The sequence below is a fragment of the Hemitrygon akajei genome, chromosome 10 (assembly GCF_048418815.1).
Source record: "Hemitrygon akajei chromosome 10, sHemAka1.3, whole genome shotgun sequence".
NCBI classification, from domain to species: domain Eukaryota; kingdom Metazoa; phylum Chordata; class Chondrichthyes; order Myliobatiformes; family Dasyatidae; genus Hemitrygon; species Hemitrygon akajei.
Window position 1 is genome coordinate 177,973,035 of NC_133133.1, and position 229,154 is coordinate 178,202,188.

The following is a 229,154-nucleotide window of genomic DNA, read 5'->3' on the forward strand; positions in this document are numbered from 1 at the left end:
ATAACAAACAAACAAACAAATAAATAAATAATACGGAGAACATGAGTTGTAGAATCCTTGAAAGTGAGTCCATAGGTTGTAGGACAGTGTCTCTAATTCTTTTGCACAACTACATGGGCCAACCATTGTTCTGAGTAGGAAATTTTTACATGGCCTGAAAACTGCAAGGCACTTTAAATGATTTGGTTTATAAGTTGCATACTATGAATATTTAGAATGAAAATTTTAAAATCACATACTTTAGATTTCAAAATTATATTAGCATTATTATAGAAGAAAATTCCGGTGCATGGCAACGAAGGCTATGTGTGCGGGAGCATTTCAGTTACTGTGTGGCTGTGCACCTGTGGAGCTTAGTCTAGCTTAGTGTTGTGGAATCAGTTCAGTGTTGAGGTGAGTGAAGTTATCCACACAGGTTCAGGAGCTTGATAGTTGAGGGGTAATAACTGTTCCCGAAGCTGATGGTGTAGGACCTGAGGTTCCCGTACCTCCTTCCTGTTGGCAGCAGCAAAAAGGGAGCATGGCCTGGATGGTGCTTTCCTGTGACAATGTTTCATGTAGATGCCCTCAGTGGGAGTATCTATACCCCTCATGATTTTATAGATCTCTATAAGGTCACCCCCCCCCCCCCCCCCAGTCTCCTAGTCTAGTCAACTTCTCTCTATAACTAAGTTTCTCAAGTCCTGGCAACACCTTTGTAAATCTCCTCTGCACTCTTTTGTATAGCAGGGTGTCAAAATGGAACACGATTCTCCAAGTGCAGTCACACCAATGTCTTGTGTAGCAGCAGCATAACATCCCAACTTCTGTACTCGATGTCCTGACAGATGAAGGCCAGTGTACCAAATACGCCTTCACCACACTGTCTACCTGTGACTCCACTTTCAGTGAGCCATATACTTGTACTCCTAGGTGTCTTTGTTCTACAACACTCGCCAGTCTCTGCCATTCACTATGAAATTTCTACCTCACTTTGATTTTCCAAAATGGAATGCTTCACACTTATCAATTAAACTCTATTTGCTATTCCTTGGCCCACTCCCCTACTTAATCATGATCCGTCTGTAAATCCTGATAACCATTGTCACTGTCAATGAATCCAGCTACTTTACTAACATTCCTATCTAAATCATTAAGAAAGATGCCAAACAACAATCTGACCCCTCAAACACACCACTGGTCACTGGCCACAGGACTGTCCACATTCACTTAGTGACTAGATCCCCCACGGTACTCCCCATTTTACCCTATTACAACCCCCCTACCTCCATTTTACCTGCAGATTAACCATGTTCTTTTTTGTTTTTCCCAGTTTTGAGGAAGGGTCTCAGTCTAACCTGAATTACTGATTCTGCTTCTTTCACCTCAGACGCTGACCGACCTGCTAGGTGTTTCCAGCATTTGTTGATTTACTTTTCCATCATCAGTCCCTGAGTGGCCTTTTGGTTCTGTTGCGGGAAGTGCTTCGCTATCAAATTCTGTTGGTGTGACAGTGTAGGTGAAACTCTCTCGTTGCGGGGACTCTGTAGGGATAGGATCCCGTAATTGGGAACGTGTTTCAGTGGTTGGGAACAGATCCAGCTGCCGGGATCGGATCCAGAGGTTGGGACAGCGCTGGAATCTGGATCATGTGACGGGTGAACCGCCCATTTTCCTCCCATTTCCGCTGCGAGCGAAGCGAAAAACTAAGGCAAAAGATCCCGATCCGGAACTGATCCTGATTCCGATCCCGATCCCCAAAGGCGCCAGAGCCGATCGCCATCTGATCCGAGCGGAGCCGCGGCTCCAGGTGAGCGCCGGGAAAGAGCCACCGGTCTCGGGCGGCGGATCGGAAGGTCGGGCAGATCGGGAGTAAAACTTGTCGCCGGGGAGGGAAGAATGGAGGGGTAGAGAGGGAGAGAGGGGTAGTGGGGGAGGAAGGATGTGATAGAGGAGAGAGTGAGAAACGATTGTGAGAGTGAGAGAGCAAAAGGAAAGTGAGGAGGGTAGAGGTGGAAAAAAGGGAAGGAGAAAGAGTGGTGAGGAGGAGGGAGTAGTGAGTGAGAGGGAGAAATGAGGGAGGGGAGAGTGAAAGTGAGAGGAAGCGACAGGAGGAAAATGGAGGGAGGGAGAGAGAAAGCGAGGCCTGGACGAGGGAGAGGGAAAAGTGAAGGTGAGGAAGAGGGAGGGGAGATGACGAAGGGAGCAGTGAGTGGGGAGAGGGGCAGGGAGGGATAGCAGTGTGGGCCATGGCAAAAGATGTTGGGGTTAGGAATGTCTCTGTCCTGGGGTATTTCAGTTTGAAGGTTACAGGTGATCTAGGAGGTATCTCCGTTGCACTCTGAGGAGTTTCATAACATCGGGAAAGTGACTATATGATCTCCAGCCTCTCTTCACAGCCTTCCAGCCCTAGATTATGGGTCTCTGACTGCCAAGGAGAAGGTGGAGTTTAATGTCGGTAGTTTAGTGGAAGCAGTGTCCTCTCTGATTTAACCCATCACACCCCAGTCCATCACTCTCTGGGTTTAAAGAAAGTTGGAATTTATGTTTCTGTCCCACCAACAGCCATCAGGACAGCCCAAGCTGCTTTAGAGTCAGTGCAGGTTTTGTGACCAATAGCCATCTCTACATTGTAATGAAACCACCACTTATCACAGGAGACCTGCTGGCCTTCCCTACATCTGTCAGTGGTGCAGCCAACTCTGCAACAAGTCCACCTCTAGAGGGCTTTGCCTCAACTCTTGGACTTCAAATAAACCAGAAGATATAGGAGTAGAATTAGGCCATTCAGCCCATTGAGTCCATTCCAACATTTCATCATGGCTGATCTTGGATCCCATTCAACCCAATACGCCTGTCCTCTCACCATATCCCTTGATGCCCTGAACAATCAATCTATCAACTTCCGCTTTAAATATATCCACGGACCTGACCTCCACCGCAGTCTGTGTCAGAGCATTCCACAGATACGCCACTCTTTGGCTAAAAACAGTTCCTCCTTACTTCTGTTCGTTGTGCCCTCTAGTTCTGGATACCCTTCATCAGAGGAAACATCCTCTCCGCAGCCACCCTATCTAGTCCTTTCAATATTCGGTAGGTTTCAACGAGATCCCCACACATTCTTCTAAATTCCAGTGAGTACGGGCTCAAAGCTGCCAAACGCTCCTCATATGTTAACCCCTTCATTCCCGGAACCATCCTTGTAAACATCTGGACTCTCCAATGACTATTCATCCTTTCTGAGATATGGGGCCCAAGACTGTTGACAATACTCTAAGTGTGACCAGACTAGTGTCTGATAAAGGCTCGGCATTATCTCCTTGTTTTTATATTCTATTCCCCTTCAAATAAATGCCAACATTGCATTTGCCTTCTTTACCACAGACTCAACCTGTGAATTAACCTTCTGGGAGACTTACATGAGGACTCCCAAATCCCCTCGTACCTCTGATGTTTGTATTTTCTCCCTATTTCCATAATAGTCTGCATCATTGTTCCTTTTATTGAAATGGATTATCATACATTTCCCAACACTGTATTCCATCTGCCACTTTTTGCCGATTCTTTCAATTTGTTTCAGTCCTGCTGCAACGCATTGCTTCCTCAGCACTACCTACCCCTCCCCCTATCTTTGTATCATCCACAAACTTTGCCACAAAGCCATCAATTCCACTGTCTTAAGTCACTGACAAACAATGTGAAAAGTAGTGATCTGAACACTGACCCCTGAGGAACACCACTAGTCACTGGCAGCCAACCAGAATAGGTCCCTTTTATTCCCACTTGCTGCCTCCTACCTGTCAGCCATTCCTCTATCCATGCCAGTATTTTTCCTGTAGTGCCATAGAATTTTATCTTGTTAAGCAGCCTCATGAGAAGCACCTTGTCAAATGCTTTCTGAAAATCAAACAAAATTACATCCATTGTCTCTCTTTCATCCCCCTGCTTGTTATTTCCTCGAAGAATTCTATAACATTTGTCAGGCCAGATTTCCCTTGCAGAAACCATACTGACTTGGTCTTATTTTATCATTAGTCTCCAAGTACCCTAAAACTTCAACCTTAATAATGGACTCCAACACTTTCCCAACCACTGAGGTTAGGCTAACTAGGCTATAATTTCCTCTAGTTTGTCTTCCTCTTTTCTTAAAGAGTGGAGTGCCATTTGCAATTTTCCAATTCTCTGGGACCATGTCAGAATCAAGTGATTCTTGAAAGATCATGACCAATACATCCTTTATCTCTTCAGCAACCTCTTTTAGGACTCTGGAATGTAGTCCACATGATCCAGGTGACTTATCCACCTTAATACCCTTGAATTTGTTCCTGCTCCCTGACACTCATGGACATCTGGCATACAGCTAGTGATTTCCACAGTGAAGACTGAAGCAAAGTACCCATTAAGATCATCTCCCATTTCTTTGACCTCCATTACTATCTCAGCAGCATCATTTTCCAGTGGTCCAATATCAACGCTCACCTCCCTTTTATTCTTTATACGACTGAAAAAACTTTCAGTATCCTGCTTTATATATTTCGCAAATTTGCCCTCATATTTTATCTTATCCCTTCTAATAGCTTTTTTAGTTGCCTTTTGTTGGATTTTAAAAGCTTCTCAACCATCCAAATTCCCACTCAGTCTTGCTACCCTATGTGCCCTTTCCTTGGCTTTTATGCATTCCCTAACTTCCCTTATCAGCCACGGTTGACATTTGAGAACTTCTTCCTCTGTGGGACATAAATATCCTGCGCCTTGTGAACTATTTTCAGAAACTTCAGCCATATCTGTTCTGCCATCATCCCTGCCAGTATCCTCCTCCAATCCACCTGGGCAAGCTCCTCTCTCCCACCTCTGTGATTCCCTTTATTGCATTGCGATACTGATACATGTGAGTTTGCTTTTCCCTCTCAAACTGCAGTATGAATTCAATCATATTATGATCACTGCCTTCTAAGGATTCCTTTACGTTAAGGTCCCTAATAAGATCTGGCTTATTGCACAACACCCAAACTAAGATAGACTTTGCTCGAGTAGGCTCGAGCACAAGCTGCTCTAAAAAGCCATCCCATAGGCATTCAACAATTCCCTATCTTGCGATCTGACAGCAACCTGATTTTCCCAATCTCCTAGCATTTTGAAGTTCCCCATTACAATTGTGACATTACCCTTATTACATGCCCTTTCCAGCTCCCTTTGCAATCTCAACCCCACGTCTTGGCTACTATTCGCTCTTATGAATGATGGGAACCATGGTGATAGAGCTGAGGATGAGCCAGCAGGTTTACAAGTAGATGATGGATGTAACATGAATGTAAGAAAGGACAATCCAATGATTGGATACAAATGCAGACAGAGCAAAGAGTTAAATTTTACCACAGAGGCAAAATTCAAAAGAGCGAAGAATGCAGGACTGAAGGTGCTGTATTTAAATGTGTGTAGCATTTGGAATAAGGTGGACAAACTCATGGCAGAATTAGAGATTGGTTGGTATGACATTGTGGGCCTCACTAAATTGTGGCTGAAAGAAGGCCATTGTTAGGATCTTAACATCAAAGGATATGCTTTGTAACGAAAGGACAAGCAGAAAGTAATAGGTGGTGGTGTGGCTCTGTTGGTAAAAGATGGAATTACATCTTTAGAAAGAGGTGACATAGAGTCAGAGACTGTAGAATCTTTGTGTGTGGAGTTAAGGAATTGCAAGGGTAAAAAAAAACCATTATGGGGATCATATATAGGCCCCCAAACAGCAGCCAAGATGTGGGGTTGAGATTACAAAGGGAGCTGGGAAAGGCGTGTAATAAGGGTAATGATACAATTGTAATGGGGGAATTCAGTATGCAAGGGAATTGGGAAAATCGTTTTGGTGTCAGATCGCAGAGAAGGAATTTGTCGAATGCCTACTAAATGGCTTTCCAGAGCAGCTGGTGCTTGAGCCTACTCGGGGAAAGTCTATCTTAGATTGGGTGTTGTGTAATAACCCAGATCTTATTAGGGAACTTAATGTAAAGGAACACCTACGAGACAGATATCACAATGTAATTGAATTCATACTGCAGTTTGAGAGAGGAAGCATAACTCACATATATCAGTATCACAATGGAATAAAGGGAATTAGAGACACATGATAGAGCAGCTGGCCCAGGTGGACTAGGAGGAGAATACTGACGGGATGACGGCAGAGCAGATGACTCAAGTTTCTGGGACTTCACAAAGCGCAGGATAGATATAGACAATAGACAATAGGTGCAGAAGTAGACCATTTGGCCCTTCGAGCCTGCACTGCCATTTTGAGATCATGGCTGATCATCTACTATAAATACCCAGTTCCTGCCTTGTCCCCATATCCCTTGATTCCCCTATCCATAAGATACCTATCTAGCTCCTTCTTGAAAGCATCCAGAGAATTGGCCTCCACTGCCTTCCGAGGCAGTGCATTCCAGACCCCCACAACTCTCTGGGAGAAGAAGTTTTTCCTTAACTCTATCCTAAATGACCTACCCCTTATTCTCAAACCATACCCTCTGGTACTGGACTCTCCCAGCATCTGGAACATATTTCCTGCCTCTATCATGTCCAATCCCTTAATAATCTTATATGTTGCAATCAGATCCCCTCTCAATCTCCTTAATTCCAGCGTGTACAAGCCCAGTCTCTCTAACCTCTCTGCGTAAGACGGTCCAGACATCCCAGGAATTAACCTTGTCCCACAGAGGAAGAAGTTCTCAAATGGCAGGGGTAGATAACCGTGACTAACCAAGGAAGTTAAGGACTGCACAAAAGCCAAGGAAAGGACATATAAGGTGGCAAAAGTGAGTGAGAAGTTGTAAGATTGGGAAGCTTTTAAAATCCAAAAGGCAACTAAAAAAAGCTGTGAGAAGGGAAAAGATGAAATATTAGGACAGACTAGCTAATAATATGAAGCAGGATGCCAAATGTTTTTTCAGTTATTTAAAGAGTAAAAGGGAGGTGAGGTTGATATTGAACCCTGGAAAATGATCTTTGTGAGGTAGTAATGGGGGACAAAGAAATGGCTGAAGAACTTAATTGGTTCTTCTAATGGAACTTCACGGTAGAAGACACCAGCAGTGTGCCAGAGGTCCGTGAGTGTCAGGGAGCAGGAGTGAGTGCCATTGCTATTACAAAGGAAAAAGGGCTAGGCAAACTGAAAGATCTTAAGGTGGATAAGTCACCTGGGCCAGATGGACTATAGAATCCTGAGTACTGAGAGAGGTTGCTGAAGATAATGGATGCATTGGTCATGATCTTTCAAGAATCACTTGGTTCTGGCATGGTCCTGGAGGCCTGGAAAATTGCAAATATCACTTCACTTTTTAAGAAGGGAGGAAGGCAATAGAAAGGAAATTATAAGCCAATTAGTCTAATCTCAGTGGTTGGGAAAGTGTTGGAGTCTATTATTAAGGATGAGGTTTTGAGGTACTTGGAGACTAATGATAAAACAATTCAACGCCAGCATGGTTGCTGTGAAGGAAAATCTTGCTTGACAAATCTTGGAATTCTTCGAGGAAGTAATAAGCAGGATGGACAAAAGAGAGGCAGTGAATGCTATTTACTTGGATTTTCAGAAGGCATTTGATAAGGTGCCACATATGAGGCTGCTTAACAAAATACCTATGGTATTACAGGAAGGATACTGGCATGGATAGTGGAATGGCTGACAGACAGGAGGCAGTGAGTGGGAATAAAGGGATCCTTTTTTGGTTGGCTGCTGGTGACTAGTGGTGTTCGTCAGGGGTCAGTATTGGGACTGATACATTTCACATTGTTTGTCAATGACTTATATAATGGAATCAATGGTATTGTGACAGAGTTTGCAGATGATACGAAGATAGGTGGAAGGTCAGTAGTGCTGAGGAAGCAAAGCAATTGCAGCAGGAGTTAGACAAATTGGAAGAATTGGCTAAGAAATGGCAGATGGAATACAGTGTTGGGAAATGTATGATAATGCATTTTGGTAAAAGGAACAATAGTGTGGACTATTATCTAAATGGGGAGAAGGTTCAAACATCAGAGGTGCAGAGGGACTTGGGAGTGCTTGTGCAAGACTCCCAGAAGGTTAATTTACAGGTTGAGTCTGTGGTAAAGAAGGCAAGTGCCTTGTTGGCATTTATTTCAAAGGGAATAGAATATAAAAGTAAGGAGATAATGCTGAACCTTTATAAGACACTAGTCAAGCCACACTTAGAGTATTGTCAACAGGTTTGGACCCCATATCTCGCAAAGGATATGTTGTGCAGAGGAGGTTCACGAGGATGATTACAGGAATAAAGGGGTTAACATATAGAAAATAGAACATAGAATAGTACAGCACATTACAGGCCCTTCAGCCCACAATGTTGTGCCGACCCTCAAACCCTGCCTCCCATATAACCCCCCAACTTAAATTCCTCCATATACCTGTCTAGTAGTCTCTTAAACTTCACTAGTGTATCTGCCTCCACCACTGACTCAGGCAGTGCATTCCATGCACCAACCACTCTCTGAGTAAAAAACCTTCCTCTAATATCCCCCTTGAACTTCCCTCCCCTTACCTTAAAGCCATGTCCTCTTGTACTGAGTAGTGGTGCCCAGGGGAAGAGGCGCTGGCTGTCCACTCTGTCTATTCCTCTTAATATCTTGTACACCTCTATCTTGTCTCCTCTCATCCTCCTTCTCTCCAAAGAGTAAAGCCCTAGCTCCCTATATCTCTGATCATAATCCATACTCTCTAAACCAGGCAGCATCCTGGTAAATCACCTCTGTACCCTTTCCAATGCTTCCACATCCTTCCTATAGTGAGGCGACCAGAACTGGACACAGTACTCCAAGTGTGGCCTAACTAGAGTTTTATAGAGCTGCATCATTACATCGCATCTCGTAAACTCTATCTCTCGACTTATGAAAGCGAACATCCCATAAACTTTCTTAACTACCCTATCTACCTGTGAGGCAACTTTCAGGGATCTGTAGACATGTACCCCCAGATCCCTCTGCTCCTCCACACAACCAAGTATCCTGCCATTTACTTTGTACTCTGCCTTGAAGTTTGTCCTTCCAAAGTGTATCACCTCACACTTCTCCGGTTGAACTACATCTGCCACTTCTCAGCACACTTCTGCAATCTATCAATGTCTCTCTGCAATCTTCGACAATCCTCTACACTATCCACAACACCATCAACCTTTGTGTTGGCTGCAAACTTGCCAACCCACCCTTCTACCCCCAAATCCTGGTCATTAATAAAAATCACGAAAAGTAGAGGTCCCAGAACAGATCCTTGTGGGACACCACTAGTCACAACCCTCCAATCTGAATGTACTTCCTCCACCACGACTCTCTGCCTTCTGCAGGCAAGTCAATTCTGAATCCAGCTGGCCAAACTTCCCTGGATCCCATGCCTTCTGACTTTCTGAATAAGCCTACCGTGTGGAACCTTGTCAAATGCCTTACTAAAATCCATGTAGATCACATCCACTGCACTACCCTCATCTATATACCTGGTCACCTCCTCAAAGAACTCTATCAGGCTTGTTAGGCACGATCTGCCCTTCACAAAGCCATGCTGACTGTCCCTGATCAGACCATGATTCTCTAAATGCCCATAGATCCTATCTCTAAGAATCTTTTCCAACAGCTTTCCCACCACAGATGTAAGGCTCACTGGTCTATAATTACCTGGACTATCCCTATTACCTTTTTTGAACAAGGGGACAACATTCGCCTCCCTCCAATCCTCCGGTACCATTCCTGTGGACAACGAGGACATAAAGATCCTAGCCAGTGGCTCAGCAATCTCTTCCCTTGCCTCGTGGAGCAGCCTGGGGAATATTCCGTCAGGCCTCGGGGACTTATCCGTCCTAATGTATTTTAACAACTCCAACACCTCCTCTCCCTTAATATCAACATGCTCCAGAACATCAACCTCACTCATATTGTCCTCACCGTCATCAAGTTCCCTCTCATTGATGAATACCAAAGAGAAGTATTCACTGAGGACCTCGCTCACTTCCACAGCCTCCAGGCACATCTTCCCACTTTTATCTCTAATCGGTCCTACCTTCACTCCTGTCATCCTTATGTTCTTCACATAATCGAAGAATGCCTTGGGGTTTCCCTGTACCCTACTCACCAATGCCTTCTCATGCTCCCTTCTTGCTCTCCTCAGCCCCTTCTTAAGCTCCTTTCTTGTTACCCTATATTCCTCAATAGACCCATCTGATCCTTGCTTCCTAAACCTCATGTATGCTGCCTTCTTCCACCTGACTAGATTTTCCACTTGACTCGTCACCCATGGTTCCTTCACCCTACCATTCTTTATCTTCCTCACTGGGACAAATTTATCCCTAACATCCTGCAAGATATCCTTAAACATCGACCACATGTTCATAGTACATTTCCCTGCAAAAACATCATCCCAATTCACACACAGAAGTTCTAGCTTTATAGCCTCATAATTTGCCCTTCCCCAATTCAAAACTTTCCTGTCCTCTCTGATTCTATCCTTTTCCATGATAATGTTAAAGGTCAGGGAGCGGTGATCACTGTCCCCTAGATGCTCACCCACTGACAGATCTGTGACCTGACCTGGTTCGTTACCTAATACTAGATCTAGTATGGCATTCCCCCTAGTCGGCCTGTCAACATACTGTGACAGGAATCCATCCTGACACACTTAACAAACTCTGCCCCATCTAACCCCTTGGAACTAATCAAGTGCCAATCAATATTAGGGAAGTTAAAGTCACCCATGATAACAACCCTGTTATTTTTGCACCTTTCCAAAATCTGCCTCCCAATCTGCTCCTCAGTATCTCTGCTGCTACCAGGGGGCCTATAGAATACCCCCAGTAGAGTAACTGCTCCCTTCCTCTTCCTGACTTCCACCCATACTGACTCAAAAGAGGATCCTGCTACACTACCCACCCTTTCTGCAGCTGTAATAGTATCCCTGACCAGTAATGCCACCCCTCCTCCCCCTTTTTCCCCCTTCTCTATCCCTTTTAAAGCACTGAAATCCAGGAATATTCAGAATCCATTCCTGCCCTGGTGCCAGCCAAGTCTCTGTAATGGCTACTACATCATAATTCCATGTATGTATCCAAGCTCTCAGTTCATCACCTTTGTTCCTGATGCTTCTTGCATTGAAGTACACACACTTTAGCCCTTCTACCTTACTACCTTTTTACCCTTTATTCTGCTTCTCTTTCCTCAAAGCCTTTTTATATGTTAGATCTGGCTTTACTCCATGCACTTCTTTCACTGCTCTATCGCTCCGGGTCCCATCCCCCTTGCATGAGGAGCGTTTGGCAGCTTTGGGCCTGTACTCACTGTAATTTAGAAGTATGTGGGGGGTATCTCATTTAAGTCTACCAAATGTTGAATGACTAGAGAGGGTGGATGTGCAGAGGATATTTCCTATGGTGTGGGTATCCAGAACTAGAGGGCACAGCCTCAAAAAGGAGCGATCCTTTAGAACAGAAGTAAGGAGGAATTATATTAGCCAGAGCATAGAAAATCTGTGCAGTGCTCTGCCACAGACTGCAGTGTAGGCCAAGTTCATGCGTATATTTAAGGTGGAAGTTGACTGTTTCCTGATTGATGAAGGTATCAAGGGATATGGTGAGAAGGCAGGTATAAGGGGTTGAGTAAGATCCGGGATCAGCAATGATGGAATGGGAGGAGCAGATCAATGGGCTGAATGGCCTAATTCTGCTCCTATGTCTTACGGTTTTATGGAATTTTGTCTCTGTGGTATAATTTAAGTTTTTTGCTCTGTCTTCAGTTGTACCCAACCATTGGCTTGTCCTTCCTTACATTCATATTACATACTGTATCATCTACTTGTAAACCTGCTGGCTGATCCTCAGCTCCATCATACTGGTTCCCATCCCCCTGCCATATTAGTTTAAACTAATAGAGCTGAGGGAGACTGAACCATGGTTGGTCCAGTGCTGAGCTGGGACTCTGGTGCAATTAGGTCACACGCTGCAGGATTCTCCTGTCACAGGGACAAATTCTGCATATCTTGGTCCCCACCTTCATTGCTGTAGAGTCATGGAGTCAGAGATTCAGTGGGAGGGCAGGTGTCTTCACCTTTGTTACGTTCATTTCGCTTATATTAATAATGTATTTATTGAAATGATCACATTGACTTGGTGGGTCGAAAGGCCTGGTGCTATTCTGTATAGTTTCAAGTTACTGTGTGTCTAACTTAAACTGTGAACCAGAGACTCTCTGCCCATTTTGGAATTTCTCATCGACTGTTGGAGAGATTGTTTGTATCTCCTGAGATGTGTGTGTGTGTATCTCTGGAGAGGGGTGTATGTATCTCCCAGGAGGGGTGTGTGTATCTCCTGGGAGGTTGTTGTGTGTATCTCCTGGGAGGGGTGTGTGTGCATCTCCTGGGAGGGGTGTGTATGCATCTCCTGGGAGGGGTGTGTATGTATCTCCTGGGAGGTGTGTGTGTATCTCCTAGGAAGTATTTACTCTAATTTCAAGGAGGCTCTTACCAAAGCCTAGTTTTTTTTCTCTCTGTCCACCTACTGTTCTCATCCTGATATGAACTTTGGGATGGTGTGTGTTTGGGAGTCTGGACTATTCATCTGTGTATCAATGATGTCCAATGCTAATATTGGATTGTCTAGGCTGCAATGGATTTGGAGGGTTTTAGAGACACAGTGTTGGTGGCGTTGTCTGAGGATGGAGTCACTGATCTTCACAGCACCATGAATTATGTGCCACGGCTGACCTTCAAAGGTTCTTTCCCTCAGTTGCTTGTGTGGTGAAGGCAGCGATGAATTTGGTCATAGGTGGCAGGAGATGAGATTGTTGTTGGATTTCAGTGCGAAAGGTTATTGTCAAAGGTTGAGATGCTGAGGTGGGTACAGGTGGTCAAACACTTTTTGTCTGATGAATGTTGGAAATATGACCATTCTTTTGTTGGGCATCTGTACTGATGTTATACTGGATTTGCAGGGTGCAAATAGGTGATTGATGATCTTGGCCCTGGGGTGAAGGCAGCACTACAGGAAACTGCTCCCTGCTGTGATGGGACCCATAGCTCCTGGTCAAGTTTACCCAGCCAGAGCTTTGATCCACTTTCTTCTTCATGTGCCTTACGCGTTACACGCTTGGGAGATCATGGCTCTCCACATCGAACAATCCCTCGCGGCGTCAATGATATCCCGCACATTTAGATTTGTTAGTTCTTTCACAGTGTCCATATATTTTCTGCTTTGCAGTCCTCTTCTGCATTTCCCAGGCATATGGCCTTGTGATGTAAGGCATTCTATTTCTCCCTTTCTGATGACATGGCCCAGGAAATTAAGTTTCCGCTCATTTAATGTTCTCATTAAAGGTCTTTTTGCATGGGCACGTTGGAGTACTGTCTCATTTACCCTATCTCTATATGATATTTTCAGCATTCTTCTAAGAAACCACATTTCTGTTGCTTCTAAGTTTCTTTGGAGTTCTGGTGTTATAGTCTGTGTTTCGGAAGCATACAGCAAGATTGACCAGATGTAACATTTTAGTAGCCTAAGCCTTATTGTCATAGAAATCTGTCTGTTGGTAAAAATGGGGTTCATTTTATGGAAAAATAAAAACACAAAATGCTGGCAGAACTCAGCAGGCCAGACAGCATCTATGGGAGGAGGTAGTGACATTTCGGGCCGAAACCCTTCTGATGAAGATGAGGAAACCCTCTTGATGAAGGGTTTTGGCCTAAAATGTTGTCATTACATCCTCCCATAGATGATGTCTGGCCTGCTGAGTTCTGCCAGCATTTTGTGTTTTTATTTATTTCCAGCATCTGCAGATTCACTCGTGTTTCATTTTATGGAATCTGGTTTTGGCAATGGCAATTCTTCTTATTTCACTTAGATTTTTACCCCATCTAGGTCTTCTATTTCTCTGATCCACCTACACCCTTGCTAATATACTGTCAGTGAGCTAATTCAGCCTGGGGCCACACTGTCTGTCCTTTAGAAAGAAATGTGTTAGTCACAACATAAATTTGAGTATCATTATTGTGTCATAGCTACAGTTCCACAACATTAAGATAGAATTTCTCTTGTTCCATTATCTTATTCTTCTTCAGCAAGGTAGTGAGCAGCTCCTATTGTTTACTCCAGATTCTCTCCTTCAATGTGGAGACTGCTAAAATGTTCACCCATCCCCTGGGTGGGAGTGAGCTGCTGTGAATGCTAACAGTCCCCCTGAGGAGGTGTGGGTATGGGAAAGAGTTTGAGGGTTTGAACCCTGTGTCGACAAAGGGACAGTACGTTTTTCAGGTTAGGATATTGGACAGTTCAGAAGGGAACCTGTAGGTGGTGGTGTTTCCCTGCACGTGAAGCCAGCCCTTCTCATACTTGGTAGTGGGTTTGGGTGGAGAGACTGGATCTGCAGTACACTCCACAGATCCTGCAAGCTGATTGTGGAGACAAAGAACATATATCATGGTGCCTAATTACGACACATTTGGATAGCAGTAGAAGGATCAGTCTGAGTCTGCATGGATTTATGAAGGGAAAATCATGCTTGACTAATCTTCTGGAGTTTTTTGAGGATGTAACTATGAAAATGGACAAGGGAGAGCCAGTGGATGTAGAGTACCTGGACTTTCAGAAAGCTTTTGATAAAGTCCCACATAGGAGATTAGTGGGCAAAATTAGGGCACATGGTATTGGGGGCAGAGTACTGACATGGATTGAAAATTGGCTGGCTGACAGGAAACAAAGAGTAGTGATTAATGGGTCCCTTTCGGAATGGCAGGCTGTGACCAGTGGGGTACCGCAAGGTTCGGTGCTGGGACCGCAGCTGTTTACAATATACATTAATGATTTAGATGAAGGGATTAAAAGTAACATTAGCAAATTTGCTGATGACACAAAGCTGGGTGGCAGTGTGAAATGTCAGGAGGATGTTATGAGAATGCAGGGTGACTTGGACAGGTTGGGTGAGTGGGCAAATGTATGGCAGATGCAGTCTAATGTGGATAAATGTGAGGTTATCCACTTTGGTGGCAAGAACAGGAAGGCAAATTACTATCTAAATGGAGTCAAGTTAGGAAAAGGGGAAGTAAAACGAGATCTAGGTGTTCTTGTACATCAGTCAATGAAAGCAAGCATGCAGGTACAGCAGGCAGTGAAGAAAGCTAATGGCATGTTGGTTTTTATAACAAGAGGAATTGAGTATAGGACTAAAGAGGTCCTTCTGCAGCTGTACAGGGCCCTGGTGAGACCCCACCTGGAGTATTGTGTGCAGTTTTGGTCTCCAAATTTGAGGAAGGACATTCTTGCTATTGAGGGAGTGCAGCGTAGGTTCACAAGGTTAATTCCCAGAATGGCACGACTGTCATATGTTGAAAGATTGGAGCGACTGGGCTTGTATACACTGGAACTTAGAAGGATGAGAGGGGATCTGATTGAAACATATAAGATTATTAAGGGATTGGAAACACTGGAGGCAGGAAGCATGTTCCTGCTGATGGGTGAGTCCAGAACTAGAGGCCACAGTTTAAGAATAAGGGGTAGGCCATTTAGAACAGAGATGCGGAAAAACTTTTTCACCTAGAGAGTGGTGGATATGTGGAATGCTGTGCCCCAGAAGGCAGTGGAGGCCAAGTCTCTGGATGCATTCAAGAGAGAGTTAGATAGAGCTCTTATAGATAGCGGGGTCAAGGGATATGGGGAGAGGGCAGGAACGGGGTGCTGATTGTGTATGATCAGCCATGATCACAGTGAATGGCGGTGCTGGCTAGAAGGGCCAAATGGCCTACTCCTGCACCTACTGTCTATTGTCTATTGTCTAATCCTGAATCCTTCAAAGTGTGTGTGTGTGTGTGTGTGTGTGTGTGTGTGTGTGTGTGTGTGTGTGTGTGTTGTGTGCGCACACACATACATGTGATGCATCACAAGCTACTGTGACACGGTTCTATCTCACAACCTGACTGTTGCCCCTTGCTAAGTCACTTGACGTTGGCGAGCTGGTACCGTTAAGGTTAAGATACGTTGGGACTTCAGGGTTCATTGCCTTTCCTACACTAGTTAGAGAATGCGATGAATCCTGTAAGTAATCAGTCTGTTGCTGTGACTGTTTCTGGCTTTCCCTGTTCACAGGATATTTCCTAACATTGCTCTTCCATTACCCTCCATCCATAGTGGTGACGATGCAGAGCCCTGCTGGTTGAGTAGTCTCTCTCTGTACAAAGTGCTCCCCGTTTGACAGACTCGAGAGCTCTGGTCACTCTGGGCCTATAGACAGGACATGAAGGGGGAGGGAAGTTGGCAGTGTTCCAACACCAGGTTTCAGACCTGCCACAGTTACCAATATCACAGTGTTCTCTATATCCTGGTGCCATGGGGGCTGGTTCTCTAGAGAAGCCATTCATTTTTCCAAAGACTGAACATATTGTTTTATACTGTGTGGACATGGCTTAGGCAGCAACCCGGGATATGCTACGGACAGCCTGGCAAAACTGCCTGGTACCTGTGGATTCTATCTGTAACATGGAGAGATCCTGGATTTTCCAAAGAAGCTATGGAATGTAGCACAGTTTTGCAGAATCCAATCACCTTGTGTAACAGACAGCTGCAAATGCCTGCACTGTCTGAATGTGGTGAAGACAGCACACCGTAAGGGTGTCTGACAGACTGGGTGTTCCCACAGCTATTATCAGCATGAGAATAACAAAACCATCAAAACACTCAGCAGTGCAGGCAGTATCTGTGGGGAGAAGAACAGAGTTAATGACTCAAAAGTCTCAGCTACGGCTTTATTCCCTAGAGCATAGAAGATTGAGGGGAGATTTGATAGAGGTATACAAAATTATGAGGGTATAGATAGGGTAAATGCAAGCAAGCTTTTTCCACCGAGGTTGGGTAAGATTAGAACTAGAGATCATGAGTTAAGAGGGAAAGGTGAAATATTAAAGGAGGACATGAGAGGGAACTTCACTCAGGATGGTGGGAGTGTGGGAACATAGAAACATAGAAAACGTACAGCACAATACAGTCTCTTCGGCCCACAATGATGTGCCGAACATGTACTTACTTTAGAAATTTCCTAGGGTTACCCATAGCCCTCTGTTTTTCTAAGCTCCACGTACCTATCCAGGAGTCTCTTAAAAGACCCTATCGTATCTGCCTCCACCACCATTGCTAGTAGCCCATTCCATGCATAAAAACCACTCTCTGCTGTTACGAACCCCGTAACTGGGTCACTTACCAGCAAAGATAGAGAGGTCCGTTGAAGTCTGATGGTACTATTTTTAACAGTATTTATTCATAAAAATACACAAAAATAATATCAATGCAAACATACAGATAATATACGTCGTCAATACTAAATCTAAAAGCGCGGGTATAATAATAATCAATAAGAAATAACTCTATCATTGTCTAGGGGATAATGTATTGTCTGATGGAAATATAAAAGTCACTTTAGTTCATTCAGGCTGCAGCTTTTGGTTGGAGAGAGAGACGGAGTTTTTAGAACTTGCCCGTTTTCCCTTGTTATGATGTCGATCCTTCGAAATGTCGTCGGTGGTGATCTCTTCTTTAGCTAAGCCGTCTTCCGTGGTAAGGCCTCAATCCCGGGCAACGGGAAAGGACACACGTGGACCTTCCACCGGCTGTCGCTATTAAACGCTGTCACGGGATTTCCAGCGTTTCTCCTCTGGTGCGTCTGAAGGGGCTGTTCCCCCAGACCCTCTTTTATCCTGACTCACAGGGTCTCAGATGTCAATCAGGGTGGAGGGATGCCTCCCCTCAACCAGCCCACTTTTGGTCATTCCCTGAGGGCTTCAAATAAGTAGCACCGTACTCAATACACAATTCCGTCTCCAAGAGACAATGGCCGTTTCCCGTAGCTTTGTATCGCCGAGGGGCCAAGACATTCCAAACGTCTCTCTCTCATTTCCTGGGTCTCCTGACCTGAATTAATAGCGATCTTGCGATTCTCAAAAAGGAGGGGGCACAGGCGTAACACTGCATAAAAAACTTACCCCTGACATCTCCTCTGTACCTACTTCCAAGCACCTTAAAACTGTACCCTCTCGTGTTAACCATTTAAGCCCTGGGAAAAAGCCTCTGACTATCCACACAATCACTATCATCTTGTACATGTCTATCAGGACACCTCTCCAAGGAGAAATGGCCAAATTCACTCAACCTATTCTCATAAGGAGGATCAGAGAAACCTTGAGGTCCAAGTCCGTAGGACACTCAAAGCTGCTACGCAGGATGACCCTGTGGTTAAGAAGGCATACAGTGCATTGGCCTTCATCAACCGTGGGATTGAGTTTAAAAGCTGAGAGGTAATGTTACAGCTATATAGGACCTAGTCAGACCCCACTAGGAGTACTATGTTCATTTCTGGTCACCTCACTACAGGTAGGATGTGGAAGCCATAGAAAGGGTGCAGAAGGAGATTTACAAGGTTGTTGCCTGGATTGGGGAGCATGCCTTATGAGAATAGGTTGAGTGAACTTGGCCTTTACTCCTTGAAGTGATGGAGGATGAGAGGTGACCTGATAGAGGTGTACAAGATAATGAGAGGCATTCATCGTGTGGCTAGTCAGAGGCTTTTTCCCAGGATTGAAATGGTTAACACGAGAGGGCACAGTTTTAAGGTGCTTGGAAATAAGTACAGAGGGGATGTCAGGGATAAGTTTTTTTTGCAGAGAGAGGTGAGTGCGTGGAAATGGGCTGCCAGTGGCAGTGGTGGAGGTGGAAACGATAGGGTCTTTTAATAGGCTCTTGGATAGGTACATGGAGCTAAGAAAAATAGAGGGCTATGGGTAAGCCTAGGTAGTTCTAAGGTAAGGACATGTTCGGCACAGCTTTGTGGGCTGAAGGGCCTGTATTGTGCTGTAGGTTTTCTGCGTTTATATGTTTCTAAGGCCTGCTCCCCAATCCAGGCAACATCCTTGTAAATCTTCTCTACACCCTTTCTATAGTTTCCACATCCTTCCTATAGGGAGGCGACCAGAAATTAGCACAGTACCCCATGTGGGGTCTGACCAGGGTCCTATATATGTAACATTACCTCTCAGCTCTTAAACTCAGTCCCATGGTTGATGAAGGCCAATGCACCGTATGCTTTCTTAACCACAGGGTTAACCTGTGTAGCAGCTTTGAGTATCCTATGGACTCACACCCCAAGATACCTCTGATCCTCCACACTTTCAAGAGTCTTACCATTAATACTATATTCTGCCATCATATTTGACCTACCAAAATGAACCACCTCACACTTATTAGGGTTGAACTCCATCTGCCACTTCTCAGCCCAGTTTTGCATCCTATCAATGTCCTACTATAATCTCTGACAGCCCTCCACACTATCCACAACACCCCCAACCTTTGTGACATCCCTCCACTTCCTCATCCAGGTCATTTATAAAAATCACAAAGTGACAGGGTCCCAGAACAGATCCCGGAGGCACACCACTGGTCACCGACCTCCATGCAGAACATGACCCGTCTACAACCACTCTTTGTCTTCTGTGGGCAAGCCAATTCTGGATCCACAAAGCAATGTCCCCACGGATCTCATGCCTCCTTACTTTCTCAATAAGCCTTGCATGGGGTACCTTATCAAATGCCTTGCTGAAACCCATATACACATCTACGGATCTACCTTCATCAACATGTTTAGTCACATCCTCAAAAAATTCAATCAGGCTTGTAAAACATGACCTGCCTTTGACAAAGACATGCTGACTATTCATAATCATATTATACCTCTCCAGATGTTCATAAAACATGTCTCTCAGGATCTTCTCCATCAATTTACCAACCACTGAAGTAAGACTCACTGGTCTATAATTTCCTCAGCTATCTCCACACATTTTCTTGAATAAGGGAACAACATCTGTGACCCTCCAATCCTCCAGAACCTCTCTCATCCCCATTGATAATGTAAAGATCATCGCTGGAGGCTCAGCAATCTCCTCCCTCATTTCCCACAGTAGACTGGGGTACATCTCATCTGGTCCTGGAGACTTATCCAGCCTGATGCTTCCCAAAAGCTCCAGCATATCCTCTTTCTTGATGTTTATATGCTCAAACTTTTCAATCCACTGTAATTCATCCCTACAAACACCAAGATCCTTTTCCATAGGGAATACTGAAGTAAAGTATTCATTAAGTACTTCTGCTGTCTCTTCTGGTTCCATACACACTTTTCTATTGTCACACTTGATTGGTCCTATTCTTTCATGTGTATAGGAAACTGATACAGGACTTTGTGATATGGTGCAACTCAAACTACCTGCGTCTCAATGTCACCAAGACCAAGGAGATGGTGGTGGACTTTAGGAGATCTAGGCCTCATATGGAGCCAGTGATCATTAATGGAGAATGTGTGGAGCAGGTTAAGACCTACAAGGATCTGGGAGTACAGTTGGACGAGAAGCTAGACTGGACTGCCAACACAGATGCCTTGTGCAGGAAGGCACAGAGTCGACTGTACTTCCTTAGAAGGTTGGCGTCATTCAATGTCTGCAGTGAGATGCTGAAGATGTTCTATAGGTCAGTTGTGGAGAGCGCCCTCTTCTTTGTGGTGGCGTGTTGGGGAGGAAGCATTAAGAAGAGGGACGCCTCACGTCTTAATAAGCTGATAAGGAAGGCGGGCTCTGTCGTGGGCAAAGTACTGGAGAGTTTAACATCGGTAGCTGAGCGAAGGGCGCTGAGTAGGCTACGGTCAATTATGGAAAACCCTGAACATCCTCTACATAGCACCATCCAGAGACAGAGAAGCAGTTTCAGCGACAGGTTACTGTCGATGCAATGCTCCTCAGACAGGATGAAGAGGTCAATACTCCCCAATGCCATTAGGCTTTACAATTCAACTGCCAGGACTTAAGAACTTTTTTTTAAAGCTATTATTAATGCTTTTTGAGTTAGTGATTTAGATGCATATCATATTATTACTGAGTTAAGTATTGTATGTAATGAGTTTTTGCTACAACAAGTGTATGGGACATTGGAAAAAATGTTGAATTTCCCCATGGGGATGAATAAAGTATCTATCTATCTATCTATCTATCTATCTATCCTCTTGCTCTTCACATACTTGTAGAATGCCTTGGGGTTTTCTTTAATCCTGCCCGCAAGGCCTTCTCATGGCCACTTCTGGCTCTCCTAATTTCATTATTAAACTCCTTCCTGCTAGCCTTATAATCTTCTAGATCTCTATCATTACTTAGTTTTTTGAACTTTTCATAAGCTTTTCTTTTTTTCTCAACTAGATTTTCAAATTTCCAGTCCATTATCTGTTTCACCAATCAGCTTCCCAGCTCTTTATTTCACCGCTTCCCCCATCCCAGATTCACCTATCATCTACCACCTTGTACTTCCTCCTCCACTATCTCATCCCAACCTTCTCACTCTGACTTCTCCTCTTTCTTTCCAGTCCTGATGAAGGGTCTTAGCCCAAAACATCAACTGTTTACTCTTTTTCATAGACGCTGCTGGTTGGCCTGCTGAGTTCCTCTGGCATTTTGTGTGTGTTGCTGTGATTTCTAGCATCTGCAGCCTTTCTCGTTTCTGTATATACCAGGTTGGGATGTTGTGCAGCCTGCAGTGGGTGTGAGGGGGCTGCTGCATACACCAGACGAGAAGGTATTTTACATTATCCCAGGCCAGTACCGAAGGCATGACTATTGGATCAGTTGGATTCAGAAATGGCATCACCATCAGTGAGGAGTTTTGCAGGCAGGGAGGCAACAGCTGGTGGTATTGGGTGGCAATCAATGGACAGAGTAGTTCCCTCAACTCCAGAGACATTGGTTCAATCCATTCCTCTGGCATTGTCCACGTGGAGTCTGCATGTTCTTGCTGTGATGGCGGTGCATTCCCCTGGGTTGCTGGTTTCTTCCTACATCATTGTCTCTGGGATTTTGGAGGAAACATGAGGAAATAGTTCCGTTTAATATCAGAGAAATGTATGCAATATAACTGTACATCCTGAAATTCTTGTTCTTCAAAACTAAATCTATCTGGTGTTTGCCAAACAATGTTTGTTTCTGATCACAGTGACACTCAGCAAGGCAAGGAGTGCCTTCAGGCATGGCATCATGCTGTATCAGTACAGCACGGCCACTCGGGATGTTGCCTGATGTGGCAACCCAACAAATCAACTTGTCATTCAGATTGAGGTTGAGCCTGTGACAGACTCTTCTACATGGCTGTGGAATGAGACCCTACAGTTACTGACTGAAACAGAGACCAAGTCAACTGTGAAGAATCAAATTTATTGTCATGGATGTGACATGAAGTGTTTTAGCTTGCAGGAGTACAACGCAAGGCAGAAAACTAAAGAGGTCGTTCATGGGTTCATGATTGGTTCAGAAATCTGATTGTGGTGGAGAAAAAGCTGTTACTGAATCATTGAATGTGGGTCTTCAGGCTCCCCGATGGTAATAATGAGAAGAGGGCATGCCCTGAGCTTCCTGTGTCCAAGTTCCATCAACAAGTTCGAATATCGATCATTCTTCTCACATAGTACTAGATCAGAGACACACACGCAAAATGCTAGAGGAATTCAGCATCTGGACTCTTCATTCCCCTGCCTGACCTGTTGAGTTCCTTCATCGTGTTGTGTTGCTCTGGATTTCCAGTATCTGCAGAATCTTTTGTGTTTAGATCTAAAATACAGTCTATTGCCTCACACACTGCACTTTCTGTCTGTGCTGCCTGAGTTTATTCTCCACACTGTTACTGCTAACTCAGTTTGGACCAGACTAGTAAGTTCCCGATTGTTACCATATTTCCCGTGTCGCGTTTCCTGTTTTATGTAATATTCTGCATTGCCACTAGTTTTGCTATCATTAGACTACACCCACTGGTGCTTTCTATTCCCTGCTAATTCTGAACACCACCCTCATTCTCTTCCTGAACTTTCTGATGTAAGGTCTCTCCTAATTGTCTGATTCTTATTTTCAGAGCTCGCAGTCTCTCTGTCTCTGGCACTTTCTACATTGCTCTTTGCCTCTCTCTTGGCCTCCCTTTCTGCCTGTCCCTCTCTTTGCTTTTTGTATCCCCCTCGACCCTTCTCTCTGCCTCTCTCGCTGTGTCTTTCTTTGTCTCTATCTGTCTCTGTCTCTCTCTTTCTCTCGATTTCTCTGTCTCTTCATAAAGGGAATATGCTTGTGGAATAATTCCCAAGTGATCATAGTTCTACCATCCTCTAGAATAGGTTCTAGATTAGGCGTGGGGTTGTTATTTTCGATTTGTGTTGTTACAAATCATGTTGAGCTACAGAGCCTGTCTTTTGACTTGGTACCATTACTCTCTGCACTAACTCAGGCCAGGGTACAGACACTCCGGGTTGTAAGGAGTCTTTTCCTGAAGGTTGATTGTAACCATGGTCAAGGGTATAATAACACACTGGCTTAGACAGGGATCTGATCTTGAATGTTGTTAATAACATCAGTTCGGGTTATAATCACGCGCCCACTTAGACAGCCGTCTGTTCCTGAACATCATTTGTAACTCCAGTCGAGGTTACAGTCACACCCTGGGTGAGACAGGGGTCTGTTCCTGACATCGTTTGTAACTCCGGTCAGGGTTACAGTCACACCCCGGTTTCGACAGGTGTCTGTTCCTGAACATCATTTGTAACTCCAGTCAGGGTTACAGTCACACCCCGGGTGAGACAGGGGTCTGTTCCTGACATCGTTTGTAACTTCAGTCAGGGTTACAGTCACACCCTGGGTGAGACAGGGGTCTGTTCCTGACATCGTTTGTAACTTCAGTCAGGGTTACAGTCACACCCTGGGTGAGACAGGGGTCTGTTCCTGACATCGTTTGTAACTTCAGTCAGGGTTACAGTCACACCCTGGGTGAGACAGGGGTCTGTTCCTGACATCGTTTGTAACTTCAGTCAGGGTTACAGTCACACCCTGGGTGAGACAGGGGTCTGTTCCTGACATCGTTTGTAACTCCGGTCGGGGTTACAGTCACACCCCGGGTGAGACAGGGGTCAGTTCCTGACATCATTTGTAACTCCAGTCAGGGTTACAGTCACACCCTGGGTGAGACAGGTGTCTGTTCCTGAACATCGTTTGTAACTCCAGTCAGGGTTACAGTCACACCCCGGTTTCGACAGCCGTCTGTTCCTGAACATCGTTTGTAACTCCGGTCGAGGTTACCGTCACACCCCGGGTGAGACAGGGGTCTGTTCCTGACATCGTTTGTAACTCCGGTCAGGGTTACAGTCACACCCCGGGTGAGACAGGGGTCTGTTCCTGACATCGTTTGTAACTTCAGTCAGGGTTACAGTCACACCCCGGGTGAGACAGGGGTCTGTTCCTGACATCGTTTGTAACTTCAGTCAGGGTTACAGTCACACCCTGGGTGAGACAGGTGTCTGTTCCTGAACATCGTTTGTAACTCCAGTCAGGGTTACAGTCACACCCCGGTTTCGACAGCCGTCTGTTCCTGAACATCGTTTGTAACTCCGGTCGAGGTTACCGTCACACCCCGGGTGAGACAGGGGTCTGTTCCTGACATCGTTTGTAACTTCAGTCAGGGTTACAGTCACACCCTGGGTGAGACAGGGGTCTGTTCCTGACATCGTTTGTAACTCCGGTCGAGGTTACCGTCACACCCCGGGTGAGACAGGGGTCTGTTCCTGACATCGTTTGTAACTTCAGTCAGGGTTACAGTCACACCCTGGGTGAGACAGGGGTCTGTTCCTGAACATCGTTTGTAACTCCGGTCGAGGTTACAGTCACACCCTGGGTGAGACAGGGGTCTGTTCCTGACATCGTTTGTAACTCCGGTCAGGTTTACCGTCACACCCTGGTTTCGACAGGTGTCTGTTCCTGAACATCGTTTGTAACTCCGGTCGAGGTTACAGTCACACCCTGGGTGAGACAGGGGTCTGTTCCTGACATCGTTTGTAACTTCAGTCAGGGTTACCGTCACATCCTGGTTTCGACAGGTGTCTGTTCCTGAACATCGTTTGTAACTCCGGTCGAGGTTACAGTCACACCCTGGGTGAGACAGGGGTCTGTTCCTGACATCGTTTGTAACTCCGGTCATGGTTACAGTCACACCCTGGTTTCGACAGGTGTCTGTTCCTGAACATCGTTTGTAACTCCGGTCGGGGTTACAGTCACACCCCGGGTGAGACAGGGGTCTGTTCCTGACATCGTTTGTAACTCCGGTCGGGGTTACAGTCACACCCCGGGTGAGACAGGGGTCTGTTCCTGACATCGTTTGTAACTCCAGTCGGGGTTACAGTCACACCCCGGGTGAGACAGGGGTCTGTTCCTGACATCGTTTGTAACTCCGGTCGGGGTTACAGTCACACCCCGGGTGAGACAGGGGTCTGTTCCTGACATCGTTTGTAACTCCGGTCAGGGTTACAGTCACATCCCGGGTTAGACAGTCATCTGTTCCTGAACATTGTTTGTAACTCCGGTCAAGGTTACAGTCATATCCTGGGTTAGACTGAAGTTAGTAAAACTGATCGTGTGTACAGTCACAGGAGGTGGTAGATAGAGAGGACAGTGGTCATCTTGAGGGAGATGTACTGGGGCACTGTGAATTTTCATGGTCATGGGGTACAATGGTACTGTGGTACTGGGATACAATGTAACTGTGGTATCCCAGTAAAATGTAACTTTCTACTGGGATACAATTTGGCTGTAGTACAAGTATACTATGATAAACTGTGGGTCGTTACTCATGCCTAAGGTCACCGCAGGTCACAGCCTGACCAGCTGAGAGCAGTTCCCTTCAGTACACATTCTGATTTCTGTTTTATAAGAGAGATTCTGCATCCATAGTAGGATATCTCCCTGAACCCCAAGTGGTCTAACCATGGTGACCATCCTCCTGTGTGAAACCTTGCTGAAATTACTCTGAAAATGCACACAGGTGACCCCCTGGGGAAGCAGTTGCATTTCCTGACAGCGGCATTTGTCGTGATGTTGGGAAATGTGAAGCCATATCATCGGCGTACGTGTCATGAAACTGCAGCTCTAACTAGTGGAAGTTGGTGTAGAGATTTCTGTCGGAGGGAACTTTATTCTGTATCTCAGGTTTCTGGCAATGATTCAAATGGATTAAATTTGGGCAAATTTCTATAAAATGACCTTGACTCAGGTTGGCCTGTGCTCACTCACACTGGAGCTGGATTCCCGGATTGTTGTGTCTTTCATGAAGATAATTGCAAAGTAGTTGTTGAACTCCTCTGTTGTCTCTTCTTTCTCCTTATGAATTTACCCTCATCTACCAGTGGACCATTAGAAGCTCCTGTAGCCTGTTTTTTATTTCTTGTCGGTTTCTGTCATGTTCCTTTTTTCTGCTTTTATCAGTTCCTCAGTGCTCCTCAGTATTTGAAAGTGCTCCCAGTTCTCATACCAACTGCTATTCCTGGCAATTTCCTGTGGATTTTCCTTGGATTTAGTGCAATTCTGTAAACCATGGATCAATTACTGGAGACACACAAGATTGCAAATGCTGGGATCTGGAGCAAAGCACAACCCACACAACAGGTTGAGCAGCATCTGTGGAGGGAAAGGGATGGTTTAAGTTGTGATGTTTCAGGACTGGATCGTTGACCATCCCTTTGTCTCCACTGATAAATTATCTTTGCTGTTTGTTGTTCAGGGGAGTATTTTTTCTGGTCGTTGCATTTTCTTCACTGCTATTGGCTGTCACACCTGTCAGTGGTATTCCCAGACAGCCAGTGACCACACATCTTTATTGTTTACTCTGTAATACCCTCCTTTCTGATTGAACACAGTACAGCAGAGGAACAGGCTATTTGGCCCAAAATGTTGTACTGAACCAATTAGACTACAGGCAGTCCCTGGGCTGCGAATGAAATCTGCTCCTAAGTCTGTCTTTAAGTCAAATTTGTAGGTAAGTCGAAACAAGTACATACAGATTTAGGGAGCAATGCACAAGCAAAGGCTTGAGCTTGAAATCCCCGGATGCGTTACCCCCAAGCAATAATGTTAGCCTATCCTTCAGTGCTTTATGCTGTGGTGTACTTTTTCCCTCTTTTGAAATGTAAGTCCTTTCAGGCATTTTTTTCCAAAATAAGCCAGTCTTGACTACATTAAATATTTGGTCTGGCAAATTTCTCAATAATTTTTTTGAACATTTCAGGAAAATAACTCGCAGCACTTACATCAACACTCGCTGCTTCACCTTGCACTTTCATATTATGTAAATTTGCCCTCACTTTGAAATGATTGAACCAACCCCTACTCGCAACAAATTCTTCATCACAATCACCTTCACTTGCTGCACGTGAAGGCTTCGAGCCTTTTCTTGAATTAAAGTAAGACGAGTAGGCTTGTTACCCTGATTTTGACCGTCTAACCAAATTATCAATAGCCTTTCCATTTCAATAATTAAACCACTGCATTGCTTAGTAATAATTGTAGCTTTCATTGGGGCAGGGCCTTTCATATGCTCCATTATTCTCATTTTATCCTTTAAAATTGTTCTGATCGTTGACTGAATGTAGCCCAACGCTTTTCCGATGACCAATGGCATTTTACCTCTTTCCAATCACTTTATTATTTCCACTTTATTTTCAATCGTGATTGTTTTCCTTTTCTTTGATGCATCACCAGCACTTGCATCTGATTTACACTTTGGAGGCATGGTTACAAGGGTAAATAAGAGAAAAATTTAAGCCAAATACAAAGTTACACACACAACACAGTGTTAACAGCAACGTGATCTGACTTAAAATGGCGGACGATGTTCTCCTTCTTCGAGCCGACAAACCGCTGAAGCTGCGCAATGTTTTCAATATAATAGACTTTATGGCAGTCTGTTCGTAAGTGCGAGTTGTCCATAAGTTGGGTGTTCTTAACTCGGGGACTTACTGTGGTAATCAAATTGCCAACTAAACTAGTCTATTCTGCCTACACAATGTCCATATCCTTTCATTTTCCTCATTTTCATTTGTCTATCTAATTGGCTTTTAAGCGGCCCTAATGTATCTGCCTCTACCACCACTCTCACATCTTTGGAAATTACCCCATTCACCTTAAATGCATACTGTCTGATATTGAGCAATGACATTTTCAAACTCTGTCAAATTCTATCATATTATACTCACTCTTTCCTCATGACACCTTTATAAGATTATTAGTGCTGTTCTCCTCAAACTAATTTCACATATCCAATCTGGATTAAGATTTCACATGGTTACTGTATCACCCCTATTACACAAACCTGAAGTTTCCTGACTCCTGCCGTCCTCAGAATTACAACCACCGTATCAATAACTCCCATTGTGTTTTTGTTTCTCTGCCTTTTGAAAGCTCATCCTAAATCAATTCTGATTCTACATTGTGATCTGCCAAGCCACTGTGGCACCATCCTCTTCCCATTTCTTCAGCCTTCTGTAGACACGAAGGGCCCAGATTGGGCCCCTACCTGTAATGAGTTCACACCTGTTTACTCACACAACACACACAAGATGCTGGTGGAACACAGCAGGCCAGGCAGCATCTATAAGGAGAAGCACTGTCGACGTTTCGGACCGAGACCCTTCGTCAGGACTAACTGAAAGGAAAGATAGTAAGAGATTTGAAAGTAGTGGGGGGAGGGGGAAATGCGAAATGATAGGTGAAGACCGGAGGGGGTGGGATGAAGCTAAGAGCTGGAAAGGTGATTGGCAAAAGTGATACCGAGCTGGAGAAGGGAAAGGATCATGGGGCGGGAGGCCTCGGGAGAAAGAAGGGGGGAGGGAGAAGCACCAGAGGGAGATGGAGAATGGGCAGAGAGAGAGAAAAAAAAACAAACAACTAAATATGTCAGGGATGGGGTAAAAAGGGGAGGAGGAGCATTAACGGAAATTAGAGAAGTCAATGTTCATGCCATCAGGTTGGAGGCTACCCAGCCGGTACCTGTTTACTTCTGCCTCTGTAAATGAAGCATTGATTCTGCCAGTACAGTAACAGACATTCTCTCTTTATACTTTTATATTAGTGCTGCCATCTCACACACACGGAAGAAAGAAGCAGTCCTGATATAGGGTTGTTCCCTGATACACCAACTATCCCGGCTATCCTCTTAGCCCTCGGATACTACTTAGCCCTCTGAGTTCTTCCAGCATCTATTGTGTCTTGTGTCTCCAGTAATCTCTCCGTGGCTGAAATAAAAGCATTGTATTTAGCTCAAGCTCTGTAAAATTGCCAGGGACAGTGGAGGATTGGCAGCATTTCTGAGCTCTGCAAAGAAGAACCCAAAACCTGCTGGGGGTGTTTAAGGGGCTCTGAAATAGGCACATGTGATATTTACAGACTGCAATTACACCTGGCTCTACCACTTGCTTGGACAGATAACCCACTGCCATCTTGAGTGGGAAAATACCGTATACCTATCTATCTATCTATCTACCTCTCAGGTCCATTCAGATCAATTTAAACCAACTCCCTTTAGTTTTTTACTCCCCTCCCCTCAGAAAAAAAACTGTATTCAGTCACCCTATCTCTGTCACTCAACCCTTTATAAACCTCGAATATTACCCCTCCATCTCCTTCATTGCAGGGAACGATGTCCTAGCCTTTCCAGTCTGTAACTCAAGCCCTCCAGACCCCGCAAAATCCTGAGGAATCTTGTCTGCATACCCTCGAACTTAATCATTTCCTTCAGATAGTAGAGACAAGTTCCAAGTGAATCCTAATGCTTATTGAGGAGGTTACCAGGAATGTGGATGAAGGCAAGGGAGTAGATATTTGTGTACATGGACGTTAGCAAGACATTTGATAAGGTATTTTATGGGAGGTTTCTCAAAAAGATTCAGTTGCTCGACATTCGAGATGAAATAGTAAATTGGATTAGTCCTTGGCTTTGTGGGAGAAGCCAGAGAGTGGCAGTAGATGGTTGTCCCTCTGACTGGAGGCCTGTGACTAGTGGTGTGCCGCAGGGATAATAATGTGGTTAACTGAATCAACAAATTTGTGGATGACAGCAAAATTGGCGGTATAGTGGACAGTATAGGAAGGTTATCATAACTTGCAGAGTATGTCTGGATGTGTGAGTATATCTTTGTGTATGTGTTTGTGTCTGGATGTGTGTGTGTGTCACTCTGTGTCTGGATGTGTGAGTGTGTTAGTGTGTGAGGATCTGTGTCTCTGAGTGTGTCTGTGTGAGTGTGTGTTTGAGTGAAATTCTTTGCTTTTAAATCTGTGAATTATCAGAGGAATAAGGTGCTTTCGCAAATTGAAAAGGCATTTGCATCGTGGCAATTTTATATCCTGGAGTTGGTATTTTATAGTTCTTCTGTGGAGTGTAGCCCCCCTTTCAGAAGATAGGATTTAGCAGCCGTGATATGTTCATGGGAACAGTTGGCCCCAGGCTGCTGCTGTAATCCAGATGTTGGCTCTGTGACAGCTGGATTGTTTGACGTTTCCTTGCCAAACATCTCTAGGATTAGATGGTGGTGTAGAGCAAAAGGCCTTCTGGGAGCACCTGTTATTTAATTACTGAGGATTGCAAAGGATTATTTCAATGACACGGCAGGCTTCCTGTAATGCCAGGCACTCCAGCTATGGAGCCACAATCCTTGAACGCCTATCAAAGACACTTGTGCAGACTTCAGACCACAAGCAGTTCCCTCAGCACAGCAGATGGTGAGAGAGGAATTCACATCCATCACTACTCATTACCAAGATTTACACACAGATCAGCCTGTACCACTGCTTCCAAAACTCTGCAGATTAAATTTCAGAAAGTATAAATGAGTCTACCTCTGATATCCAATTTCAGCAATTGTTCATGTTGAGATTATTTTTTGGATCCTCTGGTATATTTTACCAATGTCTCAATTTGATAAGCATTAATGATTGCAGTTGAGGAAAGACCATATTGTTACAGAAACTCATCCACTGAGGTAGCATACAAGGGGGCAGGGAGATCGTTGACAGTTTTGAACTGAGAGCATGGGGGGGAAGAAAACCAGAGGCAGGCATTTTCAGAGGCTGGCAGGAGATTGGTGAGCCAGGTGAGGGTGTGATGATGGGCAGATGTAGTAGGTGAGGGAGAGACGATAAGGACAGTGACCAGGTGAGGGAGGGACCATGGAGAGAGGGAACAGGTGAGGGAGGGACGATGGAGAGGGGGAACAGGTGAGGGAGGGACGATAGAGAGAGGAAACAGGTGAGGGAGGGATGATAGAGAGAGGGAACAGGTGAAGGAGGGACGATAGAGAGGGAACAGGTGAAGGACGATAGAGAGGGAACAGGTGAGGGAGAGATGATGGAGAGGGAACAGGCGAGGGAGAGGGGGAACAGGTGAGGGAGGGATGATAGAGAGAGGGAACAGGTGAGGGAGGGATGATAGAGGGAACAGGTGAAGGACGATAGAGAGGGAACAGGTGAGGGAGAGATGATGGAGAGGGAACAGGCGAGGGAGAGGGGAAACAGGTGAGGGAGGGATGACAGAGAGAGGGAACAGGTGAGGGAGGGACGATAGAGAGAGGGAACAGGTGAGGGAGAGACGATAGAGAGAGGGAACAGGTGAAGGACGATAGAGAGGGAACAGGTGAGGGAGAGATGATGGAGAGGGAACAGGCGAGGGAGAGGGGAAACAGGTGAGGGAGGGATGATAGAGAGAGGGAACAGGTGAGGGAGGGACGATAGAGAGAGGGAACAGGTGAGGGAGGGACGATAGAGAGAGGGAACAGGTGAGGGAGGGACGATAGAGAGAGGGAACAGGAGACAAAACTGGGGATTAATAGATGTAAAGCTCAAGTGTGGACGTGACATCAGCAACACAATTCAGGAGGCCCAGCACAGGGGCTAAAGAAATAAACTGAGAGCAGCCTTGGTCTATTGCCCTGCTCCATCCCTGATTCTCTGCCATCCATTTCCTGTCCAGCTCTAAGATTCATTGAATCAGAAATCAATTGATTCACCAATGACCATAATCAAGCATCAGACACTCAGGGTTTTCTGTGTGGAGGAAGTTATCCGAGTTCCAGCCCAACATAAACATACTTTCCCTCATCCCAGTCCCTACTGTTGGAGAGAGGAACCCTCAATTACACATGAGCGAGTTATAGGAAGGCCATGGGTAATCAATACAGTTAATCAGCAATAATGCAGGATTGATTGATGATCAGTTATCAGTGATGGAGCCAGGTTGGTTGGTGATCAGTTATCAGCAATGGAGCTGGGATGATTGGTGATCAGTTATCTGTGATGTTTCTTGTTTGATTGGGGACCAGTTACCAGCAAAGGTGCCAGTTCAATTAGTGATCAGTTCAGATATCAGCAATGGTGTTGGATTGATTGATGATCAGTTATCAGTAATGGAGCTGGATTGATTGGTGTCCAGTTATCAGTAATGTTGTCAGATTGATTGATGACCAGTTCAGTTATCATCGATAATGTTGGATTGATTGGTGGTCAGTTATCAGTAATTGTGCCTTATTGATTGGTGACCAGTTATCAGCAATGGTGCCAGTTTGATTAGTGGTCAGTGATATCACGTGATCAATTGGTGGTCAGTTATCAATGATAGTGCGGGATTGACTGGCAATCAGTGCAGTTATCAGTGCTGGTGCCAGATTGGTGATTACCGTAGATTCCGGATTTTAAGCCGCTACTTTTTTCCCACATTTTGAACAGCTTTGAACTTTGCGGCCAATAATCCGAAGCGGCTAATGCATGATTTTTTTCATGCCGCCTCGTAAACATTTTGCCTCATAACAGTAGACCAATAAAATTGATGAGTAGTTCACAGAGGTCCAATGAAATTGTACGATAAATCAAGCGCACTTTCACAATTAAATTATTGTAAATCAGTCATTTGTACTCACCCTCATCAACATGGAAAACACTCGAAGCATTGTGCTGCCTTATGGCATACTTAGTTTATAATATTTTCGCTTAGTAATTCATTTTCTAGTTAAAGTTAGAAGAGTTTTAACTATATGTTTTCTGTACTACATCGCGGGATGCTATGACGTCACACCCGGTTTCGCGGTGTCTTGTGGGAAAATGCCGGTTTGCGATGAAACGGAAAGGAGGGGGGGAGCGCATTACGCGAGCGGCTTTGGATCTGAGCGAAAACGCTGCTTTTAAGTTAAAGGTGATCAATAACTTTTCCTGGTAGGCTGTAGTATATATATTTTTTACCAGTCGTTAGGAGATATTGGAATGTTGTTCAGTAAAGAAGTATACGCAACGTATTTAAAAGTAGCCACGTTACGGGCACGGTTCGAAAAAAAGCATTTGCAATATGTATTTGTTTTTGTTACCATATGGATTTAATTAAAAGTTAAAAAATCCTCACGTGTAATATCTTTCTGTGTAAATATCTCATATTACAACGTGGGACACCTGCGGCCGAAAATCCGGTGCGGCCTAAAATCCGGTGCGGCCTAAAATCCGGTGCGGCCTAACATCCGGTGCGGCCTTTACAATTAAAAAATTGATTTTATTTCTAAAATTAGAGCCAGCGGCTTTTAATCAGGTGCGCTCTGTAGTCCGGAATCTACGGTAGTTGTCAGTGATGGTACCAGATTGATTGGTAATTAGTTATCAGCAATGGTGCGAAACTGATTGATTATCAGTTGGGGAATTGATTGTGATCAGTTATTGGTGATGGTGCTGGATTGATTAGTGATCAGTTTTCAGTGATGATGCCAGATTGATTGGTTATCAGTTGGTCTGTGGTAAAGAAGGGAAATGCAATGCTAGCATTTAATTCAAGAGGAATAGAATATAAAAGCAAGGAGGTAATGCTGAGCCTTTATAAGACACTAGTCAGACCTCTCTTGGAGTATTATCAACAGTTTTAGGCCCCATATCTCAGAAAGGATGTGCTGCCATTGTAGAGAGTCCAGAGGAGGTTCACAAGTATAATTCTGGGAATGAAGGGGTTAACATATAAGAAGCATTTGGCAGCTTTGGTCACTGGAACTTAGAAGAATGGGGGGGGGGGGGATCTTATTGAAACCTACTGAATGTTGAAAGGACAAGATAAGGTGGATGTGGAGAGGATGTTTCCTATGATGGGGGTATCCAGAACTAGAGGGCACAGCCTCAAAATTGAGGTGTGACCTTTTAGAACAGAAGTAAGGAGGAATTTTGTTTTATCCAGAGAGCAGTAAATCTGTGGAATGCTCTGTTACAGACTATTGGGGAGGCCAAGTCCGTGCATATGTTTAAGGTAGAAGTTGATTCCTTCCTGATTGGTCAGGGCATCAAAGGTACGGTGAGAAGGCAGGTGTATGGGGTTTATGGAATACCAACGATGGTGCCGAGCTGATTGATGATCAGTGATCAGAGATGGTGATCATAGATTGGGTGTTGCGTATTAAGCCAGATCTTATTAGGGAGCTTAATGTAAAGGAACCCTTAGGAGACAGTGATTATAATATGATTAAGTTCATACTGCAGTTTAAGAGGGAGAAGCATAAGTCACATGTATCTGTTTCACAACGGAATATAGGGAATTACAGAGGCTTGAGAGAGGAGCTTGCCCAGGTGGATTGGAGGGGGATACTGGCAGGGATGACGGCAGAGCAGAGATGGCTGAAGTTTCTGGGAATAGTTCACAAGCCACAGGATAGATATGTCCCACAGAGGAAGAAGTTCTCAAATGGCAGGTGTAGACAACGTGGCTGACAAGGGAAGTTAAGGACTGTATAAAAGCCAAGGAAAAGGCAAATAAGGTAGCAAAAGTGAGTGGGAAGTTGGATGATTGGGAAGCTTTTAAAATCCAAAAGGCATCTAAAAAAGTTATAAGAAGGGAAAAGATTAAATATGAGGGCAAGCTAGCACATAATATAAAGCAGGATACTAAAGTGTTTTCAGTTATATAAAGAGTAAAAGGGAGGTGAGAGTTGATATTGAACCAATGGAAAATGATGCTGGTGAGATTGTAATGGGGGTCAAAGAAATGGCAGATGAACTTAAATGGGTACTTTGCATCAATCTTCACTGTGGAAGGCACGAGTAGTGTGCCAGAGGTCTGTGAGTGTCAGGGAGCAGGAGTGAGTGCCATTGCTATTACAAAGGGAAAATTGCCAGGCAAACTCAAAGATCTTAAGGATCTTAGGATGTTTCCTATGGGGGGAATATCCAGAACTAGAGGGCACAGTCTCAAAATTGACGGGCAACCATTTAGAACAGAGGATGGGAGGAATTTTTTAGCCACAGATCAATATTCCTGGATTTCAGTGCTTTAAAAAGGATAGAGAGGGGGGAAAGGGGGAGGAGGGGTGGCATTACTGGTCAGGGATACTGTTACAGCTGCAGAAAGGGTGGGTAATGTAACAGGATCCTCTTTTGAGTCAGTATGGGTGGAAGTCAGGAAGAGGAAGGGAGCAGTTACTCTACTGGGGGTATTCTATAGGCCCCCTGGTAGCAGCAGAGATACCGAGGAGCAGATTGGGAGACAGATTTTGGAAAGGTGCAAAAATAACAGGGTTGTTATCATGGGTGACTTTAACTTCCCTAATATTGATTGGCACTTGATTAGTTCCAAGGGTTTAGATGGGGCAGAATTTGTTAAGTGTGTCCAGGATGGATTCCTGTCACAGTATGTTGACAGACCGACTAGGGGGAATGCCATACTAGATCTAGTATTAGGTAATGAACCGGTTCAGGTCACAGATCCGTCAGTGGGTGAGCATCTAGGGGACAGTGATCACCACTCCCTGACCTTTAGCATTATCATGGAAAAGGATAGAATCAGAGAGGACAGGAAAATTTTTAATTGGGGAAGGGCAAATTATGAGGCTATAAAGCTAGAACTTCTGTGTGTGAATTGGGATGATGTTTTTGCAGGGAAATGTACTATGAACATGTGGTTGATGTTTAAGGATCTCTTGCAGGATGTTAGGGATAAATTTGTCCCAGTGAGGAAGATAAAGAATGGTAGGGTGAAGGAACCATGGGTGACGAGTCAAGTGGAAAATCTAGTCAGGTGGAAGAAGGCAGCATACATGAGGTTTAGGAAGCAAGGATCAGATGGATCTATTGAAGAATATAAGGTAGCAAGAAAGGAGCTTAATAAGGGGCTGAGGAGAGCAAGAAGGGGGCATGAGAAGGCCTTGGCGAGTAGGGTACAGGGAAACCCCCAAGGCATTCTTCGATTATGTGAAGAACATAAGGATGACAGGAGTGAAGGTAGGACCGATTAGAGATAAAGGTGGGAAGATGTGCCTGGAGGCTGTGGAAGCGAGTGAGGTCCTCAAAAATATTTCTCTTCGGTATTCACCACTGAGAGGGAGCTTGATAATGGTGAGGACAATATGAGTGAGGTTGATGTTCTGGAGCATGTTGATATTAAGGAAGAGGAGGTGTTTGAGTTGTTAAAATACATTAGGACAGATAAGTCCCTGGGGCCTGACGGAATATTCCCCAGGCTGCTCCACGAGGTAAGGGAAGAGATCGCTGAGCCACTGGTTAGGATCTTTATGTCCTCGTTGTCCACAGGAATGGTATCGGAGGATTGGAGGGAGGCGAATGTTGTCCCCTTGTTCAAAAAAGTTAATAGGGATAGTCTGGGTAATTATAGACCAATGAGCCTTACGTCTGTGGTGGGAAAGCTGTTGGAAAAGATTCTTAAAGATAGGATTTATGGGCATTTAGAGAATCATGGTCTGAGCAGGGACCGTCAGCATGGCTTTGTGAAGGGCAGATCGTGCCTAACAAGCCTGATAGAGTTCTTTGAGGAGGTGACCAGGCATATAGATGAGGGTAGTGCAGTGGATGTGATTTTAGTAAGGCATTTGACAAGGTTCCACACGGTAAGCTTATTCAGAAAGTCAGAAGGCATGGGATCCAGGGAAGTTTGGCCAGCTGGATTCAGAATTGACTTGTCTGCAGAAGGCAGAGGGTTGTGGTGGAGGGATTACATTCAGATTGGAGGGTTGTGACTAGTGGTGTCCCACAAGGATCTGTTCTGGAACCTCTACTTTTCGTGATTTTTATTAACGTCCTGGATGTGGGGGTAGAAGGGTGGGTTGGCAAGTTTGCAGACGACACAATGGTGGTGGTGTTGTAGATAGTGTAGAGGATTGTCAAAGATTGCATAGAGACATTGGTAGGATGCAGAAGTGGGCTGAACAGTGGCAGATGGAGTTCAACCCGGAGAAGTGTGAGGTGGTACACTTTGGAAAGACAAACTCCAAGGCAGAGTACAAAGTAAATGGCAGGATACTTGGTAGTGTGGAGGAGCAGAGGGATCTGGGGGTACATGTGCACAGATTCCTGAAAGTTGCCTCACAGGTAGATTGGGTAGTTAAGAAAGCTTATGGAGTGTTAGCTTTCATAAGTCGAGGGATAGAGTTTAAGAGACGTGTTGTAATGATGCAGCTCTATAAAACTCTGGTTAGGCCACACTTGGAGTACTGTGTCCAGTTCTGGTCGCCTCAGTATAGGAAGGATGTGGAAGCATTGGAAAGGGTACGGAGGAGATTTACCAGGATGCTGCCTGGTTTAGAGAGTATGGATTATGATCAGAGATTAAGGGAGCTAGGGCTTTACTCTTTGGAGAGAAGGAGGATGAGAGGAAACATGATAGAGGTGTACAAGATATTAAGAGGAATAGACAGAGTGGACAGCCAGTGCCTCTGCCCCAGGCACCACTGTTCAGTACAAGAGGACATGGCTTTAAGTTAAGGGGAGGGAAGTTCAAGGGGGTTATTAGAGGAAGGTTTTTCACTCAGAGAGTGGTTGGTGCGTGGAATGCACTGCCTGAGTCAGTGGTGGAGGCAGACACACTAGTGAAGTTTAAGAGACTACTATACAAGTATATGGAGGAATTTAAGGTGGGGGGGTTATATGGGAGGCAGGGTTTGAGGGTCGGCACAACATTGTGGGCCGAAGGGCCTGTAATGTGCTGTACTATTCTATGTTCTATGTTCTATTGTCTCTCTCCCCCTCTCTCTGTTTCTCCCCGTCTCTCTCTCTCCTTCCATCCCTCCCTCTTTGTCTCCATTTATCTGTTTCTCCTTCCCTCACTTTTTTCTATTTCTCTCTCTCTCTCTCTCTTTCTCTGTTTCTCCATCTCTTATCCCCTCCCACCTCACCCTCCTTCCCTCTCTTACCCTCTCTCCCTCTCTTTCTTTGTTTCTCTTTCTCTTCTCCCCCTCTCCTTTCTCTTCATTCTGTTTCCCAAACTTTGTCCTCCTCCCCTCCTTCCCTCCTCTTACCCTCTTGACCAGTGATTGGCCCTTGTTTGAACTTTATCAACCTTCTCACATAATCTTTCAGAGTGGAGAGTTCCAGAGAGTCGCTCTCTCTGTGAGGTTCCCATGCCCTTTGGTTTTAAATCACCGATCCATGATGTGGCAAATATGCTGCTTGTTCAAGACTTGCCTACCGTAAAGATCAAAGCCATGTTTGTGGAAGTTCAGGCCCAGAGATCAGCTGCTTGTGCATGATGGGTCTAAGTTATTTATTTATGTAGAGATACAGCAGGGAATAGGCCGTTCCAGCCCTTCGAGCTGCACTGCCCAGCAATGCCCCCAGTGGATTAGTGACGGCTGAGTGATGGGGAAAGGTTAGGCAGGAAAGGTCTTTATTCCTTGGAACTAGGGAGTCTGAAGCATGTCCTCAGAATCAGAATCTTCTTTATTATCACTGACATATGACATGAAGTTTGTTGTTTTGTGGCTGCAGTACAGTGCAATATATAAAATATTCTGTAAATTACAATAAGATATACTATATATCTATATATAACATAAGTAGTGCAGGAAATTGGGACTAGCTGGGTCAGCACAGACAGATTGGGCTGAAGGGCCTGTATCTGTGCTGTGTTGTTCTGTGTAATTATAACAGGTTGAGATGTCCAGGCTGGTGAAGAAGGTTTTCAGCAGGACATGTCTATATTTGAGCTTGAATGCTCAGAATGTATATCCTGTGCAGCATATGTGATGGCCTGGCAGGGGCATGGACATAGAGCAGCCTATTTATAGTGTTGCACTGTCATGGGCGTAGAGTCTTCAATCATCCCATCCTGTGGATGTCTATTTCAGAGCTAGCTTCACGCCCAACAATGTGAAGTATTTGTAGGACAGTGCAGCACATTCCCGAATCTCTCTGTACCTGCACTTTTTGGGCTGTAATATGGCAGAGATGAACAGCTCTAATCCATACACATGGGACTTCAAGGTTCAAACAATGTTTTGATTTAGATGATAATGTGGGATATTCTGAATAAATATGCTTTAATCTAATCCTCCTGGCACTTCCTGGGGTGAGCTGCATATGAACGACTGACGTCACTTGTATCTCTGGTGTACTGATTGGCCGCTGTCCTCCAGTGCTAAAACTTCATCTCAGTACTTTTGCCGAGATGCAGAGTTGAGGAGCACTCCAGAGCACAGAACACAGGCTGCTACCTAAATGCAGGATTGAGGGAAGGTTTCTGTAAACACAAGATTTGAGAGGGCACTAGTAAAGGTGACGAACAAGATGAAGGGTTTCAGCCCGAAACATCGATTATTTATTCCTTTGCATTTATGCTGACCTGACCTGCTGAGTTCCTCCAGCATTTTGGCTGACCCTGTGGTTAAGAAGGCATATGGTGCATTAGTCTTCATCAGCCGTGGGATTGAGTTTAGGAGCTGAGAGGTAATGTTGCAGCTATATAGGACCCTGGTCAGACTCCACTTGGAGTATTGTGCTCAGTTCTAGTCGCCTCACTGCAGGAAGGATGTGGAAACTATAGAAAGGGTGAAGAGGAGATTTACAAGGATGTTGCCTGGATTGGGGAGGGTGCCTTATGAGAATAGGGTGAGAGAACTCGGCCTTTTCCTTGGAGTGACGGAGGATGAGAGATGACCTGATTGAGGTGTACAAGATGATGAGAGGCATTGAACATGTGGATAGTCATGGCTGAAATGGCTAGCATGAGAGGGCATAGTTTAAAGGTGCTTGGAAGTAGGTACAGAGGAGATGTCAGGGGTAAGTTTTTTACGCAGAGAGTGGTGAGTGCGTGGAATGGGCTGCCAACGATGGTGGTGGAGGCGGATACGATAGGGTCTTTTAAGAGACTCCTGTATAGGTACATGGAGCTTGGAAAAATAGAGGGCTGTGGGTAACCTTAGGTAATTTCTAAAGTAAGTACATGTTCAGCATAGCATTGTGGGCCAAAGGGCCTGTATTGTGCTGTAGGTTTCCTATGTTTCTATGTTTTTGTGTGTGTTACTGGTAAAGATGATGTACAGAGGGAGGGTCACGCTGTCCACCCCCACTTTGCACACCACTGCCCCAGGTTACGATGTCCACCCCCACTTTGCACACCTCTGCCCCAGGTTACGATGTCCACCCCCACTTTGCACACCTCTGCCCAGGTTACGATGTCCACCCCCACTTTGCACACCTCTGCCCCAGGTTACGATGTCCACCCCCACTTTGCACACCACTGCCCCAGGTTATGATATCCACCCCCACTTCGCACACCACTGCCCCAGGTTATGATATCCACCCCCACTTCGCACACCACTGCCCCAGGTTATGATATCCACCCCCACTTCGCACACCACTGCCCCAGGTTATGATATCCACCCCCACTTCGCACACCACTGCCCCAGGTTAAGGTGTATGACCCATCGGTCATGGACCTGTACAGTCAGACAGGTGCTGTCTGTTTTCATGTTTATGTACCGTATGTATTTATTGTTTAGAGATACAGCACAGAACAGGCCCTGGGCCTACAGAGCCACACTGCCCAGCAACCCACCTATTTAAGCCTAGCCCAATCATGTTGCAATTTACAATGAGCTGAGGCCTCCCATTGGTCAGATTCGACCATGGACATTGCGTGCCAGCTGCCTACATGTGCACAAGCAGGCCAGGGTGGTACGATATGGAGAGCAAGCTTTTGCCCTTGCAACAGGCTCCCCATCTCTACACAGCTGATGAATCCAAAGCAATGGCAGAGAACAATTCAGTTTGGTACCAGCAGCATTGCTGGAGTTGCCAGTCAGCTTTGAACTCAATGTAGAATTGCCTTGAGGACTCCAGCTCTGGAATTTTCCTCAGAGTTTACACCCGAAGCCTTCCCAATGAGTGCATATAGCCGTGAGGCAGCGAAAGTTTGAGATCAAAGTTTTCCTTCTAGATGAGCTGCCAGCCACGGCTGATGAGTCCCATTTGCCTGAAGCGACTGGTTTTAAGGCCCCAGTAACCAGCCTTTGCCCCATCACCTGTCAGTAGAAATAATTCTGCTGGGTTTAGAAGCTGATCCACACGTGAAGGCCAGGAGCTGGACTTGGTTGTCAGAGGCTATTTGAGGTGCAGGTCATTGGGAACATTTAATAGGTAGTGAGAGCTTATCCTCACTGCCTCTGCACCGTCCCACCTCACCCAATGTACAAACTCTGTTACAGAGGATGTCGGAATTGAACTCTGAACTCTGACACCCTCAGCTGTAATAGCATCACAGTAACTGCTACACTACCCTGGCACCCCAAATGTTCTTAAGTACATTCAGATTTTTACTGTTTCAAATTTTTAAGACCTTAAACATCAAGCTGATTTCTGTTTTGCAGTGGGGTGTGCTGTCAGGGACGGGCTTCTTCGTGCTCACTGTTTATGTAAATGGTTAAAAATTTGCCAGTGCCAGTAGTCAGCCAATGTCAAACAAAATTTATTCTTTACCAGCAGTCCGTGTGAAACATAGAAACATAGAAAATAGGTGCAGGAGTAGGCCATTCGGCCCCTCGAGCCTGCACCACCATTCAGTATGATAATGGTTGATCATCCAACTCAGAACCCTGTACCTGCTTTCTCTCCATACCCCCTGATCCCTTTAGCCACAAGGGCCATATCTAACTTCCTCTTAAATATAGCCAATGAACCGCCCTCAACTGTTTCCTGTGGCAGAGAATTCCACAGATTCACCACTCTCTGTGTGAAGAAGTTTTTCCTCATCTCGGTCCTAAAAGGCTTCCCCTTTATCCTTAAACTGTGACCCCTCGTTCTGGACTTCCCCAACATCGGAAACAATCTTCCAGCATCTAGCCTGTCCAATCCCTTTAGAATTTTATACGTTTCAATAAGATCCCCCCTCAATCTTCTAAATTCCAGTGAGTATAAGCCTAGACGATCCAGTCTTTCTTCATATGAAAGTCCTGCCATCCCAGGAATCAATCTGGTGAACCTACTCTGTACTCCCTCTATGGCAAGAATGTCTTTCCTCAGATTAGGGGACCAAAACTGCACACAATATTCTAGGTGCGGTCTCACCAAGGCCTTGTACAACTGCAGTAGAACCTCCCTGCTCCTGTACTCAAATCCTTTTGCTATGAATGCCAACATACCATTTGCCTTTTTCACCGCCTGCTGTACCTGCATGCCCACCTTCAATGACTGGTGTACAATGACACCCAGGTCTCGTTGCATCTCCCCTTTATCTAATTGGCCACCATTCAGATAATAATCTGTTTTCCTGTTCTTGCAACCAAAGTGGATAACCTCACATTTATCCACATTAAATTGCATCTGCCATGAATTTGCCCACTCACCTAACCTATCCAAGTCACCCTGCATCCTCTTAGCATCCTCCTCACAGCTAACACCGCCGCCCAGCTTGGTGTTATCTGTAGACTTGGAGATGCTGCATTTAATACCCTTGTCTAAATCATTGATATATATTGTAAACAACTGGGGTCCCAGCACTGAGCCTTGCGGTACCCCACTAGTCACTGAAATTTGTTTAAATCTCTTTGACACAATTGCTGTGGGATTTCCATTTAAAAGAAAGTCCCATCTTCAGCTTGTTTAAAATCAAAGGAACTGCAAAATCACTGGAAACACTTAGCAGGACTGGCAGCATCTATTGAGGGAGAAATAGGGTCAATGTGAGCATTTGATAGTTCTGCACCTGTACTTGCTGGGGTTTAGAGGAATGAGGGGAGATCTCATTGAAACCTATTGAAAACTGAAAGGCCTACACAGAGTGCATGTGGTGAAGATGTTTCCTATAGTGGATGAGTCTAGGACTAAAGGGCATAGCCTCAGAATCGAGGGACATTCAATTGGAGTGGAGATGAGGAATTTCTTTAGCCAGAAGGAAGTGAATCTGTGGAATTCATTTCCACAGGTGGCTGCAGAGGCCAAATCTTTGGGTATATTTAAGGCTGAGGATGATAGATTCTTGATTAGTCAGGGCGTCAAAGGTTACGAGCGAAGGCAGGAGAATGGGTTGAAAGGGTTAGTAAATCAGCCATGATGAACAGATTAGATGGGCTGAGTATCCTAATTCAATTCCTACTGTATGCTTTATGGTCTTATGGTCATCTCATCCTGTTCTCTGGCCTTGCTGTGTTCACCTCACCCTCCTCTCATTCGGGGTAAGACTGACAGAGGTTTGAACCACAGGGGAATCGGAGTGTGAATGGAGAGTGGTCAAGTTGTACTAAAGACACAGTCTGGTCCAACATGATCACTTTGAATTCCCCTTGCCCCTTCCTTGGCTTGAGCAGAAGGGGTCAGTCTTGGGTCTCAGACACTGACCTTATACTAGGCAGTGCTAAGGGTCTTGGACACTTCCTTTCCCTCTGCTCCGCAGCTTCTGCAGTTGGTGTGGAGCATCTTGGGATTTGGGCTCTTTGTCAGCCAGAGGCAAATAGTTAATAGTGCTGGCCTCGAGGACTCACTTTTGATTGGACAGGCAGGAGGAGAGTAGGCGTGTCCTGACAAGGGACTGGGTCACTGACTGCTCTAAATGTATGGTGTAAAGTGCAGCCGATGTGCATTTGCCAGATTACTGGGCTGACAGCTGAACGAGTGATGGCAGTGGGGGGTGGGGGCTGCTGAACAGGCTGCTCTCTCTATGCACACACTGAGTTCAGCGGCTGGATTTAGGCTTTAGAGAGGGGCTGCCCACTGAACAGCTGGTGGTGAGGACTCTACCTTTCCAGTGTGGCTCTCTAATGGAGTTTGTTCCAGAGAGGTTCCCGACGTTGAGACTGGCCTGCTCTACCCCTTCCTAAACACCAAGATATGATTGGCGGTGAATGTGGGAGCTGTGCAACGGAGGGACATGGAGAGGTCGAGTAGTGATGAAACATCCATACCCCGGAGCCTGTCAGTGGAGAGCAGGGTCTCCGACACCGGACAGCCCTCCCACTCAGCCCAGCAGTTCGGCAGTGGCTTTACTGCGGCCGCTTTCTACGGCAACTCCAGCTCCCGTCCCAGGGGACTGATCGACCTGGGTGTAAAGAATGACAAGTACACAGCTCCCAAAGGTAGCAAGTATGTGGTGTTTTACCTGGACCTCTCGTTTGTTTTCCTCTTAGAGTTCCGGAGGTGCAGCATGGCCAGAGGCTGCTTGTGTTGTCTGAAGTATCTGATGTTTGTTTTCAACCTCATCTTCTGGGTGAGTAATACCTTCCAGTCCTGGTGACCGATACGACAGAGAGCTGTGTGTGGGGTGAGGGGGAGGGCAGAGAGCCGTGTAGCCATATATGTGTGTGTCAGGCAAAGATCTAGGAGTATGTATGTCAGACAGAAAATCACGTGTATGTGAGTTTGAGGCAGCAAGCTCTGTGTGTGTGAGAGATGGAGAGGAGTGTGTGTGTGTGTGTGAGAGAGAGGTGGAGAGGTGTGAGAGAGATGGAGAGGTGTGTGAGAGAGAGGTGGAGAGGTGTGGGTGAGAGAGAGGTGTGAGAGTGAGAGAGAGTTGGAGAGGTGTGGGTGAGAGAGAGGTGTGAGAGTGAGAGAGAGTTGGAGAGGTGTGGGTGAGAGAGAGGTGGAGAGGTGTGTGAGAGAGAGATGGAGAGGTGTGGGTGAGAGAGGTGGAGAGGTGTGTGAGAGAGAGGTGGAGAGGTGTGTGAGAGAGAGGTGGAGAGGTGTGGGTGAGAGAGAGGTGGAGAGGTGTGTGGGTGAGAGAGAGGTGTGAGAGTGAGAGAGGTGGAGAGGTGTGTGAGAGAGAGGTGGAGAGGTGTGGGTGAGAGAGAGGTGGAGAGGTGTGTGAGAGAGAGAGAGGTGGAGAGATGTGTGAGAGAGAGAGAGGTGGAGTGCTGGAAATGTGTATGAGAGATGAAGAGCTGGGAATGTGTGAGAGAGATGGAGAGGTGTGTGTGAGAGAGAGATGGAGAGGTGTGGGTGAGAGAGAGGTGGAGAGGTGTGGGTGAGAGAGAGGTGGAGAGGTGTGGGTGAGAGAGAGGTGGAGAGCTGTGAGAGTGAGAGAGGTGGAGAGGTGTGAGAGTGAGAGAGGTGGAGAGGTGTGAGAGTGAGAGAGGTGTGTGAGAGAGAGGTGGAGAGGTGTGTGAGAGAGGTGGAGAGGTGTGTGAGAGAGAGGTGGAGAGGTGTGTGTGTGAGAGAGGTGGAGAGGTGTGGGTGAGAGAGAGGTGGAGAGGTGTGGGTGAGAGAGAGGTGGAGAGGTGTGGGTGAGAGAGAGGTGGAGAGCTGTGAGAGTGAGAGAGGTGGAGAGGTGTGAGAGTGAGAGAGGTGGAGAGGTGTGAGAGTGAGAGAGGTGTGTGAGAGAGAGGTGGAGAGGTGTGTGAGAGAGGTGGAGAGGTGTGAGTGAGAGAGGTGTGTGGGTGAGAGAGAGGTGGAGAGGTGTGAGAGTGAGAGAGGTGTGTGAGAGAGAGGTGGAGAGGTGTGAGAGTGAGAGAGGTGTGTGAGAGAGAGGTGGAGAGGTGTGAGAGTGAGAGAGGTGGAGAGGTGTGAGAGTGAGAGAGGTGTGTGAGAGAGAGGTGGAGAGGTATGTGAGAGAGAGATGGAGAGGTGTGAGAGTGAGAGAGAGGTGTGTGAGAGAGAGAGGTGGAGAGGTGTGTTAGAGAGATGGAGAGGTGTGTGAGAGAGAGGTGGAGAGGTGTGGGTGAGAGAGGTGGAGAGGTGTGGGTGAGAGAGAGATGGAGAGGTGTGTGAGAGAGGTGGAGAGGTGTGGGTGAGAGAGAGGTGGAGAGGTGTGGGTGAGAGAGAGGTGGAGAGGTGTGTGAGAGAGAGAGGTGGAGTGCTGGAAATGTGTATGAGAGATGAAGAGCTGGGAATGTGTGAGAGAGATGGAGAGGTGTGTGTGAGAGAGAGGTGGAGAGGTGTGTGTGTGAGAGAGGTGGAGAGGTGTGTGTGTGAGAGAGGTGGAGAGGTGTGTGAGAGAGAGGTGGAGAGGTGTGAGAGTGAGAGAGAGGTGTGTGAGAGAGAGAGGTGGAGAGGTGTGTGAGAGAGAGATGGAGAGGTGTGAGAGTGAGAGAGGTGGGGAGGTGTGAGAGTGAGAGAGGTGGGGAGGTGTGAGAGTGAGAGAGGTGTGTGAGAGAGAGGGGTGGAGGTGTGTTGGTGAGAGAGAGGTGGAGAGGTGTGGGTGAGAGAGATGTGGAGAGGTGTGAGAGTGAGAGAGGTGGAGAGGTGTGAGAGTGAGAGAGGTGGGGAGGTGTGAGAGTGAGAGAGGTGGAGAGGTGTGGGTGAGAGAGAGGTGGAGAGGTGTGTGAGAGAGAGATGGAGAGGTGTGGGTGAGAGAGAGGTGGAGAGGTGTGAGAGTGAGAGAGGTGGAGAGGTGTGAGAGTGAGAGAGAGATGGAGAGGTGTGGGTGAGAGAGAGGTGGAGAGGTGTGTGTGTGAGAGAGAGGTGGAGAGGTGTGAGAGTGAGAGAGAGATGGAGAGGTGTGGGTGAGAGAGAGGTGGAGAGGTGTGAGAGTGAGAGAGGTGGAGAGGTGTGAGAGTGAGAGAGGTGGAGAGGTGTGTGTGAGAGAGGTGGAGAGCTGTGGGTGAGAGAGAGGTGGAGAGGTGTGTGAGAGAGAGAGGTGGAGAGGTGTGTGTGAGAGAGAGAGGTGGAGAGGTGTGGGTGAGAGAGGTGGAGAGGTGTGAGAGTGAGAGAGATGGAGAGGTGTGTGAGAGAGAGGTGGAGAGGTGTGTGGGTGAGAGAGAGGTGGAGAGGTGTGTGTGAGAGAGAGGGGGAGAGGTGTGAGAGTGAGAGAGGTGGAGAGGTGTGGGAGAGAGAGGTGGAGAGGTGAGAGAGAGGTGGAGAGGTGTGAGAGTGAGAGAGGTGGAGAGGTGTGAGAGAGAGAGGTGGAGAGGTGTGTGGGTGAGAGAGGTGGAGAGGTGTGAGAGTAAGAGAGGTGGAGAGGTGTGAGAGAGAGAGGTGGAGAGGTGTGTGTGTGAGAGAGAGGTGGAGAGGTGTGAGAGTAAGAGATGTGGAGAGGTGTGTGGGTGAGAGAGAGGTGGAGAGGTGTGAGAGTGAGAGAGGTGGAGAGGTGTGGGAGAGAGAGGTGTGGGTGAGAGAGAGGTGGAGAGGTGTGGGTGAGAGAGAGGTGGAGAGGTGTGGGTGAGAGAGAGCTGGAGAGGTGTGTGAGTAAGAGAGGTGGAGAGGTGTGAGAGAGAGAGGTGGAGAGGTGTGTGGGTGAGAGAGAGGTGGAGAGGTGTGAGAGTGAGAGAGGTGGAGAGGTGTGTGAGAGAGAGGTGGAGATGTGTGGGAGAGAGAGAGGTGTGTGAGAGAGAGGTGGAGAGGTGTGAGAGTAAGAGAGGTGGAGAGGTGTGTGGGTGAGAGAGAGGTGGAGAGGTGTGAGAGTGAGAGAGGTGGAGAGGTGTGTGAGAGAGAGAGGTGGAGATGTGTGGGAGAGAGAGAGGTGTGTGAGAGAGAGGTGGAGAGGTGTGAGAGTAAGAGAGGTGGAGAGGTGTGTGGGTGAGAGAGAGGTGGAGAGGTGTGAGAGTGAGAGAGGTGGAGAGGTGTGAGAGTGAGAGAGAGATGGAGAGGTGTGGGTGAGAGAGAGGTGGAGAGGTGTGAGAGTGAGAGAGGTGGAGAGGTGTGTGAGAGAGAGAGGTGGAGAGGTGTGAGAGAGAGAGGTGGAGAGGTGTGTGAGAGAGAGAGGTGTGTGAGAGAGAGGTGGAGAGGTGTGAGAGTGAGAGAGGTGGAGAGGTGTGAGAGAGAGAGGTGGAGAGGTGTGAGAGAGGTGGAGAGGTGTGTGAGAGAGAGAGGTGTGTGAGAGAGAGGTGGAGAGGTGTGAGAGTGAGAGAGGTGTGTGAGAGAGAGAGGTGGAGAGGTGTGAGAGTAAGAGAGGTGGAGAGGTGTGGGAGAGAGAGGTGGAGAGGTGTGAGAGAGAGGTGGAGAGGTGTGAGAGAGAGAGGTGGAGAGGTGTGTGTGTGAGAGAGGTGGAGAGGTGTGAGAGTGAGAGAGGTGGAGAGGTGTGTGAGAGAGAGAGGTGGAGAGGTGTGTGTGTGAGAGAGGTGGAGATGTGTGAGAGTGAGAGAGGTGGAGAGGTGTGAGAGAGAGAGGTGGAGAGGTGTGTGTGTGAGAGAGGTGGAGAGGTGTGAGTGAGAGAGGTGGAGAGGTGTGAGAGAGAGAGGTGGAGAGGTGTGTGTGTGAGAGAGGTGGAGAGGTGTGAGAGTGAGAGGTGGAGAGGTGTGTGAGAGAGAGAGGTGGAGAGGTGTGTGTGTGAGAGAGGTGGAGAGGTGTGTGAGAGAGAGAGGTGGAGAGGTGTGAGAGTGAGAGAGATGAAGAGCTGGGAATGTGTGAGAGAGATGGAGAGCTGGAAGTATATCAGGCAGAGAATATCTGTGAACAATGAAAGAGCTGCGGGTTTGGGTTTGGGTATTTGATCTTCTACAATATTCCGTGTGTGAATTTAAACTGGAGGTGGCAGTGTTTTTTTACGAGGCCGAGTTGCGATATCAACCCGGCTTGGACGGAGAGTGAGCTCGGGGGTGATCGAACTCGGGAACCTCCATTCTTGAGCCCGGTGCTGATCTCATTGTGCCACCAGCCGATGTTGGAGCCAGGCCCTGGGATTAAAGTTGGGAGACGGAATGGAGTGTACTTCGGGAAGTGAGTCCTCTTCATTTCGTGCTGAGTGACTGTCTGTGGGCTGCAGGGATGCTCACAGTGGGTAATGCTGTGCAGTGTGTACAGGTCCAGCCAACAGGCAGCCTACTTTGAAAAAGAACATACTGAGAGCACTGTTTTCCTGGGGTCCTGTAAATTTCTGCATTATTTCGGGATTTCTATATCAACATTTAACACCTGTTCCTCCAGCTGTTCAGGATAGTCAAAGCACAGCTGGACTTGCAGTGACACAGAGGGAGCAAAGTACAACCTCAGTCTTGCCTGCAGCGTGTAGAGCACAGTGACTAGGTGTGGCATGGAGTGGGGGAAGGCTACCAAGGTAACAGAGCAATACCTGAGATCAGAAAATGCCAGACTTCCGGCTGAGTCCCTTCACTGCCAAACACAGAATGAATGTAAAAAGTCAATTCAAACATGGAGACACTGACTGTACACCAGACTGTGTTACACTGAACACTGACAGTACACCAGACTGTGTTACACTGGACACTGACCGTACACCAGACTGTATTACGCTGGACACTGACCGTACACCAGACTGTGTTACGCTGGACACTGACCGTACACCAGACAGTGTTACGCTGGACACTGACCGTACACCAGACTGTGTTACACTGGACACTGACCGTACACCAGACTGTGTTACGCTGGACACTGACAGTACACCAGACTGTTTTATGCTGGACAATGACCTTACACCAGACTGTGTTACACTGGACACTGACCGTACACCAGACTGTGTTACACTGGACACTGACAGTACACCAGACAGTGTTACGCTGGACACTGACCGTACACCAGACTGTGTTACACTGAACACTGACAGTACACCAGACAGTGTTACGCTGGACACTGACAGTACACCAGACAGTGTTACGCTGGACACTGACCGTACACCAGACTGTGTTACGCTAGTCACTGACCGTACACCAGACTGTGTTACGCTGGACACTGACCGTACACCAGACTGTGTTACGCTGGACACTGACAGTACACCAGACAGTGTTACGCTGGACACTGACCGTACACCAGACTGTGTTACGCTAGACACTGACCGTACACCAGACTGTGTTACGCTGGACACTGACCGTACACCAGACTGTATTACGCTGGACACTGACAGTACACCAGACAGTGTTACGCTGGACACTGACAGTACACCAGACTGTGTTACGCTAGACACTGACCGTACACCAGACTGTGTTACGCTGGACACTGACCGTACACCAGACTGTGTTACGCTGGACACTGACCGTACACCAGACTGTGTTACGCTGGACACTGACCGTACACCAGACTGTGTTACGCTGGACACTGACAGTACACCAGACTGTTTTATGCTGGACAATGACCTTACACCAGACTGTGTTACACTGGACACTGACCGTACACCAGACTGTGTTACACTGGACACTGACAGTACACCAGACAGTGTTACGCTGGACACTGACCGTACACCAGACTGTGTTACGCTGGACACTGACAGTACACCAGACTGTTTTATGCTGGACAATGACCTTACACCAGACTGTGTTACACTGGACACTGACCGTACACCAGACTGTGTTACACTGGACACTGACAGTACACCAGACAGTGTTACGCTGGACACTGACCGTACACCAGACTGTGTTACACTGAACACTGACAGTACACCAGACAGTGTTACGCTGGACACTGACAGTACACCAGACAGTGTTACGCTGGACACTGACCGTACACCAGACTGTGTTACGCTAGTCACTGACCGTACACCAGACTGTGTTACGCTGGACACTGACCGTACACCAGACTGTGTTACGCTGGACACTGACAGTACACCAGACAGTGTTACGCTGGACACTGACCGTACACCAGACTGTGTTACGCTAGACACTGACCGTACACCAGACTGTGTTACGCTGGACACTGACCGTACACCAGACTGTGTTACGCTGGACACTGACAGTACACCAGACAGTGTTACGCTGGACACTGACAGTACACCAGACTGTGTTACGCTAGACACTGACCGTACACCAGACTGTGTTACGCTGGACACTGACCGTACACCAGACTGTGTTACGCTGGACACTGACCGTACACCAGACTGTGTTACGCTGGACACTGACCGTACACCAGACTGTGTTACGCTGGACACTGACAGTACACCAGACTGTGTTACGCTGGACACTGACCGTACACCAGACTGTGTTACGCTAGACACTGACCGTACACCAGACTGTGTTACGCTGGACACTGACCGTACACCAGACAGTTTAACGCTGGACACTGACAGTACACCAGACTGTGTTACGCTGGACACTGACCGTACACCAGACTGTGTTACGCTGGACATTGACAGTACACCAGACTGTGTTACGCTGAACACTGACAGTACACCAGACTGTGTTATGCTGGACACTGACCGTACACCAGACTGTGTTACACTGGACACTGACCGTACACCAGACAGTGTTACGCTGGACACTGACCGTACACCAGACTGTGTTACGCTGGACACTGACAGTACACCAGACTGTGTTACGCTGGACACTGACTTACACCAGACTGTGTTACGCTGGACACTGACCGTACACCAGACTGTTTTATGCTGGACACTGACCGTACACCAGACTGTGTTATGCTGGACACTGACCGTACACCAGACTGTTTTATGCTGGACACTGACCGTACACCAGACTGTGTTATGCTGGACACTGACCGTACACCAGACTGTGTTACACTGGACACTGACCGTACACCAGACTGTTTTATGCTGGACACTGACCGTACACCAGACTGTTTTATGCTGGACACTGACAGTACACCAGACTGTGTTATGCTGGACACTGACCGTACACCAGACTGTGTTACGCTGGACACTGACCGTACACCAGACTGTTTTATGCTGGACACTGACCGTACACCAGACTGTGTTATGCTGGTCACTGACCGTACACCAGACTGTGTTACGCTGGACACTGACCGTACACCAGACTGTGTTACGCTGGACACTGACTTACACCAGACTGTTACACTGGACACTGACCGTACACCAGACTGTGTTACGCTGGACACTGACCGTACACCAGACTGTTTTATGCTAGACACTGACCGTACACCAGACAGTGTTACGCTTTACACTGACAGTACACCAGACTGTTTTATGCTGGACACTGACCATACACCAGACTATGTTACGCTGGACACTGACCGTACACCAGACTGTGTTACGCTGGACACTGACAGTACACCAGACTGTTTTATGCTGGACACTGACCGTACACCAGACTATGTTACGCTGGACACTGACCGTACACCAGACTGTGTTACGCTGGACACTGACTTACACCAGACTGTTACACTGGATACTGACCGTACACCAGACTGTGTTACACTGGACACTGACCGTACACCAGACTGTGTTACGCTGGACACTGACCATACACCAGACTGTGTTACGCTGGACACTGACAGTACGCCAGACTGTTTTATGCTGGACACTGACCGTACACCAGACTGTTTTATGCTGGACACTGACCGTACACCAGACTATGTTACACTGGTCATTGACCGTACACCAGACTATGTTACGCTGGACACTGACCGTACACCAGACTGTGTTACATTGGACACTGACTTACACCAGACTGTGTTACACTGGACACTGACTTACACCAGACCGTGTTACGCTGGACACTGACCGTACACCAGACTGTGTTACATTGGACACTGACTTACACCAGACTGTGTTACACTGGACACTGACTTTCACCAGACCGTGTTACGCTGGACACTGACCGTACACCAGACTATGTTATGCTGGACACTGACCGTACACCAGACTGTGTTACATTGGACACTGACTTACACCAGACCGTGTTACGCTGGACACTGACCATACACCAGACTGTGTTACATTGGACACTGACTTACACCAGACTGTTTTATGCTGGACACTGACCGTACACCAGACTGTGTTACGCTGGACACTGACAGTACACTAGACTGTGTTACGCTAGACACTGACCGTACACCAGACTGTTTTATGCTGGACACTGACCGTACACCAGACTGTGTTACACTGGACACTGACAGTACACTAGACTGTGTTACGCTAGACACTGACCGTACACCAGACTGTGTTACATTGGACACTGACTTACACCAGACTGTTTTATGCTGGACACTGACCGTACACCAGACTGTGTTACGCTGGACACTGACAGTACACTAGACTGTGTTACGCTAGACACTGACCGTACACCAGACTGTTTTATGCTGGACACTGACCGTACACCAGACTGTGTTACACTGGACACTGACAGTACACCAGACTATGTTACGCTGGACACTGACCGTACACCAGACTGTGTAACGCTAGACACTGACCGTACACCAGACTGTATTACGCTGGACACTGACAGTACACCAGACTGTGTTACGCTAGACACTGACCGTACACCAGACTGTGTTACGCTGGACATTGACAGTACACCAGACTGTGTTACGCTGAACACTGACAGTACACCAGACTATGTTACGCTGGACACTGACCGTACACCAGACTGTGTTACGCTGGACATTGACAGTACACCAGACTGTGTTACGCTGAACACTGACAGTACACCAGACTGTGTTATGCTGGACACTGACCGTACACCAGACTGTGTTACACTGGACACTGACCGTACACCAGACAGTGTTACGCTGGACACTGACCGTACACCAGACTGTGTTACGCTGGACACTGACAGTACACCAGACTGTGTTACGCTGGACACTGACTTACACCAGACTGTGTTACGCTGGACACTGACCGTACACCAGACTGTTTTATGCTGGACACTGACCGTACACCAGACTGTGTTATGCTGGACACTGACCGTACACCAGACTGTTTTATGCTGGACACTGACCGTACACCAGACTGTGTTATGCTGGACACTGACCGTACACCAGACTGTGTTACACTGGACACTGACCGTACACCAGACTGTTTTATGCTGGACACTGACCGTACACCAGACTGTTTTATGCTGGACACTGACAGTACACCAGACTGTGTTATGCTGGACACTGACCGTACACCAGACTGTGTTACGCTGGACACTGACCGTACACCAGACTGTTTTATGCTGGACACTGACCGTACACCAGACTGTGTTATGCTGGTCACTGACCGTACACCAGACTGTGTTACGCTGGACACTGACCGTACACCAGACTGTGTTACGCTGGACACTGACTTACACCAGACTGTTACACTGGACACTGACCGTACACCAGACTGTGTTACGCTGGACACTGACCGTACACCAGACTGTTTTATGCTAGACACTGACCGTACACCAGACAGTGTTACGCTTTACACTGACAGTACACCAGACTGTTTTATGCTGGACACTGACCATACACCAGACTATGTTACGCTGGACACTGACCGTACACCAGACTGTGTTACGCTGGACACTGACAGTACACCAGACTGTTTTATGCTGGACACTGACCGTACACCAGACTATGTTACGCTGGACACTGACCGTACACCAGACTGTGTTACGCTGGACACTGACTTACACCAGACTGTTACACTGGATACTGACCGTACACCAGACTGTGTTACACTGGACACTGACCGTACACCAGACTGTGTTACGCTGGACACTGACCATACACCAGACTGTGTTACGCTGGACACTGACAGTACGCCAGACTGTTTTATGCTGGACACTGACCGTACACCAGACTGTTTTATGCTGGACACTGACCGTACACCAGACTATGTTACACTGGTCATTGACCGTACACCAGACTATGTTACGCTGGACACTGACCGTACACCAGACTGTGTTACATTGGACACTGACTTACACCAGACTGTGTTACACTGGACACTGACTTACACCAGACCGTGTTACGCTGGACACTGACCGTACACCAGACTGTGTTACATTGGACACTGACTTACACCAGACTGTGTTACACTGGACACTGACTTTCACCAGACCGTGTTACGCTGGACACTGACCGTACACCAGACTATGTTATGCTGGACACTGACCGTACACCAGACTGTGTTACATTGGACACTGACTTACACCAGACCGTGTTACGCTGGACACTGACCATACACCAGACTGTGTTACATTGGACACTGACTTACACCAGACTGTTTTATGCTGGACACTGACCGTACACCAGACTGTGTTACGCTGGACACGGACCGTACAGTAGAGTGTGTTACCTCTGCTTTCCAGAAGCAGTTGTGGCCTGAGGTGTGGCTGGCTGCGGGAGAGTGGGTGTTAGTTGTTATTGTTATTTTCAATAATGTTGAGCGTCTCTGGTAAACTGTTCCTACAGATCTGATCATTACACTGTACATTGAGCTAGAATAAGAATGTGACACTCTTATTGCTCAGGGCATCGTTGTTCAGAGTTCAAACCCGGCCTCCTCTGTATGGAGTCTGTAGTCCTACTTGTGGATTGCATGGGTTTCCTCCCAGTGCTCCAGTTTCCTTCAAGTTCAAAAACGTATCAATTGGTAGGGTAATTGGTCATTTTAAATTGCCCCGTGATTAGGCTAGGGTTAAATTAGGGGTTGCTGGGCAGCATGGCTCAGAGAACTGGAATGGTTTGCTGCATGTTGCATCCTGAAATAATAAATAAATAAACAAACAAATAAAATCAAGTAAAACAATAACAGAATACAGAACACACACAGAGTGCTGGAGGAACAGCAGGCCAGGCAGCATCTCTGCAAAAGAGTAAACAGCCAACGTTTCGGGTCGAGACCCTTCATTCGAACCAGAGAAAAAGATGAGAAGTCGGAGTAAGAAGGTGGGGGGGGGGGGGAGGAAGAAATACAAGGTAGTAGATGATAGGTGAAATCAGGAAAGGGGAGGGATGAAGTAACGAGCTGGGAAATCAATTAGTGAAAGATACAGGATGAGAGAAGGGAGGATCTGACAGGAGAGGACAGAAGACCATGGAAGAAAGGGAAGGAGAGGAGGGAGGTGGGCAGGTCAGGATATAAGGTGATAGAGGGGAAACAGGTATAGGAAATGATGAAGGAGTGGGGGGCAATTAGCAGAAGTTCAAGAAATCGATGTTCATGCCATCAGGTTGGAGGCTACTGAGATGGAACGTAGGGTGTTGCTTCTCCACCCTGACTGTGGCCTCATGGCAGCAGTCGAGGCGGCCATGGACCGACATATTGGAATGGGAAAGGGAAGAAGAATTAAAATGGGAGGCTACTGTGAGATCCTGTTTTCTTCTGCAGTTATGTGACTGTGGTAGCAGGTCTGGGTGAGCACAAAGCCTTTCCTGGTCTGACCAGCTGGTGAGACAGGCTTTTCCCTGAGTGGTGACGGGTTTGGCAGGTTGTCTGTAAGGGCTGATTCAGTGCAGTTGACAGTCTGGCTGTTGATTGTCTAGTCTGTTAGGAAACTGTTCTCTGTGGAACACCAGTCCTAAGGTATTCACTGGTATTCCATGTTATTGTCATGTTCAAAATACTCAAAGTGAGGCTTTACCAGCCTTAACATTACATCCCTGCTCTTCTTTTTAGACCTCTTGAAATGAATGCTAATGTTGGTGGACAAGCAGGGTGGACAAAAGAGTGTTAATGGATGACATTTACTTAGATTTTCAGAAAGCATTTGATAAGGTGCCTCACGTGAGGCTGCTTAACAAGATAAAATCCTATGATGTTACAGGAAATATATTGGCGCCAATAGAAGAATGGCTGACAGGTAGCAAGCAGCTAATTTTTCAACATTATATTTCATTTGCCACTTTCTTGCCCATTCTCCTAATCTGTCTTAGTTCTTCTGCATCCTACCTGTTTCCTCAACACCATATGTCCCTCCACCAGTCTTTGTATCATCTGCAAACTTCTCAACAAAGCCATCTATTCCATCATCTAAATCACTGATATACAGCATTAAAAGAAGTGGTCCCAACACAGACCCCTGCGGAACACCACTAGTCACTGGCAGCCAGAAAAGGATCCTTTTATTCCCACTCGCTGCCTCCTACCAATCAGCCAATGCTCTAGCCATGTCAGTAAATTTCCTGTAATAACATGCATCTTAAATTGGTAAGCAGCCTCATGTGTGGCACCTTGTCCAAAAGTACAACATCCACTGCATCCCCTTTATCCTACTTGTAATCTCTTCAAAGAATTCCAACAGGTTTGTCAGGGAAGATTTTCCTTAGGAAACCAGCCTGACTTTGTCCTATCTTGCCCTGTGTCACCAAGTACTCCATAACTTCATCCTTAACAATTGGCTCCAACATCTTCCCAACCACTAAGATCAGGCTAACTGGTCTATAATTTCCTTTCTGCTGCCTTCCTCCTTTCTTAAAGAGTGGAATGGCATTTACAATTTTCCAGTCCTCTGGCACCATACCAAAGTCCAATGATTATTGAACGATCATTACTAATGCCTCCATAATCTCCACCGCTAATTCTTTCAGAACCCTAGGGCGCAATTCATCTGGCCCCAGTGACATGTACCCTTAGGTCTTTCAGCTTTTTGAGCACCTTCTTTCTTTTAATAATAACTGCCCCCACTTCTCTTCCTTCACTCACTACAACATCAGGCACACAGCTAGTGTCTTCCACAGTGAAAACTGATGCAAAATATTCATTTAGTTCACTTACTATCTCCTGTCCCCGTTATTATTTCTCTGGTTGTATTTTCTAGTGGTCCTATGGCCACTCTCAACTCATTTTTATTTTTTACATAATTGAAAATATTTTTACTATCCATTTTGATATTGTTTGCCAGCTTGCTTTCATATTTCATCTTTTCCCTCCAAATGACTCTTCTCGTTGTTCTCTGTAGCTTTTTAGAAGCTTTCCAGTCCCCTACCTTCCCACTAATTTTTGTGTTTTTGTATGTCCTGTCTTTTGCATTTACATTAACTTTGACTTTACTTGTCAGCCATAGTTGTACTATTTTGCCATTTGTGTATTTTTTGGTTTTTAGAATACATCTATCCTGCACCTTCCTCATTTTTCCCAGAAACACACACCATTGCTGCTCTGCTGACATCCCTACCAGCAGCTCCTTCCAATTTACTTTGGCCAACTCCTCTCTCGTACCACTGTAATTTCATTTACTCTACTGAAATACTGTTACATCAGACGTTACGTTCCCCCTATCAAATTTCAAGTTGAACTCAATCATATTGTGATCACTGCCTCCCAAGGATTCTTTTACTTGAAACTCCCTAATCGCCTCCGGTTCATTACATAACATCCAATCCACTGTAGCCGAGCCCCCAGTGGGCTCAACGACAAACTGTTCTAAAAAGCCATCTTGTAAGCATTCAACAGACTCACTCTCTTGAGATCCATTACCAACCTGATTTTCCCAATTGACCCGCATATTGAAATGTCCCATGACTATCATAATATTGCCCTTTTGACATGCCTTTTCTATCTCCTGTTGTAATCTGTGGTCCACATCCCAGCTACTCTTGGGAGGCTTGTATGTAACTGCCATTAGGGTTCTTTTATCCTTGCAGTTTCTTAACTCAACCCAGAAGGATTCACCGTCTTCCAATCCTATGTCACATCTTTCTACTGATTTGATGCCATTCTTTACCAGCAGAGCCACGTCACTCACTCTGTCTACCTCCTTATCCCTCCGATAGAATGTGTGACCTTGGACATTCAGCTCCCAACCCCAACTATCCTTCACTCACGATTCAGTAATAGGCACAGAATCATACCTGACAATCTGTAATAGTGCAACAAGATCATCCACCTTATTTCTTGTTCTCCGTGCATTATATAACACTTTGAATACTGTATTTGCTATTCTTTTTGATTCTGCATCCCTAATACACTGGTTCTCACCCTGCTGGCTGCAGTTTTATCCTATAATCTGCCTACCCTTGCTGACAGTCTGACTGCACGCTTATCTTTGCATTTTTACCACCCTCCCTATCCTGAGTCCTTTCACTCTGATTCCCACCCCCTGCCAAATTAGTTTAAACCTTCCCCAACAGCTCTAACAAACCTGTCCACGAGAATATTGGTCCCCCTCGGGTTCAGGTGCAGCCCGCAACTTTTGTACGGGTTATACCTCTCCCAATTCGCTCAGCCTGTCAGCTAAGCAGTCGGCCTAGATATCTCCACTTGTGAGATGTTCAGCAATCTGAGAGTGTCAGTGACCTGCTCCTGGTACAGGTTACCCTGGTAGAAGCTGTACTGGTGCACATAGAGCTGATATCTGCTACCCTGGTACAAGCAACTGGTGCGGGCAGCACTAGTACTGGTGGCTCTGGTGTAGGCAATGCTGGGGATCGCAAAACAACTTCATGCTTTAATTCTGAAAGAAGTAACCAGCTTTATCTTTCCTGTAAAGTTAATTCCATTGAATAATGGGAAATTTGGCAACATTCTTTCAAGAATCGATAGATTCTGGCATTCTACAAGATGACTGGAAAATTGCAAATGTTACTCTATTTAAGAAGGGTGGGAGGCAGCAGAAAGGAAACTATAGACCCATTAGCCTGACATCAGTGGTTGGGAAGTTGTTGGAATTGATTGTTAGGGATGATATTACGGAGTACCTGGAGGCACATGACAAGATAGGTCAAAGCCAGCATGGTTTCCTGAAAGGAAAATCCTGCCTGACTAACCTACTACAATTTTTTGAGGAAATTACAAGCAGGGTAGACAAAGGAGATACAGTAGACGTGGTGTACTTGGATTTTCAGAAGGCCTTTGACAAGGTGCCACACATGAGGCTGCTTAGCAAGATAAGAGCCCATAGATTTACAGGGAAGTTACTAACATGGATGGAACATTGAGTGATCAGCAGAAAACAGAGTGGGAATAAAGGGATCCTATTTTGGCTGGCTGCCGGTTACCAGTGGAGTTCCACAGGGGTTGGTTGGGACTGCAGCTTTTTACGATGTATGTCAATGATTTGTACTATGGGATTAATAGATTTGTGGCTATATTTGCCAATGACACAAAGATAAGTGGAGGAGCGTGTAGTGTTGAGGAAACAGCCTTCAGAGAGACTTAGATAGTTTAGGGGAATGGGCAAAGAAGTGGCAAATGAAATAGAATGTTGGAAAGCGTACGGTCATGCACTTTGGTGGAAGAAATAAATGGGCAAACTATTATTTAGATGGGGAGAGAATTCAAAATACAGAGAATCAAAGGGACTTGGGAGTCCTTGTGCACGATACTCTAAAGTTTAACTTCCAGGTGGTGAAGAACGCGAATGCAATGTTGCCATTCATTTCTAGAGGTATAGAATATAACAGCAGGGATGTGATGTTGAGGCTTTATAAGGCACTCGTGAGACCACGCTTGGAGTATTGTGTGCTGTTTTGGGCTCCTTATTTTAGAAAGAGTATACTGACATTGGAGAGGGTTTACAGAAGATTCACGAGAATGATTCCAGGAATGAAAGGGTTACCATATGAGGAATGTCTGGCAGCTCTTGAGCTGTATTCCCTGGAGTTCAGGAGAATGGGGGGGGAGGGAATCTTATAGAAACATTCTGAATGTTATAATGTTATTTCCCATTGTAGGGGGAGTCTAGGACAAGGGGGTAAGACTTCAGGATTGAAGGGCGTCCATTTAAAACAGAGATGCGTTGAAATTACTTTAGCCAAAGAGTGGTAAATCTGTGGAATTTGTTGCCACAAGCAGCTGTGGTGGCCAAGTCATTGGGTGTATTTAAGGCAGAGATAGATAGGTTCTTGATTAGCCAGGGCAACAAAGGGTATGGGGAGAAGGCAGAGGAGTGAGGATGACTGGAAGAATTGGATCAGCCCATGACTGAATGGCAGAGCAGATTTGATGGGCCGAATGGCCTACTTCTGCTCCTATATCTTATGGTCTTATCAGTAGAGGAGCAAATTTATAAGGAGATCACAGACTGTTGCAACAAGCATAAAGTTGTTATAGGAGGTAATTTTAACTTTCCACATATTGACTGGGAATCCCATACTGTAAAAGGACCAGATGGGTAGAGGTAGTCAAATGTGTTCAGGGAAGTTTCCTTTATCAGTATGTAGAAGTCCCATCAAGTGAGCCTACAATGTTGGATCTGCTGTTAGGGAATGAGACAGGGCAGGCGACAGAAGTTTCTGTAGGGTAACATTTTGCACCTAGTAACCAGAATGCCATTGGTTCCAAAGTAAATATGCAAAAAAGTCAGTCTGGTCCGTGGGTTAAGATTCTAAATTGGAGTAAGGCCCACTTTGGTGTTACCAGAAATGATCTGGCAAGTGTGGATTGGGACAGGCTGTTTTCTGCCAAAATTGTACTTGGTAAGTGGGAGGTCTTCAAAAGTGAAAATTTGAGAAATTAGGAGGGCTAAAAGAAGGCATGAAGTTGCTCTAGCAGACAAGGTGAAGGAGAATCCTAAGGGATTCTACAGATATGTTAAGAGTAAAACAATTGCAAGGGATAAAATTGGTCCTCTGGAAAACCAGGATGGTAATCCTTGTGTGGAGCCAAAACAGATGGAGGAGACCTTAAATAATTTTTTTGCATCTGTGTTTACTCAGAAAATGGATACAAAGTCTAGAAGTGAGGCAAAGTGGTATCAACTTCATGGATCCTGTACAGATTGCATAGGAAGAGGTGTTTGCTAACTTGAGGCGAATGAGGGTGGATAAATCCCCAGGACCAAGTTGTTCCCTTGGACCCTACAAGGTTGCAGAAATTGCCAGGGCCATAGCAGAGATACTTAAAATACCCTTAGCAACAGGAGAATTACCAAAGGATGAGAGGATAGCCAATGTTGTTCCACTGTTCAAAAAAAGGCTCTAAACATAAACCAGGGAATTATAGGCCAGTATGCCTGACAGTTGTGAGAAAGTTATTGGAAGGTATTCTAACGAACTTGATATACATAACTATTTGGATGGACATGGAATGATTAAGAATAGTCAGCATGGCTTTGTGTGTGGTAGGTCATGTCTAACCAATCTTATAGAGATTTTTGAGGAAGTTACCAGGAAAGTGGGTGAAGGCAGGTCAGTGGATGCTGTCTACATGGACTTTAATGAGGCATTTGACAAGATCCTACGTGGGAGATTGGTCAAAAAGGTTCAGTCGCTGGGCATTCAAGATGAGTAAATTGGATTGGTCATTGGCTTTGTGGGAAAAGCAGGAGAGTGGTAATAGAAGATTGCCTCTCTGACCAGGGCCTGTGACTAGTGGTGTGCCACAGGGATCGGTGCTGAGTCCTTCGTTGTTTGTCATCTATATCAATTATCTTTATGGTAATGTGGTAAACTGGGTCAACAAATTTACAGATGACTTCAAGATCTGGGGTGTAGTCGACAGCAAGGAAGGCTGTCATGGCTTGCAGAGGGATCTGCATCAGCTGGAAAGATGGGCTAAAAATGGCAGATGGAATTTAATGCAGACAAGTACAATGTTTTGCACTTGGTAGGTCTTACACAGTTAACTGTAGGGTAGTGAGGAATGTGGTCGGACAAAGGGATCTTGAAATACAGGCCCATAGTTCAGTGAAACCGGCATCACAGGTAGATTGGGACATAGAGAAAGCTTTTGGAACATTGACCTTCATAAATCAAAGTATTGAGTACAGGTGGATGGGATATTATGTTGAAGCTGTATAAGACATTGGTGAGGCCTAATTTGGAGTACTGTGCACAGTTTTGGTCACCTCTGTACAGGAAAGATGTAAACAAGGTTGAAATAGTACAGAAAAAATTTACAAGGATATTGCCCGTTCTGGAGGACCTGATCAATAAGGAAAGATTGAATAGGTTCGGACAGTATTCCATAGAAAGTGGAAGATTGAGGGAAGATTTAATAGAGGTATACAAAGTTATGAGGAGTATATGTTAGATTAATGCAATCAAACTTTTTCCATTGAAGTTGGGTGGGACTATAACCAGAGGTCATGGGTTAAAGGTGAAAGGTAAGAAGTTTAAGGGGAACATGGCATGAAAGTTTTTCACTCAGGGTTGTGAGAGTGTGGAATGTGCTGCGAGCTCAAGTGATGCAGGCAAGCTCAATTTCAACATTTTAGAGAAGTTTGGAGAGGTACATGGATCGTAGATACATGGAGGGATATGGTCCTGGTGCAGATCAATGGGAGTAGACAGTTTAAATGGTTCCACATGGAGTAGATGGGCCAAAGGGCCTGTTTTTGTGCTGTACTTCTCTGAGACCCCATGACTCTCTAAATGCTTTGAGTCCACAGCAAAACAAATTCGAGTGGATTATGTTTATTGCCAGCTGCTTGTGGGTCTGTTTTAGTTTGCACTGTGAGCTCTTGGTCAGAGTAATGATATAAAATCCATGGAGCAGAATGTTGAATCCATCTGGGTAGAGGTTAGGAATAGTAAAGGGAAAAAACACTGGGGGGGAGTTGTCTACAGGCCGCCAAATAATAACATTACAGTGGCACAGGCAATAAACAGAGAAATATCTGAGGCATGTAAGATTGGAACAGCAGTTATCATGGGGGACTTTAACTTGCACACAGATCGGGTGAATCAAATTGGTCGAGGCAGTCTTGAGGAGGACTTCAGAGAATGCATCTGTGATGGCTTTCTTGAACAGCATGTTACTGAACCTACAAGGGAACGTGCCATCTTAGATCTGGTCCTGCGCAATGAGACAGGTAAAATTAGTGATCTTGTAGTTAGTGATCCTCTTGGAAAAAGTGATAACAGTATGATTGAGTTTCTTAAACAAATGGTGGGTGTAATAGTTCGATGTAAAACCAGTGTATTATGCCGAAACAATGGAGACTACAGTGGGATGAGGGAGGATTTGGCTAGTGTAGACTGGAAACACAGGCTATATAGTGGGACAGTTGAGGAACAGTGGAAGACTTTCAAAGAGATTTTTCACGGTGCTGAACTAAAGTTTATTCCAGTTAAAAGCAAGGACAGTGAGGGTGGGGAGAGCCAGCCTCGGATAACTAAGGAAATAAAGGAAGGCATCAAACTAAAAGCTTGTGTGTACAAAATGGCCAAGAGTAGTGAGAAACTGGAAGATTGGGAAAACTTTAAAAAGCAACAAAGAATCACTAAGTGGGAAATAAAGAAAGGGAAGCTAGATTATGAAAATAAACTAGCACAAAATATAAAAACAGATAGTAAAAGTTTTTATAATTATATAAAGTGGAAAAATGTGGCTAAAGTGAAAGTAGGAAACTTGGAGGGCGAGAAGGGGGAATTGATATTGGGTAATGAGGAAATGACTAAGACTTTGAATGACTATTTTGTGTCAGTCTTCACAGTGGAGGATACATCTAACATGCCAAAGGGAGAGGTTACAGATGCAGTGGGAGGTGAGGACCTCGATACAATAGCTATCACTAAAGATCTAGTTCTGAGCAAACTTGTGGGCCTAAAGATAGATAAGTCCTGATGGTATGCATCCCAGGGTATTGAAAGAAATGGTACAAGTTATAGTAGAGGCTTTGGTCAAGTCAAGTCAAGTTTATTGTCATATCAACCATAAACTGCTGGTACAGTACACAGTAAAAACGGAACAACGTTCCTCCAGGACACTGGTGCTACATGAAACAACACAAAACTACACTAGACTATGTGAGACAGCATAACGCTACACTAGACTATGTAAAACAACATAAAAACTGCACTAGATTACAGACCTGTACAGGACTACATAAAGTGCACAAAACAGTACAGGGCAGTACAATAATTAATAAACAAGACAATAGGCACAGTAGAGGACAAATTACAATATAATAATAAATGGTTGTTTACCAAAATTCTTTGGATTCTGGGCAGGTCCTGGCAGATTGGAAGATGGCAAATCTCATGCCACTTTTCAAAAAAGAATGTAGGCAAAAGGCAGCTAACTGTAGTCCAGTTAGTTTAACATCAGTAGTTGGGAAAATGCTTGAAGCTATCATTAAAGAAGAAATAGCGAAGCATCTGGAAAGAAATGGATCCATCAGACAGGTGCAGCATGGATTCAGCAAAGGCAGGTCCTGTTTATAAACTTACTGGAGTTCTTTGAGGATATAATGAGTGCAGTGGATAGAGGGGAACAGTTGGATGTTATTTACTTGGATTTCCAGAAGATGTTCAATAAGGTGCCACATAAAAGACTTATCCATAAGATAAGGATGCACAGAGTTGGAGATGATGTATTAGCATGAATAGAGGATTGGTTAACTAATAGAAAGCAGAGTTGGGATACACGGGTGTTACTCTGGTTGGCAATCAGTGGTAAGCGGTGTGCCACAGGAGTCGGTACTGGGCCTGCAACTGCTCATGATAAACATTAACAATCTGGAAGAGGGGACCGAGTGTAGTGTCGCTAAATTTGCTGATGATACTAAATTGAGTGGAAAAGCAAATTGTGCAGAAGATACAGAGAATCTGCAGAGAAATATAGATAGCTAAGGTGAGTGGGCAAGGGTCTGGCAAATGGAGTATAATGTTGGTAAATGCAAGGTCATCCACTTTGGAAGGAAAAACAGAAGAGCAGATTATTATTTAAATGGTTAAAATGCAGCATGCTGCTGTGCAGAGGGACTTGGGAATGCTTGTGCCTGAATCACAAAAGGTTGGATTGCAGGTGCAGCAGGCTATCAAGAAGACAAATGGAATGCTGGCAATTATGAGAGGGATTGAATTTAAGAGCAGGGAGGTTATGCTGCAACTATACAGGGTACTGGTGAGGCCGCACCTGGAGTACTGTGTGCAGTTCTGGTCTCCTACTTGTGGAAGGATATACTGGCTTTGGAGGCAGTGCAGAGGAGGTTCACCAGGTTGATTCCAGAGATGAGGGGATTAGACCACGAGGAGAGATTGAATCGCTTGGGAATGTACTCGCTGGAATTCAGAAGTTTGAGATGAGATCTTATAGAAGTATATAAAATTATGAAAGGGATAGATAAGATAGAGGCAGGAAACTAATTTCCACTGGTAGGTGAGACTAGAACTAGGGGACATAGCCTCAAGATTTGGGGGAATAGATTTGGGACGGAGATGAGGAGGAACTGTTTTTCCCTGAGAGTGGTGAATCTGTGGAATTCTCTGAAAAAAAGCAGTGGAGAATACCTCAGTAAATACATTTGAGACAAGGTTGGATAGATTTTTGCAAAGTAGGAGAATTAAAGGTTATGAAGAAATGGCTGGTAGGTGGAGATGAGTCCATGGTCAGATCAGCCATGATCCTATTGAACGGGCCAGATGGCCTACTCCTGCTCCTATTTCTTACGTTCGTATGATCTCTCGGTCAGTGTAACTGTGAACTCTCGGTCAGTGTATCTGAATCCTTAGTCAGTGTAACTGTAATCTATTGGTCAGTGTAACTGTGAGACCTCGGTCAGTGTAACTGTGAACTCTCGGTCAGTGTATCTGAACCCTCGGTTAGTGTAACTGTGATCTCTCGGTCAGTGTAACTGTGAACCCTCGGTCAGTGTAACTGTGATCTCTCGGTCAGTGTAACTGTGATCTCTCGGTCAGTGTATCTGCACCCTCGGTCAGTGTATCTGAACCCTCAGTCAGTGTAACTGTGATCTCTCGGTCAGTGTATCTGAACCCTCAGTCAGTGTAACTGTGATCTCTCGGTCAGTGTATCTGAACCCTCAGTCAGTGTAACTGTGAGACCTCGGTCAGTGTAACTGTGAACTCTCGGTCAGTGTATCTGAACCCTCGGTCAGTGTAACTGTGATCTGTCAATCAGTGTAACTGTGAACCCTCGGTCAGTGTAACTGTGATCTCTCGGTCAGTGTAACTGCACCCTCGGTCAGTGTAACTGTGATCTCTCGGTCAGTGTAACTGTGATCTCTCGGCCAGTGTACCTGAACTCTCGGTCAGTGTAACTGATCTCTCGGTCAGTGTATCTGAACCCTCGGTCAGTGTAACTGTGATCTCTCGGTTAGTGTATCTGCACCCTCGGTCAGTGTAACTGTGATCTCTCGGTCAGTGTATCTGAACCCTCAGTCAGTGTAACTGTGATCTCTCGGTCAGTGTAACTGTGATCTCTCGGCCAGTGTATCTGAACTCTCGGTCAGTGTAACTGATCTCTCGGTCAGTGTATCTGAACCCTCGGTCAGTGTATCTGCACCCTCGGTCAGTGTAACTGTGATCTCTCGGTCAGTGTATCTGAACCCTCGGTCAGTGTAACTGTGATCTCTCAGTCAGTGTAACTGTGATCTCTCGGTCAGTGTATCTGAACCCTCAGTCAGTGTAACTGTGATCTCTCGGTCAGTGTATCTGAACCCTCAGTCAGTGTAACTGTGATCTCTCGGTCAGTGTAACTGTGATCTCTCGGTCAGTGTATCTGAACCCTCAGTCAGTGTAACTGTGATCTCTCGGTCAGTGTAACTGATCTCTCGGTCAGTGTATCTGAACCCTCAGTCAGTGTAACTGTGATCTCTCGGTCAGTATATCTGCACCCTCGGTCAGTGTAACTGTGAGACCTCGGTCAGTGTAACTGTGAACTCTCGGTCAGTGTATCTGCACCCTCGGTCAGTGTAACTGTGATCTCTCGGTCAGTATATCTGCACCCTCGGTCAGTGTAACTGTGATCTCTCAGTCAGTGTAACTGTGATCTCTCGGTCAGTGTATCTGAACCCTCGGTTAGTGTAACTGTGATCTCTCGGTCAGTGTATCTGAACCCTCAGTCAGTGTAACTGTGATCTCTCGGTCAGTGTAACTGTGATCTCTCGGTCAGTGTATCTGAACCCTCAGTCAGTGTAACTGTGATCTCTCGGTCAGTGTAACTGATCTCTCGGTCAGTGTATCTGAACCCTCGGTCAGTGTATCTGCACCCTCGGTCAGTGTAACTGTGATCTCTCGGTCAGTGTATCTGAACCCTCAGTCAGTGTAACTGTGATCTCTCGGTCAGTGTAACTGTGAACCCTCGGTCAGTGTAACTGTGATCTCTCGGTCAGTATATCTGCACCCTCGGTCAGTGTAACTGTGATCTCTCAGTCAGTGTAACTGTGATCTCTCGGTCAGTGTATCTGAACCCTCAGTCAGTGTAACTGTGATCTCTCGGTCAGTATATCTGCACCCTCGGTCAGTGTAACTGTGATCTCTCGGTCAGTGTAACTGTGATCTCTCGGTCAGTGTATCTGAACCCTCAGTCAGTGTAACTGTGATCTCTCGGTCAGTATATCTGCACCCTCGGTCAGTGTAACTGTGATCTCTCAGTCAGTGTAACTGTGATCTCTCGGTCAGTGTATCTGAACCCTCGGTTAGTGTAACTGTGATCTCTCGGTCAGTTTATCTGCACCCTCGGTCAGTGTAACTGTGATCTCTCGGTCAGTGTAACTGTGATCTCTCGGTCAGTGTATCTGAACCCTCAGTCAGTGTAACTGTGATCTCTCGGTCAGTGTATCTGAACCCTCAGTCAGTGTAACTGTGATCTCTCGGTCAGTGTATCTGATCTCTCGGTCAGTGTAACTGATCTCTCGGTCAGTGTATCTGCACCCTCGATCAGTGTATCTGATCTCTCGGTCAGTGTATCTGCAGCCTCGGTCAGTGTATCTGAACCCTCGGTCAGTATGACTGTGATCTCTCGGTCAGTGTAACTGTGGACTCTTGGTCAGCGTAACTGAACCCTCAGTTAGTGTAACTGTGCTCTCTCTGGAAACGCACAGGAACACAGACAGTGACTCAGAGACAGAGCCTCTCTGTATTGTTCTGTGCACTGTGAGCCCTCGGTCAGTGTAACTGCACCCTCGGTCAGTGTAACTGTGATCTCTCGGTCAGTGTAACTGTGATCTCTCGGCCAGTGTACCTGAACTCTCGGTCAGTGTAACTGATCTCTCGGTCAGTGTATCTGAACCCTCGGTCAGTGTAACTGTGATCTCTCGGTTAGTGTATCTGCACCCTCGGTCAGTGTAACTGTGATCTCTCGGTCAGTGTAACTGTGATCTCTCGGTCAGTGTATCTGAACCCTCAGTCAGTGTAACTGTGATCTCTCGGTCAGTGTAACTGTGATCTCTCGGCCAGTGTATCTGAACTCTCGGTCAGTGTAACTGATCTCTCGGTCAGTGTATCTGAACCCTCGGTCAGTGTATCTGCACCCTCGGTCAGTGTAACTGTGATCTCTCGGTCAGTGTATCTGAACCCTCGGTCAGTGTAACTGTGATCTCTCAGTCAGTGTAACTGTGATCTCTCGGTCAGTGTATCTGAACCCTCAGTCAGTGTAACTGTGATCTCTCGGTCAGTGTATCTGAACCCTCAGTCAGTGTAACTGTGATCTCTCGGTCAGTGTAACTGTGATCTCTCGGTCAGTGTATCTGAACCCTCAGTCAGTGTAACTGTGATCTCTCGGTCAGTGTAACTGATCTCTCGGTCAGTGTATCTGAACCCTCAGTCAGTGTAACTGTGATCTCTCGGTCAGTATATCTGCACCCTCGGTCAGTGTAACTGTGAGACCTCGGTCAGTGTAACTGTGAACTCTCGGTCAGTGTATCTGCACCCTCGGTCAGTGTAACTGTGATCTCTCGGTCAGTATATCTGCACCCTCGGTCAGTGTAACTGTGATCTCTCAGTCAGTGTAACTGTGATCTCTCGGTCAGTGTATCTGAACCCTCGGTTAGTGTAACTGTGATCTCTCGGTCAGTGTATCTGAACCCTCAGTCAGTGTAACTGTGATCTCTCGGTCAGTGTAACTGTGATCTCTCGGTCAGTGTATCTGAACCCTCAGTCAGTGTAACTGTGATCTCTCGGTCAGTGTAACTGATCTCTCGGTCAGTGTATCTGAACCCTCGGTCAGTGTATCTGCACCCTCGGTCAGTGTAACTGTGATCTCTCGGTCAGTGTATCTGAACCCTCAGTCAGTGTAACTGTGATCTCTCGGTCAGTGTAACTGTGAACCCTCGGTCAGTGTAACTGTGATCTCTCGGTCAGTATATCTGCACCCTCGGTCAGTGTAACTGTGATCTCTCAGTCAGTGTAACTGTGATCTCTCGGTCAGTGTATCTGAACCCTCAGTCAGTGTAACTGTGATCTCTCGGTCAGTATATCTGCACCCTCGGTCAGTGTAACTGTGATCTCTCGGTCAGTGTAACTGTGATCTCTCGGTCAGTGTATCTGAACCCTCAGTCAGTGTAACTGTGATCTCTCGGTCAGTATATCTGCACCCTCGGTCAGTGTAACTGTGATCTCTCAGTCAGTGTAACTGTGATCTCTCGGTCAGTGTATCTGAACCCTCGGTTAGTGTAACTGTGATCTCTCGGTCAGTTTATCTGCACCCTCGGTCAGTGTAACTGTGATCTCTCGGTCAGTGTAACTGTGATCTCTCGGTCAGTGTATCTGAACCCTCAGTCAGTGTAACTGTGATCTCTCGGTCAGTGTATCTGAACCCTCAGTCAGTGTAACTGTGATCTCTCGGTCAGTGTATCTGCACCCTCGATCAGTGTATCTGATCTCTCGGTCAGTGTAACTGATCTCTCGGTCAGTGTATCTGCACCCTCGATCAGTGTATCTGATCTCTCGGTCAGTGTATCTGCACCCTCGATCAGTGTATCTGATCTCTCGGTCAGTGTAACTGATCTCTCGGTCAGTGTATCTGCACCCTCGATCAGTGTATCTGATCTCTCGGTCAGTGTATCTGCACCCTCGATCAGTGTATCTGATCTCTCGGTCAGTGTATCTGCAGCCTCGGTCAGTATGACTGTGATCTCTCGGTCAGTGTAACTGTGGACTCTTGGTCAGCGTAACTGAACCCTCAGTTAGTGTAACTGTGCTCTCTCTGGAAACGCACAGGAACACAGACAGTGACAGAGACAGAGCCTCTCTGTATTGTTCTGTGCACTGTGAGCCCTCGGTCAGTGTATCTGAACCCTCGGTCAGTGTAACTGTGATCTCTCGGTCAGTGTATCTGCACCCTCGGTCAGTGTATCTGAACCCTCAGTCAGTGTGACTGTGATCTCTCAGTCAGTGTAACTGTGAACTCTTGGTCAGTGTAACTGAACCCTCGGTCAGAGTAACTGTGGACTCTTGGTCAGCGTAACTGAACCCTCAGTTAGTGTAACTGTGCTCTCTCTGGAAACGCACAGGAACACAGACAGTGACTCAGAGACAGAGCCTCTCTGTATTGTTCTGTGCACTGTGAACCCTCGGTCAGTGTATCTGAACCCTCGGTCAGTGTAACTGAACCCTCGGTCAGTGTAACTGTGATCTCTCGGTCAGTGTATCTGCACCCTCGGTCAGTGTATCTGAACCCTCGGTCAGTGTAACTGTGATCTCTCAGTCAGTGTAACTGTGAACTCTTGGTCAGTGTAACTGAACCCTCGGTCAGCGTAACTGAACCCTCAGTTAGTGTAACTGTGCTCTCTCTGGAAACGCACAGGAACACAGACAGTGACTCAGAGACAGAGCCTCTCTGTATTGTTCTGTGCACTGTGAGCCCTCGGTCAGTGTAACTGAACCCTCGGTCAGAGTAACTGAACCCTCAGTTAGTGTAACTGTGCTCTCTCTGGAAACGCACAGGAACACAGACAGTGACTCAGAGACAGAGCCTCTCTGTATTGTTCTGTGCACTGTGAGCCCTCGGTCAGTGTATCTGAACCCTCGGTCAGTGTAACTGTGATCTCTCGGTCAGTGTATCTGCACCCTCGGTCAGTGTATCTGAACCCTCAGTCAGTGTGACTGTGATCTCTCAGTCAGTGTAACTGTGAGCCCTTGGTCAGTGTATCTGAACCCTCGGTCAGTGTAACTGAACCCTCGGTCAGTGTAACTGAACCCTCGGTCAGTGTCACCTCCCGCTCTTTCTGAAAGCATTGAGGGCACAGATTGTGAGGAACAGATGGAGCCTCTCCGAGTTCACAGCAGCAGAACTGTGTGAGGTTCAGAGGGCAATGTGGTCTGTAGTCTTCTGAGGCAGGAGACCTGGCAAGGTGTGTTTGTGCTGCGCTCCCCGTTTCAGTGCCTGTGTGCCCTGCCTGCTAGAATAGGACAGCCCAGCAAGCACGATTGATATAGTCAGAGTATGGAAACAGACTCTTCAGCACATCTATTCCTTGTTAACCAAGGTGCCTTTCCCAGCAGGTATCATCTTACAATTATTTAATGATTCAAGATTGTTTAATGTAATTTCCAGTGCACAAGCATAAAGGAGAATAAATTTATTTTTTCCATATCCTTCATGTATGTTCAATATCTCTTATGTATGTTCCATACCCCTCATTTATGTTCCATATCCCACATGTAGGTTCCATATCTCTCTTGTATGTTCCATTCCCTCATGTATGTTTCATACCTCACATGTATGTTCCATATCTCTCATGTATGTTCCATACCCCACATGTATGTTCTGTATCTCACACGTATGTTCCATATACATCATGTATGTTCCATATCCATCATGTATGTTCTGTATCTCATGTATGTTCCATACCCCCATGTATGTTCTGTATCTCACGTGTATGTTCCATATCCATCATGTATGTTCCGTATCTCTCATGTATGTTCTGTATCTCACGTGTATGTTCCATATCCATCATGTATGTTCCATACCCCACATGTATGTTCTGTATCTCATGCGTATGTTCCGTATCTCACATATATGTTCCATATCCCACATGTATGTTCTGTATCTCACGTGTATGTTCCATATCCCAGATACATGTTCCACATCTCACATGTATGTTCTGTATCTCACGTGTATGTTCCATATCCATCATGTATGTTCTGTATCTCTCATGTATGTTCCATACCCCACACGTATGTTCCATATCTCACGTGTATGTTCCATATCTCACATGTATGTTCCACATCCTCACAAAATGCTAGTGGAACGCAGCAGGCCAGGCAGCATTGATAAGAAGAAGTACAGTCAATGTTTTGGGCCGAGACCCTTCGTCAGGACTAACTGAAAGAAAAGGTAGTAAGAGATTTGAAAGTAGTGGGAGGAGGGGGAAATGCGAAATGATAGGAGAAGACCGGAGGGGGTGGGATGAAGCCAAGAGCTGGAAAGGTGATTGGCCAAAGGGATACAGGGCTGGAGAAGGGAAAGGATCATGGGACAGGAGGCCTAGGGAGAAAGAAAGGGGGAGGGGAGCACCAGAGGGAGATGGAGAACAGGCAAGGAGTGATTGTGAGAGGGGCAGAGAGAGAAAAATAAGGAAGGGGGGAAATAAATAAATAAGGGGAGGAGGGGCATTATTCTCTTATTTTATGCAGAGAGTGGTGAGTGTGTGGAATGGGCTGCCGGCGATGGCAGTGGAGGCGGGCACGATAGGGTCTTTTACGAGACTCCTGGACAGGTGCATGGAGCTCAGAAAAATAGATGGCTATGGGTATCCCTAGGTAATATCTAAGGTAAGGACCTGTTGGGCACAGCTTTGTGGGCCAAAGGGCCTGTATTGTGTTGTAGGTTTTTCTATGTTTCTAAGTTTCATTGAAATAGTTAAAAAGGTATAAAAAAGGAAAACTACCATTTAACTGAGTAAGAATTTATGTATTTAACTAAAATACATAACAAATTGTAACACCATGAGTATTGCTGCAGTGCTATAAAACTGTGTTAGTTCTTAATAGTTACTGATGGAGGAATTCATCCCATCCAGTGTAGGCTGCTGTGTTCTTTTGATTGACTGTAAATGAACAAAATGAGCACAGACACCTAGTGCAGATATTGGACTGACTTAATACAATGCTTTTGACAGTTGCATCCTCTTAATCTTCATTTTCATTGTAACATTCAGGATGATTGTCAATACTTTCAAAATCTTCATAGTGCTTAATTTGTTGAAGCAGTGAAATTGTTTCATTTTCACTTACAGACATTTCTGGCATCTCCAAGCATGAATGCTTGAATCAGTTAGTAAAACAGTTCTGAATTGTGTTACTGCTTTTTTCCCCACAAATTATCAGTACGACATTCACAGCTTTTTGAACACAAATACATGCAACTCTACCAGCGGTGCCTGTACCCGCCACTTGTATCAGGGTTCTTGTACCAGCGCTGCCTGTACCCAGCCATTTATACCAAGGTTGCTATACCAGCATTGCCTGTACCAAGGTCACTTGTACCGAGGCTCCTGTACCGGTGTTGCCTGTACCAAGGTTGCTTGTACTGGGGCTGCTGTATCAAGATCGCTTGTACCGGGGTCAACTGCTCAGCGTACAAATGGTGAAAATACACCTGTGATTATTTAATAAAATGAGAGTGTTCAGTTGAAGTAAGTGGATGGGAGGGGGTTACCACAGATCCAGCTGTGGTCTTATATCTCCTGGAACCCCTGTTACTTCTGTGTTTAGGATTATAGGAGATTTACCTGTCTCAGGACATATGACATTTCTCCATCACTGTCCAATGTGTATAGGGTGTTTTTTGCTGTTAGTGATCCTTCCCCTCCTCTAAAAACAGCACAGTAGCTTTCCTTCTATACTGTCTTGTCTTTCCTCAGCCAGACGAGGTCTGTGCTGTAGAAGGAGAAGGGGACTCTGACAGTTGCAGAAGTTACAGAACAGGAAAGTAGAGTCAGTGAGTATTGGTCTGGTCTTGGTGCATCGTGCCTCGGGCACCAGGGTGTGTTTTCTCCTTGGAGACGCTGCCTCTTTCTGCAGACATGCATCTCCTCTGCTCTGCTGGAGGAGTGTTCAATGACTTGATCTTCAATGACAGCTTGTCAGCCTGATACACATGCACTCAGGAGGAAAGCTCAGCTTAGCCTCGTGCTGTCCGATTGATGTGATTTGCTGACCTAGCTCACAGTGTTTTTGTTTGTTCACATCGGATTCTGTGTCTCATTTCTAAATTCACAGTTCAGCGATCTAACAAAACTTCACAACATTCTGGGTTTCACCCTGAATCAGTAAATGAGGCCATGGAGAATGAGGCAAAGATCCATTGTGCAGTGTACTTTATTTATTCATTTACTGAGATACAGTGCGGAACAGGCCCTTCTGGCCCTTCAAATTGCACCGCCCAGCAATCCTCCAATTTAACCCCAGCCTAATCACAGGACAATTTACAATGACCAATTAACCTACCAACCAATACATCTTTGGAGTGTGGGGGGAAACTGAAACACCCAGAGAAAACCCACACAGTCACGGGGAGAATGTACGAACTCCTTACAGACAGCAGTGGAAATTGAACCCAGGTTTCTGGTACTGTAAAGCTTGGGCTAACCACTACGTACGTGACTATTCCAATGATTATTCAGGACTGCAGAGTGATCACTTGCTGGTGCAAACACAGAGCAATAGTTTTATCCAGATAACGTTCAGATATCCTCTGAAGACGGATGAGTTCAAAGAGGTCCATTTAATGCAGAAAGGGGCTGGGTTTCCTGTCTAACAGGCCAATGCGAACTCGTGAGGAAATTTATACAGAAACACAAATGAATTAAGATCTGTGAATGAATTGACTTGATCTACCAGGACAGGATTCCAAATTAATTAAAGCCAAACACCAAACTCATCCTAGAAACATAGAAAACCTACAGCACCATACAAGCCCTTCAGCCCACAAAGTTGTGCTGAACATGTCCCTACCTGAGAACTACCTAGACTTTACACATAACCCTCTATTTTTCTAAGCTCCATGTATCTATCCAGGAGTCTCTTAAAAGACTGTATTGTTTCCGCCTCCACCACCGCCACCAGCAGCCCATTCCACGCACTCACCACTTTCTGCGTAAAAAAAAACTTACCCGACATCTCCTCTGTACCTACTTCCATGCACCTTAACATTATGCCTTCTCGTGCTAGCCATTTCAGCCCTGGGGAAAAGCCTCTGACTATCCACATGATCAATGCCTCTCATTATCTTGTACGCCTCTATCAGGTCACCTCTCATCCTCCGTCACTCTAAGGAGAAAAGGCCGAGTTGACTCAACATCCTGTTTAGGATGTGCTGAATCCTGGATTATACTGACAGGCTCTTGAGAGCACAAATTAGAGGAACAGATACTGTATAGGGGGAGTTTAACTTTCCCAAGATTGTGTTGGCACGGGGGTAAATTGGTTTGTTATCGTCACGTACTGAGGTGCAGTGGTGGTCCCAGTCTCTGCCCACTTCCCGGGATCAGTGGAATTTCTGTGATGCCTTGGGATTGGGAATATTCACGGAACAGGAGACAAATGCCTGGTGGATGAATAAAAGGCAAATTGATTAATTTACTCTAGATTAAATCCTGTTGTGTGTTTAGGCTGGTAAATCTTTCCAATGTGTCCAATAGGGAGCCTACTACCACCTTGCTGTAACCCTGGGTAGTGAAAGGGCATGAAAGTCTTTCTCAGTTATGAGACCATAGAAGCAGAATTACACCATTCAGCCCATCAAGTTTGCTCTGCCATTCCATCATGGCTAATCCTGGATCCCACTCAACTTTATTCACCTGCCTTCCCACCATATCTCTTGATGCCCTGACCAATCAGGAAACGATCAACTTCCACCTTAAGTATGCCCACGGACCTTGCCTCCACAGATTTGCTACTCTCTGGCTAAAGGAGTTCCTCCTTACCTCTCTTATAAAGAGTCACCCCTCAATTTTGAGGCTGTACCCTCTAGTTCTGGATATCCTCACCATAAGAAACATCCTCTCCACATCCACCCAATCTGGTCCTTTCAACATTTGATAGCTTTCAATGAGATACCCACACATTCTTCTAAATTCCAGAGAGTACAAGTCCAAAGCTGCCAAACACGCCTCAGATGTTAACCCCTTCATTCCCAGAATAATCTTTGTGAACCTCCTCTTGACTCTGTCCAATGACAACACATCCTGAGGAAGGGGCCCAAACCTGTTGACAATACTCCAAGTGCAGCCTAACAAGTGTTTTATTAAGGCTCAGCATTATCTCCTTGCTTTTATATTCTATTTCCCTTGAAATAAATGCCAACATTGCAATTTCCTTCTTTACCACAGACTCAACCTGTAAATTAAACTTCTGGGAGTCTTGCACAAGCACTCCCAAGTCCCTCTGCACCTCTGATGTTTGAACCTTCTCCCCAATTAGATAATAGTCCACACTATTGTTCCTTTTACCAAGATGCATTATCATACATTTCCCAACACTGTATTCCATCTGCCATTTCTTTGCCAATTCTTCCAATTTGTCCAAGTCCTGCTGCAATCGCATTGCCTCCTCAGCACTACCTACTCCTCCACCTATCTTTGTATCATCCGCAGACTTTGCCACAAAGCCATCAATCATTGACAATGTGAAAAGTATCGGTCTCAATACTGACCCCTGAGGAACACCACTAGTCACTGGCAGCCAACCAGAAAAGACCCCTTTTATTCCCACTCACTGCCTCCTGCCTGTCAGCCATTCCTCTATCCATGCCAGTACCTTTCCTGTAATGCCATAGGATTCTATCTTGTTAAGCAGCCTCATGTGTGGCACCTTATAAAATGGCTTCTGAAAATCCAAGTAAATGACATCATTACCTCTCCTTTGTCCATCCCGCTTGTTATTTCTTCAAAGAACTCTAACAGATTTGTCAGGCAAGATTTCCCTTTACAGAAACCAGTTTGACTTATTTTATCATTAGTCTCCAAGTACCCTGAAGCCTCATCGTTAATAATAGACTCCAACTCTCTCCCAACCACTGAGGTTATGCTAACTGGCCTATAATTTCCCTTATTTGCCTTCCTCTGGGACCATGCCAGAATCAAGTGATTCTTGAAAGATCATGACCAATGCATCCACAATCTCTTCAGCAACCTCTCTCAGGACTCTGTGTTGTAGTCCAACCGGACCAGGTGACTTAACCACCTTAAGACCTTTGAGTTTGCCTAGCACTTTTTCCTTTGTAATAGCAATGACACTCACTCCTGCTCCCTGAAACTCAATGACCTCAGTCTTCCACAGTGAAGACAGATGCAAAGTACCCATTAATTCATCCACCATTTCTTTACCTCCATTACTACCTCACCAGCATAATTTTCCGGTGGTCCAATATCAATTCTCACTTTCCTTTTACTGTATATAGCTGAGAAAACATTTGGTATCCTGCTTCATATTATTGGCTAGTTTGCCCTCATATTTCATCTTTTCCCTTTTTATAGCTTTTTTAGTTGCCTTTTGTTGAATTTTTAAAACTTCCTAATCATCCAACTTCCCACTCCCTTTTGCTATCTTACCCTTTCCTTGGATTTTGTGCAGTCCGTAACTTCCCTTGTCAGCCATGGTTTCCTAGCCTTGCGATTTGAGAACTATTTCTTTGTGGGACATACCTATCCTGTGCCTAGTGAACTATTCCCCGAAACTTCAGCCATATCTGCTGCGCTGCTCTCTCAAGCCTCTGTAATTCCCTTTATTGCATTGTGATACTGATGTATGTGTCCTGTGCTTCTCCCTCTCAAACTGCACTGTGAACTCAATCATATTATGATCACTCTCTCCTAAGGGTTCCTTTACATTAAGCTCCCTAATAAGATCTGGCTTAATACGCAACACCCAATCTAAGAAGCCTCTCCCGGAGTAGACTCAAGCACAAGCTGTTCTAAAAAGTCATCTCGTAGGCAATCAACGAATTCACTCTCTCGAGATCCAACACCAACCTGACTTTTTTATCCCCTTGCGTATTGAAGTCCCCCAGTACGATTATGTCATTGCCCTTATTACGTGCCTTTTCCGGAAGTCTGGAGAATCTGAAACAAGTGATTCATTTTCTGTAAGGTGTGTTTGTACACAGCCAGTCCAACACACAATCCAAACAACCACCTGTCATATAGATCAAAACTACCTGGACACTGAGGTCAGTGACGAGCCTGGCAAGACTGGTATCACCCAGTCCCAGTGGTAGTGAGTTATCAGTAATTTATTGAGTTATCCATGGATGTGTTACTGAGTTATCTGTATTGTTCCAACAATAGAAGACTGTGGCCACAGACAACATTGATAGATTGGGATGACAGCTTACATCATGAAATATATCGTGTTATACAATATTAACAGTGGAAGGTAACTGAAAATTACTTTGTAAGAGAAAGTGATGGATTAGGTCTCACAGCATGTTTAGTGAGGGTTGGACCTTTTCTCTCTGTGGATCAGGGGAGGTGTTTAGTTTGTGCCTCTGTTGGGTGAGTGTGCATCAGGTGTCTCAGCCCTTTCATCCTTCAGTAAAAAACAATTAATTTGGAGTAAAATTCTTTCAGTTGGTTGCCTTGAATCTAAATAGTTTCCCCTCCTCCAATACAGAAAATTTAATCTCTCTGGAGCCACAGAGTCTCCAGCCTTCATCTTTATAAATAACCTCTGCAGTCACTGTTTAAAAAAAGAACTGAAGAAATTTCTGCTTTTGACCTGAGAACTTGCTTCAGATTTGCAGCTGACCCTAACCTGACTGGTGGCCCCTGACCAGTGACCAGTTCACTAGCCACACCAGAACTAACTGCTCAGTTCAACTTTCACTCTAGAATCTGACCTTGTGGGCTAGAGGGATGAAGGTCAACCTTGAGTAATACTGATTAATACTCGACACCCTCTCCTTGAACTCTGCACAGTGCCTCTGCCTCCTGGCCTTTCCCACTCCTGATATTACAAGCATTATCTCAGGAAGCAGTTCCTCCTGGATTGTCCATTGTACTGAAATGCTTGACGTGCTCCTCACCCTCACTTGTTCCAACACTCTGCCATCTCTCAGATTCACTCTCAGAGTGATGGACATTTCTAGGATATGGAATTGTCGTGTTTCACACTGTATTCCAAATGTGGTCTCACTACAGTCTCACACTATATTGTTTTAGAACAGAATTAAGGAGGAATTTTTTTAACTAGTGAGTGTGGAATACTCTGCCACAGACTGCGGTGGAGGCCAAGTCCCTGGGTATCTTTAAGGTGGAAGTTGATAGTTTCCTGATTGGTCAGGACATCAAAGGATACGGTGAGAAGGCAGGTGTATGGGATTGAATGGGATCCAGGATCAGCCATGATGGAATGGCGGAGCAGACTTGATGGACTGAATGGCCTAATTCTGCTCCAATGTCTGGTCTTATGGACATGTTATGTTGGTGCTAAAAGCATGGTGGCATTTGTTGAAGACTCAGGATTGTTTAATGTCATTTCCAGTACACAAGTGTAAAGGAGAACAAAATAATTGTTACTCTCGATCTGATGCAGCACAAAGAAAACATGGTAAGATAAAGACACAATAATATAAAAAAATCAAATCAATATAAATACATAAGATAGCTTATATATATAGATTGATTGTATGTCCATAAAGTGACAATAGGCATAGGAGTGTCTGTACCGAAGGTGACTGACAGGAAATGATAAGGTAGTGCTGGATGGGGGTGTGGAGGGGTGGGTTAGTGTTGATTAGCCTTACTGCTTAGGGAAAGTAACTGTTTCTGAATCTGGTGTCCCTGGCATGAATATTGCCAGCACATCCTCAAGCTACTTTGATCATTGATGCAAACGACGCATTTGATGTTTTGCCGTGCCTGTACATGTGACAAATAAAGATAACCTCTAATCTCCGTCTGATCCAAAGAGAAACTCGCAGCCCTGCAATTTGTGGATCTGTATTCTTTGGACATGTGCTTGTTGAGGGAGTTTATATATTTGATAAACCTTTAATAGATTCACATTTTTTTCCAGATAGGAAATTAGCTGTGACAGCATCTGTTTCTTTAGTAGTTTCCCTTTCAACAACTCAGTCCCCCTTTTAGAGTTTCCGCCCAGGGTGAGGTACTGAAACCTCGTGTGTCCTGAGATCCCTCGGCCGGGTAGGTCAGGGAGTGCTGACATACTGTAACGTGTTATTGCTCACTGGCCCCTTTAGAGTTTCTGTCCTGAGTGAGGTGCCTGCTCCTCATATGTACTGAAGTTCCTCTGCCGAGCTTCTCACAGATCCCTGTGACGTGTTAGCCTTGCCTGCTGATGCCCTTTCCCTGGCCCCTGGCCCCTGGATCCAATTCCAGTTTGTGAGTGCTTGAGTCCTGCTGATTGATTGTGTGCGGCTGGAGGCAATTTCCATTCTCATCCTTCTTTTATCTGGAGCCGGATCAGAGAAACCTCCTTTGTCCCTTGCTTCCCCTCCAGAGACTGATCTGCTCCTTCTACGTGAGAGAACGTCTGTCGCAGTCACAGGCAACGGTGCAAACATCTCCCTGAAGTGGATGATTATATTATCTGCTCTGTGAGTAAGCATCCAGCTGTTTCTGGGACCTCAGTGTGTTCTCCAGTCTCCCTCCAGACTTCCAGCCCACTGGCAGCCAGTCCCTATGAGGGCCACTGACACAGCCACCAACTGACCCCAGTCGTCAAGTCACAGAGCAAAGAAACAGGCCTTTCAGCCCATCTAGTCTATGCTGATTTGTCTTCTACCAAGACCCATCAGCCCACACCCAGACCAGAGCCTCCATATCTCTCTCCCCATGTATATCTAAATTAAACTTCTCTTGTGTTCAGTTCTGGTCACCTCATTATAGGAAGGATGTGAAAGCTTTAGAGAGGGTGAAAGGAGATTTACCAGGATGCCGCCTGGACTATAGAACATGCCTTATGAGGATAGATTGAGCAAGCTCGAGCTTTACTCTTTGGAGTGAAGGGGGATGAGAGGTGACTTGATAGAGGTGTATAAAATGATAAGAGGCATAGATAGAGTGGATAGCCAGAGACTTTTTCCTAGGTTGAAAGTGGATAATATGGGAGCATAATCAGAATCAGAATCAGGTTTATTATCACAGGCATGTGTCATGAAATTTGTTAACTTAGCAGCAGCAGTTCAATGCAATACATAATATAAAAGAGAAAAAAATAAAAAATATAAAATAAAAATAATAATAAATAAGTAAATCAATTGCAGTATATGTATATTAAATAGATTTAAACATGCAAAAACAGAAATACTGTAGATTAAAAAAGTGAGGTAGTGTCCAAGGGTTCATTGTCCATTTAGGAATCAGATGGCAGAGGGGAAGAAGCTGTTCCTGAATGGCTGAGTATGTTTCTTCAGGCTTCTGTACCTCCTACCTGATGGTAACAGTGAGAAAAGGGCATGTCCTGGGTGCTGGAAGTCCTTAAAAATGGAAGCTGCCTTTCTGAGACACTGCTCCCTGAAGATGTCCTGGGTACTTTGTAGGCTAGTGCCCAAGATGGAGCTGACTTGATTTACAACCTTCTGCAGCTTCTTTCAGTCCTGTGCAGTATCGTTTCCCCACTCCCCCCCCCCCCCCCAGCAGACAGTAATGCAGCCAGTCAGAATGTATAAGTTTAAGGTGATTAGAGGGAAGTATAGTGGGTATGTCAGAGGAAGGTTTTTTTTACACAGAGAGTGGTGGGTGCATGGAATGCTGCCAGGAATGGTGGTGGAGGCAGATAGATTCGGGACATTTAAAAGACTCGTAAATAGGCACATGGATGATAGAGAGTTGAAGGGCTATGTAGGAGGGAAGAGTTAGATTGATTTTGGAGTAGGTTAAAAGGTCGGCACAACATTGTGGACCGAAGGGCCTGTACTGTGCTGTACTGTTCTATGTTCTATCATGCAAATGTTGCAATCAAACGTGCATCCACCACTTACATTGGCAGCTTGTTCCACACTCTCATCATCCTCTGAGTGAAGAAGTTTCCCCTCATGTTCCCCTTTAATATTTCACCTTTCATCCTTAACCCACGACCTTTAGTTGCAGTCTCACCCAACCTCAGTGGAAAAAGCCTGCTTGCATTTACTGTATCAATACCCCTCAGAATATTGTATACCTCTGTCAAATCTCTCAATCTTTTGAGTTCTAGGGAATAAAGTCCTAACCAATTCAATCTTTCCTTATAACTCAGCTCCTAAAGTCCCACAGCATCCTTTTAAATGTTCTCTTTCAATCTTATTTACATCTTTCCTGTAGGTAGGTGACCAAAACTGCACACTATACTCCAAATTAGGCCTCACTGTCTTATACAGCTTCAATATAACATCCCACCTCCTGTTCTTGATTACAACCCTATCGACCAGCAACGCCTCTATATTTTTTCTTTCTCTTTCTTATCCTCTGTTCAGCCAACTGTCCTGCAGTCACTCAGTAGCACCACCCCACCCTTCGTCTCCCACCCTGAGCACATCCTGAACTTACCATCATCATCTCAGCTGTTCAAGAGCCACCCTCCAATTCCCTCTCCCCAAAGCTCTGGGTTAGGAGTGGTGTGACCACACCTGGACAGGCTGACACGAAAATAGCTGAGGATGGTACAAGATAGAGAAACGGGATGAAATCACTTTGAAAAAGGGCTGCAGGTAGTAGGACAGGAGCACACAATCCCTTTAAGATTTACTTCTCTGTCCAATGTGACAGGATGCAGGTGGGTTAAAGGTGAAGGGGAGAGGGAATAGCCAAAGTGGCATGTTCCTATGATGTAGTGTCCACCTTCCTGAAGTAACATAATGGAGTAACGGGGACTGGAGAAAAACCTGTGGAGGACAGGAAGGAGTTCACCTCTCTGAGCATCTCCAGCTGGGATACAACCCATCAGGATCCTGTACGGGGAATGCCAGCAGTTTCCCACAAGACCCTGCACTGGTGGGAAGGATCAGAGGTCAGCGTAGAGCAACTCTGAGTGAGGTCTGCCCCAACTGATCAGCCCCATGGGATCTGAGAGTGTGCTCAGAACTCCTCCCCACCCACAGAAGAGAGCTCAATCCAGCACCACCAACCATACCCCCATTACTGGACAATCCCCGCAGACATCCCCAGCTGTGGGGCCAGATGTCAAGTGTCCTGGTTTGACTCGGACTCTACATTGTTGAATTATTGAGGGTTAACGATCATGGCCGGCCATTGCTGTCCTGACCCATACCTCTGACCTTTTAACTTGTGCTGTGAATCTGTTTTCTGGGTCTCCACTTCCCATGTCCCTTGCCCCACTACCCCCTCCCTTCCTCTCCAGCTTGGGAAGAGATCATGCAGGGATTGGCCACAGTTTGGTCTTTCGTCAGCAGCCCACAGCTGCACAGTTCATGTTTTCCTGAATATCCCGAGGATTTACCAGCTAATTTCCGACATGTGAATGTGGTTTGGGAGCAGTTGGCGTCTTTTATCTGACTCTTGATGTGGCACAGCTGTGATAACATTCCTGACGGCATTCTAAAGGGGGAGGGGAGCAGCCAGAAGCCTTGCTACGTATTGGCACTAATGACATGAGTAGGGAAAGGGAGGCAGTCCCGAAGAGGGAATTTAGGGAGCTAGGTAGAAAGCTGAAAAGCAAGACCTCCAGGGCAGTAATCTCGGGATTGCTGCCTGCGCCGTGTGCCAGTGAGAGTAAGAATAGGATGATTTGGCAGGTGAATGCATGACTGAGGAACTGGTGCAGGGGGCAAGGTTTCTGATTTCTGGATCATTGGGATCTCTTCTGGGGAATGTATGACCTGTACAAAAGGGTTGGGTTACATCTGAACCCAAAGGGGACCAACATTCTTGCAGGTTTGCTGGAGCTGTTGGAGATGGCAGGAAGGACAGGCAGATGATAAGGTAAAATTGCAGTCAGTGAGATGAGTTGCAGTGTAATGGGGCCAAAATTGCAAAGGGTGTTGGATACAGGTTTAAAGGTCTTATATTTGAATGCATGTGTTTTATGAAATAAAGTAGATGATCTTGTAGCGCAGTTAGAGATTGGCAGGTATAATGTTGTGGGCATCACTGAGTCATTGCTGAAAGAAGACTGTAGTTGGCAACTTAACATCCAAGTATACAGATTGTATTGAAAGGATCTGCAGGTAGGCAGAGGGGGTGGCATGGCTCTGTTGGTAAAAAATGAAATGACATACTTAGACAGCTAAAAAGGCCTAAAGGTACCTAAGTCACCCGGACTAGATGAACTGCACCCTAGGGTTCTGAAAGAGGTAGCGTTAGAGATTGTGGTGGGGTTAGAACTGATCTTTCAAAAATCATTGGACTCTGGCACAGTGTCAGAGGACTAGAAAATTGCTAATGTCACTCCACTCTTTAAGAAAGGAGGAAGGCAGCAGAAAAGAAATTATAGACCAGTTGGCCTGACCTCACTGGTTGGTAAGGTGTTAAAGAAACAGTTGTTAAGGATGAGGTGATGAAGTGCTTGATGACACAGGACAAAGTCAGCATGGTTTCCTTCAGGGAAAATCCATCCTGACAAACCTGTTAGAATTCTTTGAGGAGGATACAAGTAGGATAGATAAAGAGTTTGCAGTGGATGTTATATATTTGGACTTTCAGAATGCCTTCGACAAGGTGCCACACACGAGGCTGCTCACCAAGTTAAGAGCCCATGTTATTACAGGAAAGTTACTAACATGGTTAGAGCACTGGCTGATTGGTAGGAGGCAGCGAGTGGGACTAAAAGGATCCTTTTCTGGTTGGCTGCCAGTGAGTAGTGGTGTTCTGCAGGGGTCAGGGTTGGGACCACTTTGGTAATAGAAATAAATCTGTAGCCTATTTTCTAAATGGGAAGAAAATCCAGGAATTTAAGATGCAAAGGGACTTTGGAGTACTGGAACAGAACACCCTAAAGGTTAACTTGCAGGTCAAGTTGGTGGTGAGGAAGTCAAATGCCATGTTTACATTGGTCTAGAATACAAGAGCAAGGATTTGATGCTGAGGCTTTATAAGGCACTGGTGAGGCCTCACCTTGAGTATTGTGAACAGTTTTGGGCCCCTCATCTTAGAAGAGATGTGCTGGCATTGGAGAGGGTCCAGAGGATGTTCACAAGGAAGATTCCAAGAAGATACGAGGAATGTTTGATGGCTCTGGGTCTGTACTCTCTGGAATTCAGAAGAATAAGAGGGGATCTCATTGAAACATTTCAAATGTTGAAAGGCCTAGACAGAGTAGATGTGGAAAGGCTGTTTCCCATGGTGGGAGAGTCTAGGACAAGAGGGCACAGCCTCAGGATAGAGGGGCACCCTTTCAAAACAGAGATGCAGAGAAATTTCTTTAGCCAAAGGGTGATGAATTTATGGAATTTATTACCACAGGCAGCTGTGGAAGCCAGGTTGTTGGGTGTATTTAAGGCAGAGATTGATAGGTTCTTGATTGGACATGGCATCAAAGGTTATGGGGAGAAGGCTGGGAACTAGGGTTGAGGAGGAGAAAAAAAAAGGATCAGCGATGATTGAATGGCAGAGCAGACTCGATGGGCCAGATGGCCTAATTCTGCACCTATGTCTTACGGCCTTATGTTCTATAATATACTCAGAATCAGCATCAGAATCAGGTTTATATCACCGACGTGTGTTCTGAAATTTGATAGCTTAGCAGCAGCAGTTTGGTACAGTACATTATCTAGCAGAGAGAAAAAATAATAAATAAATAATAAATCAATTACAGTATACATATATTGAATAGATTAAAAATTGTGCAAAAACCAGAAATGATATATATTTAAAAAGTGAGGTAGTGTTTAAGGGTTCAATGTCCATTTAGGAATCAGATAGCAGAGGGGAAGAAGCTGTTCCTGAATCGCTGAGTGTGTGCCTTCAGGCTTCTGTACCTCCTACCTGATAGTAACAGTGAGAAAAGGGCATGCCCTGGGTGCTGGAGGTCCTTAATGGAAGCTGCCTTTCTGAGACACCGCTCCTTGAAGATGTCCTGGGTACTTTATAGGCTAGTACCCAAGATGGAGTTGACTAGATTTACAACCTTCTGCAGCTTCTTTCCATCCTGTGCAGTAGCCCCCCCCCCCCCCCCATACCAGACAGTGATGCAGCCTGTCAGAAAGCTCTCCATTGGAGTTTTTGAGTGTATTTGTTGACATACCAAATCTCTTCAAACTCCTAATGAAGTATAGTCACTGTTTTGCTTTCTTTATAACTGCATTGATATGTTGGGACCAGATTAGTTCCTCAAAGATCTTGACACCCAGGAACTTGAAACTGCTCACTCTCTCCACTTCTGATCCCTCTATGAGAATTGGTATGTGTTCCTTCGTCTTATCCTTCCAAGTCCACAATTAGCTCTTCATCTTACCGACATTGAGTGCCAGGTTGTTGCTGCGACACCACTCCACTAGTTGGTATATCTCACTTCTGTACGCCCTCTTGTCTCTATCTGAGATTCTACCAACAATGATTGTATCATCAGCAAATTTATAGATGGTATTTGAGCTATGCCTAGCCACACAGTCATGGGTATAAAGAGTAGAGCAGTGGGCTAAGTACATACCCCTGAGGTGCACAAGTGTTGACAGTCAGCGAGGATCCAATCCACACAGATTGTGGTCTTCCAGTTAGAAAATTGAGGATCCAATTGCACAAGGAGGTACAGAGGCCCAGGTTCTGTAACTTTTTAATCAGATAATCAGTCAATGTACTATAGAATTGGAAGATGTAGAATCCCTGTGAGTGGAGTTAAGAAACTACAACTGTAAAAATGCCTTTATATAACCCCTGATGGGAGTTAGATAAGGGCCTCTTAACAGTAGCCAGGATGTGGACTGCAAATTACAAAGGGAGATAGAAAGGGCATGGGGGATTTCAATATGCAGGTAGATTGGAAAATCTGGTTGGTGCTGGATCCCGAGAGAGAGTTTGTAGAATACCTACAGGATGGCTTTTTAGAGCAGCTCATGGTTGAGGCAACAAGAGGATCAGCTATTCTGGATTGAGTGTCATGTAATGAACCTGATTTGATTAGGGAGCTTAAGGTAAAGGAACCCTTAGGAGACAGTGATCATAATATGATAGAATTCACCCTGCAATTTGAAAGGGTTAAAGTCAGATGTATCAGTATTACAGTGGAGTAAAGTAAATTATAGAGGCATGAGAGAGGAGCTGGCCTAAGTTGATTGGAAGGGGGCACTAGCAGGGATATTGGCAGAACAGCAATGGCTGGAGTTTCTGAGAACAATTTGGAAGGCGCAGGATATATATAGAGAAAGAAGTATCCTAAAGGCAGGATGATGCAACCATGGGTAACAAGGAGAGCCAAAGCCAATGTAAAAACCAAAGAGAGGGCATATACTGGAGCAAAAATGAGTGGGGAGTTAGACAATTGGGAGTCTTTTAAAATTCAACAGAAGGCAACTAAAAAAGCCACAGGGAGCAAAAAAAGAAATATGAAGGTATGCTGGCCAATAATATTAAAGAGAATACCAAAGTTCTTTCAGATATATAAAGATTAAAAGAGAGGTGAGAATAAATATCAGACCCCTGGAAAATGATGCTCAAGTGGTAGTAATGAGAAACAAGGAAGTAGCGGACAAGCTGAATAAGCATTTTGCACCAGTCTAGACTCTAACAGTATGCTGGAAGGCCAGGAGTGTTGGGGGCAGAAGTGAATGCAGTTGTTATAACTATGGAGAAGGTGCTTGGGAAACTGAAAGGTCTGAAAGTAGATGTCCCCTAGAACTGATGGACTACGCTTCAGGGTTCTGAAAGAGGTGGTGAAGAGATTGTGGAGGTATTGGTAATGATCTTTCAAGAATCAGTAGATTCTGGCATGGTTCTGGAGGACTGGAAAATTGCAAATGTCATTCCACTCTTCAGGAAGGGCTGGAAGCAGAAGAAAGGAAATTATAGGCCAGTTAGTCTGACCTCAGTGGTTGGGAAGATGTTGTCAATTGTTAAGGATGAGATCTTAGGGTACTTGGAGGCACATGGTAAAAATAGGCCAAAGTCAGCATGGTTTTCGTAAGGGAATATCTAACCTGAAAAATCTGTTGGAGTTCTCTGAGGAAATAACAGGTGGGATAGACAAAGGAGAATCAGTGGGTGTTGTTTACTTGAATATTCAGAAGTCCTTTTATAATTTTACAAGGATGTTCCCTCTTGGACAGGCACACGGATGAAAGAAAAATGGAGAGTTATGGGGTAGTGTGGGTTCATACTTTTTTTAAAGGATTATATGGGGCGGTACAACATGGAGGGCTGAAGGGCCTGTACTGTGCTGTAGTGTTCTAAGGTTCTATGGTTGCCAGGACTGTGGAGCATGCTTTATGAAAACAGGTTGAGTGTACTCAGCCTTTTCTCCTTGGAGCGACGGAGGATGAGGGGTGACCTGATAGAGGTGTACAAGATGACGAGAGGCATTGATTGTGTGGATAGTCAGAGGCTTCTTCCCAGAGCTGAAATGGTTGCCACAAGAGGACATGGGTACAGAGGAGATGTCAGGGGTAAGTTTTTTACTCAGAGAGTGGTGAGTGCGTGGAATGGGCTGCCGGCAACGGTGGTGGAGGTGGATATGATAGGGTCTTTTAAGAGGCTTTTGGATAGGTACATGGAGCTTAGTAAAATAACGGGCTATAGGGAAGCCTAGTAATTTCCAAGGTAGGGACATGTTCGGCACAACTTTGTGGGCCAAAGGGCCTGTATTATGCTATAGTTTTACTATGTTTCTATAATGTGCTGCACATGGGGATGTTTAACAAAATAAGAGCCCATGATTTTACAGGAAATATACTAGTATGGATAGAGGACTGGCAGATTGGCAGGAGGCAAAGAGTGGGAATAAAGAGAAGCTTTTCTGATCAGTTGCCAGTGACTTGTGATGCTCCACAGGGCTCTCTTGGGACAGCTTCTTTTTTACGTTATATGTCAATGACTTGATGGCTTTGTGATAATTTGCCAATGATACAACAATGAGTAGAGAGTCAGGTGGTGTTGAGGAAACAGGGAAGCTGCAGATGGACTTAGATAGATTAGGAGAATGTGCAAAGAAATGACAGATGGAATACAGTGTCGGTAAAAGTATGGCCATGCACTTTGGTAGAAGAAATGAAAGGTTTTACTATTTTCTAAGTCGACAGAAAATTCAAAACTCTGAGGGATAAAGGGACTTGGGAGTCCTTGGACAAAATTCCCTAAAGGTTAATTTACAGGTTGAATTGTTGGTGAGGAAGGCAAATGCAATGTTAGCATTTATTTCAAGAGGACTAGAATATAAAAGCAAGGATATAATTCTGAGGCTTTATAAGGTACTGTTGATACCTTACTTGGAGTATTGTGAATAGTTTTGGGTCCTGTATCTAAGAAAGGATGCACTGACATTGAAGAGGGTTCACAGGAATGATTCCGGGAATGAAAAGCTTATCATATGAGGAATGATTGATGGTTCTGGGCCTTTACTCACTAGAATTCAGAAAAATGAGGAGGGGGTAATTTCATTGAAACCTATCAAATGTTGAAGACCAAGACAGAGTGGATATGGAGAGGATGTTCCTATTGTGGGGAAGACTAGAAGGAAGAGGGCACAGATTCAGAAAAGGGGGACACCCCTTCACAATGGAGATGAAGAGGTATTTCTTTACCCAGATGGTAGTGAATCTGTGGAATTTATTGCCACAGGCAGCTATGGAGACCAGAACATTGTGTGTATTTAAAGCTGAAGTTGATAGAGTCTTGATTAGTCAAGTTGTGAAAGGTTATGGGGAGAAGGCAGGAGAATGGGGTTGAGAGGAAATGGATCAGCCACAGAGAAATGGTGGGGAATATTCAGTGGACTGAATGGCCTAATTCTGCTTCTATATTGAATGGTCTAGTGATGGTGGCTGTAATCCCATTTTGGGCAGGCATGCCGTGAGGGTGGGGTTGGGGAGGTAGGAGCTGTGTCTCTCTCACCCTCATGTCCAATCTCCTGCCGGTTGCTGCATTTGTTCCAGAAGGTGGTGAGTTGGCAGAGGAGGCGGTCTCCTGCTCTTGGCCATGGTTCCGACTCCTCCTGTTTCCCTCAGACACATGTTTGTAGGGAGGGTCTTGTTTCCTGATGGTGTAAACCCCACCCATGTTTGATGGATAGCTATCCCACCAAAGATTTGCCATTCCTCTGGTCACTCAGTGTCCACTGGTGAATCCTGGAGATTATTGTGGACATCACAGAGTATTTTGAGCCTTCCAGTGAGGAGATGTCCTCTATCACCCTGCTGCCTTTCCCACTACTACGACAGCATCACCTGTATTGCCCACCAGCCCTGTTGCATCAACCCATTGGGAGAGGCCATTCGATCCTTGAGCCTGCTGGTTCTCTCCAGATACCACTCTTCCATCACACTTCGGCCTGGTTCCCCTCTGTCTCCTCCCCACCAGCCCTGTGTTCACAGACCAGTATACCCTCCATCTCAAAATTCTCACCTCAAGGTCCCTCTCATTACCTTGTAATTCTCCTCAGCACTCCTCCTCTGAAGATTCACATTAAGTTCACATTTCTTACTGTCCCCAAGAGTGAGAGTGTGAAGTAAGGCCATTCTGCCCTCTAGGTCAGGCTGTTCATGATGCATCAACAGAGGTGGGGGTGAGCCTGACTCTACTCCCCACTATCACCTCCCTCCCAACAAAACAGCCCACTGAGTGTGCTGTTGGTCACCTAGCTGAGGCCTCTCTCTCACCTTGTTAGAGGCAGAATGGCACACACGTTTTTCCCTGATTTACCATCCCTGGGAAGATGTTTGTGATATATCATTTGGAACCGCTGTACTCATTCTGATGAAAGTGTGGTCACTGTGCTGTTGGGGAGCGAGTTCCAGGGATTCCTCATGGTGCATGACTCAGAGGGGATCTCCGTGTGATGCTGCTTTGCATCTGGTGCCTTTACAGAGTGAAGATGGGGAAGAGTGGGCTCAGAAGGAACTGTATTTAATTGCAGAGATGTTCGCAAACTTGAAAGTGTGTGCCCTAGGTGGAGGGTTCAAGTGGCACCATTAGAGGGGGCTTTGTTTCCTTAGTTACGTTAGAGGTTTTATTTGCATTGGTCAGAGCCTCAGAGAGGGTTCCACCACACTCTGTGTAAACAGCAGAAAGTCAGAAGGTGGGGAACCACAGAAGCAGCACACTGTGGCAACAAGAGTTTCTCATCTGTGGCTTTGGATCCCGATGCCATGGCAGTCTAGGGAGTTTTCGGAAGAATGAGGAATAAAACTTATCGCAAGCAATTTTATTGAGTGTTATACAATGAGAAAAGACAAAGGAAAAAGTAGCTGTGGTCATCTTATACTCAGACAAGAGATGACCAGTGATAACAATTATAGACAGGCAGTCCCTGGGCTACGAATGAGTTCCGTTCCTGAGTCTGTCTTTAAGTCAGATTTGTACATAAGTCGGAACAGATACATCCGGTATTATTTAGCGTCAAACGTTTGTCTTAGTATATAGTATATATTTTACCTTTCTATGCATGTAAAACACTTAAGAAATGTATGTATTCCAATAATTAAACCACTGCATTGCTTAGTATTAATTGTAGCTTTCATTGGGGCAGGGCCTTTCACATGCTGCGTTATTCTCGCTTTATCTTTTATCCTTAAAAATTGTTCTGATCATTGACCGACTGTAGCCTAATGTTTTCCAATGACCGATGACGTTTCACCTCTTTTCAAACGCTTTATTATTTCCACTTTATTTTCAATGGTAATCACTTCCCGTCAACAGAACAGAAACACTGTGGATGGCGGGTCCCGACCTCTGCCAGCTCCCGAGCTCCGCCGGGTCCTAATGACCACCGCACTGAATTCCCCAGGCCCTAAAGTCCACCACACTGAGACAGGTTAAATGGACAAGTGGGGGCTGTGCTGGGTTTAGGTATTTGATCCTCCACAATATTCCGCGTGGGTATTTAAACTGGAGGTGGCAGGTTTGTTTTACGAGGTCGAGTTGCGAGCTCGACATCAACCTGGCACGGATGGAGAGCATGCTCAGGAGCAGTCTGTCACTAGATCAAACTCGGAAACCTTCGTTCTCAAGCCCAGCACTGATCTCACTGCGCCACCAGCCGACCAGAAAAGTGGGGTGGGGTCTGGGTGAATCTTGCTAAGAAAAATTTAAGCCAAATATAAAGTTACACACTCAACACAGTGTCAATGGCAATGACTTAAAATGGTAGACGGCATTGCGATCTGACTTAAAATGATTAGGAACTGTCAGCATGGATTTGTGCGTGGAAGGTCATGTTTGACAAATCTTATTGAATTTTTTGAAGAGGTTGCGAGGAAAGTTGACGAGGGTAAAGCAGTGGATGTTGTCTATATGGACTTCAGTAAGGCCTTTGGCAAGGTTCCGCACAGAAGGTTAGTTAGGAAGGTTCAATCGTTAGCTATTAATATTGAAGTAGTAAAATGGATTCAACAGTGGCTGGATGGGAGATGCCAGAGAGTAGTGGTGGATAACTGTTTGTCAGATTGGAGGCCGGTGACTAGTGGTGTGCCTCAGGGATCTGTACTGGGTCCAATGTTGTTTGTCATATGCATTAATGGTCTGGATGATGGGGTGGTAAATTGGATTAGTAAGTATGCAGATGATACTAAGGTAGGTGGCGTTGTGGATAATGAAGTGGGTTTTCAAAGCTTGCAGAGAGATTTAGGCCAGTTAGAAGAGTGGGCTGAATGATGGCAGATGGAGTTTAATGCTGATAAGTGTGAGATGCTACATTTTGGTAGGAATAATCCAAATAGGACATACATGGTAAATGGTAGGGCATTGAAGAATGCAGTTGAACAGAGTGATCTAGGAATATTGGTGCATAATTCCCTGAAGGTGGAATCTCATGTGGATAGGGTGGTGAAGAAAGCTTTTAGTATGTTGGCCTTTATAAATCAGAGCATTGAGTATAGGAGTTGGAATGTAATGTTAAAATTGTACAAGGTATTGGTAAGGCCAAATTTGGAGTATTGTGTACAGTTCTGGTCACCGATTTATAGGAAAGATGTCAACAAAATAGAGAGAGTACAGGGAAGATTTACTAGAATGTTACCTGGGTTTCAGCACCTAAGTTACAGGGAAAGGTTGAACAAGTTAGGTCTTTATTCTTTGGAGCGTAGAAGGTTGAGGGGGGACTTGATAGAGGTATTTAAAATTATGAGGGGGATAGATAGAGTTGACGTGGATAGGCTTTTTCCATTGAGAGTAGGGAGATTCAAACAAGAGGACATGAGTTGAGAGTTAGGGGGCAAAAGTTTAAGGGTAACACGAGGGGGAATTTCTTTACTCAGAGAGTGGTAGCTGTGTGGAATGAGCTTCCAGTAGAAGTGGTAGAGGCAGGTTCGGTATTATCATTTAAAGTAAAATTGGATAGGTATATGGACAGGAAAGGAATGGAGGGTTATGGGCTGAGTGCGGGCCAGTGGGACTAGGTGAGAGTAAGCATTCAGCACGGACTAGAAGGGCTGAGATGGCCTGTTTCCGTGCTGTAATTGTTATATGGTTATATGGTTGAGGAATGGCACTCCGCATTGGGCGATTGTCAGCTCACATCCCGATGGCTGAACATCAGCTGGGTGCAGGAATAGAGATGGCTGCACCAGAGCACTACCCTGAGGAACTCTTGCAGTGATGTTCCGGGTTGTTTACCTCCAGCACGTACATGCACCATTTCCCTCTGATGCCGTTTGACCTCAGTTTGATCCACCACTACCTCTGGAATCTCATCGGTGGTCCCTGTTAGGACTGAGCCTGTGATAAGGACATCATTTTGTTGTTAAGTAAATACCTGATTCTCTGTAAACAGCCAATTCCATTGCACTGCTGACAACTGACAGAAGACTGGAGAGGTTTGTCCTGCTTTTTTGTGAATGGAACATGTCTGGGCACTTTTCCATATTACTGAGTAGATGATGTGGTACCTTACAGGGACAGCTCGGCCAGAAGCACAGCCAATTCCAAGAACATAACACATACAGGCTGAATAAATCATCTGGCCCCTCGAACCTCTCCATCGATCGTCTCATCTTCCAGCTCAACACAGTTTTTCTGTTTCTTCTGATGATCTCTGCAGACAATGACAGGGTCTCCACAACCTCTCCCTTGATAATGTTAAAAATTTACTCCACTTGGTGTTGATCTTTTATCCAGAAGGACTTTGAAGCAGCAGATCACTGTAGGAACCTGATCTTTAGCCCTATCCCCCACTTTTCTGTCGATGCTCGGTCAAGAGAGCTCAAATTAAAAATCTGTATTATTTCAATGTTTCCTTAACCTTTAAGAATTAACTTTGCAACATGTCTGATGTTCTAGGGAAATGGGAACATTTCTTCAGTTTATTTCTGATGGATCAGAGCCATTGGCTGGTCTGAAACTTTGAATGTCTCAGGAGTATCAAATTTAACAGCGACCCAAATGCATCTCTCAGATCCTGCGGATAGTTCCAGCAGTTGGGGTAAGGGCTGTAGCACTCACTGTTGGAGCTGCGAAGGATCTTGTTGGATTGATGTGTATGGACCAAAATTGCTGCATCCATCACTTCTTTTTCCAAGCTGTTCTTTGCCAGTTTGTGTTTTTGTTAAAGGGAATTTGGGAATGTGATACACACTGCTCTCATCTGAGGCAGAAACTTTCCTTTAGTGGCATCAGCATCAGGTAAACGACTAGAGGTAGCTGGTGATAGGAACTGGCTGGTTTGGAGTAAAGGACAGTAAGCCAAATCACCTGCCCCTTCCTTCACAAGCAGAATCTTTCACCTGGCATCTGTTCTCTGCCTCCCCCACTCCCTCTCCATCTCCCTCTCCCTCTCCCTCTCTCTGCCTTTGCCACTCTCCCCTACCTATCATTCCCTCTCCCTCACCCATAAATCCCTCTCCCTCACCCTCGTTCCCTCTCCCTCTCCATTGCTCCCTCTCCCTCGCCCTCATTCCCGCTCTCTCTCCATTGCTCCCTTGCCCTCTCCATCATTCCCTCTTCCTCACCCTCGTTGCCTCTTCCTCACACATCATTCCTTTTCCCTATCCCTTCGTTCTCGCTCTCTCCCTCATCATTCCCACTCTCTGTCCCACCATTTCCTCTTTTCCCCCCTCGCTCTTTCTCTCTCCCCCTTGTTCCCTCCTTATCCTCCTCTCCCTTTCTGTCCTCATTATCCTCTCTATATCCCTTCCTCAGCATATCTCTCCCCCTTTCTGTTCCTCTTCCTCCTCCCTCCCCCTTCCCATCCTTCTCTTCCTCCTCTTCTCTGTCCCCCTCCCCCTCCTCCTCCTCCCTCTCCCTCCATCCAACTCCTCAATATTCAGTGTGAGGAGTCAGATTGAGGGTCTTTCAGACACACAGGGGCCAGCTTCACCACACCCTGTCTGGTATAAATGATATGTCGGCACAACTCAGCCATGCTGTGTGGGACTGGGGAGCCAATGGCTGGTGCACCGTTTACCCACAGGGGCTGTCATTAGAGGAGTGAGGGATTTGAGTCTGTGAGATTGTGCAAGGGTCCATCTGTCACTGTGCACCTTGTGCTCTCATGATCATACAGACACAGCCAGTGACGAGTAGGAATGTCAAACAGAACAGGGGTATGAACACGATGCGATTTTTAAATTAGATCACCACAGTTATTAAAGGCAAAGCATTAACAGTCAGGCTGTTGTTGCTAGTCTGTTACCATTTAACAGCGTGATTAAAACCACAGTTAGCTCACCATTAATACTGTTAAAGGATGATGATTTCTGAAATGACTATAGTTTAAGGGAGATTTATGAGAGCATAGCTTCAGCTCAAGTGGCGAAACCTCCATGAATGGTGTCAACGTGACCATCGACAGGACCATCCTGACATCAGGCTTCCAATTATAAATGCTGCTTGTTGTTGTGTATTGTGTCCAGCTGTCTGTGTCATTGTGTCAGCCAGCTCCGAGGGCACGGGCTTGCTCAGGCACATCATTGAGGCCAGGCTGCCCCCTCTGCTTGACCCCACTGGAATACTGGACTCCAGCATCTGCTCTCAACACAGCATGGTACAACAGTGTTGTGATTAATGCAATGCTTAAATGTGCTAGTAATTGTGGTTCGATTCCTGTCGCTGTCTATAAGGGTCTGTTCATTCTCCCCGTGACAGTGAGGATTTCCTGGTGCTCTGGATTCCAGAGACATTCAGGCTAAGGTCAGTAAGATGCAATTATGCTAGGTGGCGCCAGAATGTGTGGCAACCCTTGCGGGCTGCCCCCAGCACATCCTCATTCTGTGTCGGTTGTTGACAAACAACACGTTTCACTGCATGTTTTGAGGTGTTGATGTACATGTGACAAATCAAGCTCATTTTTAATTATTAGGCTGTGCTACTCAGTCCGAACGGCGTGGGAAATGGCACTGAGAATCAGAATCGCAGTGATCCCGACTCCCTTGTCTGTCTCTGCTAATACATGCTGGCTCTTCACCACTGAGGTCATCAGCTCTTTTTATTACTTTGGTTATGAGATAACCTCCAGCAACCATTGCTGTCTAAAATAACCTGCTGGCTCTGTGACGCATCGAGCTGAAGGCCCCCGCTCTCACCAAGGAATCTGCGGTGGAAATAACCATAAGCAGATAACAGAGGCACAGTTCTCCCTGGGGCACCTCACTCGACACTGCACCATCTCCAAACTCAGCCCTGATAAAGCCAGGGATTATCTGGCCTCAATCCTAACACATACTCCTCACACGTCAACAGATTGTCAGAAGAAGCCTGGTGCCAGCATCGCTGGGGGACACCAGCTTGTTTTGTGATCCTGCACTATGGTGCTGAGTTGTGCCGCCTGTTTCTGTGCGTTTTGAGCTACCGTTTGTGCGTCATGGTGACGTTGTGGATTGTGCTGACCCTGTGGGCAGGCAGAGCTGACTCCAGCTGAGTGTTGGACAGTTAAACCTGGTGACAGCTGAACGCGGCTGGTTCCCTGCCACCCCGAGCTCATCATACACTGCCCAGACTCCAGGAACAGACGCTGCTTTAGTCAGACCAGCCCAATGCCAGCACGGCCTGACAACAGCCCACAATTCTGCAGAAACCTCGAACGTCACTAACCTGCATGATTGTCAATGGGATGAGAGAAAATTTACTGACACTTGCCAGTGAATTCACAGGCTAGATGGGCTGAAGGGTTGTTTCTGTGCTTTAGTGTTCTATGATTAGATCTGAACCACCCAATCTCTGACCACAGATCATGGGGTAGGGTGACTGGGCACTAACTCCACTGGTGTGACGATATCTTCCTTTTTAACCGCACTGCATTTCTACCAGATCAACAACACTGTTTGGTGTGTCATTACTCTGTCTGCCCCTGGCAGTGTTCACCAGCTGTGTGAGTTTAAAGTATCTGACTTGGAGTATTGTGAGCAGTTTTGGGCCCCTTATCTTAGAAAGGATGTGCTGACTCTGGAGAGGGTTCAAAGGAGGTTCACGAAAATGATTTCGTGATTGAATGGCTTGTCTTATGAAGAGTGTTTGATGGCTCTAGACCAGTATTCACTAGAGTTCAGAAGAATGAGGGGTGACCTATCAAATGATGAAAGGCCTTGACAGAGTGGATGTGAAGAGAATGTTTCCTGTGTTCGGAGATTCTAGGACCAGAGGACACAGCCTCAGAATAGAGGAGAGTCATTTTAGAATGGAGATGAGAATGAATTTCTTCAGCCAGAGAGTGGTAAATTTGTGAATTCTTTGCCACAGGCAGCTGTGGAGGCTGTCTTTATATTTAAGGAAGAGTTTGATAGATTCTTGATTGATCAGGGCATGAAGGGATACCGGGAGAAGGCAGGAGATTGGGTCTGAGAGGATACATGGATCAGCCATGATGAAATATAGGAGAAGACTCGATGGGCCAAATGGCCTAATTCTCATATATCTTATGGTCTTATTTCCTCTCCCTGTTCAGGGGGCTGACTCCACCAGGCTGGCGGTGATTAGTGTGAGTGATCGGTTGTTACCGGGTGAACGGTGGTTGGTGTGAGTGATCGGTGGTTACCAGGTGAATGGTGGTTGGTGTGAGTGATCGGTGGTTACTGGGTGAACAATGGTTGGTGTGAGTGATTGGTGGTTACCAGGTGAACAGTGGTTGATCTGAGTGATCGGTGGTTACCCGGTGAATAGCGGTTACAGTTATTGTTATAGACCATAAGACAAAGGACCAGAATGAGGCCATTTGGCCCAGCAGGTCTGTCAAGCAAGATTTTTCCATTAAGGAAACCATGCTGACTTTGTCCTATCTTGTCCTGTGTCACTAAGTACTCCACAACCTCATCCTTAACAGTTGATTCCAACATCTTCCCAACCACTGAGGTCAGGCTAACTGGCCTATAGTGTATTTTCTGCTGCCTTCCGTTTCTGAAGCAGTGGAGTGACATTTGCAGTTTTCTAGTCCTCCAGAACTATACCAGAGTCCGATGATTTTTGAATGACCATTCCTAATGTCTCCATAATCTCTACCATACCTCTTTCAGAACCTCAGGGTACAGTTCATCTGGTCCGGGTGACATATATACCCTTAGGTCTTTCAGCTTTTTGAGCACCTTCTCCCTTGTAATAGCAACTGCACCCACTTCTCTTCCTTCACACACTACAACATCTGACACACTGCTAGTGTCTTCCATTATGAAGAATGATGCAAAATACTCATTTAGTTCATCTGCCATCTCTTTGTCCCCCATTATTATTTCTCTTGGCTCATTTTCTAGTAGCCCAATATCCACTCTCATCTCTCTTTTATTTTTTACATAACTTAAAAAAGCTTTTACTATCCATTATGATATTGTTTGCTAGCTTGCTTTCATATTTCATCTTTTCCCTCCTAATGCCTCGTTTAGTTGCTGTCTGTAGTGTTTTAAAAGCTTCCCAATCCTCTGTCTTTCCAATAAATTTTGCTTTGTTCTGTGCCCTCTCTTTTGTTTTTACATTAGCTTTGACTTCCCTGGTCATCCACAGTTGTACTATTTTGCCATTTGAGTATTTCTTTGTTTTTGGAATACATGTATCCTGCACCTTCCCCATTTTTCCCAAAACTCACGCCATTGTTGCTCTGCTGACATCCCTGCCAGCAGCTCCTTCCAATTTACTTTGGCCGACTCCTCTCTCATACCACTGTAATTTCATTTACTCAACTGAAATACTGTTACATCAGATGTTACTTTCTCCCTATCAAATTTCAAGTTGAACTCAGTCATATTGTGATCACTGCCTCCTAAGGATTCCTTTACCTGAAACTCCCTAATCGCCTCCAGTTCTTTACATAACATCCAATCCACTGTAGTTGATCCCCAGTAGGCTCAACGACAAACTGCTCTAAAAAGCTATCTTGTAAGCATTCAATAAACTCACTCTCTTGAGACGCATTACCAATTCGATTTTCCCAATTGACCTGAAAGTTGGAATCTCCCATGACTATCATAACATTGCCCTTTTGACACACCTTTTCCATTTTCTGTTGCAATCTGTTGTCCACTGTTGGGAGATCTGTATATAACTGCCATCAGGGTCATTTTACCCTTGCAGTTTCTTGACTCAACCCACAAGGATTCAACATCTTCCAATCCTATATCACATCTTTCAACTGATGTGATGCCATTCTTTACCAGTACAGCCACATCATCCCCTCTGCTTGCATTCCTATCCATCCAATACAACCTGTAGCCTTGGACATTCAGCTCCCAACTACAACCATCTTTCAGCCACAATTCATTGATAGCCACAACATCATACCTGACAATCTGTAATAGTACAACAAGATCATCCACCTTATTTCTTATACTCCGTGCATTGAGATATAACCCTTTGTGTACTGAAGTATTGGTGCAGGGGCAGGGATTCAGATTTCTGGATAATTGGGACATCTTCTGGGGCAGGTGGGATCTCTACAAAAGGGACAGGTTGCACTTGAATCTGAAGGGACCAATATTCTTGCAGGCAGATTTACTAGAGCTGTTGGGAGTGGTTTAAACTAATATAGCAGGAGGCTGGGAACCAGTATGTTAGAATCGAGGATGAGCCAGAAGGTTTGCAAGTAGATGATGGGTGTAACATGAATGTAAGGAAGGACAAGCCAATGATTGGGTACAAATGCAGACAGAGCAAAGGGTTAAATTGTATCACAGAGGCAAAATTCAAAAGAGTGAAGAATGCAAGACTGAAGGTGCTGTATTTAAATGCACGAGCATTCAGAATAAAGTGGATGAACTTGTGGCACAGTTAGAGATTGATTAGTATGACATTGTGGGCATCACTGTGTCGTGGCTAAAAGAAGGCTTTAGTTAGGAGCTTAACATCAAAGGATATATATATAGATATATATATATACACACACTTTGTATTGAAAGGACAGGCAGGGAGGCATAGGCAGTGGTGTTGCTCTGTTGGTAAGAAATAGAATTACAATTTTAGAAAGAGGTGACATAGGGTCAGAGAATGTTGAATTTTTGAGGGTGGAGTTAAAAAATTGCAAGGCTAAAAAAACCATTATGGGAATCCTATTTAGGCCTTTAAATAGCCAAGATGTGGGTTTGAGATTGCGAAGGGAGCTGGAAAAGGCATGTTATAAGGGTAATGACACAATTGTAATGGGGATTTCAATATGCAAGGAGATTGGAAAAACCAGGTTGGTTTTGGATAGCAAGAGAAGGAATTTGTTGAATGTCTACAAGATGGCTTTTTAGAGCAGCTTGTGCTTGAGCCTACTCGGGGAAAGGCTGTCTTAGATTGGGTGTTGTGTAATAGCCCAGATCTTATGAGGGAGCTTAATGTAAAGGAACCTTTAGGAGACAGTGATGTTACTATGTTTGAATTCATACTATAATTTGAGAGAGAGAAGCATAAGTCACAGAAGCATAAGTCAATATCACAATGGGATAAAGAGTTTTACAGAGGCCTGAGAGAGGAGCTTGCTCAGGTGGATTGGAGGAGAATACTGGTGGGGATGACGACAGAGCAGAGACGGCTGAAGTTTCTGGGGATAATTCATGCGGTGCAGGATATTTATGTCTCACAGAGGAAGATGTTCTCAAATGGTAGGGGTAGGCAACCTGGCTAATAAGGGAAATTATGGACTGCCTAAAAGCCAAGGAAAGGGCATATAAGGTAGTAAAAGTGAATGGGAAGTTGGATGATTAGGAAGTTCTTAAAATCCAAAAAAAGACAACCGAAAAAGCTATAAGAAGGGAAAAGATGAAATATCAGGGCAACCTAGCTAATAATATAAAGAAGGATACTGCAAGTTTTTTCAGTTGTATAAAGAGTAAAAGGGAGGTGAGAGCTGATATTGGACCACTGGAAAATGATGCTGGTGTGGTAGTAATGAGGGACAAAGAAATGGCAGATAAACTTAATGGGTACTTTACATCTGTCTTCATTGTGGAAATAACTAGCTGTATGCCAGATGTCCATGAGTGTCAGGGAGCAGGAGTAAGTGCCATTGCTATTACAAGGGAAGAAGTGCTAGGCAAACTCAAAGGTCTGAAGGTGGATAAGTCACCTGGGCTAGAGGGACGACATCTCAGAGCCCTGAGAGAGATTGCTGAAGAGATAACGGATGCATTGATCATTATCTTTCAAGAATTACTTGACACTGGCATGTTCCCGGAGGACTGGAAGATTGCAAATGTCACTTCACTCTTTAAGAGGGAAGAAGGCAAAAGAAAGGAAATTATAGGCCAGTTAGCCTAACTTCAGTGGTTGGGAAAGTGTCGGAGTCTAATATTAAGGATGAGGTTTTGAAGTACTTGGAGAATAATGATAAAATAAGTCAGTCAGCATGGTTTCTGTAAAGGGAAATCTTGCCTGACAAATCTGTTACAGTTCTTTGAGGAAGTAACAAGCAGGGTGGGGTGGACAAAGGAGAGGTAGTGGATGTCATTTACTTGGATTTTCAGAAGATGTTTGATAAACTGTCTCACATGAAGCTGCTTAACAAGATAAAATTCTATAGCATTACAAGAATTATACCGGCTTGAATAGCAGAATAGCTGACAGACAGGAGGCAGCGAAAGGGAATAAAAGGATCCTTTTCTGGTTGGCTGCCAGTGACTAGTAGTGTTCCTCAGGGGTCAGTATTGGGACCGCTGCTTTTCACATTGTTTGTCAAAGTATATTCAGATAATATTGTATATTCATATATTCAGATAATGGAACTGATAACTATGTGGCAAAGTTTGTAGATGATACAAAGATAGTTGGAAGGGTAGGTAGTGCTGAGGAAGCAATGCAATTGCAGTAGGGATTAGACAAATTGGAAGAATAGGCAAAAAGTGGCAGAGGGAATATAGTGTTGGGAAAAGTATGATAATGCATTTTGGTAAGAGGAACAATAGTGTGGACTATTATCTAAATGGGAGAAAGTTCATCCATCAGAGGTGATAAGGGACTTAGGACTCCTTGTGCAAGATTCCCAGAAGGATAATTTACAGGTTGAGTCTGTGGTAAAGAAGGCAAATGCAATGTTGACATTTATTTCAAGGGGAATAGAACATAAAAGCAAAAAGATAATGCAGAGCCTTTATAAGTCACTAGGCTGGCCACACTTGGAGGATTGTCAACAGGTTTGGGCTCCTTCCTCAGGATGTGTTGTCATTGGAGAGAGTTCAGAGGAGGTTCATGAGGATGATTCCAGGAATGAAAGGGTTAACATGTGAGGAACGTTTGGCAGCTCTGGGCCTGTATTCACTGGAATTTAGAAAATTGCGGGAGTATCTCATTGAAATCTACTAAATGTTGAAAGGACTAGAGATGTGAAGAGGATGTTTCCTATGGTGGGGTATCCAGAACAAGAGGGCACAACCTCAAAATTGAGGGACGACCCTTTAGAACAGAAGTAAGGAGGAATTTTAGCCAGAGAGTAGTAAATTTGTGGAATGCTCTGCCACAGACTGTGGTGGAGGCCAAGTCCGTGTGTTTATTTAAGGTGGAAGTTGATCGTTTCCTGATTGGTCAGGGCATCAATGATATAGTGAGAAGGCAGGTGTATGGGGTTGAGTGTGATTCAGGATCAGCCGTGATGGAATGGCAGAGCAGACTCGATGGGCTGAATGGCCTAATTCTGCTCCTATATCTTACGGTCTACTCTACTTGCTACCCTTTTTGATTCTGCATCCCTAATGCACTGATTCTCACCCTGCTGGCTGCAATTTTGTCCTATCATCTGCTTGCCCTTCCTGACAGTCAGACTGTATGCTATCTTTACTTTTTTACCATCCGTCCTATCCTGAGTCCCTTCACTCCGGTTCCCACCCCCCTGCCAAATTAGTTTAAACCTTCCCCAGCAGCTCCAACAAGCCTGCCCTTGAGAATATTGTTCCCCTCGGGTTCAGGTGCAACCCATCACTTTTGAACAGGTCATACCTCCCCCAGAAGAGATCCCAGTGATCCAAGAACCTGAAGCCCTCCTTCCTACAGCAGCTTCTCAGCCACGCATTTATCTGTCAAATCATCCTGTTTCTACCCTCACTGGCGTGTGGCACTGGTAGCAATCCAGAAATTACTGCAGAGGATGTCCTGCTTCTCAGCTTTCTACCTAGCTCTTTAAATTCTCTTTTCAGGATCTCTTAGCTTCCTTCCTATGCCATTAGTACCAATATGTACCAAGATATCTGGCTGCTCTCCCTCCCCCTCCAAAATGCTGTGGATGCGATCTGATTTGTTGCTGACCCTGGCACCTGGGAGGCAACACACCATCCGGGTGTCCTGTTCACGTTCACAGAATCTCCTGTCTGTTCCTCTGACTATTAAGTCCCCTATCACTACTGCTCCCCTCTTTCCCTTATTTTCCTTCTGCACCACAGACCTGTGCCCAGTGCCAGTAACCTGGTCTTCATGTCATTAGGGCATTTAGCCATCACCCACAACAGTATCCAAAATGGTATACTTATTATTAAGGGGAATGGGCACAAGGGTGTTCTGCACTAACTGCTTATTCACCGTCACATTCCATCTCCTAACAGACACCCAGGTACTCACCTCCTGCAACTTACAGGTGACCACTTCCCTGTAACTTTGATCGATTATCTCCTCACTTGATAGGGTCTCCCAGGACTCCAACATCGGGCGTGAAGGACACACAGTGGCCATTTCCTACACTAGGTACAGTAAAAGGGAGTCTGTAGTGAGATGCTGAAGATGTTCTATAGGTCAGTTGTGGAGAGCGCCCTCTTCTTTGTGGTGGCGTGTTGGGGAGGAAGCATTAAGAAGAGGGACGCCTCACGTCTTAATAAGCTGGTAAGGAAGGCGGGCTCTGTCGTGGGCAAAGTACTGGAGAGTTTAACATCGGTAGCTGAGCGAAGGGCGCTGAGTAGGCTACGGTCAATTATGGATAACTCTGAACATCCTCTACATAGCACCATCCAGAGACAGAGAAGCAGTTTCAGCGACAGGTTACTATCGATGCAATCCTCCTCAGACAGGATGAAGAGGTCAATACTCCCCAATGCCATTAGGCTTTACAATTCAACCGCCAGGACTTAAGAACTTTTTAAAAGCTATTATTAATGCTTTTTGAGATAGTGATTTAGATGCATATCATATTTTTTTTTACTGAGTTAAGTATTGTATGTAATCAGTTTTGCTACAACAAGTGTATGGGACATTGGAAAAAAGTTGAATTTCCCCATGGGGATGAATAAAGTATCTATCTATCTATCTATCTATCTTAACAGAAACCTACCCAGAGCCAAAGTCTCTTTCGAGCCAAAGCTTCCTTTGAGCCAGATCCTGACACTCCTACTCTCACCACTGGCCTACTCCCAGCAACACTGCCCTGCTTGTCCCTTCTGTACTTCTAAACGAGCATCGCTGACCTGCGAGAAACCTCGTCATTGTGGCCTGCTCCTGCCGCTGATTGGGCTGTTAGAATGAGTCTGAAAGCCCCGCGAAGCTCCTTTTCAACGAATGTTGTGGACCTGTGAGAAACCTTGTTGCTGTGGCATGCTCTTGCCACTGATTGAGCCACTGGAATGGTTCACCCTTGTGGTTATAGTTATTTACAGTTATGGTTGTGCTTACGGTTACAGTTATAGTTAGGGTTACAGCCATGGTTATCGTTACATTTATGGTAATAGTAATGGTTATGGTTACGGTTACAGTTGCAATTATATTTACAATACATGGACAATCACCAGCACACTGTTGTGCCCCTCTACCTCCAATCTAGTCTGTGCTAATGTTCCACTCATACACCAGCTGTCAGTGAGCCAGTGGCAGATCTCCGCTCTCCTTTCTCCCGTACTGACTGTTAAAGCCACACATCATTGTTTGTTCAGACTTTGCTGCCACGTTCTCTCTCCCTGTTGTTAACCAGATATGTCCTTCTCTCCAGCTATGTGGCTGCGGGCTCCTGGGGGTGGGAATCTGGCTGTCGGCCACACAGGGAACCTTTGCTGTCTTGGCCCCCAGCCTGCCCACGCTCTCCGCTGCCAACCTGGTCATCGCCATCGGCACCATCGTCATGGTGGTCGGCTTCCTGGGCTGTCTCGGATCCATCAAGGAAAACAAGTGCCTCCTCCTCAGTGTGAGTGACCGGGATGGGAGGGGAGGGGTGAGAGTGGGGTTGGGGGATGAGGAGTGGCGGTTTGAGAGGGTGAGTTTGGGGGTTGAAGGGGTGAGATGTGAGGATTTGAGGAGTGATGGGGTTTGAGGGATCGAGGTTTGGGGTTGAAGGGTTGAGATGCAGGGATTTGAGGGTTAGTAGGGTTTGAGGAGTTGCAGTTGGCAGTTGAAGGGGTGAGATGTGGGTTTTTAAGGGTTGTGGTTGGGGGTTGAAGGGGTGAGGTAATGGGGTTTGAGGGGTTGAGGTTGGGGGTTGGAAAGGTGAGGTAATAGGGTTTGAGGCTTGAGGTTGGGGGTTTGAAGGGGTAAAGTGTGTGAGTTTGAGGGGTGAGGGTATCTGTGATGGGAGGTGTGACTGTATGATATGTGTGACACTTCCTGAGTGAATTGATTCCAGCCTGTGTCCCTGGAGGCATTGGCTGTTCATAATTGGACTGTTCCATAGAAACATAGAAAATAGGTGCAGGAGTAGGCCATTTGGCCCTTCGAGCCTGCACCGCCATTCAGTATGATCATGGCTGATCATCCAACTCAAAACCCTGTACCTGCTTTCTCTCCATACCCCCTGATCCTTTTAGCACAAGGGCCATATCTAACCTCCTCTTAAATATAGCCAATGAACTGGCCTCAACTGTTTCCTGTGGCAGAGAATTCCACAGATTCACCACTCTCTGTGTGAAGAAGTTTTTCCTCATCTCGGTCCTAAAAGGCTTCCCCTTTATCCTTAAGCTGTGACTCCTCGTTCTGGACTTCCCCAACATCGGAAACAATCTTCCTGCATCTAGCCTGTCCAATCCCTTTAGAATTTTATATGTTTCAATAAGATCCCTCCCTCAATCTTCTAAATTCCAGTGAGTATAAGCCTAGTCGATCCAGTCTTTCTTCATATGAAAGTCCTGCCATCCCAGGAATCAATCTGGTGAACCTTCTTTGTACTCCCTCTATAGCAAGAATGTCTTTCCTCAGATTAGGGGACCAAAACTGCACACAATACTCTAGGTGCGGTCTCACCAAGGCCTTGTACAACTGCAGCAGAAACTCCCTGCTCCTATACTCGAATCCTTTTGCTATGAATGCCAACATACCATTTGCCTTTTTCACCGCCTGCTGTACCTGCATGCCCACTTTCAATGACTGGTGTACAATGACACCCAGGTCTCGTTGCACCTCCCCTTTTCCTAATCAGCCACCGTTCAGATAATAATCTGTTTTCCTGTTCTTGCAACCAAAGTGGATAACCTCACATTTATCCACATTAAATTGCATCTGCCATGAATTTGCCCACTCACCTAACCTATCCAAGTCACTCTGTATCCTCTTAGCATCCTCCTCACAGCTAACACCGCCGCCCAGCTTTGTGTCATCTGCAGACTTGGAGATGCTGCATTTAATACCCTTGTCTAAATCATTAATATATATTGTAAACAACTGGGGTCCCAGCACTGAACCTTGCAGTACCCCACTAGTCACTGCCTGCCATTCTGAAAAGCTCCCGTTTCCTCCCACTCTTTGCTTCCTGTCTGCCAACCAATTCTCTATCCACATCAAAATCATACCCCCAATACCATGTGCTTTAAGTTTGCACACTAATCTCCTGGTATACAGGGTGCTACCAACAATAGCCCCTCCACTATCTTTGTATTATCTGCAAACATGGCCAGTTGGAATGATGCTGGACAGTGATCAGTGAAACTTTAATGCCATTGCTGCTACTCAGACCCCCAAGCTAGTTGTCCTGTGTCTCTGTCCTGGACTATCTCCGGGCCTTGGGCTACCTCCCACAACTGAGGTCTTCACCACCATTTGTTTCAGTTCAACGTCTCCTCTGTGCCTCAGACATGACACTCCAAAACTTTGCATCAACCGTTCAAAGGGGGAACAAATGCAGGTTTTGAAGATTAGCTTTGGAATGTGAACAGGTCTCCTCTCCCCTACTCTCAGACTGAATGTCACACACAGTGTCCATTTTCAGAATCAGAATTGGAGTCAGGTTTATTATCACCGGCGTGTGTCATGAAATTTGTTAACTTAGCAGGAGCAGATCAATGCAAATCATAATATAGAACTAAAAAAATAATAAATAAATAAATTGCAATATACATACGTAAGTTGATTAAATTAAAAATCATGCAAAAAGCAGAAAAATAGAAAACCTACAGCACAATACAGGCCCTTTGGCACACAATGTTGTGCCGAACATGTCCTTACCTTAGAAATTACTAGGCTTACCTATAGCCCTCTATTTTTCTAAGCTCCATGTACCTATTGTATCTGCCTCCACCACCGTTGCCTGCAGCCCATTCCACGCACTCACCACTCTCTACGTAAAATCATGGCTGATCCAATTCTTCCAGTTATCCCCACTCCCCTGCCTTCTCCCCATACCCCTTGATGCTCTGGTTAATCAAGAATCTATCTATTTCTGCCTTAAGTTTACCCAATGACTTGGCCTCCCAACACCGACCCCTGTGTTACTGCACTGGTAACCGGCAGCCAGCCAGAATAAGATCCCTTTATTCCCACTCTCTGTTTTCTGCCAATCAGCCAATGCTCCACCCATGCCAGTAACTTCCCTGTAATCCCATGGGTTCTTATCTTGCTAAGCAGCCTCATGTGCGGCACCTTGTCAAAGGCCTTCTGAAAATCCAAGTACACCACATCTACTGCATCTCCTTTGTCTACCCTGCTTGTAATTTCCTCAAAAAATTGCAGTAAGTTAGTCAGGCAGGATTTTCCTTTCAGGAAAACATGCTGGCTTTGGCCTATCTTGTCATATGCCTCCAGTTACCCAATAATCCTACCCCTAACAATCGATTCCAACAACTTTCCAACCACTGATGTCCTGTAAACTGGTCTATAGTTTCCTTTCTGCTGCCTCCCACCCTTCTTAAATAGCGGAGTAACATTTGCAATTTTCCAGTCATCCAGTACAATCCAGAATCTATCGATTCTTAAAAGATCATTGTTAATATCTCCGCAATCTCTCCAGCTACTTCCTTCAGAACCCGAGGGTGCATTCCACCAGGTCCAGGAGATTTATCCACCCTCAGACCATTAAGCTTCCTAAGCACTTTCTCAGTCATAATTTTCACTGCACATACTTCATTTCCCCAACACTCTTGAATGTCCAGTGTACTGCATATGTCTTCCATGATGAAGACTGATGCAAAATACACATCCAGTTCTTCTGCCATCTCTGCGTCTCTCATTACAATATCTCCAGCGTCTTTTTCTATTGGTCCTATATCTACCTTCAACACTCTTTTACCCTTTATATACTTAAACAAAGCTTTTAGTATCTTCTTTGATATTATTTGCCAGCTTATTTTCGTAATTCATCGTTTCCCTCTTAGTTTTCCTCTGCAAGTTTTTAAAAGCTTCCCAATCCTCTATCTTCCCACTTAGCTTTGGCTTCCTTGTATGCCTCTCTTTTGCTTTTACTGTAGCTCTGACTTCACTTGTCAGCCACAGTAGTGTCCTTCTTCCATTCAAAGATTTCTTCTTATTTGGAATATATCTGTCTTGCACTTCCCTTATTTTTCTCAGGAACTCTAGCCATTGTTGCTCTGCTGTCCTTCCTGCAAATGTCCCTTTCCGGTCAACTTCGGCCAGATCCTCTCTCATGCCATTGTAATTTCCTTTATTCCAATGAAATACCGACACATTGGAATTTAGTTTCTCCTTCTCAAATTTCAAAGTGAACTTGATTATATTGTGATCACTGTTCCCTAAGTGCTCCTTAACCTTAAGCTCTCTTATCACCTCTGGTTTATTGCACAAGACCCAATCTAGCACAGCCAATCCCCTAGTGGGATCAACAACAAGCTGCTCTAAAAAGCCATCCCTTAGACATTCTACAAATTCTCTCTCTTGAGGTCCAGTATTGGCCTGGTTTTCCCAGTCCACTTTCATGTTAAAACCCCCAACGATTATCATGACATTGCCCTTCTGACATGCCTTTTCTATCTCCTGCTGTAATTAGTAATCCACATCCCGGCTGCTGTTTGGAAACCTGCATACAACTGCCAATAGGGTCCTTTTACCCTTGCCATTTCTTAACTCAAACCATAGAGACTCTACACCTTCCATCGTTTTCTAATGATTTAATATTATTTCTTATACACAGGGCCACACTAGCCCCCTCTGCCTGCTAACCTATTTTATCAATGCACTCCATGTCCTTGGACTTTGAACTCCCAATGGCAGCCATCCTTTAGACAAGTTTCAGAGATGGCCACAACGTCATACTGTAGCGGAATTTCTAGATCGTCCATTTTATTTCTCATGCTGCGTGCATTCAGATATAACACTTTCAGTCCAGTATTTGTTGCTTTCTGTTTTAACTGCACCACATCTCTATTGCCCTGTAACTCATCCCACCGGCTGTGATTATGCCTCATCTCCTGCCTGTCCTTTCTATCATCTCTGTTGCACGCTACCTGATGGTAACAGTGAGAAAAGGGCATGCCCTGGGTGCTGGAGGTCCTTAAAAATGGACGCTGCCTTTCTGAGACACCGCTCCCTGAAGGTGTCCTGGGTACTTTGTAGGCTAATTCCCAAGATGGAGCTGACTAGATTTACAACCCTCTGCAGCTTCTTTTGGTCCTGTGCAGTAGCCCCTCCATACCAGATAGTAATGCAGCCTGTCAGAATGCTCTCCACAGTACAACTATAGAAGTTTTTGTATGTATTGTTGACATACCAAATCTCTTCAAATGCCTAATGAAGTCTTGCCTTCTTTATAACTGCATTGATATGTTGGGACCAGATGAGATCCTTAGAGATCTTGACATGCAGGAACTTGAAACTGCTCACTCTCTCCGCTTCTGATTCTTCATCGCACTCCACTACGTCCCAGCCCGAGGAGGGTCTGCAGGAGGCTAGAGGGGGGTTGGGTCAGTGAGGGGGGAGCACCTCCAGAAGGAACTGGCTATCACCGCGGCTGATGATGGACAGACATAGCAACTGCTCAGGGGGTTGGAGTTGGGACACAGTCAGTGCTGGAGCGTGGGACCAGGGGCTGAGTGAACCTCAGTCCAAACTGCCCCCTCACCTCCAACCTGTAACCCCCTCACCCCAATGTCTGACCCCCTCTCCTCAACCTGTGACCCCTCGCCAAAACCTGCCACCTCACCCCAACGTTTTCCATCATCCACAGGTCCTCACCAATGCTAGTCTGTTTGCCCTCGGCCCATGCCAGCCTATGCAATGCCTGAAGAGAGTGGCTTTTGTTCATCCTGGGGCAGGCCCAGCCTCCGCCCAAGCTCTGCTTAAGGGCAAACAAGGGAAAATCTGCAGATGCTGGAAATCTAAGCAACATACACAAAATACTGGAGGAACTCAGATTTTTTCTGCAGTCCAACCAAAGGGTCTGGGCCCAAAATGTCAACTGTGCTTTTTTCCATAGATGCAGCCTGGCCTGCTGTGTTCATCCAGCATTTTGTGTGTCTGCCTGAAGTGAATGGGTTTTGTTCACCCTGAGGCCAGGTCCAGCTTCTGCCTGAAGTGAGTGGTGTTTGTGAGGATGTGGCTGTGGTTGGCTCTCTGGTAACGGCTCCCTCTCCTCCTTTTACAGTTTTTCATTATCCTGTTGACTATTTTCTTAATGGAGATGATCCTCGTCATCCTGTTCTTCGTCTACAAGACAGAGGTAGGTTCCTCACTCTCATCACAGGCCCGTTTGTAAGCAGGAAAACACACCAGGTTTCCTGAGAATGTTTCTCTCCATGATCAGACTCTTCTCTAGAACCAGGGAGGTAGTGAATGATGGGCTCCTGGTGGGAATATTAACCGGAATACTGCTATACTTCCAGTTGGAAACCACAAGGCACAAATAGAGAATGCAAGAAGCATTCCACAGGTTGGGAATCTCCAGTGGAATCAGTGGGAATGCTGGGATCTGGGACATACTTTAGAACACACTTCTGGAGGAATTCAAAGGATCAGGCGACATCTATGGAGGTAGCAGGATGGTTGATGTCTGAATCAGAGACCAGCTCTTGTACCTCACAAACACTGCCTGGCCTCAGTACTTACAGTAACATCAGTGCATCTCCCGTCTCCGACATCTCAGAATCAGATTCAGGTTTAATATCATGGACATATGTTGTGAAATTTGTTGTTTTGCAGCGGCAGTGCAGTGCAAAACATTATAACTAAAAGATATTTAAACTTACAATAAAGAAATATAAAAAATAAATAAGTAGAACAAAATAGTGAGATAGTGTACATGAGTTCATTGTTCATTCAGAAATCTGCTGGTAGTGTACATGGGTTCATTGCTCATTCAGAAATCTGCTGGTAGTGTACATGGGTTCATTGCTCATTCAGAAATCTGCTGGTAGTGTACGTGGGTTCATTGTCCATTCAGAAATCTGCTGGTTGTGTACGTGGGTTCATTGTCGTTCAGAAATCTGCTGGTAGTGTACATGGGTTCATTGTCGTTCAGAAATCTGCTGGTAGTGTACATGGGTTCATTGTTCATTCAGAAATCTGCTGGTAGTGTACATGGGTTCATTGTCGTTCAGAAATCTGCTGGTAGTGTACATGGGTTCATTGTCGTTCAGAAATCTGCTGGTTGTGTACATGAGTTCATTGTCGTTCAGAAATCTGCTGGTAGTGTACATGGGTTCATTGTTCATTCAGAAATCTGCTGGTCATGTACATGGGTTCATTGTTCATTCAGAAATCTGCTGGTTGTGTACATGGGTTCATTGTTCATTCAGAAATCTGCTGGTAGTGTATGTGGGTTCATTGTTCATTCAGAAATCTGCTGGTTGTGTACATGGGTTCATTGTTCATTCAGAAATCTGCTGGCAGTGTATGTGGGTTCATTGTTCATTCAGAAATCTGCTGGTCGTGTACATGGGTTCATTGTTCATTCAGAAATCTGCTGGTAGTGTATGCGGGTTCATTGTCATTCAGAAATCTGCTGGTAGTGTACATGGGTTTATTGTTCATTCAGAAATCTGTTGGTAGTGTACATGGGTTCATTGTCGTTCAGAAACCTGCTGGTTGTGTACATGGGTTCATAGTCCATTCAGAAATCTGCTGGTAGTGTACATGGGTTCATTGTCATTCAGAAATCTGCTGGTAGTGTACGTGGGTTCATTGTCCATTCAGAAATCTGCTGGTAGTGTACATGGGTTCATTGTCATTCAGAAATCTGCTGGTTGTGTACATGGGTTCATTGTTCATTCAGAAATCTGCTGGTAGTGTACATGGGTTCATTGTTATTCAGAAATCTGCTGGTAGTGTACATGGGTTCATTGTCGTTCAGAAATCTGCTGGTAGTGTACATGGGTTCATTGTCATTCAGAAATCTGCTGGTTGTGTACATGGGTTCATTGTTCATTCAGAAATCTGCTGGTAGTGTACATGGGTTGATTGTTATTCAGAAATCTGCTGGTAGTGTACGTGGGTTCATTGTTCATTCAGAAATCTGCTGGTTGTGTACGTGGGTTCATTGTCCAGTTAGGAATCTGCTGGTAGTGTACATGGGTTCATTGTCCATTCAGAAATCTGCTGGTTGTGTACATGGGTTCATTGTTCATTCAGAAATCTGCTGGTAGTGTACATGGGTTCATTGTTATTCAGAAATCTGCTGGTAGTGTACGTGGGTTCATTGTTCATTCAGAAATCTGCTGGTAGTGTATGTGGGTTCATTGTCCAGTTAGGAATCTGATGACGGTGGGGAAGAAGCTGTTCCTAAAACACTGAGTGTGTGGTTTCAGGCTCCTCTACCTCCTCCATGATGGTAGCAATGAGAAGATCAATTATTTTTGGCCCAAACGATATGAACGTTTTGTATAAGTGCTGATAATCAAAAGTTGGTTTAACTGACTGCAAGAGGTAGTCACATGCATAACAGCTCTCTCTGAGAGGCCAGTCTGGGCTGAGGGATGTGTGTCAAGTTGTGGCAGGGTGGACGCTGGTAACCGTGTGGATATGACAGTTAGATAGATACTTTATTCATCCCCATGGGGTTGTTGGCTACCAAGCTGGTGCCATGGTTGACCGCTGCTCCTGTGCTCTGGTTGGAAATGTTAACCAGTGCTCGGCAGTAAACTAAGCTCCCACTGGCTCTGTCCTTGGATGGATGGATTATTGGAAACAGGAGTCAGCAGTAACAGGTGGGGAGTGGGGAGTGGGAATCTGCTGCATAGCATCAATAAGCTGTTCATTTACTGATTTAATGCACAGAACATTCCAAAAGGAATTAGTGTGCGATCCAACAACCGGAGACCAGCAGCTCACCCTGGGGAGGGTAAACAAACTGGCAGTTTAAAGGTGGTCAGAACCAATGTATAATTTTAGTACAATCTAATTAATTCCCTGTTTTAGCTGTGTGAATGTCAGAATCAGAATCAAGTCAAGTCAAGACACTTTTTATTGTCATTTAGACCATAACTGCTGGTATAGTACACGGTAAAAACGAGACGTTTTAGAGGACCATGTTGCTACATCAAACAGTACAAAAACTACACTGAAGTACATAAAAACACAGGAAAAGAAACTACACTAGACTACAGACCTACCCAGGACTGCATAAAGTGCACAAAACAGTGCAGGCGTTACAATAAATAATAAACAGGACAATAAGGCCAGGTGTCAGGCCAGATGCTGGGTATTGAGGAGTCTGATGGCTTGGGGGAAGAAACTGTTACATAGTCTGGTCGTGAGAGCCTGAATGCTTCGGTGCCTTTTCCCAGACGGCAGGAGGGAGAAGAGTTTGTATGAGGGGTGCGTGGGGTACTTCATAATGCTGTTTGCTTTGCAGATGCAGCGTGTAGTGTAAATGTCTGTGTAACCCCCTGGGTGGCCTCAGGCTCGCTCAGCTCGTTCTCGTCTAGGGGGAGCAGCCTTCGGCCCCGCCAAACTGGGTAATCAGCTGGTGTGGATGCTGTGTGATGTCCCCGCCTCGCCCAAACAGACAGTACACCATATGCGATTAAATGAGTACAATTTATAAAGGTTACTATAACTAAGTGATTAATAACGATACAGTATATATGAAGGAAAAAAAATAAAGCCGCCAAACTTATCAAAGTCCAAACCACTTCGTGCACAACCGTTGGAGCTCAATTACTGAAGTCTTCTGGCCACCATTCGGTCCCCTCCGACCTCCTCGACTCGCAGCTTAGGACCATCCAAAGTGGTCAACCAAGCACATCTAGCTTCATCTCCTCTCCTCGGGGTACCTCCTGGCCTTGGACCCCTGCTTGGGGTCCGTTCCTCGCCCAGTTTACAGCATCGCGTCCTCTCTCTCTCACCCCCTCGCGCCGATCTCCCCAAAAGCCCGCCAACAATAGCTTACAGACTCAGAAGAAAGAACAACATTAATCCCAATTGGTTTACAAAGGGATACAATTCTCGTTATCAGTAAATTTTAACCCAAACAAGCTTCTAGCACTCACTTGCAACAAAGAAGCATTCCTACTTTTAACAAAACAAAGAAGCCATTTTGATTACATACACAGTAACAAAGAAAAAGAAGAAATCCCCTTTACATCTGTAATAGCAGGAAAAGAGACCCCAATGATCTTCTCAGCTGACCTCACTATCCACTGCAGGGTCTTGCGATCCGAGATGGTGCAATTTCAGGTGAGGTAAGGCCGGGTAAGCTTTAATTAATCTAATTAGCTTAGGAGTAGGTAATGGAGGCAGCAGGTAGTTGAGTGCTCCATTTGCAGTATGTGGGAAGGCAGGGCGAGCACAGTTGTCCCTGATGACTACACCTGCAAAAGGTGCATCCAGTTGCAGCTCCTTACAAACCGTGTTAGGGAGCTGGAGCTGGAGCTAGATGAACTTCGAATCATTCGGGAGGCAGAAATAGACAGGAGTTTCAGGGAGATAGTCACCCCTAGGAGTCAGGAAGTTGGGTGACTGTCAGGAGAGGGAAGGGGAATAGACAGGAAGAGCAGAGCACCCCTGTGGCTGTTCCCATCAACAATAAGTATATCGTTTTGGATACTGTTGGTGGGGACGACCTACCAGGGACAAGTTGCAGTGGTTGCGTCTCTGGGACCAAGACTACACCCTCAGCTCAGAAGGGAAGTAGGGAAAAGAGGAGAGCAGTAGTGATAGAGGATTCAATAGTTAGGGGGACAGATAGGAAGTTCTGTGGAAGAGATCGAGAATCCCAGAAGGTCTGTTGCCTCCCTGGTGCCAGAGTCCACGATATCTCGGATTGAGTTCTCAGTATTCTCAAGAGGGAGGGAGAGCAGCTGGATGTCGTGGTCCATGTAGGGACCAATGACGTGGGTAGGAAGAGTGAGGAGGTCCTGAAAGGTGAGTTTAGGGAGCTAGGTGCCAAGTTAAAGGACAGGACCTCCAGGATAGCAATCTCAGGATTGCTTCCAGTGCCACATGCAGGTGGGTTTAGAAATAGTAAGATAGTGTAGATCAACACGTGGCTGAAGACACGGTGCAGGAGGGAGGGCTTCAAATTTATAGATAATTGGGCAGTTTTCCAGGGAAGGTGGGACCTGTTCTGGCGGGATGGTTTACATCTGAACTGGAGGGGAACAAATATTCTTGCAGGTAGGTTTGCTAGAGAGGCTCCAGTGGATTTAAACTAAATACGAGGGGAGAGGAAAATCAGAGTGTAGGAACAGATGTATGGGAGAAGGAAGAAAAAGAAGACAGTAAAGTTCTTTGTACTGTTAGAGATAAACAGAGAGTAAGAGGTGGAGAATTTCTTAAATGCATTTATTTTAATGCTAGGAGCATTGTAAGAAAGGTGGATGAGCTTAGAGCATGGATTGATACCTGGAAATATGATGTTGTAGCTATTAGTGAAACATGGTTGCAGGAGGGGTGTGATTGGCAACTAAATATTCCTGGATTTCATTGCTTCAGGTGTGATAGAATCGGAGGGACAAGAGGGGGAGGTGTTGCATTGCTAGTCAGAGAAATATTACGGTGGTGCTCTGGCAGGATAGATTAGAGAGCTTGTCTAGGGAGACGGTTTGGGTGGAATTGAGGAATGAGAAAGGTGTAGTACACTTATAGGAATGTATTATAGATCACCTACTGGGGAGCGAGAATTGGAGGAGCAAATTTGCAAGGACATAGCAGATATTTGTAGTAAGCACAGGGTTCTGATTGTGGGAGATTTTAATTTTCCACATATAGACTGGGAAGCCCATACTGTAAAAGGGATGGATGGTTTGGAGTTTGTAAAATGTGTGTAGGATAGTTTTTTGCAGCAATACATAGAGAAATCGACTAGAGAAGAAGCAGTGTTGGATCTTCTGTTAGGGAATGAAATAGGTCAGGTGATGAAGGTATGTGTTGGGGAGCACTTCGGGTCCAGTGATCACAATGCCATTAGTTTCAATATAATTATGGAGAAGGATAGGACTGGACCCAGGGTTGAGATTTTTGATTGGAGAAAGGCTAACTTTGAGGAGATGTGAAAGGATTTAGAAGGAGTGGATTGGGACAATTTGTTTTATGGGAAGGATGTAATAGAGAAATGGCGGTCATTTAAAGGTGAAATTTTGAGGGTACAGAATCTTTATGTTCCTGTTAGGTTGAAAGGAAAGGTTAAAAGTTTGAGAGAGCCATGGTTTTCAAGAGATATTGGAAACTTGGTTACGAAAAAGAGAGGTATCTACAATAAATATAGGCAGCATGGAGTAAATGAGGTGCTCGAGGAATATACAGAATGTAAGAAGAATCTTAAGAAGGAAGTTAGAAAAGCTAAAAGAAGATACAAGGTTGCTTTGGCAAGTAAGGTGAAAATAAATCCAAAGGGTTTCTACAGTTATATTAATAGCAAAAGGATAGTGAGGGATAAAATTGGTCCCTTAGAGAATCAGAGTGGACAGCTATGTGCAGAGCCAAAAGAGATGGGGGAGATTTTGAACAATTTCTTTTCTTTGGTATTCACTAAGGAGAAGGATATTGAATTGTGTAAGGTAAGGGAAACGAGTAGGGAAGTTATGGAAACTATGACGATTAAAGAGGAGGGAGTACTGGCGCTTTTAAAGAATATAAAAGTGGATAAATCTCCTGGTCCTGACAGGATATTCCCTAGGACCTTGAGGGAAGTTAGTGTAGAAATAGCAGGGGCTCTGGTAGAAATATTTCAAATGTTGTTAGAAACGGGGATGGTTCCGGAGCATTGACGTATTGCTTGTGTTGTTTTATTGTTTAAAAAGGGTTCTAAGAGTAAACCTAGCAATTATAGGCCTCTCAGTTTGACATCAGTGGTGGGTAAATTAATGGAAGGTATTCTTAGAGATGGTATATATAATTATCTGGATAGACAGGGTCTGATTAGGAACCGTCAGCATGGATTTGTGCGTGGAAGGTCATGTTTGACAAATCTTATTGAATTTTTGAAGAGGTTACGAGGAAAGTTGATGAGGGTAAAGCAGTGGATGTTGTCTATATGGACTTCAGTAAGGCCTTTGACAAGGTTCCACACAGAAGGTTAGTTAGGAAGGTTCAATCGTTAGGTATTAATATTGAAGTAGTAAAATGGATTCAACAGTGGCTGGATGGGAGAAGCCAGAGAGTAGTGGTGAATAACTGTTTGTCAGATTGGAGGCCGGTGACTAGTGGTGTGCCTCAGGGAACTGTACTGGGTCCAATGTTGTTTGTCATTTACATTAATGATCTGAATGATGGGGTGGTAAATTGGATTAGTAAGTATGCAGATGATACTAAGGTAGGTGGCGTTGTGGATAATGAAGTAGGCTTTCAAAGCTTGCAGAGAGATTTAGGCCAGTTAGAAGAGTGGGCTGAACGATGGCAGATGGAGTTTAATGCTGATAAATGTGAGGTGCTACATTTTGGTAGGAATAATCCAAATAGGACATACATGGTAAATGGTAGGGCATTGAAGAATGCAGTAGGACAGAGTGATGTAGAAATAATGATGCATAGTTCCCTGAAGGTGGAATCTCATGTGGATAGAGTGGTGAAGAAAGCTTTTGGTATGTTGGCCTTTATAAATCAGAGCATTAATTATAGGAGTTGGGATGTAATGTTAAAATTGTACAAGGCATTGGTAAGGCTGAATTTGGAGTATTGTGTACAGTTCTGGTCACCAAATTATAGGAAAGATGCCAACAAAATAGAGAGTACAGAGAAGATTTACTAGAATGTTACCTGTGTTTCTGCACCTAAGTTACAGGGAAAGATTGAACAAGTTAGGTCTTTATTCTTTGGAGCGTAGAAGGTTGAGGGGGGACTTGATAGAGGTATTTAAAATTATGAGGGGGATAGATAGAATTGACGTGGATAGGCTTTTTCCATTGAGAGTAGGGGAGATTCAAACAAGAGGACATGAGTTGAGAGTTAGGGGGCAAAAGTTTAAGGGTAACATGAGGGGGAATTTCTTTACTCAGAGAGTGGTAGCTGTGTGGAACGAGTTTCCAGTAGAAGTGGTAGAGGCAGGTTTGTCATTTTCATTTAAAGTAAAATTGGATAGATATATGGACAGGAAAGGAATGGAGGGTAATGGGCTGAGTGCGGGTCAGTAGGACTAGGTGAGAGTAAGCGTACAGCATGGACTAGAAGGGCCGAGATGTCCTGTTTGCGTACTGTAATTGTTATATGGTTATTTGGCCCATCGAGTCTGCTACGCCATTCAATCATGGTTGACCCTTTTCTCACCTTCTCAGGGGATGTCATGTCCAATGAAGAAGCTATCAACTTCTGCCTTAAATACACTCAACAACTTGGCCTCCACAGCTGCCTGTGGTGTCAAATTCCACAAATTCACCAGAAATTTCTCTGCATCTGTTTTAAATGGATGCCCCTCTATCCTGAGGCTGTGCCCTCTTGTCCCAGACTCTCCCATCATGGGAAACATCCTTTCCACATCTACTCTGTCTAGGCCTTTCAACATTAGAAAGGTTTCAATGAGATCGCCCCTCATCCTTCTGAATTCCAGTAAGTACAGACCCACAGCCATCAAACATTCCTCGTATGATAACACTTTCATTCCTCAAATCATCCTTGTGAACCTCCCTTGGACCCTCTCCAATGTCACCATATCTTTTCTAAGATGAGGAGCCCAAAACTGTTCACAATAATCAAGGTGAGGCCTCCCGAGTGCCTTAGAAAGCAACACCATCACATCCCTGCTCTTGTATTCTTGACCTCTTGAAATGAATGCTAACATTGCATTTACTGTCCTCGCCACTGACTCAACCTGCATGTTAACCTTTAGTTTGTTCTGCACAAGGACTCCCCAGTCCCTTTGCATCTCAGATTTTTGAATTTTCTCCCCATTTAGAATATACTCTGCACTTTTATTTCTACTTCCAAAGTGCATGACCATGCATTTTCCAACATTGTATTTCATTTGCCACTTTCTTGTCCATTCTCCTAATCTGTCTAAGGCCTTCTGCATCCTACCTGTTCCCTCAACACTTCCTGCCCCTCCTCCAGTCTCCGTATCATCTGCAAACCTGGCAACAAAACCTTCTATTTCTTCATCTAAATCATTGATATACAGCATAAAAAGAAATTGTCCTAACACCGACCCCTGCGGAACACCACTACTCATTGGCAGCCAACCAGTAAAGGATCCTTTTATTCCCACTGGCTGCCTCCTACCAATCAGCCAATGCTTTAACCGTGCCAGTAACTTTCCTGTAATACCATGGGCTCTTAGCTTGTTAAGCATCCACATGTGTGGCACCTTGTCAAAGGCTTTCTGAAAGCCCAAATCTATCCTACTTGTAATCTCAAAGAGTTCCAACTGATTCATCAGGCAAGATTTTCCCTGAAGGAAACCATGCTGGTTTGTTCAATCTTGTCCTGTGTCACCAAGTACTCCATAACTTCATCCTTAACAATTGACTCCAACATCTTCCCAATCACTGAGGTCAGGTTAACTGGTCTATAATTTCCTTTCTGCTGCCTTCCTCCTTTCTTAAAGAATGGAGTGACATTTGCAGTTTTCTATTCCTCTGGCACCATGCCAGAGTCCAATGATTTTTGTAAGATAATTTTTAATGCCCTCACAATCTCTACCGCTACCACTTTCAGAATCCTAGAGTGCAGTTCATCTGGTCTGGGTGATTTATGTACCCTTAGGTCTCTCAGCTTTTTGAGCACCTTCTCCCTTATAATAGTAACTGCACCCATTTCTCTTCCCATGCACCCTTCAGCATCTGGCACACTGCTAGTGTCTTCTGTAGTGAAGACTGATGCAAAATACTCATTTAGTTCATCTGCCATCTCCTTATCCCTGTTTATTTCTCCGGCCTCATTTTCTAATAGCCCTATATCCACTCTCATCTCTCTTTTATTTTTTACATACTTGAAAAAGCTTTTTCTATCTACCTTGATATTGTTTGCTAACTTGTTTTCAGATTTCATCTTTTCTCTCCTAATAATTCTTTTAGTTGTTTGCTGTAAGTTTTTAAAAGCATCCCAATCCTGTGTCTTCCCAATAATTTTGTTTTGTTGTATGTTCTCTCTTTTGTTTTTACATTAGCTTTGACCTCCCTGGTCGTCCATGGTTGTACTATTTTGCCATTTGAGTATTTCTTTGTTTTTGGAATACATGTATCCTGCACCTTCCTCATTTTTCCCAAAACTCACACCATTGTTGCTCTGCTGACATCCCTGCCAGCAGCTCCTTCCAATTTATTTTGGCCAACTCCTCTCTCGTACCACTGTAATTTCATTTACTCTACTGAAATACTGTTACATCAGACGTTACGTTCTCCCTATCAAATTTCAAGTTGAACTCAATCATATTGTGATCACTGCCTCCTAAGGATTCTTTTACTTGAAACTCCCTAATCGCCTCTGGTTCATTACATAACATCCAATCCACTGTAGCCGAGCCCCCAGTGGGCTCAACGACAAACTGTTCTAAAAAGCCATCTTGTAAGTATTCAACAGACTCACTCTCTTGAGATCCATTACCAACCTGATTTTCCCAATTGACCCGCATATTGAAATGTCCCATGACTATCATAATATTGCCCTTTTGACATGCCTTTTCTATCTCCTGTTGTAATCTGTGGTCCACATCCCAGCTACTCTTGGGAGGCTTGCATGTAACTGCCATCAGGGTCCTTCTCCCCTTGCAGTTTCTTAACTCAATTCACAAGGATTCAACATCTTTCGATCCTATGTCACATCTTTCTACTGATTTGATGCCATTCTTTACCAACAGAGCCACGCCACCACCTCTGCCTATCTTCTTATCCCTCCAATATAATGTGCAACCTTGGACATTCGGTTCACAACTACAACCATCCTTCAGCCACGATTCTATGATGGTCTCAACATCATACCTGACAAACTGTAATAGTGCAACAAGATCATCCACCTTATTTCTTATACTCAATGCATTGAGATATAACATATAATGACTGTTTTGTAATGTTAACTGCTGAGGTAATGGTTTCCCTGTAGCTGCGAAGTTTGGGTTATGACTAGAGCTAACGCGACTTTGGTATTCAGAGTTATCCAATGGGGAGAAATATTCTTTCTTGTGTGTCTGGGAACCGGGGCTTTTTGTGGGCTTTCGTTGGAGAAGGAAGAGGAAGGATGTGTGTGGAGAGCGCTGGTAGACCACCAGACGGCAGAGATTGGAATCTGAGGGTCCGGGGGTCAGTGACATTTTGGCAGAGGTCTTTTATGGAGGAATACCTGAGGCGTGAGCGCCAATGATTTTGTGCATGAACTATTTAATAAAAGTGGCACCTTTTTCTTTTATATTTTGTTTCTGTATTAACCACATAGTCAAAGTAAGAGTTATAAAGTGTAATCATTTAATCGCATATTGTGTACTGTCTGATATTTCGCATTGTGGGTTTGTACTGGGGTACATTACACGGCATCCACCCAAACTTGAATACCCTGTTTGGTGGGGTCAAAAGCTGATTCCCCTATACGAATGTGAGCAGCAAGCCTGGTGGGCTACAACACTTTGAGTACTGTATTTGCTACCCTTTTTGTTTCTGCATCCATGATGCACTGATACTCACCCTGCTGGCTTCAGTTTTATCCTATCACCTTCCTGACAGTCTGACTGCACACTATCTTTGCTTTTTTACCATCCTTCCTATCCTGAATCCCTTCACTTCGGTTCCCATCCCCCTGCCAGATTAGTTTAAACCCTTCCCAACAGCTCTTACAAACCTGCCCACGAGAGTATCGGTCCCCCTTGTGTTCAGGTGGAACCCGTCACTTTCAAACAGGTCATACCTCCCCTAGCATCTCCTACAGATATGACCCACACCCTCTAGCAGGAAAAACCTACCAGTCAGATCTCCTTTCAATTCCTCCACTCCACTCATCATCTGTGCCCTTTCCTACTGAATCCTTTGTGCACTCTCTCTATCAGAGTATTGTGAACTGTTCTTGATGCCCAACCTGAGGAATGATGTGCTCATTGATAGAGAGTTTCACACCAAAACCCAAAATGGTGACTCTTTATTCCTCTCCATGGATACTGCCTGACCTGGTGAGTTCCTCTAGCATTTTGTTAGTGTAGAAGGTTATTGTAGGTTACTGTAGGATATTGACAGGAAGCACTGTGAAGCAGTACACTTTTGGAAGATTGAACAAAGGTAGAATATAAGGTTATTGACAGAATTCCTAGCAATGTGAAGCAACAGATGGATCTTGGGGACCGCATCTACAGATCTCAGAAGTTCCCACACAAGTTGACTGGATGGTTAAGAAGGTGTATGGTGTGTTGTCGAAGGATTGAGTTCAAGAATCAAGAGGTTGCAGCTCTATTAAACCCTGGTTAGACCATACTTGGAATATTGTGTTCAGTTGTGGTTGTCTCATTGTAGGAAGGACATCAAAGCTTTAGAGAGGGTGCAGAAGAGATATTAGGATGCATAGAAAATAAGGTCACTCCAGAGAAAACAGACCCAGCCTGTGTGGTCTTTCCTTCTAACTCAATCATCCAGTGCCAGTAATGCCTTTGACAGAAGGTATGAAACCATCCTGAAGTTTGAACCTCTTCCCTTTCTTGTCACCTTCCAGTTGGTGATAAGCCCTTTCATTGGAGTTCCTGAATTGGGAATTTTGAGTTTTCAACACTGGGATGCGGGAATCCGCCTATGATGTGGGAATTCAGGAAGATACCCTCCATGGTTTGGACTAGGATGTTGTATTGAACCCAACACACAATAGAAACATAGAAAATAGGTGCAGGAGTAGGCCATTCGGCCCTTCGAGCCTGCACCGCCATTCAGTATGATCATGGCTGATCATCCAACTCAGAACTCTGTACCTGCTTTCTCTCCATACCCCCGATCCCTTTAGCCACAAGGGCCATATCTAACTTCCTCTTAAATATAGCCAATGAACCGACCTTAACTGTTTCCTGTGGCAGAGAATTCCACAGAGTCACCACTCTCTGCGTGAAGAAGTTTTTCCTCATCTCGGTCCTAAAAGGCTTCCCCTTTTTCCTTAAACTGTGACCCCTCATTCTGGACTTCCCCAACAGTATATGGATAATATTGATTCAGACCCTGATAAGATGTTTCAAATGCAAAAGGCTGTCCTCATTATTCCTGTAAGTTTGATTGTCAGCTGAGGTTGTCCTTGTAATCAGGGGAACAGTGATTGGCTCCATCTGATAGAGCAGATGGTGGCAGATTATCAGCTGTAAGGAGGGATCAGTCTGTCCTGCGCTGAGCCCTTGACCTTCTCGTTGCTGCCAGGAGTAATCTCACAAGACGCTTCATCCACACACGGCTGGATTTCTACAAACAGATTACCAGCCTCAGTGCCTGTGTAAAACACCTCTTTGAAAGTGTGGATGGGCAGTATATGAACAGCACACACCAGCAGAGAGCGGTTCTAGCACATTGTGGTGACTGACCACAAGGAGGCAGTTTGGCCCATCTACTCATTACCAGCCTGGTCACAATACCCAGTCTGCGATGGCCCGTTCTCCAGGCTACTTCTCTGTCTGTTAGTCTATGTACTGCTCAAACCAGGCGAGCTCCAATACTATGGATGTTGGGAGGTTAGATCCAGGGTTGGGTTTGTGGATGTTTTCTACCTATGCTTTATGGAAATTCTAGGCAGTTTGTAGAGTAGGTTCTGTGTTTTCTGTACTTCTGTGTGTGTTATTCAGAGAACATCCACAAGCTCACCCCTGGATCTAACCCCCCAACACCCATAGTACTGGAGCTAGTCTGGTTTGACCAGTACATAGGTTAACAGCCCACTGCATCCGTTTGTGCCATTCTGCCAGAATCCTCTTTAATTCCAATTCTGTGTCTCTAAACAGTCTGGGGCCTCAGAGACCCCCACTTTCTAGACCCACCCCTTCTTGTTTCCATTTATATCCAATAATATCAAAAACACTTCCACAATGCATACTAGAGCTAGCTAATGGGCAAGGTGATCATCAGGGACTAGTCTGGGCCAAAAGGCCTGCGTCTGCACCACATGTCACCCACTCCCCCACCCCTCGTACAGTGCTGTGCCATTTGCTGGTCTTTGCTGTGTATTGGCACTGTTCATTAGGCCATTACTAGCAGGGTGGGTGTGTTGGCACGATGCCATGTGCTGTTACTGGGGACTGTGTGTGTCTATATGTGTACACGTGTGTGTCTGTTGGTGTAACTGTGTGTGCGCCTGTGTGTTTGTGTAAGTGTGTGTGTATGTCTGTGTGTGTGTGTTTGTTTTGGCACGCTGCAGTGTGCTCTGACCAGAGATTATATGTCTGTGTCTCTGGTTGTGCTGAGGTGTTGGTGCTTTCTACAGGTGGCAGAATACGCCCGGAAGGACCTAAAGATAGGGCTGTCACTCTACAACACGAAAGGTAACGTCGGCCTGACCAACGCTTGGAACATCATTCAGAACGAGGTAGGTACAGTGATATAATACACTTTCCTCAAATACCACCCATTTCCCCTACCACTCGTCCTGACTCTGTCACTCCCCTACCCATCACCCTGATACTCCCACTCCCCCACCCCTATTCCTAACTCTCACTCCTCCCATCCCTTGTCCTGATGCTCTTAATCCCCCACCCATTGTCCACTGTCTCCCTCCACCCCTCGTCCTGACTCTGTCACTCCCCCACCCCTCATCCTGACCCTCACACCCCCACCCCTCATCCTGACTCCCTCTCCCCCACACCTAATGTGACTCTCAAACTCCCCCACCCTTGGGACGTAGGCGATGTGTATGGGGTCAGTGTGGACACGGTGTATCTGGGATATACGGTGTATATGGGGTCAGTGTGGACACGGTGTATCTGGGATGTGGTGTGTACGGATTCAGTGTGGACACGGTGTATCTGGGATGTGGTGTGTATGGGATCAGTGTGGACACGGTGTATCTGGGATGTGGTGTGTATGGGGTCAGTGTGAACACGGTGTTTCTGGGATGTGGTGTGTAGGGTCAGTGTGGACACGGTGTATCTGGGATATACGGTGTGTATGGGGTCAGTGTGGACACGGTGTATCTGGGATGTGGTGTGTATGGGGTCAGTGTGGACACGGTGTATCTGGGATGTACGGTGTGTATGGGGTCAGTGTGGACACGGTGTATCTCGGATATACGTTGTGTATGGGGTCAGTGTGGACACGGTGTATCTGGGATATACGGTGTGTATGGGGTCAGTGTGGACACGGTGTTTCTGGGATGTGGTGTGTATGGGGTCAGTGTGGACACGGTGTATCTGGGATATACGGTGTGTATGGGGTCAGTGTGGACACGGTGTATCTGGGATGTACAGTGTGTATGGGGTCAGTGTGGACACGGTGTATCTGGGATGTGGTGTGTATGGGGTCAGTGTGGACACGGTGTATCTGGAATGTGGTGTGTATGGGGTCAGTGTGGACACGGTGTATCTCGGATGTACGGTATGTGTAGGGTCAGTGTGGACACGGTGTATCTCGGATGTACAGTGTGTGTAGGGTCAGTGTGGACACGGTGTATCTGGGATGTACGGTGTGTGTATAGGGTCAGTGTGGCCACGGTGATTCTGGGATGTATGGTGTGAATCAGGTCAGTGTGGACACGGTGTATCTGGGATATACGGTGTGTATGGGGTCAGTGTGGACACGGTGTATCTGGGATGTATGGTGTGAATCAGGTCAGTGTGGACACGGTGTATCTGGGATGTGGTGTGTATGGGGTCAGTGTGATCACGGTGTATCTGGGATATACGGTGTGTATGGGGTCAGTGTGGACACGGTGTATCTGGGATGTACCGTGTGTATGGGGTCAGTGTGGACACGGTGTATCTGGGATGTGTTGTGTATGGAGTCAGTGTGGACATGATGTATCTGGGATGTGGTGTGTATGGAGTCAGTGTGGACATGATGTATCTGGGATGTGTGTATGGAGTCAGTGTGATCACGGTGTATCTGGGATATACGGTGTGTATGGGGTCAGTGTGGACACGGTGTATCTGGGATGTGTTGTGTATGGAGTCAGTGTGGACATGATGTATCTGGGATGTGGTGTGTATGGAGTCAGTGTGGACATGATGTATCTGGGATGTGTGTATGGAGTCAGTGTGATCACGGTGTATCTGGGATGTACGGTGTGTATGGGGTCAGTGTGGACACGGTTTTTCTGGGATGTGGTGTGAATCAGGTCAGTGTGGACACGGTGTATCTGGGATGTGGTGTGTATGGGGTCAGTGTGGACACGGTGTATCTGGGATGTGGTGTGTATGAGGTCAGTGTGGACACGGTGTATCTGGGATGTATGGTGTGAATCAGGTCAGTGTGGACACAGTGTTTCCAGAATGTGTGATCTATGTCAGTACAGTGTCCTCCATCCTGCCTGTGCCCTCTCCCCTCTCCCTCCAACCCTTCTCCTCTTCCCTCTCCTTGTCCCCTATGCCCTTTCCATCTCTTCTTTCCCACACTCTCTCTCTCAGTCTCCCCTTGTCCGTACCCTCACTGCCTTATGTTTCTTAAGACCATATGACCTGTCTGCCTCTCTCACAGTACGAGTGTTGTGGAGTAGACAACGCCACTGACTGGTTTGCCAGCGAGGGGACTAGAGTTCCTGACTCCTGTTGTCAGGAGTACAGTCAGAATTGTGGGCAGGGCGATCCCAGCAAGTGGTTCACCAAGGTTAGTTCTGTAACGAACCCAAGAACACTTTCTGTTGTGCTAAATGACACACCAGTAACATTCCCCTCTTGTGTTTCAGGGCTGCTATGATAAGATCGAGGCCTTTGTTGAACAGCAGACGGTTGTTCTCAGCTCAGTTGGGGTATGCATCGTGTTGATCCAGGTAAGGACGTTTCGTTAAGGGGCACCCATCTTCGGAGCCCATTGAGACCCAGGCTGCAGTCTATTCCCCAGTGTCTGGCTGTCTAGACTCTAGTCTGTTCTCAGTGCCTGGCTGTCTTGACTTTTAAAAGCTTACAGAAGAAAACTAAGAAGGTCATTAAGAGGGAAAAGATGAACTATGAAAGGAAGCTAGCAACTAATATCAAAGAGGATACTAAAAGCTTTTTCAAGTATATAAAGAGTAAAAGACAGATGAGAGTAGATATAGGACCGATAAAAAATGATGCTGGAGAAATTGTAATGGGAGATAAGGAGATGGCGGAGGAACTGAACGAGTATTTTGCATCAGTCTTCACTGAGGAAGACATCAGCAATATACCGGACATTCAAAGGTGTCAGGGAAGAGAAATATGCGCAGTCACAATTACGACAGAGAAAGTACTCAGGAAGCTGAATAGTCTAAGGGTAGATAAATCTCTTGGACCAGATGGATTGCACCCTCGTGTTCTGAAGAAAGTAGCTGTGGAGATTTCGGAGGCATTAGCAATGATCTTTCAAAAGTCGATAGATCCTGGCCTGGTTCCGGAGGACTGGAAGATTGCAAATGTCACTCCGCTATTTAAAAAGGGAGCAAGGAAGCAAAAAGGAAATTATAGACCTGTTAACTTGACATCGGTTGGGAAGTTGTTGGAGTCAATTGTCAAGGATGAGGTTACGGAGTACCTGGAGGCATATGACAAGATAGGCAGAACTCAGCATGGTTTCCTTAAAGAAAAATCCTACCTGACAAACCTAGTGCAATTTTTTGAGGAAATTACAAGTAGGTTAGACAAGGGAGATGCAGTGGATGTTGTGTATTTGGATTTTCAGAAGGTCTTTGACAAGGTGCCACACATGAGGCTGGTAAACAAGATAAGAGCCCATGGAATTACGGGAAAGTTACATACGTGGATAGAGTGTTGGTTCATTGGCAGGAAACAGAGAGTGGGAATAAAGGGATCCCATTCTGGTTGGCTGCCGGTTACCAGTGGTGTTCTTCAGGGGTCTGTGTTGGGGCCGCTTCTTTTTACATTGTATATCAGTGATTTGGATTATGGAATAGATGGCTTTGTGGCTAAGTTTGCTGATGATACAAAGATAGGTGGAGGGGCCAGTAGTGCTGAGGAAACAGAGAGACTTGGATAGATTGGGGGAATGGGCAAAGAAGTGGCAAATGAATTACAATGTCGGGAAGTGTACGGTCATGCACTTTGGTAGAAGAAATAAACAGGCAGACTATTATTTAAATGGGGAGAGAATTCAAAGTTCTGAGATGCAACGGGACTTGGGAGTTCTCGTGCAGGATACCCTTAAGGTTAACCTCCAGGTTGAGTTGGTGGTGAAGAAGGTGAATGCAATGTTGGCATTCATTTCCAGAGGAATAGAGTATAGGAGCAGGGATGTGATGTTGAGGCTTTATAAGGCACTGGTAAGACCTCACTTGGAATACTGTGTGCAGTTTTGGGCTCCTTATTTAAGAAAGGATGTGCTGACGTTGGAGAGGGTTCAGAGAAGATACACTAGAATGATTCCAGGAATGAGAGGGTTAACATACGAGGAACGTTTGACCGCTCTTGGTCTGTACTCCTTGGAGTTTAGAAGAATGAGGGGGGTCCTCATAGAAACATTTTGAATATTGAAAGGCGTGGACAGAGTGGATGTGGCAAAGTTGTTTCCCATGGTGGGGGAGTCTAGTATGAGAGGACATGACTTGAGGATTGCAGGGCGCCCATTCAGAATAGAGATGCAAAAAAATTTTTTTAGCCAGAGGGTGGTGAATCTATGGAATTTGTTGCCATGGGTGGCAGTGGAAGCCAAGTCACTGGGTGTATTTAAGGCAGAGATTGATAGGTATCTGAGTAGTCAGGGCATCAAAGTTATGTTGAGAAGGCGGGCGAATGGGACTAAAGGGGAGATTGGATCAGCTCATAATGAAATGGCGGAGCAGACTTGATGGGCCGAATGGCTGACTTCTGCTCCTTTGTCTTATGGTCTTATGGTTTGGACTCTGGTCTGTTGTCAGTGTCTGGCTGTCTAGACTCCAGTCTGTTCTCAGTGCCTAGCTGTCTGGACTCAGGTCTTCTCTCAGTGTCTGGGTGTTTAGACTCTGGACTGTTCTCAGTGCCTAGCTGTCGTGACTCCAGTCTGTTCTCAATGTCTGGTTGTCTAGACGGCTCCAGTGCAACAAGATGTCTTGGCACAGTGGACCTGGAGGTTGAAATTGTTTTGTTAGCCCCTTATGTGCAGAGACCCCTAATACTCTGCAGATCCCTCCCCTCACAGACTTATCCCTGCCCCAGCTCCCAATCCTCAAACATCTCCCCTTACCACGCCATCATTTAGTGGGATCATGTCTGGCCACTTCCCAATACTGATCTTGCCGCTAACATTTCAGCGTGGTCTGTTCTGATAAACCATCCCTCCCCCCTCCCCCGAAATCCTACTCTGGGCATGACGGACCAGGGAAATAGCACAGGCTATTGGTCCAGACATCTTAACCTCTATCTGTTTCCTCTCCTTAAGCCCATCACCTCTACTGGGGCATAGACTACCAACAGCAGCTCACCAAAATCCTGTCCTCAGCCAGTCTTTCACGTTGCACTTGATTAATATTCTTGCGGGCAGGTTTACAAGAGCCGTTGGGAGTGGTTTAAACTAATATGGCAGGGGATGGGAACCAGAATGACAGAGCTAAGGTTGAGGCAACAGGTTTACAAGTAGGTGAAACGTGTAACATGAGTGTAAGGAAGGACAAGCCAATGACTGGGTACAAGTGCAGACAGAACAAAGAGTTAAATTGTACCACAGAGACAAAATTCAAAAGGGTGAAGAATGCAGGACTGAAGGTGCTGTATTTAAATGCGCGTAGCATTCGAAATAAGATGGATGGACTCGTGGCGCAACTAGAGATTGGTTGGTACGACATGGGCATCAATGAGTTGTGGCTGAAAGAAAGCCACAGTTGGAAGCTTAACATCAAAGGATATACTTTGTATCGAAAGGACAGGCAGGAAGGCATAGGCGGTGGTGTGGCTCTGTTGGTAAGAGATGGTATTACATCTTTAGAAAGAGGTGACATAGGGTCAGAGAACGTTGAATCTTTGTGGGTGGAGTTGAGAAACTGCAAGGGTAAAATAAATCAATATGGGAATCATATATAGGCATCCAAATAGTAGCCAAGGTGTGGGTGGAGATGATAATAGGAGCTGGAAAAGGCATGTAATAAGAGTAATGACACAATTGTAATGGGGGACTTCAATATGCAGGGGAATTGGGAAAATCAGGTTGTTGTCAAATCACAAGAGAGAGAATTTGTTAAATACCTTGGAGGTGGCTTTTTAGAACAGCTTCTGCTTAAGCCTACTTGTGGAAAGGTATCTTAGATTGCATGCTGTGTAATAACCCAGATCTTATTACGGAGCTTAGTGTAAAGGAACCCTTCCTTAGGAGGCAGTGATCATAATATGTTTGAGTTCATACTGCAGTTTGAGAGGGAGAAGCACAAGTCACATGTATCAGTATTGCAATGGAATAATTGAAATTGCAGAGGCATGACAGAGGAGCTTGCCCAGGTGGATTGGAGGAGGATACTGGTGGGGATGATGGCAGAGCAGAGATGGCTGAAGTTTCTGGGAATAGTTCACAAGGCACAGGGTAGATATGTCCCACAGAAGAAGTTGTTCTCAAATGGCAGCGGTCGGCCTCCATGCTGACAAGGCAAGTTATGGACTGCATAGAAGCTAAGGAAAGGGCATATAAGGTAGCAAAAGTGAATGGTAAGTTGGATGATTGGGAAGTTTTTAAAATCCAACAAAAGGCAACCAAAATAGCTATAAGAAGGGAAAAGATGGAATATGAGGACAAACTAACCAATATGATAAAGCAGGATACTAAAAGATTTTTTCAGAGATTTAAAGAGTAAAAGGGAGGTGAAAGTTGATATTGGAGCACTGGAAAGTAATACTGGTGAGGTAGTAATGGGGGACAAAGAAATGGCAGAGGAACTTAATGGGTACTTCAAAGGTTTCAAAGGTACATTTAATGTCAGAGAAATGTATACAATATACATCCTGAAATGCTTTTTCTTCACAAACATCCACGAAAACAGAGGACTGCCCTCATAGAATGAATGACAGTTAAATGTTAGAACCTCAAAGTCCCCCTCAGCTCCCCTCCCTCTCGCGCGTAAGCAGCAGCAAGCACCTCCTCCCACCGGTAAAAACAAAGCATCAGCACCTGCCACTGAACACTCAAGCATGAACAAAGCAACAGCAAAGCCACAGTCTTGCAGTTACCCCAAAGACTATGTGTTCACTCAGTCTTCAACATACACAGGCTCTCTCTCTCCCTAATAAGGGAGAAAGCGGTGTTTCCGTTTCACAGCGAGAGGGGAGACATAACAAACAACTTGCTGGCTTACGATGTTATAAGTCCATTGCATCACTTTTTCCGAGCTCTGTGCCCAAAGATCTTGGGTCTCTGGGCTCACGGTCTTAGATCTTCCACCTCCCACGACACACCTATCTGCCCAGACACTGACCGTCAATCCACCCGTCTCCAGAGCCACGAAATCTCGGCCCTCCGAAGGCAAGCCCTTGGCATGCCAAATAACGGCCAGTCGTGAAAACCTGAGAGCAGGTTCCATTCCCACAAAGAACCAGGGTTGCATGAAACTCCAGATCACGGTCCTCAAAAGAACCCGGAAAGAGATAATTAGAGATATTAAAGATGGAAATTGAGCTGTTTCCAAAGATGCACGCAAAGGAGTCGCCATAGGTGCCATTAATCCTCCTAAGCTCCTTTGTATAGTCTTCACTGTAGAAGACACTAGTTGTGTACCAGAGGTCCATGAGTGTCAGGGAGCAGGAGTGAGTGCCATCGCTTTTACAAAGGAAAAAGCACTAGGCAACCTCATAGGTCTTAAGATGGATAAGTTACTTGGACCAGATGGACTACATCCCAGAGTCCTGAAAGAGGTTGCTGAAGATATAACAGATGCATTGGTTGAGACCTTTCAAGTATCAATGATTCTGACATGGTCCCGGAAGACTGGAAGATTGCAAATGTCACTCCATTCTTTAAGAAGGGAGGAAGGCAAAAGAAAGGAAATTATAGGCCAGTTAACCTAACTTAGTGGTCGGGAAAGTGTTGTAGTCTATTATTAAGGATGGGTTTAGGGGTACTTGGAGACTAATGATAAAATAAGTCAAAGTCAGCATGGCTTCTGTAAGGGAAATCTTGTCTGACAAATCTGTTAGAGTTCTTCAAGGAAGTAACGAGCAGGGTGGACAAAGGAGAGGCAGTAGATGTCATTTACATGGATTTTGAGACGGCATTTGATAAGGTGCCACACATGAAGCTGCTTAACAAGATAACATCGTGTGGTGTTACAGGAAAGATACTGGCATGGATAGAAGAATGGATGACAGGCAGGAGGCAGTGAGTGGGAATAAAAGGGGCCTTTTCTGCTTGGCTGCCATTGAGTAGTGCTGTTCCTCAGGGGTCAGTGTTGAGACCACTACTCTTCACATTGTTTGTCAATGATTTAGATAATGGAATTGATGGCTTTGTGGCAAAGTTTGAGGATGATATGAAGATAAATGAGGGGTTAGGTAGTGCTGAGGAAGCAATTCAATTGTTTGCAGGACTTACACAATTTGGAAGACTGGGCAAAAAAGTGGCAGCTCGAATACAGTGTTGGGAAATGTATGATAATGCACTTTGGTAAAAGGAACAATAGGAGAATAGATTAGGAGAAGGTGCAAAGAAATGGCAGATGGAATACAGTGTCAGGAAGTGTATGATCATGCACTTTAATAGAAGAAATGAAAGCGTTGATTGCTTTCTAAATGGAGAGAAAATACAAAAAACTGAGGTTCAAAGGGATTTGGGAGTCCTTTTGCAGGATTCTGTAATGGTTAATTTGCAGGTTGAGTCTGTGGGTGAGGAAGGTAAATGCAAAGTTAGTATTCATTTCAAAAGGACTAGAATATAAAAGCAAGGATGTAATATTGAATTTTTATAAAGCACTGATGAGGCCTCACATGGAGTATTGTGAGTTGTTTTGGGCTCCTTATCTTAGAAAGAATGTGCGGAAATTGGAGAGGGTTCAAAGGAGGCTCATGAAAATGATTCCAGGATTGAATGGCTTGTCATAGGAAGTGCATTTAATGGTTCTGGGCTTGTATTCACTAGGATGCAGAAGAAAGAAGAGTGACATCATTGAAACCTATTGAATGATGAAAGGCCTTTATAGAATGGATGAGAGGATGTTTCCTGTGGTGAGACAATCTAAGACCAGAGGGGCACAGCCTCAGAATAGAGGGATATCTTTTTAGAAAGGAGATGAGGAGGAATTTCTTTAGCCAGATAATGGTGAATCTGTGAAATACATTGTCACTTGCAGCTGTGGAGGCCAAGTCTTTACGTATATTTAAGGCAGAGGTTGATAGATTCTTGATTGGTCAGAGCATGAAGGAATATGAAGAGAAGGCAGGAGATTTGGGCTGAGAGGGAAATGGATCAGCCATGATGAAATGGCAGAGCAGACTGGATGGGCCAAATGGCCTCATTCTGCCCCTACATTGTATGGTATGGTGACTATTATCTAAATGGGGAGAAGGTTGAAACCTCAGAAGTGCAAAGGGACTTAGGAGTCCTCGTGGAAGACTCCCAGAGGTTAATTTAAAGGTTGAGTCTGCGGTTGGCATTTATTTCAAAGGGAATAAAATATAACAGCAAGGAGATAATGTTGAGCCTTTATAAGACACTAGTCAGGCTACACTTGGAGTACTGTCAACAGTTTTGGACCTCATATCTCAAGGAGAATGTTTTGTCATTGAAGAGAGATCCAGTGGAGGTTCACGAGGATGATTTCAGGAATGAAGGGTTTAATATATGAGGAGTGTTTACCAGCTTTGGGCCTGTACTCATTGGAATTTAGAAGAATGCCGGGGGAATCTCATTGAAATCTACCAAATGTTGAAACGACTAGATAGGGTGGATGTGGAGAGGATGTTTCCTGCAGTGGGGGTATCAAGAACCAGAGGGCAGGCTCCAGGTTTAGCTCATCTTCTTGGTGTATCTTCCTCTCTTGGGGATGCAGCCTGTTGTCATTTCTGTAGCTCTGGGCTTTTAAGGGATGGGGTTTGTAGCCCCATGCCCAACCCTCCTCCTTTCACAGTCAGGGTTGGGACTGTCCATGGTGAAGTTACCCCTCTCTACCTGTAATTCCAACAGAACCCTGAACTGGGCAGTTGCCTCTCCCACTCAGATTATCTCCCCTGGGTCTGGGCATTATCAAAATCTTCCCTAATTCAGAAAATTGAACATCATGTGACTTGCAACCCACCATCGGTGACACCAGTGAAGAAGCTGCGGGGGTGTGTCTGGTTGGAGAGGAATGGGTCAGAAACATCATGGTAGGGTGTTGACTTTGGTCCTGTTTGGATCTTTTCCAGATTCTCGGAATGGCTTTCTCAATGATCCTGTTTCATCAGATTTCCAGAGGTGGTAAAAAGTACAAGGCCTAGTCTGGTGTGCACAGGGGTCATGGCTTCACCAGCTGTGAGTGTTGTCGTCAGACATCGCCCCTCACACCTCAGCCTCACCTCGCTGCTGCTTCAGCAGGGAGCGTTCCTTCTCTTTTGCCAAAGAAAATTTTGAGCTCTGTCTTCTTCTGTATGATGTAGTGACTGTGGTCAGTCACGTTCCAAACCCAGGTCGCTGAGTCCACCTCTTCTGTCTGCCACCAAACCCGGAAGGTTCTCTATACACACCATAAATCCACACCCACAAAGAAATGCCACTCTTGCCCTGCCTACTGGATGTGAGACTGTGGCCACCGCTCTTGGTTCTGCACTGGCCTGTTGGTGCCCACATTGCTCTCTGCCTGTTCAGAAGCCAGAGTGTCCCAGGCTCGGATGGCTTGTCCATTGCAGGCAGGAGGGAGATGACTCTGGCCAAACTTCTAGAACACAGCCCAGCAGAGACACTGAATGATTCTTCTATAACTACTTAAGGAAGGGAATCTGCTGGGGTGAGGGTTCATTCTACTCTCGTGGCCAAGGGTGGTCCAGTCTCCTGCTCCAAACCTGAAGAATGTGGTGGGGTGAGCGTTCATTCTACTCTGGTGGCCAAGTGGGCCCATTTTCTTGCTCTAAATCTGATCAAACAACTGGTTGCATCTCTCTCTGAGATCAGTCAGGTCAACACATCTAATCATCAGTGGGTCACTTTTTACAAATAAATGAGCAACTTTTTTAAAGGTAGATTAGGAAATACAGTTTATCTTTGGGAAGCATTTTGTACCCTGTTAAATGTTTTATATTTGGGCTTTTCTTGCTTCACTTCCCCACCACATCCACAATGTAATCTTTCAGAATAAAGTTCTGGGATCATGTTTCACAGAGTGCTGAGAGCAGAGTGTGGCTGTTGTTATACTGTTGTCGGAACTGACGAGCCAAGGGTGAGTGTGACAGTCAGTCTGAGGGGGTGTGTGACGGTCGATGCAAGGGTGAGTTTGACAGTCTAAGGGTGTGTGTGACTGAGGGTGTTTATGACTCAGTCTGAGGGTATGTGTGATGATCAGTCTGAGGGTATGTATGTCGATCAGTCTGAAGGGGTGTGTGACGGTCAGTGTGAGGGTGTGTGACATTCTACATGCATTTGTGTGGGTTAGTGAGTGTGTGCCTCTAATCGACAACTGGTCACTCAGTTTGTAGTGAAACCAGGAAAAGCTGTGACTCAGTGTGAGTCCGGAGGGCAGCGAGAGTCAATGTTACGGGCGAGTGGAGTTCTCCAGTCCTGACCTGACGCCGATTTTTCCCGTCAGAGGTCACTCGGCTGATTTGCCCACATCCCTGAAGTTACAACATCCTCTTCCCTTCCTTACCTCACCCCCACCCTCTCTCAGATCCACAACATTGAACTGAGAGCTGGCAGGATTCCCATCAACTTCCCCTCACCCACATACTGGGGGGGGTGGCAGTTTACAGCAGCCGATTAACCCACATGGTCACAGGGAGAACGTACGAACTTCACACAGATAGCACCAGATGTCGGGGCTGAACCCGGATTCCCGGACTCGGTGACCCCTACCCACTGCTAACGTTGGGTTGTCCAGTTCCCCTCAGGTTCCGTGCTCCTGAATGTGATGCCTTCAAGATACTACCAGAGATACATTCATCAAACCCTGTGTGTTAGTGAGTGATTTAACCAGGGACATTATGGTCCACACTGATTTCCTGGTGCCGAGTTCCAGCAAGGGAAACCACAGCAATTTGGCTGAAGTTCCTTCTGACCGTAATCATCCCCACACACCTTGCAGCCTCTCCCAGAAGATTCACCCGGAATCTCGGCTGACGATTCCTTCGACCGTAATCATCCCCACACACCTTGCAGCCTCTCCCAGTTGATGCACCTAGGATCTTCCTTAGTACCACGTAGACAATTATCTTCTGTATCCGGACAATAAAGCACCCTAGTTTTACAGTTTGGCCTTGTGTTTGCTGGTTTCTGGTTTCCGATCAGCTACTTGGACTATCGTCCTTGGTGAGTTTATATTCTGGGGAATTTGTTCTTTCTTACATTTTATTTCATGGCTACAATACATGTCCTGTATCCACAGACGTTCCTGGAAAACACATCCTCCATCCAGGACATTCCTGGAACACACATCCCTCATCACTGGACGTTCCTGAAACTCCATAAAACATAGGGGCAGAATTAGGCCATTTGGCCCATCATGTCTGCTCTGCCATTCAATCATAGCTGATCCTTTTTCTTTTTTCTCCTCCTCAGCCCCACTCCTCAGCCTTCTCCCTGTAACCTTTTGGTGCCATGTCCAATCAAGAACCTATCAATCTCTGCCTTAAATACACCCAACAATCTGGCCTCCACAGCTGCATGTGGAAACAAATACACCACCCTCCGCATCTCTGTTTAAAAGGAAGCCCCTCTATCTTGAGGTTGTGCCCTCTTGTCCTAGACTCTCCCACCATAGGAAACATCCTTTCCACATCTACTCTGTCCAGGCCTTTCAACATTAGAAAGGTTTCAATGAGATCCTCCTTCATCCGTCTGAATTCCAGCGAGTACAGACCCAGAGCCATCAAACATTCCTTGTATAATAACCCTTTCATTCCTGGAATCATCCTTGTGAACCTCCTCTGGACCCTCTCCAATGCCAGCCCATCTTTTCTAAAATGAGGGGCCCAAAACTGATCAAAATACTCAAGCTGAGGCCTTACCAATGTCTTATAAAGCCTCAGCATCACATCCTTGTTCTTGTATTCTAGGCCTCTTGAAATGAATGCTAACATGGCATTTGCCTTCCTCACCAACCTGCAAGGTAACCTTTAGGGTATTCTGCACAAAGACTCCCAAGTCCCTTTGCATCTTAGATTTTTGGATTTTCTCCCCATTTAGAAAATAGTCTGCACATTTATTTCTGCTACCAAAGTGCATGACCAACATTGCATTTCATTTGCCACTTTCTTGCCCATTCTCCTGATCTGTCTAAGTCCTTCTGCATCACTACCTGCCCCTCCACCAATCTTCGTATCATCTGCAAACTTGGCAACAAAGCCATCTATCCCATCATCTAAATCATTTATATACAGCATAAAAAGAAGTGATCCCAACACTGACCCCCAGGAAATACCACCAGTCACTGACAGCCAACCAGAAAAGGATCCTTTTATTCCCATTCACTGCCTTCCTCCAATCAGCCAATGCTCTAACCATGCCAGTAACTTCCCTGTAATACCATGGGCTCTTGTTTGCGGCACCTTGTCAAAGGCCTTCTGAAAGTCCAAATATACAATATCCACTGCATCCCCTTTATCTATCCTACTTGTAATCTCCTAAAAGAATTCCAACAGGTTCGTCAGGCATGAATTTCCTTGAAGGAAACCATACTGACTTTGTACTATCTTGTCTTGCGAACTCTATCACCTCATCCTTAGCAATTGACTCTAACATCTTCCCAACCACTGAGGTCAGGCTAACTGGTCTAAAATTTCCTTTCTGCTGCCTTCCTGCTTTCTTAAAGAATGGAGTGACATAGAAACATAGAAAACCTACAGCACAATACAGGCCCTTCAGCCCACAAAACTGTGCCCAACATGTCCTTACCTTAGAACTACTTAGGCTTATCCTCTATTTTTCTAAGCTCCATGTATACATCCAGGAATCTCTTAAAAGACCCGATTGTTTCTGCCTCCACTGCTGCCGCCAGCAGCCCATTCCGGGCACTCACCACACTCTGCGTAAAAAACTTGCCCCTGACATCTCTGTACCTATTTCCAAGCACCTTAAAACTGTGTCCTCTCATGCTAGCCATTTCAGACCTGGGAAAAAGCCTCTGACTATCCACACAATCAATGCCTCTCATCATTTTATACATCTCTATCAGGTCACCTCTCATCCTCCATCGCTCCGAGGAGAAAAGGCCGAGTTCACTCTCCCCAATCCAGGCAACATCCTTGTAAATCTCCTCTGCACCCTTTCTATGGTTTCCACATCCTTCCTGTAGTGAGGCGATCAGAACTGAGCACAGTACTCCAAGTGGGGGCCTGACCAGGGTCCTACACAGCTGTTACATTACCTCTCGGCTCTTAAACTCAATCCTACAATTGATGAAGGCCAATGCACTGTATGCCTTCTTAACCACAGAGTCAACCTGCGCAGCAGCTTTGAGTGTTCTATGGACTCAGACCCCAAGATCCCTCTGATCCTCCACACTGTCAACAGTCTTGCCATTAATGCTATATTCTGCCATCATATTTGACCTACCAAAATGAACCACCTCAAACTTAACTGGATTAAACTTCTCAGCCCAACTTAGTATCCTATTAATGTCCCACTGTAACCTCTGACTGCTCTCCACACTATCCCCAACACCCCTAACTTTTGTGTCATCAGCAAATTTACTAAACCATCCCTCCACTTCCTCGTCCAGGTCATTTATAAAAATCACAAAGAGTAAGGGTCCCAGAACAGATCACTGAGGCACACCACTGGTCACCGGCCTCCATGCAGAATATGACCCCTCTACAACCACTCTTTACCTTCTGTGGGCAAGCCAGTTCTGGATCCACAAAGCAATGTCTCCTTGGTTCCCATGTCTCCTTACTTTCTCAATAACCCTTGCGTGGGTTACCTTATCAAATGCCTTGCTGAAGTCCATATACACTACATCTATGGCTCTATTTGCTATTTTCTAGTCATCTGGCACCATGCCAGAGACCAATGATTTTTTTAAAAGATCATTTCTAATGCCACCACAATCTCTAATGCTACCTCTTTCAGAACCCTAGTGTGCAGTTCATCTGGTCTGGGTGACTTACATAACTTTAGGTCTTTCAGCTCTTTGAGCACCTTCTCTCTTGTAATAGTAACTGCACCTTCTCTTCCTTCACACACTACAGTATCATGCACACTGCTAGTGTCTTCCACAGTGAAGACTGATGCAAAATACTCATTTAGTTCATCAGCCATCTCCCTTGTCCCCCTTATTATTTCTCCTGCCTCATTTTCTAGTGGCCCTATATCCACTCTCATTTCTTTTTTATTTTTAACATACTTGAAAAAACTTTTACTATCCACTTTGATATTATTTGCTAGCTTGCTTTCATATTTAATCTTTTCCCTTCTAATGATTCTTTTAGTTGTTCTCTGTAGGTTTTTAAAAACTTCCCAATCCTCTAGCTTCCCACTAATTCTTGCTTTCTTGTATGTCCCTTTTTTGCTTTTACAATAGCTTTGACTTCCCTGGTCAGCCATGATTGTACTACTTTACCATTTGAGTATCCTCATTTTGGAAAACATGTGTCCTGCACCTTACTCATTTTTCCCAGAAACACACACCATTGCCGTTCTGCTGACATCCCTGCCAGCAGCTCCTTCCAATTTACTTTGACCAACTCCTCTCTCATACCACTGTAATTTCCCTTTCTCCACTGAAATACTGCTACGTCAGACTTCACTTTCTCCCTAACAAATTTCAATTGGAACTCAATCATATTGTGATCACTGGTTCCCAAGGGTTCTTTTACCTTAAGCTCTCTAATTGTCTCTGGTTCATTACATAACACCCAGTCGAGTATAGCTGATACCCTAGTAGGCTCAGTGACAAACTGCTTTAAAAAGCCATCTCTTAGGCATGCAACAAACTCATTCTCTTGAGACCCATTACTAATCTGATTTTCCCAATTAACCTGCATGTTAAAATGTCCCTTGACTACCATAACATTGCCCTTTTGATTCACCTTTTCTATTTCTGGTTGTAATCTGTGGTCCACCTCCCAGACAGTGTTGGGAGGCCTGTAGATAACTGCTATCAATGTCCTTTTACCCTTGCAGTTTCTTAACTCAACCTACAAGGATTCAACATCTTCCGATCCTATGTCACATCTTTCTACTGATTTGATGCCATTCTTTACCAGTAGAGCCACACCACCCCCTCTGCCTACCTTCCTATCCCTCCAATATAACACACATCCTCCATCCAGTACATTCCTGGAACTGGGATTTGTTTATTGTCATGTACTGAGATACAATGAAAAACTTGTCTTGCATTCTGTTCATATGTTCAGATCATTACACAGTGCATTGAGGTAGAAGAATAACAGAATGCAGACACAGAGGAAGTGCAGGCTAACAGAAAGGTACAAGACTAGGACATGGTAGATTGTGAAGTTAAGAGTCCATCTTGTACTGGGGAACCATTCAATAATCTGGTAACAGCAAGGTAGAAGCTGTCTTCTCATGGGCCACTGTCCTCTCCTATCATTCCTTCTTCAAACCCTTAACTTTTCTACCTATCACCTCCTAGCTACTTGTTTCATCACCCCTTACCCTCACTGTGCTTCACCTATCAGCTGCCAGCTTGTAAACCTTCCCTTCCCTCCACCTTATTCTCACCTCTTCTCCCTTTCTTTCCAGTCCTGATGAAAGGCCTCAGCCTGAAACACCGACTCTTTAATCCTCTCCACGGATGCTGCATGACCTGCTGAGTTCCTCCAGCATTTTGTGTTTGTTGCTCTGGATTTCCAGCATCTGCAGAATCTCTTGTGTTTGTGATTCTCTAGGTAAACCTGCTTCTCTCTCTGGTGTGTCCTGCCCAACTGAAGCCCAGCCCATCCAAGATGCCAGACCAGGGGTGTCACCAGGAGGAGAAACCTTGTAATTAACAGCAGCACACACAAAATGCTGGTGGAACACAGCAGGCCAGGCAGCATCTATAGGGAGAAGCGCTGTCGACGTTTCAGGCCGAGACCCTTCGTCAGGACAATTAACAGCAGATTTGCTGAGGAGTGCTCATTCCCTGAGCCCTGTTCCTCAGGTCCACAACTCACAGCCAGTGAGAAGCAGCTGGGAACACCAGTCACAGCTCAGCTGCAGGACTGGACATCTAAAGTCCAGCTATGCCTGTGCCAAGCTGGTCCACTACATTCCAACATTGGCTCTTACCTATCCAAACTCCTGCCCAGATCTCAGCCAGCTGATCAGACCACTTTCAGTCATTTCCATGGATGCTACTCAGTCTGTTGAATTCACACAGATCTCAGGCAGCCGATCGGTCCACTCTCAGTCACCAACAGAGTGCTACCTGCTCTCCATAGATGCCACCAGCCCACTCTTGTCCATACCTCATCTTAACATGGGCCAAGAAGCCAAATTTCAGCAGTGAGGTGACATTAGGGCAAAACAAGTCTGAGTGGTATCAGAGGTTTGATAAAACAGATACAATGACATCGGTGAGAAACCGCTGCGAGAGTCTGACCTCTGACCTCACAGAGCAAGGTGGGAGCTCTGGCACCTAGTGCTAGGACTGCATTGCCGGAATTCCTCAGAAAGTGACCTGGGCACAACCAGTGACTGTCCATCATACAGTCAAGGATGGGATATTCACTGATGTCTGCCCAATGCTCAGCACCACACCACACAATCCAGCGAAAGAAGCAACTCATGCTTCATCCACATTAAGATGACATTCAGGCAATCTTTTAATATTCCTGGAACCAAAAAAGCCAGAAAAAGACTCCAATTACACAGAATTCAACTTTCCAGCAATGAAAGGGTTAAGGTATAAGGAATTTTTTTTTGATAGCTCTGGGCCTGTACTCATTGGAACTTAGAAGAATGAGGATGGATCTCATTGAAACCAACCAAATATAGAAGGGCCTAGACAGAGTGGATGAGAGGGTGTTTTCTATAGTGGGTGAGTTGAGGACCAGAGGACACAGCCTCAGAACAGGGGGGGGCATCCATTCAGAACAGCGATGAAGAATTTCGTTAGCCAGAGGGTGTGGAATGTGTGGAATTCATTATCACAGACAGCTGCAGATGCCAAGTCTTTGGGTATATTTAAAGTGAAAGTTGATAGGCTCTTGATTAGTCAGGGTGTCAAAGATTATGAGGAGAAGACAGGAGAGGGATAATAAATCAGCCACGATGGAGTGGTGATGCAGACTTGATGGATGGACCATGTGGCTTTACCACCTAACCCTAACATTCAATAACTCTGTCCCTCGCCCGCTGCAATGTCCTGGGGGTCAATATTACCCAGTAACTGGACCACCTACACACTGAGGTGTAGCCGATACCCGATACACTGAGGGAACTCACCCTCGGTCAGTGTCCAATACCCGATATCCGATACACTGAGGGAACTCACCCCCGGTCAGTGTCCACTACCCGATACCCGATACACTGAGGGAACTCACCCTCGGTCAGTTTCCACTACCCGATACCCGATACACTGAGGGAGCTCACCCCCGGTCAGTGTACACTACCCGATACCCGATACACTGCGGGAACTCACCCCCAAGTAAGTGTCCACTACCCGATACCCGATACACTGAGGGAACTCACCCTCGGTCAGTGTCCACTACCCGATACCCGATACACTGAGGGAACTCACCCCCGGTCAGTGTCCACTACCCGATACCCGATACACTGAGGGAACTCACCCCCGGTCAGTGTCCACTACCCGATACCCGATACACTGAGGGAACTCACCCTCGGTCAGTGTCCACTACCCGATACACTGAGGGAACTCACCCCCCGGTCAGTGTCCACTACCCGATACCCGATACACTGAGGGAACTCACCCCCGGTCAGTGTCCACTACCCGATACCCGATACACTGAGGGAACTCACCCCCGGTCAGTGTCCACTACCCGATACACTGAGGGAGCTCACCCCCGGTCAGTGTACACTACCCGATACCCGATACACTGAGGGAACTCACCCCCAGTCAGTGTCCACTACCCGATACCCGATACACAGAGGGAACTCACCCTCGGTCAGTGTCCACTACCCGATACACTGAGGGAACTCACCCCCGGTCAGTGTCCACTACCCGATACCCGATACACTGAGGGAACTCACCCCCGGTCAGTGTCCACTACCCGATACCCGATACACTGAGGGAACTCACCCCCGGTCAGTGTACACTAGCCGATACCCGATACACTGATGGAACTCACCCCCGGTCAGTGTCCACTACCCGATACACTGAGGGAACTCACCCCCGGTCAGTGTCCACTACCCGATACACTGAGGGAACTCACCCCCGGTCAGTGTCCACTACCCGATACCCGATACACTGAGGGAACTCACCCTCGGTCAGTGTCCACTACCCGATACACTGAGGGAACTCAACCCCGGTCAGTGTCCACTACCCGATACCCGATACACTGAGGGAACTCACCCCCGGTCAGTGTACACTACCCGATACCCGATACACTGAGGGAACTCACCCCCGGTCAGTGTCCACTACCCGATTCCCGATACACTGAGGGAACTCACCCCCCGGTCAGTGTCCACTACCCGATACCCGATACACTGAGGGAACTCACCCCCGGTCAGTGTCCACTACCCGATTCCCGATACACTGAGGGAACTCACCCCCGGTCAGTGTCCACTACCCGATACACTGAGGGGACTCACCCCGGGTCAGTGTCCACTACCCGATACACTGAGGGGACTCACCCCGGGTCAGTGTCCACTACCCGATACACTGAGGGGACTCACCCCGGGTCAGTGTCCACTACCCGATACCCGAAACACTGAGGGGATTCACCCCCGGTCAGTGTCCACTACCCGATACCCGATACACTGAGGGAACTCACCCTCGGTCAGTTTCCACTACCCGATACCCGATACACTGAGGGAACTCACCCCCGGTCAGTGTCCACTACCCGATACCCGATACACTGAGGGAACTCACCCCCGGTCAGTGTCCACTACCCGATACACTGAGGGGACTCACCCCCCGGTCAGTGTCCACTACCCGATACCCGATACACTGAGGGAACTCACCCCCCGGTCAGTGTCCACAACCTGATACCCGATACACTGAGGGAACTCACCCCCCGGTCAGTGTCCACTACCCGATACACTGAGGGGACTCACCCCCCGGTCAGTGTCCACTACCCGATACCCGATACACTGAGGGAACTCACCCCCCGGTCAGTGTCCACTACCTGATACCCGATACACTGAGGGAACTCACCCCCGGTCAGTGTCCACTACCCGATACACTGAGGGGACTCACCCCGGGTCAGTGTCCACTACCCGATACACTGAGGGAACTCACCCCCCGGTCAGTGTCCACTACCTGATACCCGATACACTGAGGGAACTCACCCCCGGTCAGTGTCCACTACCCGATACACTGAGGGGACTCACCCCGGTCAGTGTCCACTACCCGATACCCGAAACACTGAGGGGATTCACCCCCGGTCAGTGTCCACTACCCGATACCCGATACACTGAGGGAACTCACCCCCGGTCAGTGTCCACTACCCGATACACTGAGGGAACTCACCCCCGGTCAGTGTCCACTACCCGATACCCGATACACTGAGGGAACTCACCCCCGGTCAGTGTCCACTACCCGATACACTGAGGGAACTCACCCCCCGGTCAGTGTCCACTACCCGATACCCGATACACTGAGGGAACTCACCCCCCGGTCAGTGTCCACTACCCGATACCCGATACACTGAGGGAACTCACCCTCGGTCAGTTTCCACTACCCGATACCCGATACACTGAGGGAACTCACCCCCGGTCAGTGTCCACTACCCGATACACTGAGGGAACTCACCCCCGGTCAGTGTCCACTACCCGATACCCGATACACTGAGGGAACTCACCCCCGGTCAGTGTCCACTACCCGATACACTGAGGGGACTCACCCCCCGGTCAGTGTCCACTACCCGATACCCGATACACTGAGGGAACTCACCCCCCGGTCAGTGTCCACTACCTGATACCCGATACACTGAGGGAACTCACCCCCGGTCAGTGTCCACTACCTGATACCCGATACACTGAGGGAACTCACCCCCGGTCAGTGTCCACTACCCGATACACTGAGGGGACTCACCCCGGGTCAGTGTCCACTACCCGATACCCGAAACACTGAGGGGATTCACCCCCGGGTCAGTGTCCACTACCCGATACCCGATACACTGAGGGAACTCACCCCCGGTCAGTGTCCACTACCCGATACCCGATACACTGAGGGAACTCACCCCCGGTCAGTGTCCACTACCCGATACCCGATACACTGAGGGATCTCACCCCCGGTCAGTGTCCACTACCCGATACCCGATACACTGAGGGAATTCACCCCCGGTCAGTGTACACTAGCCGATACCCGATACACTGATGGAACTCACCCCCGGTCAGTGTCCACTACCCGATACACTGAGGGAACTCACCCCGGTCAGTGTCCACTACCCGATACCCGATACACTGAGGGAACTCACCCTCGGTCAGTTTCCACTACCCGATACCCGATACACTGAGGGAACTCAACCCCGGTCAGTGTCCACTACCCGATACCCGATACACTGAGGGAACTCAACCCCGGTCAGTGTCCACTACCCGATACCCGATACACTGAGGGAACTCAACCCCGGTCAGTGTACACTACCCGATACCCGATACACTGAGGGAACTCACCCCCGGTCAGTGTACACTACCCGATACCCGATACACTGAGGGAACTCACCCCCGGTCAGTGTCCACTACCCGATACCCGATACACTGAGGGAACTCACCCCCCGGTCAGTGTCCACTACCCGATACCCGATACACTGAGGGAACTCACCCCCCGGTCAGTGTCCACTACCTGATACCCGATACACTGAGGGAACTCACCCCCCGGTCAGTGTCCACTACCTGATACCCGATACACTGAGGGAACTCACCCTCGGTCAGTGTCCACTACCCGATACACTGAGGGAATTCACCCCCGGTCAGTGTACACTAGCCGATACCCGATACACTGAGGGAACTCACCCTCGGTCAGTGTCCACTACCCGATACCCGATACACTGAGGGAACTCACCCTCGGTCAGTGTCCACTACCCGATACCCGATACACTGAGGGAACTCACCCTCGGTCAGTGTCCACTACCCGATACCCGATACACTGAGGGGACTCACCCCCGGTCAGTGTCCACTACCCGATACCCAATACACTTGAGGGAACTCACCCCCGGTCAGTGTCCACTACCCGATACCCAATACACTGAGGGAACTCACCCCCGGTCAGTGTCCACTACCCGATACACTGAGGGGACTCACCCCGGGTCAGTGTCCACTACCCGATACCCGAAACACTGAGGGGATTCACCCCCGGTCAGTGTCCACTACCCGATACCCGATACACTGAGGGAACTCACCCCCGGTCAGTGTACACTACCCGATACCCGATACACTGAGGGAACTCACCCCCGGTCAGTGTCCACTACCCGATACCCGATACACTGAGGGAACTCACCCCCGGTCAGTGTCCACTACCCGATACCCGATACACTGAGGGAACTCACCCCCCGGTCAGTGTCCACTACCCGATACACTGAGGGAACTCACCCCCGGTCAGTGTCCACTACCCGATACACTGAGGGAACTCACCCCCGGTCAGTGTCCACTACCCGATACCCGATACACTGAGGGAACTCACCCTCGGTCAGTGTCCACTACCCGATACACTGAGGGAACTCAACCCCGGTCAGTGTCCACTACCCGATACCCGATACACTGAGGGAACTCACCCCCGGTCAGTGTACACTACCCGATACCCGATACACTGAGGGAACTCACCCCCGGTCAGTGTCCACTACCCGATTCCCGATACACTGAGGGAACTCACCCCCCGGTCAGTGTCCACTACCCGATACCCGATACACTGAGGGAACTCACCCCCGGTCAGTGTCCACTACCCGATTCCCGATACACTGAGGGAACTCACCCCCGGTCAGTGTCCACTACCCGATACACTGAGGGGACTCACCCCGGGTCAGTGTCCACTACCCGATACACTGAGGGGACTCACCCCGGGTCAGTGTCCACTACCCGATACACTGAGGGGACTCACCCCGGGTCAGTGTCCACTACCCGATACCCGAAACACTGAGGGGATTCACCCCCGGTCAGTGTCCACTACCCGATACCCGATACACTGAGGGAACTCACCCTCGGTCAGTTTCCACTACCCGATACCCGATACACTGAGGGAACTCACCCCCGGTCAGTGTCCACTACCCGATACCCGATACACTGAGGGAACTCACCCCCGGTCAGTGTCCACTACCCGATACACTGAGGGGACTCACCCCCCGGTCAGTGTCCACTACCCGATACCCGATACACTGAGGGAACTCACCCCCCGGTCAGTGTCCACAACCTGATACCCGATACACTGAGGGAACTCACCCCCCGGTCAGTGTCCACTACCCGATACACTGAGGGGACTCACCCCCCGGTCAGTGTCCACTACCCGATACCCGATACACTGAGGGAACTCACCCCCCGGTCAGTGTCCACTACCTGATACCCGATACACTGAGGGAACTCACCCCCGGTCAGTGTCCACTACCCGATACACTGAGGGGACTCACCCCGGGTCAGTGTCCACTACCCGATACACTGAGGGAACTCACCCCCCGGTCAGTGTCCACTACCTGATACCCGATACACTGAGGGAACTCACCCCCGGTCAGTGTCCACTACCCGATACACTGAGGGGACTCACCCCGGTCAGTGTCCACTACCCGATACCCGAAACACTGAGGGGATTCACCCCCGGTCAGTGTCCACTACCCGATACCCGATACACTGAGGGAACTCACCCCCGGTCAGTGTCCACTACCCGATACACTGAGGGAACTCACCCCCGGTCAGTGTCCACTACCCGATACCCGATACACTGAGGGAACTCACCCCCGGTCAGTGTCCACTACCCGATACACTGAGGGAACTCACCCCCCGGTCAGTGTCCACTACCCGATACCCGATACACTGAGGGAACTCACCCCCCGGTCAGTGTCCACTACCCGATACCCGATACACTGAGGGAACTCACCCTCGGTCAGTTTCCACTACCCGATACCCGATACACTGAGGGAACTCACCCCCGGTCAGTGTCCACTACCCGATACACTGAGGGAACTCACCCCCGGTCAGTGTCCACTACCCGATACCCGATACACTGAGGGAACTCACCCCCGGTCAGTGTCCACTACCCGATACACTGAGGGGACTCACCCCCCGGTCAGTGTCCACTACCCGATACCCGATACACTGAGGGAACTCACCCCCCGGTCAGTGTCCACTACCTGATACCCGATACACTGAGGGAACTCACCCCCGGTCAGTGTCCACTACCTGATACCCGATACACTGAGGGAACTCACCCCCGGTCAGTGTCCACTACCCGATACACTGAGGGGACTCACCCCGGGTCAGTGTCCACTACCCGATACCCGAAACACTGAGGGGATTCACCCCCGGGTCAGTGTCCACTACCCGATACCCGATACACTGAGGGAACTCACCCCCGGTCAGTGTCCACTACCCGATACCCGATACACTGAGGGAACTCACCCCCGGTCAGTGTCCACTACCCGATACCCGATACACTGAGGGATCTCACCCCCGGTCAGTGTCCACTACCCGATACCCGATACACTGAGGGAATTCACCCCCGGTCAGTGTACACTAGCCGATACCCGATACACTGATGGAACTCACCCCCGGTCAGTGTCCACTACCCGATACACTGAGGGAACTCACCCCGGTCAGTGTCCACTACCCGATACCCGATACACTGAGGGAACTCACCCTCGGTCAGTTTCCACTACCCGATACCCGATACACTGAGGGAACTCAACCCCGGTCAGTGTCCACTACCCGATACCCGATACACTGAGGGAACTCAACCCCGGTCAGTGTCCACTACCCGATACCCGATACACTGAGGGAACTCAACCCCGGTCAGTGTACACTACCCGATACCCGATACACTGAGGGAACTCACCCCCGGTCAGTGTACACTACCCGATACCCGATACACTGAGGGAACTCACCCCCGGTCAGTGTCCACTACCCGATACCCGATACACTGAGGGAACTCACCCCCCGGTCAGTGTCCACTACCCGATACCCGATACACTGAGGGAACTCACCCCCCGGTCAGTGTCCACTACCTGATACCCGATACACTGAGGGAACTCACCCCCCGGTCAGTGTCCACTACCTGATACCCGATACACTGAGGGAACTCACCCTCGGTCAGTGTCCACTACCCGATACACTGAGGGAATTCACCCCCGGTCAGTGTACACTAGCCGATACCCGATACACTGAGGGAACTCACCCTCGGTCAGTGTCCACTACCCGATACCCGATACACTGAGGGAACTCACCCTCGGTCAGTGTCCACTACCCGATACCCGATACACTGAGGGAACTCACCCTCGGTCAGTGTCCACTACCCGATACCCGATACACTGAGGGGACTCACCCCCGGTCAGTGTCCACTACCCGATACCCAATACACTTGAGGGAACTCACCCCCGGTCAGTGTCCACTACCCGATACCCAATACACTGAGGGAACTCACCCCCGGTCAGTGTCCACTACCCGATACACTGAGGGGACTCACCCCGGGTCAGTGTCCACTACCCGATACCCGAAACACTGAGGGGATTCACCCCCGGTCAGTGTCCACTACCCGATACCCGATACACTGAGGGAACTCACCCCCGGTCAGTGTACACTACCCGATACCCGATACACTGAGGGAACTCACCCCCGGTCAGTGTCCACTACCCGATACCCGATACACTGAGGGAACTCACCCCCGGTCAGTGTCCACTACCCGATACCCGATACACTGAGGGAACTCACCCCCCGGTCAGTGTCCACTACCCGATACACTGAGGGGACTCACCCCCCGGTCAGTGTCCACTACCCGATACACTGAGGGAACTCACCCCCAGTCAGTGTCCACTACCTGATACCCGATACACTGAGGGAACTCACCCCCGGTCAGTGTCCACTACCCGATACCCGATACACTGAGGGAACTCACCCCCGGTCAGTGTCCACTACCCGATACCCGATACACTGAGGGAACTCACCCTCGGTCAGTGTCCACTACCCGATACCCGATACACTGAGGGAACTCACCCCCGGTCAGTGTCCACTACCCGATACCCGATACACTGAGGGGACTCACCCCCGGTCAGTGTCCACTACCCGATACCCAATACACTTGAGGGAACTCACCCCCGGTCAGTGTCCACTACCCGATACCCAATACACTGAGGGAACTCACCCCCGGTCAGTGTCCACTACCCGATACACTGAGGGAACTCACCCCCGGTCAGTGTCCACTACCCGATACACTGAGGGGACTCACCCCGGGTCAGTGTCCACTACCCGATACCCGAAACACTGAGGGAACTCACCCCCCGGTCAGTGTCCACTACCCGATACCCGATACACTGAGGGAACTCACCCTCGGTCAGTTTCCACTACCCGATACCCGATACACTGAGGGAACTCACCCCCGGTCAGTGTCCACTACCCGATACACTGAGGGAACTCACCCTCGGTCAGTTTCCACTACCCGATACCCGATACACTGAGGGAACTCACCCCCGGTCAGTGTCCACTACCCGATACCCGATACACTGAGGGATCTCACCCCCGGTCAGTGTCCACTACCCGATACCCGATACACTGAGGGAATTCACCCCCGGTCAGTGTCCACTACCCGATACCCGATACACTGAGGGAACTCACCCCCGGTCAGTGTCCACTATCCAATACCCGATACACTGAGGGAACTCACCCCCCCAGTCAGTGTCCACTACCCGATACCCGATACACTGAGGGAACTCACCCCCCGTTCACTGTCCACTACCCGATACCCGATACACTGAGGGAACTCACCCTCGGTCAGTGTCCACTACCCGATACCCGATACACTGAGGGAACTCACCCCCCTGGTCACTGTCCACTACCCGATACCCGATACACTGAGGGAACTCACCCCCGGTCAGTGTCCACTACCCGATACCCGATACACTGAGGGAACTCACCCCCGGTCAGTGTCCACTACCCGATACCCGATACACTGAGGGAACTCACCCCCGGTCAGTGTCCACTACCCGATACCCGATACACTGAGGGAACTCACCCCCGGTCAGTGTCCACTACCCGATACCCGATACACTGAGGGAACTCACCCCCGGTCAGTGTCCACTACCCGATACACTGAGGGAACTCACCCCCGGTCAGTGTCCACTACCCGATACCCGATACACTGAGGGAACTCACCCTCGGTCAGTGTCCACTACCCGATACCCGATACACTGAGGGAACTCACCCCCGGTCAGTGTCCACTACCCGATACCCGATACACTGAGGGGACTCACCCCGGTCAGTGTCCACTAACCGATACCCGATACACTGAGGGGATTCACCCCCGGTCAGTGTCCACTACCCGATACCCGATACACTGAGGGAACTCACCCCCGGTCAGTGTCCACTACCTGATATAGAAACATAGAAAATAGGTGCAGGAGTAGGCCATTTGGCCCTTCAAGCCTGCACCGCCATTCAGTATGATCTTGGCTGATCATCCAACTCAGAACCCTGTACCTGCTTTCTCTGCATACCCCCTGATCCCTTTAGCCACAAGGGCCATATCTAACTCCCTCTTAAATATAGCCAATGAACTGGCCTCAACAGCTGGAACTCACCTGGTCTACTCCAACTAACACTCTCAAGGATGATGAGGATAACAGAGGGTCTTTCCTCCAATTCATTCAGCACCAGTTGGAAATTTATCACCAGTCACTGGTCACTGGGTTTAATTCCTGGACAGAGAGACTTCAGCTGAAGAATTTGCAGAGGAGCTTTGAGGCTTAGGGTCACACTGCCTTCTCATGGCCTACATGTACTTAGAAACATACAGTGAAATATGTCATTTATATTAACGACCAGCGTCTCCGTGGATGTACTGGGGGCAGCCTGTGTCATTCCCCTGCCAACCTACCATATCTACAATGTTCAGCAGAACATAACAGAATACAAAAGCAAGAGTTGGTGTTCATCGTTCACAATTGTATCCAGGCATTTTCTGTGTCTCTCGTGATAATACTTAATACTCTGTTAACATGGAGGTTGCTAGGTTCTTTATTGCTCAGGACACTAATTGTTACATAGAGGAGGCAGGAGAAAGGGGTTGTGAGGCATAATATATCAGCTGTGATGAAAGGGTGGGGTAGTCTCCATAGGCCGAATGGCCTAATAGTTCTCCTATACCTAACAATCTTATTATTAAAGCAGCTTTTCAGAATCTGAGTGCTTACTGTTCCAATCAGGAGGGGTTATTGTTCGCCAAGTTAAAAGGGATTACGAGGTTATAAAACCATAAGATATAGGAGCAGAATTAGGCCATTTGGCCTATGGAGACCTACTCCACCCTTTCAAGTCTACCCTGCCATTTCATCATGGCTGATCCATTTTTTCCCTCTCAGCCCCCATCTCCTGCCTTCTCCCCATAACCCTTCATGCCCTGACCAATCAAGAATACATCAAGATTGCCTTAAAGGTACATAAAGACTTGACCACCACAGCTGCCTGTGGCAACCAATTCCATGGATTCCACAGATTCCTCCTCATCTCCAGTCTAAAGGACGCCTCTCTATTCTGAGGCTATACCCTCTGGTCTTAGACTGTCCCACCATAGGAAACATCCTCTCCATATCTGCTCTATCAAGGCCTTTCACCATTTACTAGGTTTTAATGGGGTCGCTCCTCATTCTTCTGAATTCTAGTGAATACAGGCTCAGAGCCATCAAACACTCTTCACGTGACAAACCATGAAAACCTACAGAGGTACAGAGGAGATGTCAGGGTAAGTTTTTTATGCAGAGAGTGGTGAGTGCATGGAATGGACTGCTGGCAGCGGTGGTGGAGGTGGAAACACAGGGTCACTTAAGAGACTGCTGGACAGCTTAAAAAAATAGAGGACTATGGGTAAGCCTAGGTCGATGTGAGGTAAGGACATGCTCGGTACAGCTTTGTGGGCAGAAGGGCCTGTATTGTGCTGTAGGTTTTCTATGTTTCTAACCTGGAATCATTTTCATAAACCTCCTTTAACCCCTCTCCAGTTTCAGCACATCCTTTCTAACACAAGGGGCCCAAACCTGCTCACAATACTACCAAGTGAGGCCTTACCAGTGCTTTATAAAGTTCAACACTACATCCTTGCTTTTATATCCTACTCCCCTTGAAATGATTGTTAACATTGCATTTGCCTTCCTCACCACAGACTCAACCTGCAAAGTAACCTTCAGGGAATCGTGCGCAAGGACTACAATGTCCTTTCATGCCTCAGATTTTTGAATTTTCTCTCCATTTAGAAAATAGTCAACCCTTCCATTTATTCTATTGAAGTGCATGGCCGTACACTCCCTGACACTGTGTTCCATCAGCCATTTCTTTGTCCATTCTCCTAATCTGTCTGTCCTTTGGTAGCTTCTCTACTCCCTCAAAACAACCTGCCTCTCCACATATTTTCATATCATCTTCAAACTTTGCAACAAACCCATCAATTCCATCATCCAAATCATTGACATAGAAGTGAGAAGAACTGATCCCAACACAGACCCCTGTGGGACACCACTAGTCACCGGCAGCCAGTCAGAAAAGGCTCCCTTTATTTCCAGTCATTGCCAGTCATTGCCTCCCGCTAATCAGCCACCGCTTTATCCATGCTAGAATCTTTCCTCTAACACCATGGGCTCTTAACTTGTTAAGTAGCCTCATGTGTGACCTCTTGTCAAAGGTATTCTAAAATCCAAGTACACAACATCAACTGATTCTCCTCTGTCTATCCTGCCTGTTATTTCTTCAAAGTTTGTCAGGCAAGATTTTCCCTTCAGGAAACCATGCTCACTACAGCCTATTAGTTCATGTGCTTCCAAATACTCAGAGACCTCATCCTTAATCATTTTCTCCAACTTCCTCCCAGCCACTGAGGTCAGAAACTGGCCTATAGTTTCCTTTCTTCTGCCTCTCTCCCTTCCTTAAAAATGAAGTGATATTTGCAATTTTCCAGTCTTTTGGAATCTAGTGATTCTTGAAAGATCATTACTAATGCCTCCACAATCTTTTATAGAAACATAGAAAACCTACAGCACAATACAGGCCCTTCAGCCCACAAAGTTGTCCCTACCTTAGAAATTACTAGGATTACCCATAGCCCTCTATTTTACTAAGCTCCATGTACCTATCCAAAAGTCTCTTAAAAGACCCTATCATATCCACCTCTACCACTGTTGCCGGCAGCCCATTCCACACACTCACACTCTGAGTAAAAAACTTACCCCTGATATCTCCTCTGCACCTGCTCCCCAGCACCTTAAACCCATGTCCTCTTGTGGCAACTATTTCAGCCCTGGGGGAAAAAACCTCTGACTATCCACATGATCAGTGCCTCTCATCATCTTATACACCTCTATCAGGTCACCTCTCATCCTCCATCGCTCCAAGGAGAAAAGATTGTTTTCATGAGGCATGCTCCCCAATCCAGGCAACATCCTTGTAAATCTCCTCTGCACCCTTTCTATAATTTCCATATCCTTCCTGTAGAGAGGCGACCAGAACTGAGCACAGTACTCCAAGTGGGGTCTGACCAGGGTCCTATATAGCTGCAACATTACCTCTCGGCTCCTAAATTCAATTCCACGATTGATGAAGGCCAATACACCTATGCCTTCTTAACCACAGAGTTAACTGCACAGCTGTTTTGAATGTCCTATGGACTCGGACCCCAAGATCCATCTGATCCTCCACACTGCCAAGAGTCTTACCATTAATACTATATTCTGCCATCATACTTGACCTACCAAAATGAACCATTTCACATTTATCTGGGTTGAACTCCATCTGCCACTTCTCAACCTAGTTTTGCATCCTATTAATTTCCTGCTGTAACCTCTGACAGTCCTCCACACGATCCACAACACCCCCAACCTTTGTGTCATCGGCAAATTTACTAACCCATCCCTCCACTTCCTCATCCAGGTCATTTATAAAAATCACGAAGAGTAAGGGTCCCGGAACAGATCCCTGAGGCACACTACTGGTCACCATATAGAATATGACCTGTCTACAACCACTCTTTGCCTTCTGTGGGCCAGTTCTGGATCCACAAAGCAACATCCCCTTGGATCCCATGCCTCCTTACTTTCTCAATGAGCCTTGCATGGGGTACCTTATTAAATGCCTTGCTGAAATGCATATACCTGTAGACTGCATATACTGCTCTTCCTTCATCAATGTGTTTAGTCACATCCTCAAGAAATTCGATCAGGCTTGTAAGGCACAACCTGCCCTTGACAAAGCCATGCTGACTATTCCTAATCATATTATACATCTATAAACCTTGCCTCTCAGGATCTTCCCCATTAACTTACCAACCACTGACGTAAGACTCACTTGTCTATAATTTCCTGGGCTATCTCTACTCTCTTGAATAAAGGAACAACATCCGCAACCCTCCAATCCTCCAGAACCTCTCCCGACCCCATTGATGATTCAAAGATCATTGCCAGAGGCTCAGCAATCTCCTCCCTCACCTCCCACAGTAGCCTGAGGTACATTTCATCCGGTCCCGGCAACTTATCCAACTTGATGCTTTCCAAAAGCTCCAGCACATCCTCTTTCTTAATATCTACATGCTCAAGCTTTTCAGTCTGCTGCAAGTCATCACTACAATCACCAAGATCCTTTCCCGTAGTGAATACCGAAGTAAAGTATTCATTAAGTACCTCTGCTATTTCCTCTGGTTCCATACACACTTCCCCACTGTCACACTCGATAGGACCTGTTCTTTTACACCTTATCCTCTTGCTCTTCACAGACTTGTAGAATGCCTAGGGGTTTTCCTTAATCCTGCCTGCCAAGACCTTCTCATGGCCCCTTCTGGCTCTCCTAATTTCTTTTTTAAGCTCCTTCCTGTTAGCCTTATAATCTTCTAGATCTCTAACATTACCTAGCTCTCTGAACCTTTTGTAAGCTTTTCTTTTCTTCTTGACTAGATTTATTACAGCCATTGTACACCACGGTTCCTGTACTCTACCATAACTTCCTTGTCTCATTGGAACATACCTATACAGAACTCCACACAAATATCCCCTGAACATTTGCCACATTTCTTCCGTACTTTTCCCTGAGAACATCTGTTCCCAATTTAAGCCTCCAATTTCCTGCCTGATTGGCTCATAATTCCCCATACTCCAATTAAACTCATCCGTTCCTATCTCCCTCCAATGCTATTGTAAAGGAGATAGAATTATGATGACAATCTCCAAAATGCTCTCTCACTGAGAGATCTGACACCTGACCAGGTTCATTTCCCAATACCAAATCAAGTACAGTCTCTCCTCTTGTAGGCTTATCTACATATTGTGTCAAGAAACCTTCCTGAACACACCTGACAAATTCCACCCCATCTAAACCCCTTGCTCTAGGGAGATGCCAATCAATATTTGGGAAATTAAAATCTCCCATCAATCACCTCATTGAGAACCTGGGGTGTACACCATCTGGTCCAGGTGACTTATCTACCTTCAGACCTTTCAGTTTCCCAAGATCCTTTTCTCTAGTTATGGTAACTTCACTCACTTCATGACCCCAACACCTGGAACTTCCACCATACTGCTAGTGTTCTCGACAGTGAATCTATGCAAAATATTTATCCTGTTCGTCCGCCATTTCGTTATCCCCCATTATTACTTCTCCAGCATCGATTTTCACTTTTGCCTGTATGGAACACTTAATGTATCTGAAGAAACTTTGGTATCTTCTTTAATACGATTGGCTAGCTTACATTCCTATTCCATTTTTACCTTCTTAATGACTTTCTCTTGTTGGCCATGGTTGTATCACATGGTTGGACTTCTTGTTACTGCGTGAGGTTTCGGGGTTTCAGACACTGAACGACTCCCTGCTCTCTGCGCTCTTTGAACCTGCTGCACCCCCCCCCCCCCCCTACCTTCAATTGGCTTGCCATGTGTCCTTAGATTCAGCTGTCCTCTACCGGTGGTTTTTAGCAGCGGGTTTATTTTTCATATGTTTATCTCTGCTTTCTTTTGCCGTTTTACAGTCTGGATTTGGGCAAAGGTCTTTTAAGTTTACGGGATTTTAATTGTTGGTTAATAAAGAATTTCCAGATCATTTGTTATCAAGTCATAACGTTTTTAAAAATAATTGTTCACTGTTATCGACCAAAAGTGGCATCACATTTCTCAGTGAAGGTCAGTCGAAGCAGCATTAGCACGCTGGACGTGGGGCTATTCGTTTTCGAGTTTGTGGTCACCGCTGCCCTCTAGTGGCGAGTTATCTGCAACGCAGCGTGGAACCTCGGCCTTCATCGTACGTACCGAGTGTCTGTCTCTGTCTCTGTCTCCCTCTCTCTCTCTCTCACACACACACACACCAACTCAGGGAGGGTAGTGATATCTAAGACCCTCAGTGACATTTGTAAGTATTGACAGCAGTTTGAAGTTATACTGGTGACAGAGCCACCCTGAACTGAGGGTTGACTTCATTCACCAATCAGCGTTTCAGCCTCAATCACTGTCCCAAAATCTCTGGGGCACCCCACACTAAATCCCACTGGTAAATAATCCCACAAGTTGCTGCCCTCCCATGCGCAGCCAGAACCATGGTAGGTATGAAAAGATGGAGACCATTTGGCCTATTGGGACCTCCCCAGATCCCAGCAGAACAGACCCATCATCTTATTCACCTCTCCCACATTCCCCCCAGATATTGCCCCTCAGCCACACACCAGAGTGAGTTAATGCACCAAGTTGTGCGAGTCTGGGATGTGGAGGGTTCTGGAGTGGTAATTCCCCAGTCCCTCTGTTCTCCAGTCCCTCTACTCCCTAGTCCCTCAGTTCCCCAGTCCCTCCGTTCCCCGGGGGCTCAGTTCCCCAGACCCTCTGTTCCTTGGACCTCCCTGGGCCCCACCATCCACTATGACCTGGTCTCATTAATTCTCACATTAATGAGGTTAAGTTCTACCTCTCCTATTTGCCAGCTGTCAGAGGGAAGAGTTAGATTGATCTAAAGGCCAACACAACATGGTGGGCTGAAGGGCCGCACTGTTCTACGTTCTATATTGTACATTCTAATGCCATGTTGACTATGCCCAATCAGCCCCTGCCTTTCCACTGTGCATAAGTAGGAGACAGGGGAGAGGGTTAACCAGGGATTGGAGGGAGGTGGAAAAGGGTGAGAGACGGGTCAGGTCTCAGGGATTGGGGGAGAGAGACCATGGGACTGCTGTGGATGGGGTCATGGAAGTGGTTGCAGTTAACAACACGAAACATGAATAAACAAATTGCCCCCACATTCAGTGCTTTGTTCCCACTTCTCAACAGTGACCTTTATTTCACTTTATGGAAGAATTCTGACCTGTTCAGACATGGAGAGGGTCAGGGTGGGATCTCTGGCTCACATACACACTCAGCCTTAGACCAGACACTCCGGGCTGGAGGCACCCCGTGACTTCGATGCTTGTTCTGGGTGGAGATGCAGGAGGAGTTTCAGAGGGATTTGGGTTGGGTGGTGGTTCAGAAGGTTCAGGGGTTCCAGGTTGTTCTGACGGGGTGTTTATGGGGTAGGGGTAAAGAGTTTCAAACCCCAGGCTGTGTCTGAAGGCTGACTCTGGGTTAGGGTTGAGTTGGGAACGATGGAGTGAGAGAAGGTCCCATTATCTGTGACCATGGCCCTGAAAAGTACAGTTTAGAATGGGGTAATGCTGGGTGCTATAGAGTGGACCAGCTCAGGGAGTCTGTAAGAGGAATGCTGGGGAGTTGTGTGTGAAAAAAACAATGTTTTCAAGCTGGGCCTAAAGTGAAGACAGAGCTAGAAGCAGCTGCCCTGTGTAATAGCTGAAAGTGATGAGAAGTGGACTGTGGGGGACTGGGAACTGAAAGATGTGGCTGGACAGGATGATGTTGGAGGTGGCGAGAGTGATGGCTCCAGCCACTGCACACCAGCTGTAGCACTGGTGAGTATTCTTCCACCAAGCCAAGGCTCTCCAGATCATCAGCAAGATGGACAGTATGTAGGCAAGCACCACTGGCTCAGAAACAGCCTGGACTGCGGGAGGGGCCAGGTAATACACAGCCCCAGCCACCACACAGGTTAGTGCCCCCAGGCACTTGTGGTCTACCTTCAACCCAAACGCCACAGCAAAGAGGCAGTAGGCAATCCCAAAGGCAAGGACACCATGGGTGAAGCAGTGTTCTTTGTAGAGCTGGCAGACGTCACCTGCAGAGAGAAACCCTGACATTATCCTGTGTCAAATGGCAATCAGATATACACAAACCCTTTCCAGAGGTGAGTGGCAGATAGAGGGAAAGACAGATAGATAAAGATAGAGATATAGAAGTAGAGAGATAGAGTCAGAAAGAGGTAGATAAAGAAAGAGAGGGAGGGAGGTGGAGAGGGGAAAAGGAGAGAGGGATGGGAGAAGTGGATTCTAAGAATACAAAGACTCATATGTCCCTTTGTACCTCTGATTTTTGAATTTTCTCTGCATTTAGAAAATAATCCATGCCTTTATTCCTTCTACCAAAGTTCATAACCATACACTTCCATAACAGTATTCCATTTGCTACTTCTTTGCCCATTCCCCCAAGCTGTCAAAGTCCATCTGCAGGCTTCCTGTTTTCTCAACAGTACCTGCCCTTTCACCTATCTTCATATTGTCCGCAAACTTGGCCACAAAGCCATCAATTCCATCATCCAAATCATTGACATTAAACATGAAAAGAAGTGGTCCTAACACTGACCCCTGTGGAACACCACTAGTCACCAGTAGCCACACAGATGGCCTCCTTTATTCACATTCTTTGCCTGCTGCCAATCAGCTAATCTTCTATCCATGCTAAGACCATAAGACCATAAGACATAGGAGCAGAATTAGGCCATCTGGCCCATCGAGTGTGCTCCACCATTCAATCATGGCTGACTTTTTTTTATCTCCTCCTCAACCCCAGTTCCTCGCCTTCTCCCCATAACCTTTGATGCCACGTCCAATCAAGAACCTATCAAACTCTGCCTTAAATATACCCAACAACCTGTCCTTGACAGCTGCATGTGGCAACAAATTCCACAAATTCACCACCCTTCGGCTAAAGCAGTTTCTCCGCATCTCTGTTTTGAAAGGGCACCTTTCTATTCTGAAGCTGTACCCCTTTGTACTAGACTCTCCCACCATGGGAAACATCCTTTCCACATCTACTCTGTCCAGACCTTTCAACATTCGAAAGGTTTCAATGAGATGCCCCCTCACCCTTCTGAATTCCAGCGAGTGCAGACCCAGAGCCATCAAACATTCCTTGTATAAGCCTTACATCCCCAAAATCAGCCTTATGAACATCCTCTGGACTCTCTCCAATGCCAGCACATCTTTTCTAAGATGAGGAGCCCAAAACTGTTCACAATACTCAAGGCAAGGCCTCACCAGTGCCTTATAAAGCCTCAGCATCACATCCCTGCTCTTGTATTCTAGACCTCTTGAAATGAATGTTAACATTGCAACCTGCCAGTTAACCTTCAGAGTGTTCTGCACAAGGACTCCCAAGTCCCTTTGCATCTCAGATTCCTGGATTTTCTCCCTGTTTAGAAAATAGTCTGCACATTCATTTCTACTACCAAAGTGCATGACCTTGCATTTTCCAACATTGTATTTCATTTGTCACTTTCTTGCCCATTCTCCTAATCTATTTAAGTCCTTCTGCATCCTACCTGTTTCCTCAACACTACCTGCCCCTCCACCAATCTTTGTATCATCTGCAAACTTGGCAACAAAGCCATCTATTCCATCATCTAAATCATTTATATACAGCATAAAATGAAGTGGTCCCAACACTGACCCCCAGGTAATACCACTAGTCGCTGACAGCCAACCAGAAAAGGATCCTTTTATTCCCACTCACAGCCTCCTACCAATCAGCCAATGCTCTAACCATGTTAGTAAATTTCCTGTAATACTTTCCCCTTAAGAGTAACTTTCCTCTTAACTTGGTAAGCAGCCTCATGCGTGGCACCTTGTCAAAGGCTTTCTGAAAACCCAAGTACATAACATGCAGTGACTGTCTTTTGTCTATCCTGCCTGTTTCCAGTGTAGGAATGGCTAACATGAAAGGGCATAATTTTAAGTTATAGAGTGGATGTCAGAGTAACTTCTTTACAGAGAGGGGTGGGTGTGAGGAACACTCTGCCAGGGGTGGTTGTAGAGGTAGATTCATTACGGGCATTTAAGAAACTTTTGGATAGGCACATGGATGATAGAAAAATGGAAGGTTTTATAGGAGGGAGGGTTAGATTGATCATAGAATAGGTTAAAAAGTCGGGACAATATCATAGGCAAGGGCCTGTCCTGTGCTGTACTGTTCAATGTTCAATATTCCAAGTCTCCAAGTGTATCCAGCTATAGCTAGTAAGAGAACCTTGCCAAGGAAGCAGCTTATAAAATTCCCTAAAACAACAATGAATCAAGGGGATTGGGAAATTTCGGAATTCAGCAAAAGAGATCAAAGGGATTAATAAATAAAGAGAATGTAAAATAAAGAACTTATTTAACAATAAACATTAATATTGGGAACAAAACATCTGTCTATATATTTTAAAAATTAGATGCTTCATCAAGCATTAATACGGGTGCCATACAGAGAGACTGTGTAGACAAGAACAAGACTGAAATTTCCCTGGATTGATGACCTGCATCTGAAGAGTTTGAAGGAGGTGGCAATGGAAATATTGGGAATTCTTCTAGAACTCCACAGATTCCAGAATTGCCCCCACATGTTGGAAGGAAGCAAATATAAACCCATTATTTTGATCTACTTACTTAATTTAATTAAAAATATATTTCTTACTGTAATTGATAGTTTTGTATTATTATGTATTGCAATGTACTGCTGCTACAAAACAACACATTTCACGGCATGTGTCAGTGATTCAGATGAGTGATGGTAGGAGCGAGAACCGACATCAGTGGGAAATTGCAGAATTTATTACAAAGGAGCAAGGGAAACAGATGTCATTGAGCAGAGGCAAAGGGGGTAAATGGTGGCTGACGAATCAGCAGGGGATGTGGATAACAGTAATACACAGGGGCTTTCAGAAGGCCTTCTGTCCCTGCAATTCAGGCCCAAGGCCCCTCTTGTGATTATTTAAAGTTGGAGGGTGGCCAACATAATTAAAGCTCTTAAAAGAAGAAGGGGGTGGACGCAGTATTTTGAAGAGCAGCATACCTGACAACAGGCAGTGAGCCTGATGACAGACAATATACATGAGAACAATAAGTGAGCCTGATGACAGACAGTGTGCCTGACAACAAGCAGTGAGCAGGATGACAGACAGTGTGCCTGACAACAGGCAGTGAGCCTGATGACAGACAATATACATGAGAACAATAAGTGAGCCTGATGACAGACAGTGTGCCTGACAACAAGCAGTGAGCAGGATGACAGACAGTGTGCCTGACAACAGGCAGTGAGTCTGATGACAAACAGTGTGCCTGACAACAGGCAGTGAGTCTGATGACAGTGTGCCTAACAAATTGTGAACCTGGTGACAGTGTGCCTGACAATAGGCAGTGAGTCTAATGACAGACAGTGTACATGACAACAGGCAGAGAGCCTGATGACAGACAGTGTACTGGACAACAGGCAGTGTATCTGAAGACAGAGAGTGTACCTGCCAAGCAATGAGTCTGATGACAGACAGTGTGCCTGACAACAGGCAGAGAGCCTGATGATGGATAGTGTACCTGACAACAAACAGTGAGCCCCATAACAGACAGTGTACCTGACAACAGGCAGTGTGCTTGATGATAGACAGTGTACCGGACAACAGGCAGTGTGCCTGATGACAGACAGTGTACATGACAACAGGCAGTGGGTCTGTTTTCAATGTACCTGACAACAAGCAGTGAGTTTGATGACAGACAGTGTACATGACAACAGGCAGTGGGTCTGATGACAGACAGTGTACCTGACAACAAGCAGTAAGCTTGATGACAGACAGTGTATCTGACAACAGGCAGTGAGCCCAATGACAGAGTATCTGATGACAAACAGTGTACCCGACAACAGGCAGTGTGCCCGATGACAGACAGTGTACCTGACAACGAACAGTAAGCCTGATGACAGACAGTGTACATGACAACAAGCAGTGAGCAGGATGACAGACAGTGTGCCTGACAACAGGCAGTGAGTCTGATGACAGACAGTGTGCCTGACAACAAGCAGTAAGCCTGATGACAGTGTGCCTAACAAATTGTGAGCCTGGTGACAGTGTGCCTGACAATAGGCAGTGAGTCTAATGACAGACAGTGTACATGACAACAGGCAGAGAGCCTGATGACAGACAGTGTACTGGACAACAGGCAGTGTGTCTGAAGACAGAGAGTGTACCTGCCAAGCAATGAGTCTGATGACAGACAGTGTACCTGACAACAAGCAGTAAGCTTGATGACAGACAGTGTATCTGACAACAGGCAGTGAGCCCAATGACAGAGTATCTGATGACAAACAGTGTACCCGACAACAGGCAGTGTGCCTGATGACAGACAGTGTACCTGACAACGAACAGTAAGCCTGATGACAGACAGTGTACATGACAACAAGCAGTGAGCAGGATGACAGACAGTGTGCCTGACAACAGGCAGTGAGTCTGATGACAGACAGTGTGCCTGACAACAAGCAGTAAGCCTGATGACAGTGTGCCTAACAAATTGTGAGCCTGGTGACAGTGTGCCTGACAATAGGCAGTGAGTCTAATGACAGACAGTGTACATGACAACAGGCAGAGAGCCTGATGACAGACAGTGTACTGGACAACAGGCAGTGTGTCTGAAGACAGAGAGTGTACCTGCCAAGCAATGAGTCTGATGACAGACAGTATGCCTGACAACAAACAGTGAGCCCGATGACAGACAGTGTACCTAACAACAGGCAGTGTGCTTGATGATAGACAGTGTACCTGACAACAGGCAATGAGAGGGAAAATGGATCAGCCATGATGAAATGGTGGAGCAGACTCAATGGGCCTTGTGGTCTAATTCTTCTCCTCTGTCTTGTAGTCTTATGGTCTATGTATTGAAATGTCACATGATTACTTCAGCAGATCCTGTTTTCTATCTGGTCAGAAGAAGTGAACAGGAAATAATTTATGTGTCAAGAAGGCAAAAATCAAGATTGAAGATTTACACCTAATACATATATCTCCTTTAGAACAATTCAATATCAGAGCAATAAAATGCTTTTTATTTCAAATTTTTAAAAACAGACAGCAGTGGGAACAGCGGGTGGTTTGTGAATCTGTGCAATTCATTACCACAGATGGTCGTGGTGGCCAAGTCATAGTGCATATTTAAACCAAGGATGACAGGTTCTTGATTAGCCAGGATGTTAAAGGTTACCAGAAAAAGGCAGGAGAATGTGGTTAAGAAGGAAAATAAATCAGCCATGATGGAATGGTGAAGCAGACGATGGGCTGAATGGCCTAATTCTGCTCCTATATCTTATGGTCTTAATGTGGGCTGCAAAGCTTGGAGAGTTGGGTGCGTGGGGGGGTGGGAACCAACAATTAGGAGCAGAGGCTGCAGAATATAGCTCTGGCCAGGTAACTGCATACCTCCAGCATTACCAAAAGGCCTTCAAAGTCACAATACCTGCCGAACGGTAGCTCACCTGCAGCAGCAAAACCCATAGCTACTGCCAGCCTGAAGGAGAAGTCATTTCCATGCTGTTGCTCCAAGATCAGAATGATGAGGACCAGGATGGGCAGACACTCAAGGAAGACCTTCAGCTGGTCTGGGGGTTGCTCTGGTAACCCGTACTCATACCTGACCACTAGAGCCAACGCATATGGCACCAGCATCTGCAGTCAGAGAGAAGCATCAATATCCAACATGGAGCAGCACAGGAACCTCCAACAGGAGGCCAATTTAAACAACATCCATATTCCTCAATCCCCTGCTCTTCTTGAATCAAAATGTCTCATAAACATTGCCATTGTAACTCAGTGTACACAGCTTCTCCCTCTCACCAACCAAACTTCATCATAACTCAGGGATAATCTGATGTCAGCTCCTCTATGTGGACAGATTGGAAAGGAGGGGGGATATTGCAGGATGTGCAGGGTGGGGACAGATCAGGGAGGGAGGGGCTGACTGCATGATGTTCGGGGTAGTGCAGTCCTGATGAAAGGTCTCGGCCCAAATCATTGACTGTTTACTCTTTTCCATGGATTCTCTCCGGCCTGCTGAGTTCCTCCAGCATTTTGTTTGTGTTGCTTTTGATTTCCAGCTTCTGCAGATTTTTCGTGTTTGTCACTCTCATTCTCCTACATTCCAAGGAATAAAGACCCAGCCTAGCCAACTTCTCCCTATAACTCAGACCCTTGAGTCTAGAAAACATCCTTGTAAGTGTTATCTGCACTCTTTCCAGTTTAAAACATCTTTCCTATAACAGGGTGATCAAAACTCTGCACAGAGTGGCCTCACCAATGTCTTGTCCAATGTAAACATGATGTTCCAATTCCCTTACTCAATGCCATATTTGATGAAGAACACTGTGCCAAAAGCCTTTTGTATCATCCAGTCTACCTATAATGCCACTTAACAAAATATGCTCTGTAACCCCAAGGTCCTGTTCTTCTGTTATTCTTTAGTGTCCCACCATTCACAGTATAAATTATATACCGGTCCCATGGAATCCAAGATTGCTGGTGAGGTGGCTTCAAAACTGGCTCAGAGGTAAGAAGCAAAGGAGGGGCTTTCACTCAGGTGCACTACCCACTACCCGAATAGAAAATGGAGCAGCAAAAAAGAGCATTAACCAGCAACCAATTGGTGTTTGGGATTGATTAGCATGAACAAATTAAAGGAAGGCAGGGGCAAGTATAGTGGCCATTGTCTTAGCAGCTGTCATCTGAGCGGACAGAGTCAGAGTGGTGATCTTTAGCTCTTTGAGGCTTCAGAGAAGGTTGAAGGTTGCTTCTCAGAGTAGAGGCTAGTGACTAGTAGCATGTCACAAGGTGTATGGTTGGGACCCTTGTTAATATTATCTGTATAAGTAACTCTAGGAAGCATCCTCTCCACATCCTTTCAATAGGCCTTGCAATATATTTCATAGGGTTCGATCCCCCCTCATTCTGCTCAACTCCAACAAGCAGTACTTAGAGTATCAGTACAGGACTTGGAGAATATAGAGATATGGGAATAGAAACAATGGAACTGATATTCTTAATATCCAGAAATCTACCCATCTCCACATCGGGAGTTTTGAGAGGAAGATATTTCACTCAGGTCTACTGCCCAAGAACAAAAGGGAGCAGCAGGTCACTCTAGTAAGAAAGTGTGTTGCCTAGTAACCAATCAATGTTTGGGATTGATTAGTCAGAGCAAATAAAAGGAAGGCAGGGCAAGTGCAGCAGCCATTGTCTTAGCGGCTGTCATCTGAGTGGACTGAGTCAGGGAGAAAACAGGGAATTATAGACCGGTTAGCCTGACGTCAGTGGTGGGAAAAATGCTGGAGTCAATTATAAAAGAGGAAATTACAACACATTTGGATAGCAGTAGAAGGATCAGTCCGAGTCAGCATGGATTTATGAAGGGAAAATCATGCTTAACTAATCTTCTGGAGTTTTTTGAGGATGTAACTATGAAAATGGACAAGTGAGAGCCAGTGGATGTAGTGTATCTGGACTTTCTGAAAGCCTTTGATAAAGTCCCACATAAGAGATTAGTGGGCAAAATTAAGGCACATGGTATTGGGGACAGAGTACTGACATGGATTGAGAATTGGCTGGCTGACAGGAAACAAAGAGTATCGATTAATGGGTCCCTTTCGGAATGGCAGGCTGTGACCAGTGGGGTACCGCAAGGTTCGGTGCTGGGACCGCAGCTGTTTACAATATACATTAATAATTTAGATGAAGGGATTAAAAGTAACATTAGCAAATTTGCCGATGACACAAAGCTGAGTGGCAGTGTGAAATGTCGGGAGGATGTTATGAGAATGCAGGGTGACTTGGACAGGTTGGGTGAGTGGGCGAATGTATGGCAGATGCAGTTTAATGTGGATAAATGTGAGGTTATCCACTTTGGTGGCAGGAACAGGAAGGCAGATTATCTAAATGGACTCAAGTTAGGAAAAGGGGAAGTACAATGAGATCTAGGTGTTCTTGTACATCAGTCAATGAAAGCAAGCATGCAGGTACAGCAGGCAGTGAAGAAAGCTAATGGCATGCTGGCCTTTATAACAAGAGGAATTGAGTATAGGAGTAAAGAGGTCCTTCTGCAGCTGTACAGGGCCCTGGTGAGACCCCACCTGGAGTATTGTGTGCAGATTTGGTCTCCAAATTTGAGGAAGGACATTCTTGCTATTGAGGGAGTGCAGCGCAGGTTCACAAGGTTAATTCCCGGAATGGCGGGACTGTCACATGTTGAAAGATTGGAGCGACTGGGCTTGTATACACTGGAATTTAGAAGAATGAGAGGGGATTTGATTGAAGCATATAAGATTATTAAGGGATTGGACACGCTGGAGGCAGGAAGCATGTTCCCACTGATGGGTGAGTCTAGAACTAGAGGCCACAGTTTAAGAATAAGGGGTAGGCCATTTAGAACAGAGATGTGGAAAAACTTTTTCACCCAGAGAGTGGTGGATATGTGGAATGCTCTGCCCCAGATGATGGTGGAGGCCAAGTCTCTGGATGCATTCAAGAGAGAGTTAGATAGAGCTCTTATAGATAGCGGGGTCAAGGGATATGGGGAGAGGGCAGGAACAGGGTACTGATTGTGTATGATCAGCCATGATCACAGTGATTGGCGGTGCTGGCTAGAAGGGCCGAATGGCCTACTCCTGCACCTACTGTCTATTGTCTATTGGTGAATTTGAGGCTTTAGCTCTTCGAGGCTTCAGAGAAGACAGGCTTCAATCAGAGAAAGCAAAGAAAACTCTAGGTTAAGTTTTTTTTCCTTCCCTTCTTTATATCTGTAGAGATGTCAGGCAGGATAGTGGAAAGCCCCTCTTGCAGATGTGGGAAGGCAGGGAGACCTCCAGTGTCCCTGACCACACAACTGCGAGAAGTGCATCCAGCTGCAGCTTCTAACAATCCACAGTTAAAACGTTGAAGCCAGGACTGCATGAACTTTGGATCCTTCAGGAAGCTGAGGGGTGATAGGTGGGACATATAGCGAGGTAGTTACACCCAAGGTGAAGAACAAAGAAAGGGGCAAAGAGTTAAGGAGCCAGTGCAGAGTACCCTGTGACCATCCCTCTCAACTACAAGTATATAACTTTGGACACTGTCGGTGGGGTGGGGGATGCAGGTGACCTAAGAGGAAAGTCACAGTGGTCAGGACTCTGGTACTGAGTCTGCTTCTGTGACTTAGAAGGGAGTGGACAGAAGAGGTACACTGTGATGATACGGGTTTCATTAGTTAGGGGAACGGACAAGAGGTTCTGTGGGCGAGAATGAGATTTCTAGATGGTATGTTGCCTTCTGGGTGCCAGGGTCCAGGATGTCTCAGATCGAGGCCTCAGCATTCTTAAGTGGGAGGGTAAACAGCCAGAAGAGGGGTGAACTAATTGAAACCTATCAAATAGTGAAAGGCCATGATAAGACTGGATGTGGAGAGGATGTTTCCTGTGGTGGGAGAGTCTAAGACTAGAGGACACAGTTGGAACAGAGATGTGGAGGAATTTCTTTGGCCAGTGAGTGGTGAATCTGTGGAATTTGTTGCCACAGGCAGCTGTGGAGGCCAAGTCTGTATGTATATTTAAGGCACAGATTGATAGATTCTTGATTGGTCAGGGAATGAAGGGATATGGAGAGGAGAGAGGAGACTGAGGATGAGAGGGAAAATGGATCAGCCATTATGAAATAGCAGAGCAGACTCAATGGGACAAATAGCCCAATTCATCTCCTATATCTTATGGTCTGCAGCTGTGGTCCATGTAGGTGGCAATGACATGAGTAGGCCATATGACTAAGTTCTACATAGGGAGACCCTTAGATCACCCAGGTCCCTTTGAGCACTTACAGTTCCCAACTCCTACCTTTTGAAAGTAAACAATAATTCGGTTTATTTCCTGTCAAACTGGATGAGTTCACATTTTCCACATCTGGCATGGACACATGGAGCTACACAGCACTGAAACAGGCCCTTCAGACCAACTGATTTATGTCAAGCCAGCAACCCATCTGAGTCAGTCCCATTTGCCTGTATTTGACCCATAACCTTAAACCTTTCCTGTTCATGTACCTGTCCAAGTGTCCTGAAGTGTTGTTAATGTGCCTGACTCAACTACTTCCTCTGGCACCTTGTTCTGTATTGTAACCACTGTCTGGGTGGGAAAAGATCCCCAGGACCTATTAAGTCTTTCCCCCCCCCCCCCTCCCTCACATCTGACCCTGAGAGAGGACTGGCCATCCACCATAGCGATCCCCAATCTGATCACTCACACCCTCAACTTTCCACAATTCTGTCTCCACAGGCCACTCCTTTACGTCTCCACCCCACTCCCTCCATCCCTCCTCCAACTCGCCTTTCCCTCTCTTTCCTTTCCTTCCTTCATCATCCCGCTCCTCCACCTCTTCACCAATCTGCTCCCTCTTATCTCCACCCAGCTCCCTCCCTCCGTTCTCCACCCCACCCCGTCCCCTCTCTCCACCCCTGCCGTTCCTTCCAGAGGACAGCCCCCTCTTCCTGCCGCTGTTTGATGTCACGGTCACAGCGGAATCGGTGACCGGTACGGAATGCGTACAGTGCGGGGGAACGTCTCCCTGGTGACTGCTTTAAGTCCGGGGCTGGACCGTGCGGGTGGGATTTACAGCGCTCACCCCTCCCGGAGCCGGACGCCTCAGCCCAAAGGCTGCAGGCGGGGCCCCAGGATTACACCCCCAGCACCGCCACGCCGGGAAGTGGCCAGTCCGACCCACCTGGGGCAACTTCATTGCTGCCGGTCGCGGTCCGGGGGGGAGGGGGGTTTTGGGGGGGACACCGTTCCCAGGGCGACGGTGCTACAGCTCCAACAGAGACAGAACCTGCCCGTTGAAACTGCGTCACTAAACCGATTCCCGGGGTCGGGGCATCAGCGCAGAGGGGCGGCGTGAATCTATGGGGTTAGGCTTTTGGATGTAGAGAGTTTCCTATGGTGATGGAGTCGAGGACCAGAGGGCACAGCCTTAGAATAGAGGGACATTCATTTAGAACAGAGAGGAGTTATTTCTTTACCAGCAACGTGTGAAACTGAGGAATTTGTTGCCACAGACGACGTGGCCAAGTCATTGAGTGTATTTAAAGCGGAGGTTGATGGTTCTTGATTAGTGATGGCATCAAGGTTACAAGGAGAAGGCAGAAGAAAAGGGTTGAGAGGGAAAATAGATCAGTCAAGTTGGAATGCCGGAGCAGAATCTATGGGCCGAAGGGTCTACTTCTGCTCCTGTCTTATGGGTCAGTGCATCATCGATGATCAGTGAGTCGGGGGAGGACCATGACACCATCTGTCAGCTTCCTGCTCTTTGTGACGTCCACCTCTCTCGTTTGGGAGAGCAGACAGTCACTCCCACAACAGAAGGCAGTATGTACAGTACAGGCAAGCGATCGGGAGACGGTAGTGTCCAACACCAGTGGCCACTCTTCCTGCTCTGTAACCACTTCCAGTCTGCAGAACGAACTCTCCAACGCCACCAGCCTTCATCAAGGAAATTCACAAGCTGATTACCCAAATCGTCCATTTCTCTCAATTAATGTCATGGTTTTATCTAGGAAACAATTGAAATGTTTAAAATATGTCTCAAGTATTAATATAGTGACCATGTCTGTACACAAATCATCACTGCGTAGAGCTAGACCCTTTCAGCATTCATCTGTAGGATGGAGTTAGTACTGCCAGTTCACAACTGCCCTCGCGAAGGCGGGCAGGCAGTGAGCTACCACGACGGCAGTCCTCTTGGTAAAGGTGCTCCCAACAGTGATGGTAGCGAACATGTTCCAGGATTCGGATCCACTAACAGTGAAGGAACAGCGATTTATCTGCAAGCGGTTAGTCGTGTCCTTATAGGTAGAATCATTGCCATGGCTGCACTGAATTCATCTTTATCCTAAGGCAATGTGAAACTACACAGGAATAGTCATGATCTAAGTTTATTGTACATGCACCAGAACATTACACAAATCATTTATTTGTAAAATAGAACTAAATAATTCATATGAATAATTTTCTTTGACCAAAACTGTCTAAACTGTATCCAGCTCCAAGGGTTTGAATGGTTCATGTTGAGGTGATCACTGTTATTGAGGTCAGGACTCCATGGCAACATCTGTCAGACTGTCAGCTGCAGAACCAGCAGCTGGTGAACGCCATGGTGCAGCAACTTGTAATCGCTCACGGGATCCAAAGGCAGTGTTCACTGAGAAAGAGAACAGAAAGGAAAACACTGTCAGATTCTGGTGACTGAACCTTCAGAATACACACATTTTTCATGCATTATTGGAATCAGATTTACAAACAGGATGGAGGAAAGGGAGACGCTGAGAATTCCACATTTCACGCTCCAGAGATTGTAACTGTGATTGAAAGTCAAAGCTGAGCCCGAACCCAACAGAAGGGAGCAGCTGGCCAAGGGCAACAACTTTGTGATGATTTAATAAACATTGGCTGGTGGCGTAGTGACAACAGTGCCGGACTCCGGTACGGAGGTTCCCAGGATCGAATACAGTCCAGCCATTCCCGAGTACGCTTTCCATCCGTGCCGGGTTGAGTGTTGAGCTTGCAACTCAACCTCGTAAAATAAAGAAAAATACTGCGAAATGTCTGTGTGAGGATTGACGTGCCACACAGTCTTTTGTTCCGCGCCTTGAAAGGCATGAAAATGCCTGACGCTGGCCTCTCAGGCCTGAGTCGATGATCCCTCCCTAATAAACACGTTAAGCAGCACTAGTTAATAACCAATCTTTCCCAGTTAGCACAAAGAATCTGGAGACAGGGTTACATGAAGAGTTAACGGAATACAATCTACCACAAATCTGCAGTAGAGCCACTATTCTCAAAAACTTTTAAATGGAAGCTTCAAAGAAAGTGCGAACTTGTATTCCGATCATCCCATAACCAAACACACACTTCCTTCAATATCACAGAATCGAAGAATGGTGCAACACTGCCACTTGTCCCATCCGCCTTTGACTGGTATCTCTGAATTGTTCCCCTTTTAATCCCACTTCACTTTTCTTACACTACAATTCATCTAATTCCTTTTAAAAGATTTGCATTGAATCGGTTGCCAGATTACAACCATGTGCTGTGGGGAAAAATACAGTATCTTTTCCATTCTAGCTGTTCAGCAATCATTCTAATATCCTGGTTACCAAATCTTCTCAAGTGCATACTTAATGTAATATAAAGACTCACTGTCCTGTCTGTTAAAACTAAATTCACCACCCGTTGATACGCTTTCCCCATGGTAGACCCTTTGCTCCAAACCACTTCCTTGGTGTCCTTTCCTAGCTAAAGAAACCACCTGCCCTCCCATCAAAAGCCACAGTAGCACAGTGACGCTACTACAGATCAGGGTTCAGAATTCAGAGTTCAATTCTGACATCCTCTGTAAGGAGTCTCTGCATATCCTCCCCGTGGAATGTGAGAGTTTTCTCCAGGTGCTCCAGTTTCCTCCCACAGTCCAAAGATATACGGGTAGGTTAACTGGTCATTGTAAATTGTCCTGTGATTGGGTTATGGTTAATTGAATTGACGTTATTTCTTACATCCTTCACATACATGAGTAAAAATCTTTTCGTCTTCATCGCAATGTGCAATCATAGTAATTTATAATAATTTATTATAAATAGAACAGTCTCAAATCAGCGTGAGTTAATCAGTCTGATGACCTGGTGGAAGAAGCTGTCCTGGAACCTGTTGGTCCAGTCTTTTATGCTGCGGTACTGTTTCCTGGATGGTAGCAGCTGGAATAGATTGTGGTTGGGGTGACCATTGATCTTTCAGGCCCTTTTTTCACACCTTTGTAAATGTCCTGAATCATGGGAAGTTCACAACTACAGATGCGCTGGGCTGTCCACACCACTCTCTGCAGAATCCTGCGATTGAGGGAGGTACAGTTCCCATAGCAGGCAGTGATGCAGCCGGTCAGGATGCTCTCAGTTGTGCCCCTGTAGAAAGTTCTTAGCATTTGGGGGCCCATATCAAACCTCCTCAACCATCTGAGGTGTATGAGGCGCTGTTGTGCCTTTGTCGCCACACAGCGGATGTGTACAGACCATGTGAAGTCCTTGGTGATGTGAATGCAGATGCCGAGGAACTTAAAGCTGTTTACCCTCTCAACCCCAGCTCCTTTCATGTCAATAGGGGTTAGCCTGTCTCCATCCCTCTTGTAATCCACATGGCTGGCATGGCTCGAAGGGCCTATTCAACGCTGTATCTCTAAACGACACATATTCTGACTGGGTCAGCTCCATTCATGTGGGAGCAGGACTTCGGTGAACTATTACCTGCTGACACAGTGCTGATATCCCAGGTGCGGAGACCTCCCTTCTGTCCCCCAAACGAGTAGATGAACGGTGAATCTGGACAGCAGGCCGCACAGAACACCACACCCTGAAATCACACACAGACAAGGTTATGATATAGACATTAGTGACACAAAATACAAAACCAATCCCTAACTCACCGAATAACATCTCTGACCCTGAACCAATGGTAGAGTAGGCCACCTTCGCAACCACATTTCAATCAACAGCTCTGTATCCCAGCAACATCAGGTACACATCACTGTCCATGACAAAGGTGCATCACAGGTAGACATCCTGAACTCCACTGTCTGTATCCAAGGTTCATCATAGATAGACTTCCTAACTCCACTGTCTGTGTCCTTGGTCTATCAGACAGACATCCTGAACTCCGCTGTCAATGTCCATTGTCTATCATAGATAGATAACCTGAACTAGACTGTCCATGTCCAATGTTCATCATAGATAGACATCCTGACCTCTATTGTCAATGTCCAAAGTTCATCATAGACATCCTTAACTCTACTGTGTCTATAGTCTATCATAGACAGACATCCTGAACTAGACTGCCCATGTCCAAGGTCCAAGATAGACATCTTGAACTCCACTGTCCAAGATTCATCAAAGACATCCTGAACTTCACTGTCTGTGTCCATGGTCTATTATAGATATCCTGAACTAGACTGCCCATGTCCAATGTTAATCAGACACATCTGAAACTCCACTATCCAAGTCCAGATTCATCATACACATCCTGAACTCCTGTCCACGTCCAAGATCCATCATAGATTGACATCCTGAAATCAACAGGAGATAGATAATGCATGACAAAAAGGCAATGTTACAAGTCATGCGGGATTTTAATATGCAGGTGGATTGGGAAAATCAGGTCGGTGCTGGATCCCAAGAGGGGGAATTTCTAGAATGTCTACAAGATGGCTTTTTAGAGCAACTTGTGGTTGAGCCCACTAGGGGATCAGGTATTCTAGATTGGGTTCTGTGCAACAAATCAGAATTGATTAGAGAGCTTAAAGTAAACGGGGGCAAATGATCAAAATGTGTTTGAATTCATCCTGATATTTGAGAAGGAGAAGCTAAAGTCAGATGCAGCAGCATCAGTATAAAAGAAATTATGAAGGCATGAGAGAGGAGTTGGTCAAAACTGATTGGAAAAGAACACTGGCAAGGATGACAGCAGAGCAGCAATGGCTGGAATTCCAAGAAGCCATTTGGAAGGGACAGGATATATACAAACCCCATTTCCAGAAAAGTTGGGATATTTTCCAAAATGCAATAAAAACAAAAATCTGTGTTATGTTAATTCACGTGAATCTTTATTTAACTGAGAAAAGTACAAAGAAAAGATTTTCAATACTTTTACTGACCAACTTAATTGTATTTTGTAAATATACACAAATTTAGAATTTGATGGCTGCAACACACTCAACAAAAGTTGGGAGAGAGTTAAAATAAGATTGAAAAGTGCACAGAATATTCAAGTAACACTGGTTTGGAAGACTTCACATTAAGCAGGCTAATTGGTAGCAGGTGAGGTATCATGACTGGGTATAAAAGTAGTGTCCATCAAAGGCTCAGTCTTTGCAAGCAAGGATGGGTCGTGGCTCACCCCTTTGTGCCAAAATTCGTGATAGAATTGTTAGTCAGTTCAAAAGGAACATTTCCCCAACACAAGATTGCAGAGAATTTAGGTCTTTCAACATCTACAGTACATAATATTGTGAAAAGATTCAGAGAATTCAGAGACATCTCAGTGCGTAAAGGGCAAGGTCGGAAACCACTGTTGAATGCACGTATGTGATCTTCGAGCCCTCAGGCGGCACTGCCTAAGAAACCGTCATGCTACTGTGACAATTATAGCCACCTGGGCTCCAGAGTACTTCGGAAAACCATTGTCACTTAACACAGTCCGACGCTGCATCCAGAAATGCAATTTAAAACTGTATTACGCAAGGAGGAAGCCATACATCAACTCTAGGCAGAAACGCTGACGAGTTCTCTGGGCCTGAGCTCATCTCAGATGGACCGAAAGACTGTGGAACCATGTGCTATGGTCAGATGAGTCCACATTTCAGCTAGTTTTCAGAAAAAACGGGCGTCAAGTTCTCTGTGCCAAAGATGAAAATGACCATCCTGATTGCTATCAGCAAAAGGTGCAAAAGCCAGCATCTGTGATGGTATGGGGGTGCATCAGTGCCCACAGCATGGGTGAGTTGCATGTATGTGAAGTATCATTGACTCTGAGGCGCATATTAGGATTTTAGAGAGACATATGTTGCCATCAAGGCGACGTCTCTTCCCGGGACATCCATGCTTATTTCAGCAGGACAATACCAGACCACATTCTGCACGGGCTACAACAGCGTGGCTTTGTAGACACAGAGTGCGTGTGCTTGACTGGCCTGCTGCCAGTCCAGATCTGTCTTCTATTGAAAATGTATGGCGCATCATGAAGAGGAGAATCAGACAACGGAGACCATGGACCGTTGAGCAGCTCAAGTCTTATATCAAGCAAGAATGGACAAAATTTCCAATTGCAAATCTACTACAATTAATATCCTCAGTTCCAAAACGATTAAAAAGTGTTATTAAAAGGAAAGGTGATATAACACAATGGTAAACATGCCTCTGTCCCAACTTTTGTTGAGTGTGTTGCAGCCATCAAATTCTAAATTTGTGTATATTTACAAAATACAATTAAGTTGGTCAGTAAAACTATTGAAAATCTTTTCTTTGAACTCTTGTCAGTTAAATAAAGGTTCATGTGAATTAACATATCACAGATTTTTGTTTTTATTGCATTTTGGAAAATATCCCAACTTTTCTGGAAATGGGGTTTGTACATTCCAAAGAGGAAGAAGTATTCTAAAGGCAAGAAGCCACAGCTGTGGCTAACAAGAGAGGTCACAGCCAATGTAAAAGCCAAAGAGAGCAAAATTTAGTGGGAAGTTAAAAGATTGGGAAACTTTTAAAAACCAACAGAAGTCCACTACAAAAGACATGAAAGTAAAGATGAAATACAAAAGAGAGCTAGCCAATAATATTAAGAGGATACCAAAAGTTTCTTCAGATAAAGTGTAAAAGAGAGGCGTGAGTGGATATCGGACTGCTGGAAAATGAAGCTGCAGAGGTAGTAATGGGGGAGAAGGAAATGGCGGATGAACTGATCAAGTATTTTGCATCAATGTTCACTGTGGAAGACACTAGCAATATGGTAGAAGTTCCAAAATGTCAAGGGTCAGAAGTGTGTGAAGTTACCATTAGTAGACAAAAGGTTCTGGGGAAACTGAAAAGTCTGAAAGTAGATGTCACCTGAACCAGATGGTGTTACACCCCAGGGTTCTGAAAGAGGTGGCTGAAGAGATTGTGGAGGCATTATTAATAATCTTTGTTAAGGATGTGGTTTTGCAGTACTTGAAGGCATATGATAAAATAGGATGTAGTCAGCATGGTTTCTGCAAGGGCAAATTTTACTTGACAAATCTGTTGGAAATCTTTGAAGAAATAACAAGCAGGATAGACAAAGGAGAATCGCTTGATGTTGTGTACTTGGATTTTCAAAAGGCCTTTGACAAAGTACCACACATAAGGCTACTTAACAAGAGCCCATGGTATTAGAGGAAAGATTCTAGCGTGCATCAAGCAGTGATTGATTAACAGCAGGCACAAAGTGGGAATATAGAGAACTTTTTCTGGTTGGCTGCCGGTGACTAGTGGTGTTCCACAGGGGTCTGTGTTGCGACTGCTTTTTACGCTATATGTCAACGACTTGGATGAAGGAACTTGTGGCTTTGTTGCAAAGTTCGCAGGTAATACAAAGATAGATGGAGGGGCAGGTTGGAAGTAGTAGAGGATACAGAAGGACTTAGATTAGGAGAACAGGCAAAGAACTGGCAGGTGGAATAGTGTCGGGAAGTGGCAGATGGAATACAATGTTGGGTAGTGTATGGTCATGCACATTGGTAGCAGAAATAAAAGGGTAGTTAATTTTCCAAATGGAGAAAAAAATTCAAAAATCTGAGACACAAAGGAACTGGAGTCCTTGTACAGGATTTGTTAAAGGTTATTTTGCAGGTTGAGTCTGTGATGAGGAAGGCAAATGTGATGTTAGCATTCATTTCGAAAGGTCTAGAATATAAAAGATGTAATGTTGAGGCTTTATAAAGCATTGGTGAGGCCTCACTTGGATTACTGAGAGCAATTTTTGGGCCCCTTATCTTAGAAAGGATGTGCTGACCTGGAGAGGGTTCAAAAGAGGTTCAAGAAAATGATTCCAGGATTGAATGGTTTGTCATATGAAGAGCATTTGATGACTTTGGGCCTGTATTCACTGAAATTCAGAAGAATGAGGGGTGACCTCATTGAAACCTATCAAATGGTGAAAGGCCTTGATAGAGTGGATGTGGAGAGGATGTTTCTATGGTGGGAATATCAAGACCAGAGGACATAGCCTAAAAATAGAGAGGCGTCCTTTTAGAATAGAAGTGAGGAGGAATTTCTTTAGTCAGAGTGGTGAATCTGTGGAATTCTTTGCCAAAGGCAGCTGTGGAGGCTGTCTTTATGTATATTTAAGGCAGAGGTTGACAGATTCTTGATTAGTCTGGTCCATCATAAAGATAGTGGTGACCTCCATTGTCCATGTCAGTGAGGAAAGACATCTATCCTCACTGACTGACACCACCTCCCAGTGAAGCCAATCCTTGGTTTTAAAGTTCTCAATACATGGTTAAATCCCTCCCTGTGGCACTGACTGTCTTCAACCCAGTTATCCCACACCTCCATTTGCCTCCGGTTTTGACCTTCCTAGATCTACCTTGCTATTCCCCTTTCACACTGTTTATTTATATCTGTGACTTCTGTAGTTTTCTGAGTTCCTTAAGGTTGTCATAGCTGGGTTTGGCGGGGGGGGGGGGGGGGTGTGGTCGTGGAACAAGCTCCCACTACCTATTAAATGCTCACAATGGCGTGCTTCTGACAACCAAGTCCAGCTCCTGGCCTTCACGTGCAGCTTAGCTTCTAAGCCTGGCAGAACACTTCAACTCACAGAAGTAGAGCAAAGGTGGGTTATGATGAGCAGAAGGGTAACTCATCTCAAATCTCCACTGGCTTGCGCATAGACCCACTCACAGGGAAGTCTTCAGAAGTAAACCCCAAGGAAACATCTGGAGCTGGAATTCCTAAGATTATCCTACATTGAGTTTAATGCGGACGGGCAACTCCTGCAACACCACTGGTGCCAAACTGTATCCGTCTTGGTCATTCCTTTGGATTCATCAGCTGTACGGAGAAGAAGAGCCTGTTACATGGGCAACAGCTTGCTCTCCATATCAGACTGTCCCAGCTCACGTATATGTAGATAGCTGGGACGCAATATCCATAGTTGATCCCCACCAATGGGGGCCTCAGTAGTTTTCTTGCATTACACTGCTACCACAAAAGAATAAAATTTCACAATACATCAGTGAGAATAAACTTGATTCTAATTTCTCCACAACTCCAACTGTGGTGCACCCGGTATCTGGAAATTCCCTCCTAAACTTGTTTCCTTGTAATCTCTTTCTTTACTAGATCATAGAACAGTACAATACAGGAAGCTCCCAAGTCTGTGTTGACAATTAAGCCGATTTAAATTAATGTCATCTGCCTGCACATTCCCTGCCTATTCCATGCACCTGTCTCAATGCCTCTTAAGATTATTGTTGCACCTGCTTCCACCACCTCCCCTGGCAATAAGACGCAAGAACCTAGCATGTGGCCTTGAAAATTTTCTTTTAAATTCCCCCCCCCCCCCCCCATCAGACGCTTTCTAGTGTTTGACATTTCCACCCCAGGATAACGACTCCCATGGTTTTACAAACTTCTATAGACAGCATCTTTTTCCCCAGGGTAGAAGTGTCTAATAGCACAGGGCATACATTTAAGGTGAGGGGGGTAATTTCAAAGGGTAACTACATTGGTATGCAGAAGTTTGGGCACCCCTGGTAAAAAATTTCTGTTACTGTGAATAGCTAAGTGAGTAAAAGATGACCTGATTTCCAAAAGGCATGAAGTTAAAGATGACACATTTCTTTAATATTTTAAGCAAGATTACTTTTTTATTTACATCTTTGAGTTTCAAAATAACAAAAAAGGAAAAGGGCCGGAAGCAAAAGTTTGGGCACCCTGCATGGTCAGTACTTAGAAAACACCCCCTTTGGCAAGTATCACAGCTTGTAAACGCTTTCTGTAGCCAGCTAAGAGTCTTGTTCTTGTTTGGGGGATTTGTACCCATTTTTCCTTGAAAAAGGCTTCTAGTTCTGAGAGTTCTTGGGCCGTCTTGCATGCACTGCTCTTTTGAGGTCTATCCACAGATTTTCGATGATGTTTAGGTCAGGGGACTGTGAGGAGCATGGCAAAACCTTCAGCTTGCACCTCTTGAGGTAGTCCATTGTGGATTTTTAGGTTATGTTTAGGATCATCATCCTGTTGTAGAAGACATCCTCTTTTTACCTTCAGCTTTTTACAGTGTGATGTTTGCTTCCAGAATTTGCTGGTATTTAACTGAATTAATTCTTCCCTTTACCAGTGAAATGTTTCCTGTGCCACTGGCTGCAACACAAGCCCAAAGCATGATCGAGCCGATACCCTTCATTCAGGCTGAGACCCTTCATCAGGACTGAGTCAACTGTACTTATTCCTATAGATGCTGCCTGGCCTGCTGCATTCCACCAGCATTTTGTGTGTGAGGCTTGTTTAGATGTTCCTTTGTAAACTTCTGACGCTGAATTTTATGGTGAGGATGCAGGAAAAGTTTTCTTCTGATGACTCTTCCATGAAGGTCATACTTGTGCAGATGTCGCTGCACAGTAGAACAGTGCACCACCACTCCAGAGTCTGCTAAATCTTCCTAAAGGTCTTTTGCAGTCAAACGGGGGTTTTGAATTGCCCTTCTAGCAATCTTACAAGCAGTTCTCTCCAAAAGTTTTCTTGGTCTTCCAGACCTCAACTTGACCTCCACCGTTCCTGTTAACTGCCATTTCTTAATTACATTACAAACTGAGGAAACAGCTACCTGAAAACACTTTGCTATCTTCTTATAGCCTTCTGCTTTGTGGGCATCATTTATTTTAATTTTCAGAGTGCTAGGCAGCTGCTTAGAGGAGCCCATGGCTGCTGATTGTTGGGACAAGGTTTGAGGAGTCAGGGTATTTATAAAGCTTTGAAATTTGTATTACCTGGCCTTTCATAACGATGACTGCGAACAAGCCATAGCCCTAATAAGCTAATTAAGGTCTGAGACCTTGGTAAAAGTTATCTGAGAGCTCAAATCTCTTAGGGTGCCCAAACTTTTGCATACTGCTCCTTTCTTTTTTTTCCCCCACTCTACAATTGTACAAGACAAAAATAATATACTAATCTTGCTTAAAATGTTGAAAAGAATGTTTAATCTTTAACTTTATGACTTTTGGAGATCAGTTCATCTTCTAGCCACTTAACTATTAACAATAACAGAAATTTTGACCGGGGTGCCCAAACTTTTGCATGCCACTGTATTTAACACAGAGTGGTTGGTGTCTGGAATATTGTGTGGTAGAGACATATATATTGGAGACTTTTAAAGGGATGTTTAGATATGCAAGGGAAATGAAAGGATACAGTTATTGTGTAGGCAGAAGAGATTAGTTAGCCATTTGATTACTAATGAAAGTAACTTCGCTGTGTAGACCATAAAACCATAAGATATAGGAGCAGAATTAGGCCATTGGTCCACTGAGTCTGCTCCACCATTTCATCATGGCTGATCCATTTTCCCCCTTTGGCCGCTGTCTTTAGCACCCTACCTGCTTGTGGTTAGCTGGCTTAGTATTGCCTTATGTTTTCATGTCAAACAATTTTGAGTGAAAGTGCAGGGACAATTTTCCACCAGAAAGCTGCTATATAAATGAAGCTTTTGTTGAAGTTGGAAAATACTCAGTGTAAAATGCGGATAAGTCATTGTCAAGCCAACAACTCAACCTGGAGTGAGTGTGGAATAGGGTCACGCCTGCGTATGACAGTGATATACCCAACACGGAATCTCAGCTTACCACCACTGCTCTGTTTTCAGCTTCTTACCATTTTCATGTCTCTGGAGTGTATCAGGCTTGGCCTATTCCCCAAAATATCCCAGATCTTCACATGTTTATCAGATGATGATGTCACCAAACAACCTTTGACCTGGCTGCTGAGTTCCAGACCTAAGGAGAGATTTGTTAGATTTATTACCTGCTGCTCACACAGAGGGAGGTGGAATTTATAACATGGCTTAGTATTTCAACTGCTCTGCCCATGACAGTAAGCAACTGCAGAGAATTGATGACGTAGCTGAGCACATCACAGTCTCCCCTCTATGGACATTGTCTATACTTCTCAGTGCCTTGGTAAAGCAACACAATCAAAGACCCTCACACCCCCAACATTCTATCTTCTCCCCACAGGCAGAAGATACTAAAGTCTGAAAGCATGTACCACCAGGCTCAAGGACAGCTTCTATCCCACTGTTATCAGACTATATAACACAACAGACATTTGATCCACAATTTACCTCATTATACCTTACACCTTATTCTCTGCCAGCACTGAACTTTCTCTGTAACTGCAACACTTTATTCTACATTGTTATTCCTTTACCCGTTTAACAATACAATATGTATGAACGATATGCAAAATAACCATACCAAGTCAAGTGACAATAACAATGGGGTTAGAGGACTGTCTATGTGCATAAGTGGGAGGGAGGAACGGGCTTGTTTTGTTGCTTGTTGTATTCTGTGTTGTTCTGCTGAGCATTGTGGGAATGCTGTGGGAGCAACAGAACGAGTGGTGACACTTGCGGGCTGCCCTCAGCACACAGTTGGCTATGTTGGCCATTAACGCAAATGGCGTATTTCACTGTACGTTTCAATGCACATGTGAAAAATGAACTTGAATCATGCACCAACTTACCAACTGTGGTCAAACAGGTATTTCCTAAATTTGCCTTAGACATTGATTTTCGGGGTGAGACATTTATCTAAGATCTCCTTGGCTCCACTGTTACATCCAGCCCTGGCAGTCTGCAGGAGGGAGCCATTCCAGGAATACCCAAAAATAAGGTGTCAGCTCTTTGAAGCTACAGCAGAGAAACATCTTCTATTTCGGAACTGATAATCAGGACTCAGAATCAAACAGTGGCTTCAGAAATGGAACTGATTTTCTGAATCTCTCACACACCCTCTCGTGCACTCTCTCTCACACACATTTTCTCATGCGCGTACTCACACTCATTCTTTCTCACATGGATGTTCACTCTTCCACACGCGCGCACACACACATGTTCATACACACTCTTCCTCAAGCATGCACTTGCTCACATGCACTCACTTTCTCGTACATTCACTCTTGCTCACACACTCACTCTTCCTCACACGAGCACGCACTTTTTCTTGCGTGTGCACTTTCTCACACACTCACATTCTCTCACACACACTTTCTGACTCATACACAAGAAAACATATTTTCACACACTCTCCATAGTGGCAAATGACTCTGACCTGTAACTTCTCCATCATGAGCTTTAAGAGTGTAGAGTGGTTTCTCTGACCGAGCGTCCAAACAGTACACAAAACCATCCTCTGTGCTAACCTGGAAGTAAAAAGGAAAGTAGTCATTGCTGCTCACACCATGACAATTACAGAATACAATTCAATGACAATGATCCTTAATCCCCCATCTGAGATTCACTCACCAGCTCAGTGATCAAAGGGGAAGAACCTCTCAGCCCCACAGCCCCAGCAACCAGTTACTTTCCACAGAGCATGCTCAGAATCTGGACTCCTGTTAACAATTGTATTCTGCTTGACACACAGAGTAAAACTCACCAGGAAGTTGCAGGGTGAAAAATGATCCCACACCACTCGCTCGACTTCACCACTGAACCTCCAGCTGCGATGACTGTCCTTTGGATTCCGACAGTCGTACAGAACGACAGATCTGAGGGAGACCAGGAGGACACAAGGTATTGCAATCAACAGTGCAACAAGAGAGGAACGGCTTTGATCACATCTGCATGTCACAGCAAATTCCGATGGCCGAGGTCATTCAGGACAGAAGGTGTTAAAGGGCACCTGTGGTTCAGGCTTGCTGCATTGCACACCTGTGTGAGTGGAGTGGGGGGCAGCAGTCAGAGCAGGCTGCTGTCAGCAAGCTCTCAGGCTATGGAAAGGCTTGAACAAGGAAGAGGTGTAAATGAGAATCACTAATAGACCAGAAGAGAAATATATAGTTTAGAAAATGGACAGAAAGTGTCTAGCGTCAAATCTTACTTGTCAAATGAGCCAGAGAGAAGTGTCTGTGCTTCAAACGGATGCCAGTGAAGAGTCTGCACCTGCAACAGAAACAGTAGGTGAACAATGGGTGGAGTACTCTACCAGAGACAAGGCAGCCATTCAACCATTTCCCTGTCTACCAAAAATAAGAGCCAATCATGTTCAGCGTGTGCTCAGGGTTTGACTCTTCAGGCCCCTGTTAAATGTGATGAGGTTAGCAGTGGGGTCTGCAGGTCAGACCCTATGGTGAAGTCCTTCTCCGCAGCCCCCTTCCAAAATCTCTACCGCAATCTCTACCAGTCCGTCTAAACCATGCTCTCTAGTTACTGCCAGAGGAAATAAGTCCTTCTCATGCACCCAGTACAAGCTTCTGTACAGCTTTGTTAAATCCCCATTCAATGTCCTTCACAACAGAGAAACTCTCTGGCCACCTCCTCACAAGTCTCCTTTGCTCCTGTTCTGGGTTCTGAATGTTGATGTCGAGACAACAATGAAATTCCGGGTAGAATACTGATCTATGAACAAAGACTGAGGAGTGATGAAAAAGTCTGGGTTACTGATTACAATTGTTGAGAGAGACAATAAATTAACCATGATGGAATGGCCTAATTCTGCAACTATGTCTTATGGTCTTATTAGATTTGGACTTGGGCAGGTCCTCTCTCTACACAGGGAGTTCCCAAGTGGACCCCTTGCTGGTGTTGGTCCATAGCATAAAAAAGGTTAGGAACCCTTGCTCTACATTGGCGTGCACATTTCTGGGGATTTAGGCATATTCATTGATCCCAGTCACCGTGGGCACTCTTGCTCTCAAGCCAAGAGGTTTGAACTGCAACAGTATCGAGAGGCTAAAGGGCCTGATTCCACGCTATACCTCTCCTGCAGTAGAGTTGCTCTGCAGAGCCTGATCTAGAGCAGTGATACAAGTAATGTTGCAGCAGGAACATCAGGCACAGGAAACAAGCAGCTAATTGAAGGCCCTCACATGTTAATCAGGGCAATTAGAGGCAGTTAATGAGTTAGGGTTATGCTGTCCAATAAACAGCAGACATTTAATTGTCAGGTAATGAGGACTGCACATGGGATAAACACAAGGAAAACTAATAGTCTTCCGGAAAAGAGATAATCAGTGTAATGAAGAATCATTTGACATGATTTGACTCCCTGTCCTCTTGCTGGTTCACTGCCTTATCTGCTTCTGATTCTAGTGGGGAGTAACAGCTTACATAATGGTCTGAGCCAACCCCTCATGTTTCTATGAAAACCTTCCAACAAAAGCCTCACTGACCTCTGTGATGACAACCGAAAAATTAGATTCAAAAGTCGCCCAGTTATAGGACGTGCTGGTGTATGGAGCAAAAGAAAGCCTTTCTAAGGCAGGATCATACATGAGTCTGGAAGAGTTTTTTAAAATTTTTATTTATTTTTATTATTTATTTAGTGGGTCGGAACAGGCAGTTAGCAAACCTCATTTAACCCTAGCCTAATCAGAAGACAATTTACAATGAACAATTAACCTACTAATCAGTATGTCTTTGGCTGTGGGAGGAAACTGGAGCACCCAAGCGTAAACAGGAAGGCAATACAAACTTTCTTACAGAAGATGCTAGAATTGAACTGCAAACTCTGAAGCCCTGATCTATAATAACCTTCACTGGGGGATAAACTGTGGTCAGAGGTATTTCCCACTTGCCTGGACTATTATGAACTCATGGCCACCTGTCTCAGGGATTGGGAAGTAAGTATTAGGCAAACCCTTTCAGGAGTCAAGATTTTGTCAATGCTTTGTGTGTCATTTCTCCACATGACAGAATATCAAACTTTAAACCTGATGTAAGAAGAAAATGCATCAATACAGTTAAGGAAGAGCAAGTGGTGACGATTAGCTTGAAGCCTGTTGTTGATGATCAGTGTAATGGGGATGAGATGTGGAATGTGGCTTTTTCCCAGGGCTGAAATGGCTAATACGAGGGGGCATAGTTTTAAAGTGCTTGGGAGTGGGTACAAGGGGGATGTCAGAGGTAAGTTTTTCCACAAAGAGAGTGATGGGTGCATGGAATGCACTGCCAGCGAAGGTGGTAGAGGTGGATACTATAGGGTCTTTTAAGAAACTCTTAGATACGTGGAGCTTAGAAAAATAGAGGCCTATGCGGTAGGGAAATTCTAGGCTGCTTCTGAATAAGTTACATGGTTGGCACACATTATGGGCCAAAGGGCCTGTAATGTGCTGTAGATTTTCTATGTTCTATATATGTATATTAAATAATTAAATTAAGTTAAATAGTGCAAAAACAAAAAACTTTCCCACAGGTGTGTCAAGCTCTCTGGCCTATAATTTCCTGGCTTATTTTCAAGAGCCTTTTTTAAACAGCAGATCAACATTGGCTATCCTCCATTCCTCTGGTACCTCACTTGTTGCTAAGGATATTTGAAGTATCTCTGCTAGGGCCCCTGCAATTTCTACACTAGCCTCCCACAGTCTCCAATGGAACACTTTGTCAGGCCCTGAGGAATTACCCACCCTAATTTGTCTCAAGACAGCAAAACCTCCTCCTCTGACTTCTGTATAAGGTCCATGACCTCGCTGCTGTCTATCTTCCGAGTAAACACAGATGCAAAAAATCCATTTAAGATTTCCCCCACTTCTTTTAACACTATGCATAGAAGACTACCCTGATCTTCCTGAGAAATTATGTGCAAAACTATTGTGCAAAACTATTTTTTGCCCTTTGCTCTTAATATAATTGTATCTGTAGAAGCCCTTAGGGCCAAAAATAGAGAGAATAATCATTTGATACCCAGATAAATGTGAGGTGTTGTACCTTGGTAGGGCAAATGCAAGGGAATAGTACACTAAAGGGAAGATCCTTAGCAGTGTTACTGAGCAGAGATCATAACTCCTTGAAAATGGCTATAGAGGTCGATAAGGTGGTTAAGATGGCTCATGTAATGCTTGCTTTTATTAGTTAAAGCACTGAGTTCAAAAGTCAGGATGTTATGTTGCAACTTTATTAGGTCACATCTGAAGTACTGCATACAGTTCTGGTCACCCTACTACAGGAAAGATGCTGGATAAACTTGGGCTGTTTTCTCTGGAGCATCAAAGGCTGAGAGGGGATCTGATAGAGGTATACAGATTGTGAGAGTCATACAGAGAGTAGATTGAGAGTATTTGTTTCCCAGGGTTAAAATGTCTAAAACCAGTGGGCATGAATTGAAGATGAGATGGGGTAGGTTCAAGGGGGATACTAGGGGTCAGTTTTTTTACTCAGAGTGGTGGATGTCTGGAATGTGCTGCCTAGCATGGTAGCAGAGGTAAATACATTAGAGTCTTTTAAGAGACATTTGGATAGGTGCATGAATGTAAGGAAGATGAAGGGATATGGACATGGTGTAGTAGAAGGGATTAGTGTTTGGGTGTTTTTGATTTGGTGTTTAGCACAACATTATGGGCTGAAAGGCCTGTTCCAGTGCTGTACTGTTTGCTCTATGTTCTATGATTTCACTTACTTTGTTTGTATGGGAGCTAAGACGGGTCACAGGTTTCTTCTGGCACATATCCCAGAGAATCACAGTCTCATCAGCAGAAGCACTGGCTAGAACATTCCTGACAGACAATAAATAATATTTCATTACCGGCACTGAAACAAATTCATACAATTCCAGACCCTGTTTTGTTCACAAAGAAGTGAGCAATAATAATTCCATATTGAGTTTCTCAATTTCTATCTCACCTTTAGTTTGTACAAAGACTGTACAAAGTTACATGAGACCTCACTATGTGCAGAAACGGAGACCATGCCTGCAGTAGGTCACAGTTAGCGCGGAGTTAGATCAGCAGAGATTCCTGGGAAGCGGGGCTATCCCATGAGGGCAGATCAAGGAAGATTAATTGGATGCTGGAAGTTAGAACAATGAGGGCCAATGTAATTGAGAAATAAGGTTCCAACACAGATTCACAGATTGACTACATAGAAACTGATGCCACATTTCCTCCGGCTTGGGAGCCACGAATGAGGGGTTTGGAGTCGGCCAGCACTGGACTGAAACAAACTTGTAAACGTTTGGATTCCTCCAGCACCTTGTCAAAGGCCTTCTGAAAATCCAAGTACACTACATCTACTGCATCTTCTTTGTCTACCCTGCTTGTAATTACCCTAAAAAATTGCAGTAGGTTAGTCAGGCAGGATTTTCCTTTCAGGAAAACATGCTGGCTTTGACCTATCTTGTCATGTGCCTCCGTAATCTCATCCCCAACAACTTCCCAACCACTGAAGTCAGGCTGACAGGTCTATAGTTTCCTTTCTGCTGCCACCCACCCTTCTGAAAAAGTGGTGTAACATTTGCAATTGTCCAGTCATCTGGTACAATGCCAGAATCTATCAGTTCCTGAAAGATCATTGTTAATGTCTCCACAATCTCTCCAGCTACTTCCTTCAAAACCCAAGGGTGCATTTCATTGGGGCCAGGAGATTTATCCACCCTCAGACCATTAAGCTTCCTGAGCACCTTCTCATTCATAATTCTCGCTGCACATACTTCACTTCCCTGACACTCTTGAATGTCTGGTATACTGCAGATGTCTTCCACTGTGAAGACTGATGCAAAATACGTATTCAGTTCTTCTTCCATCTCTGTGTCTCTCATAACAATATTTTGTATGGGTCCTATATCTACCCTTGACTCTCCTTTACCCTTTATGTACTTAAAAAAGCTTTTAGTATTTTCTTTGATATTAGTAGCCAGCTTCCATTCATAATTCACCTGTTCCTTTGTTCCTTCCTAATGACCTTCTTAGTTTCCTTCCTAAAGTTTTAAAAGCTTTATAATTCTCTATCTTGCCACTAGCTTTGGCTTCCTTGTATGCCGTCTCTTTTGCTTTTATTTTGGCTTTGACTTCACTTGTCAGCCACAGTATAGTACTGTCCTTCTTCCATTTGAACATTTCTTATTTGGAATATGTCTGTCTTGCAGTTCCCTCAATTTTCACAGAAACTCCAGCCATTGCTGCTCTGCTATCCTTCCTGCTAGTGCCCCTTTCCAGTCAACTTCAGCCAGTTCCCCTCGCATGCCATTATAATTTCCTTTATTCCACTGAAATACCGACACATTGGATTTTAGTTTCTCCTTCTCAAATTTCAAAGTGAACTCGATCATATTGTGATCACTGTTCCCCAAGGTTTCCTTAACCTTAAGCTCTTTATTACCTCTGGATCATGGGGATGTTATGTTGAAGTTGTATAAGGCGTTGATGAGGCCTAATATGGAGTATAGTGTGCAGTTTTGGTCACCAACCTACAAGAAAGATGTGAATAAGATTGAAAGAGTACACAGAAAACTTACAAGCATGTTGCCAGGTCTGAAGGGCCTGTGTTATAAGGAAAGATGGAATAGGTTAGGATTTTATTCCTTGGAATGTAAAAGATTGAAAGGAGATTTGAGAGAGATATATAAAATTATGAGGGTTAGAGTTAGGGTTGGGGAGGCTTTTGTCACTGCTTGGGAGGGACTACAACCAGAGGTCATGGGTTAAGGGTGAAAGGTGAGAAGCTTAAGCAGAACAAGAGGGGAAACTTCTTCACTCAGAGGTTTGTGAGAGTGTGAAATGAGCTGCCTGCACAAGTGGTGTAGACGAGCTCGATTTCAACGCACAAGAGAAGTCTGAATAGGTACATAGATGGTAAGGGTATGGAGGGCTATGGTCCTGGAGCAGGTCAATGGGAGTAGGCAGTTTAAATGTTTCAACATGGACTCCATGGGTCAAAGGTCCTGTTTCTGTGCTGCACTTTTCAATGACTCTATGACCTGACCATTCAGCCCATCAAACCTGCCTTGCCATTTCATGTGTGTGGAAGAATAAAAACCAGATCAGTAGGGAGACAGAACCGTGGATGAACTGGACCCCTCTCTTACAAAGGACTACCAACCTGTATACAATCAGTTACTGCCGTGGATCCACACACCACCTCCCTCCCACCGGGCTGTTAACACACACCAGTAGCTGTTTCTCCGCAGAAGGAAAGCACAAAGATTAAATGCCAGCACCCGTGGAAACGAGCAGTCAACATTTCCAGCCGAGACCCTTCGTCAGAACTGAAGAGGGAGGGGGCAGGGGCCCTATAAAGAAGGTGGGGGGAGGGTTGGAAGGAGATGACTGGTAGGTGCCAGGTGAAAAACCAGTAAGAGGAAAGATCAAGGGGTGAGGGAGGGGAAGTAGGGAGGGGATAGGCAGGAAAGGTGGGGATAGGCAGGAAAGGTGAAGAAGGAATGTAAGGGGAAAGCACTATGGGTAGTAGTAGAAGGCGGAATCATGAGAGGTGATAGGCAGCTGGAGGAGGAGGCAGAGTGAAACTGGGATGGGGGAAAGGAAGGGGAGGGAATTACTGGAAGTTGGAGAATTCAATGTTCGTGCCAAGGGGCTGGAGACTACCCAGACGGTATATGAGGCGTTGCTCCTCCATCCTGAGTTTGGCCTCATCATGGCAGTAGAGGACGCCATGTATGGACATATCCAAATGGGAATGTGAAGCAGAGTTGAAGTGGGTGGCAACCGGGAGATCCTGTCTGTTGTGGATGAAGCGGTCCCCCAATCTGCGTTGGGTCTCACTGATGTAGAGGATGCCGCACCGGGAGTACTGGATGCAATAGATGATCCCAACGGACTCACAAGTGAAGTGTTGTCTCACCTGGAAGGACTGTTTGGGGCCCTGAATGGTGGTAACATTGAATTCTCCAACTTCCGGTAATTCCCTCCTCCTATCCCAGTTTCACTCTGCCTCCTCCTCCAACTGCCATCACCTCTCTCATGATTCTGCCTTCTTCTACTACCCACAGTGCTTTTCCCTTACATTCCTTCTTCACCTTTCCTGCCTATCCCCCCTCCCATCCCTTGATCTTTCCCCTTACTGGTTTTTCACCTGGCACCTACCAGCCTTCTCCTTCCCACCCTCCCCCCACCTTCTTTATAGGACCCTGATGAAGGGTCTCGGCCTGAAACGTTGACTCCTCGTTTCCATGGATGTTGCCTGACCTGCTGAGTTCCTCCAGCGTGTTGTACATGTTGCTTTGACCCCAGCATCTTTGTGTTTAAGATGCCAGCACCATCTCCCCTGGCAGCCAGTCACTCCACTGGTAAATCTACACAGTTAATGAACCAACATTCCACACAAATGGTGAAGCAAAATAAATTTCAAAGTAACATAATCTTATCAGAGAGAAACCATTCTAATACAATTTCCTCCTCTGTATCAGGTGCTGCCATCCTGTGGCAAAACAAAGATATTGCCCAGTTTTCTGTGAAATAGACAGGCAACAGAATGTGAACAGTGTGAACAGGAGAGAAGCGATCACTCTGACTGACCCAATCGCACCCCCTGACCATGACACCACCTCACCCCAACCGACACCCCTCACTTCCCCAAAGATCTCAACCCATCCGACATCCTTCGCTTCTCCAATGACACCATCCCAACCCTGACAACACCCCTCACTTCTCCAAAGACCTCATCCCATCCGACATCCTTCACTTCTCCAATGACACCATCCCGACACCTCTCACTTCCCCAATGACACCATCCCATCCCTGACACCTTTCACTTCACCAATGACACCATCCCGACACCCCTCACTTCCCCAATGACACCATCCCATCCCTGACACCTTTCACTTCCCCAATGACACCATCCCGACACCTCTCACTTCCCCAATGACACCACCCTATGCCTGACACCTCTCACTTCACCAATGACACCACCCTATGCCTGACACCTCTCACTTCACCAATGACACCACCCCATCCGACATCTCACTTCCCCAATGACACCACCCCATCCGACATCTCACTTCCCCAATGACACCACCCCGTCCATGACACCCCTCACTTCACCAATGACACCATCCCATCCCTGACACCTCTCACTTCCCCAATGACACCACCCCATCCGACACCTCTCACTTCCCCAATGACACCACCCCATCCATGACACCCCTCACTTCACCAATGACACCACCCTATGCCTGACACCTCTCACTTCCCCAATGATACCACCCCATCCGACATCTCACTTACCCAATGACACCACCCCGTCCATGACACCCCTCACTTCACCAATGACACCATCCCATCCCTGACACCTCTCACTTCCCCAATGACACCACCCCATCCGACACCTCTCACTTCCCCAATGACACCATCCCATCCCTGACACCCCTCACTTCACCAATGACACCACCCTATGCCTGACACCTCTCACTTCCCCAATGATACCACCCCATCCGACATCTCACTTCCCCAATGACACCACCCCGACCATGACACCCCTCACTTCACCAATGACACCACCCTATGCCTGACACCTCTCACTTCACCAATGACACCATCCCATCCCTGACACCTCTCACTTCACCAATGACACCACCCATCCATGACACCCCTCACTTCTCCAATGACACCACCCCATCCCTGACACCCCTCACTTCTCCAATGACACCATCCCATCCCTGACACCCCTCACTTCTCCAATGACACCATCCCATCCCTGACATCTCCCACTTCACCAATGACACCATGTCATCTATGAGGACAACCCCTTCTCCATAATACCCTGAAAGCAGGAATGTGCCAGTTACCTGATGTGTCTGTTCCAGGAAAGATCGAGAACTGCATCAGTGTGTCCCTCCGTTCTCGACTCTGCTCCCTGAAATAATACACAAGCATTGATGAGAACTGCGTAATGGACGGTCACAGGCCCGCCTGTGAAAGGAGGACTGACAAACTGCATCCTGTAAAAACCCAGAATTACAGAAACACCAAAAAGAAGCTGCAAAGGCCCCATCCCTGGGAAAGGAAGGCTGGGGTGATGTCATTGGGAAACCGTATGAAGTTGTGTGGTGAAAACCGAAGACTCAGGGCCAATCAACCTTCTACCGACCATGGACAGAGGACTCTGGTGAGTTGCTATCAGTGACCTATGCCCCAGTGGAGAAGTTAGGATCAGGAAGTGTGACCTCCCTCTTGACCATCGGACTTCTCACAGAGGCAGGACAGGGCAGAAGCCTGCCCCACTCCCTGTATGGATGAATGAACAGTTAGTTCACCTGCTGGTAGAGCAGTAAACTAGACACTGAGATAGCCAGGGTAAGGATTCACCGAGAGACCACAAACTGTATGCGAGAGACATCAGGATCAGTCCCTAGGCCGCTGTTCTCAGCAGCACATACATTCCTTCCCAGACCACTGGATATCCTACCTTGTCAAAAAATACACTCAAAAACCTCTATAGATGTACCATGGAAAGCATTCTGACAGGCTGCATCACTGTCTGTAATTGGGGGGGGGGCTACTGCACAGGACCCAAAGAGGCTGCAGAGGGCTGTAAATTGAGTCAGCTCCATCTTGGGTACTAGCCTACAAAGTATCTATGACACCTTCAAGAAGCGGTGTCTCAGAAAGGCAGCATTCATTATTTACCAACGGTGAGGGAATGGTGGAAGTCGGAACACTTGGCACAAAAGGCGATGGACATGGACCCAAGTTTAGAACGGAGTCAGCATTTCAGTCGTTCCCTGCCGTCAACCCTTCTTCCCTACAAGCAAATTTATGCTGAAAAACAAAATGCTGCCAAGCAAACAACCCTCACCACTTTATTCAAACCGGTGTCCTCTCCTGCTGCCCGCAGTTCTAAGAGTTCTCTAAGTCTTCCTTCACCCCTTGCTGTGCTTCATATGATCCGGACACCACAACAATCACTCATCTCCCGGAGCAAACACACCTGCCACTGTTGGTGAGTACTGTGCACCCTAGTATGTTAACTTTCTATGATTTATTACGTTGAATATCACCTTAAATTGATAAAATATAATACGTTGCCTTGCGGTACTGCTTTTGTGTCGTATTAGTATGACAATGTGAATAAATTACAGATAAAACGTATTTAGGAAGCCCCATTTAAATAATTATTCACACTTTGTGTCGACTGCAAGGAACGTATCCCCTGCAATATAACAAGGATAGGGTGTATTAGCTCACTGGACATATGACTGTATATATACTGACCATGGTATTTGCACATTGGACATATGACCATATATATACTGACCATGGTATTAGCTCAGTGGATATCCTACCATATATCTACTGACCATGGTATTACCTCACTGGACATATGACCGTATATATACTGACCATGGTATTAGCTCACCAGACATCCTACTGTTTCTACTGTCTATGGGCAAATGAGTCTGCATCAGGCGTACATCACAGTGCGTAGCGTTAGTTGTAGGGTGTCTACTCGCATACTCAAGACTGCACTTCACTGGTTCTGAGTGGGGGAGTGGCCTGGTGAGGGACCAGGGGAGGGTCTGGCCAGAGGTGGGGAAGGAGGGTAGGGCAAGCTGTTGGTGGGATATGGAACAGGCTGTTGTTGAGGGTGGCGAGGAGGGCTGGGATAGGCTTTTCTGGTGTAGGTTGGAACCAGGGTGCAAAAGGCTGTGGGCAGGATGGAGCAGGGGGTGGAACAAGCTGTTGCTGGGGATGGAGGAGTGTCTGATGACTCTGGGCCTGTGCTCACTAGAAATCTATCAAATGTTGAAAGGCCTCAATAGAGTATATGTGGAGAGGATGTTTCCTGTAGTGGGGAAGTCGAAGACTAGAGGGCACAGCTTCAGAATTGAGTGATGAACTTTTAAAACGAGAGATGAGGAGGAATTTCTTCAGCTATAGGGTGATGAATCTGTGGAATTCATTGCAACAGATGGCTGTGGAGGCCAATCATTGGGTATATTTAAAACAGAGGTTGACAGATTCTTGATTAGTCAGGGTGTCAAAGGTCACAGGGAGAAGGTAGGAAATTGGGATTGAGAGGGATAATCAAATTACATAGCAGATGATGGGCTGAATAACCTAATTCTGCTTCTACGTCATATTGTCTAAAAAAAAATGGTGGACACTGGGTCAGATTACTGGGGGTGGGGTTGGGCCGTGGAGTGATTGCCTTCCCCAACAGGTTCCATACTGAGAACCCCTACACCACTGGCTTCACAGTACCTTCCGCCCTTTCTTCTTTGATGCTTCATTTCCAAGGCTGAAGACGGGCTCCAGGCAGTCAACCACATCCAGGTCCCATACATCAATCACCGGCTTCATGCTTCCCACTGCGGCATAGTTCCCTACAAGGACAGCACACTGTTAGAGAGCAATCCCACCCCCTCCCCAGCATGGCATACCGTCAGACAGAGAGCGCATCGCCAGAGAGCCCCCCACTGCAGCATATCGTCAGGCAGAGAGCACACCCCCCCCATGGCATTCTGTCAGGTGGAGAGCGCATTGCCAGAGAGCACACCGCCCCCCCCCACCCCAGGTTAGGGTTAGGGATGGACTGAGAGAGCACTGGCAGAGAGCCCCTCCATAAGCCTACCATTAGACTAAGGACTGAGAGTATACCATCAGGGTGCTCGCTGCCAGGGAGCGTGCTGTCAGATGGAGAGCACATGGTCAGGGAGCGTGCTGTCAGATGGAGAGCACATGGTCAGGGAACGTGCTGTCAGATGGAGAGCACATGGGCAGGGAACGTGCTGTCAGATGGAGAGCACATGGGCAGGGAGCGTGCCGTCAGATGGAGAGCACATGGGCAGGGAGCGTGCCGTCAGATGGAGAGCACATGGTCAGGGAGCATGCTGTCAGATGGAGAGCACATGGTCAGGGAGCGTGCTGTCAGATGGAGAGCACATGGTCAGGGAGCGTGCGGTCAGATGGAGAGCACATGGTCAGGGAGCGTGCTGTCAGATGGAGAGCACATGGTCAGGGAACGTGCGGTCAGATGGAGAGCACATGGCCAAGGAGCGTGCCGTCAGATGGAGAGCACATGGTCAGGGAACGTGCTGTCAGATGGAGAGCACATGGCCAGGGAGCGTGCTGTCAGATGGAGAGCACATGGTCAGGGAGCGTGCTGTCAGATGGAGAGCACATGGTCAGGGAACGTGCTGTCAGATGGAGAGCACATGGGCAGGGAGCGTGCGGTCAGATGGAGAGCACGTCGCCAGGGAGCGTGCCGTCAGAAGGAGAGCATGTCGCCAGGAAGCGTGCCGTCAGATGGAGAGCACATGGTCAGGGAGCGTGCGGTCAGATGGAGAGCACATGGCCAAGGAGCGTGCCGTCAGATGGAGAGCACATGGTCAGGGAACATGCTTTCAGATGGAGAGCACATGGCCAGGGAGCGTGCTGTCAGATGGAGAGCACGTCGCCAGGGAACGTGCTGTCAGATGGAGAGCACATGGGCAGGGAGCGTGCGGTCAGATGGAGAGCACGTCGCCAGGGAGCGTGCCATCAGAAGGAGAGCACGTCGCCAGGAAGCGTGCCGTCAGATGGAGAGCACATGGCCAAGGAGCGTGCTGTCAGATGGAGAGCACATGGTCAGGGAGCGTGCTGTCAGATGGAGAGCACATGGTCAGGGAGCGTGCTGTCAGATGGAGAGCACATGGTCAGGGAGCGTGCTGTCAGATGGAGAGCACATGGTCAGGGAGCGTGCCGTCAGATGGAGAGCACGTCGCCAGGGAGCGTGCCGTCAGAAGGAGAGCACGTCAGATGGAGAGCACGTCGCCAGGGAGCGTGCCGTCAGAAGGAGAGCACGTCGCCAGGAAGCGTGCCGTCAGATGGAGAGCACATGGGCAGGGAGCGTGCTGTCAGATGGAGAGCACATGGTCAGGGAGCGTGCTGTCAGATGGAGAGCACATGGTCAGGGAACGTGCTGTCAGATGGAGAGCACATGGGCAGGGAGCGTGCGGTCAGATGGAGAGCACGTCGCCAGGGAGCGTGCCGTCAGAAGGAGAGCATGTCGCCAGGAAGCGTGCCGTCAGATGGAGAGCACATGGTCAGGGAGCGTGCTGTCAGATGGAGAGCACATGGTCAGGGAACGTGCGGTCAGATGGAGAGCACATGGCCAAGGAGCGTGCCGTCAGATGGAGAGCACATGGTCAGGGAACATGCTTTCAGATGGAGAGCACATGGCCAGGGAGCGTGCTGTCAGATGGAGAGCACGTCGCCAGGGAACGTGCTGTCAGATGGAGAGCACATGGGCAGGGAGCGTGCGGTCAGATGGAGAGCACGTCGCCAGGGAGCGTGCCATCAGAAGGAGAGCACGTCGCCAGGAAGCGTGCCGTCAGATGGAGAGCACATGGCCAAGGAGCGTGCTGTCAGATGGAGAGCACATGGTCAGGGAGCGTGCTGTCAGATGGAGAGCACATGGTCAGGGAGCGTGCTGTCAGATGGAGAGCACATGGTCAGGGAGCGTGCTGTCAGATGGAGAGCACATGGTCAGGGAGCGTGCCGTCAGATGGAGAGCACGTCGCCAGGGAGCGTGCCGTCAGAAGGAGAGCACGTCAGATGGAGAGCACGTCGCCAGGGAGCGTGCCGTCAGAAGGAGAGCACGTCGCCAGGGAGCGTGCCGTCAGAAGGAGAGCACGTCGCCAGGGAGCGTGCCGTCAGAAGGAGAGCACATGGCCAAGGAGCGTGCCGTCAGATGGAGAGCACATGGTCAGGGAACGTGCTGTCAGAAGGAGAGCACGTCGCCAGGAAGCGTGCCGTCAGATGGAGAGCACATGGCCAAGGAGTGTGCTGTCAGATGGAGAGCACATGGTCAGGGAGCGTGCTGTCAGATGGAGAGCACATGGTCAGGGAGCGTGCTGTCAGATGGAGAGCACATGGTCAGGGAGTGTGCTGTCAGATGGAGAGCACATGGTCAGGGAGTGTGCTGTCAGATGGAGAGCACATGGTCAGGGAGTGTGCTGTCAGATGGAGAGCACGTTGCCAGGGAGTGTGCTGTCAGATGGAGAGCACATGGTCAGGGAGTGTGCTGTCAGATGGAGAGCACATGGTCAGGGAGTGTGCTGTCAGATGGAGAGCACATGGTCAGGGAGTGTGCTGTCAGATGGAGAGCACATGGTCAGGGAGTGTGCCGTCAGAAGGAGAGCACGTTGCCAGGGAGCGTGCTGTCAGATGGACAGCACATGGTCAGGGAGCGTGCTGTCAGATGGACAGCACATGGTCAGGGAGTGTGCTGTCAGATGGAGAGCACATGGTCAGTGAGCGTGCCGTCAGAAGGAGAGCACGTCGCCAGGGAGCGTGCCGTCAGAAGGAGAGCACGTCGCCAGGGAGCGTGCTGTCAGCGAGTGTGGTGCCACCATCACAGTCGTGAAACATAGGTCCATCAAACCATCAGAGGGGGAGAACAAAGAATCTGCTTGAGTGATCACTGGGTCTAATGCAGATACATCAGGAAACCTCATCAACACGTAATGATGGCTGGCATGTGGAATTGAGATCCCATTCCCAGGATCAACTGGTATAAAAAGGTCATGGATTTGAGGTAGTAAGTTAGGTACGGAAGCAGAACATTCTAGAACATTGCACTGTGGGCACAGAAACAGGTAGTGCTTGGAGATGATGAGTTTCAATAGGAAGGAGATCTGTGGAACTGGACAACAGACACTGAGTCCTCCCTGCCATTCCATCATGGCTGACTTATTATCCCTCTCAACCATATTCTCCTGCCTTCTCCCCATTCTTACTAATCAGTAACCTATCAACCTGCTCTTTAAATACCCCAGTGACTTGGACTCCACAGCAGCCTGTGCAATTAATTCCACAGATTCATCTCCTGCTGGTTAAATAAATCCCTCCTCATCTCTGTTTAAAAGGGATGTCCTTCTGTTCTGAGGGTGTGTCTTCTGGTCCTAAACTCCCCCACTACAGGAAACATCCTTTCCATGTCCACTCTATGTGGGTCTTTCAATATTCGATAGATTTCAATGAGGTCCCCCCCTCTAAACTCCAGCAATTAAGATAAGGGAAGTTATTGGAAGAGAGTGAGATATATTCCTCAGACAGAATAGGTTAGGATATTTAGAATGAATACAAGAGTGAAATGTGGGCGCTGCGGTAGTATAGCAGCTACCGTGACACTACTACAGCTTGGGGCGTTCTGGAGTAAATTCCAGCACTGTTCTACAAGACGTCTCTGCACATTCTCCCTGTGGAGGATGTGGGCTTCCCTGGGTGCTCCTGTTTCATCCCACAGTCCAAAAACACACTGGTTAGGATAAACTGTCATTGTAAATTAACCTATGATTAGGTGAGGGTTAATTAGGGTTGTGGGGTTACTGGGGTGGCCTACTCCATGCTGTATCACAAAATTACAAAAATCATTTTCTTCACCCAAAGGAACACAGCAATGGTGCAGACATTCAAGAAGCTTTTGGACAGACACGTGAATCTGCAAGAAACAGAGGGATTTGCATCGTATAGTCAGAAGCAGTTAGTTTAATTTGACATAGTGCTCAGCACAGATATTATCGGCTGAATGGTCCATTAGTGGACACTTCAGAAGTATCCAGATGTGCACTCAAATTGCCAAGCTATGGCAGACGATATGTTAAGTGTGGGAAAGCTGAGATAAGGTGGGTGGGAATGATGGCCAGCACACCCACAGTGGACTAAAGGGCCTGTTCTCGGTCTGTACAATTCTGTGAACTATCAACTGCCTCAGATTCACAGTTCAGTGGTTGATAACGAACAACAAAACCAACACAGAGACTGGAGGAAAAACAACTCACCCACTGTCTTTTCCGGGCTTGGATCAAAGTTGAGCCACTCAATACAAAGTGGGTAGGCAGGAAGCAGGACGTCATGATGTACATAGAGGCTTTGCTCGTCCTGATTGTACACTGTGAGAAATCATTCAACATCCATAAGAGGAGCAGAATTCAGCCCATCAAGTCTTTACTTATCAAGAAACTATCAACCTCCACTTTACATATACCCAATGACTTGGCCTCCATAGCCATCTGTGGCAATTAATTCTATAGAATCACCACCCTCTGGTTAAAGAAATTTCTCCTCTTCTCTGTTTTAAATGGATGTTCCCCTATTCTGAGGCTGTGTTCTCTGGTTCTAGACTCCCCCACTATAGGAAATATTCTCTCCACATCCAATCTACTGTGGCTTATCAATATTTGATAGGTTTCAATGAGATCGCCCCTCATTCTTCTAAACTACAGCAGTCTCGGCATTACATTCTTGCTCTTAAATGTCCTAATGTATCTGCACCTACCACTACCCCTGGCAGCGTGTTCCATGCATCCACCACACTGTGTGAAAAAGCCTGCCTCTGACATCTCCCTCTTACTATTAGCCATTTCTGCCCTGGGAACTCAATCAATCTATCAAGTCACTCCTCAACAGAGAAAAGCCCTAGATCACTTCACCTAGCCTCATCAGACATGCTCTCTAATCTTCGCAGCACCTGATAAATCTCTCTGCACTCTCTCTGAGGCTTCCATATCCTTCTTATAATGAGGTACCAGAACTGCAGACTTCATTTCTCAGCCACCAGCCCCTCAATCTGCTCTTCTGCCTGTCTTTTCAGCTGTTCTATATCCCTCCTATATTCAGTGTGCTCTCCCCATTCCAAATTCCCCTCCAACATTAATCGTTACCATTTTAAGAGCAGCCAGCACAGGAGCTTGGGATTTGTGATCCCTAATGAGAGGATCTCTGTTGATGCTCCATCTGACCCTGTGGCACCCTTTTGCACTATTTACGTTATCATCCACACGCTCAAGCTGGTGTACTCTTCACTTAAAGCTACAAAGTTCCTCATGGTCATACCTCACTGGGGACCCTACCGTACATCTACTGACCGTGGTTTTAGCTCACTGGAGACCCTACCGTATATCTACTGACCATGGTCACAGCTCACTGGAGACCCTACTGTATATCTACTGACCGTGGTTTTAGCTCACTGGAGATCTGACTGTATATCTACTGACCATGGTGCTACCTCACTGGGGACCCTACTGTATATCTACTGACCATGGTGCTACCTCACTGGGGACCCTACCGTATATCTACTGACCATGGTGCTACCTCACTGGGGACCCTACTGTATATCTACTGACCGTGGTTTTAGCTCACTGGAGATCTGACTGTATATCTACTGACCATGGTGCTACCTCACTGGGGACCCTACCGTATATCTACTGACCGTGGTTTTAGCTCACTGGGGACCCTACTGTATATCTACTGACCATGGTCACAGCTCACTGGGGACCCTACCGTATATCTCTTGACCGTGGTACCAGCTCACTGGAGACCCTACCGTATAACTACTGACCATGGTATTAGCTTGCGGGAGACCCTACCGTATAACTACTGACCATGGTATTAGCTTGCTGGAGACCCTACCGTATAACTACTGACCATGGTATTAGCTTGCTGGAGACCCTACCGTATAACTACTGACCATGGTATTAGCTTGCTGGAGATCCTACCGTATAACTACTGACCATGGTATTAGCTTGCTGGAGATCCTACCGTATAACTACTGACCATGGTATTAGCTTGCTGGAGATCCTACCGTATATCTCAAGCATGCTGCAGTCCTTCTCCACTTTCCCCGCCAAGATCAGATTATCACTTGGCTTGATCTTAAAATCATCTTCTTCATACTGGTCCTGTGGCACACAGTTAGATTAAAATAGATCATTGATTCTGTGGTATACAGTTAGACTGAAATGGACCATTGGTCCTCAGGAATTCAGTTAAATTGAAACCGATTCATTCATGATACACACTCTTGGAAACGGTGGTCATTCAATAGTTACAACGGACCAAGCAAAGCAGAATAATCCTGTAAAATAACTAGCTGTAACTTAACTGTGTCCTTCAGAGTGACATATGGGTCATCTTCGTTACTTGCATAGACTGTGAGACGCGCCAGATTATCACCAAGGTTTACTCCACCTAAAGAGACCACGAGAGATTACCAAAAGGAGTAGAAACCACAGAGATGATTCACATAATGAGCTTCACTCAACCACACTTGGCTTGTACAAAGTGTTCCCGGTGGTTGGTACAGACAATCTGAGACGATGAGCCTGCTTTAATGCTGGATGACTCTGACAATTTATTTAAAGTCACTCAATACAGAGTTCAGCTGGAACATTGAAGGTTCTTTCTCACTTGGACTTGACAGCACTGAACTAGTGTGAGGTAATGTGCCATTTCCCACTGGTTTTATATCACCCCTATGGTCAAACCATGCTCTCCAGGTGGTCAATGAGGTCTCTGCATCAGGATCACATGGGACAACATCACTCACTGCCCATCCACCTGATGCAGGCTCTGAACAATTCCTTCCCTCACAAATGTTGCTTGACCCACTGAGTTCCTCCAAAAGTTTGTTGCTGCCAAAAGCTCTCCCCTGAAACAGTTTACCAATATCTATACCAGGAGTCTGTACAGTGACAGTGACTGACCTCCCACCATCCACTATTACACCCATTCAACTGAACCTCTCCCCTGAAACAATTTACCAATATCTATACCAGGAGTCTGTACAGTGACAGTGACTGACCTCCCACCATCCACTATTACACCCATTCAACTGAACCTCTCCCCTGAAACAGTTTACCAATATCTATACCAGGAGTCTGTACAGTGACAGTGACTGACCTCCCACCATCCACTATTACACCCATTCAACTGAACCTCTCCCCTGAAACAATTTACCAATATCTATACCAGGAGTCTGTACAGTGACAGTGACTGACCTCCCACCATCCACTATTACACCCATTCAACTGAACCTCTCCCCTGAAACAGTTTACCAATATCTATACCAGGAGTCTGTACAGTGACAGTGACTGACCTCCCACCATCCACTATTACACCCATTCAACTGAACCTCTCCACTGAAACAGGTTTCCCCCAAGTTTGTACACGGGGTCTGTACAGTGACAGTCAGAGTAATAGAACACTATAGCACCCGAACAGGCACTCCAGCCTATCTAGTCCATGCCAAACTATTATTCTGCCTAGTTACATTGATCTGTACCTAGACCATAACCCTCCATACCCCTACCAGTCATGTACCTATCCAAGTTTCCTTTAAATGTTAAAATCAAACCAGCATCCACCATTTCCATTGGCAGCTCATTCCACACTCTTACTCCCCGCTGAATGAAGGTACAGGTACCAATCCTCATAGGGGGATCAAAAGTGGAGAGATTGAGCAGCTTCAAGTTCCTGGGTGTCAAGATCTCCGAGGATCTAACCTGGTCCCAACATATTGATGTAGCTATACAGGCAAGACAGTGGCTATACTTTATTAGGAGTTTGAAGAGATTTGGCATGTAAACAAATACACTCAAAAACTTCTATTGTTGTACCATGGAGAGCATTCTGACAGGCTGCATCACCATCTGATACAAAGGGGCTACTGGCACAGGACAGAAACAAGCTGCTGAAGGTTGTAAATCTAGTCAGCTCTATCTTGGTACTAGCCTACAAAGGGAGCGGTGTCTCAGAAAGGCAGGTTCCAGTATTAAGGACCTCCAGCACTCAGGGCATGCCCTTTTCTAACTGTTACCATCAGGTAGGAGGTACAGAAGCCTGAAGGCATACACTCAGTGATTCAGGAACAGCTTCTTCCCCTCTGCCATCCGATTCCTAAGTGGACACTGAAGTTTTGGACACTACCTCACTCTTTTCTAAAATATACAGTACTTCTGTTTTTGCACATTTCTAAAATCTATTCAATTTGCACATATCGTAATTGATTTACTTGATTATTTATTATTGTTTTCATTTTATTTTTTTTCTCTCTTCTAGATCATGTATTGCATTGAACTGCTGCTGCTAAGTTAACAAATTTCACATCACATGCTGGTGATAATAAACCTGATTCTGATTCATGCTCCCATTAAACATTTGATCTTTTACCCTTAACCATAACCTCTAGTTCTAATTTCACTCAAGCTCAGTGGAAAAAGCCTGCTTGTATTTACCCTATCTATACACTTATAATTTTGTATACCTTTATCGAATCTCCCCTCATTCCTCTATGCTCAAGGGAATAAAGCCTTGACCTATTCAACCTTTCCCTATATAACACACTGCAAGGTTTCATTGCTGGCCCCTAATGGAATGGCCCCTCTGTAATGTTCCACTGCTGAGTTAATGGTTTCGCTGCAGTAGCAATGTTTGGGTTATGACTAGAGTAACAGGGCACATTAGCCAATGAGCAGGATCTTGTTCTTGCCTGTGTGTCTGGGAGCAAGGAATTCCCGGTCTTTTGCCAAGGGGAGATGAGGAGAGAAGACGCGAGTGGAGAGAGTTGGTAGACCACTGGACGGAGTGGACTTGGAGTGAAGGTCCGAAGGTCAGCGACGATCGGAGGAGGTTGATGGTGGACGAACAGCCTATCAGTGAGCTCCAACGTTTGCGCAATAGACTGTTTCATGAGAATGGGCCCTTTTTCTATTTTTGTTTCTTTACTAACCATATAGTCAAATTAAGAATTATAAAGCTCAATCGTTTAATCGCATATTGGGTATTGTTTGTTATTTTGTGGTACTGATTTGTAATGGGGACACATCGCGCAGCATCTACCAAAACGAGATTGCTTAAGTTTGGCCAGGCCAGGGGGCTAACATCCCCTATATTAAGCTGCTAGCCAAAGCGAGTTACACCTATAACTCAGATCCACAAGTCCTGGCAACATCCTTATAAATTTTCTCTGTACTCTTCTAAGGTCATCTGAAAGTTGTTTTGATTGTGGCATGGTGCACAAAAACAGATCTTTCTTGAGAAGAGCAGGTTCTGTCAGTAACCTGACTTTGTGTGTCTACAACCCACACCTCCAATCTCATCGATTGGAACACCTGACTCCAAATAATTTTCGTAGAAGGCCATAAGACCATAAGACATAGCAGTAGAATGTCATTCAGCCCATCGATTCTGCTCCATCATGGCTGATCCTGGATCCCAGTCAACCCCATACACCTGCCTTCTTCCCATATCCTTTGATGCCCTGATCAATCATGAAACTATCAACTTCTGTCTTAAATATGCCTACAGACTTGGCCTCCACAGCAGTCGGTGGCAGAGCATTCCAAAGATTCAGCACTCTGGTTAGGCAGAGCGATAGTCACAGGGGACTCAATAGGGGGACAGATTTGAGACTCTGTGGCAGCAAAAGAGATGCCAGGATAGCGTGTTGCCTCCTGAGTGCTAGGGTCCAGGATGTCTCTGAGCATTTGCAGAATATTCTTAAAGGGGAGGGTGAGCAGCCAGAGGTTGTTATACGTATTGGTAACAAAGACATAGGCAGGAGAGGGATAGAGATCCTGTGGAGTTAGGAAAGAGGCTGAAGAGGACATCCAAGTTGGTAATCTCCGATTACTCCTAATGCAACGAGCTAGGGAAAGTCAGAACAGGAAGATAGCGCAGACAAATAAGTGGTTGAGGAGATGGTGCAGGGGGGCAGGGTTTCAAATTTTCAAATTCTTGGATCATTGGAACCTTTTCTGGGGAAGGAGTGACCTGTACAAGTGGGATGGGTTGCACCTGAACTGGAGGGGAACCAATATCCTGGGAGGGAGGTTTGCCAATGCTATTGTCGTCGTTAGGTCGCATCTGGAATTTCCAGTTAGGGGTCGATTTTCCTCCACGCCGCTCTGTCTCGACACTTGTCCACAACATCACAAGTCTTGTCCAGCTTGGTCCAATCCATGATGTTATCCAGCCATGTTGTTCTTTGCCTTCCTCTTCCTTTCTTTCCCTCCACCTTTCCATATAGCAAGTCCAACAAGATGTTATCTCTCTGCTTAACGTGTCCACAATAAGCAACTTTTAACTTCATGATCTTCTCCAGCAATATCCATGGTCTATCAGCTTCAGACAAAACCCTCTCGTTTGAAAATTTCTCTACCTAGCTGATCTTCAACATTTGTCGATAGCACCACATTTCAAAAGCATTAATTCATTTCATGTCATCCTTCTTCAGGGTCCATGTTTCTGATCCATACCTCAGCACTGACCATACGTAACACTCGAGGAAGCGGATTCTACTTTGGATGTCTACCTTCCGATTGCATAGTACATCTTTTAGCTTGATGAACTGGGTCTTAGCCATATCTATTCTCCTTCTGATCTCAACTTCACATCTCCCATCATGTCAGACAACTGCCAAGATATTCAAACTTTTGCACCTGTTCAATGTCTTGTCCATACACTTTTAACGATACCATTATGAATGAGTCTTTAGTGTTTATTTTGCTTACCACCATCAATTTTGTTTTCTTAGGGTTGCTTTTGTCTGTAGTCAAGGCTTTTCTCATTCACTTTATTCAGCATAATTTGCAGTTCAATTTTGCTGTCAGCTAACAACGCTGTGTTGTCCGCATACCTGATATTATCCACCTTCCGGCCTCCAATTGGAATACCTGTCTCCTGATGGTCGCACTCCCAAAAAATCCATTCTCCGTAGAGATTGAACAAATCTGGCGAATCAACACAGCCTTGCCTTACGCTTCATTTAAAACATCCCCATGGCGAAAGCTCGTTTTCTACCTTGACCTCCATTTTCTGATTCCAATACAAGTTACTTATTATCTGCACATTCTCCCATCTCAGATTGTACTTGTTCAGCACCTCTATTACTTTCTCCTCTTACTTTATCAAAAGCCTTTTCAGTCAATATTAAGTATAAGTAGAATGTCTTTTGTTCCTCAATGCATCTCTCCATAATGTTTCTCATCGCAAATATTCCATCCCTTGTTCCTGAGCCTTTACGAAAACCAAACTGCATTTCTCTAATTCCATCGCTGATTGTACCTTTCATTCTGCCGAACACTATTTTCAACAGTAGCTTGACGCAGTGAGACATTATGCTTATCGTCCTGTGTTCATAACATTTTATCATCCTTGGCTTTTTTGGTAAGGTGATAAATACCGATTTGAAAAAGTCCTCCTGAAGATTTCCTGTCATATAAATGTTGTTTAATATCTCTAAAAGGTTCATTTTTCCCTTCGGACTAAGTAATTTCAGTAGAAATCTTATCTTCACCAGCCACCTTTCTGACTTTTACACTCCGAATCGCACTTTCCATCTCTGACGTCAATATTTTAGGTTGATTTGTCATTTGATTTAATTCTGGTAAATCTTGCTATCCTGCTAAGTCCTGCTATCTTCAAATAATTCCAAGATGTATTCAACCCATCTGTCCATGATCTCTTCTTTTTCATAGCATGGATTACCACTACCGTCTTCGATACACCCAGGCACGGTCCTCCTTAATTCTGTCATATCCTTTACCTTTTGGTGAAGCCCTCTATAATCATAACTTCGTTCATACTGCTCAATTTCTTCTCACTGTTCATTCATCCAATTCTCTTTCGCTTCCTTGCATTTTCTCTGAATCAAGCGGTGTAGGGCTTTGTTTCGTTCATTATCCCGATGATTTACCTTTCTTCTTTCTTTAGTTAACTTCCTCAGCTCTTTTCCGATAACCCGAAGTCTCTTTCGCAACTTCTGTCACTGCTGTTTTACACTCTTCCCAGATGTTCTCCACCGCCATTTTGCTACCTTCATCATCTAAGATTGAAAATATATTCTCCGTTTCCACCAAATATTCAATCTTTTTTGCCTCATCTGTAATGAGCAAATCAAAGTCTATATTGTTTGATGGTCTGGTCTTTCTCAGCTTCTTCAAATGAACACTCATGTCCAATACCACAGGATCGTGATCTGTATAACAGTCAGCACCAGGGTACGTTTTCACCTGCTTCACTCCATTCCTGAACCGATTGGGTACTAAACTGTAGTCAATTCGTTTTTTTAATAACCATCAGGACTAGTCCATGTGTATAGTCTCCGTTTTGGCAGATTGTACCAGGCATTCGCAATCATTAGTTTGTTAGTTTTTGTAAAGTCAACCAGTCTTTCTCCGCGGTCATTTCTTTCCCCAAGCCCAAAGGGTCCTACAGTCAAAACTTCTCTTGCACTGCCAACTTTGGCATTTAAATCACAGTTACTTCATTGTTTTTAGACTTTTTCATTAGCTTTTCAACTTCTCCCTAGACCATATCAACTTTGTCATCGTCATAGTGCATGGTTGGCATATAGACATCTATGACCTTAATGTCAAATGGCTTAACCAGGATTTTAATCATCATCACTCTTTTGTTAATGGATACACTGCCTTTGATAGTTCTCGCTGCTTCCTTGTCTACCAAAATTCCAACTTCATGCTTACGTTCACTTCCTCCTGAATAGATCAGTTGGTATCTATCATCCCTTTTGAGCCATCCCCTCTCTGTCCATCTCGTTTCACATAGTCCGAGTAGGTTTATCTTCAGTCTTTTCATTTTCATAACCACATTTTCTAGTTTTCCCCTTATAAGAAGAGATCTAATATTCCACGTAGCTATCCTGATGTGAGGTTTTCACTTGATGACGACCCTGGTAGCCTCATTCCACCCGTTGCCGGACTTGACTCCTCTACTGCTATTTGTGGCTCCGTTAACGTCGTTGTTTTGATCCTTTATTGAAACTGACATATCAGGAAACCATGTACTTGGCAGGTTACAGCAGTGGTTTGCCTTTGCCTTCTGCCCCATGAGTTTAAAGAGAACACCACCTCTCTTCTTGGTAGATCATCTGCTTGCAAAGCAACCACTGTCTTCCAAGGTCATAGCTCTTCCGCCTTCCCCACCAGTCTCCTGCTGGGTCCCCCATTGCCCCCAAGCAAGGGACTCTTACCAGGTGCTACCAGCCGGGTCAGCTGGACCGGGGCGTTTCGCCGTGCCGTGCTCTGGGCTGGCTGTGGCAGGGACACTGGAGATAGCCTGGGCCTCGGCTCGAAGTGACAGGGCCGGTGGCTGCTGAGCCTGGGCATGGTGGAGAAGGGCTGCCACCAGACGTTGCAGGCGAAGGCGAACTCCCGAGAGAAAATAACACAAAACACATTTTCTGTAGTGTTCTCACGCTGGCCGGCCGCCAACACCTCTCGCCGAGTTACGGGGAGGACCATCTGCGGAGGTGAATAGCTCCAGGGCCAGCACTATCTAAGCTCACCCAGTCAATGTCCAAACATAGGTAAATCTATTGGGGAAGGTTTAAACTAGATTTGCAAAGGGTTGGGAACTGAAGTGGTAGAGGATGGGGCTGTTGGCATATAAGTAGAAACAGCTTGTAGGGAGTTTATGAGGAAGGCTAGGTAGATGATACAGCAAAGAAGCACTAAGCCAGATGGTTTGAGATGTGTCTATTTTAATGTAAGAGTATCATAAACAAGGCAAATGAACTTAGAGCGTGGATCAGTACGTGGAACTATGACATTGTGGTCATTACAGAGACTTGTATGTCTCAGGGGCAAGTATGGCTGCTGAGTGTGCTAGGTTTTGGATATTTCAAAAAGGACAGGGAGGGAGGCAAAAGAGGTGGAGGCATGGTATTGCTGATCAGGAATAGTATCACGGCTGCAGAAAAGGAGGAAGTCATGGAAGGATTGTCTACCAAGTCAGGGTGGGTGGAAGTCAGAAACAGAATGGGGGCGATAACTCTACTGGGTGTTTTTTTATAGACCCCAATAGTAACAGACATTGAGGAGCAGATAGGGAGGCAGATTCTGGAATGGTGCAATAATAAGGTTGTCGTGATGGGTGATTTTAACTTTCCTAATATTGACTTGCATCTCTTTAGAGCAAGGGGATCTTCCTGAACATACCTAACAAACTCTTCCTCATCGAATCCCCTTGTATTGAGTATAAGAGTTGGAATGTAATGGTGAGGTTGTATAAGACATTGGTGAGACCGAATTTGGAGTATTGTGTGCAGTTTTGGTCACCTAATTACAGGAAGGATATTAATAAGGTTGAAAGAGTACAGAGAAGGTTTACAAGGATGATGCCGGGACTTGAGAAACTGAGTTACAGAGAAAGGTTGAATAGGTTAGGACTTTATTCCCTGGAGCGTAGGAGAATGAGGGGTGATGTGATAGAGGTGTATTAAATTATGATGGGTATAGATAGAGTGAATGCAAGCAGGGCTTTTTCCACTGAGGCCAGGGGAAAAAAAAACCAGAGGTCATGGGTTAAGGGTGTAGGGGGAAAAGTTTAAAGGGAACATTGAGGGGGCTTCTTCATGCAGAGAGTGGTGGGAGTGTGGAATGAGCTGCCAGATGAAGTGGTGAATGCGGGCTCACTTTTGACATTTAAGAAAAACTTGAGAGGTATATAGATGAGAAGGGTTTGGAGGAATATGGCCCAGGTGCAGGTCGGTGGGACTAGGTAGAAAAAAGGTTCGGCACAGCCAAGAAGGGCCAAAAGGCCTGTTTCTGTGCTGTAATGTTCTATGACAGGCAGGAGGGCTCAGGCAGTGGTGTGGCTCTGTCGGTAAGAGATGAAATTACATCTTTAGAAAGAGGTGACATAGGGTCAGAAAACGTTGCATCTTTGCGGGTGGAGTTAAAAAAATGCAAGGGTAAAAAACCATTATGGGAATCATATATAGGCCTCCAAACAGCAGCCAAGATGTGGGGTTGAGATTGCAAAGGGAGCTGGAAAAGGTATGTAATAAGGGTAATAGAACATAGAAATCTACAGCACATTACAGGCTCTTCAGCCCACAATGTTGTGCCGACCATGTAACCTACTCTAGAAACTGCCTAGGATTTCCCTACCGCATAGCTCTCTATTTTCTAAGCTCGAAGAGTCTCTTAAAAGACAATATTGTATCCGCCTCTACCACCTTTGCTGGCAGTGCATTCCACTCACCCACCACTCTCTGTGTGAAAAACCCTACCTCTGACATCCCACTTGTACCTTCTTCCAAGCACCTTAAAACTATGCCCCTTTGCGTTAGCCATTTGAGTCCTGGGAAAAAGCCTTTGACTATCCACATGATCAATACCTCTCATCATCTTATACACCTCTATCAGGTCACCTCTCTTCCTCCGTTGCTTCAAGGAGAAATGGCCAAGTTCACCCAACCTATTCTCATAAGGCATGCTCCCCAATCCAGGCAACATCCTTGTGAATCTCCTCTGCACTCTCTCTTTATAGTATCCACGTCCTTTCTGTAGTAAGGTGAACAGAACTGAACACAGTTCTCCAAATGGGGTCTAACTAAGGTCTTGTACAGCTGCATCATTACTTGGGAGTCCTTGTGCAGAACATTCTAAAGGTTAACTTGCAGGTAGAGTTGGAGGTGAGGAAGGCAAATGCAATGTTAGCATTTATTTCAAAAGGTCTAGAATACAAGAGCAGGGATGTGATGCTGAGGCTTTATAAGACACTGGTGAGGCCTCACCTTGAGTATTGTGAACAGTTTTGGGCTCCTCATCTAAGAAAAGATGTACTGCAATTGGAGAAGGTTCAGATGGGGTTCACAAGGATGATTCTGGGAATGAAAGTGTTATCATACATGGAATATTTGATTGCTCTGGGTCTGTACTGGCTGGGATTTAGAAGGATGAGGGAGGATCTCATTGAAACCTTTCAAAAGTTGAAAGGCCTCGAAAGAGTAGATGTGGAAAATATGTTTCCCATGGTGGGAGAGTTTAGGACAAGAGGGCACAGCCTCAGGATAGAGGGGTGTCCATTTAAAACAGATGTGGAGAAATGTCTTTACTCAGAGAGTGGTGAACTGGTAGAACTTGTTACCACAGGCAGCTGTGGAGGCCAGGTTATTGGGTATAGTTCAGGCAGAACTTGATTGGACAGCATCAAAGGTTACAGGGAGAAGGCCGGGGAGTGAGGCTGAGCAGAAGATAAAAAGATCAGCACTCTATGGGCCAAATGGCCTAATTCTGCTCCCATGTCTTATGGTCTTATTCTATCAACACTTCTCATAATTTTATAAACTTCCACCAGCCTCCGGCATTCCAGACAAAACAACCCAAGTTTGTCCAACATCTCCTTACAGCACATGATCTCTAATCTAGGCAACATCCTGGTGAACCTCTTCAGCACCCTCCCCAAAGCCTCCATATCCTTCCTATAATGGGGCGACTAGAACTGAATGCAAAACACTCCAGATGAGGCCAATCCAGAGTTTTATGAAATTGCAACATTACTTGCTGACTCGAACTCTGTGCTTGACTAATAAAGAAAAGCATGCCACATGCCTTCTTTACCACCCTGCACCAGTCACCCGGGATGAGGGTACGGGAGTGGGGTCCCGGGTGACCAGTGCAGTCACTTTCAGGCAGCAAGAACATGCCTTCTTTACCACCCTATTGACCAGTCACCCGGGATGAGGGTACGGGAGTGGGGTCCCGGGTGACTAGTGCAGTCACTTTCAGGCAGCAAGATCTTGGACCCCCAAGATTACATTTGGAATTGCATTATTACATCGCAACATTACCCAACGTACATTAACTCTATCATAGGTCTGCTCATTTAATACATACCCTGCATATATATCTGATCTCTCAACATGCAGCACAATTGGCAAGGATTAAACTCCACCTGCCATTTCTCTGCGCATACCTGCAGCTGGTCTATATCCCACTGTATCTTAAGGCAACCTTCTAAGTTATCCACAGTGCCATCATACATTTTATAAATTTAAACTGGTACCATTCCAGAAAGGAACAACTCAAGTTTGTCCAACTTCTCGTTGTAGCACATGCCCTCTAATCCAGGTATCACCCTGTTAAACCTCTTCTGCACCCTCTCCAATGACTCCACACCCTTTAATATCCAGACTTTTAAATTCAATACCTCGACCAATAAATGCAATAAATGCATATGCTTTATTAACCAACCTAGCAACCTGTGCAGCCACTTTTAGGGAATAATGGCCTTGGACCTACACAGTGAACAACTGACCACTGAGGCGTGTGGTAGAACAAAGGGATCTGGGAAAACAGGTCCATAATCCATTGAAAATGATGTCACAGGTAGATAGGGTCATTAAGAAAACTTTTGGCACACTGACTTTCATAAATCAAAGCACTGAGTACAGGAGATGGGATGCTAAGTTGAAGTTGTACAAGACGTTGGTGAGGTCTAATTTGGAGTACTGTGTGCAGTTTAGTTCACCTACCTACAGGAAAGATGTGAACAAGGTTGAAAGAATACAGAGAAAATTTACAAAGATGTTGCTGGGTCTGGAGGACCTAAATTATAGAAAAAAGATTGAATAAATTGGAACTTTATTCCTTGGAACATAGAAGATTGAAGATTTGATAGAGATTTGATAGAGATTTGATAGTTTGGGTGGGACTAGAATCAGCAGTCATAGGTTAAGGGTGAAAGGTGAAACGTTTAATGGGAACATGAGGGGAAACTTCTTCACTTAGAAGGTTGTGAGTGCAAGTAGTGCATGCAAGCTCAATTTCAATGCTCAAGGGAAGTTTGAACAGGTACATGGATGGTAGAGGTACAGGGGGTCGTGGTCTTGGTGCAGGTCAATGGATTAGGCAGTTTAAATGGATTGGCAGAAACTAGATGGGCTGAAGGGCCAGTCTCTGTGCTGTATTTTTCTATGACTCTATGACCTCACAGACCCATCGACCATTACCTTGTCTTCTATATGTGAGCCAGCTCTAAATCCAAATGGCCAAGTTACTGAGTATCCCATGCATCATAATCTCCTGATTCATGGTTCAATGCCACATAGACGGTTATGTGTCTCACCTTCCTCGTCATCGTACCCGTCCAGATCGTACTCTGCCAGACTGTCATTGTCCTGCTCCTCCTCATCTTCGCCCTTCGGAGTTTCAGCATCATCAGAGGCAGTGTGAACCTCTGTCCCCTCTGCTGTCTGTTCATCTTCCTGCTCCTGGTCCCTAGAAATAAACGCCAGTCAGGAAACACTCTGAACATACACCATTTATCAAGAGCTCCATGCCAAAACTCTTCCAGCAAGCCCAGAGAATCTTCCCATTTGACCAGTGGCACAAGAGGGAGGTGACACTCACTCAAATTCTTCTTTTGCATTGTCGATTAACTGTTCCAGCTCCTGTTTAGTCAAGGTCACCTAGGAAAGAAAATGCACAGAGTCACCATCAGGGTGAAAGCCCCTGACAGTACCCAAGGGCGCAGTCTATGGCCCCTGGCGTGATCAGGGACATGTTCCACAGACCCTGCAGGCCACAAGTGTTTTGAAGCTTGAATTACAGTTCCAACATTTGCACAACAGCTCAGTTCAGGTTTATTGTCGTTCAAACTGTATACATGTACACAGCCAAACGTCAGGAACTGTCCCTAGACCCTCACTAGATGTCCCAGTTCCAAACATACGCAGGGTGCTGTACACCCTGCACAAGGAGACCTGAAGCAGCAGAGGCTCCAGAAGCTGTGGGTCTAAAGTCGAGGGAACTGGTGCCAAGTGAGGGATCTGCTAGTTTAATCCGATCCACCTAGACCAGCCCACACCCTGGTCATAGTGAATGGGAGCACCCCACCACCTCATGGAACGCTTCCCCCACCCCTCTGACCATGCCCTCCATCTCCCCTTCACCCTCCCACCTTCTCCGGAGTTTCTCGGGGCGCTCCTTGCGGGACCCAGCCGACACACGTGTGGGAACTGCTCATCGCAACACAGCAACAAAGCGGAAGTGATGAGACGTCGTTGAACACCACTTCCCGTCTGGCGCCGCCCAGCGCCCGTGGCCAGTATCGTCGGGATTTGCCCCCCTCCGGCGCCACCTGGTGGTAAGGAGGAGGTGAGGACAGGAGCGGAGAGGGAAGAGGAAGGTGGGGAGCGGGATGAGGGTACGGGAGTGGGGTCCCGGGTCCCGGGTCCCGGAGACTGCGGCCCCCGCGATACGGTCGGGAAATCAGAGACCGGGATAAAAAGCCGGGTGGGCGGTGAGCGTCTCCTCCCCGGGGTCGGAGTCCAGCTCACGATTGCAGGCATCAGAGTTACTATCACAATCTATAGACCATGACACTTCGGAATTTGACCTATATTATTATTTGTTATATTATTTTGTAACTGTATTCTGCTATCACAATGTTATGTTCTGTATCTTGGCCCCAGAGGAACGCTGTTTCGTTGGGCTGTTTTCATGTGTATTGTTGAATGACAATCACGTTTGAACTTGTGCAGTGTGAAATGTGTTTTGCAACAGCAGGACAGTGCAGTGACTGTGGCTAAGTGTAGCTTCAACATCATATACAAGTTTGCTGATGACATCACTGTTGTGGGCTGTATCAAAGGTGGTGACGAGTCAGTAATAGTTGTATGTATAGAGGGAGTACAGGAGGATGAATACAGGGCCCTGGTGGAGAACTTTGTCACATGCAAGCTGAATCATCTGCAGCTCAACATCAGTCAGACAAAGGGGATGGTGATGGACTTTAGGAAGACTAAGCCTGCACTGCTGCCTGTTACTATTGATGGTGAGGACCTACAACAGACAGACAGACATACTTTATTGATCCCGAGAGAAACTGGGTTTCGTTACAGTCGCACCAACCAAGAATAGTGTAGAAATATAGCAATATAAAACCATAAATAATTAAATAATAAGTTAATCATGCCAAGTGGAAATAAGTCCAGGGCCAGCCTATTGGCTCAGGGTGTCTGACACTCTGAGGGAGGAGTTGTAAAGTTTGGTGGCCACAGGCAGGAATGACTTCCTATGACGCTCAGTGTTACATCTTGATGGAATGAGTCTCTGGCTGAATGTACTCCTGTACCTAACCAGTACATTATGGAGTGGATGGGAGTCAATGTCCAAGATGGCATGCAACTTGAACAGCGTCCTCTTTTCAGACACCACCATCAGAGAGTCCAGTTCCACCCCCACAACATCACTGGCCTTACGAATGAGTTTGTTGATTCTGTTGGTGTCTGCTACCCTCAGCCTGCTGCCCCAGCACACAACAGCAAACATGATAGCACTGGTCACCACAGCCTCGTAGAACATCCTCAGCATCGTCTGGCAGATGTTAAAGGACCTCAGTCTCCTCAGGAAATAGAGACGGCTCTGACTCTTCTTGTAGACAGCCTCAGTGTTCTTTGACCAGTCCAGTTTATTGTTAATTCGTATCCCCAGGTATTTGTAATCCTCCACCCACACTGACCCCTTGGATGGAAACAGGGGTCACTGGTGCCTTAGCCCTCCTCAGGTCCACCACCAGCTCCTTAGTCTTTTTCACATTAAGCTGCAGATGATTCTGCTCGCACCATGTGACAAAGTTTCCCACCGTAGCCCTGTACTCAGCCTCATTTCCCTTGCTGATACATCTAACTATGGCAGAGTCATCAGAAAACTTCCAAAGATGGCAAGACTCTGTGCAGTAGTTGAAGTCCGAGGTGTAGATGGTGAAGAGAAAGGGAGACCAGACAGTCCCCTGTGGGGCCCCAGTGCTGCTGACCACTCTGTCTGACACACAGTGTTGCAAGCGCACAAGTACCTGGGGGTGCACCTGGATGACAGCCTTGGTTGGAATGCCAACACAGAGACTGTGTACAAGAAGGACCAGAGTCACCGCTACTTCCTGAGGAAACTGGGGTTTTTTGGAGTGTGCAGGCCTCTCCACATGTTCTACCAGTCTGTTGTCACCAGTACAATCTTCTGTGCAATGGTGTGCTGGGCAATGGCATCAACACAGGTGGTGCCACCAGGCTCAATAAACTGATTCGAAAGGCTGGATCTGTTATGGGAGTCACACTGGAAGCTGTGGTAGAACAAAAGACCCTGCGGAAAATCCTGGCAATTCTGGACAATGTTTCTCATCCTTTGCATGCCACCTTGGCTGAACAGAGGAATGCTTTTAGTAAAAGACTAAGACAACTGCACTGTTCCAAAGGGTGCTATGTGAGGTCATTCTTACCCTTGGCCATTAGGCTGTATAATCAGTCAGCCTATAGCCGGGGAATATCTGCATTTGTAATGGTACTGTGACACTGAAAATTCCTTTGGGATCAATAAAGTATCCATCAGCATACAGGAGGGAAATTGAAAAATTTGGCTGAGTGGCATAATATCAACAACATGATTAACTTAACTTATTATTATTTAATTATTTATGGTTTTATATTGCTGTATTTCTTCACTATTCTTGGTCGGTGCGGCTGTAACGAAACCCAGTTTCCCTTGGGATCAATAAAGTATGTCTGTCTGTCTGTCTCAATGTCAATAAGGCCAAGGAACTGATGGTAGACTTCAGGAAAGGGAGACCAGAGATCCATAAGTCAGTAATCAGAGGTGGAGAAAGTCAGTAACATTAAATTCCTGGATGTCACTATCTCAGTGGACTTGTCCTGGACCCATCATATAAATGCAATTGCAAAGAAAGCATGACAGCACCTTTACTTCCTCAGGAGTCTGCAGAGGTTTGGCATGTCATCGAAAACCTTGGCAAATTTCTATAGATGTGTAGTGGAGAATATATTGACTGGCTGCATCACGGCCTGGTATGGGTACAACAATGCCTTTGGCCGGAAAGTCCTACAAAATGTAAGAGATTCACCCCAGTACATCATGGGTAAAACCCTCCCAACCATTGAGCACATCTACATGAAATGTTGCTGTAGAAAAGCAGCATCCATCATCAGAGATCCTCACCACTCATACCATGGTCTTTACTCACTGCTGCCGTCAGATAGAAGGGACAGGAGCCTCAGGCCTCACACTTCCATGTTCAAGAACAGTTACTACCTCTCAGCCATCAGATTCCTGAACAAAAGCGGATACTGTAACTACATTCATTTAATGACTCGTTATTTCATGATCGTAATTTATTGCTATTTATTTATATCTGCATTTGTGCAATTTGTTTACAGTTACTGTTCTATACATTTGCTAAGTATGCCCATAGAAAAAGATTCTCAGGGTTGTATGTGGTGACATGTATGTACTGATAATAAATTTTACTTTAAACTTTGAAAAATTACCATAAAGTAATAAATAAGTAGTGCAAAAAAAAGGAATATTGAGGTAGTGTAGATGGGTTCATTATCTATTCAGAAATCTGATGGCAGAGGGAAAGAAGCTGTTCCTAAAACATTGAGTGTCTTCAAGTTCCTGTACCTCCTCCCTGATGGTAGCAATGAGAATTCATTTCAAGATTGTTTAATGTCATTTCCAGTACACAAGTGTGAAAGAAAATGAAATAATTGTTACTCTGGATGCAGCACAGAAAGAAACACTAAAATAAAAAACACAATAAATATAAATACATCAGATAAATTACATACACAAATTGATTGTATGTCCATAAAGTGACACTAGGCACAGTTGTCTCTACACAGTCTGTACACAAGGTGAGTGACAGGAAATGATAAAGTAGTGGTGGTTGGCAGTGTGGAGGGGTGGGTGTATTATCAGCCTTGCTGCTTGGGGAAATTACCTGTTTTTGAGTGTATGCTTTGAAAGGGAGAATAAAATTACAGCTATGACGATCCCTAGAGCACCCAATGACCCTGTGATCCATCTTGGAGGCTAATATCAGATTGCCTTTCAAGAGGGTGAACCCTTGCAAGGGGTCAGGCCCCAATGGAGTAGCTGGTAGGGCCCTGAAAACCTGTGCCAAGCAACTGGTGGGTGTGTTCAAAGACATTTTCAATCTCTCATTACTAAGGCTGGAAGTTCCCACTAGCTTAAAAGGGCAACAATTTCAGAGCAGGGTGAGCTGTATTAGTGACGATCGTCCAGTAGCACTCACGTCTACACTGATGAAGTACTCTGAGAGGTTGGTTATGGCTGGAATTAACTCCTGTCTAAGCAAGGACCTGGACCCACTGCAATTTATATACCAACTCTGTCCTTGAACACATCAGCAAGTGTGTAGATAGTGTGACATCACGAAAACAAATAAAAGTTTTTCCCAACCAGAAACCATGGATGAACAGAGAGGTTCGACTCCTGCTCAAGGCCAGAGATTCAGCCTTCAGGTCTGGAGACCAGGAGGCTTACAGCTCAGCCAGGGCCAACCTGAGGAGGGGAATCTCTCAGGCTAAACACACATACTAACAGAGGATCGAGGAGCATTTCAACTCCTTGGACCCCCGGCGCATCTGGCATGGCATACAGGTCATTACAGACATCAAACCACCTAGTACTGTGCCCCCTTCCAGCTTTGCTTCCCTCCCGGGTGAGCTCAATTACTTCTACGCTTGCTTTGACCGAGGGAACAAGGAGGTCACCCTCAAAGCGGATCTCCCACCCGGTGAACTGCCTCTCTCACTTTCCACCTCTGATATTTGCGCCACCCTGAGCAGGGTGAATGTACGAAAGGCAGCTGGTCTGGATGGAATAGCTGGCCGTGTGCTCAGAGTCTGTGCAAGGCAGTTGGCCGGGATCTTCACAGACATTTTCAATCTGCCCCCAGCCCAGGCAGTTGTCCCCACAAGCTTCAAGATCGCCAAACTTCCACCCAGTTGCACTCACCCCCATCATTGCAAAGTGCTTTGAGAGACTGGTTCTGTCACATCTGAAATCCTGTCTGCCCACTACCCTGGACCCCCATCAAATTGCCTATCGCACCAACAGGTCAACAGAGGACGCCATCTCCACAGCACTTCACTCTGTCCTGACCCACCTGGACAGCCCCAACTCTTATATCAGATTGTTGTTCATTGACTTTAGTTTGGCATTCAATACTGTGACCCCCTCCAAGATGATCACCAAACTTCACCAGTTTGGTATCAGCTCATCCCTCTGCAATTAGACCTTGGACTTTCTGACTAACAGACCCCAATCTGTTAAGTTAGACAACCTCTCCTCCTTCACTCTCACCCTAAACATCGGCATGCCTCAAGGCTGTGTGCTGAGCCCTCTTCTGATAGATAGATAGATAGATAGATACTTTATTCATCCCCATGGGGAAATTCAGCATTTTTTCCAATGTCCCGTACACTTGTTGTAGCAAAAACTCATTACATACAATACAATACTTAACTCAGTAATAATATGATATGCATCTAAATCACTAGCTCAAAAAGCATTAATAATAGCTTTAAAAAGTTCTTAAGTCCTGGCAGTTGAATTGTAAAGCCTAATGGCATTGGGGAGTATTGACCTCTTCATCCTGTCTGAGGAGCATTGCATCGACAGTAACCTGTCGCTGAAACTGCTTCTCTGTCTCTGGATGGTGCTATGTAGAGGATGTTCAGGGTTTTCCATAATTGACCGTAGCCTACTCAGCGCCCTTCGCTCAGCTACCGATGTTAAACTCTCCAGTACTTTGCCCACGACAGAGCCCGCCTTCCTTATCAGCTTATTAAGACGTGAGGCGTCCTTCTTCTTAATGCTTCCTCCCCAACACGCCACCACAAAGAAGAGGGCGCTCTCAACAACTGACCTATAGAACATCTTCAGCATCTCACTGCAGACATTGAATGACGCCAACCTTCTAAGGAAGTACAGTCGACTCTGTGCCTTCCTGCACAAGGCATCTGTGTTGGCAGTCCAGTCTAGCTTCTCGTCCAACTGTACTCCCAGATACTTGTAGGTCTTAACCTGCTCCACACACTCTCCATTAATGATCACTGGCTCCATGTGAGTCCTAGGTCTCCTAAAGTCCACCACCATCTCCTTGGTCTTGGTGACATTGAGACGCAGGTAGTTTGAGTTGCACCATATCACAAAGTCCTGTATCAGTTTCCTATACTCCTCCTCCTGTCCATTCCTGACACACCCCACTATGGCCGTGTCATCAGCGAACTTCTGCACATGGCAGGACTCCGAGTTATATTGGAAGTCAGATGTACTCCCTTTTCACCTGTACATGGTTCTAACTCCATAATCAAGTTCACAGACGACACCACGGCGGTTGGCCTGATCAGAGGGGATGACGAGACGGCCTACAGGGATGAGGTCCAGCACCTGGCCGCGTGGTGTGCCGACAACAACCTGGCCCTTAACACCCAGAAGACCAAGGAGATCATTGTGGACTTCAGGCATGCTAGGAGCCACATTCACATCCCCATCTACATCAACGGAGCTGTAGTGGAGCGTGTATCAAGCTTCAAATTCCTTGGTGTCCACATTTCCGAGGATCTCACCTGGTCCCTGAACTCCTCCATCCTGATCAAAAAGGCGCAACAGTGTCTTTATTTCCTGCGCAGCATTAAGAAAGCTCACCTCTGTCCCAGGATACTGACAGACTTATAACGCTGTACCATTGAGAGCCTACTCATCAACTGCATCTCAGTGTGATATGCCAATTGTCCCGTACCGGACCGCAAAGCACTCCAGCATGTGGTGAAAACTGCCCTACAGACTATCGTCACCCAATTGCCCACCATTGAGAACATCTACCATAAACGCTGCCTGAGCAGGGCGAAAAGCATTATCAAGGATGCATCTCACCCTAACCATGGACTTTTTACTCTCCTCTTATCCGATAGGCGCTACAGGAGCCTCCGCTCCCCCACCAGCAGGCATAGGAAGAGCTTCTTCCCTGAGGCTGTGACCTTGCTGAACCTCACATCACAGCACTAAGCAGCATTGCACCCATATTGTACTGTCTCAGTACTTTTATATTTGTGTGCTGTAGCACTTACTTTTTATTTGCAGTTATTTTGTAAATAACACTTTTCTTTGCATTTCTGATAAGAGGCTAACTGCATTTCATTTGGCTTTGTATCTGTACTCGGCACAATGACAATAAAGTTGAATCTAATCTAATCTGCTTATCGACACAACAGATCTAGAGCGGATGAAATTTCATTGGCTCTTCACGCAGCCTTGCAACACCTGGACAATACAAATACCTACGTCAAGATGCTGTTTATTGACTACAGCTCAGTGTTTAATACAATCATTCCTACAGTTCTGATCAAAAAGCTCCAAAACCTGGGCCTCTGTACCTCTCTCTGCAACTGGATCCTTGACTTCCTCAGCGGAAGACCACGATCAGTACGGATCGGTAATAACATTCCACTTCACTGACGATCAACATGGGCACACCTCAGTATGTGTGCTCAGCCCACTGCTCTACTCTTTACACCCAAGACTATGTGACTAGGCACAGCTCAAATGCCAACTATCAATTTGCTGATGACACAACTATTGTCAGCAGAATTTCAGATGGTGACGAGAAGGTGTACAGGAGCAAGATACATCAGATAGTTGAGTGGCGTCATGGTAACAACCTTGCACTCTATGTCAGTAAAACCCAAGAACAGATAGTGGTCTTCAGAAAGGATAAGATGAGGGAACACCCACCAGTCCTCAGAGACATCAGATTTTATTTTTGGAGAAGAAAGTCAGAGGAGCAGAACGGGAGTGCGGCGGGAGCCATTTTGATATTTTTCTTCTACTCCTCGGAGTTAAGAGAGCCGGGACTACGCAGGCGTGTGATGTCGGGCAGTGAAGCGGGAAGGATTTAAAAAGGACACAGCCTTAAACAGCGGGCAGCAGAGTGAGCCGGGAGTAGAGTGAAGGCTTGAGGGCTTGGGCTCAGCGGGCTTAGGCGGAAGCGGGTGAGGCAAGGTAGGTTTCAGTTTTCAGTTTTTTCCTGTTCCTTGAGGAAAGGGGAAGTATGAGTGTGAGGGCAGCTTGTTGTTCTCGGTGTCAGATGGGGGAGATCCTGGAGTCTCCTAGCCTCCCAGATGTCCACATCTGCGCCAGGTGCGCCGAGCTGCAGCTCCTGAGGGACCGTGTTAAGGAACTGGAGCTGCAGCTCAATGACCTTTGTCTGGTCGGGGAGAGTGAGGAGTGATAGAGAGGAGTTACAGGCAGGTGGTCACACCAGGGCCATGGGAGGCAGACAAGTGGGTCACGATTAGGAGGGGGAAGGGGAAGAGTCAGGTACTAGAGAGTACCCCAGTGGCTGTACTCCTTGACAATAAGTACTCCTGTTTGAGTACTGTTAGGGGGGACAGCCTACCTGGGGGAAGCAACAGTGGCCGTATCTCTGGCACAGAGTCTGGCCCTGTGGCTCAGAAGGATAGGGAAAGGAAGAGGAAGACAGTAGTAATGGGGGACTCGATAGTTAGGGGGTCAGATAGGCGTTTCTGTGGACACGATCAGGAGACCTGGATGGCAGTTTGCCTCCTTGGTGCCAGGGTCCGGGATGTTTCTACTCGCGTCTGAGATATCCTGAAGTGGGAGGGTGAGGAGCCAGAGGTTGTGGAACATATAGGTACCAATGACATAGGTAGGAAAAGGGAAGAGGTCCTGAAAGGAGAATATTGGAAGTTAGGAAGGCAGTTGAGAAGAAGGACCACAAAGGTAGTAATCTCGGGATTACTGCCTGTGCCACGCGACAGTGAGAGTAGGAATGGAATGAGGTGGAGGATAAATGCGTGGCTGAGGGATTGGAGCAGGGGGCAGGGATTCAAGTTTCTGGATCATTAGGACCTCTTTTGGGGCAGGTGTGACCTGTTAAAAAGGACGGGTTACACTTGAATCCTAGGGGGACCAACGTACTGGTGGGTAGGTTTAATAGAGCTGTAAGGGAGGGTTTAAACTAATTTGGCAGGGGGATGGGAACTGGAATGATGGAGCAGAGGAAAGGGAAAACAGAAATAGATCTAAGGCAGTGAGCAGTAAGGATGTCAGGAAGGACAGGCAGATGATGTAGCAAATTTGCAGCCATTGGGATGAGTTGCAGTGCAATCAATGCAAAACGTATCAAATACTGGACTTAAGGTGTTATACTTAAATGCACGCAGCATAAGGAATAAGGTGGATGATCTTGTTGTACAGTTACAGATTGGCAGGTATGATATTGTGGCCATCACTGAGATGTGGCTAAAGGATGCATGTCTCTGGGAGCTGAACGTCCAAGGATACATGGTGTGTCGGAAGGATAGGCAGGTAGGTAGAGGGGGTGGCATGGCTTTATTGGTAAGGAATGATATTAAATCATAAAGAGTTGACATAGGATCGGAAGGTACAGAATCTTTATGAGTTGAGCTAAGAAATCGCAGGGGTAAAAGGACCCTGATGGCAGTTATCTACAGGCCTCCAAACAGCTGCAGTGATGTGGACTACAAATTACAACAGGAAATAGAAGAGGCTTGCCAGAAGGGCAGTGTTATGATAATTGTGGGGGATTTTAACATGCAAGTGGATTGGGAAAATCAGGTCGGCACTGGATCTCAAGAGAGAGGATTTGTAGAATGTCTACAAGATGGCTTTTTAGAACAGCTTGTTGTTGAGCCCACTAGGGGATCGTCTGTACTGGATTGGGTATTGTGTAATGAACCAGAGATGATTAGAGAGATGGAAGTGAAGGAACCCTTAGGAGGCAGTAATCACAACATGCTTGAGTTCACTGTGAAATTTGAGAAAGAGAAGCCGAAATCCGATGTGTCGGTATTTCAGTGGAGTAAAGGAAATTACAGTGACATGAGAGAGGAACTGGCCAAAGTTGACTGGAAAGGGACACTAGCAGGAAGGAAAGCAGAGCAGCAGTGGCTGGAGTTTATGCGAGAAGTGAGGAAGGTGCAAGACAGATATATTCCAAAAAAGAAGAAATTTTCGAATGGAAAAAGGATGCAACGGTGGCTGACAAGAGAAGTCAAAGCCAAAGTAAAAGCAAAGCAGAGGGCATACAAAGAAGCAAAAATTAGTGGGAAGACAGAGGATTGGGAAGTTTTTAAAAGCTTACAAAAGAAAACTAAGAAGGTCATTAAGAAGGAAAAGATGAACTATGAAAGGAAGCTAGCAACTAATATCAAAGAGAATACTAAAAGCTTTTTCAAGTATATAAAGAGTAAAAGACAGGTGAGAGTAGATATAGGACCGATAGAAAATGATGCTGGAGAAATTGTAATGGGAGATAAGGAGATGGTGGAGAAACTGAACGAGTATTTTACATCAGTCTTCACTGAGGAAGACTTCAGCAATATACCGGGCATTCAAGGGTGTCAGGGAAGAGAAATATGCACAGTCACAATTACGACAGAGAAAGTACTCAGGAAGCTGAATAGTCTAAGGGTAGATAAATCTCTTGGACCAGATGGAATACACCCTCGTGTTCTGAAGGAAGTAGCAGTGGAGATTGTGGAGGCATTAGCAATGATCTTTCAAAAGTCAATAGATTCTGGTCTGGTTCCAGAGGGCTGGAAGATTGCAAATGTCACTCTGCTATTTAAGAAGGGGGCAAGGAAACAAAAAGGAAATTATAGACCTGTTAGCTTGACTTTGGTGGTTGGGAAGTTGTTGGAGTCGATTGTCAAGGATGAGGTTACGGAGTACCTGGAGGCATATGACAAGATAGGCAGAACTCAGCATGGTTTCCGTAAAGGAAAATCCTGCCTGACAAACCTAGTGCAATTTTTTGAGGAAATTACAAGTAGGCTTGACAAGGGAGATGCAGTGGATGTTGTGTATTTGGATTTTCAGAAGGTCTTTGACAAGGTGCCGCACATGAGGCTGCTAAACAAGATAAGAGCCCATGGAATTACGGGAAAGTTACATACGTGGATAGAGTGTTGGTTGATTGGCAGGAAACAGAGAGTGGGAATAAAGGGATCCCATTCTGGTTGGCTGCCGGTTACCAGTGGTGTTCCACAGGGGTCTGTGTTGGGGCCGCTTCTTTTTACGTTGTACATCAACGATTTGGATTATGGAATAGATGGCTTTGTGGCTAAGTTTGCTGATGATACAAAGATAGGTGGAGGGGCCGGTAGTGCTGAGGAAACAGAGAGTCTGCAGAGAGACTTGGATAGATTGGGGGAATTGGCAAAGAAGTGGCAAATGAATTACAATGTCGGAAAGTGTATGGTCATGCACTTTGGTAGAAGAAATAAATGGGCAGACTATTATTTAAATGGGGAGAGAATTCAAAGTTCTGAGATGCAACGGGACTTGGGAGTTCTCGTGCAGGATACCCTTAAGGTTAACCTCCAGGTTGAGTCGGTTGTGAAGAAGGCAAATGCAATGTTGGCATTCATTTCTAGAAGAATAGAGTATGAAATGATGTTGAGGGTCTATAAGGCACTGGTAAGACCTCACTTGGAATACTGTGTGCAGTTTTGGGCTCCTTATTTACGAAAGGATGTGCTGACGTTAGAGAGGGTTCAGAGAAGATACACTAGAATGATTCCAGGAATGAGAGGGTTAACATACGAGGAACGTTTGACCGCTCTTGGTCTGTACTCCTTGGAGTTTAGCAGAATGAGGGGGGACCTCATAGAAACATTTCGAATGTTGAAAGGCATGGACAGAGTGGATGTGGCAAAGTTGTTTCCCATGGTGGGGAGTCTAGTACGAGAGGACATGACTTGAGGATTGCAGGGCGCCCATTCAGAACAGAGATGTGAAAAAAAAATTTTAGCCAATGGGTGGTAAATCTGTGGAATTTGTTGCCACAGGTGGCAGTGGAGGCTGGGTCATTGGGTGTATTTAAGGCAGAGATTGATAGGTATCTGAGTAGTCAGGGCATCAAAGGTTATGGTGAGAAGGCGGGGGAATGGAACTAAAGGGGAGATTGGATCAGCTCATGATGAAATGGTGGAGCAGACTCGATGGGCCGAATGGCCGACTTCTGCTCCTTTATCTTATGGTCTAAGTGGCTATCATTTCATTCGGAGTTTCAGGTGATTTAGTATGGCACCAAAGACATTTGCAAATTTCTACTCATGTACTGGGGAAAGCATTCTAACTGGCTGCATCACCATCTGACAAAGTTAGAGTGGTGGTCACCAACCTTTTTAAGCCCAAGATCCCTTAGTGAAAGGCAAGATCGACCTACTAAATCATTTAGAGAAAACGGCTCAGATTGTACTTCCAACTTGAGGCCTTTTATTGGGCTAATTGTATTTTAATTACATAAAATGCTTTTGTCAAGCTTTCAAATTAATTCAACCAAGAAAACACTGTAACTAGCATATCAAACAGGCCATAGCGGCATCGAGCTCATCCAATAACACCTTGAATAAGCGGTGCCGAAGCGCTTTTGCTCGAATCAAGTTTATCAGTTTGACCACCAGTGTCATTACATGAGAAAAGTCCACAACCTTCCCAGCCGAGGCCTGCTGATAAATCACACGGTGATAATCCAGGAAGTTGGGAAAATCAGGGTCATTACGGCACAATGCTATAAAAACCAATGCGCACACTGTGCATTGCTGGAGCCTCATCAATAGTAATTGCCACCAGTTTATGAATAGGGATGTCATTTTCACGGACATTTTTTTAAACTCATTGTAAATATCCTCACCTCTTGTTCTCTCCTTTAAGTGCAAAAGAGTGAGGAAGTCCTCCTTTGTTGTTAAATCCAGGAAGGCCATTCTGACAAATACAACAAGCTGAGCTGTTTGAATTACATCCAGGGATTCATCAAACTGTCATGAAAAATATTCAGAGAATGACAAGTCTTTTAACACTTGTAGATCCATGTCCTCTGAGCAGTATGTTTGCTGGGCCTTCAACCCCGATTTCAGCTCCTCAACCTTCCTGGTATTGGTAAACTTACTGAGACACTAGTATAAGTTTCAGGGGTATGCACACTAATGACACCACTGTTTTTGTTTCCCATTTTTTGTACATTTGGGGAATGTTGGAATTTAAAGGGGGAGAAGGGTTGTAATGTGAGTATTATAAAGATAAGTTGATACCAATTAGGATCATGGTAATATAGCAATACTCCTGCTACGGAAACTGTTCGTAAAGTGGTTGTATCCAGGGTTGTGGGGTTTTCCTTCAGGTCTTTTCTGCCCGGTGTGCATTAGTGAGAACTTATGTATGCGAATATTGTTTTACCGTCCTAGATAAAGTTGTTCCTTTGGACATGAAGTTGTCAAGTGGTCCTTTTCCAAAGTAGATGTTACTCCATATTTGTATCAAAAGGTTTATCAGGCATAATGTATTTGTGTATTTATTTTGCTTTTTTGTTCGGGATCTACTGGGAAAGTCTCAAAGATCGACCAGTCGATTGCGATTGACTGGTTGGCAACCATTATGCTAGAGGAACTCGGGGTCAGGCAGCATCTGGGGTGGCAAATAGACAGTCAATGTTTCAGGTTGAGATCCTGCATCTGGACCAGAAGAGAAGGGTTGATCTGTGAACAGGGTGATCAAATGAATTGTCAGTAAGAAAAGGCCCTTCGCCCATCAGCACAATGCTGACCATCAGGT

The 229,154-nt window shown here is 46.0% G+C and overlaps 3 protein-coding genes across 6 annotated transcripts; 1 reads left to right on the forward strand and 2 right to left on the reverse strand.

Annotated features, from left to right (window-relative positions):
• Positions 1-1,663: 1,663 nt before the first annotated feature.
• On the forward strand, positions 1,664-163,272 carry LOC140735013 (tetraspanin-9-like). Of its 4 annotated transcripts, none has more exons than XM_073059844.1 (8): positions 1,664-1,789; positions 44,233-44,312; positions 105,545-105,736; positions 111,350-111,424; positions 125,494-125,595; positions 127,698-127,826; positions 127,906-127,989; positions 135,488-137,522. In XM_073059844.1, the coding sequence occupies exons 2-8, from the start codon at positions 44,250-44,252 to the stop codon at positions 135,557-135,559; spliced, it is 717 nt and encodes a 238-aa protein (XP_072915945.1). In that variant the 5' UTR covers positions 1,664-1,789; positions 44,233-44,249; the 3' UTR covers positions 135,560-137,522. The 4 variants fall into 4 exon arrangements, with proteins under 4 accessions (XP_072915945.1, XP_072915946.1, XP_072915944.1 ...); XM_073059845.1 differs by having other exon boundaries at positions 1,688-1,835; XM_073059843.1 differs by lacking the exons at positions 1,664-1,789; positions 135,488-137,522 and adding an exon at positions 163,074-163,272 and having other exon boundaries at positions 43,677-44,312.
• On the reverse strand, positions 160,276-166,325 carry LOC140735014 (lysoplasmalogenase TMEM86A-like). Its single transcript, XM_073059846.1, has 2 exons — positions 166,136-166,325; positions 160,276-160,700 (listed from the first exon to the last, which is right to left on the reverse strand). Exons 1-2 carry the CDS (start codon positions 166,323-166,325, stop codon positions 160,276-160,278), a joined length of 615 nt encoding a protein of 204 aa, XP_072915947.1.
• Positions 166,326-172,586: 6,261 nt separating this feature from the next.
• On the reverse strand, positions 172,587-215,748 carry pwp1 (PWP1 homolog, endonuclein). Its single transcript, XM_073059848.1, has 15 exons — positions 215,635-215,748; positions 215,085-215,143; positions 214,801-214,952; positions 203,030-203,115; positions 202,730-202,826; positions 200,928-201,038; positions 196,366-196,487; positions 193,950-194,017; positions 188,832-188,928; positions 185,319-185,380; positions 184,875-184,986; positions 184,548-184,638; positions 183,091-183,212; positions 174,961-175,066; positions 172,587-172,868 (listed from the first exon to the last, which is right to left on the reverse strand). The coding sequence occupies exons 1-15, from the start codon at positions 215,698-215,700 to the stop codon at positions 172,759-172,761; spliced, it is 1,461 nt and encodes a 486-aa protein (XP_072915949.1). The 5' UTR covers positions 215,701-215,748; the 3' UTR covers positions 172,587-172,758.
• Positions 215,749-229,154: the final 13,406 nt, after the last annotated feature.

Excerpts from the sequence above, each read along its gene's own strand:
- LOC140735013 (XM_073059842.1), top strand. The coding sequence starts at position 43,977 with ATGGAGAGGTCGAGTAGTGATGAAACATCCATACCCCGGAGCCTGTCA. Across the intron at positions 105,737-111,349 it reads ACAAGTGCCTCCTCCTCAGT|TTTTTCATTATCCTGTTGAC; the intron begins GTGAGTGACCGG and ends CTCCTTTTACAG. Across the intron at positions 127,990-135,487 it reads TATGCATCGTGTTGATCCAG|ATTCTCGGAATGGCTTTCTC; the intron begins GTAAGGACGTTT and ends GATCTTTTCCAG.
- LOC140735014 (XM_073059846.1), bottom strand. The coding sequence starts at position 166,325 with ATGCTGGTGCCATATGCGTTGGCTCTAGTGGTCAGGTATGAGTACGGG. Across the intron at positions 160,701-166,135 it reads TATGGGTTTTGCTGCTGCAG|GTGACGTCTGCCAGCTCTAC; the intron begins GTGAGCTACCGT and ends TTCTCTCTGCAG.
- pwp1 (XM_073059848.1), bottom strand. The coding sequence starts at position 215,700 with ATGAGCAGTTCCCACACGTGTGTCGGCTGGGTCCCGCAAGGAGCGCCC. Across the intron at positions 188,929-193,949 it reads TCCTGGAACAGACACATCAG|GAATGTTCTAGCCAGTGCTT; the intron begins GTAACTGGCACA and ends ATTGTCTGTCAG. Across the intron at positions 184,639-184,874 it reads TTTCACCCTGCAACTTCCTG|GTTAGCACAGAGGATGGTTT; the intron begins GTGAGTTTTACT and ends TTTTACTTCCAG.